This window comes from Rhinopithecus roxellana, chromosome 4 (genome assembly GCF_007565055.1).
Source record: "Rhinopithecus roxellana isolate Shanxi Qingling chromosome 4, ASM756505v1, whole genome shotgun sequence".
NCBI classification, from domain to species: domain Eukaryota; kingdom Metazoa; phylum Chordata; class Mammalia; order Primates; family Cercopithecidae; genus Rhinopithecus; species Rhinopithecus roxellana.
The window spans coordinates 178142890-178403386 of NC_044552.1; the positions used below are offsets into that span (position 1 = coordinate 178142890).

The 260497-nt window shown below is 44.2% G+C and overlaps 1 protein-coding gene and 1 non-coding gene across 2 annotated transcripts; both read right to left on the reverse strand.

The window, feature by feature from the left end:
• Positions 1-71932: 71932 nt before the first annotated feature.
• PPP1R14C (protein phosphatase 1 regulatory inhibitor subunit 14C) lies at positions 71933-179484 on the reverse strand. The gene is made up of 4 exons (XM_030929636.1): positions 178535-179484; positions 108794-108877; positions 106730-106762; positions 71933-73539 (listed from the first exon to the last, which is right to left on the reverse strand). Exons 1-4 carry the CDS (start codon positions 178838-178840, stop codon positions 73465-73467), a joined length of 498 nt encoding a protein of 165 aa, XP_030785496.1. The 5' UTR covers positions 178841-179484; the 3' UTR covers positions 71933-73464.
• On the reverse strand, positions 156798-156901 carry LOC115897195. The gene has a single exon (XR_004057124.1). It is a non-coding gene; the product is annotated as a small nucleolar RNA U13 (small nucleolar RNA).
• Positions 179485-260497: the final 81013 nt, after the last annotated feature.

Below are 260497 nucleotides of genomic sequence, written 5' to 3' on the forward strand. Positions count from 1 at the left end.
AGATAAACATACACTCCAGCCCTGAGCAGCCCCTGGGGTCTATCTGCAATGCACAATGACCTGAAATGGAGAAAACAAGGCAGTTCCAGCCCCAGAGCACATCTGCTTCCAGTAACGAGATTTTTATCTTCAGTAGAATCACCGGGTGAGGCGAGAGCAATAGAAATGTCTGGAAGGAATGTAAGCTCTTTATCAATAGTTTTCTTTCAGAATAAAGGGAGAACAAATAGATTCTATTTCTTGAATTATAAATTCCAATTAAGAATTTTTTTTTTTTTTTTTTTTTTTGAGACAGAGTCTCGCTCTGTCTCCCAGGCTGGAGTGCAGTGGCGCCATCTCGGCTCACTGCAAGCTCCGCCTCCTGGGTTCATGCAATTCTCCCACTTCAGCCTCCCGAGTAGCTGGGACTACAGGTGCCCGCCACCACGCCCAGCTAATTTTTTGTATTTTTAGTAGAGACGGGGTTTCACTGTGTTAGCCAGGATGGCCTCTATCTCCTAACATCATGATCTGCCTGCCTCGGCCTCCCAAAGTGCTGGGATTATAGACGTGAGCCACCACACCTGGCTGAAAACATTTTTAAGTAGAGAGAAAAATCAGCAAAGTATGAAGTATATTTTAATAAACCTAAGGATAACCCTGGCACTGGAAAGATACCTTCCCTCATCAGGTGGCACTCAGTCACCGGGAGAGGATGGTGAACATAGAGACCACAAGTGGGGGTCTCTGCCAGGGTCTCCTCTGACTGCAGTTGGCTGTGCCCGGGCCATGCCAAGGGCCTGCCCGAATTTCCTGTCCTTGTGACTACATCTGGATTTTAGACAAGGAGACAGCAGGTGCAAAAGAAAAACACAACACAGGGTGACTAAGGAGATTTGGGAGAGGAATCACTCATTGCCCCTTGTTGACAACCTGCTGCTGGTGTTTGCAGGGTGAGGAAAGGGGAAAGTCAGGCCTCCTGGGGCAATTTGTTCCACAGATTGGTAGCAAAAGAGTCTTAATTGACAGCTTTGAGTTTAGCTCAAAGAACAATTCAAGGAAGCTGACTCTCAGAGCTCAGAACTGTCCCTTTTCCTTTCCCAGCTGGCTTTGCTGGGACCAAAATCTATGAGCCTTGGTTGCGTAACACACATAACTGACAGCAGCACAGCTGCCTTCACGGGTTCCTGAGCTTGTCTGTCCAATTCTCTGCCATCCCTGTGGGGCCTGGAAGTTCCAAAATGGCCTGAATCTCCATGCCCTTCATCTTCTTATCTTCAGGATTTGAAGATAAGAAGCCTAGCCCAGAGATGTCCCAATGAGTGGGTGTTTAATGAAGTAATGGATTAACACTGAAGTCCAGATTGCCCGAGGAAACGTGGAACAGATGAACAAAGGCTGTCCCTGCCTGCCAGCTTCAGAGAGATGGTGCTGCAGAAAGAGCTGTGGATGGCCCTGAATGGAGGGAATCTTGGGGGAGAAATGGAAAGGCAAGTGTCTTCTACCTCTCAGTCTTGTCCAGGGCAGGTCCTACAAAGGAGGGTGTCCACCCACAGGGCATGATGTGACCAAGGACCCTTCACAGAATAGCCTGTGTTTCCAATGGTCTGTGTCACCTCAGCAGACTCCCTCGGTTCAAAGTATAAAAAGAAAGCTCCTCTGTTCTGACGAGGAAGGCCCCATTGCCATGGGGGGTCCAGAGCTAGCTTCGGGAGCTTATTTGGGCTTCACAGGAAAATGAGAGTTTCTGGGAGCAGCTACATTTAAAGAAAAATTAACCTTCATACTTAACAATGATAGGAATGCATCCTAAGGGCTTGTGATGGAGAGAGAAAGTTTTGAAAGGACCTAATAAATACAGGATATCTCATGTTGATGGCCAGGCGGCATGAAATCTTAACCGACGGGCACTCTGTAGCCATGCATTCAGGACAAAACTTAAACACTGTCATCAGCATGAAGTCCCCTGCATGGGAGGGGCTGAGAAAGCTGAGGCAAATCCAGGCAGCACAAGCTATTGGGTAAGCATACACTTTTCTCATCAGGGCGACATCGCATTATTTGGGACATGTAGTATACACATAGAGATGGGTTTGAATCCTTCTTAAGTATACAAAACAGGACACAGAAAAAGAAAGAGAACTATCTTAATATTTACCCAAAACGTGATTTTTCTTTTGACAACTCCCTGTGAGCCATAATTATTTCAAGATAAAAAGTTTTAAAAAAATTCTTAGTATGGAGAATCGATGGGAGGCTTTTGCAACAGTCAAGGCAAGAAATGGCTTGTAACAGAAGTTTTACAGAGGGAGATGGATTTGAAATGCATTTCAAAAATAGAACAGGACCTCCTGACAGATTAGATGTTGATGGGGAGGGGAGGAGGAGGAATCACAGCTAACTCAGATGGTGATAGCTTATCAATGGTGGTGATATATATTTTTTTCCCTAAAAAAAAAAAAAATCCTTGGGAAAAAAGGTTCCAATTGGCTGTCACTTCAAAATAACAAACCTGAATAAATACCTTGGAAACAATGTATCATTAGCAACATTTGAAACCAAAAGAAAAAGAAAAGAAAAGAAAAGAAAAGAAAAAGAGTAGTTTTAGTCCAGGAATTGAACTGAAGTTAGAAAATCTGCGTTCTTTTTATTTTTTAGCATCAAAATGTGAGACGAGGAAATCTGGGTTCTAATCAAGGTTTTGCTACAAATTGTGGAACCCTGTTAGACTCACTCAATTCCCGCAGAGCCTCAGTTTTCTCATCTGCAAAAAATGAACTAAATTGAAGAGCTCTGAAATTTTGTGAAACATGTGCTGTTAATCCTGAAGTTGGTTGACTCCTTTTTACATCCTTACTGACTTTAGTCATGGTAAGAAGCACTAATTCTCAGAACATAAGTTGGTTTTAATTTTGTATCTATGTCATCTTTGTACTCCAGGAAGAGCCCCCATGTGGCTCCCAGTCATAGAAAATCAGCACCTTTGCAAGGTATCCCAACCAGTGTACAGGCAGTGATAAAATACACCACGGCTCCAGAGCGCATTTTATCTTGCGTAAGCCTTCTGAGCTCCACATGCTCTGTGCCAGGATTAGCTGAGAGGACACGAGGAAGCCACTGCTGACCAGGCTGAAACCATATCTGGGCTTGGGCTCAGCTGATGGATGTAGTGAGTTCCTTTTAGTGTGTGGCCTGGCCCACTGCCTGGACACACAGCTACATTCAGCCTCCTCTGCTGCTGTAACTAAACCATGTACCTCACCTCCTGTCCTCAACTATAGGCAGGATCATTTATATTGAAGGCTGTATTTTGAGTCTGATTTGATTGACACACTAAATTCATTAAACAGTAGATTTTGTCTATCCATGTCACTATCTCTTACGAAGTGCAAGGAAGGCTCTGTTTTGAGAAGGCATGGCCTCCGGAAAGACACTAGCAAGAACCTCACATGCATGGAAAGGTCTTGAAGAAATCAAAACTCCATCCAAGTTCACAATAGGCCCACTGCTTCTCCCCCTTTACTCAACAGACATTTGGTGATGTCCTCACTGGATCTACTGTGTGACAAGCACGTGCCAGGTGGACAGAGAGCAGTGGCCACTTGCAGCTTTGCAAGCGGTGGTTTCTGGATGGCAGTAACAGTCAAAGCACAACCAATCTGTGGAAGAGATGTTGCTCTTGCTTCTAGTGAGCAGTGTGAAAGGAAAATAAATCTCAGGACCCCAAAATCACTAAGCCAAAGGGAAGCGTCAAGCTGGAAACTGCATCAGGCAAACCTCCCTCCCATTTTATTCCTGATGGCTACAAAGATTTTTTTTAAAAGCTACCTACATCCCTCACCACTTGCCCACCAGGAAATTCCTTATGGGCCCCAAGATCTTTATCCTAATACAATTCTGTTGAATTTCACCCTAACGACGTAAATTGATAGCTTATCTTCGCAGGTGCAGAACAAAGGAGAGAACTCAAAGCCATCCTTCTGCTCACCTGAGACAAATGCATGTCTGATTGCTTTCTCTGATGCAAAGATGCAGATTCACGGAACTAGATGAAGGCATAAGTGACTCTTCCTCTAACCCCCTCTCACCTGTAAATTGTGTATTTGGTGAAAAGATGATCAAGGACTCAAAAGAATGCAATCGTTTGTCTCTTATCTACCCAAACCTTTAAAAAATGCCTTCCTCTTTCCCCAGTGTCCACCCTTTCCCCTTTAAATATTGAAGCCTTCAGAATCATCTTTGAAGAAGGCACAGACCTGCCTCCCAGACACGTGTTTTTAACCTTGGCAAGGTAAACTTTCTAAATTGTTTGAGACCTGTCTCAGATACCTTTTGGTTCATAGTAGAAAATCAGAATATTTGAAAAGAACTAGACCTGAATTTTTATAGTCCAAACAGTCCTACAGAAAAGTTCCTACTCATTTGCCTCCAGTGTTTTGTTTGTTTGTTTGAGATGGAGTCTCACTCTGTCGCCCAGTCTGTAGTGCAGTGGCATGATTTTGGCTCACTGCAACCTCTGCCTCCTGGGTTCAAGCGATTCTCATGCCTCAGCCTCTGGAGTAGCTGGGACTACAGGCATGCACCACCACGCCAAGCTAATTTTTGTATTTTTAGTAGAGATGGGGTTTCACCGTGTTGGCCAGGCTGGTCTCGAACTCCTGACCTCAAGTGCCTCCAGTGTTTTTAAGCTATTTTCCATATTAAATGCTTGCTTCGTGTCACGCACTGTCTGAAAATCCATATGTTTGAGAAATTCAGTCTGCATGACAACCCTATGAAATAGGCAATATTATTGTCCCCAGGAGAAAACCGAGGCACAGAGAATTGAAGTAACTTACCCACAGCTAGGAGGTAATCGAATGGGCACCTCCTGCAGTGTCTATATGTGTAACCATTAGAATGTCCTGCTACTAGGCCACAGAGCCCTGTGAGCTATGGAGGTGAGCCCAACAATTGACCCCCCAACCTCTGACTCTAGCTCGTGTGGTTTCTTAAGCCTGGAGGTAGATGGAAAGAAAAGCAGAGGGCCAGCTCAGTAGCGCTCTGGAGCTGAGATGCAGAAATAATATTCCACTGGGGAGGCCACCAGGTGTGTCACATCCTTCGCTACATGCTCAGCGTTGTCCGGGATCTGTAGTTAGCAAATAACCAAGAGCACCAACCACGCTTGCCTCCAGGCCCTCATGTCTAGCCCCAAGACAGAGTCCAGACTGCCACACCGAGGGGCTGGCTGACTCCAGAGCGGCTCCCACCCTGAGAGCTCAGAAGTATCAACACACGGCTGGGCGCGGTGGCTCACACCTGTAATCCCAGCACTTTGGGAGGCCGAGGCGGGTGGATCACGAGGTGAAGAGATCGAGATCATCCTGGCCAACATGGTGAAACCCCATCTCTACTGAAAATACAAACATTAGCTGGGCATGGTGGCATGTGCCTGTAGTCCCAGCTACTCCGGAGGCTGAGGTAGGAGAATTGCTTGAACCCAGGAGGCAGAAGTTGCAGTGAGCCGAGATTGTGCCACCACAGCCCAGCCTGGCAACAGAGTGAGACACCATCTCAAAAAAAAAAAAGGAAAGTATCAACATTCAGATGGTCACTGCCAGACCCTGCTGTTTTCTGCTTATTGCATCATCTCCCACCAGAGATGACAGGGAAGATGTTTGTGTGGGAAGATTTGTAAACTCCTGCATTCTGCAGCAAGAAGATTTGAATCCAGTAGCCAGGGACTTCAGGAGGGTCCCCAAAAGGGAGACACCCATCGAGCAACAGGTGGTAGTACTGCTCACATGGAAGCAGGGGCAGCTGACACACAGGCCACTTTTTTCAAGCCCAAAAAAGTGAAGTTTCTAGGGATCGAGTTTCTTGACTGCAGCAACATGAGGTCACTGAGGGGGGGCCTGTCATGGTGAAGACCCCCCCACCCCCTGGGGCAACTGTTCTATCCTCCCTCTGCCAGGCAGTGATGGACCATTCAACAATGAATAATGCCTGAATATCCCCTGACATAAGCCAACTCTGCTCCACACCCCTATCAACAGAGGTAGCCCACATCAGGAAATACAAAAGTAATCATGAGTCAAGTTAGAAGAGTTTTTAAAAATCAAACATCTGTGACATTCAAATCTTTAATTGACCTAAGCTATGGGGTCATTCCTTTCTTAGTGGTTTTATTCCAAAAGCTACTACTTGAATAGCCAGTGGTTTGGTTTCCCAGAAGTAGTGTGGGCAGCCTGAGTCCATTTCACTGGTGTTCATGAGCCTGAACCCAGGGGCTCTGAAGGGCCCCGAGTGCCCGCTCAGCGGGAGCCCCCACCAGCTGCCTCATGCCTGCCACATGTCCGGGATAAATCCCAGGACACCTTGGGGGGAAAATGGCCAACAGTAGGCCTCAGCAACATGTCACAAATTTGTCCAGATCACCTGTGAGGGTGGAGAGGGCAGGTCCCAATGGAGTCACAGAGATCTGGGATCTGCTTCTGAATCCAGACCTGAAAGGCAGGCGTGATCCGTCTGAATTGCCGAAGCGCTGAGACACTGGGCATGGATGGGTGGTTACTTCAAAATGGTGAGAGCTCTCTGGGCACCCCCTTTCTTCTGCATTTTGTTTCCTGATTGGATACTCTAAAGGCTAACACTCCCCCAGTCAGTGCCCTGATTTTTAAAGCAAAAAAGGAGAAAAAGAGGCAAGTCTCAGGAGCAACTTCCTGCAATTCTCTTATGAAATCATCTGAGTTTCTATTTATAACCAGACCATTGCTCAAATGCGAGCTACCTAAAATTGCAAACATAGACACATATTCTCCTTCGCCGTCATCAACATTTGACTCTTCTTCTGGGCAAGAGCATCACCTGATATACCTTATTATTTATGCAATAAACAATAAGAATTAGAAATGTTGCCGGCACATCACAGGTGCTCAGTAATCCCTGTTGAATAATGAATAAATGAATTAATAGATCAACAAAGATCAGCTCACCTGCAAATCCATTCAGGACCCACTTTGGGCTGGGCATTGAGGAGTCCCTTTTCTCCTTGGCTCCATCCTCATTTTTCTCCTCCAGGGCCCATCAGCCTTGCTGGTTTTAGCCTTTGGCCCCCCTGGGGTTCCTGCACAGCTCTTAGTTACTTTTTTTTTTTTTTTTTTTTTTTTTTTTTTTTTTTTTTTTGAGACGGAGTCTCGCTCTGTCGCCCGGGCTGGAGTGCAGTGGCCGGATCTCAGCTCACTGCAAGCTCCGCCTCCCGGGTTTACGCCATTCTCCTGCCTCAGCCTCCCGAGTAGCTGGGACTACAGGCGCCCACCACCTCACCCGGCTAGTTTTTTGTATTTTTTAGTAGAGACGGGGTTTCACCATGTTAGCCAGGATGGTCTCGATCGTCTGACCTCGTGATCCGCCCGTCTCGGCCTCCCAAAGCGCTGGGATTACAGGCTTGAGCCACCGTGCCCGGCCAGCTCTTAGTTACTTGGTTTCAACCTGAGAAGCTAAGGCAGCTGTCTGGCCTGAGCTCTGCAGGTGGAAGCCTGAGCTTTTTAGAGTGAAATATCCATCAAGTCTCAGTGTAACTTAAATGCATTATTCATCCCACAGAGTCTTTTTTTTTTTTTTTCTTTTAGACAGAGTCTCGCTCTGTCACCCGGGCTTGGAGTGCAGTGGTGCAATCTTGGCTCACTGCAACCTCCACCTCCCAGATTCAAGTGATTCTCCCACCTCAGCCTTCCGAGTAGCTGGGATTACAGGTGTGCACCACCATGCCCAGCTAATTTTGGTATTTTTAGTGGACATAGGGTTTCACCATGTTTGCCAGGCTGGTCTTGAACTCCTGTCCTCGAGTGATCTGCCCACCTCAGCCTCCCAAAGTGCTAGAATTACAGGTGTGAGCCACCATGCTCAGCCCTGTCCCACAGAGTCTTGATATCTTCTCCTAAAGCAAACAAAAAAATCATAGTAAATGAGGATATTTTGGTGTAGAGGTGAGAAGATGACAGACTGCCCCAGCAGGAGTCAGGATTCAGACTCAGTCTACATTCAAGGAATAAGGACTTCATTTCTTTTTTTTTTTTTTCAGTGGTGTGATCACAGCACACTACAGCCTCCATCTCCCAGGCTCAAACAATCCTCCTACCTCAGTCTCCCAAGTAACTGGGACCTACAGGCGCATATCACCATGCCCAGATTGTTTGTTTGTTTGTGTTTCAGTAGAGATGGGGTCTTGCTATGTTGCCCAGGCTGGTCTCAAACTCCTGAGCTCAAGTGATCCTCCCACCTTGGCCTTCTAAAGTGCAAGGATTACAGGCATAAGCCACTGCACCCGGCCTTAGGACTTTACCTTAAGGTTATATGTGGGAGTGAGGAAAACGGGACCCTTGTTTGGACCTCATGGAAATCGGGAAAAGCTGGACCATCAGGGGCCTGGGCCCAGGGATGAGCAGTAGCCACTGGGCGTTGGCCTCACATAGTACAGAACCCACAGGGTGCAGGAGGTGGCAAGAGTTTCTGATTCGAGGCCACGCTAGTGACCAGGTGGCCGGAGCGTAGTAATCCCTCTTATGGAGCCAGCCCTTCACTTCCTCCTCTTCTGCCCCTGGCACCAGCAAAGAGTCCCTCCCTTGCCCACCTAGTGTGCGTCTCTCAGCCTCACTGCTTGCTTCAGCTCCCTCCTGGACCTCCTGTGCAATCTGCAGGTCTTTTCAGGCAATCCAGCATTAGCGATGACCCCATTTCTCCAATGCAGATTCCAGAGGGAGAGGTTCTGGTTTTAATCACTTTGCCCCACTTGGGTGAGGCTTCAATTTCCAGTCACATCTCAAGTCGGCAGCACAGACTGGATGCCCCAGAGGCAGGCATCCTCCCCACGTCATCATCTAGGGGATGAGGGGGAATTGAGGGTGCAGCGGGGTTTCTTGGGGGGCTCTGCAGCTGTTTCCTTGGAAGGAAACTAAAGGTGACTGCATGATGAGGCCAGGCCTGTCTAGTGCAGAGGAAGTGTCCAGGTGGTCACCTGGAAAGGTCGTGCTGACCAGAGGGACCAGCAGCATGTCCTAAGACAGGCCACCTATCTGAGTTCCTTTTGGGCTCGATCTCCACGACATGGAAATGCACCCAAGCTTCTTGGAGGAGGCAGACAAGAAACTAGGAAGCATGTCTTCCCTTTACCACTCTTTAGACATTCACTACAGGAATGTGAAATGTGAAATACTCATAAGTATCAATAAGCAGGCTTTTTGTTCTCATTCTGGAGATACCAACTTAAAAAAATAGCAAAAGTCTGAAGGTCAGTGTGCAAAAGAGATGTGGCACAGGAATTCCAATAGCTGCATCTGCATCCCTCTCCCAGCAAATGCTGCAGCAGACCAGACCATAACTGCTGCAGCTAAGAGGAAACCTGAACCCTCTCCGGGGACATGAACACTTCCACCTCCTCTTCCTGCCAGCATCAGAGACAACGGGGCTGATCTGATTGAAGCCACTCCAAACTCTAAAAATGGCTGTTTCAAAAAATAATATCATGGAAATCATCCAGGCTGGGCTTCATACCTGCCACTTGCAAGAAGAAAACCAGGTCATTCTCCTTTCCTCCTCCTTCCCTCTTCCTCCTCCCTTTCTTCTCCTCCTCCCTCTCCTCCTCCCTTTCTCCTCCTCCTCCCTCTCCTCCTCCCTTTCTCCTCCTCCTTCCTCTCCTCCTCCCTTTCTCCTCCTCCTCCCTCTTCTCCTCCCTTTCTCCTCCTCCTCCCTCTCCTCCTCCCTTTCTCCTCCTCCTCCCTCTCCTCCTCCCTTTCTCCTCCTCCTTCCTCTCCTCCTCCCTTTCTCCTCCTCCTCCCTCTTCTCCTCCCTTTCTCCTCCTCCTCCCTCTCCTCCTCCCTTTCTCCTCCTACCTCTCCTCCTCCCTTTATCCTCCTCCTCCTTCCCTCTTCCTCCTCCCTGTCTCCTCCTCCTTCTCCCTTTCTCCTCCTCCTCCTTCCCTCTTCCTCCTCCCTTTCTCCTCCTCCTCCTTCCTTCTTCCTCCTCCCTGTCTCCTAATCCTCCTCCCTCTCCTCCTCCCTTTCTCCTCCTCCTCCCTCTCCTCCTCCTGTTGTCCCTCCTTTTCCCAGTTCCTCCTTCTCCTCTTCCTCCTCCTCCTCCTTCTCATCTTCCTCCTCCTCCTCCCCCTCCCCTCTCTCCTTCTGCAGGTGCTCTAAAATATGAGGCAAAATCCCCAACTAGCACAGGGCAAGAAGGGCATTACTCACTCCATTAATGGATCAAGCACCCAGGGACAGCCAGGGATTTAAAACTCTTTGTGTGTGTTCTCTTCCTGAGCCAATAAGTCCCCATTTGTCAGCAGTTTGCTGAGGGTGAGTCTTGTCATTAGCATTCATATTCATTTGAAACATTTTTAAGATGTTATATTTAACAAAAGCAACTTGTCCTTCATCACGAAAGAAGAAGGGAGCTGGCTTTTCTCCAGCCATTTCTTAAAAAAATAAATGGGTAAATATCTTCTCAAGACTTACCAGAAATGAGCTCTTAAAGTCCCTGCTGTTAAACAAAATTGCTATCCCTGGCAGAGAGAGATGCAGAAGCAGCCAGTTGACTGGGGGGAGATTCTCCTGCCATTCACTGGCACTCACCATGTGCCTGCCACTAGCTAGGGGTGCAGAGGGCATCACACATGGCTGCTGGTCTCAAGGGGCATCACAATACCATGGATAACAGCCAGCTCTTACCAAGTGTTTACCTGTGCTGGTGCCTTATAGACATTGCCCCTGAGCCTGAGAACAATCTTTGAAGGCAGATGATACACAATTTAATTGAGGAACAGGAATATAAAGAATTGTATCTAACGTTCCAAACACATGGCAAAGAAAATAATGTTACTAGAGTTGCACAGACGGAGAGGTCAACTAGGGAGGCCCTGCGAGGTTTCCAGAAAGTATCACTGAGGGAGAGGAAGGGAAAGGCCATCCAGGCAGGGAGGGGTGGCCCAGGCCAGGATTCAGAGGCAAGACTTGTGCACAGGACCTGGAGGAAGAATTTAGGGGAGTGGAGGAGGGAGGCAGTGTCGGGGAGATGTCTCTGGTGTCTGGGGGCAGGGAGGGAGCCCTTTCACTGGGTGGATGAGGCCCCCCACATTTCTACCCCCTTGCCTCTGTGCTAAAGGGCTCCCCAAATACACTGAAGTCAGCTCAGAACCCCCAGGCCACCTTTCCCAGGCTGAGCTTCTCCCTCTTCCCGGGAAGCCTCCTGCAGCTGCTTTAACTCAGGGCGTCTCTCCTTCTGACTGCCTATAGCATTTACAGCGTGGGGAGCCCAAATGACCGTGTGTCCTTTTTATAACCATGCGTCACTCCGTCATCTTTCATGATGTGCGTGTTCAGTGTCTCCAATAAGATGGCTTCTCCTAGGGGTTGGGAGCGGTGCTTCACGCTTTCCACCCTCTGCTCCCACCTCTGGCTTTGCGCGGGGCTCAACCCTTGGTCCTCTGACCCTCTCCACATAGAGTAGTCCAGTTACTGGTTGAAGGTGTCCAGGTTCTTGGTGTTTTGAGCAAAGAATTAGACAAAACACACAAATAAAGCGAGGAAAGAATGAAGCAACAAAAGCAAAGATGTACTGAAACCGAAAGCACACTCCACAGGGTGGGAGTGGGCCCGAGCAAGGGGCTCAAGGGCCCTGCTTACAGAATTTTCTGGGTTCTCAATACCCTCTAGAGGTTGCCCATTGGTTCCTTGGTGTATGCCATATGTAAATAAAGAGGATGAAGTCAAGTTACAAAGTCATTTACTTGGCATGCATCTTGTGGAAACAGAGAGGATATTACTGCCTGTGTAAATGGGCAGGATAAAGTGACGTTACAAAGCCAGTCACACTCCTGTCATTGCTGAAGTGTTTCCATTTGATTTCATTCCAGGAAGTCCTCAGGTTCCCCGCCTCCAGGCCCTATTCTCCTGCCTCAGCCCCTTCGTGTACTTTTTTTTTTTTTTTTTAAATAAATCCACCACTGATTTGCAGATAACTCGTATGCCTTCTCTCTGATCTCAGTCCTTCTCTGTCACCCAGGTTCTACTCCTGAATCTCCCATTTGCCATGAGACAATTCCCTGGCCATGTCTTGTCATCACCTCAAATGTAATATGTATGAAATAGAATAATCTATATTCACTGCAAACCAGCTCCTATAATTAACGTCCTCGTCTTTGGCAAATATTTCACGATTCATTTCCATTATATACTCCTTTGACAGAAATACAAATTATAAATGAAATGTTTATTTAATTGAATTCCTGTATACTGCATCTGACTCCCCGTGGTCAACCTCCACCAAGTGCAGTAAGAGTTCCAATGGCGTCACTGTGCGACATCTCTCCTGCTCAGCCATCACTCACCCGACAGTCTCTGTGGCCTGGAATGCACTGAGAGTCCAGAAATCAGGGCCAAGCATTCAGGACATCTTTACTCTTATTAAGTAAAATGAGTAGCCAAAGTGATGCCAAAAAATTAACACCCAACGTTTATAACTTTGCTGCAGGAGAGCCTTTTTAAGGTCTCACTCAGCACCTATTTATTCTTATTTTACATTCAGTCCTAATGAAACTGGCTATTTGGCTTACAACTCTATGGTAGAAGCACAAAAGTATAAGAGACACAGGAACCACAAAGGTTAGCAGCAGAAGCAAGACCACACTCTGGGAGGGAGATGATTTGAAAGCTGTGAGAGAGGCTGAAAAGAATGGTGTCCTGAGACCATCTCTGATGAAGGCAGAAAGTCATAGCTCATCTGATGGCAGCCTGATCTTAGATTACAGAATGGGAATTATATAGAAAAACAGCAAGTATTTGCCTAATACTTTACATTTTGCAAAATGTTTAAAAAATTATTTTGTCTGCTTCCCTCAGGCATCTTTTGAAAGAAATAAAGCAAGTATTATTCTGATTCTTCACAAAAGGAGACAGAGACAGAGATGGAGTGACTTACCCAAGGCCAAGGAAGAAGTTAGCAGAGCTGCTGGGAGCTCAAGCCCTCTGTCTTACAACCTACACATTGGGGTCAGACACGGGGAAAGGAGGTTGGTTGAATTTTCTTTATGGTTCTCCTCTCTGTCCTCTCCTCTCCACTCACAACAGCTCTGGAGGTCCCACCCTCTTCCGCGGCCCATCCCCGCCTCACCTGGAGTTTTGTGAATTTCCCCCAGGGACTGCTTCTCTTGACCCCAGTGGGCACCCCATCCCCCAAACCCACGCTGCCAAATCAATGTTCCCCAAATGCCATCTTTTCTCAAAAACCTACGGTGGCCTCCTTTCTCCTGAAGCTGAGTTCCGTAGCATCTGGCTGCTGAGACTCTCCAGGATCTACCCCCACCAACCCCCACACTCCCACTCACAGCCCCCACCAGTTTTGTGTCCCTCTGCTCTACCCACCCCGCCCCAGGTGGGTGGGACTCATTGCCTCTGGTTCCCCTTGCTCATGGTCTCTGGGCCTTTCTGTAAATGCAATCATCTACATCAGCACGCCCCATCCTTTTCGGCACCTGGGACGGGTTTCATGGAAGACAATTTTTCCACGGACTGGGAGTGGGGGGCGGTGGGGGACGGTGGAGGTGGGATGGGGAGGTGATGGGTGGGGGAGGGTGGAGGTGGGATTGGGGGATGAAACTGATTAGATTCTCACAAGGAGCTCAGAACCTAGACCCTCGCACTCGCAGTTCACGATACGGTTCGTGCGCCGATGAGAATCTACTGCCACTGCCACGGCTGATCTGACAGAAGGCGGAGCTCAGGCGATCCTGCTCGCTGGCCCCCACCTCCTACTGTGTGGTACAGTTCCTAACAGGCCAGGGACTGGTAGTGGTACTGGTACTGGTCTGTCGCCTGGGGGTTGGGACCCTGATCTAAACCACAGCCATGCTCTCAGACCCAATCAAATTGCCACCTTTCCCCAGGAACTTTCCTTGATTACCCCCAAAGTCATTAATTTATCTTTTCAATTATAGAACACTTTTTCTTTTCTCGGTACTTTTCAATCTTGCATTTCAGTATATGTGGTTTTGTTTTCAAGCTGCCTAATATATGCTTTTGTTGTCTGTTTTATGAGATGGAAGGTGTGTTAATGACAGACCACGCTCCTCCTCTCGTGGCCCCTCCACAGCTCCTAGCACAGGCCTGGACACTGTATTAACCGAAGGATTCGCATCAGGTTCCCAAGGAACTCACAGTTATTGTTTGAGACCAGGGCTTCAGTGACTGGAGATATAAATCTGTCTTAAGTCATTCTGAGTTGCTTCACAAGTTTAGAAAGTTTCCAGTTTTGCACAACTGCAGGATGATCACTATGGGCTTTGACATGCTTAGGTGGGAAACTCCCGGACTGTCCCAATCCTGCCTGCCTGCCTCGCCTCCTTCCTTCTGTCTTCCCTTCATTCTTTTCCCTCGAAAAGACGGAGGAATGGGGGCGGAAGGGGGAAGGATCAGAGATTTCCGTCCTTCCTTCCCTTTTGCGTTCCTTCCCTCCTTCGTCTTTCTGAGGCACGACCCTCTTTCCTCCTTCGACGTTCCATGTCCCTACTACCTCCTTTCTTTCCTCCTTCCTTATCTTTCCTCCTCCTTTTTCTCCCCTCCCTCCTATCTTTCTGCTTTCTGTCCCTTTTTTCTTTTTCTTTCTTTCCTCCCTTCTTTTTTCTCCCTCCCTCTCACTTCCTCCCTTCCCTCCTTCCTTCCCTTCCTCCCTCCCTCTTTCCTTCCTTCCTTCCTTCCTTCCTTCCTTCTTTCCTTTCTCTCCTATGTTCTACACCGTTGTTTTTAGGCTGAGACCACTACCCATACCCAGCTGGCCTGGAATGAGCAGAATTCAGTTCCTGAAAATGCACAACTCATTCTCCCAGTGAAGGCCTTTCTGCAAAAGTCCTCTAAAATTTATGAGCTAAGGCACTTTACAGAAGAATCCAACCTAATAAACTATTTACTTTACTGCAAACACTCTTTCAATATTTAAAAGTGAACACATGTTTTGTGGAGCTATAATCAGGGTGTTTATGCTATTTTTAAATTCTGGGTTTGTTTTTTAACTTAGATTATTTCAAATAGAGCATCCATATTAATCAACATTTTCACATAGCATCTCATTAGCTATCTCATATTCCATTATGTTTGGTGACCATAGGTTGCTAAGTCAAGGAAATATCCTTTAAATTATATTTTCAGCCTCCTGAATGAAGGGGGATGGGAGATGCCATCTGCCCTGACCCAACACAGCCCCATCAGGCAGAAGACCCTGACATTTCATTTCTCTTTCACAGTCACTGCCACAAATCTTTTTACAGTAGCTGCCTCCAGCTAAATACCAGATTGCTTTTGGAGAATGAGGGCAAAAGCTCATTTCCACTACTGCCTTTCACCTCTCTCTTTCTGATAGAGGCTCAACCCAGGTAATTTTATCACTGAGCAAAAGAAGTTAAGCTGTTTATTTTTGTTGTTTTTTTTTTATTTTTATACCCACCTGTGTCCCTTTGTCATAAATGTCATATCCAAAGCCTGACTGATGGATTCTTTTCTTCATCAGCTCCTCTGATGCTGGAACACACTAATATTGCTGTGGAGTAAAAAGATGGGGTCCGCAGGCTCTCAGCATGGCCAGGGGAGTGACAGCTCCAAAGACCTCCCCACCATTTGCCTTGTCCCACTTCTGATGCCCTAACATCTAGCTAGGGATTCACTCCTCCCCCTCCATCCCCCACCCCATTCTCAGCCATGCAGGTGGGTAGGGCTGACTCTACCCCTAGCTGCCAGGAGGCAGGGCAGCCTGAGTAGCTCATACTAATTAGCATATCTCATCTTCTTGGCCTCAGCCATTGGTTCAGGGATAGACATGTGACCCGACCCCAACAGTCACTACCTCTGGAGGAAATTTGCAGAAGCTTCTGGGAAGGAAAAACGTCTTCCTTCTATTAGAACCACCGGAAAAAGCTCTCTCACTCCCTTTGGATGTGACTGAGAATGGATGTAATTGCAGGAGCTTATGGCTGCCATCTCATGTCCACCTGGGAATGGACCTGCAAACAGGGAAGCAGAGGCACAGCAAGGAGAGAAATTGAAGCCTGTTACATTACATGAGCTTAGATCCAGTCAGACCTGAGGCCAGGACATGGCTGGACCCTTCAGTTGCATGAACTAAAAAATTACCTTTATTTTTTCAGCCTGCTTGATTTGTATTTTCTCTTACTTATGACATAATAATAGAATCTGATTGTTGTTTGGTTGGGAAAACTGGCAGGCAAGTATCTCACTCTAATATGATGTGATAGGTGCCATGATCCACAGAGGTAGAAACCAAGAGGAGGAAAAAGATTCACTCTGGCTCAGAGGTGAGGGGTTATTCTATGCTGGAGGACAGAATGAGGAGTTACCAAGGCAAAATATCCCATCTCAGATGCATTCATAGGCTTCTTAGAGCCCCTAGAGCTGCAATTTTGCAGATGAGGCAGCCTGGGGCTGCAGAGGGGTGACTTGGCCAAAGTCACAGTTATATGGTAAGATTGGAGCTGGAAGGGAGATCTCAATTTTTAAATGATTTTCGTAATTTTAATCCAACAAGGCTTTTAACATTTTTATTTGTAAATCCCCAAAGAATAATTCATTATTTAAAAATTATTATTACCCCCTTCTTTGATGAGTCGTAAATCAAGCTTTCTCTTTACTTGGACGGATCTTTCTTGGGAATTCACAGATGAGGGAACCTACAGGCATTTTGTATAATGTAAAAACACTGTCATGAGAGCAGAGCTCCAAATTGCACTGAATCCAATCTTATACAAAATGATGCTGCTTTTAGGTGCTTCCTTATATGTGAAAAAGCAAGGGAGAAAGTCAGGTGATTTCAAGTCTCCATATCCCAGGGTAGTAAGAATGGAGAGTCTTGCAGAGTTATGAGGCTATAAACAGAAATTGGTTCCAGTCTTGTAATTCAACTTGGAAAAGGCAGCACATATTAGAAGGAAAAGGGTGGGAACTCTTATAAAGGAGTGAATCTGAGGCAGTGGAAAATTCTGTATTCCTGGATAAGGTGGGTGGAGGAGGAGTCATGGGGAAGGAAAGCATAGAGTGGGAGAGGATTACCAGAGGAATGGATCAATCACCAGTGCCCAGTAAATGTTAATTATGTTCCCAGAGAGTATAACTTTGCATAAAGGAAAGTGAGGAAGAAGAAGAGGAGGAGGAGGAGGAGGAGAAAAACCCTGGAAATAGTATTTTGTACATCACAGAAGACAGGAAGAAAATGAAAAAGAAAAGAAATTGAGCAAAGTAGTTTTTTAAAGAGGGGGGAAAAGTCCAAGTTAGGATTAAAGAAAATAAGAATGTGATGTATGGATATGCACATTGAGGAAGTGGATTAGGCTGGGGAAACACACACATACCTCTTCTCCCAATAAAAAAATGTTCACACCTCTTGGCTTTAATCTTTTCTTTAAGAAAATGCTTTAATTTAATAAGTGAAAAGTCAAGAGTGTTTAGGAGAAAATTCATGGTCTATAGGACACACGTGAGTAGGAGAATTATTGCCCAGCAAGGCCCAGTGGCCCAGCCCTGCCAGTAACTCCTCTGAAAACATCCGAAAGTGGGGGTAGAGGGTCCTCAAAACCTCCTCGGGCTCTATGATCTCAGAATTGAATGTATAAGGCACAAAACATCTGAGATCTCTTCAGAGGCTACAATCTGAGCTGGTGGTAGATTCTGAACTGGATATCTTGAATGATATCTGCAGGATGAGTCCCCAGTGATCTATAGAGTTGCCTAAAAATAAAATAAAATTGTAACTTTAGTCATGCATTCCACGCAGAAATAGCCAAGCCTTTGGGAGAAGAGTTATATTTTCTAATGTTCTATGTCACTTTGCATTTAAAGAAGATGCTAACGGTGTTGCATATATGCAAATAATGAAGGCTGCATGATGCCTCAGGTTCCCCCTCCTCTAGCTTTATTGGGCCAATACTACTGCTTCAAGAGCCTTTATTTCTGGTTCCATTTTCTCAGGCATTGGCTTCTGTGATGAAGAAAATTAAAGCTGTCCAAGTGTCTTTTGATGGCAGCTGGCTACAGAACTTTAAACATTATTTCCGTTAGGCACAGAATTTGGGAGTTTTATAACTCAAACTTCCAGCAGGTTCTAAATAAGGAGTTAAACCCCTTCTGTGCTAAACTGTGTAAACAAGCAGATGGGAGGGAGATGCAATTATTATCATTAAAACCATTTTAAAAATCAACATTCTTTTCTTCCCCCCAAATACAGAGCAAGTAAATCCCTGTGATAGCAGGTAAAGGCTCAAATTTTCTAAAAAAAGGTTAACTGCACCTTCCTCCTTGGAGACTAGAAGGCAAATAAAACTGTCAAAAATTGTAGCATAGGCTGGGCGCGGTAGCTCATGCCTGTAATCCCAGCACTTTGGGAGGCCGAGGCAGGTGGATCACGAGGTCAGGAGATCAAGACCATCCTGGCTGACATGGTGAAACACAGTCTCTACTAAAAATATAAAAAATTAGCTGGGCGAGGTGGCGGGTGCCTGTAGTCCCAGCTACTCAGGAGGCTGAGGCAAGAGAACGGTGTGAACCTGGGAGGCGGAGCTTACAGTGAGCCGAGATCATGCCACTGCACTCCAGCCTGGATGACAGTGAGACTCCTCAAAAAAAAAAAAAAAAAAAAAAAAAAATTGTAGCATAGATGACTTCTAAGGCATTCCAGGGCATTCCATAACTCTCTCTATGGCTTCCCTGGTAATCGAGGAGCGTCTACTGGTGGGCTTTCTCCAAAGGTGAAAGGACTCCAAAGGTCCCTCCCTGTAGTGGCATCACCACTGCCCTTTGGCATGTTTCATATTTGTTTGGTGCTTATTCTCTAAAATATTGTTTTGCCATTCTCCTGAGCACACTCAGTCGCCACATTAGCATATCAGAGTCATCTTGAGAGTCTAGAATTGAAGGTTCACATGGTTTACCCAGCAGAATTGCTAGCAACTGACCATTGCTCAATGCCGTTGGCTTTTGCTCGTCAAAAGTTGTTTGTTTAAAAAAATTGATGATGGCGATTCCGAGATCCCAACAAACAGATTCTGTTTTTGTTGGCCTAGGGTGGATCCAGGAAACTGCATCTTTAACAAGCACTCCAGGTAGTTGTACACAGGTAGCTCAGGGACCACACTTGGGGGAACATTCATTCACAGCAAAAAGCCCTGGGAGAAAATGTTAGCAAGTCATATGGGACTGCCTGGCTGCGGAGAAAACAGCAGGAGTGGCTGGACCCCTTGTCATCCTGGAGTTGACAGTCTACTAGTTACTAATGATTGGTAAAGAAAGATCACTCTGACTACCTAAGACAATATATTTTGTTTTCTTCACTGTTTCAGAGTAATGGTTTCCCCATCTTTTCATTATGAAATATCACTTTTATTATTTTCTTCCAGACAATGTATTAATGTGACTAATAGTCAACAGAATAATTGAATGTCAGTAGTAACAGTGCTTCTCATCGGCAGGACACAACCTGTGCTTGAGAGTGACCTGAGAGAATTCAAGCCTTAAGCAAAGAATCTTAACGTCAGTGCTGGGTTGCAAACTCATATGCCAACTGGCAGGTAATATATAACAAAGCCCCCACAGGTGTGGACTCAGTGGGGCAAGAATCATGACCAATGGTGTCTGACACTGTCTTAGTGATGGGGAAACAGTAAGATGTGGTGGGGATTGCAGTAAAGTGAGACAGGAGATGTCCTCTCTAAAGAAAGCTGCTATTGCTGGGCTCTGGCCATGGTTGCATGCAGGGATGTGGGCCACGAGTAGCCCAAAATCAGACATTTTATGTGAAAATTCCTTATTTTAAAATATTGCTAAATTTTATAAAACACAACAGTGCTGCCCAAAGAATATATGTGTATAGCCTGGATTTCACTGGACCACCAGTTTGATATCCCTTGCTGTAGTCATTCTCTGTGGCCATTTCACATACAAATCCAGTTAGATTTTGGAATTACTGAAAAGATCTGACCCAGGAACCATTGCTCTAGAGCAGAGGTCAGAAAAGTTTCTTCAAGGGCCATAAAGGAAATGTTTTAGGCTCTTGGAGACCATTTGGTCTATGTCACAACTACTCAATCCTTCTGTTGTATCCTGAAAGCAGCCATATATGATTGACAAAATAATGAGTGTGTTTCAATAAAACTTTATTTGTAAAAACAAGCTGCCAACCTGGGACCACTGTTTGCCAACCCCTTCTCTAGCATGTCTTATTCTGGAAATCTTTGACATTTATCTAATCAGTCTGCTTTATCTAATTTTAGAAAGAGAAATAGAGAAATCTGTTTTTAATTGTTTAAGCTGAAATTCATTGTAATATGAATCTTTCAGAAATAGCCTGGCTCCCTATGTGCCATATTGTTCAAATAATTCACACAGCTGGTGCCGTGAAAGGGAGAGTTGGCTCCCACAGGGCTCCAGCTGATCTGCCACTGTCAGTCCCAGCACTGACAGCTCGGAGACTTACTTATGAACAGCCCGCAGCTCTTCTTGTTCCCTGAGCCAAATAAGTTTCACAACTCCTGTTTTCCAACCTCCACACAAAGGCCATGTTGCTGGGGACTGTTCTTAGCATCCTGCATCCGTGGGATACTACTGGTCAACACCAATAAAGCCACATGCTAAATTTAGCACATCCCTGCCTGTGGGATCACACAGAATTGACATCCAGTAATTGCAGTCTGCAACACTTCCTAACTGCTTGATTCCTGCTGATTTTTCCTGTGTCAGGGTGAAACTCAAACTCTCACTTGCAATAAACCTATGTGGCTGGCTTTTGATCTTTGTCACCAGAGCTGTTGAAGTCACTGGTTTATGCCAGCCAATCCCCCATTGCCTAGGAGCACAACCCAGTATTTCAACTGCCACAGCTGTAGACAGGAAGAGCAACTTGAATTGCTCTGCCAAAGGGGCAATCAATACTCATAGCTATCTATGTAGAGAGCTGGGTAGAAGACTAAGTCAGGGCCACACATTTAAAGGGAATCTCAGTTATCTTGTAAGGGATATCAACTTGAAGCTGAGAAATAATTTGTGGCCAGGATTTAGGGGCAAACACCAACATTTAAGCCATCATCAAACACCCTGTACCTACACCCAAAGGGCCCATCAGCCTGGAGTAGCAGCATGTGCTGACTTTGAGGGCCCTGATGCATGAGCAGAGCAAGTACTGTTTGTGAATGACTCATATTTAAAGTGTAAATGACTCATAAAGCAAGGTTCCCTGTAGCCACTGTTTTCCCAGCTCAGCCTTCACAAAGCAAGTCACTAATTCATATTATTCACTGTCAAGACTGATTTGACATGAACACATCTTAATGTGATTCTGAAAAGCTGACACTAATATGTTCATGATGTCTGTCAACTCGCCCTCATCCAGGGATATCCTGAGGTCCCTGTTTCAGCCCATGTCAAGGCTTCAAAGACATGGAAAAGTAAAACTATGCATTATCTAGGCAGCAACAGGGTCAGCCTGGGTGGTCCGAGGTTGTCCACAGGCACCCTGTGTCTGCAAGGATGGAAGAATGGACATGGGCTCTCACGTCCTGGAGTCACAGCAAGTCGAGCTTCCAGAAATCCAGGACAGCTGCACAAAGCCACCCGATGCCCTGAGCCAAAGACTTTTTGCACAGATCTATTATTCCTTCAGAAGGGGTTGTCACTATTAGCAGGCTTCTACTGTGTCCTATGTCACAATGCAAAGAAGGGCTTGGGGTGTCTCAAGGCATACATTCGGAGAATCCATTAGTGGCCTAAGCAATTCTCCACCTCCTGGCCCTCAGGTCTGCTAATGAAAGGATGCTCCGACTTGTGTTGCAGGTTTAAGTGGGGACGTCCAACACTTTTGCTGGGTATATTTTGATGAGACAGCTTATAAAGGACATAGAAAACCTTGCCTGAAGATTATAATGGAAAGAGCTCTGGCCTAAGGGTCAGAAGACAGCCATTCCAGTAGCTGATCTGTTCACTCATAACTCAGTGACTTTGGGGACACCAGTTAACTTGCTAGAACCCTGGTTTCTTACTTATAAGATGGTGTTGTTAAATGAGAATGAGCCCTAAATTCCTTACTAGCAAAAGCTCTGCTTATATCTTATATCTGGTGCATGTTAATGTCACTGCAGAACACACATGGGTGCGTCTGGTATGTAAAATCTAGAATACACTGGGATTCATAGGAAATGAAAAGGAATCCTTTAACACAGCTCCTCTGCTCATGACGAGTTTTAACTGAATGGTGTTTCTGACAGTGCCTTACATGTGTTCCAGCCAGCACAGTCCCATAATTAGCTGTAAGTGGAAGAAGTAGGTCATTCTCAAGTTCTGATTGCTGGTGCTGAAGGCCTTTCATCGCACTCCACATCCTCTCCATCAAATTGCAAAACATCCCATCCGGGTGTGAGCTCGTTCTTTTACATGAGACCTTTTTGTCCCCAGAAAGACAGCGGCTCAGTAACCTGATGCTCTTTGGTATTGTCTAACCTAAATTTGTCTCCTCTTCCCTCTCAGGGGCTGCCTAGATTTCCCCTACTCACTCTGCAGGCCAGCTTCCCAGCCTACTTTCCTCTTTGCTAAGCCCAGCATGCTGAGACCTACTCTGGCCCTTGACAAGAACTAATGTTTCTGCTTAGAAGGCTTTCTTTCAATATCAAACCCTATTGCTGCCGCTGGTCCCCTGATTTCAGAAACATTGCCAGAAGCTCCTCTGGAGAATTGTCTAGGTTATTTACTCCTTGTCCTATTATCTGATTTGAAATATCATCTGGGCCAGGCACAGTGGCTCACGCCTATAATCCCAACACTTTGGGAGGCCGAGGCAGCTGGATCATTTGAGGTCAGGAGTTTGAGACCAGCCTGGCCAACATGGTGAAAACCTGCCTCTACTAAGAAAAATAAATAAATAAATAAAATTAGCCGGGCATGGTGGCAGGTGCCCGTAATCTCAGTTACTCAGGAGGCTGAAACAGAAGAATGCCTTGAACCTAGGAGGCAGAGGTTGCAGTAAGCCGAGATCACACCTCTGCATTCCAGCTTGGGTGACAGAGCGAGACTCCTTCTAAAAATAATAATGATAATAAATGAAATATTGTCTGACATCCTTCCTTCTCCTCTGCCCCAATATTGCCTCTTAATTTCAGGAAAGAGCAGATAATTCAAATCCAAATCCTAAGGGTCTGGTGTCCAATGTGGGCCAGTGGTCCAGGGGTGCACACTAAGTGGGTGATGAGAGGGAGCAGCCCCTGTAGCTTCTCAGTAGCAGTGGTCTTTATCAGGCCATGGGGGCAGAGTTGCAGTTCAGGGAGCTCCATAGAGTTCGATGCAGGGCCCAGCCAAAGGCAGGCTCTGCTCACAAAAAGAAGAGCTTCCTAGGAACTGGGCAAAGTGGTCAGGATGCATGAGGCGCAGCTGTCCCAGGGTCCCATGGGAGGAGGTGAGAATACTGGGGGCCAGGGCAGCATGCGGGTTAGTTGGAGAGACACTGGGGTTAGGTTCTAGTACAGGCCTTGCTTCAGTGTCAGGGAGCTACAACCAGCCCAGGCCCTTGAGACCTGGATGACAGAAAACAGCTGCTCCTCCCCCTGCTGCTGAATGCCGTTTCCCAGGCTCAGTGAACGGGTGGGGCTCGGCCCATGGGTAGGTCACCTTTGACGCCAACTTTTTACTAAGCCTTTTATTATTTCTTATTCCCGTGCTTTTTAAGCTCTTAGTTTATCTCTATCTTCTCTTTTAAAAAATATTGTCACTCTCGATTTATGTTTTACTCTTTTGTTTCTTGTTTTATTCTTTTTTTAAAAAAATTCTAAATCTCTTTATTTTTTATTTTTTAAGACACAAAGTCAAAGGGAAAATGGAAATTTCTAAACTCATTTTCTGTCTTCCTTTTTACTTTCCTGGTTCTTTGCTTTTTATCTTTGTATTTACCTTCTACTTTTTTTTTGTTGTTGTTGTTGTTGAGACAGTCTTGCTCTGTTGCCCAGGTTGGAGTACCGTGATGTGATCTCAGTTTACTGTAACCTCTGCCTCCCAGGTTCAAGCAAACCTCCCACCTCAGCCTCCCAAGTAGTTGGGACCATAGGTGTAAGCCACCACACCTAGCTAATTTTTTTTTTTTTTTTAAGACGGAGTCTCGCTCTGTCACCCAGGCTGGAGCGCACTGGCATGATCTCGGCTCACTGCAAGCTCTGCCTCCTGGGTTCACGCCATTCTCCTGCCTCAGCCTCCCAAATAGCTGGGACTACAGGCGCCCGCCACCACGTCTGGCTAATTTTTTTGTATTTTTAGTAGAGACGGGGTTTCACCGTGTTAGTCAGGATGGTCTCAATCTCCTGAACTTTCGGCCTCCCAAAGTGCTGGGATTACAGATGTGAGCCACAGCGTCTGGCCCTAATTTTTGTAGTTTTTGTAGAGACAGGGTTTCACCATGTTGCCCAGGCTGGTCTCAAACTCCTGGGCTCAAATGATCTGTCTACCTCAACCTCCCAATGTGCTGGGAAGATAGGTGTGGGCCACCATTCCTGGACTTAGCTTTAAGTTTTAATTTTATCTTTTACATTTCTTGATGTTATTCTTTTTTTTTTTTTTTTTTTTCTTAGCTTCATCTTTTTTCACACCTGGCATTTACAGCCATGTAGCTTCTTTGTATAATCTTGAATGAATTGCTTGCCTTCTCTGAGTCTTGGGTTTCTGATGCTAACGAGGGGCTGTGTCTTATGGCCGACTAATCGTGCTGCTCAAACAGTCGAATGAGGGCTTAACACAGTTTCTGCTATGCAGAATGTGCTCAGTAAATGCTTCAAGGCTTTTTGTTTTCTTTGGTTTTGCTTTGCCATATTGAATAAAGCTTAGCAAATATCCTCATACACGTATCCTGGAATGTTAAGTCATAGGGTATAATCTTTTTAAAAATATTTACTAGGTTGCTAATAAGTTCACAAATGCTGTAATTATTCATACTTTTCTCCTTGTTGATTTATAAAAACTCTTGGTGTAAATGTAATATCTTTGTCCTCTGCGTTATCACTTCCCCCCAAATGTCCTGCTTGATGACTTTATGTTGCATTTTGCCATAAAAAGTTTGTATTTATTTTAAATGTTAGAAATGTCTACTTTTTTCCGTTTTAACTTCTGAATTTCCAGGCTTGTTTGGGAAGATGTCTTTATCCCCCAGACTGTTCACATGTCATGTGAGTTTTGTTGCATAATTTGGTTGATGTTTCACGTGGCAAATTCTTGCTGCTGAGGTGCTGGATCTCTGCCATCACCTATAGAAAACTTCTGACCCAGGCATTGCAATTGACAAGAAAACTTGGTCTAAGGCAGCAGGTCCCAGCCCTCCACAGTCCCTCTGAGGATCACAGGGATCTCTGCCCCACCTCCCTGTCTGCTGCCCCACTAAGCAAATCAAAAGAAAAAGGAAAAAAAGCACAGTCATATCAACATATCAACACATGCCTTTTTGCAACAGGTCAGGTGGATCAAGCAGAAATAGCTCTCTTCAAGATCTTCATGAGGAAAAAATTTTTTTTTCTTTCACACAATAACAAAGTGTGAATTGTGTTGAACTGTCATAGAAGGAATCAAGAGAGATGACAGTACCAGCAAGAATAAGCATGAGTGAGGACTTTTTTCCAGGCATGGTGTGTGGCATCCTGGATACGATGGCTGAAGAGTACAGTTTAGTTGTCCCTGTTAACCACTAGACCCTGGGCTCTGCTCCAAGAAGCACAGAGCATGTCATGTGGCCTCTTTGTTGCTACTGGCATCAAAAGAGCTGGAGAGAAAGATGTTTCCCTACAAACTGCATTTTCCAGTGTTCCCTGGGAACTGCAAAAATAAAGAGAGAAAGAGAGAGAGAGACATAGAGAGAGAATGTAAAGAGAGAAAGAGAATATAGTTACCCATGGATCCTTTTTGCGAGACAGCAGTATTGCAGTAGAGAGTTAAATTATCTCAAGACTAGTCAAGCAGTATGTGAGAGTTTATTATTCAAATCAGTCTCCCCAGGAACTCAGAGGCTAGGTTTTTATGGACAATCTCATGGGCAGGGAATGGGTGCTGCTGATTGGCTGGAGACGAAATCATAAGGGTGTGGAAAAGGGTCCTTGTGCAATGAGTCCACCTCTGGGTGGGGCTGCAGAACTAACTGAGTCATGAGTCATGGGTCTAGGTGGAGTCTGTTGGTCACCAGAATGCAAAAGTCTGAAAAACATTTCAAAAGACCAATCTTAGTGATATTACTAGGGAGCTACTGGGGGAAGTCACAAGTCTTGTGATCTCTGGCCACATGACTCTTGAGCAGTTAGGAATTATAGCTAACATTTTAGCAGAATTCAGCCTCTCCCATAATCCTAATTTCATGGCCTTTCATTAGTTTTACAAAGGCAGTGTCAGTCTCTGAGCCAGGAGGGAATCAGTTTTAGGAAGGAACTATTATCATTCTTGCTTCAAAGCTAAATTATAAACTAAATTCATCCTGTGGTTAGCTTGGCCTATGCCCAGAAACGTGCAAGGACAGCTAGCCTGTGAGGCTAGAAGCAAGATGGAGTCAGCCACCTAGACTTTTCTTACTGTCATAATCTTTGCAAACGTGGTTTTAAGACCAGCTGAATAACTAACAACCTTAAGTTTCATCTCAAATCACTTTAAATTGCCCAGCAGGATGGAAGGATGAAAGTACAAATTACTTGGGGGTCTGATGGGTGCCTGGGTGGTCTATATCATACACATATGCCCTTGTTGGCTCCCAAATAATTTTTTCACAGAGTCCCAGACTTGCTCATAAAGGCCCTGCCGATGGTGTCCATAAACAGATTTGCCCTCACACCAAATGTGAGTAATAAAAAGTAATAAAAACCTGGAAAGTCAAACCAAATATTTAAGAGAACAATCAGTTAGCCAATCTTTCCCTTGAGTTTCCATGCCAGGCTGCAGGAAGCATCTCTGTTTCAGGGTGAGCCCATCTCATAGGTTCCCCTTAGCAGCACGAGATTCTTGCAGGGCTCTCAGACGCGGTGGTCTGCCTCATGTCTACCTGCATCTGGGGTCCTTCACCATCAGGAGCATCCTCCTGCTGCTGGTACACTTGCCAGTGTCTGCTCTTTCTGCAGGTCTCAGCTCCTATGTGGTGGCCTCTGTCAGTCCTTCCTTTCCTCGCAAGCCTCCTCCACGCCCCCTGCTCTGCACACTTGCCCCAGACAAGCCTCTGACAGAGTAACTGCTGTGCTCTCTGTCGCTGTTGGCTCACACATCTGTCTCCTGCAGGGTAAGGACTGTTCTTTAAGTTCCTTGAGGGAGGTTTTTCTGGTCTGGGCCAGCTGTATAGTGCTGGATGGTCTCTGTGGCCTCTGTTGGGCTTCTGAGGCCTCAGCAGGCATGGTGTGGGTGGCTGGGATAATTGGGACCTCTCATCCTTCATGGGATCAACCCAGCCTTGTTCACGTGGCAGCAGCAGTTTTCAGCAGCAAGACAGGGCAGGATTCAATGTGCACGCACTTTTCAACCCTCTACTTGTGTTACATTTGCTATTGTCCCATTGGCCAAACAAGTCATGTGGCTACGGTTGGAATCATTTAGAAGGGGACCAGCCAAGACTGTGAACCAACTGTGGGCAGCTGTTGACCCCCACAGGGACTGTGCCTCTCATTTCCATATCTCAGATGGTCCTCAAGTATCTCCTTTAAATTTTTAAAATTATTTATGCATTTTTAAATGCATAAAGATTTGGAGTCAGATCAGATATGCTATACAAGCTGCTCAGAGGAGGTGAACAAGCTGGTTTGGCAGAGAAGATGTTGGGATGGTCTTGGAGGATGGTGTGGTTTCTAGAGGCTGAGCAGGAAGGTGCCATACCGGTAGGAGCCTGCAGGCTGCCGAAGGGCAGATCCTTTGATTCTTTGCATATAATGTGTGCCATTAGTCTCCCTTCCCCCTCCAGGTCTTCTACCTTCAGTTCACATCCTTGTTCTGTGCCTGGGGAATTTATAGACTCTGGTGCGTTTCAGCCCCCAGTGGGAGGTGCTGGCAGGATTCATGAGGGTGGAGGAGAAAGAGCCAGGGTATTTATATCCTCTTCCTCCATAGGAAGCCTCAGTTATGATGGTAGCTGCTGTACTGGCCCACAGACCCTGTTTGTTGTTTTTTTTTTTTTTTTTTTCCTGAGACAGAGTCTCACTCTGTCGCCCAGATTGGAGTGCAGCGGTGCAATCTCAGCTCACTGCAATCTCTATCTCCCAGGTTCGAATGATTTTTCTGCCCCAGTCTCCCAAATAGCTGAGATTACAGGCATGCACCGCAATACCTGGCTAATTTTTGTATTTTCAGTAGAGCTGGGATTTCACCACGTTGGCCAGGCTGGTCTCGAACCCCTGACCTCAGTGATCCACCTGCTTCAGCCTCCCAAAGTGCTGGGATTACAGGCATGAGCCACTACGCCTGGCCTCAGACAACAGACCCTATTGAACAGACCTTCCCATAGCTGGGCTCTCACCAATGTCATTCCTTCCTCCCTTTGTCCCTTCAGACTTGGAGGAGGTCAAAGCAGATGGGCTACATTATTTGCAGGGCCCAGGGCCAAAATGAAATGCAAAGACCCTTGTTCAAAAAATGTTCAGGATTTCAAGACTGTGATAGCAGAGTGTTAAAACAAGCATGGGGACTCTCTGAGCACTGGCGAGTGACCGCACAGGCTGCACTCTCAGGCTTAGTGCTGGTGCTACTCCCCTCCCTGGGGCATCTCCACCCCTGGGGACCCCCATAGCCCAGACCTGTGTAGATCATCTCATCTTTAAACTTGGCCCAGTTATCTGGTGGAAGGTGCCATCTTCCTGCTGGGACTCTGGCTGATATAAATACCTGTGAGTAAGAAGAAAAATTCGTCGAAATAAAACAGTCACAGCATAAAGAAAAGCAAGTGGAAACACTGAGTCCCTTTGAAGCTACTATTATTAGTCATAATAATAACATCATCAGTAGAGTGATCTACCATCTACAATGTACTTTTATGCATGTTTGATCTTCACGGAAAATCTTGTGGAGTAGGCAGGATATTATGGGAAAAATAAGAAAACACTAAAGTCTCCTTACGGGGTAGATAACAGGGGAAAAGGCAGAAGAACCTGTGCAAGTCACACTCAGGCTGAGCTATGACCCTGTCTTGGATGGAGCATGTCCTCCATTCTGCATCTCTCTGGGCAGCCCTTTGGAAAGAAGAACTGGGTAGAGCAAATGCATCCCCAAGGGTCCAGGCACAGGGCCTCTGTCCCACTCATGAGGGAAATAGACAGTGGTATGGACAGGGCAGGGCCCACTCCATGGGCTGCCAGAGAGCTAAGGCCCCTTAGCATGGGGCCTGTGGCCAAAGCAAGGCCTTCCCTGTTCCTGACACTCTGCCTCCTAAGTAATGGAGGTGAGGCTTTCTCACACCTCTGATGACACCACACTCTCCTTAACCAAATAGAGGACTCCAAAGCCTTTTGCAATAATTAAGGGAGATGAGTGCAAGAGGCACAGGGTAGCCTGGTACCTGTATAAGCAATTATTTCCTGCCTGAGTGAGCATTGGTGAGTAATGAGACTGGAAAATCTATTTCCAGTATTGGAGGATAACTTCCACTGTGTGGGTTGGCCAGGTCCCTTCTTCCCACGATGCTAAGTATCCAGGGAGATGCTTATACAGGATAAGGAGAAACAGAAGTGGCTACTTGGGGTTTCAGTAGCTCTTGTCTCTCCTTGTTTTACATGAGCTTCCTTTTGCTCTGTTAAAAATTAGATTTTTTTCTGTAGAACTAGGGTGTGAGGGTTGGGATTCAGGGCTTTCTGTGATTTTTCAGAATCCTGTAACCAGTATTATCACTTGTCATCATGAGGACAGCCCCCAGTCATTCATGAGGGATCTGCCCCCATGACCCAAACATCTCCCACTAGGCCCCAACTTGAACTCTGAGGATCAAATTTCAACATGAGATTTAGAGGGGACCAACACCCAAATTATAATTCCCATGTTTCCTGATCCTGGGGACACACTGTAGATTGCACACAAACCATAAGATCCAGCATTTCTCAAGGGCCCACTGTGTGTGAAATCCTATTAGTTGCTTTATGGATGTTATTCTGTCTTCACACAAGAAGCTGAGTCATGCACTTGTAGTCCCAGTTACTCAGGAGTTGAGGCAGGAGGATCACTTGAGCCCAGGAGTCTGAGGCTACAGTGAGCTGTGATGATGCTGCTGCACTCTTGCCTGGGCAACAGAGCAATGTCTCATCTCTAAAAAATAAAAATAAAAAAATAGAAGAACCTATGAATTGAGGGTAGTATTTGATATGGTTTGGCTGTGTCTCCACCTAAATCTCACTTTGAATTGTAATAATCCCTATATGTCAAGGGCTGGACCAGGTGGAGATAATTGAATTATGGGTGTGGTTTCCCCCATACTGTTCTTATGTTAGTGAAAAAGTCTCACGAGAACTGATGGTTTTATAAATGGGAGTTCCCCTGCACAAGCTCTCTTGCCTGCTGCCATGTAAGACATGACTTTGCTCCTCCTTTGCCTTCCACCATGATTGTGAGGCCTCCCTAGTCATGTGGAACTGTGAGTTCATTAAACCTTTCCTTTATAAATTACCCAGTCTTGAGTATGTCTTTATTAGCAGCATGAGAGCAAACTAACACAGTATGCCTATCTTGTGGATTAAGAAACTGAGGCTTGGCCGGGCGTGGTGGCTCAAGCCTGTAATCCCAGCACTTTGGGAGGCCGAGACGGGCAGATCACGAGGTCAGGAGATCGAGACCATCCTGGCTAACACTGTGAAACCCCGTCTCTACTAAAAAATACAAAAAACTAGCTGGGCGAGGTGGCGGGTGCCTGTAGTCCCAGCTACTCGGGAGGCTGAGGCAGGAGAATGGCATGAACCCGGGAGGCGGAGCTTGCAGTGAGCTGAGATCCAGCCACTGCACTCCAGCCCGGGTGACAGAGTGAGACTCCATCTCAAAAAAAAAAAAAAAGAAAAGAAAAGAAACTGAGGCTCAACAAAGTACAAGGTTGCAAACTTAAATGCCAGCAGAGACCGCATCACGATTAAACTAAAGGGTACTGCCCCATATAAAGAATGATCGAGGCAATTGTTGCTAGGTGGGAATTCAGGCCCAGTATTGCCAGATCTTTCCATTTTTCTAAAGAAGCTGGAAATCTGGACTCATGCTGAAAACTCTGATATATAGATGTTAGTTACTGATTAAATTTTTATAAACCCTGTGTTGCCCAAGTCAAAATACATTATGCAAAGCAAATTCAGCATCAGGCCTCTAGTTTGCAGACTATGAATTGAAGTACATTGCTAATGGGCTCACAGGTAGGAAACAGTAAGACGGTAAGACAGTAAGCAGAGGTCCATCGACCTCAGCTGTGTCTTTTCTCGCAGGCCACTACAGAAGCAGCTGCATTGAATTAAATGAAAATTTGTTTAAATAATTCAACTTCTTTTTTTTTTTTTTTAATTTGAGACAAAGTCTCGCTCTGTCACCCAGGCTGCAGTGCAGTGGCATGATCTTGGCTCATTGCAACCTCCACCTCCTGGGTTCAAGCAATTCTCTTGACTCAGCCCTGCAAGTAGCTGGAACTACAGGTGTGTGCCACCATGCCCGGATAATTTTTATACTTTTAATAGAGACGGTGTTTCACCATTTTGGCCAGGCTGGTCTTGAATTCCAGACCTCAGGTGTTCCACCTGCCTCAGCCTCCTAAAGTGCTGGGATTACATGCCTGAGCCACTGCACGCGGCCTAAACAATTCAACTTCTAAAGTCCTTGGTCTAAGCAGCGTGGATTCTTGCTGGGGGCTGTGGCTGGGATCTTGGCTCTATGTTGCAAATGCTATCTCTGTCCACCTCTGGGTTAAAAAGAAACAGAAAGAAAATCAAGAAGCTCCTTACCCCACCCGAAGTGAATCTTACTTGAAGTCATATCTAAAACTATCAAATGCCTGAGACCTCCCACAAGTCTCTTTTTTAGAGTATCCTTAACACACACTCCTCAAGCAGTGTGTTTCAGGCAATACTTACAGAGGCTGAGGTTTTTGTTCAACCTGGCACCAGGATTACAGAGCCCCCACAAACACAAAAACACTTGCAATCACAATACCACTAGTTTCAATAGACTGGAGTATTTAAAACAGGATGAATGTTTTATTTGATTTTCCACCCCGTGTACTGTGTAAAAGGGTCTCCAGAGCCAGCTGAGTGGACCATCTTACCTTATGGAGAATTCAGGGACAGCAGCACGCGTGCCTGCACACATAAACAGCCATTTCTGCAAATGCCTGAGACAATCACTCAGTTGAATGACCCAGAACGCTGGAAATCCTGCTCATGAGTCAGACAGATCGGGGGAGCTCACAGAGACACCTCCCCAGCTGCACGACTGGATGGCTCCCTGAAAGAGAACATGCATTTGCCAGAGGAGCAGTGGGTGTAGACATGAACAACTAAGCTCTGGGAACGGGAATGTGGTGGACACAGCCAACAGTGGTTGCTGAGTAAACCTGGGTGTGTGTACCCCAACTTCACCCCGAGAGCCACAGCAAAGGTCACATCCCCCAGTGCAGGCACAGGGCTCTCAGTAATCTTACATACAGAAACTTTAAAATGTGCTGTTTTGTGACAACCTAGATGATGACCCCAAACAGAACCTGATTTTGCATCACCTGTGGAGGAAATTTAGTTTCGTTCTGGTGCCAGGAGCCACCTCCACAAGAACCAGTTTCCAAAGGAAATAAAATAGGGGAGGCAGTTACCTGGCCTTTCTTTATAAAAGCAAAACAAAACAAAACAAAATTCCAACCAAGTATCCTTTTAAAATCACAGGTCCAGGGCCTCATCTAATTATCAAACGATTACCCAAAAACTACAATACTCTTCCAAATAACTCCAACACCACCCTCTTAAGCACGGTGTCACAGGACAGAGGCAAAAGGCACCATCGTGACGGAGCCAGCCCAGGGCTCCCTTATCAGATTGATGGTTGCAAAGAAACCTTTCTAAAGATGAGTATGGCAGCGTGTCCAAATGAGGGTACTTTCCACCTTTTCCTGTGCTTGTTAAACAGAACCAACAAAACCGGCTGATCATTGTCTCTGGATGTCTCTGAAGTCTCCATTTAATATGATGGATGTCTTTCTAGCCACATTCCTTTGGTCCGCCCTGTCTCTTGCCCTCCCTGGGAGCAATTCTTCCTCATGGCCTCAGGAACCACCCAACATTCACTCCCAGCCTTGACCTTCCTGAAGAACCACAGCGCTGTGCTAGCTGCTCTACCCAGGGGTGGAGGCACCACCTTCAGTGACACAGGGAAAGAAATCGGCTCTGCAATCTTGCTCATTAACAAGTCTAAGTAGTCATGTAGTCACGAAGTTAACCTGGCAATCACTACTTGATAATTTTTGAGGGAACTTTGATCAACGTCCTGATCACAACCCAGTGAACCCCACTGTACCACACCATGGAGAACACTTCTCCAGGTCCTAGAATCTCTGCACCCCCCACACTCTTCCCTCACTCTCAGCTCTCCAGCTCTGCTTCTCAGTGGTTTCTGCTGATACACAGAGGTGTCTGCCTTGATCTTTCCAGTTCCAAAACTTTGACTCTCACTGTCTGTATTTTGAGGTGCCTCTTCTTGATGTGACAGAGACGGAAATTCTAGCTTCATCACAAAGCTATATCCAAGTTAGAATTGAGGACGATGATTGGACTCACCAATCATTTGTGGATTAATAGATCTGTTCTGGCTGGGTGTGGTGGCTCGTGCCTGTAATCCCAGCATTTTGGGAGGCCAAGGTGGAACGATCCCTTGAGCTCAGGAGTTTGAGACTGGCCTGGGCTACATAGTGATACCTTAGGATCCATTGGTATACACAGCTGCACGTATGCTATGATCTCAATACTTCCATTTCATAGAAAACCTTTTATAATCTAATCCAGGTTTTGCTATAAAGATGTCACTTTTCATGCCTTTCTTTTGGGGTCACCCTTTCCCTTAATAACCAAACAAAATGGTGCAATGGGATGGAAAGGCCAGGTACCATGCAGCCAGCAGAAATACAAGTGCTTCTTATTTGTCAACAAAATGAACAATATATGTACCTTATAGGCAAAAATAATGAATACCTAATATATTTTTTAGAACTCATTGCTAGATGCCTGTAAGGCACATAGGAATGAAAAAGTAATGATCCCATCCTCAAGAGCCTTTATAATCTAGTAGTTTTCTTTCACCTTCTCACCAAATCTCCTAAGAGCACCACACTGGGGGCAGGCAGAAGTTGATTTCTTGTAGAGGTTGGGAGTATAAGGCCTCAAGAGACAAATGACTACAGATAGTCAGGGATGAATGTCGGACTGCAAGCCAAAGCTTGCATCTCCAAAACATCAGGATGGCCTACAGTAGGAATAACCATACAAATTCGTAAATCAGTTATCTGCCATTTCTTCAGGCACTCAGGACCATGTAAACTCCCTCCCACTAGCTGTGAGCCTTCAACACATTTTGCCCACAGTAGGAGTTGGCAAAACTGTAGGTGCAACTGGACGCTTCAGAGACATGGTATTTATCTCTGCAGGGCTCAGGTTGCCTGTGAGGAATGATATGTCTCCAACCAGCATCCCTATGAGAACTCAAGCATATCTCACTGAGTTCCTAACAAATTCCAGGTGAAATTAGGTGAAAACTGAAGGTCTAGAAGAAAAAAGAAAGAGACATCTTATGCTCTTGACAGGGGTGAATGAAAAGACAGGAAGACTCTGCTGTTGCTAGGCAACCCTTGACTCTCTGAGCTTCCAGTAGGGGCCCTGACTATGGGAATGACTTTCTTTCTTTGTGCTTCCCTAGCTGCCAAGTGTCCTCTGGCAGCTGAGATCATCCCATGTATGAGACTAGAATCTGTATCCTGATTTGTGTTACCTTAGAAATAGTCTATTTCTGAGCTTCTTCCTTTCTCAGGAACCCATAGCCTTTCTCTGTACATCATGGATGTTATATAATCTATATGCAGGCAGTCTATATGAACACATCATACATGCAGATTGAACCAGTTCCTCAGAAGTTCTCTGTTTCTCCCCTGCCAGCTGCCAATTTTAGCAGGCCAGCTGACACCCAGCCAGGCCATTTTATTCATCACTGTACAAAGCCAGGGTTTGACCCCTCTCTTCCTAAGAATCACAGAATACAAAAGCTGGGGAGAGCTGGGGGATCCCTAGCTTCTGTCTTGACAACGCTCACTCTTTCCTGGGGTTTAAATTAGGCATTTGACCTTAGCTATTGTAAAGCTGTCTTCCTTTTGATGGAGTACTTGTGGTTTTATTCTTTGGGGAGCACTGCAACAGTGTCCAAAGACCAGTTGGATGTGCATGAGGGAAGGCTGTCTCAGCCTCTTGGGGGGAATGTCCATCAGGACCCGGGGTTTTCATGTGGCAGAAGGGTATGTGGTATGACATGAATGCTTTCATTCATTTTGCGGAAAACTTATGATGTAATCCAACAGTCTGCTGTCAGGATATCAATTCCCAAGTCTTTCTTCTGGGGATTACCCTTCCCTTGGATGTTATTTGAGAAAAATAGGTTGAGCTCATTCCACATTCTTTATAAAGCCCATTGTCCCATTTCTCCTGGGAGTTTCCAAGGGATTAGGTTCCTCTTGGTGCATGCTCTCTCTCCGCTCTCTCGTCTCTCTCTCTCTCTCATCTTCCTTTTCCACTGAACTCTACATCCTCATGCCTTATCACTTCACCCTATGCTATCCCTCTTCTTTCTCTCCCAAAGCAGCACCAACACAAGATTAGTGTATCTGAAAGGCATTTTAGTAAAACTTGGGAGAATGGTGGGAGAATTATAGCACAATTCAGGCATCAAAGAGAGCATGTGTATGATAAGAAAAACTAAACTGTCTGTTTTCTCCTACTACGTTCTCAACACTCAACACGGATGTGTGTGTTTTTCCCCACACTGAACAATTCTTCAACAGCAACTGGGTGTCCTATAATTCAATTCGGTTCTGACACTGTTGACCTGGAGTCAGAGTGAGATCCCACAGGTTAAGGACTCAGTTCCACAAGACCACCCCCACTCCACTTTGGATGCCAAATAAAAATCCAGGCCACCAGTACTTCTAACCAACTGGCTATAAATTATGGGTTCTCATGAGCCCTGCCTTGGGTTTGATTATTTGCTAGAGCAGCTCACAGAAATCAGGAAAGTGCTTTACTCACTACTACTTATTTATTATAAAAGGATGTCATTCAAGAACAGTCGTATGGAAGAAATGCACAGGACAAGGTATGGGGAAAGGGGTATGGAGCTTCCATGCCCTCTCAGGGCATGCCACCCTCCATGTGTTCAGCAGCCTGAAGTTCTCTGAGCCCTGTCCTGTGAGTTTTTCTGAGGTTTCATTATACAGTCTTGATTGATTGAATCATTGGCTTTTGGTGATCAACTCAACCTTCAGCCCCTCTCCCTTATGCAGAGGTAGGGTGGGGGGTAAATGGGAAAGTCCCAACCCTCTAATTAAAAGGTTGGCTCCTCCAGCAACCAGCCCCATCCTGAGGCTATCCAGGAGCCCTCACCCCACCAATTATGTCATCATTATACAAAAAAACACCACTTTGGAGATTCCAAGGGTTTTAGGAGCCTTATGCCAGGAAACGGGGACCAAATAATATATTTCTTATTATGAATCACAATGTCACAGCATGAGATACCACAGTCCTGGATTTCCCCAGCCACCACCACCCCTGCCCTGCCCGGAGAGATTTTTCTTATGGGCATTCCGTCTTTTCAAATCTCCTGCCCACTGATATTCATAGGGATCCCGTGACCCTCCACTGGCCTGCAAGCTCCTACCAATTACCTCCTCTCTCAGGCTATGATGAGCCCCTAACCCAGAAATTCTGCTTGTACTGCAGAGTTAGTTCTTTTTCTAAGCCTCTTGCACCCAGGCAAGTGAAATATTTCCTTTTGAATTAAAAATAATCTAACCAATTATTTACCCAATCTAAAAATGAGATGCATTCTCATTCCTACTTATTATATTCATTACTTAGAAAAGCCTCAAGAAAACTACTGTACAATCACTTACAAAGTGAGGAGGCCTCCCTTTTCTCAACTGTGGCAACCGTTGTTTTTGTATTTGTTTTTGCTGACTTGTAACTTTCAACTACATTGTCTTAACACTAATGGAATAAAAAACCCCCTCAAGAAAGTAAGTCACTTCACTTTGCTCACGAAGTAGGGGTCCCCTCGTCTGATGAATGAAGGCACGTGGACCAAATCATCTCTAACTATCTTCTAGCAGATCCTCCATGGTTCTTTAAATGCATCTGCATCTTCCCTTGCTGCACACTTGGAGGCTGGAAAGAAAGGTTGTGGTGGATGGCAGGGAGTGAATCCAGTGTCTTCTGATGTCCCTGTTAGTGGCAATGTACTGGAATGACTCAAAGAATCAACTGGAGAGTTTGTTAATTTTTAAAATACAAGTTCCCAAGTCCCACCCCTGAAGATGCTAATTTAGGAGATCAGGCAAAAGTCCATTACCTATATTTTAAAAAAGTTAAATAAACACCTCCACAGGAGATTTCGATGAGCAATGAAGGTTAGAAACCACTGAATTTTTATGACAATCAACAATAATAATCAAAATGCAGGTTAAAACAATCCATTTGAATACCAAAAAGGAAAACATTACATTAATCTTCATTAATCAATTTTAATAGATTTAGCTGATGTCTTGGGCACAGGACAGCACAAGATGGTTTTTTCCAAAGATGACATAAAAAACCAATAAGCTTTCAAAAGGGTGTGTTCATTAAACCTTTATTAAAATGTAATTGTGTCAGCACAAAAAAGGAAAGACCTGCAGCACCTCCAAATACATAGCTTAGAATAGCAACCAGGGGTTAGCATGGTCTCTTCAATATTGATGAGTACCCTAACATAGCTCTTTAGCTGGTACTCCCAAACTAAGGCACTTTGGGGTAATTAAGGACATCTTTGCAAGTATTCTTTCTGGATTTAAACTAACCCAAATAGCATTTCCTATTCTTTAAAAAATAGTGATATATAAACTTATTCCTACTTATATCACCTACTTATATCATTATCAGAAAAATCTCTTCAATGAAACTATAAAATTTGAAGCATGTACAAAGCATGGCATACACAGCACAAAGTCACTTGCAAGTCTTTATGTTAGACTGAGCAAATATTCATAGTTGCTTTAGATCTCAGTTGTCCTGAAAACAACAGAAATTCCCCTCATTAATGTGGAAGAGATCATTTGAAAACAAGGAGATAAAAACTGATTTTGAAAAGACAAGTAAAACTTTTTGTTTCAAAAAGTATTTTTCTAGCTTTTGTATTAGTTGTCATTGCTATATAATAAATTATGCCAAAAATTGGTGACTTAAAATAATAAACATTTGTAATCTCACAGTTTCTGTGATTCACAAATCTGGGAGCAGCTTAGCTGGGTGGTTTGACTCAAGGTCTCTCATGAGGATAAGGGCTGCAGTCATCTGAAGGCTTGACTGGGGCTGAAGGATCTGCTTTCAGGTTGATTCACTCACATGCCTGGCTAGTCAGTGCTGGCTGTTGGCAGAAGGTCATCACCCTGGCTACATGGACCTCTCCATGGGACTGCTTGAGTGTCCTCACAACACGGCAGCTGGCTTCTTCCAAAGTGAGTGATCCAAAAGAGAACAAGACAGAAGCAGCAAGGTCTTTTATGATCCAGCATTGGAAGTCACCTGGTTGTTTCTACAATATCCTATTCATTGCACTTCATTGCACAGGTCAGCATTATTCAGTGTGTGAGGAAACACACAAGGATGTGAATATCAGGAGGCAGAAATCACTGCTGGCCACCTTGGAGACTGGCTGCCACACTGCTTGAAACTAACATCCCACCAATAAATATCATATTTTATTATAGGACATAAAATACCATGAGCTGTAAGATAACTTTCTTTCTTTCTTTCTTTCTCTCTCTCTCTGTCTCTGTCTCTCTCTGTCTCTGTCTCTTAGACTCTCTCTGTCTCTGTCACCCAGGTTGGAGGGCAGTGGTGCAATCATAGTTCACTGTACCTTGAACTCCTGGGCTCCAGCAATCCTCCTGCCTCAGCCTCCTGAGTAGCTGGAATTATACGCATGAACCACCATATAAGAAAGAAAAAATGGCCAATATTGAAAGACTCTACAAATAAGTTGGGCTAACAAAGGCTATACCTTCATTGTAGGAATTAATGAGAAATAAATCCACTCCACAAAAAAAAAAAAAAAACAGCAGAGGATTTCCAAGTCTCACTGGCACTGGGTGAAGATGGGAAAAATATATTCCCTGCATAGTTTGAACTCAAGTAGGTAAGACCACCAACTTGAGACAACTTTAAATAGAATTATCTGCAAATCCCTTCTAGAGAAACTTGATTTCCATCCATGTTGAATAAAATTGTAAGACACATTCCAATTTTAGAGGATGCTAAAATTTGGGAAAATGTTCATCTTAAAATCAAGAAAGTAGTCAGTCATATCAGTGAAGACAGAAAAAATGTACAGAAATAGTTTAGAGTCAGCATTCCTTAGGGCAAGATTATAAAAATGGAGTCTTATTTATGAAAAAAGAACAGAACCTCAGTCCATCTGTTGTGTTCTCTTGGCCAATACTGTGTCCTTTCTCACATTGGTTCTTTAGACTCCGCTAATTGCAGAAGCAGAAAATGAGAAAAAGCAGAAAGTTATGAAGGGAATCAGTGTAGAATCAGTAGAGATAGAATAATATATTTTTTTTTAGACAGATTCTTGCTCTGTCAACTGGGGTTGAGTGCAGTGGCACAACCACTGCTCACTGCAGCCTCAATCTCCCAGTCCAACTGCCTCAGCCTCTAGGGTTATTTTTATTTTTGTAGAGACAGGGTCTTGTCATGTCACCCAAGCTGGTCTTGAGCTCTTGGGCTCAAGCAATCCTCCTTCCTCAGCCTCCCAAAGTGCTGGGATTACAGGTGTGAGCACCACAGCTGACCTAGAAAGAATTTAGAATTAGACCCACTTAGGTCCAGATCTTTAATAACTGTGTTATCTTGGGCAAATTGCTTTACCTCTCTGGGCCTCTTCATATGAAGTCATATGACCTTCAGATAGGGTTAAGGCAACAATCTACCTTGCAGAATTGTAAGAATTAAATATCACATATATGAAACACCTAACACAGAGCTTATCCCATTTGCTTGTCTTAGTTCATTTAGTGTTGCTATAAAGGTATAATAAGCAGGGTAATTTATACATTAAAATGGTTTATTTGGCTCTCGATTCTAATGGCTGGAAAGTTCAAAATTGGGCATCTGGTGAGGGCCGCAAGCTGCTTCCACTCACTGGTAGGTGAAGGGGAGCTGGCTGTGCAGAGATCACATGGCAGGAAAGGAAGCAAGAGAAGCAGCAGGGAGGTGCCAGGCTCTTTTTTTGAATTTGATATTATTGTATGTTCCAGGCTCTTTTTAACAACCAACTCTTTTGGGAACTCACTTACCCCTAAGGGAGGGAATTAATCTCTTCATGAAGGATCCACCCCTTGACCTAAACACCTCCCATTGGGCCCCACCTCCAACACTAGGGATCAAATTTCAACATGAGGTTTGGAGGGGACAAATATCCAAACCATGGCACTGCTCTACAATGATACTCAACAATGATAGCTATTTTTATGATTACTATCTGTTTCTAAGACTGCACTTCTTTTTAGAGATTTTTTTTAATGACTTAATAGGAAACACAGTACCCAGGAGAGACTACCTTCCTCCTGCTGTTCATTTAATAACAGCTGTAAATATTGATGGGGTCATAGGTCTTCACTGAACGTGGGTCCTGGACTCAAGTGTTATTCCAACTGCACCAGCTAAGCAGCCCTGCCTCCTTCTTAATGAGCTGAAAAGAGAATAGAATGGTCCTTAGATGGGACTGCCTTCCTCAAACCATCACCGAGAGGAGTCGCAGCAAGTCTCCATTCTGGAGGAGTCCTCACTGATGGGAAATTTGGAAAGACTGGTTCTTCATTCTGCAAACATTTGCTGAGAATCTCCTAAATTCCAGATTCTGGACTAGGTTTCAGGGACACAGAGATTACTAGAACATGGCTAGTGTCCCTGAGGAGCTGACCGTCCAGTGGAGGAAAGAGCAGGAAGAAGGAATCATGGCAGCCAAGAGAAAAGTCCCACAAGAGAGGCAGGTGGGGGTTGTGGGAGCATCTGGGAGGACACAGTGACTGCCTGGGGAGATCAGGGAGAGCTTCAAAGAGGAAGTGTTATGGGTGAACCATAAAGATGTGAAGTATTTTGCTAAGGGGATAATACTGAGGTCTTAGGGCTTCAATACATAACATCCATTTATTTCTTCCCTTCCCAAATATGGACTCAATTGAGAAATAAGACACAAAGAACAAATGGAGGTCAAAATGTCAGCTTTATTGCTGAGAAAGACCATTGGAGAACACGACTTTTGATTTTTGGTCAAAAGTGCATGCCAAAAAAGGAGGAAATTTACAGTGGAGGACCCTGACAAACACCACCTCAGCCAGGTCATCAAGCTCAGTATCAACACCAATAAGTCACGTTGACAGAAAGTACCCTTGATATGATATGATATGATATGATATGATATGATATGATATGATGAGAATGGCACTTAACCTCCAGGGTCTTCCTCCCCCAAACCCATAACCCCAGTCTCATCATGAGAAAAACATCAGATTAATCCAACAGAGAGACTTTCTACGAAACCCCTGGGTCATCAAACACAAGGAAAGCCTGAGAAACCACCACAGCCAAGACAAGGCTAAGGAGACATGATAATGAGGATGGGATCCTGAAACAGAAAGAAGGGCTTAGGTAAAATCTAAGGAGATCTAAATAAACTATGGACTTCAGTTAATAAGAATGTGTTTATATTGGTTCATTAACTTTAAATAAAGGTATCATACTAACGTGAGATGTTAATGACAGGAAAAACTAGGTATGGGGTAATGGGCCCTCCCTGTACTAGCCTCTCAGTTTTTTTTATAAATTTAAAACTTTTCTTAAAGAAGTAAAATCTGTTAAAAAGAAACACATGGAGGGGGCATGCCAACGCACCCCAGCCCCACCCAAGTAGAGTGTGGTACAGCTGTGTGGGGACTGCAGGGAAGACTTCCCAATCCAGGGTTGCTGCGCAGGACAGTCAGGAGAGGGAAGCAGAAGAAACCAAACCCCAGGACTCAAAGGCATGTAATTGGCCCCATCCAACTATGAGCCCCAGGCTTTGCACCCCCACTCCCTATTGGGTCACCAAGGCGGCCTCCACAGAGGGTCAGAGGAAGGTTGCAAGAGGACAGGTGCTTTTCCAGAGCAGCCCTGTGGCAAAGCAGTCAGTGCCTGGGTGCTGGAGCTCATCTCTCTGAACCCCAAGCCTGGGTTTGCCACTGTCTACTTATAGGACCTTGGCAGGTTGCTTAACCTCTCTGAGTTTCAGTTTTGTGAACTGTAAGATGGAGATTGTCATAAAACCTACTTCCATGGGCTGGGAGAAGGTAAAATGAGATGCTGTGTGTAAAGTGGCTGTGGGGTACAGTAGGGATGTGGATGCCTGCTGTTATTATTACTCTTGTAGAAACATAAAGCCAGGGGAAAGGGTGCCCCTGCCCCCGAGGGCAGTCAGTATGGGAGAGGACACTGGGGATCTGGAAGCAGCTCCTAGGAGGGTAAGGAGATGAGAGGAGCAGCTGTCTGGAACTTGTGGTCATGGCTGTGGCTGCTGCACAGGGCACGTGTGAGGAAATTGTGTGGAATCAGACTGCAGCAGAAGAGATGGGCTCAGGCGTGAAAGTGAATGAATGCCAGGGTTCTGGACTTTTCTATAGTGAGATGGGAATTTTCAAAGCCGTGATAGGCAGACTTTTCCTGGAAAGGGCCAGATAGTAAACAGTTTAGGCTTTCTGGGTCAAGAGGCAAAAGGCTATTCTGTAGGTACTTTCACTACAAGAGGAAATTTTCCATTAACAAAAAGTGGATTTCGTGAAAAACAGCTGGGCAGGCATTCTTGGGCATCAGAGAGATATTTGAAAACAACTACTAAGTAAGCCTAATGCAATTGTGTAGCTTAAGCTTAATTCCATCCCATCTCAATTGTTTCCCCCTATACACCTCAGTGTAAGAAAGGGTTAAAAAATTAAAGCAAAGAACCAAGGTAAAGTGAGGAATTCTCATGGTGAAACCTCATCTCTACTAAAAATACAAAAGAATTATCTGGCATGGTGGCACGTGCCTGTAGTGCCAGCTACTCCGGAGGTTGAGGCAAGAGAATTGCTTGAACCTGGGAGGCAGAGGTTGCAGTGAACCGAGATAGCGCAACTGTACTCCAGCCTGGGTGACAGAGCGAGACTCTGTCTCAAAAAAAAAAGAAAAGGAAAGGAAAGAAAAAGGAAAAAAATGAGGAATTCTGAGAGCTACAGTCTTTAGCAAAATCTTCTCAAGAGTTGGAAGTGAATGCCTCAGGCTCACTCACCACCTCTTCTTTTGTTCTCTATAGTTTAAAGTCTTTGGAAAAGCTGGTAATACAAAATAAAATGAAATGTTCTAAGACAGCATGGGCGGTAGCACTCCAGAGCCTGTCGATTTACAGCAGCATCGCTGCGATTTGTCATGTGCAGAGAACAGCGCTGAGGGTGTCATATGGGCTCTTTCCCAACTACTCTGCAGTTACCGTGGAAAGCAGCTGTGAACAATACGTAAACAAATGGGTGTGATCTGTATTCCACTAAGTATTTATGGACATTGAAATTTGAATTTCATATCATTTTTACATGTCACAAAATATCATCCTTCTTTTGCTCTCCCTCCATAATCATTTAAAAAAGGAAACATGATTTTTAGCTTCAGGGCCCTACACAAACAGACAGTGGACTCTATTAAAGGAGGAATTTTTTTTTTTTTTTTTTGAGATGGAGTCTTGCTTTGTTGCCCTGGCTGGAGTACAGTGGCATGATCTCAGCTCACTGCAGCCTCTGCCTCCCAGGTTCAAGCAATTCTCCTGCTTCAGCCTCCCAAATAACTGGGATTACAGGCGTGCACCACCACACCCAGCTATTTGTTTGTTTGTTTGTTTGTATTTTTAGTAGAGACAGGGTTTCACCATGTTGGCCAGGCTGGTCTTGAAGTCCTGACCTCAGGTGATCCACACGCTTCAGCCTACCAAAGTGCTGGGATTATAGGTGTGAGCCACCATGCCCGGCCCTAAGGATGATTTTAAATAAGCAGCTGTATCAAGACATTAGCAAATGGCATACCTAAAGCATCTCTTTGTCTTGTAGAGCTCCTGGTGACATCATCTCTGCACAGAGCAGCAAGGGTTTAGGAAAGCCGTTCAGTCTCCTCTAATCCTCCCCTTTCCTGGCGCAGTTTGCAGCATTTCACCCCTGCCCTTCATTCTTGGCTGCTGTTTCAGACAGCAGTAGGGTGAAATTCAGAAATACTCTTAATCACTCTAAACTGAGGTAGTTCTGGGCTCCTGCCACCATTAAGAGAAAGCTTCTTTTTAGCTTCCTGGCTGTTGCCAGAACTTGAAGAGCTCAATTCAGTTGCTATAATTCACTTTTCTGGCACCTTCCAACTATGCAGGTCTTTGCAGTAAAGGAATCTGTAAGCTCCCAGCCTCGTGGAAAGGGACTTATTATACACTGTGCTTGAGGAAAGCGGCATGTAAACAGCTGAGAATAGAATACCATATAGTAATGGCATGCCCACAATTAAAATCAGTTTTGATTTTGTAACTGGGTCACTTTGCATGTTAAAACAGGAGTTTTGAAATTAATAATAATAACCACAGTGCTGCGTTCACAAGCTGATGTGAAAATGAGGCCTAGGTGCTGGAGGAAAAGAGGGAGAAAAAGGAGAAAGGAAACAGGAACACACAACTCCTTCATTAGTACAGAGCCCCAGAAATGATCTGAAAGGTCAGTCCATTTTACAGAGCAGGAGACGAGACCAGGCAGGCCAGCGGTTGCCCAAAGTTCGGTAGAGCAAAGGCTGGTCCCTCAGCCTCCCTTGGACTGAGAATTACATGGCAGAAATATACATCTCTCCTCACTCCTCTTATCAAACTGGCCAGAGCCACAGGGTTTATCTTCATTTACACCAACAATCTCATGTTTCTTCTCTTAAGAAAGTGGGCATTAGATTGAGTGTCCAGGACAGTCCGGTATACATTTTTGTTCAATTCAACTGCATCCTTTTCACTCTCAGCATTATGTGGTTTGAATAATTATATGGTCATCCTAGGGTTTAGCCTGTCAAACAGGGTGAAGGAGTGAAAGTGTGGGGCAGGACTGCTAGCATCTGCCGGGCCTCAGGGACAAATACAAGCTAAGGTGTTCTGGAATCTGCTTTGAGACTGCAGGTCTGCATTCAATGGCTTGAAACATGTGTTAATAATGCACTGGTTTGGCGGGGTGCAGTGGCTCATGCCTGTGATCCCAGCACTTTGGGAGGCCAAGGTCAGTGGATCATAAGGTCAGGAGATCAAGCCCATCCTGGATAACAGGGTGAAACCCTGTCTCTACTAAAAGTACAAAAAATTAGCCAGACGTGGTGGCAGGGGCCTGTAGTCCCAGTTACTCGGGAGGCTGAGGCAGGAGAATGGCGTGAACCCAGGGAGCGGAGCTTGCAGTGAGCTGAGATCACGCCACTGCACTCCAGACTGGGCAACAGTGCAAGACTCCATCTTGAAAAATAAAAATAAATAAAAAATAAAAATGCACTGGTTTTATTCTCCAAGCGATTGCCATGGGTATCAATGAAGTTCAAAGGGTCTTTTGTCCTTTGAACTCTGCAGTGGTTTTCTCTGTGCACACGAGGCTCAGTGCTGATTTCCAGTCAGAGCAGCTCAGCAGCAGCCTCAGGGCATGAGCTGGCACCTTCGGCACATCTGTACCCACTGTTCCAACAGCCTCAGGGCCCAGAGACAGTGATGCTGCGCGGTCTAGAGAAAACCCTTGCCTCCTCGGAGATACGGCTTTGAAATGGATTGTTCTGTGAGAAACAGAAAGGCTAGAAATGTTTACTTGGTGCTGAAAAACAAGGGCCTAAGTCTCACGAGAAGACTTACTCCACACACTCTTGAGTGTGACTCCAAGCATCTTAACATCTAGTTAATAAAAGGAGGAAAGAGGGGGAGGGACACGTTGTGAACAGATTTCCAAAAGCGTGACCTGGGGATGGGGTGGGGACAGGGGCTGGTGAAATGCAGATTCCTGATCACCACCTGAGATCCTGTGGTCTTCGAGGCAGCATTAGTACAGATAACCCCGGGTGATTCCAGCATACACCACACATTTGGGAGACTGACTGAGGAAGGTTTTTCAATATACTCTGACCATTCCTATCTCTTCCTGCCTTCTTTACTGCCTCATGGTTGCTTAATGGGCTTTCTTCCCAGAGCTGAAGGTGAGATCCTTGAGGACAGATTTTGATTAATGAAAGAAAGAAAGAATCAGTCAATGAAAGAAGGGCAAAAAGGAAAAAGGAAGGAAGGAATCAATCACATGAACATGAATCCCAAGAAGAATTTCAAGCTGCTCTCGCTCAACAGCTTCCCCCCTCTCCTCTTAAGTGATGCAGGAAATTCACATGTATCCTGGGTTCACATGATCTGGAATCACATGTCTCCACTCTACATCCTCCCAATAGGTTCCAAGTCGAATCTCTCCGTGGCCTCACCGTCTGCCTGCAGCCTTGTCCATATATTTCCACAGCACCTTCAGATGTCTTTTTCCACTTGTGCCAGGAAGTGGAAACTAGGAAACACCAAGATTATTCTGCCACAGACATATTTACTAGCCTTCTCTTTAACTGCTTGACATGGGGGAGAGTGCTTTCAGTTAGCTTGCTATTGAGTGGGACAAGAAAGCCATGTAGTCATAAACACGTGCCTTTTACAAATCAAATCCTACAGTCAGTAACAGCCTAATGGATGCAAGGTCAGCGCCTGCTCTGTGGCTTCTCTCCAGAAGGTGCTTTGTGTCCCCAGGCGTCTAAACGTCATAGCATTAATCGGTTCTCCAAACTCTCAATCTTAGGCCCCTCTCCTCTCTTCCAGTTTCTTTCTTTCCTGGCTCTGTTTCCTGGATGTCAGCAATAACAAGGACAAGGGTCGGGCAGGGGACCCAATGGGAGAAAGGAGTGTGGAGGAGGAGGAGAAGCGCTGGGGTGGCTATTTCACCTTCAGCACTCGCTCCAGGCTGCTCTGATGGAAAGACCCAGGAAGGCCATTCACTGCGGACTTTTCTCACCCTGGCAAGCTGGACAGCTCGAGAGCAGAAAAAGGAAGTGATTTCTCCCCTGAGACCATCATTTCAAGACCTATTTGCCGTTTGAAGCTACCCACGTTTGACCCTGGAAGATGTGTGTGGCTATATTTCACCTCAAACCCTAACCTCAGCAGCTGTGCTGTGTGGTTACTCAGCCGAGGAGCAGCGGGCGGCCTTCTGCTGTTACCCACGAAGGGGTCAAGCTAGGCTGGGCCTGCTGGGAGCCCAGTGAAGATTTACTTGCAGTGATGCCTCCAACACTTCTTTTTCCAGAGTGAGAGCAACAGCAGGTGAGGCAGCCATGCCCTGCCTGTCACTTTCCTCAGGGAAAGAGAAAGGAAGCCATATGTTGACCTTTTGTGTACAGAAGTAGCACAGTCAGAACATATGTCCAGGAGCTGCAGAGACGCCGTACGCATAGCATAGCCTTTGTCCAAACACTTTTTCAAGAACAAAAAAGACTTCATTAATGCAATACACTCCCTCATGTCCCCCAGATGCCAGCCAGCCTCTTGATGATTTCACCAGCCAGTCTCTTTGTTGTCTGGAGAAGGTTGTGGGCCCTTCTGTCTGTCTTCCAGATAGTGGAGGCCAGATGGGCAATAGACTAAGAATAGGGGCTAGCACTGCAGTGGTTTTGTTAAGTTAGCTATACAAAATTGAATTTTCTGGCTGGACACAGTGGCTCACGCCTGTAATCCCAACACTTTGGGAGGCCAAGGCGGAAGAATTGCTTGAGCTCAGGAGTTTGAGACCAGCCTGAGTGACAAAGCGAGGCCTCTATCTTTACAAAAAAAGAAAAAGAAAAAAAAATTAGCCAGGCATGGTGGTGCATACTTGTGATCCCAGCTACTAAGGAGGCTGAGGTAGGAGGATCATTTGAGCGCAGGAATCAGGGTTGTAGTGAGCCATGATTGCACCACCGCACTCCAGCCTGTGAAACAGGGTGAGACCCTGTCTCAAAAGAATAAAAGATAAAAATTTGCTGACGGAGTGATGAATATTGCAGTAGAAAGCAATGATGTTATCCAAGGTTGAGTCTCTGCAAGAGAATAGATCTGTATCTGCAAGATGAGGGCCTCATTCACATGTATGTAAATGTGGACAGACAGGCTGACTCATTCTCAAATTGTTTTTAAAAGCCTGTGGCTTTAGCAGGGAAAAGACAAAAAGAAGGAAAAGTGCCCAGATTTGACAGTGTGGGGTACAAGTTTAGGTGAGTTTTGTCTTTCTTCCTACAGGATAGATTTTCCAATATTCCTATAGGATAGATTTTTCTAGTCTCCCATGGCAAGCATTTGTTACCATTATAACCAGAAAGAAGATGACACAGTGTCCCAACACTGGATATACTATAGTCTACACCATGCAAATGAATTAACTCAGTGTCAGATGCCTCATCAAAGGTCGGGGAGAACAGGCATGTTGGAGTCATTCCCACAAATCAAGCAGTTGGAATCCATGAAGAAACTATCTTCCGCAGCATCAGAGCACCTTCTACCAGGAACATGCCTGAACTCGCCTGGCCCTGGAGGTAAAGTTTAGAAGCAGAGACTGGTTAGGAACCAACCAGCCACACTGAGACACTAGCTAAAGCCAGGTTTCCAGAAACCTCTTTAGGAGCTTAGGAACCTCAATTTTATTGACCATCAACCATCCAGTCTTAGATAAAGGGTCAGGGAGCAACATTTGAAGAGGAAGAAAGGGAGATGAATGGGCTCCCTCTGGCCCATCTGATTCTGTGCCTCTGACCCAGAAAACTGGTCATTGCCAGCTCTTCTCTTGGGGCTTGCCCCAGCCTAGATTAGCAAGTCATTTCTGCAAATTGTGAATGCCTTGAGTACAGATTTGCTGGGATGTGGGGTTTGGGGAGGAAGGTAAGGTAGAGGATGTGTGTTCAGACCTTTCTAGGTAAATATATTAAATCATGTCTGCTTAAAATAGAAAGCTAATGAGAATATTCCCTCTTGCCAGCTTCCAGCATTGATCTTTAAGGGCATACACTAAACAAGGTCTTCTTCAGGGCAGCCAGTATTGTTACCAGGGCAGCCCTAATGAAGTCACTGGGAAAGTTCCTTTTTCTGTTTTCTTTTAGTCCCTTTATCTACAGGCACAGCTGTTTAATGAAACCAGAAGGCCTGGGATGGCACTGGAGCTTACTGACCCCTGACCAAAGAGGAGAGGAAGATAAGACCACACAAAACCAGCACAAACCCAAATAGATGACCCCTAGTTGCCTTCAGATCATTAACATATCATTATAAAGCTAAAATTTTCTCCCCCAAAAGAAAATCTCCACCATTTTGTGTGCAGGTGATATATGAAGATATATATTTATGAATTAGGCATATCTGGAGTCCTGCCCTGCACATGCAAACACGCTTCTCCTGCCATTCACCTGGTCCTTAAAACCCCACACCTTCTACTGTTTGGGAAGAAGCTACCTTTCAAGTGAGAGCTGCCTTCTCCATTCCTTGGCTACTGAATAAAGCCTGATTGCTTTTTCCAGCTGGATGTTCTTTTTTTGTGACTGACACAAAGTAGTAAAAGAACTCAGTTTATCAGTGACAATATGGTGGCTCTTTATCTATCCCAACCTTCTGCTAAGGGCTTTCTTATATTGCAAACTGGATTTCCCAGACTCTCTTGCAGCTGAGGTTTCCTTTGTGACTGTGAATGGCCACCCAAAGGCACTCATGCAGCCTTGAATTAGGAACTCAGTTAAGTGGAAAGGAAGGCAGGGCTCACAAGAGGCTTTGTAGCCAACAGGTTTGGTGTTAGCTTTTAATTCCTGGATCACAGCTGGGTCAGCGTGTTCCTGGAACCAGCCATTGCAATGGCTTCTTCCTGGTCCTTGGAGTGTGGCTAAGGAGTAGGACCCTGGAGCCCTGCAATGGTGCAGTGGCTTGCTGATCCCCAGATTTCTGGAGCCCCTGGTCACTGCACCACTGGGAAAACTAATCTGCCTCTTGCCAGCTTCCAGCATTGATTAACTCTAGAGAGTTAATCTAGAGATTTCTCTAGAGAGCTCAGAAAAATAAAATAGTTCTCTGGGGAGCAAAGTGGGGTTCAGAAGGCTTTGAGATATATATTTAATCCACTCAATCTCTATGTTTCCTCATATAGAGTAGTGCATTTGACCAATGAAAAGGCCTTGTCAGCAGCTGATCTGAATATACTATGAACATGGATTAATATTAATATCAAATTACTGCAGGGAGACACATGGTTCTTAAATGAATGGAGACTTTTCTAGTTGGAATTCAATGGGCCTTGCTTTCAAAACAGACTCCTCTCTCATGCACCTGTGAGTCTCTCCCAGGGACTCTTCCTATATGTCATTTATTCATCTGGATGCTCCCAAGACAGAAATGCCAGGCACATGGGGAAAGCATTGTTAGATCAAGTTTAGCCTAAAGCTGCCTCCTTACATTTTTAAGTTTAGCCAGGTTTCTCTGTACATGGTGAACTGTAATCTAGCTGGATGTACACAACTATAACCTTTGTGCCAAGTACTGAGTTTCAGCCAATCACAGGTGGCCAAGTGTTTGAACCATGTTCAAATACGGCAAATGCAGACCTGTAACCCATCCTGCTGTTTCTGTACCTCACTTCTGTTTTCTGTTTGTCACTTTTCTTTCTCTGTTCATAAATCTTCTTTGACCATGTGGCTGAGCCAGAGCCTCTCTGAACCTATTCTCGTTCAGGGGCTGCCCGATTAGCGGTTTGTTCTTTGCTCGATGAAACTCTGTTAAACTTAATCTGTCTAAGGTTTTTCTTTTAACAGCATTGCAACTCTCTGATGCCATCAGACAGTCATTCATCGCATTCTGCCAATTGTCAGCCTTCAGAGCAGAAGGATGTCGTGGACTTGCTCATGTGTCAAGGCTGAGGTGGGCCTCATGCCCACTGCCCCTTTAGATGTCCAGCATGCCTCCCCTTACACAGCACTCAGCACACCCATAGGAGTCTCACAACCATCCCAGTCACATTACTTCCCTCATTTTTCTAATGGAAAAAAGAAATGAACTAATCAAACAACAGCAAAACCCAAGTCCAGAGTTAAATACCTTGGCCAAGGTCACACTGCAAGGTAGATTCAGAATCTGTCAGCTCTTTAGCGGCCCCCACATCCTGCAGAATAAAGTCGAACTGCTTAACTTGTGTGCAAAGTCCTTCATGATCCAACCATCCAGGTTCCCCTCCCACCTAACCGGCACCCGCCCCGCTGCAGGCTCCAGCCCTGCTGGAGTCACTGATGTCTGAGACTCACTGTGCCCATTCTCAGCCAGACGCTTGACTCATGCCATTACCTTTGCTACATCATCCTCCTCCCACCTCCGACTCCACCACCTCCTATGCCTCCTCATGACTCATGTCACTCAGCCTTCGGGTCCCAGCACCTCATTGTTTTCATTGGTCAGTCCATCCACAGGCATTCTGCTAGGCTTATTCTGTGTGCACGGTTACCGAGTGCGGGGGAAGGCAGCAGTGAATGAGCAGACCTGTCCCTAACCACCAGAGCTTCCAGCTCAGTAGGAGATGCAGTTAAATGGACAGCACTGAGATGCTGTAACAGGCAATGTGATAGAATAAGAACAGGGTGTGTGCAAGTCATGGCTCTCCAGGGAAACAACCAATAGGATGCGTGTGTGTGCATATAAAGCGATTCATTATAAGGAATTGGTTCACATAATTATAAAGGCGGGCAGGTCCCAAGATCTGCAGAGGGAGTCTGCAAGCTGGAGACCCAGGAAGTGCAGAGCAGATGCTTCAGTTCGAGTCTGAAGGCAGGAAAAAAAGCTGATGTCCCAGTTTGAAAGCAATCAGGCAGGAGGACTTTTACTCACAGGGGATTCAGCCTTCTGTTCTCTTCAGGCCTTCAGCTGATTGGACGAGGCCCACCTGCATTGGGGAGGGCAATCAGCTGTCCTCAGTCTCTTAATTTGGATGTTAAACTTGTCTAAAATCATCCTCACAGAAATACCCAGAATAAGATTGACTAAATATCTGGGCATCCCATGGCCCAGTCAAGCTAACATAACATTAACCATCATAGGGTGCTGGGGGGACACACAGCTAGAACTCCAACTTTGGAAATGCTTTCATGATCTCCCTGCCCCCACAAGACTCCATCCAGTGTCTTTTCCCTGTTTCCATAGCCTCATCACAGGCCATATAATATCATTTCATCGTATCATATCACATCATCATACCATATCATATATCATTTCATTATACCATACCACATCATCACATATCACCATGCCATATTATATCATATATCACACCAAATCATATCATACATCATATCATCATATATCATATGTCATCATATATCACATATCATATATCATACCATACCACATCATCATATATCATCATATACCATAGTATATCATATATCATAATACTATACCATCATATATCATCATATCATATCACATATCATATATCATCATACCATATCATATACATCATATCATCATATATCATATGTCATATATCATCATACCATATCATAGCATATACCATACCATACCACATCATCATATATCATACCATAGCATACCATATATCATAATACCATACCATCAAATATCATCATACCATATCATATCATACATCATATAATCATATATGTCATCATATATCATACCATAGTATCATAGCATACCATTTTATCATATATGATACTATATCCTATCATACCACATCATATCATCATGTATCATCATACCATGTCATATCATGTATCATATCATATCATCATATATCATCATACCATACCATCATATCATATCATATATCATCATTCCATATAATTTCATGTCATACTATATCATGCCACATCATATCATCATATATCATCATACCATATTATATCATATTCCATATCATATCATCATATATCATCATATGTCATTATACCATATCATATTGTCATATCAGATATCATTCCATACCATTTCATCATATATCATACTGTATCATACCATATCTTCTACCATATCATCATATATCTTACCATATCATATTATCATATCATCATACCATATCATATTATCATACATCATTATACCAGATCATATCATATATCATATCACACTATAATATCATACCATCATGTCATGTCATATAATCCCAGCTGGCTTGTCTCTCTCTCCCACTGCACTGTGAACTCCTTGATGTCTTTGCAGACAGACCGACCTTGGAATCAGACCAACTCTGATTCCAAGACCTGAAGACCTTACTCTGGAATCAGACCAAGTAGCTAACATCCTGGCTCTCCTGATCTTAGTTGTATACGTAAGCAACTTCTTTATGACCTGGAGCCTCAGTTTCCTTCTCTGTGAAAAGGGACAGCAGCAGTACTGGTACCCACCAGCCTCACTGGAATGTTGTGGGAATTAAATGAAGTAATGTATATGAAGCACTTACTGCTGGACCAGCACATTGTAGGTCCTCAGGAAATAGAAGGAATTGCTCTCACTCCCTGCTGAACTCCAGCCTCAGCACACCTCCCCGCCTAACAGAATCTTGATTAAACGCCCACAGCACTACTCTGTCCTGCCAGTAACTGGATGTGTCTGTACCCAACAGAGACTCAACACTTCATCCTTCCAGAACTCTGCTGGCACTGCACAGTTCCCTACAGACAGGCTCAGGGGAAGGGAATGTGTCTGATCATGTCTGCAGGAAGAGGGTGACAAGATGGTCAGACATTTGTGGAAAGCTGGCGGGGGACTTAGAGCAGCTGGCCCAAGAACTGTTCCCAGCAGGGGCAGAACCAGTCATCTTTAGTGACCTGTGCCATCTGGCTTGATCTTTAGTTAACGGCAAGGCTGACTTCAATCAGGCAATTGATTTCTGGCCAATCTCTTACAAAAGGAGGAGACCTCAGGACAACTCATGGTCAGGCATTTGATCTCACTTCAAGGAGAAACATTGCAGAATGGATCCACAGTGAGTAACTCCATCTTTTCCCATCATTAAGGATTTTGCTATCTTTCTGAGAAACTTTGGGACCAGCTCCCTGAACACTCTGAACTCAGTGTTGTACACATGGAAGGGTTCTATTGTTCTCCCACGCTCTTCCACTGGAGGCCACAGCACAAACAGGCCCTGCCTCTCACTAGCCTCTAGCCTCTGTGTATCTCAGTAACTGCATCTACTTGATATAGTGACAGTTGCTTCCCTATACATTTCAGGGTGATATCTCGTGAAATGATGTTTCATCCAACGGAGCCACGTGTGAAGATGTGTGGGCGGGCATGCAGCATTCCATAAGTGCTGAGCTGGAACATTGCACCGAGGGACTCAGCCCGAAGTCCTTGCATAATCCAAAGTCAGTTTTACATGGAAATAAATGTAAAGAAGGGAAATAACTTCTCAGAGCATGTAAATCAACAACCATGTAATAATGCTTTGTAAAAATTGTTTTGGCACTATCTCTGATATTTCACTGAGCCTCCTCTCCTCTGAAGGTAATAGTATAGTGTGTGTCATGGTGTTGGCCTTCATCATAGTTTTTTATTTCTAGTTTTCTTTCCAACCCATATTTTCCCACTAGCCTCACCAACTAAATGAGGACTTATTGTAAGATATGAAAAAGATGTTGAAATATAACAACAGCAAATGTTAAAATAACAGCACATGGCCCTCAACATCAGTCGGCTAGAGTTCCTCTGCACATAAATACCTTGAAACCAGGAATGTATTCATCAGTTAAAGGGCATTACTTTGGGGCCAAGATATAAGCACAGTTTACAGTTCACTGGGACCAGTATGAAAGCAGGGTGTTATAGGTTGAACTGGGTACACCCAAAAGATGTTGAAGTTCTAACCCCCAGCACCTGTGAATAGGACCTTATTTGGACTTAGTGTCTTTACAGATGATCAAGTTAAGATGAAGTCATCAGGAAGACTCTAATCCAATATGACTGGCATCCTTATAAGAAGGGGAAATGTGGACACAGATAGACACTCATGGAGGGAAGATGATGTGAAGACACAGGGAGAAGACACCTCTCTACAAGCCAAGGAACGCCTGAGGCTAGAAGCTCAGGGAGAGACATGGAACAGATTTTCCCTCAGAGTGCCCTGGAGGAAGCAACCCTGTCAACACCTTAATTTTGGGCTCTGGCCTCCTGGACTATGAGACAATAAATTTCTGTTGTTTAACCACCCAGTTTTTGGTACTTCGTTTATGGCAGCCTGTAAACTAATACACTAGGCTACTCATGATTGTTTTAATTTGGAGGGATTCTTTTCCAGAAGACAGAATCTTATTAATTATTTATCAATCTACTTCCAATGTGTACAATTATTCCTGGTAACCCAGGAATCTGGAAAATATCTAAGGAAGAACAATCTGTGAAGTCTAGATTTCCTACAAGTGAAGAATGTGGGGCTCAACACAAAATAATTTAGGGCATATGTGTACATAATAATAGGACTAATAGCTTACAGTTATTGGGTATTTCTATGTGCCAGGCATTGTGTGAGTTAAGTACCTCATATGAATCAACTCATTCAATTTGCACAACCACCCTATGTAGATACAATGATCACCTCCATTTTTCAAATGAAGGAAATGGAGCACAGAGAGGGCTAGGTACTCGCCCAAGGTGGCACAGCTGGAAAATGGGGAGGCAACACTTGGAACCAGACAGTCAGCCCCAGAGCACATCTCCTACGGCTGGAAAGGCCTGGAAGCCACTGGTTTTACAAGTTATGGTTAATTCTATGATGAGCATCTGTGAGATAATAAGGTGGGCTAAAACATATTCCTTGGACACATGGTTACTGATGATCTACCATAGCCAGGCACTGTGCTGGGTGCTGGGATCCAAGGCTGAATGTGATGCAGACCCACCTTCAAGGGACACATTGTCAATGGAATACAGACCATTGCAGAAATCTTCAGTTTCACTCTTATCCCTCTATGTGTTCATTCTTAGTTCTGCCAGCCATAAAATTAGATTTTTTTTTTTTTTTTGAGTCTCACTCAGTCACCCAGGCTAGAGTGCAATGGCGTGCTCTCAGCTCACTGAAATCTCCACCTCCCGGGTTCAAGCGATTCTCCAGTCTCAGCCTCCCGTATAGCTGGGATTACAGGCACTCGCCATCATGCCCAGCTAATTTTTGTATTTTTGTAGAGATGGGGTTTCACCATGTTGGCCAGGCTGGTCTTGAACTCTTGACCTCAGATGATTTGCCTGCCTCAGCCTCTCAAAGTGCTGGGATTACAGGTGTGAGCCACCATGCCCGGCAAAAATTTAGACTTTTACTAGGAGAATTTCCATGGTATAGTTGTGGTGGTTAGCTTTATGTATCAACTTGGCTAGGCTATAGTACCCATTTAATCAAACACTAATCTAGGTATTGCTGAGAAAGTACTTTGTAGATATAGTTAACATCTATAATCAGTCAACTTTAAGTAAAGGAGATTAACTTCAGTAACGTTGGTGGGTAGGCCTTATCCAAACAGTTGAAGGTCTTAAAAGCAAAAACTAAAGTTTCCCACAAAAGAGAAATTCTGCATCAAAACAGCATCATTAGCTCTTACCTGAGTTTCCAGCCTCCCAGCCTGCACTACAGAGTTTGGACTTCCCAGCCCCCACACTCACATGAGCCAATTCCTTAAAATAATATATTTTTATAAATACACACACTTGTGCCTATACAAATATAGTGTGTGTGTGTGTGTGTGTGTTGTGTCCTATTGGTTCTGTTTCTCTGGAGAACCCTGACCAATACAACCAATAGTCTAGTTAAAAAAAATCACACGATTAAGTAATTTTTAAGATTTGGGCCTAAGTCTCAGATTCATCACATACCACCTCTGGGCTCTTCAGAAATTTCAGGAAGGCCTAAAATTGTCTTCAAGCTTTAAATTCTTCATCTATAAGGGGACAATAATTTTTTTTTAAAAAACAATATTTGCTTCACCTGCTTCACTGAGTTGATGAGAATATCAAATGACTTTTAAAAAATTAAAACGATGAAATGTCACACTAATGTCAGTTATTAAATGCCAAGGGTATGTTTTTCACAGATGATAGCCAAGGATTTCTTTTTCTTTCAGAGTTTGCAAAATTGGCCTCTAAGTGGAACAATAAAATGAGGTTCTCATCTTCAGGTGGATTGAATGCAGACCACGCCCAGCTTGCAGACACCGTGGGCCAGCTCAGGAGGTAGTCACTGTACTGCCACTGCCTGGGCTGTCCTTGCCCCTGGCACGCGGAGGACTAAGGAAGACAGATACAGGGACCCGTTCCTGTTAGCTCATGGCTGGTATGGAGACAGAAGGAAAGGAAGTATTTTCCATTTGTCCTGAATGTCTTTAGGAGGTGAGTGACCCGAGTCAGCATGGCTACTCCTCAGTCCTTTGGTGGAACTGTGTCCAGGACTGTGGCTGCACAGAGTGTGTGTCTGAGGCTGTTCCTTCCCAGCAGCTGAGCAGGCCACTGAGTGATTTGAGAGGCAAGGAAGGAACCACCTGGACCTACCACATAGCCTGAAACAGGCCTTCAGAGATGTGCATGCTATTTGCTGAGGTAGGCACAGTGTCATCTGGGAGAAGTGGTACCCAACTGGTGCCTCCTTGTAGAGGAGGAGACGTGGGGAAAGTCAGAGACAGATCCAGAGCACAGAACGCCAGTGGAGCCAGCAGAGTGTGTGCCTGTGAGTGTGGCATCCCATGAATGCGGCATCCTGTTAACACAGAATCCTGTGCACAAAGCATCCTGCGCATGCCCCATCCTGTGCATGCACCATTCTGTACATGCGGCATCCTGTGTATGTGGCATCCTGTGCACATGGCATCCTGTGCCTGCTCCATCTTGTGCATGCATGCAGGGGTGCAGGATGGAAGGGGTGGGTGTAGGCCAGTTGTGCAAAGCTGTCAAGCAGCAAGCAGCCCTCCTTGCTGTGTCTGGGACTTGCTCTAATTATCCCCTTGTCTACATGACCCAGAGGCCAACACTGCCGATTTTGCCAAGTTCCTCTGGCTGCCTGGTGGTGACTTTCCTGTTTGCTCCCACCTCATGCAGTACAGGGAGCTCAGCGGCCATTGTTTGTCAGAAGCCTTTGTGGTAGCAGCCTCCAGTCTACCCCTCCGCCTTAATGAAACCATGACACCACACCTGTAGGGCCATAGGGCCATGTCACATTTCCCTGGACTTCCAGGATTCCAGGCTTTATTCAAACCAACAACTTGATTCTGAGAACAAGGTGCTTTCTTCTCTAATCCAAACAGAGTCAACCGATTCCCCTCCTGTTATTCTAATTTAAACATTGTCCATTGTGACCAGCATGAGCTTGTTGGAGGCCCCACTGCCAATGACCTGGATTATTTCATTTTTGAAAGTTCCTGACTATGTATTTTTCCTTACAAATATTGATGCTTTATTCATGGCTTTGTCAACATTTTCTTTGTTTTGGAGGATTGCCTCCATTGCCCATACATTTTCTACTCTAGATAATCATAAAAACCAGAAGCCTTAATTAGCATCTGCCAAAAGTATACCAAAGAATTCCAGCATGCCGTGACTATGTGTTCAGTGAGAGCTGCCTGTCACGTCTGTCCTGAAAACAGCATCTGTTCTGGAGCTGAAACTCCTGGAGGCTCCTAATTACGCAGGATCTTCCTAATTACCTCCCTTGCAATGCCCCTAACCCCCTTTCAATGTGTTCTGGGCAAGACCCTTCCCTGCAATATTTGCATGGCTTAATTAATGTGTTCTGTGGAGGAAATATTCAGATCAGTGTACCAGAACCACAGCATTTGCTGTGGAGTTTCCCAAACTTGCAAGACCGTCTTAAGACTCACCTGTGGGCATTGAATGGCTCGTGGGTGGTAGATGCATCATGGAGTAGGCTCAGGGATCTGCGTTTTTAACAATGCCCCTCCCCACCCCCACCGCAGGGGTCCTAGGATCAGGTGACTTTGGGAAGCACTGCCAGAAGGCAAATTCTCACTGCTGTGGACGCCAGGCATCCCAAGGCCCATCCTAGCACTGTGTCAGGAGAGGCCAACACATCCATCTGGGACGGATTAGGCCTCCCCCTAAGAACAGAGAAGGTGGTCACAATGCTCAACACAGAAGACTCACATGTAAAAAGCAAGGTGCTCAGGCACATAAAGTATGATACTATTTTAGGAAGTTTCAAATGCATAGGTACAGACCCCTTCAGAAGGAGTAAAAAGAAAAAAGATGTAAGGTAAGGATTCACACCAACTTCGGGTTAATAGTTACCTCTATGGAGAGAGAGGAAAGGGTCAGGGACAGGTACCAAGAGGGTTTCTGTCTCACCTATAATGTTTCATTTCTTAAGTGAAATGTCAAGTAGAGAGACAGAAAAAGAGACATCTTTCAATATTATTCCCTAGATTTTTCTGTACACGAAAAGTATTTTGTTATAATAATTTTTTAAAAATTACTGCTTGCCTGGCACAGTGGCTGTAGTCCCAGCACTTTGAGAAGCTGAGGCAGGAGGACTGCTGGAGTCTAGGAGTTCGAGACCAGCCTGGACAAAATAGACCCAATCTCTACAAAAACATTTTTAAAATTAGTCGGGTGTGGTAACATGCGCCTGTAGTCCCAGCTACTCAGGAGGCTGTGGTGGAGGACTGCTTGAGCTCAGGAGTTTGAGATTACAGCGAGCCATGGTCACACCGCTGTACTCTGGGCAAAAGACCCAGACCCTATCTCTAAAAAAAAAAAAAAAAAAAAAAAAAAAAAGTACTGAGTAATTTATAGCTCTTAATTGCAGGAAGCTGGAGTCTTTTAGGGGTAATATGTGGAGTGCTGGAAAGAAGCTCCATGTTTTCTGGTGTCTTTTTAAATGATTGTGTATAAAGTGATGAAGATTTTGTTTAAATCAACTGACTTTTGCTAATTGATTTGGAGGAAGGGTCAGCAGGGGGGAAGCATCCTCTATCTTTTCTGCAAGACCTCCTCTTATATTATAGGAGGGAACATCACTTCCATAAGGTTCTGGAGGACCAGGAAATGCCAGTCAGCATCTTTATTAAATACCATGGACAGGTGGAGGCAGATTTGGGGGAAAGGTAAATATCCAGGGCTGGTGAGAAGCAGGCAGTGGTGCTTTAAGAGAGAGAACAGGCTCTGCTCCTAGCAGCAATCTCAACAACAAAGATACATCAAGAAAGGAAAAAAATATGCACGCTGAGACACCAGAGGAGGAAACGGTAAAGCGGGTGCTTCCAGACAAAATCAAAGAGATTACAGCTACCAAAGAATGGTGAGACCTGCAAATAAAGCCTTGGAGCCAGGAACAAGGATTCTGCTAATTGGAATACAGAATTTAAGAGGTGAACACAGCACACAGCCCCAAAGGGACTGACTGCAGGTTTAATTAAAGATGATCTTTCCTAACTTTGTCCTTGATTTAAAAAGCAGTGTCCCTGAGAAATGCTTGAAAAAAACACATGTGCCTCTGTAGGTGGGTTTCTTGTCCTCTGAATCTTAGATATGGTGGGCCATTTTCCCACCTATAATTTGGCCCTCTGGGATGGTTATTGGATTTTGGATTCTTGCTCAACTGCCACTCCCGCTCCCTGGCCAAATATGACCCCAAGAGGGAGAAACAATGAAAACACATTTCAATATCAAAAAGTGGAAAATGTAACACACAGACAACAAAGATATTAAAAAAAATTTTTTCCAGACCCTTCAAACTCTTGACTGTGGAATTTGAGAGCTTGAGAATTCTGGGGTGTGAACACTTGTCCTAGGGGACAGATGTTCTAGTCCTGCTTCTAGAGACATCTAATCATGGTGTCACAGACTTAAGGTGTGCCGTCAGCTTCACTGAACTTCCGCTGGTTTCACACTCATGGTTTATCAGATCAGATGAATGATAGAAACAGCCCCAGAAGGACAAAAAGGAGAAAAAGGAAGAAGGTCCTTAGTGGTCATTACTTTTCTTTTCTTTTTTTTTTTTTTCAGAAGTTTCTTTTTTTTTTTTTTTTTATTATACTTTAAGTTCTAGGGTACATGTGCATAACGTGCAGGTTTGTTACATATGTATACTTATGCCATGTTGGTGTGCTGCACCCATCAACTCGTCAGCACCCATCAATTCATCATTTATATCATGTATAACTCCCCAATGCAATCCCTCCCTCCTCCCCCCTCCCCCCTCCCCATGATAGACCCCAGTGTGTGATGTTCCCCTTCCCGAGTCCAAGTGATCTCATTGTTCAGTTCCCACCTATGAGTGAGAACATGCGGTGTTTGGTTTTCTCTTCTTGTGATAGTTTGCTAAGAATGATGGTTTCCAGCTGCATCCATGTCCCTACAAAGGACGCGGTCATTACTTTTCAAACTGAATATGAGCAAGAAAAGTATTCTAAGTAACTGCAACGCAGGATCTTCCTAATTACCTCCCTTGCAATGCCCCTAACCCCCTTTCAATGTGTTCTGGGCAAGACCCTTTCCTGCAATATTTGCATGGCGTAATTAATGTGTTCTGTGGAGGAAATATTCAGATCAGTGTACCAGAACCACAGACTGCTTAATCTAGCACCTAATTTAGGGCTTGCCTTAATACATATATTATATATGGTTTGGCTGTGTCCCCACCTAAATCTCATCTTGAATTTCCATGTGTTGTGGGAGGGACCTGGTGGGAGGTAATTGAATAGGGAGGTGATAGTAGTAAGGTGCTTTATGTATCTATGCCCTTACCCACACATGAACTAACTCTAATCTTGCTGTTGTTTACATTTTACAGATGAAGAAAACAAGGGGCAGATACCTAAGTCAACAATGGGAATCACATAGAAAGTAAAAGCAGAGCTGGAGCGAGATTCAGATTTTTTTTTTTTTAAGATAGGGTCTCACTATGTTGCCCAGGCTGGAGGGCAATGGCATGATCTCAGCTCACTGCAACTTCCACTTTCTGAGCTCAAGGGATTCTCCTGACTTAGTCTCCCCAGTAGCTAAAAGTGCAACTGTGTGCCATGGTACCTGGCTAATTTTTGTATTTTTGGTGGAGATGGGGTTTCACCATGTTGCCCAGGCTAGTCTCAAACTCCTGACCTCAGGTGATTCCCCTAACTCGGCCTCCCAAAGTGCTGGGATTACAGGTGTGAGCTACCACATCCAGCCCTGGATTCAGATTTCAAGATCACTGCTCTTGATTGACTGATCGACTGATTCATTGATCGGCACCACATCTTTGTAGTTACTCAAGCTTCCAAACTAATGAACATGACCTTTCCCCTGTATGTGTTTACACTGTGCCAAACCTTTTCACATTAATTGCTCATTTGAGCCTTTCTACCCTGTGGAATTGTCAGGGTAAGTGTTCTTAAGTTTATAGATAAAGAGAATCCCAAGAAGGTCAGACAGATTAAATCAGTTGCTCAGACACCAGGCTGGGCTATAATAGGCCCAAGTATTCTTTTCACTCTGTCAGTCTCCTGTAGTCCACTAGAGGCCCACAGAAAATCACAATGAAGATGATACCCTACTCCCCTGCCCCTAACCCCCTTTCAATGTGTTCTGGGCAAGACCCTTCCCTGCAATATTTGCATGGCTTGATTAATGGGTTCTGTGGAGGAAATATTCAGATCAGCGTACCAGAACCACAGACTGCTTAATCTAGCACCTAATTTAGGGCTTGCCTTAATACATATATTATATATGGTTTGGCTGTGTCCCCACCTAAATCTCATCTTGAATTCCCACGTGTTGTGGGAGGGACCTGGTGGGAGGTAATTGAATCATGGGAGCAGGTCTTTACTGTTCTGTTCTTGTGATAGTGAATAAGTCCCATGAACTCTGATGGTTCTATAAGGGGGAGTTTCCCTGCACAAGCTCTCTCTTTGCCTGCTGCCATCCACGTAAGATGTGACTTGCTCCTCCTTCCCTTCTACCATGATCGTGAGGCTTCTCCAGCCACGTGGAACTGTAAGTCCATTAAACCTTTTTTTCTGTATAAATTACCTGGTCTCAGGTATGTCTTTATCAGCAGCATGAAAATGGACTAATACAACATACATATCACAAGATAGGAGGTAAAAGACATGATCACCCATGCCTCCCTATCCCAGGTAACAGTTTAACTTGGAGTGTAAGTTCCATGTATAAGCACGAGCTTTAGCAGAATTTTCCAGTTCAGCAGAATTGGCTTTGTAATCAGATTGCTGGCCTTGCAATAGAGGCTCTATCATCTACTGAATGTATGACCTTATAGTACTTAATCTCTCCAAGCCTCAGTTTCCTTATCTTTATAATGGGAATGACAGTCCCCTCCTGAGGCAAGGGTGACTATGAAGATTCTGTGGACAATAAACTCAAGTGCACACAGTACCTGGCATGGTAAGCACTCAATAAAAGGTAGCTGATGGCCCCATTACTTGCAGCTTGAGCTTGTAGATTCTTTTCTTTTCTCTTTTCTTTCTTTCTTTCTTTTCTTTTTTTTTTTTTTTTTTTTTTTTTTTTTTTTTTTTTTTTTTTTGACAGGTTCTCACTCTCTCACCCAGGCTGCAGTGCACTGGATCAATCACAGCTCACTGCAGCCTCAACCACTAGGCTGAGGTGATCCTCCTAGCACGGCCTCCCAGGTAGCTGGGATTATAGACATACACCACCATGCCGGTTAATATTTCATATTTTTTGTAGAGAAGGGGTCTTGCCGTGTTGTCCAGGCTGGTCTCAAACTCCTGAGCTCAAGCAGTCTGGCCACCTCGGCCTCCCAAAGTGCTGGGACTATAGGCGTAAGCCACCGCGCCCGGCTGGGAAGAGATTCTTGATAAAACCTGTGTGTGGTCATGTGAGCTGGACAGGCCAAATGGGCGCTGCATGGGGTCATCCAAAATTAATAGTAAGAGGGAGACCCTGGCTCTTCCTGGGCCTGTTCTTGCCACAACTGCTTTGGACTATTCGGCAGAGAAAAACTAAACCCGGCCCTTTTGTCAATATATTACAGAGGGAAGACAATTCCACCCCAGCCCTTCATTCTTCAACACATCCTTATGGGTGTATTTACCACTCCACACTGTCAAGGGCCATCCTAATCTTTCCTGCTGGGGCTGGATAGTATTTTTGTCCTATTTTTTCACATTCCCCATAGCGACCCTTGTAGATCAAGAGATTGGGTTCCCAGAGGCTGCACCTCAAGCGTTGTGGCTACTGAAACCTCAGGGGGCCTGCTGACTTCTTCACTTCTAATAATCTAAGCTCATTTCCTCAATGAGGAAAATCAGTGGCACTACAGCTTGGCCTTGGGACCACAATTTAAAAAGAGTCCAGGCCTACACTTTGGGAGGCCAAGGCAGGCAGGATTGCCTGAGCCCAAGAATGAGACAAGTCTGCGCAACATGGTGAAACCCTGTCTCTACAAAAAATACAAAAATTAGCCAGCATAGTGGTGCACACCTGTAGTCCCAGCTACTCAGGAGGCTGAGGTGGGAGGATCACCTGAACCTGGGAGGTAGAGGTTGCAGTGAGCCATGATTGCACATTTGCACTCCAGCCTGGGTGACAGAATGAGACTCCATCTCAAGAAAATAAAATTAAATAAATAAAAAGGGTCAGGGGAGAGGTGGGGCTGCCACCGCATTATTACAAAAACCTGGAATGCAGCATTGTGGGCAGGCTTCATCCATCTCCTTGAGGAGACTCCTCTCTGACAGCTACAGGTAATTTGAAAGCTTTTATGAAGCCTTGGGTGGAAAACCAATGAAACTTCCAAACTCAGGCAATTCAATAGAAGCGTCTGAACAGTTAGTCACAAAACATTCTTTCCTAATCCACAGAAGACATTAACATTTATTTTTCCAATTACCAATGAATAACCCTCAAGGGCTTTTCCCTAAAACTGACAACACAAAAATAATTACTCTCTTAGTAATGAAGTGAGTATCCGAGGGAGATGGTTGGGTTGATGAATTATGATCATTTTAAAGCTCCTTCATTTCTGCATGGTTTTCACCGGATTAATCATCATTGAGCGCAACACTGAGTTTATTTGTTGTTGGCAACAAAATGGGAAATTCAGCTCTTGAAGGGTTTCTGCCTTCAGGCTCTGGCCTCATTAGAAACATGGCTTTGTCTGTTTCATCATATGGTTGAGTCATTCTTCATCTCAGGTGGTGAGAGGGTGAGCGGTACTTAAGCAACAGTAGTTTCCATTCCTAAGAAAGTGCAACCTACTTTCTCTGTACAATAGCCCTAAGAAGTATCTTTAGTGTTTCTTCCAAATAAAAAGTGTAAGTTAAGGAGCAGTACCTTGGATCAAATGACTGTCATGATAAGACACGAGGAAAAAGAGGAAAAAGAGCAATTGCCTTCCTTCTAAAAGTTATATTTTATGGATTTTACATTTCCAGCCCAAATAAAATGCAACAGCTTTGTTTCCTTGCACAGCTATGACACAATAAAGGAATGCACGAAGTGTTTTGTCAAGGAACAGGGCATCATTCTTACTCTTCCCGCCTTCATTTTTTCCTGGGGATAAGATGACAGAGTATGGACTTTCCTCCCATCCATTGCTCTGTATTGCACAGCAGTATTCACATGTCTGTCTTAATTTGTTTGTCTGACAGCTTAAACAAGATGATGGAGGCACAAAGGAGTGGGTTAGGGCGTTGGCAACTGAAATTGACATGATGCTCAACGGGTTGGAGGCAAAGCTACACCAAGGGCTTGTAAGTATGGGAACCCACAGGCAGAGCAACCCAACTCGGAGTGCATGGAGGATGGAGGGAGCTGGAACCCCCTCTCCTGAACAAGCCAGTGTGTGCCTATGAGTGAGCGGGAATGGGTCCATGCAAGGCTCCCTGCCAAGCAGGCTGTTACGTGCTGCTGGGGCGGTGTCCTGGGGAGAAGTGATCATCTATGGAAGGAATTCAGCAGAGTGGTTGATGTGGGAAGGAAGGAGACCAGGAAATCCAACCAAGGTGAGGGCTGAGGCTGAAGATGGGAGGCAGAACTTGACCCTGGCTGTTCTTGGGACACCCGAGCCCTGGCTCCCTGGGTGGCTGTAGTCTCCTGTGGGCCTGGGCTCCAAGGTTCTGGGTCCTGGCTCTTCACCTGTTCTAGGTATGGATACTTTGAGACCCCAATGTGACATGGACCCTCCCGCACATGTTCACGCCTGTCTGCTGCTCTCTGGCTCTCTTCCTTTCAGCATCCTGTCTTGGGATCACCATCTCTCTCCGTTGTTCTGTGTGGCTCACCTCAATCTGTCTCTCCTTTCTCTCTCTGTAAGTTCCATCTCTCACACAGTTTCAGAGATTATGAGGACCTCACTAAGTCCACATGAACTATAATTTTAAGACCTCCTAGATTAAAGATTTAAGTAGGGAGTTTCCAGCTCTCAAAGGAGAACAAATGTTTGAGATAGAAAATAAGATTAGGAAAAAAAAAAAAAAAAAAAAAAAAAAAAAAAAAAAACCTCTGCTTTTCTTTTTAAATCAGTTTGAGAGGTTTTGGTTAATTCTCTCATCACCAATTACAGAAAGAGGTGATTCTCTATGGCTCTGGGGTATTCTGTGAGGATGAAACACTATAGATTGCACATATTGATTCCTCATGTTGAGATTACAGCCAAAAAGAGCAAGGTGCTATCCTAAGTGCTGTAGAAAGATATTTAAGAAAAGACAACTTATTTGTCCCTTATCCATGAGCTTTCGGAAAGGAGGTCTGAGTCAGGAATGTTCCCTTTTAAAAATCCTATCAGCACCAAAGGAGTAATTTTGTGCTACTAACAACAGAAAACCAAATAGTAAATCACTCACCCTCAAGCATCTTGTGACCTGGAGGATGTGTTGGATTACACTTTATGTAAATCATTTAGTGACCTGACGAGAATCAATCTGGTAGCCTCAAATATTCCCTGACTTCAATTTCTATTTTTGGTAACCACTGGGTGGGCCGTGATACTGCAAATAAGTTCACAAAACTGCTTCTAGAGATTAACTGGGGAATTTCAAAATAGCAAGTGACAATGCACTATTTATTATTATGTAGACACATATTTTAAACAGTAAGATTCGAGGCAAGAGTCTTTGCTTGTCTTCTCTGACTCACTCTATGGGGTAATTTTACTATAAACTCCTGGGACAGTCCATCTCTCCATCTCTCTTTTATGAGCCTTTTCACCCCAGGCAACATTCGCTTCATGTTGCTAACAAGGAGGACAAGAAAAGGTGACTTTTGTGAAAGTAAATTCCTTCCACAGAACGACCACTTCCAGGCATGAAATCTCTTTAAAGGAAACTTCTGACCCTATGCATTTGAAAATGATTAATCAAGTCAGAGTCTAAATATAAGAAAATGTCTATTAATGACAAAAATGATTCAAGTCCTATTGAAAGAGACCAAGACAACTGACCATTGTCAAGACTTGTGTAGGGTCTAAGGTTTTACACTACTGTAAGCTAACAAATTAGCCTGTCAGTTTCATAGATGCTGGTAGAAGACGCTACACTCCTGAGTCAGAGAGGAAGGACAGTTACAGCAACAGCAGCGGCTAGATTATTGGCATTTCTTGAGTCCCAGTTCTCCTGGGGTGTTGCAAAGGACAGATGACACCTGTGCATGCAGTGGGTTGCATCCCAGGAGAGGGGCTCAACACTTAGGGAACCCAGATATTTTGTAATAGACAACTCTTCTCTGCAAGGAGACACTATCTCTAACTTCCAAGGCTATTTGCTATACATATAAACATTCTTGGAAAGAGGGTCTGGAACAAAGGCAGTCTCTGCTCACAAGACATGCAGAAACATGAGACCCATGTAGAAATGTCTCCTAACAACTTGAACACTGAATTACGATGAAGTCGATACAGCGCCTATGTTTAGAATGCACTCTTCTTTACTCCCTGTGCTTGCTGGAACTAATTACCTCCTAGAATCCACTAGAACAAGGTGAGCTCAAAGAAGGCCACCCTGCTAGTTTCATTTACACCCCACTGAGGAGACTGAGTGTGAAGGAAACACACACCAGACACTAATCTGCCCTTATTTATCCAATTGACTCAATAAAACAACAGAAAAGCAGGTTTCTTAAGGACTTTGTTTGTAGCTGTTCTAGTATCAGTACCTTATTGAAATGTCTGCTAATGTGTTGTGATGGGAACACCCACAGAGCCACAAGAGGTAGAGAACAATCCAGTCTTAAAAGAACAATCCATCCCCAGGGAAGATGTGCCAGTCAACAAGAGAGAACTGGTTGGCCTTCATGGCCGCACCAGAAGGCTATTAGTGAAGCATTTCCAGCATTTGTTCCTGAGTGGGGGTGGAAGGGAACTCCAAGAAGTCTGCACTGTTCTTTCTCACTCACGGAAGACTGAGAAGCCACTCCATTTGTCACAGGCAAATTACAAACACACAGTGGGTTGTACCCCAAGCCCACAAGGAAATGAGACTAGTTTCTGAGGAATAATTCTCCAGGACTATTTGGGTTAAAATTAATTCAAGCAAAGAGAAACCAGTAGGGGAAAATAGTGGTATGCTTGTGTCCAATTTGAAAACGGCTTTCAGAAAGTTCCAACTACCCGATAGGAGTTGTTTTCATAGACAACAGACAAGGGTCCCCGCCATCCACAGCATTTCTCTCTTAGGCTATGCAGCAGAATTGAAGGGTGCTGAGTCCTTGACCCTGAGCACCCAAAGACAAGAGTCAAAGGAAGAAGTATAGGGGCCATAGTGGGACAGATATGACTCATGGCTACACAGGCTCACTCTCAAAGTGGCTAGATTCCAGGGAAGGTTCCCAAGAAGCAGAGGGAAGCCCCAGAACCTTTCATTCAGAGGCAAAACTGGGGTGGGAGAGTAGGGATGGGGATGTGTCCAGCAGCTGTGGGCCTGCCACTCTCTTGCTAAACAGCAGTCATGTCAAAAACAGCTTATGTTTCCAAAAGCTGATTCTGCACAGCACACTATCTTTTATGGAGACTTTAGGTGATTGTCGTAGGCTGTTTGTGTTACTATAAAGAAGTACCTGAGGCCAGGTCATTTATACAGAAAAGAGGTTTATTTGGCTTGTGGTTCTGCAGACTGTATAGGAAGCATGGCACCAGCATCTGCCTTTGGTGGGGACCTCAGAAGTTTCCAATCATGGGAGAAGAGCTGGCTTGTTACATGGCAAGAGAGGAAGTAAGACAGAGAGGGGAGGAGGTGCCCAGTTCTTTTTAACAACCAGATCTAGAGGGACCTAACAGTAAGTACTTGCTCAGTTGCAGGAGAATGGCACCAAGCGTTCATGAGGGATCTGCCCCCATGACCCAAACACTTCTCACCTCCGACACTGGAGATCAAATTTCAAAATGGGATTTGGAGGGGACAAATATCTAAACTATGGCAGTGATAAATAAGTGAAAATCTGTTTAATTCCTGTGTTTCAGGAACTGAAAATCACCTTGTCCTGAGCTGCTCTTTCTCAGGAAACTGATGACTAGGATACTCCTTGCTCAGCTGCTAAGCCCAAGTCCAGGAGCTTTACATTATGGGAAAAGGCAAGAGGATGCTGGAAAGGGAGGGCCAGCATCACAGGGCCTGGCTGCACTGCAGGTGGGGAGCAGGGAGCCCCTCAGTTCCCAGGAGTGAAGAAGAGCCCCACAGGTGGCTGGGACCTCCTCCATCCGCAAAGCCTCCACCCCTACCCTGCCAGCTCAGGGACCTGGCTCATTTTAAATGTGGTTCCCAGGGTTCACTCTTGTGAATGGGACTAAGAGTAATCCCCTAAGAGTGGCAAGAGAGCCTAATGGTTATGGGACTTTGGAGCCAAATAGGTTTGGGTTTGACTCTCAGTGTTGTAGCTGTGTGGACTCAGGTAAGCTGCTAAGCCTGAGTTAATTTTCTTATCTGTAAAATAAGAATAATGGCACCTGCCTCATAAGGTTAACGTCAGGATTAAATGAGGTGAAGCATGCACTTAGCACAGTGCTAACTTTTATTATGATAGTTACAAATGGAAGCCACTCCATGAAGTTTACATTGAGATTTCCCAATGTTCAAGTGAGCACAAAGTTGGCACTAGAAGTTGGATAATTTGGAGCCATCACCCTAGTGAGGAGACTCTGTAAGAGAAATAGCCAATATGCTAACATCACAGCTGCCACCTGCTGTAATAGCATAAACATGGAGAGCTGAGGTCAAGCTAATGCATCTGGCCATCCAATGGCACAAGAGTGACCCAAAGGCCCAGTGATGCACAAGCTGGAGAGTTTGAAAACAAACACCCCAGCTCTTGTCCTAGAGATGCTGATTTCACTGGTCAGAATTGACTGAGGCCCAGGCTTCCAATGTTTTTAAAGCTTCCCAGGTGACTCAAATGTACACTCAGATCTAAGAACCAAAACTCTAGCTGGGAAGAAAACAGTGGAGTTCTTGAATCTTTTGTCATATTCATTCAATTGGCAAACACACATCAATCTCTTTGATGGGCCAAGCCTAGGACCAGATGCTTAGAGAAGTCCAGATCCCCAGCCTCAAAGATCCTAGATTCTAACAGAAGACACCAACAAATGGAGAGACAATAATGATACTGTGGATGCGTCTACGATGGGGTATAGGCTGGAGCTGAGGGGGAACACACCTAGGAGGGGATCTAACCCAGCTCTCTGGACAGAGCCTGTTGGCAAAGAGGGTGTTCCGGGCCAAGGCAACAGATTTTACAAAGCATCAGAGAAGAAAATACATAGAACATGCCAGAAACTCCAAGGAATTTGGCAGAACTGGGCATGAGTACAAGGCCAAAAGATGAGGTGGGAGAGGCAGAGACAATATTTCTCATAAGGCATGCAGAGGGGTTTGGTTTCAAGCAGAGGGTGGAGTCATCAGACTATTCTGGCAACTGGGTGGAGGATGGATCAGAGGGAGACAAGCCTGGACATGGAGAATCCAATCCCAAGGTGGTGGCAGCAATCCAGGAAAGTTGGACACAGGATAGATTTGAGACATATTCACAGAGGACAAGCTGGGTGACTGGGAGCATACTGGGGAGTCAAGGAAGAGGCCCAAACTTCGGGCTGGAGCACTCACAGGGATCAGGGGATGCCAGGCCCTGACAATGGCAGGAGGGAAGGTGGGGAGGGGGTGTGTGGTGGGAGCAGAGGCCTTTGGAGGAAAAGTCTATTCTTACTTCATCTGAGACTATCACATGGGCTGGTCAATTAAGCCTAACAGAAATCCTGCCCATTCTGTATTTTTCTGACTTCCATGGTGCAAGGCATTCTAACAATAAGTGAAATAGTTTACTAATTTGAAATGTTTTTGAGGGTTCTTGTCAAACAGGAAAGGGGAGTTTTAATTAAACGAAAGGAGGTTGGCCTAGGAGAGTGCCAGGCTGAGCACACAGAGCTCATCTTCTTTCTCAGCCCAAGAATGTGGCCCAGCTCCTTTGGTTTCACCACCTGATCTGAAGATGCCTGAGTAGAGGGCCAGGATTACATGCCTAGAAATACTTTGAAAATGAAAAGCTAGATAGACACAGGTGCTTGGTCTTCACCTCTGCAGAGAAACTGACAAAGCAAAACTATCATGTTAATGTGTTGTGCAAGCCACACATGTCAACAGGCTTGTAAGCAGCTCCATTTATTTGAGTAAATATCTTGTAAATAAATCATTGGTAAACAATACAAAATTAAACACATTTTCAAAAGCTTGCCAGTATACGCAAAATTCACAAACATGGTTTTTTTAAAAAATTAAATATGTTCAGAGCACCCTTGATATAAAATGCCTGACCCCCATCCTTGGACAAGGCCATCTGGAGACATCTTACGGTAGGTGGGTTTCTGTGGGAGGCAGCAGGGAATTCCTGGAGGAAAGGAAGAGTTTCTACTCTCACCTATTACCCATCCCACATCCCATCTGAATTTTGATCCTTCTCCAAGGAGCTGATAACTGAGAGGGCGAGAACATACCACCAGGCCTAGCTCCAAGCACGGGGATCAGGGTGCACAATTAGGGCCAGGAGCACCCAGAGTCCTCAACACAAGCCATTGAGAGAAGCCAGAAATGCAATCTCCACACTTCCGAATCAGCAGTGACTGTCTTGAGAGAATGTGAGGCTTTCTCACCTTGACACTTAACACTCGGTTTACACCCACTGGTCTGATGCTACCCAGGCACAGAAGCTACCAGAATGTATTTCTAAGGAAGAAGACACTCGATCTGCTAACTTTCTTTTGATCTGCTTTCCTAGAGACAGAATAATACACAGTACCAGGTGGAAAGCAGATGATTCATTTCTACACAATGCTTCCTTTTTCCAATGCAAAATATCACTTAGCTAGAGTGGGCATTTCTCTAGAAATCAAGTTAGTTCTTCAAATTAAGGGTTCATACAACTTTAAAAGACCACAAATGAGACAATAAGCACATGACCTGGCAAAGCATCCCAACCAATGAAATAACAGAAATTCCATAAATTAAGCCCTTGACCAACTTAACATTTCTGTAGTGTAGCACATTAAAATAACGGATACACTGAATTCTTTCACTTTGGTGCATAAAGTGAATGTTGAAGTCAGCAGCACTCAATGAAGAATGCCTAGTGGCCTCTTGAAAACACATGTGCTGGGACATCCAGTTAAAGGACGACCACAGGTTTATTCCATCCATGTGAAATAAAACTCACATCAACATTTTAACTTAGTTGTGTGTAGATATATACAAGTATGAGAAATTTGACAGCTGAGTCAAATGTACAACTTAAGAAAAAAATATTACCAAACTACTTGTAAGAAAACTATCTTCCCTGTATCATAAGGTACTAAACATCTGAGTCCTTGCAGAAAACGCAGCCTGGCGTGGCCCTTCAAGTGTCCACCTGCTTTGATAATCCTTGGTTGGGCTGTGGCTAGAGTCATGATATCTTTGCTATTAAAATATTACATTAACAAAAACCTTTAAAACCAAAAATGGAACGCTCTTGAATAAATGTCTAATAGAACCCCCCACCTTCACACCAAAAAAAGAAAAAAAAACAAAAACAAAAAACGTTGTTCATAAGGACACCTATTCTTTCACAAAAGTCTTCATGAAGTACAAATCCCAGGACCCTTTCTTCGTTTCCAGGAGAGTTCCACCCTGTTCCAGAATCATACAGTCTTCTTCTGCGGAGGGCTCAGTTTCCTCATGCCTCTTATCCGAGAAAGCAGTTCTTTGATAAATTCCTAAAAGAGATCAGAAGAAGTTAATATGAGGGTCACTATTAAAATTCTGTGTTTAAAAATCTGCTTAAAGTAATTGATGTCAACCACAGTTAACCTTAGTTGATGAGTTTGGTTGAATGTGTTAACCCCCATTGGTATAATACAGGATTTTTAAAAACAAGAGTACTAAAACTTCACACCACAATGCCTTCTTATTGTTCTACTTTCTTTAGGGTGGAAACCAGGCTACTTTCACTACTGACATGACCTACTTGGCCCCTGAGGCATGTGTGTTGAGATCAGAGCTATTTAACATTACCACGAAAATAAATTACCTGGTGATCTCACAGATTCTGAGTGAGCCTGTCCAGGTTGGGGTCTGAGATTCTGCATTTCCAACTAGCTCACAGGTGATGCCAGTGTTAGTCCTTGAACCTCACCAAGAATAGCAAGGCTGGACTAGTGGCTCTCAAATTTGAGTGTGCATCAGAATCACCAGGGGGACTGCTATGGTTTGAATGCATCCTCCAAATTTCATGTATCGGAAACTTAATCCTTGAATTAATATGTTGATGGCATTTGGAGGTAGGGCCTTTGGGAGGTAGTTTGGATTAGATAAGGTTGTCAGGGTAGGGCCCCCAAGATGGGACTGATGACTTTATAAGAAGAAGAAAGTCCTGAGCTGGCACACACTTGTCCTCTCACCATGTGATAATCTCCACCATGACATGATGCAGCAAAAAGGCCCTCTCCAGATGCCAGTGCCATGCTCTTGGACTTCCCAGCCTCCAGAACTATGAGCTAAATAAACCTCTATTATAATAAAATACCCAGCCTGTGATATTCTCTTACAGCAACAGAAAATGGACTAAGACAGGGACTCATTAAAACACACAGTGCTGGGATCCACCACCAGTGTTTGTGATTAAGTAGATCTGGGCAGGGCCTAATAAGGCACATTTCTGACAAGCTCCCAAGTGACACTGATGCTATAATCACTGGAGAATACTGCACATCACTGGTGTGGATCGCACTAAGAGTCTTTGGACTTTTTTGACAGCAAACTATAGATAAAAAATCAAACCAAAATAAAAACACACTTTATGTCACAATCCAGTACCTACAAACACATATCTGAAATTAAAACTTACAGGATACTTACTGCATGCCACGCACTCTGGCATTTCTATTCTACTCTAATTTCATTTACAAAGTAATGCTAGGGAAGACTCACTAAAAGGATTTCATGACCTCTAAATTGATCAGAACCTAAAGATTGAAAAATGATCCAGAATCGTTCCCACTTTACACAATCAGGAATCTATCATTTTTGCCCCCTGTTTTAAAATGTTTGGCCAGCAAATAAGTCATATTTATTAGGTAACAACTACCTGGTCTTCCTGTTTTATATCTGTCAAATACAAAGCTAACAGCCAGTCAGACTTTCTGATCAGCAGTGACAGTCAGTAAGTGACAGAACTGAGCACATCAGGGACTATCTGAGAGCAAAAACACCAAGAAACCTTGCTGTCCATGGAGCCATCTGAAAAAACAGTTCTCAATCTCCCTTACCAATTATAACCCTCACTCATGAGCTCCCAGACTAAATGAGCCATGCACTACTCTCTGGCTCTAAAGCACAGTAACCTTAAATATTTAATATTTTATTAGCATCAAAATTTCTTTTATGAATAATCTTTTCCCTATTATAAAAGTAATATGTGTTTTTTCTAGAAACCTGGAAAATACAACCAGCAACAATGCAGTACTCAGAATTAACTACTATCAATATATTTTCTTCTATGGATATTATTTTCACCTAATTAAGATTATACCATATAAATATATCCTTTTTCTTCACTTAGCATTATGTCAGAAGCATTTTCCCACATTAAACAATCTTCCTAAAAATTAATGTTAGTGGTTATATAATCTTTTTGTAAGGATGTTATACAATCTACTTAATTCCCCCCACCACTGGATATTTGGATGGCTCCTGACTTTTCAAAATTATAAACCATGCCATAACTAACGTCTTTGTGCGTAAATCTTTGTCTGTGGCTTGGATTATTCCCTTTGGAGAGCTATCCCAGAAGAATGTAAAGTGACTTAAATATTTTAATCACCACCATTTCTGAACTTGTACAGAATGGAATACAAGTAAAGTAAAATGGAGGCCTTATTTTAACTTTCTGAACACTATCTATTCTGATTTAAATAATTTTCTAGGATAAAATCATGCCACATTTTCCTATTTATATTCAATTTTCATTTTGCAAATGTAAATGCATTTCCTACTGCCTCCTGTGTTATGTAGTTTAACCAATACATAGTATTCTGCACATACAGTTTCAGTTTTGTTGTTTTCGGAATCTGTTATGCAAGTGACTACTACAAAAAGCTTCAGTATTTGAATGTACGCTTGTTTTTTTTTGTTTGTTTGTTTTTGGGGTTTTTTTTTTGTTTTTTTTTGTTTTTTGAGATGGAGTCTTGCTCTGTCACCCAGGCTGGGGTGCAGTGGCACGATCTTGGCTCACTGCAAGCTCCGCCTCCCAGGTTTACGCCATTCTCCTGCCTCAACCTCCCGAGTAGCTGGGACTACAGGCACCCGCCACCACGTCCGGCTAATTTTTTTGTAGTTTTAGAGGAGACAGGGTTTCACTGTGTTTGCCAGGATGTTTTTTTTTTTTTTTTTCTTTTTTTTTTTTAAAGCAAAGGTAAAAAATCACAAATCCTATAATTTATTTTGTTAATAACTTGTAATTTTTCTGCACTATTTTGATAACACATTTTCACAAAGTAAAGACTAAAATTACACAAGGAATAATCGACCCTACAGATCTTTCTCTTCACGACAATCAAATTTAAATTTGGATAATTAAAATCAAATTTGGTAACCTAAATCAAATCAAATTCAAACTTTCTCACAAAGCTAACCATGATGTACATAAATCTCAGAGATTAAAAAGTTTAAATAAATGCTATTTGCCTTGTGCATATGACATATTCACATTAATGAAATACTCATTTAAAATTTTATATTAACATAATTTATACATCTATATCTTAATACACAATATTGTACATAATATGCATATTTTAAACTGTTCATTAAATTTGCATAATGGGGTGTTCAGTCGAGTAAGTTAAAAAATAGCAAGACCAATATTTATTCTTCATACAGAAACTTGGCAGTATTACTTGCACAGAAGGATTTTGTTGATTACAGATGATTTGTAAAGAAAATTCAAGGATCTCTAGTTAAGAATACTTTGATGGCTCTTGGCTCCTATTACTCAAAAGCACTCTATTTCAGTAACAATGTATCTCATTTGCTCCTAAAATACTATCACTCTGACTTGGGTTACACTTACTGATTTAGTCAGAGAATGGCTGCTCCTTTGAGGAAGTCACCTCTGAGTTAAGACCTGAATTAACAGAGAGGGGCCATCTTGGGAAGATCTGGGGGGCCTAGGTCACAGCACATGTGCAGAGTCCTGCAGATAAATAAGCAAGGAAGTGGAAGTCCCTGGCACAGAATGACCAGGGTGACTGTGGTGGACCAATACCAGAGGGCTGGGCCCAGTCACCAGGGCCTCATAGGCACAGTAAGGTGACAATAGAGCATGGCAGTGGAAAGCTCTTGGAGGCTCTGGAGTAGGGCAGCAGCAGCATCTGATTTATGGCTCTGGAAGATTCCTTTGGCCACTGTGGGTCTTATGAAGATAACAGTGAATCACAGACCAGTTTAAAGCTACGGCAGTACTCCAGGCAAGAGAGGACAGGGGCTTAGAGTATGTTGATAGAAACCCAAATGAAAACAAGTGGGTAGACCTGGGACCCATTTAGGAAGCAGAGCCAACAGACCTTGCTGCTGGACTGAGTGTGGGAGTAGGGTGTGGCGGGGAGCGGGGACAGGAAAGCAGAAAATTCAGGTCACTGTTCCACATCAATTGGAGGAAAAGATAGTGCCATTTGCTGAGACGTGGGATAACTGGAGGGAAAAACAGCACACTTACAGATTTGTGATGAGATGTCAGGATGACAAATATGACTCTGGACCTCAGCTCATGGTTGAAAACATTAACATGGACATCATCGGCATCTAGATCAGTGCCTTTCAACTTACATACAAAACCAAACCAAAAATAATAACACAAATCTATGTGTGAATGTGTGAGCCCTAGAGATACCAGCCTGAAACAAATATTTTGTGAAAAATAGAACTTATTTTATTCTGAAAAAATAAAAGTCAAGACCAGCAAATGTGTTCCTACCCACAGCTTGTAAACACACAGTGATCTAGACCTGGACTATTCAATACGGTAGCCACTAACCATATGTGGCTATTTCAGTTGAAATTAATTTAAATAAATAAAATTTGAAATTCATATGTTAGTCACGCTAGCCACATTTCAAGTCATAGCCACAGATGGCTAGTGGCCACCATGTGGACAATGCCAATAGAGACTCTTTCTATTATCCCAGAAAATTCTGTTGGGATGTACAGATGCTGCTGCTTTGAATTGTAGGACTAGGTGGGATAACCTTGGAGTTGAGTAGAGTATAAATAGAGAGGAAGATAGGGTCAAAGGCCCTTTAACAAGTGACGTTTGCTAGAGGAGTTGCAGCCACAAGAGCTAGGGGAAAAAACCCAAGAGAATGTGCTGTTCAGAAGCCAAGAGAGAAAAGTGTTTCTAGCAGAAAGAAGTGCTCGCCTAAGTCAAGTGCAATGAGAAGTTAAGTAAATCAAGGACAGAGACAAATATATTGGATTGGGCAAGAAAGGGTCAGTGTGTCTTAGATGAGACAAATTTGAGTAGAATGGTTGGGGAAGAGGCTACAATATTCCCAGTGACTTTTTTTTTTTTTTTTTGTGAACAGCTTTATTAAGGTATAATTGAAATGCCATAAGCTGAACATATTTGAGGCAGACAACCACTGCAAGCACACAATCTGCATGATCAACATCATGGACACATCCAACACCTCCAGAAGTTCCTTCTTCATGCTTATGTGCAATCCCCCTCACTTCCCATTCCCAGGAAAAGCTGACCTGCTTTCTGTCACTCCAGATTAGTTTTCCTTCTCCAGAGTTTTACATAAATAGAATCATAACACTGTACTTTTTAGTGTGGCTTCTTTCACTCTGCACTATTATTTGGAGATTCAGCTACACTGCTGCATGTGTTAATAGTTCATTTCTTTTTTGTTGCTGAGTAGCATCCATCATAAAGATGTACCACAATGTATCTATCCACCTGTTGGTAGAAATGCGGGCTGTTTCCAGTTTGGGGCTATTATAAATAAAGTTATTTAAAATATTCATGTACAAATCTTTGTATGGAATATGCTTCCATTTCTTTTGTGTAAATATCTCTGAATGGAATGGCTGAATCGCTGATCTATTTATTTGTCTATGTTTATACCCACACCACATTGTTTTGAAAAGTATGGATTTATTTATAGCAAATCCTGAAATCAGGTAATGTCAGTCTGCCAACTTTGCTGATCTTTCTCAAAATTGGTTTGGCTATTCTAGGTCCTTTAAATTTCCTTAAGAACTTTAGAGCTGGGCGCGGTGGCTCATGCTTGTAATCCCAATACTTTGGGAGACCGAGGTGGGTCAATCGCCTAAGGTCAGGAGTTCAAGACCACCTGGACAACATGGTGAAACCCTGGTCTCTACTAAAAAAAATACAAAAATTAGCCAGGCATGGTGGCAGGTGCCTGTAATCCCAGCTTCTCAGGAGGCTAAGGCAGGAGAATTGCTTGAACCTGGGAGGCGGAGGTTGCAGTGAGCCATGATTGTGCCATTGCACTCCAGCCTGGGTGACAGAGTGAGACTCCATCTCAAAAAAAAAAAAAAAAAAAAAATAGGAATTATAGAATCAGCTTGTAAATTTCCCTGTTTGGGTTTTGATTGAGATTGCCTTAAATCTGTAGATCAATTTGGAGATAACTGACATCTCAACAATAATGAATCCTCTCACCCATGAACATGATTTATCTCTACTCTCAGTTAAGAACTAACTTATCTCAGCAATGTTTTATAATTTTCAGTGTACAAATATTGTTCATCTTTTGTCAGACATACTCCTATCTAATATTGTTGATGTTATTGTAAATAGCATATTTTTATTTCCAATTGTTGCTGGTATAGGGAAATACAATAGATTTTCATATATTTATCTTGTATCCTGCAAGCTTGCTGAATTCCTATTAGTTCTACGAGATTTTCTGTAGATTCTATTGAATTTTCTACACAGTCGTGTTGTCTATGAATGAAAACAATTTTACTTCTTCTTATTTAGAAGCCCTGTATTTCTTTTTGGCCTAACTGTATTGGCTAAAAGCTGCAATACTGTGTGGAATAAAAGTGGTGAGAGTGAATACCCTGACCATGTTACCAAACTTAGGGGGCAGCACTCAGTCTTTCACCAGTAAGTGTGTTACCAGTAGGTTTGTTGCAGATATTCTTTACCAAGTTAAGGAGGTTCCCTTCTATTTCTAGTGTGGTGAGAGTTTGTATCAGGAATACAGGCTGGGTTTTCTCTAATGCTTTGCATCTACTGACATGATTAAAGGGGTTTCTCCCCCTCCTAGTTTTTTTTTTTTTTTTTTGAGACGGAGTCTTGCTGTGTTGCCCAGGCTGGAGTGCAGTGGCCGGATCTCAGCTCACTGCAAGCTCTGCCTCCTGGGTTTAGGCCATTCTCCTGCCTCAGCCTCCGGAGTAGCTGGGACTATAGGCGCCTGCCACCACGCCCCCACTCCTAGTTTTTTAATGTGGTGAATTACATTGACTTTCTAATGTTAAACTAATCTTGCATTCCTGGGATAAACCCCACTTGATCATGATGGCTTTTTTACATATTGTTGAATTCAATTTGACAGAATTTTCACATCCATGTTCATGTAAAATACTTGTCTGTACATTTCTTTTCTTGTAATATCTTTATCTTTAGTATCAGCGTATTGCCAGCTTCATAGCATGAGTTGGGAAGTATTCCTTCCTCTTCAAGTTTCTAGAAGAGTTTATGTAGAGTTGGTAGGATTTCTTTCTTAGATGTCTGGTAAAATTCCCCCACTGAAGCCATCTGGGCCTATAAGGCTTTTTGTTATTGTTGTTGTTGTTGTTTTGTTTTGTGTTTGAGGGGAAGTTTTGTATCAAGTAATTCTCCAGAAGACATCAACAGAGTGTCCTACGATCCTACGATTCAATTAAATTCTGACCCCTTTTTTTTTTTTGAGACAGAGTCTCGCTCTGTCATCCAGGCTGGAGTGTAATAGCATGATCCCGGCTCATTGAAACCTCCGCCTCCCAGGTTCAAGTGATTCTTGTGCCTCAGCTTCCTAAGTAGCTAGGATTACAAGCACATGCCACCATGCCCAGCTAATTTTTGTATTTTTAGTAGAGACAGGGTTTCGCCATGTTGGCTAGGCTGGTCTCAAACTCCTGGCCTCAAGTGATCTGCCTGCCTCAGCCTCCCAAAGTGCTGGGATTACAGGCATGAGCCACTGTGCCTGGCTGATTCTGACACTGTTTACCTGGAGTTGGAGTTATAGTTAGATGCCACGGGTTAAAGCATCAGGCCCACAAGCCTGACTCCAGCTTCAGATGCCAATTCTAGGTCCCAGGTTGTCACCTATACTTCTGGCTGAACAGCTATAAATTGAGGTTCTCATGACCCTCTCTGTGGGTACAATAATTTGCTAGAGCAACTTTCAGAACCCAGGGAAACACTTATATTTACTTATTATATTAATAAAGGATGTGATAAAGGATGCAGATGAATAGCAGATGAAGAGACACACAGGTCAGTGCTTGAGGGAAGGAGCATGGAGCTCTCATGCCCTCTCTGGGCTCCTCTCCTAGCACATACACATGTTCAGCAACCCAGTTTTCTGAACCCCATAGTTCTTCAGGGATTTTTATGTGGGCTTTATCATATAGGCATGATCAATTATTAACTCTATCTTTAGCCCCCTTCCTCTTTTTGGAGGATTGGGGTAGGGCTGAAAGTTCAAAGTTTCTAATTGTGGCTTGGTCTTTCCAGTGACCAGCATCCACTTAGGCGCCCACCAAGAGGTTCCTCGTTAGAACAAAAGAGACTCCTATCACCCAGCAAATTCCAACAGATTAGGAGATCTGGGTCAAGAACTGAGGTCAAAGATGAAATATTAGAACAAAAGATGTACACAGCACCTGATTGCTCAGGAAATTATAAGAGTTTCAGGAGTTTTGTGCCAAGGACCTGGAGCAGAGAGCGAATATGTATTTCTTATTATATTACAATGTTGAGGCAGGAGAATAGGGTCTGGAGGCAGGGAACCTAAGGCTGATTTGCGCAGACTGACTAGAAGTGAATCAAAAGGAAAACCTTAACTTTCCACACTCAGGTAAAAAAAGGATCAGAGGCTATACTCTTTGCAACCCTCCCCACTTTCTGCATTGTAGATGAAAAACGGAAGGTACCTCTGAAAGGTCTCCTCCTGCAACCAATCAGACTGGTCACAGGCCTAGTCTTCATCTGCACAGGGATGTAACTGAAAATTCACTTCAGGCTCTGATTGGCTGCCTTCTGCAACCAATCAGACTGGTCTCAGGCCACTACTTTATTTACATAGGGTGTAGCCAAGTAACCAATGGGAAACCTCTAGAGGTTTCTGTAACCAGCACTCCTGAGCCACTTGCTCAAGCCCACTCCCACTCTGTGGGGTGTACCTTCATTTCAACAAATCTGTGCTTTCATTGCTTCATTCTTTCACTTCTTTGTGTGTTTTGTCCAATTCTTTGTTCAAAACGCCAAGAACCTGGACACTCTCCACTGGTAACAATATCATGCCTATTTCAACTAAGTTGTCAGATTTACTGGCACAAGCTTGTTCATAATATCTATAGAATCTGTAGTGATGTTACCGCTCTCATTCCTAATATTAGTAATATGTCTTCTCTCCTTATTTCCATTTATCATTATGGCTACAAGTTTATCAATTGTATTGACCTTTTCAAAGAATCGGCTTTTGTTTCACTGATTTTCTTTATTGGTTTTCTTTTTTTTTTCTTCTTCTTTTTTTTGAGATAGAGTCTTGCTCTGTCACCCAGGCTGGAGTGCAGTGGCACGATCTCGGCTCACTGCAACCTTCACCTCCCAGGTTCAAGTGATTCTCCTGCCTCAGCCTCATGGGTAGCTGGGATTACAGGCATGCACCATTACGCCCAGCTAATTTTTTATATTTTTGGTAGAGATGGGGTTTCACCATATTGGCCAGGCTGGTCTCAAACTCCTGACCCCAAGTGATCCATCCACCTCAGCCTTCCAAAGTGCTGGGATTACAGGCGTGTAATTACACTGCGCCTGGCCTGTTTTTCTGTTTTCTATTTCACTGATTTCTGTTTTTTTCTTTATTATTTCTTTTCTCCACCTTGCTTTGGGTTTAATTTGCTCTTCTTTTCCTGGTTTCTAAGGTGGAAGTTCAGGCCATTGCTTTGAGACCTTTCCTGATGCAGACATTTACTTCTGTATATTCCCACCCACCCCCTCAACCCCACCAGGAGCACTAAGCATTGTTTTAGTGGCATCTCACAATTTTTGATATGATGGGGTTTTATTTTCATTCAGTTTAAAACAGCTTCTAATTTCCCTTTTAATTTCTTCTTTGGAGTGGGTTATTTAGAAATGTGTCATTTAGTTTCTAAGTATTTGGAGATTTTCCAGATAGTCTTTCTATTACTTATTTCTAATGTAATTCCACTGTAATCAAAGAACACACTTTGTATGGCTTGAATCTTTTTAAATTTGAAAATTGCTTTCTGTCCCAGAATATGCCTGTCTTCGTAAAATTCTGTGTGCATTTTATTAAAAACCAGTCTGTCTCCAAGCCAATGTTTCACCACTACCTTTGTACAGCCTCCTCCTGTGTAACTTGTACATGCATTGAACATGCTGAAAGGATGAACACGAGTGTTCCCCTGTTGCAGGATATTCAAGTGAAAATGATCAGTTATTTAAGGCAATTTTCTAACCACAAAGGACATGATCTTTTGCAATATTCTAAAAAGGGAATCCGTTCTTTTTTGAAGTTTCAGTCCCTGGCTAGAAGGATGGGTGAGGACCGACGAGGAACTCCCTGGTGGATGTGGTTTCTGTGTGGGGATCTGACATTGCTTATGCTCGACTGCCAAAAAAAAGAAGGAAATCCTGATTGAAGGCCTCCTCTTTGTGGCCTCTTTACATGTTCCCATATTTAATTCAATGTAGTAGAGGTTTTACAGGTCAAAAATACTGATATTCTAGTTCATTACAAGTCATTGCCTAAGATCACAAAGCAAATATTTGAATCCAGGCTTCTTGATGCCAACTGACTTTGATAAATATGTACTGAGCCCATGCTTTAATCTAAGTAGAGTCTATGCCAGACTCTACTCAAGTGCTGAGATGCAGAGCAGAAGGTGGCACAGGCCCTGCCTTCCAGGAGCTCCCAGGCCAGCTGGAAAAGAAGACACAGAACACAGGCCCTGCTACCATATGGCATGAGGTGCAGCTGGGGGTGCACTGGTGCCCTGAGGGCAAAGGACAGCCCCTGTCAGGCCAATTCAGGCTCCTCCTACACTGCCTCTCACAGTCAAAGACTGCAGAAGGCAGCCAGTGCTTTGAGAGGCCTCGAAAGACCTCTGTGTTCATTTAAAGGCTACAGAATCCAGAAATGACCGCTCTGGAAGGTCCAGCTCCCTTGCCTTCCTTCCTCCCTCCCTCCCTCTCTTCTCCCTCCCCCATCACTCCTTCCAAGGAAATTTTTATTAACTGACTGCCTCTCCACCAGTTTCTAAGATCTGGCCATTCTAGCTTCCTAGCAGTTGAAATACAATTTCAGCTAACTGCCATAATTTTTAAAAGACAAACAAACATTTGCCTTGACCTAGCTTTCAAGACAAGAAGTATCTATTTTCCACACTGCCTCAGTAGCTTTTGTCCAAATATGTCTCAGAATACTACCCAAGAGGTCCTGGGTCCACACCTTAGAATCTACCTCTCAGCAGAAGCATTCTGTGGGCTGCTGTGCCCAGCCCTGGGCAGGGACAGAACTGCAGGTGGACACATTGTCACATGTACTGCTTGTGATGAGGCTGGGGCCATGTCCTGAGGACTATGGATCGTATAATGGTGCAAGAAGGAGAGAAACAGAAGAAAAAGGTTTGCCTTACAAATATAGGAGGACCCTTTGAAACAGATGCCTAAAAAAACCTAATGGGTTTGTTCCTATCAGGAAGGACTCATCCAATCCACACATACATGGTAAGAAGCAGTGTAGCCACATGCCCACGAGAGGGACTCTGGAGTCAGATGACCTGGGTTCAAATCCTTCTGCACCACTTAGAGATGAGTCATTTTCTCCATGCCTCAGTTTTCCTCAACTATAAATAGGAGCAATGACAATAAGACCTCACCTCAAGGATGCTGTAAGGATTAAATGATGAGATGAATTTTTGTATGCTACATGTTTAGAAAAGTGCTTAGATAGTAGTAAGTGCTGTACAAGTGCTTGATACTGTCATCATCATTATCATCATCATCATCATCAGACTACACTGACCTTTCCAGTCTACACATTCAAATCAAGAATATGCTACTCTGGGCCAGGCATGGTGGCTCATGCCTGTAATCCCAGCACTTTGGGAGGCCAAGGCGGGCAGATCACCTGAGGTTGGGAGTTCGAGACCAGCCTAACTAACATGGTGAAACCCTGTCTCTACTAAAAATACAAAATTAGCAGGGCATGGTGGCACATGCCTATAATCCCATTTACTCGGGAGGCTGAGGCAGGACAATCACTTGAACCCAGGAGGTGGAGGTTGCAGTGAGCTGAGATCACACCATTGCACTCTAGCCTGGGCAACAAAGCGAGACTCCGTTTCAAACAAAACAAAACAAAACAAAAAAGAATGTGCTACTCTGACCGCAGTAAGAAAAATGTAGCTTATTTGCCCCCTGGCCCAGCCCTGCCCATTTTCACCATGGGGAAGGTTTGACATTGAAGACAGAGGAGAAGTATGTTGTGTGACACCAAGTGAGACCATGGGTGCTCAGGCTGGGGCACGGACATCAGGCTGGGCGCAGCACACATGTGTTTCTTCTGAGGAAGCTGTCAGTGTCCTGCCAGTGTTTCTCCCTCAGTGACTGTCAGTTTTCCCAGCTTAGACAACAGAGGCTCTAACCGCTGAGAAAATCCATAGCAGGCTCTCCATCCCGCCTGGCCAAGGGCCACAGTCCCTGTAGCTCCTTCCTCAGATTCCTGCCTGGGACCGCTCCTCCCCACAGCCTGAGCAACAGCCCAGGACCAAAATCAGCCACTCCAGAGCCACCCAGAATGTGCTACTTCCCCTCTCAAGGGACTACAAAGGAAAGCATATTTATTCTTCACATCATAAAGTGCTCGAATTGCACTTGAAAACATTCCTTAGGTGGCATTTCCCAACAGCTCCCTCCTGGCTAAACACACACACACACACACACAGTGGCACCAACCACCTCCCTCCGCTTTCAGCTCCTCCTCCTCATGCGGGCTCCTCTGAGTCTTTGGATGTAGCCGCTGTCACACTGCAGGTGAAGTTTTACCCTCCCACTGAAAACAATGAAAAAGTCCTCTCTTCAGTAAACTCCTGGGCCCCTATCTCTCACCTCAGTCCTGAGCACTATTTTGGCATCTGAGAATGCACCACATGTACCTTTTTAATGCGTTCACTCACCTGAGACTTTTCTTTTCCATGTGTGTGCATTTCTAGTTTGTTTGGCACGGTACCGTGCTCTCACGGGTACTGAATATATCTGTCAGGGATTCAGATACAGCACATACTTACTAGGCACCTTTCAGGTGACAGCCACTCTCTTTATTTTCACATACTGTCTCATTTGATCATTACAAGTATTATAAACCAGGCTCAGAAGGGTTTAGAGGTTTGTCTGAGGTCACACAGCAGCTTAATGCAGCAGACCAAGATTCAAACCGTAGGTTAATATAAAGGCCAAAGGGACCTGGGATCACCGCCCTGGGGTGGAGGGCACAATTCCCTTTGCACCATGCTGCCTGGGGTGAATAGTCTTTATTATTAAGCAACTGGGTTAGGTAATTGTAGTCTAATTACAAACTAAACTAAAATGACCGAAAATGTGTTATGATAAACACAGCAATCCTTCATTTTCCAGCATTGGAGGAGGGACGAAAGACGTGCAAAGGTCAGTGTCCACAGCTAGACTGGAAATTCTCCCCTGAGTAAGATGAACCTCTTCCTCCAGTTCTGCCCACAGCTTCCTCCCAAGGAGACAATAAAAATCTCCAGATCTCTCAGTAATTGCCTTCTATTCTAGCTGTCTTATAAATTAGAAAAGAAGAAGAAAAAAATGAGGCAAAGCAGGGAAAAAAAGAAGAAAGAAGGAGGGGAAGGAGGAAAGGGAGAAGAGAGGGAGTGGAATGCTGACTTTTCTGCCCATTGAAAGTCTACCCAGACAGCCCCCAGAATCATCAAGGCTCTCCTCATTGGTACGTCTGGTGTGCCCAGCCAGGTCCCTTGACACTGCTAAGGACCCTTTCCTTTCCTTTTCTCTTTAAGTTATCAACTTCATTCAGGAGTAAGTTAAGAACAGTAAACTCCATCTATTTAAAGTGTATCACTGAGGAGTGGTGATGATTGGTTATACCCAGGAAATCACCATCACTATCAAGATGCAGCACATTCCCTCCCTCCAGCTGGGTGCAGTGCCTCACACCTGCAATCCCAGAATTTTGGGAGGCTAAGGCAGAAGGATCACTTGAGGCCAGGAATTTGAGACCAGCCTAGGTAATAAAGCGAGATCCCATCTCTACAAAAAATTTAAAACATTGGCCGGGTGTGGTACTGCGCACCTATAGTCCTAGCTACTCAGGAGACTGAGGCAGGAGGATCATTTGAGCCCCAAAATTTCGAGGCTGCAGTGAGCTACTATTGTGCCCCTGCACTCCAGCATGGACAACAAAATGAGATCCTGCCTATTAAAACACAACAAAGAAAAAACATTTCCATCACCACCGAAGATGTCTTATTCCCCTTTAGAGCTCATCTGGTCCCAAACTCAGTTATCTGTCACTATTAGTGCAAAATTAGTTTGTATTTTACATAAATGAAATTGCTCCTCTTATGTATTCTTTTTACTTTCACTCTATGTCTTTCACTCTATTTCTGAGATTCACCAATACTAGATACTATTGTGTGCATCCACAGTTGGATTCCTTTTTTTTTTTTGGAGACAGAGTCTCACTCTGTCGCCCAGGTTGAAGTGCAGTGGCACAATTTCAGCTCACTGCAAACTCTGCCTTCCAGGTTCAAGCGATTCTCTTGCCTCAGCCTCCTGAGTAGCTGGAACTACAGGTGTGAGCCACCACGCCTGGCTAATTTTTGTATTTTTAGTAGAGACAGGGTTTCACCATGTGGGCCAGGTTGGTCTCAAACTCCTAACCTCAAGTGATCTGCCTGCCTTGGCCTCCCAAAGTGATGGGATTTCAGTGTGAGCCACCACACCCAGCTGTCTTGATCGTTTATATTGCTGAGTAGTACTCTATTGTATAGCTAGACCACTATTCATTTATCTATTCATCTGCTAATAAATGTTTGGGGTTCTGGTCATTGCAAATACAGTTGTTATGAATATGTTTGTACAAGTATTTTTATGGTCTTTTGTTTTGTTTTGTTTCTTTTGAGCCCATATTCAGTAGTGCAATGACTGAGTTGTGGAATGTGTATGCTTACCTTTTTCTGAAATCCCCACACAGTTTTCTAAAGTGATTGTGCCATTTTACACTCCCACCAGCAAGGAACGAGAATTTCAGTTCTTCCACATCTTTCCCAACACTTGGTGTTGTCAGTATTTTTCATATTAGTCATTCTAGTAGGTGTATAGCAGTAAAATTTTGGGGAGAGTTTTTCAAGGAGCTTGCCTACTTCCCTCTGCCGCAGGGTCTCCAAGAACATTGGTTTGTTCCACATTGTTTTGTTATAAGGTTGGGGAAAAAATAGATTCCCCCCAGAACCACTGTCTGTGTAGGAGTTCGCACACTCTCACCATGTCCGCCTGAGTTTTTTCCTGGTACTCTGGTTTCCTCCCACATTCCACAACTGTGTGTGTTACATGAATTGCCATGTCTACAACGTTCCAGTGTGAGTGAATGTGGGTGCAGGTGTGAGCATGCCCTGCAATGGGGTGGCTTCCTGTGCAGGGCTGGTTCCTGCCTGGTGTGTGCTCTTAGCTGCCAGGATGAGCTCCAGCCACTAGCAACACTGAACTGGAAAAAGGGGGTGGAAAACATATGAATACAAATAATTATAAAATAAAAATCATAAAGAATATGATGACCACTCAAAGTCATGACAATAAATAATGCAGTCCAAAAGTGCCTGGCCAGCCTCCCATACTGGTTACTGATTATTTTGGAACCACGGGATGGGAGGGGGGCACGTCTTACAATTTTCACTTTGCACACATTTGTTCCTGGATTTAACCCACTACCGCTATGATCACTATCACTCACAGATTCACCACAAATGGGGTGACTAATTATCCAACTTGATTTTATTAGTCTTTCTTAAATGTCTATATAGCTCACATTTATTTCAAGGTTTAATGTTAGAAGTGTTTGGGGGTCTTTATTTAGAAGTTTGGAAATGTTTTTGAGACCAGAAATACATTGTAGGAACTTAACTTTTGTGTATATCAATTAGCCTATGGGTCAAATTGGTTTTGTTTATATGTAGTTTCACTTAAAATCTCAGTTTCCAGGAACCTACTGATGATGTTAAGTGAAGACTTGCTGTACATTCTCTACCTGGGTCTCTAACTGCCCCTCCTCACTCCCCTTTTTGCACTCCCACCACCCACCAGCTGATTAAATGCTGGCCTCCAAAGCTCTGTTCCCAGGCCCCTTGGGGCACTCTCTTTTACCAGCCACACTAGTGACTCAGATCTCATCTTTAGCTCTGGTTTCACCCTGAGATCCAGACCCACATTTTCTGGGGCTACCAAAGATCTCCACGAGATGTCCCATGGGAACATTGGTCTCAAATGACCAAAAGTGAACTAACTCACTGTTACCCATCCCTTCCTCCAACCTGTCCCTGCCCTTCAGGAAGTTATAGTGTCCATTTTTGTGTGTCCTGAACAAATCATCATCAAGATCTCTTCTCTCACCAAATTAACTTATACATTTAATGCAATTCTGGTCAAATACAAATATTCAAGAATAGTTAAGACACTTTGAATAAGGAAATTGTAGGCTTACTGGACCCTTATTAAGAACTTATTATAAAGCCCTAGTAATTGAGACAAAATGCAGGGGTAGACAAATAGCCAGAAGTAGTACCTACTTATAAGGAAACTTGACATACAACAGAAGTGGATTACAGAGCAGTGAGAGTACACTGAACTGACTGCTCAATAAATGGGACTGGGACAATAGGACAAAACATAATTAGATCCCTACCTCACACCATACACAAAACAAATTCAAGAGGGTTTGAATACCTAGGTGTAAAAAAGTGAAAGTGAAAGCTTTCAAAACAAAATATAAGGAAGACTATATTTAAGACCTTAGAGTCATGAAAGATTTCTTTCTTTCTTTCTTTCTTTTTTTTTTTTTTTTGAGACAGAGTCTCACTCTTTCGCCCAGCCTGGAATGCACTGGCACAATCTCAGCTCATTGCAAGCTCTGCCTCCTGGGTTCATGCAATTCTCCTGCCTCAGCCTCCCAAGTAGCTGAGACTTGGGACTATGTCTGGGACTATGGGCGCCCACCACCATGCCTGGCTAAATTTTTTTTATTTTTATTTTTAGTAGAGACAGGGTTTCACCGTGTTAGCTAGGATGGTCTCGATCTCCTGACCTCATGATCCACCCGCTTTGGCCTCCCAAAGTGCTGAGATTACAGGGATGAGCCACCGTGCCCATGCAAGATTTCTTAAACAAACCTTTCTTTAAAAAGCACAAGCCAAAGATGTCGTTAATAAATTTGGCTTCAATTAAAATTTAAAACTTCTGTACACAACAGATAACACAAGTGCAAATAAGCTCCACAGTTTGGGAAAATAACTTTGCAACCTATATCAAGGTCAAAGGACTGTCATCTAGAATATATAATTAACTCTTAAAAATAAACAAGAAAAGCACCAACAACTCAAAAGAAAAGTGAGCAAAGATTTCAAAATGGGAATTTCCAGAGAAGGAAACATGAACACCCAATAAGCAAGTAGGAAAACAAAATGTCTCAACCTTACTAGCAGTCAGGAAAAATTTTGTTGAAACAATGAAATAGCATCAGATTGGCAAAATTTTTAACACTTAGCAATACCAGGTGTAGAAATCATGAATTTAACAGGGAATTCTTATATCCTGTTGGTGGGTATGCATGCTGGTGCCAACATTTAAGAGCAACTCCATTTCTTATATATTCCTGGAGAAAGTCTTGTACCCAAGGAAGGCAACAGGTCAATAATAGTTACTTTATTGCACCGCTGTTCATAATAACGAAAAACTGAATACAGCCTGAGTATCAACAGAAGAATGGATAAATACATTACAGTATACGAATAGAAAGAAATACTGTACAGTAATAAAAATGAATGAACGACAGCTTTCTGTATTAACATGGATAAATGTCAGACACCTAATGTTGGGCAAAATACACAAGCTGAAAAAGAAAATTTGCAAAATTGGCCGGGCGCAGTGGCTCAAGCCTGTAATCCCCGCACTTTGGGAGGCCGAGGCGGGCAGATCACGAGGTCAGGAGATCAAGACCATCTTGGCTAACATGGTGAAACCCCATCTCTACTAAAAATACAAAAAATTAGCCGGGCGTGGTGGCAGGCGCCTGTAGTCCCAGCTACTCGGAGGCTGAGGGGGGAGAATGGCATGAACCCGGGAGGCGGAGCTTGCAGTGAGCCAAGATTGCGCCACTGCACTCCAGCCTGGGCGACACAGCCAGACTCTGTCTCAAAAAAAAAAAAAGAAAATTTGCAAAATATTCTTCACACAGTTACAGTGCATACAAAATAATCCATGTGCATACTTGTCACCCCCACAATTCCAAAAGTCTTACTCATCTTTGTCTTCCTAGCATAGTGAGTGCTTAAGAAATAAGAGGAGCTGCTCAAAGTTTTGCAGAGTAAAGGATTGTATGAATGAACCGAATAATTCCTGTAACTCTGGCATAAAAGTGAAGAAAATGAGAGAGGAGACACTGAAATTTTTAAATGTCAATCAAGGAGAAAAACTAGACAAAGTGTCAACTGGCCCAGCAACTATGAAGGCTCCAGACATGCCCCTTCGAGCACTGGAAGCTAGCCAGACTTGGGGAGTGAGGGAAGACACAGAGCATTAGGGGAGGGGTGAGCCTAGGATGTTCCTTTACACTCACACACACTAATACAGGGGAGACATCGAAGAAGCAATAGAAAGACAGGCAACATTTCCAGGGAGCTTGGAAAACTGACTTTATACAACATGCTGCTGAGAGATTTCTAAGAAAGAAAGAAGTCCAAACATGTTTCTGAGGGGATCCGGCAATGGCCATGAAAACACAAGGTCCTTTCTCCCCCTGGAGTTTCTACCACATGGCCCTGTCACAGGGGCGTGGTATCACAGTGGCCACGCTCTACTCTGAGCTCTGCCTCCTGCACTAGTCCATCTTGGGGCCCATGACTTTAATATTCCACCCCCAGCACCCCACCTGCTCTAGCCAGTACCAGCAGTGGCAGATGGACACACATTTTGTAATTATCACCACAGCCAGCTATCTGGTAGCCTTCGTTAGTCATTCAAAGTAATTCATCTGTTCCTCTCATTGATGATAATGTGCTGCTTAAAAAAGATGGGCCCATTGGAAAGTAGGAAAAGGGGAAATCACAGTATCAGTGCAAATCCCTATTCTGTGCATTACTTGTACTTTTGTCCTTCTTTTAAGAATTTTGAGTCATTTAAAAAGCTAAACGAGATAAATGGATATTATGCAGTAGCCCTTGGATTGGAAGTATTTCCTGACAAAAGAAGAAATGCTTAAAATCCCTGCTCAGGAAACAGTCTCACCAATGGCAGTGATTGTGTACATTACGCAAGCTCTAATAAAGGGTGCGCAGAAGAAATCCAGATGCTGACCCAGTTTTTCCAAAAACAAACAAACAAACAACAACAACAACAACAAAAACTCATCCACTACCTATGCAGAGGGTCAGGGGACAGGGGAGAGAAACAGCAGATGAGGATTCCAAAGGCTGGGATCCACATGGGTCATGCAACTTCCCATGTTTTGCCTCTTCTTTGTGCCCCTGACCAGTTACTTCCTTCAAGGTGCACATTCACAGGGTCCCCGGGCTTGGGGACTGGCTGCCAACTTACAGCAAATGAGTCAACTCCATGGTGAGTTTCCTGTGAAGCAGCTACCAGACACTTCTTCCAGAAAGCCTGACATTAGCAGACGGGTGGGAATCAGGCAAAGTGTGAAGAGGGTGGTGGGAAGGGAAGACTTTCCAGATCCCCAAAGTTTAGATGAGTGAGGAAAATGAGCAGGTGGTGTGTGCCTCTTGGAAAAGGTGAGAATAATACCTGCAAACTGTTCCAAATGGCAAAATGTCCTCAACCAAAGAACCAGCTAAGCATTTAAAAATCACACTGAAAACTCCTGGATGAGGCCAAACAGGCAGGCAGTTGACTCAGTATTGAAGAGCTCAGCTTTGGGGTGTTCCCCAGCTCAGAGTGACACGGGGATTTGCTCCCAGAAGTCACAGGCACAAATCAGCTCCACAGCAAGCCCTATCGCCCACCATCACTCACCAATGACACATTTAATTTCCCCCTTCTTCTTGGGGGGCAGGGGGTGTTTTTTCTTTCGAGAGGTTCATTTGCTGGCAGGGCACACCAGAACTGATCCTATTTTTCATTATCTGAAAAGAGGTTTATGGATCTGTTATGGGTAAGGGTTTGTGGCTGCTGTTGTTAAAATGACTTCTGCCAACATAAATTCCTGAAGGTCTTAACTACATCCTGGTTTTTCCCCTCTTCCTTTAACTTAAAACCACTGACACAATGTTGTCCATTTATTTTCTTGACTATCTGCCTTTAAATAGTAATTTGTTCCACTGTGAGAAAAGTCCCATTAATCTATTTTATAGATTCAGTCCATTGTTCTTGGGCTAATTTATTTTTTTACCCAAATTCCAACCTCTATTTGTATGCAGCAGAACAGTTCATTAACCCTCCCCTAGATTCAATCCTACAGCATTTAATTATCCCCTCACTTACTAACCAGTGTCTCATAATCTTTACATTTTCAATTTGGGCAATGTAAAATAAAATTCACATATATCATCCAGCCACAGTAAATAATCAATAGAGTAAATTTGGCAAAATTATATCTCCCACTTTAAATCACTGAGGATCTAAAGTATAAATAACTTCACCAAGATTCTCATTCATTGTCAATGAGGGAGCATATTATTTGCTACAAACATCTGAATTTTGCCTAAATAAAAGAAACCCATTTCCTGACTTTTGGGGACTTGTTTTTGATTATAACTCTGTTATAGACATAGAAATTAAAGTCATGTGTCACATTGTCTATATTTTATATTCTTTCTTTTGTCTAGATAAGTCTAAGTATAGGAAGAGAATGTAGAGCTGTTTTTAATACAGGGTTGGCCACTCTGAGTTTAATGAATAAGAAAAGGCCATAAAATCACAATCAATCATTTGAAAATGGTAACTGGGTCCACTGCCCTTTAAAGCTTGTGCCTTCTCTATTGTGTCTCTTATAAAAATAACAATTATTAATTATCAAGAGAAAGAAGGCATCCAAAAGCAAGGCCCACATGGGTTTTACTATACTACCATCTAGTTTCTTCTGATCACCATTGTTATTAGTGTTATTATCACCATCTCATGGTCATCCTGCTTCTAAGAGTGTATAGTGAAAAATTTAATTTGTCTTCACCTCCTGAGAGGCGAGTTCTAAGCCCTTAGAATATCTGCCCGAAAAAAAAAAAAATGCATCTTCGTTTACTTGGGATATGGTGCCAAGTTAGATAGTCTAACAATGTGATTTAGAGTAGACACTTTGGGTCATTTAGTACTAGCTAGAGACAAGGTCAGCCACATGGGTAGTCAACTATGTCTACGTGATCAAGCCCCAGTAAAAACTCTGGACACCCAGGCTCAGGTTAGCTTCTCAGATTGCTAATACTTTCTGCATATTGTCACGCATCACTGCTAAGAGAATGCTGTCCATTCCACAGGGAGGAGATAACGTGGAAGCTTCACATTTGCACTTTCCTGGACTCTGTCCCATCTGTCTCTTCCCTTGACTATAGCCTTTCCCTGTAGTGAATCAGAATCATGAGTATAAAAATTTGAATTCTTCTTGAAAATGATCGAAGCTGAAGTTGGTTTTGAGGACGTGTGAACTAGTAATTGGTGCCAGAAGTGACAGCAGTCTTTTGGACAGTTCCCTAACTTTACAAAGAGTGCTGAACGAAGGCCAGGAAATAAATGCAAAGTTTTGCTTCATGACTGCACGTCTTCAGCAAGCTTACCTAACATTTCTGGGTTGATTTTCCTCAATGAAGATAATCTTAATCAGCTTTATAAATATTCTAAAGTAGAGCTTGTGCTCAATTAGTAAAAATTCAGAAAAAGGCAGTGAGGAGTTGACAGAGCATAGGATTTGGACTCAAACGTGGGTCCTATTCCAGCTCCAGCATCTACGGCTCTTTTACCTTGAGCAGATGAAGTCCGGTGCATAGAGTCCTAATGAAAGTATGTGAGCAACTGTAATAATGGGACCAAAATCCTTTGGGCTATTAAGTAAAGCTACACATGTTTCTGGCTAATAAACTTCAATCCTTTAATACTTGCCTGCCCAATGACACGAAAACATCATAAGGCTTTTGTAGCCAGTGGCTACAACCACTAAAATGTAGTTTTCATCTGATTCTGGTCTGTCTTTCTGAATTCCTTCTCTATTCAGAAACATTGTTCTAAATGTGACAACTTCTTTTTTTTTTTTTTTTTGAGACAGAGTCTCACTCTGTCACCCAGGCTGGAGTGCAGTGGCGCGATCTCGGCTCACTGCAAGCTCCGCCTCCTGGGTTCACGCCATTCTCCTGCCTCAGCCTCCTGAGTAGCTGTGACTACAGGCGCCCGCTACCACGCCCAGCTAATTTTTTTTGTATTTTTAGTAGAGACGGGGTTTCACCATGCTAGCCAGGATGGTCTCGATCTCCTGACCTTGTGATCCGCCCATCTCAGCCTCCCAAAGTGCTGGGATTACAGGCGTCAGCCACCATGCCCGGCCGACAACTTCTTAAAGGTGTCTTTTCAACTCAGGAATCTAGCATTCAAGCTGTGTTCCTCATTCCAGCCCAAGATTGCAGACTTTTTCCAGGAAACCCCATGAGAGGCCAGATGAAATGGGTCTGACATAAGAAAAGAGTTCCCCTGCCTATGGACACACACTCAGATCCACTGAAATGAATAATATGACTGTTTCCTCTAGCAAGTGCAGATGCCCTAAAAAGCACATTCTGTCAAGCAATTTGGTTCCTAACTTAGAGAACCATCGAATAAGCTGACAGCCTGACATTTTTGTCCTTTAATTCCTAAATATTCTTTGAGCATTTAAATTCCCACCACAGTTTACTGTGGCCTTCCAAGAGGTTGCTTTAAAAATGGATGTAGAAGTTCCCTGCCAGGTCTCAGTTCCTAGATTAGTTACAGGCACACAGATATTCAATACACATTTGTTGAGCAAATGAATAAAGAAAAGATTGTAAAACACCAAGCTGTGTCTCTTTCAGTCACCACATGGTTTTTCTGTGTTGTAAACATCATTTATATTCTCTCTGCACTGTAAACAGCTCAATGCAGAAGGAATGTACCTCCTTGCATCCATAAACTGAACAATGATTTTAAAAGATCAGTTTGAATGCTAAATAAATGGTTGACAATGGCCATCACCAAAGCTAGTCAGAAAGTCACAGTTGCCATGAAATCATGGCAGAAGGAAACTCTGCCTTCTTACTGCCAATATGAGAAGAACAGCAGAGCAGGCCTGCCTTTTAGAAAACACTGCTCAATTTCTACTTACAAACCAGATCACACATGGCTTTCTGGCACCAGTGCGTGACCATGACATTTCCATTACCTGGTAGATTACTGGAACCCAGAAATGCCTCTTGCCACCTACTCTCAGACTTAGTCATTCTAGATGAATGGATGCCTGTCAATGTATAGGCTTTGATGTCATTGTATAATTTGATACAATGACAGGTTCTATCAAAACCTCTAGTTCAAAAAATAAAATAAACGCATGGAAAGAAAACTGAATGTTTATCAGAGTAATGGCATAGGTATCTTCAACTACCAAAAGAGATTTTTTATAAAGCTCATTGACTAGACAACTCCCCTAACAGACGGTAAGGCAGATGCCCTCAAGCCCACATTAAATCCATTTTCTGTTCATCCTCCCAGTACAATGGAGGTTCTATTTTGTAATCCCAAAATTGGAAACTGCAAAGAAAGTGAGAAAAAGGAAAAGAAGCTCCTCCCAAGTCTGCTTAGCAGGCTTCCAGACCCCTACCTCTGATTTTTACCATGCCCACTAGGCTAACACTACTGATCATGCAAATACAAGTAATATCCAAAATAAAATTACTCTTTTGCCTCTTGCATTATATGGAAACATCCTTTTGCTACCCTTAAGTCAGATCTATTTTAATATTCACTACATTAGAAATGGCATTTACTTAAGGAAAAAAAATGAAATCACCATTCTTACTAATCAATCACTTATACATTAGTGAGGTGCCCACAATTATACTGCTGTGTTTCCCAGCAATCAGGAAGATTTACGTGACAATAGTTCACAGATTGACTATGAATCAGTCAGGTCAGCTATGGATTTGGGGGGGAAAATGAATATGAATCAAAATGGGGGCACACAAGTCCCTTCCCTATTGATCAGTGGCCCATATAGGATGAAGCCATAGACTTCATGAAGTATATGACAGAAGGTGACACACCAAAAACAATATCACTTCTGGGAAGTTAGCAGATTCTTTAAAGTCAACTCTTTAAATTTAATAATCCAAGAATATCATTATTGGTAAACTTGGACATTTTGCAAATTTACATGTGACAGGGAAGCATTACTTTATACAGAATCAGATTCAACTAGCATACTAAGGGCCTACTGTGTGTGAAGCTTTATGTCATATGCTTTAATACATACCCTGATGTCTCCACTCATTAACTGTGGGAATTTAGGCAAATTACAGAACACTTCTATGCCTCAAATTCCTTAATGGACAATAATGGTGTCAATCTATTAGCTTTGTTGTGAAGATTAAATGAGACTTCCTGTTTCCAGTCAGGTACCTAAGAAATTTGGAAATCGCCACTGCATCCTAACAAAAGTAAAAAGCTGAACAAGGCCGGGCGCGGTGGCTCAAGCCTGTAATCCCAGCACTTTGGGAGGCCGAGACAGGCGGATCACGAGGTCAGGAGATCGAGATCATCCTGGCGAACACGGTGAAACCCTGTCTCTACTAAAAAATACAAAAAACTAGCCGGGTGAGGTGGCGGGCGCCTGTAGTCCCAGCCACTCGGGAGGCTGAGGCAGGAGAATGGCTTGAACCTGGGAGGCGGAGCTTGCAGTGAGCTGAGATCCGGCCACTGCACTCCAGCCTGGGCGACAGAGCGAGACTCCGTCTCAAAAAAAAAAAAAAAAAAAAAAAAGCTGAACAAACTCAAAAATCCTTAACTCTTCCTAGATCCACAAGGGAAGTGAGGTCACTGAGCAAACAAATGCCCCAGAAGTAGAGGGACTGACAGGTGAATACAGAGTTTCCTGGAAGAGAAACTCACAAGTAACAACCTTTGCGGGAACCAAAAGATGAGTAGAAAAACTTGAACTGGAATCGACAAATTGCTAGTCTCAGAGTGGACAAGTTTTAGAGATTAAAATTCCATAGGGATCCAGTCACGGGCAGAGGTAGGAGCATATCTTTGTAGGACCTTTGTATGAGCTTCACCTCTAAGAATTCTACCAGGTCCTTACAGTGAACACTGGAGAAGAATTCCCTTGAACTTCCAGCAGGATGAGATAAAAAGGAACCATTTTGAGGCTGGGTGCGGTGGCTCAAGCCTGTAATCCCAGCACTTTGGGAGGCTGAGACGGGCGGATCACGAGGTCAGGAGATCGAGACCATCCTGGCTAACACGGTGAAACCCCGTCTCTACTAAAAATACAAAAAACTAGCCGGGCGAGGTGGCTGGCGCCTGTAGTCCCAGCTACTCCGGAGGCTGAGGCAGGAGAATGGCGTAAACCCGGGAGGCGGAGCTTGTAGTGAGCTGAGATCTGGCCACTGCACTCCAGCCTGGGTGACAGAGCGAGACTCCATCTCAAAAAAAAAAAAAGGAACCATTTTGAAATATACCAGAGCATTCTCGTCTTCTTTCTTCCTTCTTCTCCTTCTTTTTCATCTTTTTTTTTTTTTCAAAGTCTAAAAGTTTATTCAACAAGATCTGTCCTGAGGAGAAACTATTTAACCAGAGTCTAACCTGACATGGTTTTACTAGAACCTAAGTGACCTGGGGGAAGGGAAATACCAAACTCCAGCTGGCTCTGGCTATCTATTCTACCTAAAGGGGAATGGGGGTGAACTGAGAAGCACTTGTGAAGTTCACAGTTCAAGGACACAGGCTCCCTACAAGACTGAGAACTAATCACAGGACTGTGGATGCTTCCCCTCTCCTCACACCTTACTACCACACTACTTAAGGCCCATTTACAGCAGTTCCTTTTACCTAGTTCATCATGTTCAGTCGGCAAAAAAATTATAACACAAGTAAAAGGCAAAAAAACACAGTTTGAAGAGACAGAGCAAGCATTAGAACTACTCAGATACAGCAGGAATGTTGGAATTATCCATCCAGGCATTTAAAACAACTCTGTTTAATATGCTAAGGGCTCTGATGGATAAAGTAGACAGCAAGCAAGAACAGATGGGGAATGTAAGTAGAGAGATCAAAATTCTAAGAAAGAACCAGAAAGAAATGCTAGTGATGAAAAATACTATAACAGAAATAATGCCTTTGATGGGTTCATTAGTAAACTGCACACAGCTGAGGAAAGAATCTTTAAGCTTGAGGATATCGCGACAGAAATAAATGGAGAGGTATTCTACATTCATAGATAAGAAGATGCAATATGGTCAGTATGTCAGTTCTTCCCAACTTGATCTACAGATGCAATGAAATCCCAATAAAAATCCCAGGAAGCTATTTTGTGGATATCAACAAACTGATTCTAAGGTTTACATACAAAGACAAAAAACCCAGAACAGCTAACACAATGTCGAAGGACAAAAAACAAAGATGGAGGACTCACACTACCCAACCTCAAAGCATACTTGAAGCCACAATAATCAAGACAGTGTGGTATTGGTGAAAGAATGGACACATAGATAACTGGAATAGAATAGAGACCCAGAAACAGATCGACATAAATATCAACTGATCTTTGATAAAAAAGCAAAGGGATTTGAAGGAGCAAAGGTAGGCTTTTCAACAAATGATTCTGGGACAACTGGAAATCCACGTGCAAAGAAATGAACCTGGACCCAGACCTTACACTCTTCACAAAAATTAACTCAAATGGACCTAATGTAAATTGCAAAACTATAAATCTCCCAAAAGGTAATGTAGGAGAAAAATCTAAATGATCTTGTGTTTTACAATGATTTGTAGATACAACACAAAAGGCATGATCCATGAAATAAAACATTGATAAGGTGGATTTCATTAAAACAAAAATTCCTGCTTTGTGAAACACCCTGTCAAGAGAATAAAAAGAGAAGCACAGACTGGGAGAAAATATTGCAAAAAACATGTCTGATAAAGGCCTATTATCCAAAATATTCAAAGAACCCTTAAAATTCAACAAAAAGAAAACAAACCAATTAAAAGATGGACCAGAAACCTTAACAGACCCCTCACTAAAGAAGATATAGATGACAAATAAACATATGAAAAGTTGCTCCAAATCATATGTCACCAGAGAAATGCAAATTAAAACAATAATGAGATACCACTACACACCAATTAGAGTCGCTCAAATCCAGAACAATGACAACACTAAATGCTGGGGAGGATGTGGAGCAACAGGAACTGTCTGCTGGTGAGAATGCAAAATGGTACAGCTGATTTGGAAGACAGTTAAGCAGATTCTTACAAAACCTAAACACACTCTTCTTACAATACAGTCATCCTACTTCTTGGTATTTACCCAAAAGACTTGAGAAGTTATGTCCACACAAAAACCTGCTCAGGAATGTTTATAGCAGCTTTATTCATTAATTGCCAAAACTTGGAAGCAACCAAGAGTATTTCAGTAGGTGAATGAATGGATAAACTCTAGTACATCCAGACAATAGAATATTATTCACTGAGAAGAAATGAGCTATCAAGCAATGAAAAGACCTAGAGCAAACTTAAATGCGTATTACTAAGGAAAAGAAGCCAGTCTGTAGCTGCGAAATGTTGACATCAAATTTTTTAAAAGCCATTTTGGGCTGGGCACGATGGCTCATGCCTGTAATCCCAGCAATTTGGGAGTCTGAGGTGGGCACATCACCTGAGGTCAGGAGCTCAAGACCAGCCTTGCAAACATGGCGAAACCCAGTCTCCAGTAAAAATACAAAAATTAGCTGGGTGTGGTGACACACATCTGTAATCCCAGCTACTCGAGAGACTGAGGTAGGAGAATCACTTGAACCCGGAAGGCAGAGGTTGCAGTGAGCAGAGATCATGCCACTACACTCCAGCCTGGGAGACAAAGCAAGATCCCACCTCAAAAAAAAAAAAAGCCAGTTTGAAAAGGCTACAAATTTTCATGCTATGGCTATTCTGAAAATAAAAGGGCTAAATACTGTATAATTCCAACTATATGACATTCTGAAAAAGGTAAAACTATGGAGACAATAAAGAGATCAGTGGTTGCCAGGGGTTGGGGGGAAGGAGAGATGACTAGGCGGAGCACAGATTATTAGGGCACTGACACTACTCTGTATGATGCTGTAGTGGTGGATACATGTCATTATGAATTCAGTTAAATCCATAATGTACAGTACCAAGAGTAAATCCTAATGTTAACTGTGGACTTTGGGCGATAGTGATGTGTTAATGTAGGTTCACCAGTTCTAACAAATGTACCTCTCTGTGGGGAGATGGTGACAACTGGGGAGGCTGTGTACATGTGTGAGGTGGACGGGAGTGAGCATATTGGAAATTGGTACCTTCTAGTCAATTTCACTGTGAACCTAAAACTGCTCTAAATAATAAAGTCTACTTAAAATTTTCTTTTAAAAATTATGAAGAATTTAACAAATGTTAACATTTTTCTGGAAAAAAAGATTAAATCTGTTAATACATGAGATATGATTAGATCACTGCCTGGCATCTATTAAGTGCCTAGTGATTTTTTAGCGGTTATCATTGCTGTTGTTACCATCACTAAAATTAACACTGTGGGCCAGGCTTGGTGGCTCATACCTGTAATCCCAGCACTTTGTGAGGCCCAGGAGGGTGGATTGCTTGAGCTCAGGAATTCGAGACTAGCCTGGGCAACATGGAGAAACTTTGTCTCTATAAAAATAACAAAAATTAGCCGAGTGTTGTAGTGTGCACCTGTTGTCTCAGCTACCTGGGGGGATGAGGCAGGAGGATCGCTTGAGCCCAGGAGACTGAGGCTGCAGTGAGCTGTGATTGTGCCACCACACTCCAGCCTGGGCAACACAGTGAGACTCTTTCTCAAAAAATAAAATAATTTTAAAAAGTTATCATAGCAAATAATCCTTACAAATATGAGCAGAGATGGTTAGTATTACCCCCATTTTATAGAGGAGGAAAGGGAGACTCAGAGAGGTTGAGAACATTGCTTAAAGTCATAGAGTTGGTGCTAGCATTGGCATAAGACTTTGACTCAAATTCCAGTATTCTTTCCACCACTCACCCTACCTCTGCAATGAGGGGTTATAAAATAAAAGTACCTAAATCAGCAAAGACATCTTCCTTACATTTCTAACTTCCAAGTGGCATAACAGTTGTTAGTAAAATAATTTTGATCAAAAACAGCACCTTTAGAGATCCCTACTTAGAAAAGAACACCTTAATTGATAGGCATTTAGTTCAGATAAGGCAAAGTCCTATAAAGTTCTAAGCCTCTTGCTGAATCAAGTAGCTTAGGAAAACTAGCAGATTGGAAAGAAAGAGTACAAGATTAGGCGTCAGAAACTTGGGTTGAGTCCTGACTCTCTTGCTCACGACTCTGACATTACGGGCAAGCTACCCAAACCCTCTCTACTTGAAACGACGATTGTGAGGATTAAATAAAGCAATGTATGTTAGTACAAATGTGAACTACAGAGCTCTGGAAAAAATAAGGTATTGATTGTCATTATCACAATCCAGGTGCCAGTAAAATCTGTTTCCTAGGAACATACGCTCAAAGGCAAAAGTGTCCAGCCTTTTTGAAACGATCCATTAACAGATAAGGGAACTTGAATGAAATTCCTCAGCATTTTACATCATTTCCATTCCTAGAAACATGAACTAAAAAAAGAATACAGAGATGTTCACTTAGAGACTCCAGCTCCTTTTTCTGCTTTCAGAACTCTGAAGAGTGTTCAAATATTATATTCTTTCATCTCCTGACCCTCTGTATAGAAACCAGATGAGAAATATTTTTGCTCCGGGGACAAGACCCACCATTTTCATTGAATGGCATGGCTCTCAACTAATGTAAATATTGGTTCCCCAAACATTACAAAAACTAGGGAGAGAACGGGCTCATTTCCATGAGAAAATGCAGTGCCTTTCACTGTTGGCTGTGAAGCTGGGCAAAAGAGAAATCTGCAAGTCCAAACTTTCTCACTCGAATAACCAAAGCATGAATTTCTTCACTTAGGTGGAGAACTGAAGAAAAAGGGCCTGATGAAATGAGTGAATGCATGTCTGCAGTGGCCAATGGGGCTTCCTCTCTGCAGCAACCCCTTCCACCCCCATATTACATGTTCATTCATCTGCATCATTCATCATTTTTCTTGACTACAATTCTATTATTCTTGTCTAACCCATCACACAACTTAAAATCACTTTCCTATATTAATTCCCCAGCTACCTATAAATAAAGAAGGTTTAGTCCCCAGAGAGCTAAATGGTAAAGTCTCCTGCCTTCTCCTCTCTGGGAGGAAATTTGAGGGTCAAACTCTAAAAATCCTGACTCTCTCCAGAGAAAAAGAACCAAACATCGACATTTTTGAGGAGCCATCCTCTTCCACACATAACAGATTAAGAAAATAAATCTGGCTTGCAATGTGGTCACTCCATAGTGAGATTCAGCAATAACCAAGCAGCCCTGGCCGGGTGCGGTGCCTCTTTCTTGTAATCCCAGCACTTTGTAAGGCTGAGGCAAGTGGATCATTTGAGACCAGAAGTTCCAGACCAGCCTGGCCAACGTGGCAAAACTCCGCCCCTACTAAAAATACAAAAATTAGCCAGGCATGGTGGCCCACACCTATAATCCCAACTACTCAGGAGGCTGAGGCATGAGAATCGCTTGAACCCGGAAGGCAGGGTTTGCAGTGAGCCTACATGGCTCCACTGCATCCCAGCCTGGAGTGACAGAGCAAGACTCTGTTCAAAAACAACAACAAAAAAACAAGCTGTTCTTATACACACAAATGCAAATCAGCTTACTGTCTCCCCGTATTCAAATGTGACTATGCTACCAAAAATCAGCAAAGACATGAAAATAGGCAGAAAAAGGTAAGATTCAAAGAAAACAGAGACGATGCAGAGAGCAGAATAATTTTAAACATAAACACAAAGAAAAATTTCTCCAGATTGTTGTATAGGGGCTCCAGGAGAAAAGTCTGGGGCTAGGGGGATGGTAGTGATGTGTCTGAGCAGTCAGGAAATATATTGCATGTTTGACAAACACACTAGAGAGTTCAACAAAAAATACCAATTGGTATTAGACAAAACTAAAGACAAGGGTTATGGCCAGGCACGGGGACTCATGCCTGTAATCCCAGCACTTTGGGAGGCCGAGGTGGGTGGATCACTTGAGGCCAGGAGTCTGAGACCAGCCTGGCCAACATGGCAAAACCCTGTCTCTACTGAAAATACAAAAATTAGCCAGGCTTAGTAATCCCAGCTACTCAGGAGGCTGAGGCACAAGAATCACTTGAACCTGGGAAGCAGAGGTTGCGGTGAGCCAAGATTGTACCACTGCACTCCAGCCTGGGTGATAGAGCGAGACCATGTCTCAAAATACTACTACTACTACTAATAATAATAATAATAATGACAAGGATTGTCAACTCCAAGAGAAACAAAAGGCTATACAAAAAGGAACCATGATCATATTTTACTGTTGGCTTAACAGTGAAAAACATCTGTTTAAATCATAGTATTATAAACCTCGACTACTAATTTAACAAAATACTGTTAAATAACTTTGATGAGGGTATAGATGAAAAGGAATTGTGTGGAGAGTGAGAGAGTGATCATCTTTCTCCTAAAGTCAATAAATGAAAAAAAAATAGTAAATGCATATTTAAGAACAAAAGAATAAGTAGGCCAGGCACAGTGTGGCTCATGCCTGTAATTCTAGCACTTTGAGAGGCTGAAGCAGGAGGATAGCTTGAGGCCAGGAGTTCAAGATGAGTGTGTGCAACATAGTGAGATACAGTCTCTATAAAATAAAAATAAAAATAATTTAGCTGGGTGTGGTAATGCATGGCTGCAGTCCTAGCTACTCAGGAGGCTGAGGAGGGAGAGTTGCTTGAACACAGGAGTTCAAGGTTGCAGGGAATTCTGACTGCACCACTGCACTCCAGCCTGGGTGACAGAATGAGCCCCTGCCTCTAAAAGAAAAAAAAGAAAGAAAAGAGCAAGTAGCAGGGAAGAGAAGCAGCCAAAAAGTACAAAAATGTTGCTTATTAAAATATAGAAATATAATACATAAATATAATATAAAATAGGGAAGGGGCCTGAAAGGTGGAGAAAGTCACTGTTACCTTTTTAAAATAAGCCTCAGAATTTTTTTAGGGGGGAGGGTTCAGATGTATTAGTATGTATTTGTATTACATTAACTTAAATATATATATATGTATAATTTTTTTTTCTTAAGAGATGAGATCTTGCTTTGTTGACCAAGCTGGTCTTGAACTGCTGGGCTCAAGTGATCCTCCCACTTTGGCCTGGGATTACAGGTGTGGGCCACCAAGCCTGGTCTAAAAGCATATATTTTGATGGCTAAAATTAAAATTAAAAATCTCTATGACTGCAAGATGTAATCAAAGCTGGAGGTTGGAAGAATAAAGCTCAAATAGGTAACTAGTCCCAAACCAAGTCACTGAAATCAGATACTTGTCAAAGCATGCTTTCCTCCCCTCTTTTAATTAGATCTCTTCAAAAATCAGAAGTCTTACCACTATGGCTTTGATGTTACAAATAGACTTCAAAACATCTGACGGATCTTATAATTTCTCCAGTTTATCACAGGAACAAAGTACTTCTCTTGCTACTATTTTCATAACTGATTAAACCTTAATTTCTACTCTGTGCTATCAGTCATGAGAGTCTACATTAAATGCTTTAGTCTAATCACATTAATACCCATTTTTATGCTAATGTTTATACATTATACTTCATAAATATCTAAACAAAGCATAGCATTTTTTCCCAATAAAGGTAACTCTTTGGAAAGACAGAGCTGACTTTAAGCTTTTAAAAAATACATACCAATAAACTAATAGGATGTATAAACCAGTTATAAACCTAAAACTTTTACTAAAATGATTTCAAATCCTTTTACAATTTCCTTTGAAGTTTGGCTTTTATCTAACACAAGCAACACACTCTGCTCCATTAATTTTAAGTATCTCTGAACTAGACACATTTAGGCTTAGAAATAATGAAGTTAGAGCTATTCAAACATATGCACTCATGGATAATAATTGCTAATTGGTATACACACACTCAAATCCACTTATTGTGGTTTGCTTTAAAAATAGACAAATTGATGTAATAAAAACCAGTTCAAACATGGCATTTAGGAAAAGTGATTTGTTTACCTCTGTTGGTTTGTAGCAGTCTACAAGAGCTTCCTAGAATTAAACACACAGAAGATCAGTTTTATTATCTTAAAATTCAGTATTATTTTTAAGACAAAATTAAACATCATTTTACATTCATAGTATTATTTTATAATGGTAAAGCAAGATTTCATGCTATCTAGAAATACACTTCATTTCAGCACCAGTTGGTTGTCTGAAGATATAAAACGTTTAACCTTCATAAATTCTTCAGCCTGCACACATACGTGCTACATGAAAAAATATTTTGAACAGGAAAAGATTTATTTATTTATTTATTTATTTATTTATTGCTACCATAGCATTGAAAACAAAACATAACCCTTGACCAGTTTTTTTGTTCTTTTTTTTTGGTTTTTTTGTTTGTCTGTCTGTTTTGAGACATAGTCTCGCTCTGTCTCCCAGACTAGAGTGCAGTGGTGCGATCTCAGCTCATTGCAACCTCCGCCTCCTGATTCAAGCAATTCTCCTGCCTCAGCCTTCCGAATAGCTGGGACTACAGGTGCACACCACCACGCCCAGCTAATTTTTGTATTTTTAGTAGAGACGGGTTTTCGCCATGTTAGCCAGGCTGGTCTTGAACTCCTGACCTCAGGTGATCCACTCGCCTTGGCCTCCCAAAGCACTGGGATTACAGGCATGAGATACCATGCCGGGCCCCTTGACCAGGTTTTGAATGCCTTGCTGAGGAACAGTTTCTTTTAAAGAAGGACAGGGATGCTCAAGCATCCATTGGGTTGTAGACTTCAGAGAGATCTGGACTAACTCAGTAGCTCAAATCCAGGATGGCCTTCCACAGGAACCAAATCCCCCTCTCCAGTTTTCCTTTAATTAACTGGATATAACCCGGCAAGATTCAAATGGTTTCAAACCCACTCCTCTGGTCAATGACTTTTTGCCTTCTCTGTGTGCACACGCGCATGCACACACCATTTCTTTGGCTGCCAACTTGGTGGATATTCAAGTTGAGCCAGCCTGTGCAAGACGGTGGCACCCACACTGCACTCAGAAAGCAAAGGGTTTAAGTGCAATGTAGCCATAAACCAGCTTGGGTCCTCACCTGGGAACTGGGGGTTGAGGGGTGATGATAGCTTAAAAACTCCTTTCAAGTTCTTAATGTTAAGAAAACTTTGTTATGTCACTACATTTTCTATAGAACTGATACCTGCATTATCTTTTTAAAATTTTATAACTAGGATGTAATTGTCTCCCAGCTAAATCTACCAAGAAGAACTAATTTTCATAACTGAGACTGTTCACCACTCAAGGGACACTAGTAATGACTAATGCATTAAACACATTAATACATTAAAATGTGCCCTTTGATTGCCGTAGTGGCCATTTGCCATTTGTGGTCACCAACAGCCATTAACAGTAATTATCAGCGGACATTAAGAACAATGGCAAGTCAAAAGTCAACTGGTTTTAGAAACTCCCAAATGTAGATTTAAAAATGATAGATTTGACCTACTGTGGGAAGGGAAATAAGTACTGTACTTTATTGCTGTCCACTAAAGAAATACTAGACATCTCAATATCCATCGTTGTACTGGAATGCTATGAGGTGAACACTGTCTATGAAGAGATCGTCTACTAAATAGAATTATGTCATAAGCAATCATATTTAAAAATTAATTTCATGAATGATACAGTCCACAACTGTGATACTGGAGCCCTGGGCTTGGATATTCCAGTGCTAGCTCAGTCCTTCTCTTTCTCATACAACTGTGGGGTATCAATTCCCTTCCCTGGCAAGTGGATCTTTGGAAGCAGAACCAGCTGTTTCTCCCAAGAAAATGGGGCTGGAGAAAGTTATACACATAAGGTACTTTGAGAATGGACTATAGTCAAGAGCTGCTTCATCCTCAGAGAGGCAGTTTAAGAGGGCGAACACTTAGCAGCCCATTGCTTTCCTCTCTGCAAACAGCCATGGCCCAGGTCCTGGTGCCAACTCTACCACAGGGCGGAATCAGTTCATGCCAAGCTCTGGAGACCCAAGTAGACTCCCGAGTATCCATGATTAGAATTTTGAAAACTGCTTACCTGTAATTTTGAAGCTCTCTCTTCATCACTGTCTGCATCAAGAAGATCATCAATGTCAATTTCTACCTCTGGCATTTCTTCTTCCTGGGGGACAGTGGGAGGATATGAAGGCATTTAATTTAGTAAGAAACCTAACTGTACCCCACCAGTTAGATTAAGTTGAACGAACAACTAGATCATCAATGGAGAAGGGCTGACGGATAAGAGGGGGAAGGAGAGGCTAGGAGGAGAGGAGGGAAGGAAAGAGAAGAAAGGGGAAACAGGATGAAGGGGTATAGAGGAGAAGAGGGGAGAAGAGAGGAAAAGGGAAGGAGGGATGGGGACAGAGGAAGAAGGGAAATGAAGGAAGGAAGGAAAAGAAGAGTGGGGGAAAAGAAGTGGGGGGAGCAATGGAGAATTAATAGTCACAAAGCCATAAAAGTAATCTTTCAAAAAAATGAGAATTTTCTACTTTCTAGCAGAAAGCTGCATCTGTAAGTATATAAGGGGAGATTGGCAGATGATAGAGCTGGGAGATGGTAGTTCCCTATCTAAGAGCTACTCTTTGCTGGGTGATTACCCCAATCTTTATTTGGGGGTCCACATCTTCCTTCACAGCTCTAGGTCTATGGAAAACCTGATTCCACCATGGGATTTAGGGCATCAGCATTGCTTTAGCCCCAGTTACTGACGTAAGAGAAGACACGTGGTCCAACTAAGAACTAAGGGGGCTCTGGGAAAAGGTGCTCTTTTAACAAGAACGTCCCCTTCACTCCCTCTGAACCGAGGAAGTGTGGCACCGGAAATTACCGGTGGCCACCATACAACCCTGAAGAGAGGCTGAGTTTAGGACGCGGCGCTGACTCCATGGTGGGCAGAGCTGAAGAGAATAAGAAAACAGGGTTCTAGGTAAAATCACCACATCCCTGCATCAAACCACCTCTGAGGCCTGCCTATCGGTGAGTGAGTCAACCCCTTTCATGGTTGCAGTCAGCGTGGGTCTAGTTTAATATTCCTGCCAACAAAGACATCTAGTCCTGAAAAGAGGGAATAAGGGCCAGCTGGATTTGGTGTAAGACCTCACTAACTTGGAATCTGAACTTCAAAGGAGATCTTGGCTATTTCTCATCTCTTCTGTTACCTAAGTCTTCTCTGTACCTCTCAGAATAGCATTTTAAAATGTCAAAATAAAAGAGCATTTAAGAGAGTCCTGCAATTTTGCACTTCATCAGGAGTCACTGCAACCCAACTCCTTCGAGCCACAGGGATGGCTAAGAAGCATCTGCAGGAGCTAGAGAGAAAGGTGTGCATGGAGACACTGGGGACACCTGGGCATTCCCTGGGTGTGGCCTCTCTGTGTCTTGGCTCCAAGAGCTGTTTGTCTTGGCTTCCCAGGAGAGGCTGACTTTCTGAATGTTTCCTTCCTACTAAAGTGCATTTATTCAGTAATAGTACTCAACCTCTTGTGTGTGTGTTACAACACAAAAGTGAGGACCCTAGTATACTGAGGAAGTCAAGGAATATGATATACTATCCTTGCTGACATTAGCTCCATGGGTAGGCACTCAATGGGCAGGAAAATTCCAGAAACAACCTCTCTAGTGATTTATTCCTGTTTCTGTGGAGAATTTCTGTTTTGATCCTTTGCTTGGCTCTTAAGGGGAAAAATCCACTTCAAAAGCAGTATTTATCAATGTGAATGTTTTAGATCTCATCTGTGCGGTTCTGCCTAACGGAAGAAAGATCTTGTACTTCTCAACATAATTTTCATATTTGTACTTAACAATCATGTAGCTATTAATAGAAGCTGATGATGTAGAAACAGCAAGTTGAAATGCTTTGATGATAATAAAGCTGAAGAATGACCTTTCGATGGCTAGGAGCATCATTGTGCAAGCATCACAGAGTGAATTTACACAAATCTAGATGACCTAGCTTACCATACACCCAGGCTGTATGGCACAGCCTACTGCTCCTAGGTTATAAACCTGGACAGTATATTACCATACAGAATAATGTAGGCAACAGTAACACAGTGGGAAGTATTTGTGCATCTAAACATAGAAACGGTACAGTAAAAATAGGGTCTTATAATCTTATGGGACCACTGTCATATATGCAGTCCACTGTTGACTGAAATGCTGTTATGCGGTAGGTGACTGCACTCACAAGCTATACCACTGTGGGTCCTTAAATCACAACTAAGAGAGCTTGGTGTCTGCTATTTTTAAAGGAAATGAAAGAACGATTAGTAACTAATGCCCTCCTCAGAACAGCACAGCAATGGGTTTTTCTGCAAATATTCAAAACGTTTTGATGCCAGCCAAGTTTGGCCAAACAGGCTTTGACTTGCATAGCAGTGTAGAGCCTTGCCCTACACAGTAGGCATCTTCAATTAGGCATCTTCCCATTAGGACTGTGCACGGCTCTCTATTAGGTATTGCACTTACCCATTTTCCCCAGCCCCTGAGATCTGGGCTGTCCCATATGGTAAGCACATGTGGTAAGCACATTTGAATACAGTAAAATGAAATACAATTCAGTTCCTCAGTCACAATGGCCACATCTCAAGTGCTCAATAGCTACACGAGGCCAGTGGCTACTGCACTGGAGAGCACAGGTGGAGAGCGCTTGCACTGTGGCAGAAAGCGCTATTGGACAGTGCTGCCCTGGAGTACACTCGCCCTCTGTCCCAGAAGTTGGGAAGCAAAGCTCCTTTCCCTCTCAAAGGGGCTTGACAGGAGTAAAGAAAAAAAATGCCAGGCATCTCAAGGTCACTCTCACTACCCAAGGGCACGTGATAAGAAACCCTGAGCTTGGTTTTGCAAGCCAGAAAGCTGATGCAAACAAAGCCCAGATCTCAAGGGTTGGGGAAAACCTCAAGTGATTGAGTCATCACAACAGTCATTAAGCATCTGCGCTTTTTACCAACCTATGCTGCTTCTCAGAAATCCCACCCTGATTTATCAGAGGCATAGGAGAGGAGAGGCATCCTGCTCCCAGCTCAGCATGCGCCCCAGGTGTTCTGAATGCCAGTGAGGCTGAAACAAAACCCAGGTGAGAAGAACACAGAGACCCAGAGGCTCTTGGGAGGGAGAGTCCTGGGAAGCAAAGACAGCACCTGGTACCAAGTAGAGAATCCTGTAGCTTGGTACTTAACATTCTGAATGAGAAGTATGGAAATACTCTAAATTTCACTGAAGTCCTATTTCACTTTCTCTTCTGTATCTGATCTTAAAGCAGTATCACTGAATGACCTTAGTGACAGATCAAATCACTTACAGCGGAGGGAACACACCCACGGCCCACCATGATGTCCCAGAGCTTAGTTGTGTTTCGGCATTTTCCCACATTAAAGATGGGTCCCCTAAACAGTGGCTCTGGTGACAAAAAGGGAAACAACTGTCTTCAGAGCTGCTGGGGAAAGTTATCAGCTACACCCTGCCCCACATTAGGGAGAGGCCCTCCTATTGGTACCTATAGCATGAGGCCCTGGGTCACCTCTACACACCTTTCTTGTCGTAGATTTGTTGAGAACCCACAGTCCATAGTGAGCAAGGCGCTGTGTGTCAGCCACAGTGAGGCCCTGGCCCTGGGGGATGGGCCGTCTAAACACAGCTCTGACAAACACAATGACATGCAATGGCCCCAAAGCCACAGACAAACCTGGAGTGCTTTAGTAATTCAGGGAGGGAGAAAACTCCGCCAGCGGCAGGCAGGGAGGTTTCCCATAGGAGGGAGGAGGTGAGCTGGCCTTGTGGAATGACAGGATTTGAACAGGTTTAGAGAGAAGGGGGAGAACTCCCGAGAGGCAAAATGGTAGCAGGAGGCAAAAAGACAAGATGAGTTCTAACTGTGGGTGTAGAAAGGTCCCTGACCTGGAAGCCAGTCAACTCTGGGCTGCAAACATGCATGTTGATGGGGGCCAGACAGGTGACAGAAATGGGGCAGGCTGAGGGGCTATACCATAGAGTGAGGAGTGCAGCAAACTGCAGAAAACACGGCCCGAGGGGAAGGAGCAGGGAACACACCATTCCCACCTCCTGTCACCTTCTAAGAATATGTGCTCAGTGCTGCTGGATTTTCTATGTTTTAGGAATAACTGAAAATAGAGTTTTTTAATGTAGAAAAATCCAGTTTTTAAAGCTGTCTAGCAACTTCTTAAAATATTGCGTAGGATAAACAAAACTCATTGGCCCATAGGCTGCCGGCTCCCCTTGTTCTGCAGAGACTATCACCACCGAAGGTTTCATGGCTCCAGAACAAGAGAGGGGAATGACAGAAAGAAGAGCTGGCCCCACTGCGGAGCCCGGGGTAACAGGGAGGAGGCAGGAGGCAGTGCGAAGCCCACGCATCACGTGCGAAACAACAGGGCTTGAAGATGATCCCGGCAAGAATAAGATTTTAAAACAGTGATAATAGGGAGAAATAAACAGATGGAGTTTGGAGATGAACTGGATGGGGGATGAGGGGGAAAGAAAAGGTAAAGATAAGATCCAGGTTCTGAGCCTGAGAGGTTTTGGAGAAGGACAGTAATGACAGGAGCACACTGGAGCCCTGAAGACACCTCACAAACCAACACGCAGTGCAGGCGTGGTCATCACCAGCCCCCCGCCCCAACTTGCAAGCAGCAGCGGTACCCCACACTGCCACCACACTGGGAAGCGCTGCAGAGCCTGGTGCTGGGCATGCCACAGATGGAAGGAAGCTCAGAACAGGCTCAGGTACCAGGATGCAGGAATGCAAGCAAAGCAGAGTCCTGAAACACAGCTGACCTGCAGTGACAACACACATACACACACAAATATATACACAAACATACACACACATGAATACACACAATCCACACCACTCATACACTCACATGCACACACACACACAAATATATACACATATGAATTAATACACACGCTCCATACCATTCATACACTCACATCCACACACACACAAATATATACACAAACACACACATGAATATATACACTCCACACCACTCACATGTACACACACACAAATATATACACAAACATACACATACATGAATACACACACTCCACACCAAACACTCACATGCACACACACACAAATATATACACATATACACACGAATACACACACTCCACACTACTCATACACTCACATGCACACACACACACAAATATATACACAGATACACAGATGAATACACACACTCATACACTCACATGCACACACACACATACAAATATATACACAAGCATACACACAAAGGAATGCACACACTCCACACCACTCCACATGCACACACACACACACACAAATAAACAGATATACACACACACTTCTAACTAGCCAGAAAGTTTACACTGTGAGCCCTCTCCGATGTCATGTTAGCTTCCAAAAAATACAAATGTTCACCCCTGCCCACAGCAGTGAAGGTGGCGGGCAGGAATGTTTAAGCTAAAACTTCACCTGAAAAATGGATCATGGTCTCCAAGCTCTAGGAGACACAGCTTAGCAACTCCTTGAAAATGACCGTGGCTAACAGCTCTCATCTGTCTCCATCTCAAAATAGGGATGGCGACGTAACATGGGATTAAACTGCTGTGCAAATTGCGGCAGCTGATGGAGAAACGTGGGGTGGCAGGGGTGGGGAGTGGCAAATGCCAGTTTATTATGACCTGTTCAACCACTTATCTGAACAATAGCCACGATTTCTTATAGCTCACCTTTCTATAGGCCTATGGGAGAAAACTGGCATAGGAAACATATAAAAAGAACCAAATTCCTCGGGATTATGTGAGCTCTCTATGAAAACATTTACATTTCATGTTTTCGTTGTAATGACAATCCAAAATAATTCCTGTAAGCAAGCACAGTCTAAGAATAGTCTGGACAGCCGTGCTATAACCACGCTGTGCCGGGCTGCTCTGTGTTTACACATTGGCATCAAGCAGAATTATGTTAATTATTGTGGCTAATGAGAAAAAAGCCACAGGGTAGATTTAATATATACATGATTCATTCACGCCAAGTGAAGCCAAATGTTATCACTCAAAGGACACTGAGCGACAGCAATCTGTACCTAATTCCTGTGACAAAAGGAGTGAAGCCAGCCATCACAGCAAAGTGATGTTGTGCATTTGAGTTTCATTAGCTGAGTACTTCATGTTTAATTTGCGATTTGGATGTGATTTTTATAACCATAGCATAAGGAATTTATACCCAGTTTTAAGTGGTATGTATTTAAGTAATATAACGTTAAATATTTAAATCAGCCCTGGAATCTGCAAAAAAAGATGTTCCCACTTAACAAGGGGCCGAACGTACCCCATGACACATCACTACACAATGTCAGAACACTGGGGATAAAGGGAGGATCCTGGAGGCTTTCAGAAGAAAACCAGACCACACATGGAAGATAGAGAATTAATGTCAGTGGGTTTCCCTAAAGCAACAGAGCGTGGAAGCCGACAGCAAGGATTCCAGAAACCCGAGAGGAAACCATTTCCAATCTCAAGGCCTACATCCTCCCTGCTATGGTTTGGATGTGGTTTGACCCCTCCAAACCTCAGGGTGAAATTTGGTCCCCAGTGCAACAGTACTGGGTGAGAGGCAGTGGGAACTTTCAGAGGTGATCAGGCCACGGGGGCACGCCTCATGTGTGCATTAACACCGTTCTCTAGAGACTGGGTTGGTTCCCATGAGGCTGGTTGTTATAAAGTGGGTTGGCCCCCTTTGCCCCATCTCTTTTTTCAAGCACTCGCCTGCCCTTCCAGTTTTCTGCCATGCTATGACACAGGATGAAGGCTCTCACCAGAAGCCAACCAGATATGACCCCTCAACCTTGAACTTCCCAGGCCTTGAGGTTGGAAATTGTTTCCTCTTGAGATTCTGGAATCCTTGCTCTTGGCTTCCATTGGGAAGCCTGCTGACATTGATGATCTTCCTCCAGAACTAAAAGAAATAAGTTTATTTTCTTTATACATTACCCAGTCTGTAGTCTTCTGTCACAGTGACAGAAAATGAGCTAAGACATTCCCAAACTATCTAGAAAGAATAGAGAAAATACGACAGATATTTTAAGACACATTGGGTCTTAGATCTTCATATATTTACCTCCTATTTTGGGAAGGAGTGCTCCAGCAAAATAGAGAAACAAACTTTGATTTTCTTATATCCTCTACAGTTGTGGCTCATGAAGGCCAGAGGGCATGTTACCAAATCCAGATTGAGGAAGGTACATGGGATGCCAGAGTGAAGAACAAAGCAGATGGAGGCTTGACAAGCTGGGGAGCACGCAAGGCATGCAGATGAACCTGCCTGATGCCAACCGAGGGCCCAGCCCCACTGGGTACCCATCTGCACAGGTGGTTGGGCCATTTAGAGTGGCTGGGGTAGGATGGCCTCACCTTGCACCTTAGACAGAAGTAGCATGGGTAAACAAGCATATGCCTTTCCAGTGGCATCCCATATTACCAGTATTTCCCTAATACACATTTGTTTTAAAAGTTAAACAAATGGCTAAAGCTTACTTAGAGCCAGAGAGCAAAGTCCTCCCAAAGCCCTTTTTAAAAACATCAAAATAGGCCAGGGGCAGTGGCTCACACCTGTAATCCCAGCGCTTTGGGAGATTGAGGCAGGCAGATCACGAGGTCTGGAGTTCAAGAACAGCCTGACCAACATGTTGAAACCCCGTTTCTACTAAAAATACAAAAATTAGCCGAGCATAGTGGTATGTACTTGTAATCCAAGCTACTCAGGAGGCTGAGGCAGGAGAATTGCTAGAACCCAGGAGGCAGAGGTTTCAGTGAGCCAAGATCATGCCACTGCACTCTAGCCTGGGCAACAGAGCGAGACTCTGTCTCAAAAAAAAAAAAAAAATCAAAATAGCCTGACTGAACCTGACGCCATGGTGAAGTGAAGGAATGTTTTACATAATATTTACAGGAATCGCTGTTCTTGTCACCCAGGAGAGCAGGTCCTGACCTACCTATATCCTATGAAAGTTCACTTCTGGGGCACTGACACAGATGCGAACGACAGCTGTGGCAGAGAGGAGAGCTCCTGGCAGGGGCCATCCCCACGCCCCATATAGAACGCCTCCCTTTCCTCCTGCTCATGAAGACACATTCCAACACAAGTGAGCGGGAGTGGCATTATCTCACAAATCAACACTGTAAAACAAATACCAGTGCTCACACATGAAGATTCACATCACGGGTTATGTCAGATTATTCTAGAACTAGGCACATCTACATCAGGATCTCAGAACACCAGGCAAACTCCTGCAGCACCAATTTACTGAGCACCTACTACCTGCCAGGTGCTGTCCTAGATGCCAGGGATAAAGAATAAAGAATTGACAAAAATATTTGCTCTCATGGGGATTAAACTCTAATAGGGGAAGACAGACAATAATCAAATAAGTACAATAGGTAGCACGGCAAAGGGTGATAAATACTTTGCAGAAAAATTAGGCAGGAGAGAGAGATAGAGAGTAGGGGGACTGGAAATTTAAATTGGGCAGTGACAGGGTAAGGCTCAGTGAGAAAGGCGTCTGATTAAAGATACTCCATCAAGGGAAAACACATAATGCCAGGCTGTGTCTGAAAAGCTGCCAGGAGCCCCGGGGTCACTGTAGCAGAGGTGGGGCCATGGCGGGGGAAGGGACAGAGCATGTGGAGACTCAGAGGCCCATGTAAAGTCTCTAACTTGACCATGAGCAAGAGAAAAGCCATTGGTGGGTTAGGACAGAGGCACGATGGATTATGGTTTACCTGTAAGAAAGGAAGGTATACACGAAAAGAGCACTTAAGAAGCCACAGAAATAAGCTAGGAAGAGATGACACTGGCTTCAACTAAGAGGTAGCATGATATATATTTCTTTTTCTTTCTTCTTTTCTTTTTTTTTGTTTGTTTGTTTGTGAGATGGAGGCTTGTTCTGTCACCCAGGCTGGAGTGTAGTGGCTCTATCTCGGCTCACTGCAATCTCCGCCTCCCAAGTTCAAGGGATTCTCCTGCCTCAGCCTCCCGAGTAGCTGAGATTACAGGCACCTGCCACCACATCCAGCTAATTTTTGTATTTTTAGCAGAGACGGGGTATCACCATGTTGGCCAGACTTGTCTCAAACTCCTGACATCAAGTGATCTGCCTACCTCAGCCTCCCAAGCATGATATATATTTTGTTCTTACAAATGAACTCTTATCTGGGTCTCCGCTGATCCAAACCTCAGAGAGCAAATGGGTATCTCAAGAGCTCCACCAGGTACTGTAGTTGGGTGAGCCATTGAGCACATTGCGAGATGACAAGTACCAAACTCACGCCTATGCAACAGCAGCAGCAGGCCAATGTGATGGCTCTTGGTCCTAGAAGTTCAGTGAGGCTGGTAGACGCTGACTAAGCCCAGGCTGAACTGCCTGAGGGCGGCAGCAAAGCAACAAGGAACTAGGCTGAGGAGGTCTTTTCCGGGTCCTGAACCCACCCACCAGGCAGGTTTCTCTTTCCCACCCACCAGGGAAGCTGCCAGTATCACTGGCACCCAGCGCAGGCTTCAGTCATGCCCCCAAAACTCTCCCCTACATTTAGCAATTCATTTTAGCAAATGAATATCTCTGGAGAGATTATCAAAGTGCTCCAGACACAGTTTAAAAAACAAAGACTCTAAGTTGGAGCCACGGTGGTGTTCTATGCCCAGCCTTGATCTCAAAGGGCTCAAGAGGCCACTTCCTCCTGTGATGGAAGGACCCTAGGGAGTCTGGTGAACAGAGCACAGCATGGGAATAAAGTGACTGAAGCCTCCGACTTCCCATGTATGTCCCAGGCTGTCCTGCTTCTCAGCACAGAGGAGGTCCCTTAGGTAGGGGCCAAGTGGTGTTGCACCCAGAGCATGGAGTTTGGAGAGAGGCAGGCCCAGGTTTCAATCTCATCTCTGCCTCTGACAACCCATGAGAGTTGGGCAGCGTAACGCATCCCCTAACCCTTAGTTCCCACACCTGTAAAATGCAGACTGATTGCTAATTCTCAGGGCTAGATAGAAATCTGGCACAATCATGCCCAGGCATGTTGTGCAAACTCAACAAATGGCGACAAGACCTCAGCGGGTGCTAAGTTGACTGGGCACATCTGATTCCTCTTCATATAAGTAAATATTCCATGCAAATGTCTCTTCCAGGGAATCTTGTACTCCTGATGCCTGAAAATCGTAAGTGAAAACTGATCACATTACCAACTTGTTCAAAACCACAGCATTCAAAGAGAAAAAAGGAAAAGTAAATGCCAGCAAAAAAACCCAGCTGCAGAGCATCCCAGAGACGATCATACTTTGCTCTGCATATGAACACTAAATACGCACAGCTGGTCGTTAACAATGCCCCAGTGACGAGACAGTCGGCAGGTTGGTCCCCATGAGGAAAGTGAAAATAAGTGATGGCTGAGACAGTTCACAAAGATGGCAAGGACAATCTTCTAAGCCATGGCATAAATGAGGACACCGAGGACACCTTGAAAGCACTGGACATAGTGGCCAAATGGCCACCACCCTCATGGCTCCTGTGCTGACAGCAGCCTCTCCTCTCAGCACCCTTCTTTCCCCGTGCAGCACCTACATGAAGATCCCCGGGCGGGAGAGGAACGCCACGCAGAACCTACAGCCTTGGTGCTGGTCCTGGGCTACAGGCAATGGATAAGGACACTGGGAAAGAATAAAGGAAGGGCTGGCACAACCCAAGGACAGAGCAGCAACAGTCCAGCCTGTCTCTAAGAAGTCACACTTGTCTATGTCTTGCTTCCCGTTAATTTAGGGATTGAGCCTGAGCTGTCTCTGATAGAAGATGATCCACATCCAGATTTGCAGTGGAATACTTAGACTGGAAACACTCAAATTACCTGATGATGGGATAAAAGCAGTGGGCAGAAGCCTGTTCTAGCCAGTTCTTGGAGAGAAGACAGTTCCCTTGCACTATCAACTGCCCATGAACGAGGCATTCGGGGTTGCTGCAGTGTTAGGTTTCCTAATACAGAACATGAAATCCAGACCGTTTCACCACCTGCCTTGGGAAGGCTTCTAGATCAGCAATGGCCAAATATGTCCAGCACTGGCAGGTGCACAGAAGCCTGAGAAGATGATATAGAAAAGCTGCTTGGAAGACACTGAGAGGAAATTGTGAATCCCATGGCAAGGCCTCCAGCTGGTGAGCAGACACATTGCACTTGGAGTATAAAAGACCATTGTTGATATGGGCCATCAAGCATGAAAAGACACGATGGACCCTTAAATGCAGATCCCTAAGTGAACGAAGCCAAACTGGAAAGGTACCCCATACTGCATGATTCCAACTACAGGACGTTCTGGAACAGACTAAAATATGGAGACAGTAAAACCATCAGAGATTGCCAGGGGCCAACAGGGAGAGAGAGATGACTAAGGCAGAGCACAGGGCAATGTTCAGGCCAGAAAATTTGTATGATCTTGTAAGGGTGCGTCTATGTCATCATACATTTGTCAAAACCCAATTAGAGAAAAAGGACACACAACCCCAGAACTCACAGGATGTACAACACAAAGAGTGAGCCTGAATGGAAATGAGGAGCTTTGGTTAATAATAACATAGCAAGATTGTCTCAGCAATTGTAACCAAGATACCACACTAATGCAAGATGTTAAGAAAAAGGGCAACTGGAATGGAGGGAGGAGAAAGAAAGGGGTAGATGAGAATTCTCTGTGCTTTCGGCTCAATTTTTCTGTAAATCTAAAAGGCTTTAAAAAAATTAAGTTATCAAATTAAAACAAAACAAAAGTCCAAGACTAATATGTTGGTGGTGACTGAACCTGGGAAGGTAAGGGCCAGGACTTCCTGTGACTGGCTCTGCTGGTTCTTCTTACAGCCGAGGGCTGCGCAAAAGGTCCAGGCGTGAGTTGCACAATGACGTTCGGCCAACTGAGGCACACCCAGGTCCTCAGCTTCAGCCCTGAGACCAAGCCAGGCTGTGTGGGAAGGCACCATGGGGAGCCTCCCAGAGAAGAGCCTGCAGGGCTGTCCCAGCGGCAAAGGAACAGCAAAGTCAGCCAAAGCCTCTTCTGCCCAGTGGGGACTCCAGTTCCTGGTTGAGAGGAGCCACGGTTGCCGCTGACAAGACACGGGCCTGCCCCAAACCTAAGAACAGCAAGGGTGCCAATGAGAAAGGGAAAAGCAAAGCCAGGCGCCAGTACAGCCTGAGGCAAGAAGGCATGGGCTTGATTTGGGAAAAGCCAGCCGGAGCCAGGCAGTACCTCTTCCATGGGGCCCAGCCTGTGTGTCAGAGTGGGGATACAGAGGGAGGACACAGAGACTAACAGAGACTCAAGGTTGGCAAGCCTTGTGGGGGGGGGCGGGGCACCCAGCAGGGATGTTCCGCAGGAGGATGAGAAACTTGCTAGAACATTCCTTGCACTACCTCCCTCACACCACGCAGGAGAGGGGAGAGAGGAGCTCACGCTTGATGCAAGGCTACACCAGGGTCAGAGGGCAGGCCCCCTGGGCACACGGCCCCAGCTGCCTTTGGTCTTAGGGAATGCGGCCAGTCCAAAATAAAAAGTCATTTAACCAGAGCTGCCTTGTGAAATGAGCAGACCAAAGGGCATGCTTCTTTGTAAATTATTACCATAATCGTTTACGTGTAATGCATGTTTATGCAGGCAATGTGACGGTTCATGGAATACTCCACTCCTGACCCCTCCTCTCCCTGTTCCCACCATCCAATCCATCACCATAACTGTCAATTCTATGGCTTAATATCTCCTAAACCTGCACTTTGTACCACCTCCACTGCCCCCCTAGTGAAAGCTAAGTCATCTTTTGCATAAGCTATAGCAGGACCTCTTAACTGGCTTCCATAAACCCACCCTCATTATTCCTCCATACCAGTTTCCACTCTGTAGCCAGAGTAGCAACTTTAAGAACACAGATCTGTCATTCACCAGCTTAGAACCCACGGGTGGCTTCCTACTTGTCTTAGGACCAACATTCTTACCTCCGCCTGGAAGGCTTCCCCTTCTGGGCTCCCAGCCTCCTCTCTGTTCAATGCCTCACCTCGATTCCCTGAGCTCTAGATCTGCTGGTCTCCTCCGATCCCTCAGGATACTCCCCAGCCAGGCCTCCACGGGGCCTTTGCACATGCTGGGTGCATGTATAGGACACTCTTTTCATTATCTCACATCAGCCATCACTTCCTAAAGCAAAATGTCTTCGCCAGACTTGTGATGAGGTCAACCCCCCAGCCCTGGAAACTCAGAATGCCCTGCACCTCTCTTTAACTGTACTTTCCACACACTTCCAATTTACATTTCTCAGTCTCCCTCCCTATACTGGAGGACCAAGAGCAGTGCCTGGGACACTGCCTGACACACAGCCCTGATAATCATTTTGTAAATAAAATAACAAACAATTCCCTGAGGTGGGTATTATCATCATCTCTATTTACAGATGAAATGTCTGAATATCCTGCCCAGTGGGGCTGATCGCTTCCTTAGTTCCAAACCTGGACAATCTGATCTCAAAATGTATGGCCCCTACAACTTGTGCTGTGTGCCTTTTAGGATGCAGCATGACTGGGAAAATCATTTCTCCCTTTTGACTTCCGTGACTTTTGGAGCAGCAAGGGAGGAGAGCAGAGCCCTTTCATACATGCGGCTCCAGGCACCCAGCACTTTAAAGAAGCCCTGGTATCTATAGCCAGCTGGAGCCCAGGAAACTCCATGGACACTTAGAGGATGACAACAGCTTTCACACACTCAGGGGACCACACTCCTTGTGAGGCAGCTATGAATGCATTCAGGCTGTCAGTGAAGACTTGGAGGAAAGAAGCAAGTTTGGTAATAACTAGCCATTTCTGAAGAACGTGTTAATCCCCCAGCTGGAGGTCTGGGCCTCTCCTGTTACAAATGTAGGGGATATGGCTGCTTCTTATCTTGCTCTTCTGCAGACCTGTTACAGAGGAGGCCACAGCTGCACCTCGGGGTGTGTCCAAAGAGAAGGGAGCCAGGGGCAGGGCCATGAGATGCATCACTGTGTCTCCTGCTCTGGTCTCTGCTCAGCAGTGGAAAAGGAGCACTCCCCAGACTGAGAACGGGAGCTGGCCGGTTCACCTTAGGGTGAGAAGGACGAACCTAAGTCTGCAGACTTGGTTAAGGAAAGGTTTGATGCAAGATCACAAGGGAGGGAGAAAAGGCAGCTTCCCAGAGAGGCAAGTAATTCAGACCCCGGCACCACGAGGGGTAGCCGAGACTACTGCCAATCTCCAGGGCTCAAATAGAGTCTACTTAAGATCCTGTACTTCGGAAAGTTAACTGGTTTTTCATTGTACGTCCTACAGGTGTGTGTGTGTCTGTGTGTGTGTGTGTGTCCTATAAAAGCCCTCAAATATTAATATATCAACTGGTTTCAATAATGCTACCAAAAACGTAAGGTGTACCACAAGGTTAATGTTCAAGTGTACCTAGGGGATTACACCAGGTGTGACAAAAATTAAAGTGTGAAGCACCCCAGGTGTAAGAAAGTGGAAATGAGACAGAGTTACCTTCCTCATTGTTTATTCCTCACTTGGAAAATCCTTCCAGAGCATGTCTGACTTAGTCCATCTGTGCTGCTCTAACAAAATACCAAAGGCTGGGTAATATATAAAGAACAGATTTTTTTTTTCTTCTTTAGAGACAGGTTCTCGCTCTGTCACCCAAGCTGTGATATAGTGGCATAATCATAGCTCACTGTAACCTTGAAATCCTGGGCTCCAGTGACCCTCCTGCCTCAACCTACTAAGGAACTAGAACTGCAAATGCGTGCCACTAAGCCTGGTTCATGTTATAAAATTTTGTAGAGACAGCATCTCACTATATTGCCTAGGTTGGTGTTGAACTCCTGGGCTCAAGCAATTCTCCCATCTTAGCCTCCAAAGAGCTGGGATTACAGGTGTGAGACACCATGCCTGACCATGAACAGAAACTTTTTTCTCAGTTCTGGAGTCCAAGATCAAGAGGCTGGTGGGTTCATTGTGTGATGAGGGCCAGCTGTCTGCTTCCAAGATGATGCCTTCCTGCTGCACCCTCCAGAACACTGTGTCCTCACACAGATCAGAGGAGAGTGAAATCGAAAGCTGCATGAAGCCTCTTTTACAGGGGCCTTGATCTCATTCATGAGGGAGGAGCTCTCAGAGCCTAATCACCTCTTAAATGCAGATCCCTAAAGGGCCACCTCTTAATACTATCACATTAGCCATTAAATTTCAACACCTGAATTTTGGACGGGACACATTCAAATGATAGCCGTGCCTCAGCTGAAAGCCTGAAGTGTTCTTTTTCAAGTTATGATTCACATTCACGAAATACCTGCCCCAGAATCACCCCCATGAACTTGTAAAAATGCAGATTCCTGAGAACCCCTTCCAAGCCACTGACCCATCACATCGTCATATCGGAGTGAGGTGTCACAAGTCGCCATAGCTGGGAGCCACAGGCATTAACCTCTGAGAGCCACTGCTTCCAAAGGTGTTCAGTTTAAGTAAAGGATGCCATTCCATTACAGATGGTGACAATAAAAAAAAACAAGGAAGGCCACCACTTCTGTCTGATCACTGATTTCTGTGCATCTTTTGGGGAAACAATCGTGCGTGCTATGTTTCCTGCTATGTTACCCCTACTGCAGGCAGGGCACTGTGCAAGGTGCTGAGGATTCAAAGATCTGCAAGGCATAAGAACGACCACTTGGTAGGTAAGACAAAACCATCACAAGTGATGATGAGCAAGGCAGATGGCTGCTACAGAAAGACACCCTGCTCCCTGGCTGTGGAAGCCAAGCTCAGCAGCATAAGTGCTGGTGGGGCTGCCCGGACTATGTCAGGGGCACCATTCCTCGGCCACCGCTCATCTTTGCTTCTCCTGAGCCCCTCTGAGAACAGATGGCATTGCTGAGGTCCCTCCATGTTTCTCAGTCCCTGTTGGCACCTCCATTGCAAACAAGAGTCGAGAAAACTATCTTCCACAACTTTTGTAATCATCCAGGTCTTAACCCATAGGACGTGGCAAGACTGGTCAAAATGTCAAGGAATGCGACATTCTGGCAGGGGAACGAGTCACGCACTCCCTCCGTCAGCGAGGGGCAGCTCTCCCCTCCCTGGAGAGGATGGTCACCTGATAACCATGCAGCCAGAGCAGGGGCACACAAAGCCGGGCATCCAGGCCCTCCTCCACTGTGGCGGCCAGGGGCACACAATACCAGGCATCCAGGCCCTTCTCCACCATGGTGGGCAGGGACACAGATGTCATGGCCAGATTGCCTCCACATTGGAAAACAGGAGGCGCTTTCCCTCCACCCTGCTACAGCAACCTGTATACCCACCGCCAGCCTTCCCACGGCAGCCTGGAAATCAGCAACGTGCCAACCATAAAGCATCCCATTAGCTTTTACGCCACCTGTTCCCTTCTCACTAATCTCACTGACCCCAGGCCAGCAGCGAATATTCAGTTCAACTCAAACATTTCTTACCTCTCCATGCAAGACAGGTGCCCTCTGGAGCCAGAGCTCTGAGGCCGCCTCCAGGCAGTGACTGCAGTGGGTAAGAGGCCCACAGCTTAACTTTCTAGACCAACAACAGTGGCTGGAAAGTCCAGCTGTTCCCATGAATTGGACCTGCGGCAGGTACAGGGAAGTGCTGCAGGCGGGAGCTGAGCCTCTCACACTGGGCTCCTCCCTTAGTTCTTTCCTCTTCCACAAAGACTCCCTCATCCCCCACCTCTGGGAGGCCTGAGGAAGGCAGGGGCAGAGACAATCCTTGTAACCTTCTCCAGTCCTTCAACAGAGACTTCAGCCATCTCCCAAACTCGGGGATCTAAAGGGGTGAAGCAAGCAGCAGCTGGAGCCTGAGGGGAGGGTGGAAGGTCGTGTTTACTGGAGGGAGGGAGAAGGGAGGAAAAGCACATTCCAGCCTTCCTGAGACCCAGGAAGTTCTTGGCATCTTCTGCAAATGCCATTGGCACTGATTAGGCTAGATTTCCACCTTTACAACAACAGCTTTGTAGCTTAAGACTCCAGACAAGTAGTGTAGAATAAAATTCCAATTAATTTTGAAAACCCCAATTTTGTTATTCTGACTCAGCCATAAAGTAGGTTTGCATTGAGGCAGTAAATTGTTGTCTCATCTACCTCTGTTGCTTCTGCTACTAGAACAGACACTCAAATCAGATCACAAGTCACGGCAGATGGACAGGGAGAAGGAGAGGCCGTGCTTTAATTTTAACAAATGAAGTGATTGAACCACATCTTTATTTTTCAAAGGAAAAACAGTGGCAAATACTAATGGGACAAATTCTTTATGCTATCTATGTTTCCATTCCCAGAAAGAGATGTTAAATGGTACATGGTTAAATGGTTAAGCCTCTCCCCAGAGCTTTATTTTCTCCTGAGCAGGGAACAATTTGGATTGAGGAGGACACACTCAAAACAACCTTAGAGATTCAAAAAAAAAAAAGTCCTTGGAAGAGAAACTAGATTCAAGAATTGGATGCCTTGCTACTACTACTTCTGCTAAATATTGACATAAAAGAAAGGAGAAACAGAATGTCTCACACCTAGTGGGCGGTCCATAATTATCTGCTAAGTGACTGACTGAATGATTTACTTTGAGTCCCAGTGGCTCTGAACCAGCAAGCTTACATAGACGCTATAAAGGCAAGCAGGTTTGAAGATTTATGATTGCCCAGTTGCCCCCAGTGACCATAAATCTTTGCCAGCTTCTAGGCTGTTCTAGGCAGTCCAGTTAGAAGCTGAGAAGGCTTAACAACAGTGTATTGCAGTGACTTCCTTTGGAAGGCCCTGTTGATGCTCCTATTTATAGAAAGGAGTGAGAGGTCAAGTAGGACTACAGTTTTAGTCTCTCTGACACAAGAGAGGAGAATCCCAGTTCCCCACTCACTGAGACAGGTTCTTCAGCCCAGACAGCGACCAGGCTACAGAGTGGCAGGTCTTCAATCCTTGGACACAGCAGAAGATGGGCAAGGGGCATTCAGGCCGATCCCTGCCCGTGACCTGACACTGCCTTAGCACTGGGAGTTTCCTGTCCTCTGGCCTCCCATAGTTCTGTGGTCCTAGGCATATTAAAATCCATCAAGAATGGGCACAGTGTCCATTCCTCTCCTGAACTTTCTCCTGAGAAAGTTCAGGAGAGGAATGGTGGGGATGGTTGCAGAAAAAAATAATAAATGTACTTAATATAACTGACCTGTACACTTAAAAATGGATAAAATGTTAAATTTTATATTATGTGTATTTTACAACAATAAAAAAACAAAACAAGGGGCTGGGCATGGTGGCTCATGCCTGTAATCCCAGCATTTGGGGAGGCCAAGGTGGGCGGATCACTTTCAGCTCAGCAGACCAACCTGGGCAACATGGCAAAATCCCATCTGTACAAACACACAAAAATTAGCCAGGCATGGTGGCAGGTGCTTGTAGTTCCAGTTACTCGGGAAGCTGAGGTGCGAGAATAGCTTGAACCCAGGAGGCAGAGGTTGCAGTGAGCCGAGATCGCACCACTGCCTTCTAGCCTGGGCAACAGCGACACTCTATGTCAAAAGCAAAAAACATCAATCAAGATGTGTATCAGTTGTCTCCACTAGCAAACTGAGAGCTCATTGAGGGCAGGAACTGCATTTCAATTTTTTTTTAGCCCCCATGTATAACATGGTATCCACACATACACATACTGCAATTTGTTATTGAGTGAATAAACTGGAGCTCTCTGCCATGTAAAATGCTTAGGCTGAAAACTACCATAAAATGCATTTTCTGAAATGTTCATGTTAAGAATAAGAGTAACCCATATAATTGCATGAGTATTTAACTTCCTCTTGAAATTGACACAGATTTGAAGATGGTCATACAGGTTATATTAAAAAGGCTGTAACTAGTAACTGCTCTAGCTATGTAAGTAAAGTACAAAGCAAAAGTAGACACATATTCTTTTTATAACTTTTGCCTTTATTTATCAATTTATTCCAGACAGAATGCCTCCTAGATCAACTGTCATATTTATTAACTGAGTCAATCTCACCTTTAAATCAGTGTCAATAACTGTATTCAACATGTGTAAGTACTCAAACAAGTAGACTTCCCCTGTACTCACTGAGATGCTAAGGAATAACAAACATCAACCCCCAAACGGTGGTCAAACAAACAAAACAGGGTCTTAAACTGTGCGACAAATTATAAGAGCCTCTTTTACGTTTTATAGCAGAACAAGAAAATCATTTTATCGGGTTCACCAAGGACAGAACTGTTTGTGCTAACTGTTTGTGAGTCAAGAGTAGTCAGAAGCCAAGGTGGTTTAATAAAATGTAAAATATTTTAAATAAAACACTAATCATTTTTGCATCCTACTGGTAAGCAATCAAAGAGCTACTCCTTTAATTAATGGAAAAGAATGATTTATAATTGGCATACAAATTGTGGTAGAACATTATTTGGTTCTCTTCACTAAATTACACACGCCACTTAAAATCCTGTTTACAGTATCATTTTGTACATACTCTCAAGAGACAAAACAAACAGGGGTTGCCAAACAAAGATAAATCTTGGCTCAAGCTGTGTCCAAATCCTTACAAGGGTTTTGAATTTGTTGAGTAACCATTTCTTGGGATAAGTGGAAGGTAACAGAAATGGAAGAGGGATTTAGAGAAAAAAGGAAATAAGAAAACCATGACCACTGTATTAGGCTGTTCTCACGCTGCTGATAAAGACATACTCGAGACTGGGTAATCTATAAAGAAAAAGAGGTTTAATGAACCCACAGTTCCACATGGCTGGGGAGGCCTCACAATCATGGCAGAAGGCGAAAGGCACTTCTTTCATGGCAGCAGCAAAACAGAAATGAGAACTAGACAAAAGGGGTTTCCCTTTACAAAACCAGCAGATCTTGTGAGACATTCACTACCACAAGAACGGTATCAGGGAAACCGCCCCCCAAGATTCAATGATCTCCCACAGGGTCCCTCCCACAACATGTAGGAATTATGGGAACTACAATTCAAGATGAGATTTGGGTGGGGACACAGCCAAACCGTGTCATCCACATTAAGCATTAAATAAATGCCTACTGAAGAAATGGATGAAAGCTGGGATAAGGAGGCTTAGGACAGGGGGCTCCAGAGCCACATCCTATGAATGGCAGAAGGAAATAGGGAATGAGCTTTTATCAAGAGCAGCTGTTCAAAATCAGAATGGGCTTCCTTGCAAGGACATTCCAAATCTGAGTGACCCAGCAGCAGCAGATGTCATCCCCTCTCTCCTCCAGATGTATACAGCTACCTCCCACCCCTCACTCCTCCCCTTCTCCCTGGGCCTCCATCAAGCACCTTAGCATTTACTCATTATGTACAGGATGTAAGCCAAGTTCACCTTCTCATTTCCTATCTCTTTCCCATCGTAACTCTCTTCTTCATCTTCCTATCTCTTACTCACTCCTGGAAATTATTTTGAAAATGCAGACTCTGATACAGACATCCACACACTCTAATTCTAATACAGAAAATGTATTTTTTTCTTGTTTTCCTGTTTTTCTGAGTAGTGTGGCATGTGGGGACCACTGACATAGCCAACTTTCCATCTAGTGTAGCAGTCTCTGAGATTTTCCCACATATGAGACATTCTTGTCTCCTCCTCTTCTTTTTCCTCCTCTTTTTCTGCTTCCTGTGTCCTGGAGATGCTGATTAAACAAGCCTTGTGTGACTTTTTAAAGCTTCCTTGGTGATTTGGATAATAAGGAGATTTGGGAAGCACTGGTCTTGGTAACCTCTAAGCTTCCTTCTCTCAATGAATCAAAGCTTGGCCCATATCTGCCAGGAACAGCCTATACAAAAAATGATTTATACTCTGTATTTAAACAACAGAGTAAGAAAAAGATAACTGGGAAAAGAGAACTGATCAGAATATTCCAGGGTCTATCTCCCTCCCACTAAAAGGCCAGCCAAATGTGTGACTGCCATGTCATCCTCTAGCGCAGGGGTCCCAACCCCCAGGCCATGGACTAGTACTAGTCCTGAAAGATGAGAGGCCCTGAAAGATGAGACACTGTGTGGAAACAGAGAGGGCAAGAAAACAGGCCTGCAGGTGAAGGAACCATTGCGGAAAACCAGCCGAGTCCGGTCTTCAGATGATTCCAGAGCCAGTCACCATCTGACTCCAACTGTGTAAGAGAGCCCAAGAGGGAACCACCCAGCTGAGCCCAGTCAACCCCCAGAACCATGAAATATAATAATACATATTGTGTTAAGCTACTGAGATTTGGGGGTGTTTTGCGGCATTCAACAACAGACACCTGGAGCAGATAGGTAATTTGCCAATCCAAATCTCCTTTAAAGCATAGTGGTACTGGTCCATGGCCTGTTTGGGACCAGGCCACACAGTAGGAGTGAGCATGGACAAGAAAGCATTACCACCTGAGCCCCGCCTCCTGTCAGATCAGTGGCAGCATTAGATTCTCATAGGAGTGCAAACCCTATTGTGAACCACGCACGAAAGGGATCTGGGTTGTGTGCTCCTTATGAAAATCCAATGCCTGATAATCGGACATGGAACGGTTTCATCCCAAAAGCATCTGCTCCCAACCCCCTGGTCTGTGAAAAAAAATTGTCTCCCATGAAACCGGTCCCTGGTGCCAAAAAGGTTGGGGACCACTGCTCTAGCAGACTTGAGTACAACACAAATAATCAGGGTCAGGATTTGGAGACAACAAAATAACCAGGCAGCCCAGCCTGCATCCAAATCAAGTCCACAGAATGAATTGGAAAAGTCAAAATGGTCCAGCCTAAACCTGCAACCAATCAAATCTCATGCATGGAATTTCATGCTCTGTGAGGACCCTGAGAAGAGGATTCAGTAGTACCCTTTAGGGAGACATTGAGAAACAAACAGAATCTGGAATGGTGCTCACTCCCAGACACTGAGTCAGCAAGCTCCAGCCTCTGCACACAGTAATCTGCACCTGGAACCCTCTTCTTTCCCTATCTACACCTCAAATCCCAGTTCAAAGACCACTCCGGTGCCTGAAACCATTTCCCTCATGAATAGTCAGCAGGGTAAGGTCTCCCTCCCATAAAGTCTCACCTTTGAATTTCATGTCAATAACCACATTCAATGTGCATAAGTACTCAAACACACAGATTTCCCCTATACTCTCTGAGATGCTAAAGAATAGCAAACACCCACCACCAAGCAGTTACATATACAGGTACTATATTGCCTCCAACATAAAAGATGACTTGATACTATATTGCAGATGAGACTAGAACATTTCCCCAATCTTCCACAAGGAGAGCAGAATGTTTTCCAAATTCAATCAAGGATCCATGACGCTTAAATGAAGATTCTAAGAGCAGGTGTTATGGTCTTTGCCCCGTCACACTGTTGCAGACGCTCTGAGAGACATACCGACATCTGATGTACTTGTGTCTCTCCCAGGTTCGAGAACTGTTCTTTGCACACAGTCAATAAATAAACATCTGGTGGATAAATTCACTCCACAGATACTTATTGAATGCCTGCTATATGCCAGGCATTGTTCCAGATGCTGGGAATAGAGCAGGAAACAAAATTGACAGAATCTTTGCACTCCTGGCTTTTAGATGTGCAAAATAATGTTAGTAGGAGATAAGTACTAATGGGAAAAGCAAAGTAGGAAAAGGAGCCAGGAAGTGTGGAGGCTGCTGCCAGTTCAACAACAGTTCATCCTGGAAGGTTCACTGGGAGTCTGATGTACCATAAAGTCCTGAAAGAGGTGAGGGAGGGAACCATGTAGAACATTCCAGACAGAGGGAACAGTAAGCTGCAGAGCCCAGAGGAGAAAACATGTGAGGACCAAGGAGGCCAATTGAGGAGCAGAGAGAGTGAAGGGCAAAAAAGTGGGGGATCAGAGAGGCAACCGTATGGGTAGGGTGGGGGAATCAGATCACACAGGTGGTATAGACCAATGTAAAGACATAACTACTGTACAGCATTTGACTTACATTAACAGGATCACTCTGGCATCTGGGTTGAGGATAGGGCGCAAGAGAAGAAGAAGGGAGGGCAGGTAACGGCTGCAAAAGTAATGCCAGCAAGAGAACTTGGTGGTATGGACCAAAGTAGAGGAGGCCAGACTCTGGGTCTATTTTGAAGGTAGAGCCAATGGGATTTGCTGACAAATTGACTATAGAATGAAAAATATGGTGGGTGTGGTGGCTCACGGCTATAATCCCAGCACTTTGGGAGGCCGAGGAGGGTGGATCATGAGCTCAAGAGATCAAGACCATCGTGGCCAACATTGTGAAATCCCATCTCTACTAAAAATACAAAAATTAGCTGGGCGTGCTGGCGCACATCTGTAGTCCCAGCTACTCGGGAGGCTGAGGCAGGAGAATCGCTTGAACCTGGGAGGCGGAGGTTACAGTGAACCGAGATCATGCAACTAAACTCCAGCCTGGCGACAGAGAGAGACTCCATCCCAAAAAAAAAAAAAAAAAAAAAAGAAGGCAAAATAAAGAGATCTAGGATGACTTTGAGCAACTGTTAGGATGAAGTCGCCATTCTTGACATGCATAAAGTGGGGAGGAAGAGCCGTGGAGAAAAAGAGGGTTGAAGATCAGGAGCTGGGTTTTGGGCAAACTAAGGCTGAGCTTCCTACTAAGCATCCAGGTGGAGACACTGAAGAGGCAGTTGGAGATATAAGAATGAAGCTTCATAAACGGGTCCAGGCTAGAGATATGCATTTGTGATTCACCAGTATATAGACAGCATTTTAAGCCATGAGACTAAGAACCTCAAAAGATAGCACGTAGAAGGATAAGAAAGGTGACATAGTTTGCCCTGGGTCAGGCATCAAGGGAGAATTTGACCAAAACCATCCTTTTCCTGCCTTTAACCTACAAGTTGGAATCAAGGACAGGCTACACACCTAAGAAAGCCTTGCTGAAGGGTGACCATTGGCTTTCACCTTCCTGTAGATGCCTGGAGGGGTTCTGTGTTGGGGGGTTGAGGGACAGATTTATGTGACTCATTTAAAAGAACAGAAAGGTAGTAGAAGCTGCTGGACTCAGTTAGAACTACTCAGGGTCAAGATTCCAAACTGTGGCTGTTGATGCCAAGGAAAGCACAGTTTTATCCAGAGATGTGCTTGATAAGAAAGCATTCTATATCAGTCTGAAGAAAGGTTTCAAAGGTTTCAAATGGGAGCAATCCTAGAATGTAAAGTCAGAAATGTTCCCTACTGAAAGAAAAGCAAAAGCAACAGAAAGCCTCCAACATAAAAGATGACTTAATACTATATTGAAGACGAGACTAGAATACGTCTCAGTCTTCCTCAAAAAAAGCAGAATGTTTTCCAAATGCAATCAAAGACAGCCAGGTGTCTTCCTTATCCAATCAAGAGGCTAGAGTCTCACTCAAATCCAGTAACAGTGGCCCTGAGAAATGGGACTAGAATGTACAGCAAGTCATGCAGGAACACTAACATCTGCTCTATTGCATTATGATCCCTGTCTGGGGTGGCGCTGTGTCAACAGAAATAGACTAAGAAATGCGGTGTGAGGGGTGGAGAGTGCTATCAAATAGTTTAAATGCATCACTGTTCACCTGGTGCTTTTGGGGAGAAGGGAGTACACAGACACTCAAGGATTGATCTCAGTGCTGTCCAGAAAAAAGAACTTACAAGAAGGAGGAATTTAGTGAGTGAACAAAGGTTAATTAAAACATCCTATAAGGGCCAGGCACGGTGGCTCACGCTTGTAATCCCAGCACTTTGGGATGCCGAGGCAGGCGGATCACCTGAGGTCGGGAGTTTGAGACCAGCCTGACCAACATGACAAAACCGGTTGCTACTAAAAATACAAAAGTTAGCCAGGCATGGTGGTGTGTGCCTGTGATCCCAGCTACTCAGGAGGCTAAGGCAGGAGAATCGCTTGAACTCGGGAGGCAGAGGTTGCAGTGAGCCAAGATTGCGCCATTGCACTCCAGCCTGGGCAACAGAGCGAGACTCTGTCTAAAATAAATAAATAAATAAATAATTTAAAAAATTAAAAATCCTGTAAGAAAAAACATCCCATAAGAAGGCAATTCCTGGCCGGGTGCAGTGGCTCACGCCTGTAATCCCAGCACTTTGCGGGGCTGAGCAGGGCGGATCATGAGGTCAGGAGATCGAGACCATCCTGGCTAACACGGTGAAACCCCGTCTCTACTAAAAACACAAAAAATTAGCCGGGGAGGTGGTGGGCGCCTATAGTCCCAGCTACTCAGGAGGCTGAGGCAGGAGAATGGCGTGAATCCAGGAGGCGGAGCTTGCAGTGAGCCGAGATCGCTCCACTGCACTCCAGCCTGGGCGACAGAGTGAGACTCTGTCTCAAAAAAAAACAACAACAACAAAAAAGAAGATAATTCTTGTTCTTCCGTTCCCACACCAATCAATCTTCCGCAGGACCCGCCCATCAGGAAGGCATGCCCTGAGCACAGAGGTCTTTTTAAAATTCCAATTCACCTCCGACCTCTTCTGAACAAAATGTATGATTTTAGAATGTGTTGTACAAACATTTGTCTGATCATTTAATTAAGCTATTACCAAAAGAAGATTCATGAAAATACATTATTTCACCATCAAACCAGCAAACCAGTTAAAAGCATGCAAACACACACACACACACACACACACACACACACACACACACACACATACAAAAGCCAAGGTGGGCGGATCACCTGAGGTCAGGAGTTTGAGACCAGCCTGGCCAACATGGTGAAACCTTGTCTCTACTAAAAATACAAAAATTTGCTGGACATGGTGACAGGTGCCTGTAACCCCAGCTACCCAGGAGGCTGAGGCAGGAGAATCGCTTGAACCCAGGAAGCGGAGGTTGCAGTGAACTAAGATTGCACCATTGCACTCCAGCCTGGGCAACAAGAGTGAATCTCCGTCTCAAAAAAAAAAAAAAAAAAAAAAAAAGACTAAGCCAGGCATAATTTAAAAGAAAAGTCAAACCTGACCACCCCACACACCGCTGCTTCCATGCCTCCTCACTGAGCTGAAAATTCTGACTCCTTGGCTTGGCCCACAAGGTCCTCCTGGTTGGACCACAGAAACTTCTCCAGCTTTGCCTCATGCTTAGCAGCCACCCCGGCCTGGTATCCATTTCCTGAACATTCTCCCCCTTTCCTCTCCAGGCTCTCAGTGCTCGGTCTTTGAGTCGGCCACCTACTGGCCCAGGCCGTCCCCAGCTTCAGGTCATCCCCCACCTCAGGCCCTGACCCCATCTTGGCCTCTAGCAAACATTGTCAGTTGGCTTCTCCCTCTCTGAGCCATCATGATGTTTATCAACCACCCTGGACCCCCGGAAGCTCAGGTCCTGACACAGTGCACAGAGGCGCTGCTCCCCAAAGCTTTTCATGCTTCCAGCTTCAAATTGTCAAAATCAAGTAGACAGGATGTGGAGCTCAGCTATACAATGACAAGCCTATGGATCAGTCAGTATTGAAGGTCACATAAAGTCCAAACACACAGCGGGGCTCAGCAAAAGACCAGTGGAATCACTGAGTTCGCTGAGGGGACTGTCTGGTAACACACTCGCCTCTGAGGCCCAGCTCTAAATTACGCGGGGCATTTGCTCTTCAGACCAACAGTGGAATTATATCCCTTCAAAATGGATGGGAAAATTGCTCCTGAGGGTTTTTGAAGACCATACCAAGAGGAAAAGCCTGTCTGCTAAGCTTCCTGGAATTAATGTCTTTTCTCCCTGATTAAATAAAACAATTAATTATCTGAACTGAGGGTGGAGATATGGCAAGGGGCATTTCTTTTCAGAAGACCCGAGAACAGTGGGGCCCCACTCCATTTATTGCAAATCCATCCTTGGTCACGGGAGACACCGAAGACCAGGCACGAATATTCCGGTGGCCTCCTTCCAGAGAGAGGGTAGGGCTGGGTTTTGCTGCCCCTCTGAAGTTGGGTGTGACTAAGGGACTTGCTTTGGCCAAGGAACTCTGACATGAAATGATGTGTGCACTTCCTGGTAGAAGCTTTAGGAGCCGACAGGTGCCATGCCTGACCCTTGCCTGCCTTGCTAGTCATGGTCACACATGTCCACACAGAGCCTCAGCAGCCTAGGTCCCTGAGTTATGGTGAGAATAGAACCCCACATCAGCCAATATAAGCTACACAGCAAGAGTAAGAATATGACTTGCTTAGTTTAAGCCACTGAAATTTTGGGTCACTCCTGAGTGTAACATAGCCTCGCCTATCCTCACCAATACACAGAGCTGATTTGTCACTGCTTGCTGGAATGATAAATGATCATCAGCTTCCTAATACAGACAGGGAGGCCACAGAGCTATTATGCAGAGGTAGCCTTCACTCTGTGGAGCCCTGAGCCCTGCACCCAGCAGCAAGGGTAGGCAGAAACACAGCATCTTCCAATCAAACACATTATCTGTCAGAATCTATGCTAAGTGCTAGGAATATGGTAGTGGACTGTTGCTGGAAACTCCTGTGGTTAATGTGAGGGTGGTCCCCGTGGCAAGATGAGCAGTCAGGAAACTGGTGAGGTAGTTGGCAAGGGCAAAGAACAAAGGGCAGATGACAGGGGCCTTGCAGGTCTGTGTGACTTTCATGAGACACAGTCGGTGTCAGGCTGACCACTGCTACACACTTTTCTAAGTGTTTCACCTGCACTTAACCCCTTCATCCTCACAACTACTCTGTAAGAGAGGCAATACCATTGTTGACATATTATAGATGAGGAAATTGATACAGAAAGGAGTTGAGTGAATAATGGACCCATGCAACCCAGCCAAACTGAAAAGCAGGAAGTGAGAATGCTACTACATCAGAAATAGAGTACAGTTAATAATGGCCAGGAATTAAAAGGGGGAAAGACCTGTAACTAAATGTGATAGCCAGGAGGCAACAGATGGTATGTTTAGGTGAGAAGGTCCTGGTTGCCCAACCATGGACATGAGGGTATGAAGGGAGAATTAGTCAATCCCACTGCCAATGGATGAATAAAGCCATAACCTCATGATCAAGCATATCTCAGTCAGGCTATGCAGCTACCCAAGTGTGCCCAGCTTTGGTTTGTTCAAATAGATAATTTCATTCATTCACCAACTAATTCACAAATCGTTTTGGGCACCAGCCCTGTGCAAGGCGCTGTCTTACACTCCGGGACACAAGAGTAAACAAAATCGTGTGGTGGCTGCTCTCAAGAAGCCTTTCAATCAAGGGGAAAAACTAGACAGACTGGGAGTAAGGAGCCACTGAGGGCAAAACAGAGGCTACTTGTCCACATTTTTGGAAGAGAGAAGTCCAAAATATGCTTTAAAACTGCTGTCTCCAAGATATAGGTACAGTAATGACAAAACACACCATATGGCCATGAAGAGGATGGGATGAGGGAAGGGACAAAAGGGATATGTTCTGAGAAATGCATCCATAGGTGATTCTGTCATTGTGCAAACATCATAGAGTGAACTTACACAATCTAGACGGTACAGCCTACTCCATGCCTAGGCTGTAGGGTATGGCCTATTGCTCCTTGGCCACACACCAGTGCAGCATGTGACTGTCCTGTCAGATACTATCTACCAGGAGGTGGCTGGATACCCTCTTCCAAGGGAAGTGAGGCTTGCCTAGGAGCAAGAAGAGGTGGCAATGATGGAGACGGCCCCTCCATACTCCATTTGTGCCTTGGCACAAAGACATGATTGGTCACAGACTGAGTCCGTCCTGTGTTCACATCACATCCTACCTGGGATACTTGTTCTCCATGCGCACTTGGATGTGTGACTACACCTGCAAATTAGTTGCTAAAGAACCCATATATTAACTTCTGAATCTATGACAGAGAATAAAATAACATTCAACTTGCCCGATTAGCTCACAGGGTTGTCACAACTAATCCTTCTTCAAAAACCAAAAGAATCACTGACCTGTCATCAACAGGAACTCCTTAAAACTTGGGAAAAATGTGAACAGTCGGAAAGTAAGCGTTACACGATAGCAAGTCTCTGCTGTTTCTCTCAGATGTTTAAAAAAACATGCATATAAATATACATCAACACGAGATTCTACATAAACCACTGAAACTTTTGTTTCACTTGCTCATCTTAAGAAATGTCCCAGTTTGGGCCGGGCACGGTGGCTCACGCCTATAATCCCAACACTTTAGGAGGCTGAGGTGCATGGATCACAAGGTCAGGAGTTCAAGACCAGCCTGGCCAAGATGGTGAAACCCTGTCTCTACTAAAAGTACAAAAAATTAGCCAGGTGCAGTGGCAGTCGCCTATAATCCCAGCTACTTGGGAGGCTGAGACAGGAGAACCACTTAAACTCGGAGGGCGGAGGTTGCGGTGAGCCGAGATCGTGCCATTGCGCTCCAGCCTGGGTGACAGAGTGAGACTGTCTCAAAAAAAAAAAAAAAAGAAAAAGAAATGTCCCAGTTTGGTGACTTGGTAGAACCCGCAGTCAGATGTTAACCAGGTTCATAATAACTCTCTCTGTACTATGACATTTGGAAGCATTTTTCTGAACGCTGAATTTCCCTGAAGTCCTAACACAAAATATGTTTATTTTTTATTCTATTTCCTTTTTGTACAGGTGGAACAATAAAGTTGAATTTACACACCCATTTTCACCAACTCATTTCCTCTTTATAATTTCAGGGCTGACTGTACTAAAGAAAATTCAAGTAAAGTTTATGACTAACATCAGCCAGAATTGCTTGCTAATAGTCCAAGATAACTCACACACACACACACACACACACACAAATCCTCTTCAAATATGAAAAGTCTAATTTGCTATAGTAATCATGAAAGATAGAATTAAAAAACAACAGAATCTTTGCACTATTTGTATCAAGTGGATATTTATGGATTTCCAGCATAATAATGCTTCCACTAACAGTGGACCACATATACAACAGTGGTCCCATAAGATTATAATACCATATTTTTCCTGCACCTTTTCTGTGTGTAGACGTGTTTAGATATACAAATGCTTCCATTGTGTTACAACTGCCTACAGTATTCAGGATGGTCACATGCTGCACAGGTTTGTAGCCTAGGAGTCATAGGCTGTACCACAGAACCTAGGTGTGCAGTAGGCTGTACCATCTAGGTGTGTGTAGTTCACTCTATGATGTTCACAAATCAACAAAGTCACCGAAGGTTGTATTTCTCAGAACATATCCCCATCACTAAGCAAAGCATGGCTGGCTAGTGTACTTACTTGGTGACAGTAAGTAGTACTGTGCATCTCACATGTATTATCTCATTTAATCTTCACAACAACCTTATAAGGTAGGTCCACATCTTTATTATCCCCATTTTACAGTCAAGTAAATAGAGAGTGCTACCATGGACTGACTGACTGTGTTCCCCAAAATTCACATGGTGAAGCCCTAACCCCCACAGTGATGATATTAGGACGTGAGACCTTTGGGAGGTTGTTAGGCCATGAGAGTGGAAGCCTCATGAATGGATGATCTCTATCTCTCCATGTGAGGATACAGCAGGATGACCGCCATTTGCAAACCAGGAAGTAGGTCCTCACCAAACACCCAATCTACTGGTCCTGACCTCGGAATTCCCAGCCTCCAGAACTGAGAAACGCATCTATATTGTTCAAGCTACACAGGCTATGGTATTTCGTTATAGCAGCCTGAGGCAGTTAAAACAGAGAGGCTGAATAATTTCCCTCAAGGTACATAGCTTGGAAATAGGGAGGTCAAATTCAAACCTGGCAAGTCTGGATACAGAGTACATGCCCTTGACCACTACACAGTCTAAAGCTGTTCTGCTGCTGACCAAAACCTGAAAATCTATAAATGCATACCAATTTCATGAAAATGGCTGAATTTAGTCAAACAATAAGATTAAGTTTTATGGTTTTTAAACATCCTTTACACACAAGTTAGTTAGCTATATAGTCTATTAGAAATTTGGCATATCCAAAAAAACTAATTCTTATTCCACCACTTAATCCTATTTCCCACTTCAAGTAGCAGCTGCTACGGACGAAGAGGAAGGGGATAAACATACTGCAAATCATTTACTGCAGTAAGTAATTCTATTTCAAGGCAAATTTGAGAAGCAATGAAAAAGAAAACCTGTCCTAGCTCAAAATCATAAATAAATCAAGTCACATTTAATGAAAGATCTTAACACATATACACAAAAAGTATGCGTGTTTGTCAAAAAGATGACTCACACACACTCAAAGCAAACCTAACAGCTTAGCTCTGCTGCAAGGTACAACTAAGGCGAAGGACAAAGGCATCTTACTATGTTTAGAAACAAGAAGACTAGGCGCAGAGCTGACATTTTTCCTAATTAAGGTATCAGCAAAAAAAAAATTTTTTTTAAAACATTACGTGCAAGCAGCCAATTTGAGAAGTGGATTGCTTGGGGAACAAGAAATAAAGTAAGCAAAGAGACAGGGCAGCAGAAAAGAACATTGATAGCCAACAGTTAAATATTCAAGAACTTTTTTTAATGTTCTACCAGATTATTAGAATTTCTCCTCTAAGGACAACCTGAATCCCAGAGCAGAAATGCCCACCACTGTCCACCAACTTCCTGAAAAACACCCTTGAATAATAATAACCTCTAGAGAAAGATTAGTTGGGCATGGTGGTGTGTGCCTGTAATCCCAGCTACTCGGAAGGCTGAGGCAAGAGAATCTTGAACCCAAGAGGCAGAGGTTGCAGTGAGATGAGAGCTCACCACTGCACTCCAGCCTGGCGACATAGTGAGACTCCATGCCAGGAAATCCTTACCAAGAACACCTCGTAGAATGCCAGCCTAACCTGAAGCCCCCAGCCACTATGGATAGACAGACTAAAGGGGGCATAAATACCACACTTTGAAAGGTAGCGCCACTAAATTTCACATTTAAAAAAAGACATCAGTAACTACTCAATTTAAATCTGATCTAAGGGAAGAGCTGTAGTTTCTCTACCTTTCTCTCACCCAAATAAGCCTACACTTTGACATTCTGTCCTTATTTTGGATGCACTATAAGAAGAATGTGGACACTAATTTTTCCAGTAACTACGCAGATTTGCACCAAATCGTCTCTTATTTTGCCCCTCTTAGACCTGCTGATGTAGTCCAGGCTCATCAGTCAGCAATAAAAAATCATCTCTACAAATGACTCAGCACCAGGCTCCCTTCAAAGTCACACAATCTGAGGCTTTCACACTTCACTCGCCCCCACCCCAGCCATGCTCTTAGAGAGCTTCACAGACTGCCTCTCCTGTGTCGCCCACTATGGTGATCACAGGAAGGACCTCAAGACACACGCCTAAAACAACTCTTCCAAGAACAGCTGTGACAACATGGACATCAGAGAAAACAACAGGAGGCAAACTGAGGAGCTCATGAGATGTACCCACGTGTGCAGAGTTCCTTATACAATGCTGGATGAAACACAGAAGTATTAAATCTTATAGTGCTTATATTTCATTAAGCTACTTTCCCCAAGCCCTGCCATGTATGGCTCTCATAGCCACTCTTTCATGCAGATGCAACTAATATCCCCATCTTACAGATGAAGTAGCTGAGACTCAGGGGGTTATTTGCCCACAGTCACACAGCTAAAGCTGAAGTCAACTCTTGTACCAATCCATACTATTCTGTCTCAAATACAATAATAGCAAACATCCACTGAGTGCACCCTATCTACCAGACACTATGCTAAATGCTTTATCGCATGGATCATCTCAGTTAATTCTTTTTTGGTTGTTTGTTTGTTTTTTGAAATGGAGTCTCACTCTGTCACCCAGGCTGAAGTGCAGTGGCACAATCTTGGCCCACTGCAACCTCCACATCCCAGCTTTGAGTGATTCTCATGCCTCAGCTTCCTGAGTAGCTGGGATTACAGGCACATGCCACCACTCCCAGCTAATTTTTGTGGTTTTAGTAGAGACAGGGTCTCATCATGTTGGCCAGGCTGGTCGCAAACTCCTGACCTCAGGTGATCTATCCCCCTTGGCCTCTCAAAGTGCTGGAATTACGGGCCGGAGCCACCATGCCCGGCCCATCTCAGTTAATTCTTTTTTTTTTTTTTTTTTTTTTTTTTTTTTTTTTTTTTTTTGAGACGGAGTCTCGCTCTGTCGCCCGGGCTGGAGTGCAGTGGCCGGATCTCAGCTCACTGCAAGCTCCGCCTCCCGGGGTTACCGCCATTCTCCTGCCTCAGCCTCCCAGTAGCTGGGACTACAGGCACCCGCCACCTCGCCCGGCTAGTTTTTTGTATTTTTTAGTAGAGACGGGGTTTCACCGTGTTAGCCAGGATGGTCTCGATCTCCTGACCTCGTGATCCGCCCGCCTCGGCCTCCCAAAGTGCTGGGATTACAGGCTTGAGCCACCGCGCCCGGCCTCAGTTAATTCTTACAACATCCCTTCTGTTACCTGTTCCCCCAACATACACCTTACAAATGAGGAAACCAAAAAACAGAGAGTCTAAGTAACTTCCCTAAGATCACACAGTCAGTAACGTGGCAGAGTTGGGACTCAAACCCCTATCTTTCTCACTAATTCTATGCATGGATATTATTGTTCAGTTTTGTCACAGCTGTATTTGGAAATAATGTTATTTATGTCACCCGTGTAAGACAGCCATCACGAATATTATCCAATTTTTTTTAACAGCCCATAAACCAATGGCAGAGATTTAATGAGAGACAGGTGTTTGGGGATTCAGATTCTGATGAAGGGCAAGTCTGCAGAGTTCATTTCCATTTAAAAACATAGGCCAACATGGAAAAATCTAGACACTTATCTGGACTCTCTACACCCGGGCTGTCTGTTATAGATAAAGGCTTCATGGATGACCCTCCCTCCCTCCGTCCTTTCTTTCTCTCGTTCTCTCTCTCTCTTTCTCTCTTTTCCTTTCTTTCTGTTAGTGTCTCACTCTGTTGCCCAGGCTGGAGTGCAGTGGTGCAATTATAGCTCATTGCAGCCTTGAACCCCTGAGCTCAAGCAATCCTCCTGCCTCAGCCTCCTGAGTAGCTAGCACCACCACACCTGGCAAATTTTTATTTTGTGTAGAGACAGGGTCTTGCTATGTTGTCCCAGCTGGTATTGAACTCCTGGGCTCAAGCAGCACCCCCATCTTGGCCTCCCAAAGTGCCGGAACTACAGGTATGAGCCACTATCCTTGGCGACCACAGTCTCCTTCCTCCCTGGGTCTCCCCAGTGCCTTCCCAGGTTGGTTCTAATCTCAGGACAGGCAGACACCACAGGCCTCCCTTCCTCCCAAAAGGAAATGCATTATAAGGTATTTTAGGAAGTAGAACAGAGCTTCTAAAAACACTTCCCTTATTCATAGTGACAGGGAGAGTATAGAAAACAAATAAGTGCAGCCGCCGAACTTTCCCTAGAGAGCTCCCTTCACCTCCAGCATCTGTGTATTGAGCCAGTCACCCAAGAGCTACACAGATCCTATTTCCTCCTCTGCAGATGAAAAAATTAGTCCCCTGTGAGATCTGAAAATCTATACCTAGATGTTTCCCTATTTGAGACAAACTAAGTCCATCTCTTCATCTTAGATTGTCATTTTCATTCCGAGTAATGAAATAAACAATAGTATAAAGACCCTCGTTACTATTTCTGATGCAGTATTTTCTGTCATCGTGACAATTGTGATGACTGGGAGTAATTTTATCTTTAATGATTCCAAAAAACAAAGGGAGAAATAAAATAGTTGGAGCTATGCTTAGGTTAGAGATAAACATCTCTTTGGTTGAGATACTTCGTGTAGGTCTACAGGTCTAGAAATCAATTGTATTGACTTTACCTGAACTGAAGAAATGAAATTCAAAGGCTGCCCTGCATATTAGGAGAGGAACACAATCTCACCTGCTGTGACCGCCCTCCTCTCCAATCACACCCACCATCCCCTGACATGCTCTAGCTGGTCTTGCTCCTTAGTCGGCCCACAGAGCCAGCGTCCACTGTCCCCAGGGGCCTCTGTGACAGGCTCCTCTGCCTGCACTCAGGGTTTCCTCCAGCCTCTGACACAGGCTAGGTTGTGGGAAAGACCCGTGGGACCCCTAGATCCAGACCTACTACCACTGCTCCCAGATGGGCCCAAGAAAGGTCACAGTAAACCCTACTGAGGTGGCACCAGCAACTGACGACAAGATGCAGATGGAGTAGGAGGGCACACACAAGGGCAAGGCTCTGCACAAAAGGCCTCATGGAGGCTGCATGGGGGGGTGAGGGCCAGCCACGGCTCCAGGAGACACACGCACAAGCCCTCTAGGAGACTGTAACTATGACACACAGCTGCCTGGAAACAGCACATTCTCATGCAAGGTAAAACATTAACCAGTGAACAGCTGGACAATATTTATATCCCCACCGGGGCTAACCACACAGTGATGAGGGGAAATACACATGCCACAGGGAAGCCTATCTTCCTCATCTAAAGACAGGGCCTCAGAAGATGAGTCTGCCCTGGCCTCTTGTTGGGAGGGTTGCTGGGGCTCTGCTGCAGTCCGGACTGGCCCAGAGAAAGCGGCCCATGCCCCACTCCCCACTGCCTACCTCCCTGACAGTTGTCAGGAGTTGAACCCCAGGCCTCACAGGATGCTGAATCAAACAGGTCTCCAAGAAGGACACAAGATTGTGGGACTTTGGGAACAACAATGAGGGAAAGACCACTGACTCCGAGCTGCTCATGTATTTGCACCCACAGATATGTGTATGTTGGACCCTACCAGGGAGAGACAGACAGAGAGGGACTGAGAGAGCAAAAGGAATAGTGAAGCTATCTGTGACCACCGGATCTGCATGGAAGCTCCACAGGCCCCAAAGCCAGGCCTGAGGACGTGCTACACATGACCCTTCGCTTGCCTTCTCTGCTGTCAACAGACAGGTTCCAGCCTTTTGGTCACACCAGCAAGAATTTTCCCTTTTTATCTACCAAGATAGTTCCCTTCCCAATATAAACCTGGCCCTAACACTCACTCCACTAAATAAGGTCCATATATGGCTCTGAAACTATCACTTCATTTTTTCCCTCTTCTCCCCAGGTCCTTTCACAGAAACAACAGGTAAAGACACGGTCTATCTTAGCTTTTTCAGAATTGTCAAGTGCACCCCTGTTTTCAAATGGTCACGTGGTGCAGAGAAGCTCTGTGCTGCTTCCACTGAGAACAGACTGGCTGAATTGTGCCCAGAGAGCCATCCAGTATCCACAACATCTGCCACAGAGCTACATAGCAGGACATCTGTCAGGAACTAGGGCCAGGCTGAGCCATGGATATCAGGATTTCTGGTATGGAAAAGGCAGCAAACAGGACGTGGAGTTAGGACACAGGCATGCTAGAAGGTAGAGAGAGACACACAGTGGGAGGCCAGATCACTGGCGGGTGGGACCAGCCCTAAATAACTGGTCCTTCCTCGTGATCTCTCCTCCCTCTTCCTTGAGTGTCCTCCCCCATATAAAACCCATCTCCTTGCCCACAGGGTCTCCCACATGATGAACAGGACTGTCCTGTTTGAAGCCACTCCTTCAGGCCCTCTGCAAAACCCAGACACCTGCAGCAACGGCAAGATACGGCCCTTACCTGGGCCTCACTCATTATAACAGCTTAAAGGAAAAAATCTCACTTCTGTGATCCAAAAGGGATTTGTTTGAATGTGGACTACTTGAGGATGATAACAAAATTCTTCTGGCCCAGGGACACCAATCCACAAATCCACCAAAATAGCAGTAGAAAGATGCAGATCATGAATTAGACGAACAGCAATTCCTTCAAATAAGCTAAGGACAGTCTCACCTTTATTGAACCCTAAACTAATCTGGTATTTCAAATTAGATAGCAACAAGATGTTCCTTCTTTGCCCTCTCTTTGACGCTGAAACATACAATGAAGGGAAAAGTTCAGCCTAATCCTAAAGGCATTGACTGGAAGCAGGAAACGAGACAAGAGGTAGTTGCCAAGGAAGCCAGACACAGATTGTACCACGGGCACCCTGCCTCCAACTCGATTGTTAGAAGCAATTTCCAGTTTGGTAACTCATAGAAGCCATGGGCACTCCCGTTGAGAAGACAGGAATCCCTCCAGGGCTGGCCTGCCCAGATAGCCAGTAGGGCTGGCTCCAAGTGCTGCCTGAGTTCTACTGCAATGCCCCACACTCCCTCACCCCGTGGTGCCCACTAGGGCCCTCCTGTTCACCCCAATTATAAGAACACTCTCTCTCCAAAAGACAGGTAATTAATCAAGGGATAACCCCCAAGAAAGGGAAAATAACACAAGACCACATCAGCTCACTATTCTAAGTATCCCCAGTGGAGTTCTGAATTCTCCTTTAGTGGAGTCATTATGACAGGTGTGGCCGGTTTAGAGATCCTATTACCAGAGAGAGAAGTGTAAGATATTCAGGGCCCGCTGAAGAAGACTGGCCAACCAAACAGTGTTATAAAACACCACAGGTAGATTGTGCTTATGGTTCAAGCTGCATTTTCCAAAACAGGCCAGACTGGGGTATGACATCTAGGTTTTATTTTAACTGGTTCTGCTGAGAAAACACCAGCCTCATACCTAGCACAGTCAAGAGCCATGGGTTATGTTACCTGGTAACACTTGGTTAGATGCTGTCAAATGATTAAGCCTTTGACCAGGGAAATCACACAAAGCAACAGTTCTGGTAATTACCCACGTCTGTACCTGGGCTGACCAAGGCACCACCAGGGAGATGTCAAAGTAACTTCCTTGCATTTGGAAATGTCCTCACCAGCCCCATGCTCAAGAGTTCAACTTTATTTGTGCTTTTCATTGTTGAAGTAATATTTTACAAAGGAGATTACTAACTAGTCATAAAGAGCAGGGAGTTAAATATTTATAAGGACTCACAATATTAACAGACTCACTTTCCCCAAAATATATTCAACATATCAAAGCTCTGCATCCTTAGTAAATGACCACTGTAATTTCACACACAAAAAGAGGCAAGTGCTGGGTCCATGTGTGACCTCTGCTGAGAGATCCCACCGAAGCAGATCCAAGAAACCCAGCTCAGAGGGGGTCCCTTCCAACTTCACCACCTTCTCCACAGCTCTCAGCAAGTTACTGGACTTCTTCCTGCCTGCTTCCATCTCTACAATGGGACCAGAAGTAGCATCCACCTCACAAGTTTATTAAGAGGATGGAAGGAGTTAACATGGGCAAGCCATAGAATAGAGCGCAGCACATAATAAGCACTATGTGAGCTATTACTGTCATTGCTGTTTCTGGTTTTATCATTTGGTCAACACGGATGAAATGTCATAGTGGTATCATAAACAGCGTTCAAGCCAAATGAGCATACGTTTCAAATACGAGAGCAAAAATGGAGCATCCTCTTCACTATTTTTTTTTTTTTTTTTTTTTTTTTTTTTTTGAGACAGAGTCTCCCTCTTTGCCCAGGCTGGAGTGCAGTGGCGCAATCTCAGCTCACCACAACCTCTGCCTCCCAGGTTTAAGCAATTCTCCTGCCTCAGCCTCCTGAGTAGCTGGGATTACAGGCGTGCACCACCATGCCAGGCTTTTTTCGTATTTTTAGTAGAGATGGGATTTTACCATATTGGCCAGGCTGATCTCGAATTCTTGACCTTGTGATCCGCCCACCTCGGCCTCCCAAAATGCTGGGATTACAGGCGTGAGCCACCGCGCCCGGGCTTCACTACTTATTATTAAATTATCTTCCAGGAAATTATACTTATTTAAAACACACTGTTGAACACTGAATATCTGCCAGGCTTTCCAGAGGACACAAATATTATAAGCCAATGTTCCCACCCTCTAGGAGCTTACAGTCGAATTGAGAAGATAAAAATGCACACACATGAGAAACCATACCACAGGCAACTATGGCAAGTACCCACCAAGATGCCATAGCATTTTTTGTAATTGATTTATAAATACCAAGAAGTATGTAAGTTAGTAAGTGTTCTCACAATTTAGAAAATGGTACGTATGTGAGGTGATGGATATGTTAATTAGCTTGATTTAATCGTTTCACAACGTATGCACCTATGAAAGCATCATGTCTGTACACTGCAAGTATATATAATTATTACTTTTCAATAATACCTTAATAAATCTGGGGGGGGTGGGGGTGGAGATGTACTGAGTAAGTAAATTGATTTCAGCCTAAAACAAAAGACCTCATGGAGATGGGGTTCAAGTTGGGCTTTGAAAGACGGACCGGACTGAGAGAGAGGAAGTTTTGAGGGTGGGGGATCCTGGGAATGGCGTGAGCAGAACTCACAAGGCTATCCTGAAGTTGAGATGAGAGAGTGGGATGCCTAAGAGCCTCAGGTCTGCAGTTTTGGGCTCCCATGTCCTGGCTGAGTGACCACGGGCCAGTTCCATAAGCCTCTGCGGGCCTCAATTCCTAGTACTGGCTGGCATCGACATTATTCTGAAGACTGAACAAGATAAATAAAGCATGTAAGGAACACACAGGGAGAACCAGGCATCGTCAGGTATTAAGCAGAGTTAAAGAGACTCATCTGCCTGCCAAGAGACCCATCTGTCTGAAGAAGAAGGCTGAAATTGGAAAGTAGTGCAAGACCAAGTTGGAAAGTTACAAAGAAGGGCTGTAGGGAGCTCAGATTTCATTCAGGGAGAGATCTGAGCCCCCTGAGAAGAGTCATTTTTATGGTGGCCTCTCTGAGCAGCACATATACAGCAAGATGGGAGAATCTGGGGAAAGGGAGCCCAGGAGAGGGTGCCAAAGGCTCCACATGAGTGGGAAAGGCTGGGCCTGGGCACTCACCACAGGGATGGGAAAGAAAAAGGGTGGTGCCAAGTGTGGGAGAAAATGAGAGGAGCTGAAAACGAACTCCACTCATGCAATGTGGTTTCCTGGAAGACATGCTAGAAGAGATATGGCATTTGTGGAAAAAATGGGGAGATCTCAATAAAGATTGTCATTAGCTACCTTGTACCACTGCTGATTTCTTAGTATCGAGTAATACACAAGAAAATGTCAACATTGGAGGAAGCTGGGCGAAGGGGACATGGGGAAAACTCTGTGCTTTGCAAATCTGTAAATTAAAATTACTTCAAAACACAAAAAAACTCCATGTCTATTTGGGTGGCTCATCACATCATCAATGAAGAGGGAGACCAGGCAAGCAGCAGTTTGGAGGTGGATGGGGAGTTGACTGAGCGGCTTAGAAGACAGCATGGCTGATAGGAAGACCAAGGCCTTGCTCACACCTTGACTGTGAGAGCGATCTTGTAACCCACATCCAGCCACGCGAGGCCTCTAGATGCATCCAGCCTCCTGGGGAGGAGGTGTCATCTCCTGTTACTATCCTCATTCTTTGTCTCCAGTCAGTCTCCCCACGTCAGTTACAGCACCCCTCAAACCCCCTGCTTCTGGTTTCAGCAACTCTGCCCATCAGGAGAAGTGTCAGATGGCACTTCCAAAGAACTTCATTTTCAGGCTAAGAAGCTTCTGTTCTGAGGCCCACAATAAACCAAGGCTTCATAAGGAAAGAAAGAATATGCCTAACATCAGCTCTCAATATCTAAATGATGAATTGAATAAGTCACACACCTAGTGATGCTCAGAGCTGGGAGTCTGCACTCAGCTGTACCTCGCTCTCTATTTCTACCCGCCTCCCTCCCTTCACCACAGGGCCTCGCACAGTAGGCCAGGAATGGTCTGGTGCATTAACACACACACACAAAACCACAGCTTTACAAAAGAGCTTCACTTTGTCATAAAAGCACCAATGCTGGGGGTTACAGAGATCTTCTAGAAAGCTGTCTAGTCTCCCTGGTCTAGGGAAGGAATCTAATGTTTCCCATCTAGAGTGACTTTAACCATTAGTTGTAAATGTCAATGCCATATAATGAATAGAGAGAGAGATTATCTATAACCTATCTAATGATGAATTACCCATCTGCAAAGGGTTCCCATCTATAATTCTTTATAGACAGGTGATGAATACATAGCATAAATTCTTTAGCAAAGAAAGGGAGAGATTCTGAACACTGATAAACATTTGTTGATTTTACTTAATGACATGGTTCTGTGATCTTTAAATTCATCCCTACTTAAACAAAATATGTCTTGTGCTAAATTATGAAATCAGAAATCAGGCTGTTTGCATGAGAATAAAATTAGAGAGGAACGAGAGAAAGCGATGAAATTCCAGTCCCAGTTTGCAGCCTGAAGAAAATCCCTTAACTTTCAAATGTGTGCGTCAATCACGGATACTGTGTGGAGATGTGAGAAATCTGAGCAGCAGTGTCCCTGAAATATCCTTTTACCATGCTATAGATGGAGTCAGTGTGTCAGGCAGAGAGGTCAGGACAGAAGATCTCTCGGGTCTCTTTTAAATGTGAGCTTCTGGGATTCTCCTTATAATAGAGTTTAGATTGTTGTTATGCTCATACAAAACTACAGAGAATCCTGCAACTATAAGACATTAGGTATGTGCAATGGTGTGCTAGATGGAGCTGCCTTGTACCAGCTCACTAGAGACCACTGTTAAATTTTCAGGAATTTTATAAGCCAGCTGTCAAACACAATAATGAGAGAATGTTCAGGTCAGCGGAACTCCTCTGTAACATACCATGGTGGATAAACGTCATTACACATTTGTCCAAACCCATGGAATGTACAACACCTTGAGTGGACCCTCACGTAAACTACGCACTTTGGGTGATAATGGTGTGTCAACGTAGGTTCATCGATTGTGACAAATGTACCACTCCTATGGAGTGTCACGCTGGGGGAGCTGGTCGGGAGGCTGTGTTGGGGGACTGGGCAGAGAGTACATAGGAAAGGTATCTTCCTCTCGATTTTACTGTGAATCTAGAACTGCTCTAAAAAACAGATTTAAATTTTTTTAAATATATTTTGAAAAAAATGTTAACTAAAAGTTAACTTTTATAGTCATAAAAAATAATAAGACCATATCACTTCCCTGCATAAAAGCTATCATACTTGGAAACAAAATTCAAATTCCTTACCGTTAAAAAAAAAAAAAAGAGTCATACTGTAACCTCCAAGGCTCTGTTTCTTCTAACCTCATTGCCTATCACTCTTCTCTCTCATTTCCCTAGAATGTAAAACCCACAAGGAAGGGAAGCGACTTTTGTCTCTTTGGTCTACTTCTACATCATGGGTGCTTAAAAGGTAACTAGCAGCTGGGCGCAGTGGTTCACGTCTGTAATCGCAGCACTTTGGGGGGCCGAGGCCGGTGAATCACGAGGTCAGGAAATCGAGACCATCCTGGCTAACATGGTGAAACCCCGTCTCTACTAAAAATACAAAAAAAGAAAAAAATTAGCCAGGCCTGGTGGTGGTCACCTATAGTCCCAGCTACTTGGGAGGCTGAGGCAGGAGAATAGTGTGAACCTGGGAGGCAGAGCTTGCAGTGAGGCGAGATCGCGCCACTGCACTCCAGCCTGGGCGTCAGAGCGAGACTCCATCTCAAAAAAAAAAAAAAAGTAACTAGGACATGACAAAAGTGTAATGAATATGTGTTGAATTCAGTTCTCATCACCCATATTTTCTTATTCTTTCTTGTGTGGCAGATTGTATTTTCCAAAACTGGCTTCAACAATATTTCTCATTCCACTTCCCTTCCTCACAAGGTGATCTCACTTGACTTTCCTCCCATCAGAATGTAAAATCTATGTTCCTTTTCCTTGAAACCTTGTTAGAACCATGACTAGAAAAGAAGCGATATTATATGACCTCCAAGAAAAAGTCATTAAAAGCAATACAACTTCTTCCTGATTGTATCGAGATGTTTACTCCAGAGCCCAGTCCCCATACAGCAAGGAAACCGAAACAGCACATGGAAAAGCCTGCATGCTGAAGAGCTGACACAATGGCCCACGGCCCTAACAGTTTCCTGCATGCAGGAGTGACTCATGTTAAAAATACATACTCAGGTCCTAAGTTTGCCACATCAATTAATTCCCCATGAGACAGAGATGAGTCACCCCCAACAAATGATGCACAAATCGGATTTGTAAGCAAAATAAATGATAGTCATTTCTTAAGCCACTAAGATGTGGGGCAGTTTGTTACATGATATTGGTAATTAGTAAATCTTGGTTCATTCTACTTTCATCTCCTTCCCGCTTGGGCCTTTTCATATTCGATTTCATCAGCCTAGAATTTTCTTCATTCACAATTCACTTGTCCTGTGCCTCTACCTTATACAGGTCTCTGCTTATGACACCTTCTCTTTTATTCAACCATTGGGTTTAGCTGCATGTAACAACAACAACAACCTTTTAACAGCAGTCTGGAGACGAAATATGATTTTTTTCTGCTATATACAGAGAAGTCCAACACAGTTGGATATTGGCATTTGTTCAACAGTTCAAAGACGTCATACGTAAGTTCTTATTTTATTGTTTCTATTTTTAATTTTTTTTTTCTCTTCTACTTACATTTCAAGAAGTAAGGAAAAGGACAAGTTTCCCATGACAACTGAATCAATTACCATTAAATTATTATTCAGACACTCCATGCAGTGAATTCATTTCCCTGGTCAAAATTTGTCATAGAATCACCTCTAACTATAATGGAAGGTTATATATTTTTAAGGAGTGTAAAATATCTTATTGATAATTTTACATTGAGGCTGGGCACAGTGGCTCACACCTGTAATCCCAGCACTTTGGGAGGCCATGACGGGTGGATCGCCTGACCTCAGGAGTTCAAGACCACCCTGGGCAACATGGTGAAACCCCATTTCTACTAAAATACAAAAAATTAGCTGGGCATGGTGGCATGCACCGATAGTCCCAGCTACTTGGGAGGCTGAAGCAGGAGAATCACTTGAGCCCGGGAGGCAGATGTTGCAGTGAGCCAAGATTGCACCACTGTACTCCAGCTTGGGCTACAGAGTGAGACTCTGTCTCAAATAATAATAATTTTATATCGATCATATGTTAAAATGATAATATTTTTGATATATTGAGTTAAATATGTTACTAACATTTTTAATTAAATTATATAATTGTGTAAGAAGAGTAATTATATAATAAAGTTGTAAATACTCAAAACATGACTTTCTAATTATTTGATGACATTTTCCTATTCTTATGCTCTTAAGGTTACTTCCATCTCCTGCATCTGTATGGAGGAAGTACTTGTCCCTGCTCCTCCCCAGGGACCTCACAAAGGTCACCTGAAATCAACCATGGCGAGACTTACACCAAGGAACCTGGGCTGCTGTGAATCAAGGGATTTTTTTCTCTCATAAGAGCCAGTTGTTAAACTTTCACCAGCAACTCACTGCATATATGTGAACCTCAAAGACGAAAAAAGAAAGAAAAAAAAATGGGATGCTGTATTGTGTTAGGGAGAAGGAGTAGGGGAGAGGAAAGTAAAAGGGGAAGTTAAAACCAAAAGAGAGAAAGCAAGGTGGGGGAGGAGTGGGGAAGAAGAGAGTCAGGAGGGGAGGGACTGCAGAAAGGGTGGGAGGAAAGCAAGGGGGAGAGGAAGCAGGAAGGAGAGAAGGAGAGAAAGAGGGGAGGAGAGAAGGGGAGAAAGAGGGAAGGAGAGAAGGAGAGAAAGAGGGGAGGAGAGAAGGGGAGAAAGAGGGAAGGAGAGAAGGAGAGAAAGAGGGGAGGAGAGAAGGGGAGAAAGAGGGAAGGAGAGAAGGAGAGAAAGAGGGGAGGAGAGAAGGGGAGAAAGAGGGAAGGAGAGAAGGAGAAAAAGAGGGGAGGAGAGAAGGGGAGAAAGAGAAAGGGGAGAAGGGAGACATGGAGAGAAAGGGGGAGTTATTTTATGTGTTTAGTATCCCAAGGAAAACAAGGGTTCTATATAGGTAAATTATTTCAACTCTTTTTCTTCAAATCTCTCTAAAGGGATTCCTCGTGTGCCTGCCTTTGGGGTCTGAATGGCTCAGGTCACTCCTATGGCCAGGCGTCCTGCCACACTGCCTCTCGGGACACGCTCCAGGCTGCAACAGGCTCAGAGCTCTCTTTGCCTTATACAGAGTATAAGATGGCTATGGTCTTCCAAGCTTTTTATAGATGCTCTGTCCCCTCCCTTACTGTCAGGCTGTCAGCTGTCACTTCTAGATGTTCTCCCAGGATGTATACCTAGCAGCCTAGTTTGCTGCTTCTAAATCTAGTGAACTAAAAAAGCAGAAAACCAAACTTGTTAGAAATGTGACTAAAGTAAGAGCACCGAAGCTCTACGTGGAAGCCCAAGGACCTCTGTGATAAATCAAGAACATACCCCAGCACACCCGAGAATATCATATCTCTTTAGAGTCTCAAAGCTACGCTTTCTGCTTTCTTTTTTCCTTTTTTTTTTTTTTTTTTTTTGAGACAGAGTCTTGCTCTGTCACCCAGGCTGGAGCGCAGTGGTGCGATCTCAGCTCACTGCAACCTCTGTCTCCCAGGTTCAAGCAATTCTCCTGCCTCAGCCTCCTGAGTAGCTGGGATGACAGGTGCCCGCCATCATGCCCAGCTAATTTTTTTGTATTTTTAGTAGAGACGGGGTTTGCCATGTTGGCCAGGCTGGTCTCAAACTCCAGACCTCAAGTGATTCGCCCACCTCAGCCTCCCAAAGCGCTGGGATTACAGGCGTGAGCCACTGTGCCCGGCCTAATGTTTGTATTTTTAGTAGAGATGAGGTTTCACCACGTTGGCCAGGCTGTTTTTGAACTTCTGACCTCAAGTGATTCGCCTGCCTCCGCCTCCCAAAGTGCAAGGATTACAGACGTGAGCCACTGCGCCTGACCTCTTTCTGCTTTCCTTTAGGTTCCTTCACTCAGTTCCAAATGACTGGAGTTACAAAATTCATGACTTCAAGGTTGGTGAGGTTTCACTAAATATATAAAATATTCACCTGTGACAAGCTGAAAAGGAAAATGGACATGACATTAACTAAATAGGAAAGAGAATCACAGTCCCATCATAGAAGTAACATTAAGCACCAGCCGCCCTGTTCCCTTAGCAATCTGCTTCCTCCTCCTAAGGAGGGGAAGCTACGAGGCTGCCTCTCCCAGTGGCCTCAAAAGGCTTCAGAGCAGCTCAAACTGCAGCCACCGGGCATGGGCAGTGGTGGACAATAAGTGCTGGTGGAGGCAGCCCCATTTTCCAACAGCTACCTCCTGGAGCTGGCCCCAGTTTGGGGATCTGCTTGTCCCTTGCCCTTCTTTGTTCACATCCATCCCCAGAGGAAAGGAGGAACAAAGAGACCCTGGGACATAACCCCAGGCCCTGGTGTCAACAAGCAAGATGGCACCATGGGAGAAGCCTCTAGGGCTCTTCTGTTCCCCAGGGGGCAGTTACCAAGAAGAGCAGCACTTGGCCAGGCACGGTGGCTCACACCTGTAATTCCAGCACTTTAGGAGGCCGAGGTGGGCAGATCACGAGGTCAGGAGATCGAGACCATCCTGGCTAACACAGTGAAACCTTGTCTCTACTAAAAATACAAAACCTTAGCCGGTCGTGGTGGTAGGCGCCTGTAGTCCCAGCTACTCAGGAGACTGAGGCAGGAGAATGGCATGAACTCAGCAGGCAGAGCTTGCAGTGAGCCAAGATCACGCCACTGCACTCCAGCCTGGGTGACAAAGCGAGACTCCATTTCAAAAAAAAAAAGAAGAGCAGTATGAGGCATGTGACACATGGTATGTGGCACGTGGCCCACTCACAATGCGATCTGGTGTACTGGCACTGACTGGCACATCCAGAGTCCACACCAACCTCCTGAAAATGCATTCCTCTACTTTTCTAAACTTGGTCTTTGGTCTGGCACTAAATTTTGAAAATGAGAAAAGTACTTAACTTCTTGCTGAATTCACTGTGTGAAATACTGCACTTCACATTTATTTTCATCTCTTTTACTTTGTAGGGTTTTGTTTTAAAATAGTCTGATAGCAACATAAAAGTTCTAATTCTTAGGCCTGTTGCCTATTTATCCAGGCTGTCACACACAAAAATTTTAAATAACTATAATAGAACAATAAAGCTACCTCCGATATGGAGGAATATTCTCAAAATTACCCTCCTTGCACTGAGTGTTTAACTTGTAAAGAAAGAAACAACAAATGTTATAAAATTAAAAATAGAAACTCCAGAAATAATCCTATTATTTTGGTTCTACTTTATGCCTGCCACCTAGTAGGCCCATAAAAGATATTTATTGTATGACTGGCTGGATGGTTAAATAGATACAGTACCGCCAACTGGACAGTCTGAGGTCAACCAACCTTCCCCAAGGACCTTAGCCAAAAGAACAGGTCCAGAAACATATTTGGGCCTAGAGAAGAAATGTAATTAACTAGGCAAGTCGAGTCTTCTCTAACACAAAATCTGAGTATCTTTTCTTGGAGTGGGAGCCCAGATATTTTAAAACTCTTGCCTAAAGGCAAGTTCAGACCTGTCCACCAACCAACTGATATTTATTGAATATTTACAGCACAGGGGCCACTGCCAGGAAATGCAGATGGAGTATAGTGAGTAAGACAGAAAGGTTCCACCTAATATTCGAAAATACTCACTAGAATCTATATAGAGCCACACATATAAGGTCTCCTGTCTTAGTCAGTTTGGGCTGCTTTAACAGACTACCACAGACTGGTAGTTTAAAAAACAGAAATATATTTCTCACCATTCTGGAAGTTGGGAAGTTCAAGATCAAGGTGCCACAGATCCCTTGTCTGGTGAGAGCCAATTTCCTGGTTTGCAGATGGCTAACTTCTCAATGTGTTCTCCCATGATGCAGAGCAGAGAAAGAGAGCTCTCTTGTGTCTTTTATAAGGGCACTAATCCCATTCATGAGTGCTCCACCCTCAGGACATAATCACCTCTGAAAGACCCCTCTCCCAATACTATAATATTAAGGCTTAGGATTCCAACATATAAATTTTAGGGGGATATAAACATTCAATCTACAGTATCCCCTGATTTGTAACTACAGTGCAATGAGAGAAGATGATCTTTAAATGAATGGTACTGGGTCAACTGGATGTCCAAGTGGAAAAAAAAGAATTTTTTTTTTCCAAATTCAGGGCAGATGGGTAATGTGCCAATGTCGTAACAAGGTTCAAGGCTGGTACATCTCACACATGCGTGTGAACACCCAGTCATCATGCTTATGTACTACAAAAGGATCATGAATCTTAATCTCTACATTATACCACACATAAAAATGAATTTCAGATGGATTACAGATCTATATATAAAAGGTAAAATAATGAGGCATCAAAAAGGGAACATAGAAAAACATTTTCATGACCTTGTAGCAGACAAGGGCTTCTTAAATAGGTTGAAAATATACCAAATATAAAGGAAAAAGCTGACAAATTGGGAAATATTAGATTAAGAACCTCTGTGCCTCAAAAGTCACCATTCAGAGAGTGAAAAAGGCAATTCACAAAGTGGAACACGTATTTCCAACAAAGGGCTCATATCTCGACTGTAAGAGATCAATGTCCAGGATATATAAAAGACAACCGAAACCCAAAGTTGTTGTTTTTTCTCTTTGAAATGGGCAAAAGAATCGAACAAGCACTTCACAAAGAGGATATCCAAAGGCCAGTAAACATATGAAAAGGGGCTGGACTTGACTAGTCATCAGGTAAATGTAAATTTGAACCATAATGCAACACCACTATATACATAATGGACGGCTCAATGAAAAAGTCAGAAGATAGCAAGTGTAGGTGAGGATGGGAAACAATCAGAACTTTCACATGTACATCGGTGTAGTTACTTAAGAAATCATCTGAGAGTACCTAGCAATGCTGAATATATACATACTCTATAAACCAGCAATTTTGCAACTCTGTATATAAGCCAACAGAAATGCAGACATAGGTTCACCAAAAGACACATGCAATAATATTCAAGAAGCTCAATTCAGAATAGCTCAAAACTGAAAGCCTTCCAAATGTCCATCAAAAGTAGAATCAATAAAAAAACAACTGTGGCGTATTCACACATGGAGTACTATGTGGCAACTGAAATGATCAAACCTCAAATGACATGCAACAATGTGGGTATCTCACACATCTAATGTTGAACGACAACAACAAAAACAGACATAAAAGCTTTTAAGAAGGCAAAATTAATCAGATGACCTTGGAGGGAGGGCAGGGAGCTAATAATGGGATGAGCACACACGAGGGACCCCTGCAGTGCTGGCACTATTCCATTTCCTGATCTGGAAGGTGGGTGGCTTCAATTTGATAAAATTCATCAACTGTGCACTTGCACTTGGGTTTTGTGTATTTTGCATGTTATACAACAATAAAAAGGGTTTGTTTGTTTGTTTGTTTGTTTGTTTGTTTTGAGACAGAGTCTCACTCTGTGGCCCAGGCTGGAGTGCAGTGGCACGATCTCTGCTCACCACAAGCTCCGCCTCCCAGGTTCATGCCATTCTCCTGTCTCAGCCTCCCAAGTAGCTGGGACTACAGGCTCCAGCCACGAGGCCTGGCTAGTTTTTTGTACTTTTAGTAGAGACAGGGTTTCACCATGTTAGCCAGGATGATCTCGATCTCCTGACCTCGTGATTCGCCTGCCTCGGCCTCCCAAAGTGCTGGGATTACAGGCATGAGCCATAGCACCCGGCCTACAATAAAAAGTTTTTAAGAAAATACTCTCATTCACATCTTCACCTCACAGTTCTTTCTGTTCCTAGTCCCTTGGTCATGCCAAGATTCATCCTGCCAGACAGTGTTTGCATTAACTGAGTCCAGTATGTCCCCCTAGGGCTTTACACACCGCTGGTGCCATCCCTCATCATGTAGACCCAGATACAAATGCAATGAACTTCCTCAAAGAAGCCCTTCCTGGCCCCACTAACCTGCCCACAGTCTCTCACTCATTATCCTATTAGCTATTTTTTTCCTAGCACTACTCATGAGCTGAAGCCATTCTGATTTACTCATTTGCGTTTGTTTGTAAGAGCACAGGGACTCTTTCGCTGTTGTATCTAAGCACCTGTGTCCCTAGCACCTAAAAGTGCATGTGGCATTTTGACCTCACTAATTTCTAACATATATTCAAACAAAAGTCCACCCACAAATGTTTATACCAGGCTTACTCGTCATCATCAAAAACTGAAGCAACCAAGATGTCCTTCAAGAGCCAAGTGGATAAACTGTGGTACATTTATACAATGGCATCTTATTCAGCCATAAAAAGAATTGAGCTATCAAGCCACAAAAAAAAAAAAAAAAAAAAAAAAAAACACAGATGAATCTTAAATGTATACTGTGTAGTGAAAGAAGTTAGTCTGAAAATGCTGTATACTGTATGATTTCAATTATATGACATACTGGAAAAGGCAAAACGATAGCAATAGGAAAGGGATCAGTGGTTCAGGAAGAAATGGCAGAGGTTGGCCTGGCACTGTGGCTCTTGCCTGTAATCCCAGCACTTTGGGAGGCCCAGGTGGGCAGATCACCTGAGGTCAGGAGTTGGAGACCAGCCTGGCCAACCTGGCGAAATCCCGTCTCTACTAAAAATACAAAAATTAGCTGGATATTGTGGCGCATGCCTTTAGTCCCAGCTACTGGGGAGGCTGAGGCAGGAGAATCGCTTGAACCTGGGAGGCAGAGGTTGCAGTGAGCTGAGATCACACCACTGCACTCCAGCCTGGGCGACAAAGCAAGACTCCATCTCAAAAAAAAAAAAAAGAAAACAAAAGAAAAGAAAAGGAGGGGGGTAAATGGGTGAAGCACAGGAGATATTTTAGGAGGTGCAACTATTCTGTATGATACTGTAAGGGTGGATACATGACACTATGCATTTGTTAAAATCCACAGGACTGATTCCACAAAGAATGAATCTTAATGTACAATGTACACAAATTTAAAAAATCATTTAGGAGATTGGGGGAATCCCAGGATGGCATGCAGAATGTGACAAAACAATCTATCTATATTACAAATGTATGCAACAACCTCACTGAAGGGGATAGGAGAAAAGGGTGCTAACTGAAGTAACTAGAAATAAGTAGAGTCTGTTAAAATCAAATGCAAAAGGAGTGCACATAAGCACCATCTCCTAGTTGATAAAGTTGTTTCCCATAGGGATTGAGTTAACAATTCTGATATTGCTGTACATGTACACTACAACTGAACAATTAAGGGGATGGTTACGGGTGGTGGGAACCACATGTTTGTCTCTGTTGCAGTAGGAGTTTAAAGACAGGGAAAGAAAGGGGACTAGCACGACCCATGTGGTAATGGATTAGAATCGAAGACATCAAATGAGCTGATGTTTAGCTTGATATAGATGCTGATGGTTACATATGGAAATATTTATAGATATATATACACAAATTAGAATACACACATTATCTTTTCTTGCTGTCACGTGAGAGATCTTAGAAACAATGACATTTCAGTAGCAACAAGTACACCTGGCATCCCTTATGTTGGTTTTCTTGGTTACTTTTCTTCTTTTTTGAGACGGAGTCTCACCCTGTCACCCAGGCTGGAGTGCAGTGGCGCCATCTCTGCTCACTGTAAGCTCCGCCTCCCGGGTTCACAGCATTCACCTGCCTCAGCCTCCTGAGTAGCTGGGACTACAGGCACCCACCACCACGCCCGACTTATTTTTTGTATTTTTAGTAGAGACAGGGTTTCACCACATTAGCCAGGATGGTCTTGACCTCCTGACCTCGTTATCTGTCTGCCTCAGCCTCCCAAAGTGTTGGGATCACAGGCTTGAGCCACCGTGCCCAGCCCTTTTTTTTTTTTTTTTTTTTTTGAGACACAGTCTTGCTCTGTCACCCAGGCTGGAGGTGCAATGGCATGATCTCAGCTCACTGCAACCTCTGCCTCCTGGGTTCAAGCGATTCTCCTCTCTCAGCCTCCCGAGTAGCTGGGATTACAGGAGCATGCCACCACACCTGGCTAATTTTTGTATTTTTAGTAGAGATGGGGTTTCGCTGTGTTGGCCAGGCTGATCTCAAACTCCTGACCTCAGATCATCTGCCCCCTTTGGCCTCCCAAAGTGCTGGGATTACAGGCATGAGCCACCGCACCTGGCCATATCTTGGTTTCTAATAACAATCTCTAATAAAAGGAACCAGGGCTCCTTGGAGAAATGACTGACTCTGAATCTAGGGCAGAAGATACACAAGATGAGCCTAGAGTATTTTATAGTGCTAGAAAGTAAAGAAGTATTCAAGTATTGTAGTGCTAGAAAGTAAAGAAGTATTAAATACACACACACACACGATCATGGGGGTATGTCAAAGGAACACAAGAACCAATAGAAACAGCTCCCAATAGCCAAAACTGGAATAATATGGGCCACGAAATAAAGTAATATTGAATTATAATCCAAGGCAAACAAGAAATATCCATGATCCATAGTGACATAAATAAAGCAGACTAAGTAAACAAATGAGAAGAAGAGACAAATCTCCCATGCAAAAGAATTCCATATAAATCACGTAGCTACACAATGAGGCGGAACGTAACTTCCCATTACTTAAGAATGAGCTACACATAGTGATTTTCTTCCAAAGAATACAATGTGGAAATAGAGGGAGTAACTGTACAGTGAAGAAGCCTGACAGACACTATCTCAGCCAGGTGCTCAAGGTGAATATCAACAGGTGAAAAAAAAAAAAAAAATATATATATATATATATAAAATATGTACCTAGAAAAGAGATTCGAATGATACATGATAACTATTAGTAGTGTTTTTTAGTATCATTATGTGTAATTTATTTTGCTTATCTGTTTTGTGCAATGCACATATTGACAGGATGTACCTTGACAGAATGTGATAAAATGTTTCTTTACCTTTGGGTCTTCCTCCCTCAAACCCATAAATACAGTCTAATCATGAGAAAAACATCAGACAAATGCCATTTGAGGGACATTCTACACAATACCTAGCAAGTACTCCACAATACTGTCAAGGTCATCCAAAACAAAAGAAGGCTGAGAAACTGGCATAGCCAAGGGAGTCTAAGGAGACATGCCAGGTAAACGCAATGTGGTGTCCCGGATGGGATCCTGGAACAGTAAAAGGACTCTAGGCAAAAACTAAAGAATCTGAATAAAGTATGGACTTCAGAGAATAATAATGTATCAATATTGGTTCATTGATTGTGACAAATGTATAATTCTAACATATGGTGCTAACAGGTAAAACCTGTTGCAGAATATATGGGAACTGTGTTCTGTCTTCGCAATTTTTCTGTAAATCTAAAACCATCTAAAACATAAAGTTTATTTGTTGAAAAAAAAAAAAAAGAATGCCTGGCAGAGACAGACGAAGGGACTAGTGGGTGGATATTGGAAGGAGGGACAGAAGGACAGTGCATTGTATGATGGAAGGATGGATGGATGCTGGGATGGCTGATGGACGGATAATTGGCAGAGTGGCTTAGAAAGCCGAGAGCACACAGGCTGGGCGCGGTGGCTCACACCTGTAATCCCAACACTTTGGGAGGCCGAGGTGGGCGGATCACGAGGTCAGGAGATTCAGACCATCCTGGCTAACACGGTGAAAACCCGTCTCTACTAAAAATACAAAAAATTAGCCGGGCATGGTAGCAGGCACCTGTAGTCCCAGCTACTCGGGAGGCTGAGGCAGGAGAATGGCATGAACCCAGGAGGCGGAGCTTGCAGTGAGCCGAGATCGCGGCACTGCACTCCAGCCTGGGCGACGGAGCGAGACTCTGTCAAAAAAGGGGGGGGGGGGGGGGGGGGGGGGGGGGGGGGGGGGGGGGGAGGGGAGGGGGCTGAGAGCACACAAGACAAAAACTGGAATGCGCACTTGGAATTTAGCAACATGGAGGTCATGAACCTTCTGGGTGGAAAAGAAGGACAAGCCACACAGCAGTGGCTAAGAAGGGCACAGAAGTTGATAAAATGCGATCAAAGAATATAGACAATCTCTGTCAAATGTAGCTGAAGATAGGAAGAGAGAGAAAGGCTTTTGTGTGTATTTGTGTTCTAATAGTTTACTGAGGTATAATTTACATATCATAAACTGCACAGATCTTCAATATACAGTCTATAAATACTCTTGAATACTCTTGAAACAAAGGAACAGCTGATGATACAGAAGTCAGCCCCTGAGCAGTTAGAAGGGGCTGGGCTCCAGAAGGAAGTCGAAGAGTGATCCAACCTTCCTTTTAACTTTCCTTCCGTCCTGTGGGTGGTGGTACCATCCTCATCCTCAGAGACTGTCTTTCCTGCCCCTGAAAAATGAAGACACCAAAAGAGTCTTCCAAAGTGTTATGTGTTCTATCCAAAGTGTGAAGGCTGCTTCCTCTGAAAATATAAAGAATCTAATATAAACAAATTTACTGGCTTTTTCTTCCTTATTTATAATTTTTTAAAAATTTAAAACCCATCTTCCTCAAAAAGAAAAGATGGAAAAAACACCAATCAAGCTATTCCAAACATTGTAAAGCCCTGTGGCAGGAGAGGGTTTGTGCCCCTTTCTCACCCATGACAATAAAACAGTGGGATACTCATGCCTGCCCCTTCTTAAAAACAGCTTTGAAGTTATTATCTTATAGGACAAATACATGTACATTGCACAAAACAGATAAAATAAATTACCCACAATTATACTAAAAAGCACTACTAATAGTTACCATGTATCATCCGAATCTCTTTTTTAGATACATATAAAAGATATCCTATGAAAAAAGAGTTTTACCTAGAATACATGTTATCTATTATTACTTAATTCAAATGTGATAGAGCTCCTACTGCAGAATGGTAATTCTCTTGAAGCAATCCAACAAGAGTTTTCATTCTGGAGTGTTGATTAGATTATTTTACATTCATAAAACCTGGTGTGTGACCAAATTTGCAATCAAGGTAGAAACTCCACCAATATTCCATAATAAAAAAAATCTCATAAGCCTCTGCCCCCCATTGGGTCAAAAAACAACCTTTAATTTGAATACATAGATTAACAAGGCAGAATCAGTTATAGCAAAAGCCTAGTAGATGTTGCTAATAATACCTTCATAAATATTCTGAGCTTTGGGGGGATGGTTTTTCATATTATTAATCCTCAAAATTTCTCTGAAAGGATTAGATCATTTAAAAGTGGTAAATTAAAGTTAGCCAAGGATGATGACTGACAATCACTCTTAATAAAGGTAGGTAGTGGGCAGCCTGCTCATCCTTCTAGACAGACCAAGCCAGCTCCCCTACCCCAGGAAGATGGGAGGGTCTATCTTAGAAGGCAATGTCTCTGCTATGGTTTGAATGTCCCCATCAAAAGGCACATTGGAACCTTAATTCCCAGTGCAGCAATGTTGGCAGGTGGAAACTTTAAGAGGTGGAACTTAATGGGAAGAGCTTGGGTCACAGAGACTCCACCTTCTGGGCCTAGGTGTCTTGGTACAGTTCTCACTACAGTGAGTGAGTTCTTGCTCTTGTGAGACTGGATTCATTCTGGAGGTGACAGATTAGTTCCCACCAGGCCAGGGTCTGTTTTGACCCTTCACCTGTATCCACTTCCCCTTTGACCTTCCATCATGTTATGACATGGCATGATACTCTCCCTAGAAGCCCAGAAGCCAAACACATGCAGTGCCATGCTTCTGGGACTCCACAGCCTCCAGAATCATGAACCAAACAAGCCTCTTTCTTGATAAATCACCCAGTCTCAGGTATTCTGTGACAGCAACACAAAATGGACTAAGACATCCTCTCAATCAGGGCATGAAGGATGTGAAAAGAACCTGTGTGTGTAACCAGTAGGTATCTCCGAAATGAAACAATGAGACAAACTGTTTCCCATCACTAGTAAGAAGCCATACTTATGAGCTTTTCTGTTTCTTTTGATTTTGTAAAGTGGCGCTAGAGGTAGGAAGACATTCACAAACATGGACTCCTGGAGCAGAAGGCTGAGGTCCACACCCACTCCACCCCTCCTGTGTAGACCACACTCTCTCACATCCTTGGAGTTGTGGTTGTAACAGCTGACATGAGAATTTCATTTTACTAAATATTTTATACATTATCTGTATCTCATTCTTTGCCCTCCTTCAGAGTTTCTAGTAAGGTGTCAGTAATTAACTAAGTAAACTAATTCCTCATTTTGTTCTTCAGAGTGATGAGTTAACTCAACCTTGGGATCATTCACCATTGAATACAGCCCATCACCTCTTTGAACCCCCAAAAGGGTTCTTAATCTAAGTCTAACATGGGATGTTCCCAAGGTTTAAGGCATGACTGGCAGCTAAATGCTTTGGAGTCTCTGGCTAATTTAGGTGGCAACCTTTCCATAATACAGACAAGTTTTCATTATCTAAACATCTCTCCATGTAAACTGCTTCTGGTGTAAGATTAGTAAATGCTGAACCATAGGATATAAAAGATATCCTATGAAAAATGTTTTTCCTTTTTGATGAAGAAATGGAAATCGTAACATAACAAAAGGCACTTGTCTAACAGAGAGAGTACGTGCTGTTTTCTTAGTTTTAATATTTCTAGGGTGATTTCATTATAGCAAGCATAATCATGTTTTGGCACCAAATCAATGACTCATTTTCTTTTGACATGTCAGAGAGCGGCCACAATCCAACACAAACATGAGAAAAACCAGTTGACTAATTTGAATTGTTATGTAGAGTATTAGCTCATAAGAACCAAACAGAAAAGCCACCTCTGTCAATCTGAAAACTCAACACCTCACCTACCTGGCTTGAAACAGATTTAATTCCATTAATATTAGCAGAAATGAATGAAATGGCTTTGCCAATTGCACTGTTGACATATAAATATAAGAGAAAAATACTAACAGATGATTGGCGGCAGCAGCTAAGGACTTCAGCAAAAACATCATTTAGCATAAGCAAACCAAGTTATTAATAGTTTTTTACATTGTACTTAGAAAAAGCATTACTTTACTTCTACCATGTCAGTGATAATATCTGCTGCCTTCAAATATGTAAGATAAAATATATACTCGTATCCCTTGGCTTATTTAAAGAGAGTTTCTAACTTTTAACCTCAAAAGGGATTAAGCATGGAGCCAATAGATAGCCCAAGAGCTCAAGGATTCCATGACCAACTGCCCATGCAAACCTGGCAAAGAAAGAAAGAAGTAGCTCACTCACTGGGGTGTCTACTTCAGAGATAATGGATTTGAATTTTTCTTTTTCTTTTTTTTTTTTTTTTTTTTTTGAGACACAGTCTCACTCTGTCGCCTAGGCTGGAGTGAAATGGTGCAATCTCAGCTCACTACACCCTCTGCCTCCCAGGTTCAAGCGATTCTCTTGCCTCAGCCTCCCGAGTAGCTGGGATTACAGGCGCCTACCATCACACCTAGCGAATTTTTGTATTTTCATTAGAGACAGGGTTTTATCATGTTGGTCAGGCTGATCTCAAACTCCTGACCTCAAGTGATCCACCCGCCTCAGCCTCCCTGTAATGTGCTGGAATTACAGGCGTGAGCTACCGCGCCCAGCCAGGATTTGCATTTTTCTTAAGAAATGGCTGACTCCTGTAAATGGTTCACTTAGGAAATAACAGAATCCTGTAAATTGTTCAACTAAGATGAAGCATATTTGAAAATGTACCAAGTAAATCAAACAAAAAAGATTTGCTCAATCTATTGGCCAAACATGCTAGAATACATGGAAGGTATCTGGGGGAAATGGTGCAACTGATGTTCACAGTTTCCAGGAAGCAAGCCTTTTAAACAGCAAGGCAGTTTAAACTTGGGCATGTTACAAAGACTCTTGGAGCCTCCCCATTTTCTCATTTTAAAATGGAGTAACTACTTATATCACAGAGTATTTATGTGGCTCAAATGGGATTATCCAATGGTGCTTTATGATTCTATCATTATACCAAATAAATATTACAAAGAATAAGTTTTGCTTTTCACTTCCTGCTAGAACTGTCCATAAAAAATCTTAAGTTTTTCTTGTTATCCCCTCTTATTAGTCCTAAAACTAACTATAAAGTGACACCCCAGGAATAAACTCCCCAGTAGAAAGTAATTTGCTCAGTATGGATTTAGTCATGCTCTTATTCAGGCTAATTTGTACATTTCACCTCATTCAATTTTACTCCTGAAAGCTGCTGTGATTTTCCCTCTCGGATGCTCATTTCATATCTCAAAATGAACCTCCCTCAAGTTAAAATAAATACCACCACTAGTTAATTAGGAGGTGCCAAGATAAAAGACAAATAATAAGAACAGAAAAGCACCCCCCAAAGTCAATATTATAGGTTATATGCCTAAAATCTTAAGTCAAACATGCCAGTTCTTAAAGGTTAACCCAATTAAATGCAAAAAAAAAGCAGCTATGGTGGCTGTAAGTGTCTGTGCTGTCAGATTCCAAACTTAACTTGAAAGCCAGTAGTTAAGGAGAGGTTTCAGAAGAGGAAAAGATGATTTTTTTAAAAAGTTCTTAAACTAATCCTTACATTCTAGTCCCTATCCAAGCCACTCACACAAGACATCATGCCAGTGCAGGATGGATATGCTCCCACTTCAGCTACAGGAAATTAGCTCTGCAAATTTGATGGCCCTTTGGTGAACTAGTCTAATCCTTGTCTCAGGTTTGCCTTGAAGGGGAAGACACTTCTATTTCTCCTGCTTTTAATATCACTCTTTCTTTGATACATCTCACTTTTGCCAGTGCAGCCCTGGCTTTAGCATAGAACATCTAAAGGTTGGAGCTGGAAAGCCCAGACCTCCCTCATTTTTTTCAGATGAAGAAAGAAAACCTGAAAACAAACTCTGTGACTTGCCAAGCTCATCTAGCTGGTCAGCAGTGGCCCGACTAAGATGGAACTCACAGGCAAGGGCCATTCCCACTACCTCACACTGGGAACGGCTGACCGGAATTAATCTCATAGTTGCCAGCAAGGTTCTCACAGCCACAAAGCATACATCCTGCCCTGGCTTATTCATTCCTGAAGCCCAGCTCTTAAGAGATTACTTTCTCTTACTTAAGATCTGACTTCCTATTAAAATGAAAGATAACTAAATTGTTTTTAGTCATTTGCATTATAATGTCAGTGAATTTATCATATCCTTTCCTAAACACAGACTTTGAGTAAAGACATGTGCAGTCACTATGTACTAAATAACTGTATTGAATACATTAACACAGCTGTGAACAGGACAGAGTCCTTGCCCCAGAGAGCTTTCAATCCTATAGTCTCCTCCATTCTTCTGCCATAATGGGAAGGATTCTTTGACTTTTTCTACCTTTTCCCTTACACAGTTTAAAAGGGGTGAAGCTTCTTATAACCCCTTTCCTTCTCCATGTTATCTGTTGAACAAGTGAATGAATGAGTGAGTGAATGAATAGTCCAGCCCTCCACAGCTCCTTCCACAGTTTTCCCCATGGATTCTTTCAAAATGAAGAAGCTGTTTCTTAATCACTTTATTCCTCAACCATAAAGTGATTATTTAGAGACCCACCTACACTCTGGTCTTCTCTTTTTTCTAAGCTTTTACTCAGTGGAACAGATTTCCAAAATGCCAGTGCTGACTAAGAAAAACCTGGTGAGAATGTATTGGCCCTAACTTTTAAGCAGAGGCAGGAATCCAGGCTTTCATTCTTGTTCTATGAAGACTTGTATGAGCCTGTTGCTCCGAGTATTATCCACAGATGGAAAAGCACTTGCTACTTCCTTGCACAAGCATTTCTACTCGCATAGAAATAAGCAATTCCTGTGCAAACAAAATTCTTGGACATGCTGAAGACTTAAAATTACAGAGAATGGCAGTAACTCGTGATCCCTTTCTTTGAAGACTTTCATTACCCCACACATCTGTGCCTTATGCCACAACTTCCTTTTAGTTCAGATGTTCAAAAGACTCCGTAGTTATAATTTATAACCAGGAAAAAGAACCATAACTTCAAGTTGACAGTGAAAGAGCAGGTTTTCAATACAGGCAGAGCCAAATTATATTCATGTGTTTAATTTTGGGAACACATTTCTGAAATGCACATCACGAAACCAGAAGATGCAGCCACTGTCACTCACTGATAGTCAAATAAATAGCACAGACTGAGTGGCTCAAACAACAAGCATTTCTGTCTCACAGTTCTAGAGGCTGGAGGTCTGAGATCAGGGTGCCAGCATCCTCCTCCTGGTCTACAGGTGGCCGTCTTCCATCTTCTTGCTGTGCTTTCATGCTGTGCCCTTGCATGGCAGTGAAAGCGAACTCTGGTCCCTTCCTCCCCTTTCAAGGGCATTAATCACGTTACAGGACCTCCACCCTCATGACCTCACCTAACACCAATGACCTCCCCAAAGTCCTCCCTCCAAATACCATCACTCTGGGGACTAGGGTTTCAACCTATGAATCTGGGGGACACAAACATTCAGTCCATAGCAGGGACACCCAAGTGCAGCCAGGTGTATGAGAATCACCAGGGCTGCAAAGGTACAAGATTCTGCCTGCAGGAGGCTGCAGTGAGGGTAGGAGACAGGATTACAGAAAGAGGGGCCCTGGAAAGGCCCCAGAGCCAGCCTGACAGCAGGAGATGGATCAGAGAAGCTCCTGGGAAGGTACTGCCAAGTGCCAGGCTGAAGAACAGGTGCAAGCTAGACAGCTAGGGATTGGGGGCAGGGGAGTGAGTGGAGGTGATTCTGGCAGAGGGGTTCCTGCTGAGTTGCCTTAGGGACTCAGCTGATAGCTGAAGCAGCAGGGCCAGGGGTGGCCAGAGACAAATCCAGAGACTGGGGCAGGGAAACCCCTTAGCCCTGGTCACGTGCTAAAGGGCTCCTGCTTTATCCTGAAGGCTGTGGGGAATAAGATCCCACCTGGATTTTAGAAAACACACCAGCTACAGCACATGGAGGTGGCTCTGAAGGACCATGGGGAGCTGGAGCAGGGACAGAGTGGGAGCCCCAACCCAGGAACCAGAGACCCTGCCACCTGCCAGCCATGTGGCCTCTGACGGGGAGCTGCAGCTCAAGCTCTCTGTACTTCAGTTTCTTCACCTACCTTGCAGAGTTACAGCGAGGATTAAATTAGCACCCATGAAGGACGAGGTTTGCAATCAGCACTTCTTCAATGCAGCTATCAGGAGCAATGGGAACATCATAGCTAAGTGACTTTGGAATCAGTGTGACCTTGGACAAGGACAAGCGACAACTCGGATCTCAGCTGCTTCCTCCAAAAAATGAAGAAATGAAGATAATACCATCTCCTTCATAAAGTTGTTAGGAGGATTGATGGTATGAGGTAGGATGAAACAATAGCAGCAGTGGTGGAGGGTGCGGTAGCAGGAGTAGTTGCCGTAATTTGAAAGAAACTGGGCTACAGTGACCATTGCTATTACACAGGTGAGAAGTTACAAGGAGCTGGATTAAGGCAGCAGCAGGGACCAGTGGAGACTCAGATTTCAGAGCTGTGGGAACATCAACAAGACTTTGTGACTCCTGGGTGTGACAGCAAGGAGGAGGCAAGAGATAAGCATGCCACGTAATCTTGGGCTGGAACAATTGTGGACAGCAGCACTTGCTGCCCACTGACGGAAGTGAGGAAGAGAGTAGGTTTGCTAAGGAAGATGAGAAACTCATTTTCAGACCAGTTGAATATGAGGTTTTTCTGGAGTACTATGTGGCATTGTCCATTTCAAAGTTGTCTGAATACATCTGGCACACAGAAAACAGATCAGGGCTAAAAATACAGAGTTACACGTTGTCTGCATATGGACAACAACTAAAACCACAGGAAGGGTCCTGTCATCCAGAAAGAGCACGCAGGAGTGAAGGAAAAAAAAAAAAAAAAAAAAAAAAAAAAAAACAGAAAAGAGAGCCAGGGCCCAAAGACAGAGAAATGTCATCATTGAAGAGCAGGCAAGAGAGGAAAAACCCAGAAAGGAGGACAGGAAGGGCAGAGAGAACACAAGGAGTAGACCAGGAGACCGGATGGCCCACAGGGCCAGGGGACAGGGTTACAAAAGGAGAGGGTGAGGAGTGCCTAAGGCTGCTGAGGTCGAGTCAAAGAAAGGTGCAAACATGGCCATGGGATTGAGAAACAAGAAGGTCCTCAGGGAAGCCAGTTGGAGCTGACATCAGTTTGTGGTGGATAAAGGAGGAGTGTGTCCTAGGGGGAGAAGATCTTCCAGGAAAATAGTAAGGGAAGGAGAAAGACAGGGTGGCACGTGCGGTGGGGGAATACAGGGCGGAGGAGGGGAAGCTATTTGTGTGGTAGTGGGGGATGGTGGTGGTTTAAACAGAAGAGAAAGACTTCAACTTGTGTATATGCTGAAATGAATGGGCCAGAGAGGTTGAAAACTCAGCCAAAAAAGGAGTGTCATGAATGAAGTGCCTGGAGGGTGGCTGGTCTAGCTTGCACAGGAGGAGACTGGGAGGTGCCTTGGAAAGGCAGGTGAAGTCTTGAACTAGCCCAGTGCAGGAAACAAGAGCAAGAGCGTGCACTACAAACTAAACCATGTGGCCAAAGCACATGCCACATGGAAAACAAAATTCAGATTTGATTCTTCCCTCCATCTAGAAAGAGACTTCTTGGCAGAGAGCTGTGGGCTAGGTGAGGGAGGCCAGGAGCTGCCAGGTTGTTTTAGGCTGGGAGGAAAAGGACAAACAGAAGACAGCAAAAGCACACATGTACCCACAGAGATGAGAACAACAGGCAGAACTAGTGTGGCAGGGGCACGTTAGGAGCAAAGGAAAAGACAGTGGACAGGACTCAGGGAAGACCACATTTGCAAAAGAATTTTCTCAACCTAAACTTCAAAGTCAATTGGCTACCACTACCACCTTCCAGTTCCGTTTGGAGCAAGTAAGTCAATGAAGAAAGGTGTATTTTCCAACACACTGACATAAAGCTGTAAGGATGCAAGAATGTGATATGACTATAGTAACAAAAACACAGATTGACTTTTTCCCTAGCCATGTCTATGATAAAGGAATACCACCAACTAATTCAGATACAAAAACATCAGTGACTTTTAAACATTTGCTGAGCATTTATCCTTTTACATTCATTCAAGCAAATGCTTAAGGGTTGAAGAACTGTGTCCTGCTATGAACTTTTAAATGATGAAAATTGAGACAGTTCCTTGCCTTCAGGTTGTTACAGTCTAACTTCCCCACACATAGGTAAAAATCCACTGAAACACAGAGAATGAGGAACGCTCTAGAAACAGGAGGAATAGTTTAGAGAATATTTGCCCATGTTCAAGTTCAAACACACACCAACACCCCTGACCCTAAAGTAGCCATATACTCTTCTCCAAATTATTGCACTAAATAGATGTGAATACCTTGTTTTCCTTCCCCCCTTTCCTTTCTCTCCACGTCACAGAGAATAACCAACAGTTAGTGGCAGCTTGTGGCTCCAATAACACTGATGTGCTATGTCCTAAGTACTATGCTTGGTGTCTCACCAGTCAGTCCTCCTGACAGCCCTGCAAAGGCACCAGGATGATTTCCTTCAACATACAGAGAAAGTGGCCGGGCGCGGTGGCTCACACCTCTAATCCCAACACTTTAGAAGGCTGAGGCTGATGGATCACTTAAGCCCAGGAGTTCGAGACCAGCCTAGGCAACATAGTGAGACCTTGTCTCTACAAAAAATAAAAAAAAAAAAGAGGTGGGAGGATCACTTGAGCCTGGGAGGTCGAGGATGCAATGAGCCATGATAGCCCCACTGCACTCTAGCCTGGGCTCGCGCTCTCTCTCTCTCTCTCTCTCTCTCTCTTTCTATATATATATATATATATATATATATATATACACACACACACACACACACACACACACACAAACATATATATATATGGAGACAGTGAGGCTCAGGGGGGTGAAGGAAAGTGCCTAATCACATACACCCACTGAATGACAGGGTCACGTGTGAATTTAGGTTCATCTCACTTCAAAGCACACATTGTAACCACTGCTTCCACCCCACATTTCCCTAACCACTGTTCCAAAAGGAATGTGTTAAGCAGTTTTCTTTTCTTCCTTTGGCAATTTAGAATTCTTGTATCTACTGACTTTTTTTTTCTTTTTTTTTGAGGCAGGCTGTTTCCCAGGCTGGAGTACAGTGGTGTGATCTTGGCACACTGCAGCCTCGACCTCCCCAGGCTCAGGCGCATGCCACCATCTTTGGCTAATTTTTGTATTTTTTGTAGAGATGGATCTTCATCATGTTCCTCAGGCTGGTCTCCAACTCCCGGCCTCAAGCAATCCATCAGTGCTGAGATTACAGGCGTGAGCCACCATGCCTGGCTTTATCTACTGACTTTTTGCATGTGTAATTTACTCCTTAGTAGTTTACAGGTTGAGTTTATGGAGTTTTTTGGGTTTTGTTGTTGTTTAAAAGTCTGTCCTCAAATACCTGAACAAATGGGGATTTACCAAACAATCCACAAGACGAGTTCTAAGCAGCAGCTTCTACCTTCCAGCTTGGGCACTAAGAAAGTAGCAAAGCCGGCTAATGCGATACCGTACCTAGAAAGTCTATGGAAATCCAGGACCTGCACGTAAAAGGAGAGAACTCATCCAGGTACAAGAACTAACCTGCTGACAGTGTGTCCCCCACATGCACACACATTTACAAGGTACGACAACAGCATCTGGAACAGGCAAACCATGGGGTTCACATAGGTGCCAGGCTCTGTCCTGTTTCAGGAGGCAGGACAGGGCATTCGTTAAGGTGCTCCTGACTCCCTGGCCATAGCCTTGCTCTGTCACATCCCAGCTGAGAGTCCTGGGGCAACTTCTTAACTTCTCTATGTCTCAGATTCCACCTCCACAAAATGGGGGTCTCAGAGGTTGTTGCCAGGATTACACGACCCTTGCCTAGTACATGCTAAGTACTCAGCCAGTGCCTGCTAACTCTATTACACACATTTAGGCTTATCCCTTTCAGAAGCAGTATTTTTAAAACTGCAGGTCACAACCCATAAATGCATTATGAAATAAATTTAGAAAAATAAAATCATCGTCAGGCGCGGTTTCTCACGCCTGTAATTCCAGCACTTTGGGAGGCCGAGACGGGCAGATCATGAGGTCAGGAGATCGAGACCATCCTGGCTAACACGGTGAAACCCCGCCTCTACTAAAAATACAAAAAATTAGCCAGACATGGTGGTGGGCGCCTGTAGTCCCAGCTACTCAGGAGGCTGAGGCAGGAGAATGGCGTGAACCCGGGAGGCGGAGCTTGCAGTGAGCCGAGATCGCGCCACTGCACTCCAGCCTGGGCGACAGAGCAAGACTCTGTCTCAAAACAAAGAAAAACAAAATCATCATTTTTCAGAAAGTGAGGAATAAAACACTGTATTTAAACATTAATGACATTGTATTTCAGATTACTTTTATAATATTTTTCCTTAGCATACATAGTAAGATTAAGTGGTGCCCTATGACTCTCTGTTTCTATGTATCCATGTGTCAGGCAGCAATCTATATATCCAGATGTATCAGGCAGCAATCAACAGGATATTTCTTTCTGTGTCACCACCAACATCTCTCAGAAGACAGTTTTTATAAAATGGGGGTAACGGGGAGTTAGGGAAGACTGAAAGGTGTAGTAAGTCAGGAACCATTTTATAAAAAGCAGACACTGGAAGCAAAGGGAAAGACCTACTAAGTTGACAGAACAACACAGCAAGTACCCGAGGCACACAAGCTTGTTTATGGCTAGGATGCTACGGGCATTGCAATCATCAGAGCTCAGGAACATGTTTTTATTTCCAAAGCAAATTGAATTGCAAAACTGGAAGTACAGATGTTATCTTGATGCTGGGCAAACTTGGAAATATTCATGACTTATCCAGTAAGTCATCTTGCAGTACTTGTTAAAGTAGATATTATGCCAGATTTCAAATGCTCTTAAAAACCACCAGGGTTGGCCAGGCGCAGTGGCTCATGCCTGTAATCCCAGCACTTTGGGAGGCCGAGGCATTCAGATCATGAGATCAGGAGTTCGAGATCAGCCTGGCCAACACAGTGAAACCCTGTCTCTACCAAAAATACAAAAATTAGCCAGGCATAGTGGCACGTGCCTGTAGTCCCAGCTACTTGGGAGGCAGAGGCAGGAGAATTGCTTGAACCCGGGAGGTGGAGGTTGCAGTGAGCTGAGATCGGCCACTGCACTCCAGCCTGGGTGACGGAGAGAGACTTCACCTCAAAAAAACAAAAACAAACAAACAAAAAAAACCACCAGGGTTTGGAAGACATAAAAAAAGTCTTTAAACAGAAATCCTTAAATGTGGATACAGATGTAGATTTAGTCTAACAGTTACGTTATAATCAAATTCCTAGCTGAAAATTTACCTGTATAAGCCTTCCCATGAGAAGATGAGATGGAAAAGAACTGTAAGCACATAACAAATCATTTTGGAATCCAATAAAAGCACTTATCTATGTATTTAAAAGGCTGTTTGGCACGATATTTTATAATGTTGCCCTTAGGCTAGGTAAGAGGGGGCACGCTCCTGCCATAACCTGTCTTCCTGAAGACTTCCTATGACAAAGTGGAGCCATCTATCCAGAACCAGTGTCCTTCCACCTGGTTTTAGTCTGTGATCCAGGTCCCCAGAATTCCCTTCTCAAATCCCAAGTAGCTTCTGGGGCATGAACAAGCTCCTCCCATATCTGTCCTGCCCAAGGGGGACATCACCACTGGTGTGTGCAGAGGCATCATGGTCAAGGAGTGGCAGGTGCATACCAAGACTGGGCGTGCAGGTGGACACAGTGTCCTTCACCAGGTGGGACTGTACCAAGGATGGGAAGCAAAAGGAAAGAAACCTGGGCCAGGGCAGAGTCTCCCAACTGCATTTCAGCTCATGACTCTGGGAAGTTACATTTTGAATTCAAAATGCAAACTTAGCCTTCCAGGTCATTATGAAGATGTAGCTGTCAAGATCAGTGGATAGAAGAAATTTTATACAAATGTTGTTAGTTTGACTCATAAGTTGTAAGCATTTAGACAGATGCCCTGTAGATCTTCATTTGTTCTCTTGCACGGTACAGACAGGCCTGGTTATACGGTTATATGGTGGACTCAGATTCCAGACTGGGTTCATCCCCAACCCAAACCCACCCACCAGCTACATGAGCTTGAAGAAGCCTTTTAATCCTCCCTGAGTCTTCATTTCTTTATTTACATTTAAACAAGCGTAAAAAGAACATCTTCTTTATAGTGTTGTTGTGAAGACTAAATGAATTAGCCCAAAGTACCCAGAAGAGCACCTAGTCACCTAGTAGGCAGGTAATAAATTCCCCTATGACATTATTCTCATACAAAACTGATTAGTCACTGCATACTTCCAGAAAAAAAACCACAGACAGAAAGTGGTTCTGTGTATTTCTTCTTTCCTCTTCCTCTTTCCTTTTAAATACATTGCTTTATGCTTCTCCAAAAGATTATTTTCTATTCTGAAAAGGTCAGGTCATCTGACTGCTGACCTGCCTGGATCAAGTTCTTCTGAAATTAAAGATGTGTTCATATTCTACCCCAACTCAGCAGGTAACTCAAGCCTTTGGCAGGTTTGAAGTTTGAAGCCTGGGAAATTGGCTGTGTCACTTTCATGGGCTGAACATTTGAAAGAATTACCACTTTTAAGTGTAAAAAGGACATTTCCTAATCTTCATATGCATGAGGTTCGGAGCTACAAGCCAGGGTATGTCCTTCTTGATTCACAAACCAGAGGCTGAAATACTTGAAGCTATCAACAAAGAAAGGATACTCAACAAGAGAACCCAATGCTAAAAATAGAGCCCTATCAGCAGAGAAATAGATGCAAAGACACAAGCCTTTATTTGGCTACCTATTTGCCCATGTTTCTTTATTATTAAATGAAGGTGCACCACCAGCACAGTGATTACAAATTGCCAACAACCTCCTAATGATTTATACTCCTTCAGCCAACAATGACTGAACAAACAACTTGAAGAGAAATACTTGCCACATATTAATGACATGCAGGCAGCAGATAGCATCTTGTATTATTTCACCACAAAAATCTCCCTTTCAAATGTCTAGCTGTTTGCTACGGATTGAAGATTTAAAACCCAAGAAGAAAAGTACAATACAAGGAAAAGATTCAAGCTCATGTTTACCCTTTAAAATATATACCTAACCTACATGTTCCACACAGCAAACAATCAAACCTCCATTTTTTCTAATTACTCTGAAGAATTTTTAAAAATATATTGTTTATCAGTCTACTCAGGGGGAAGAGCTCTTTCTAGTTTCCCAATCTACGTCTAATTAGTCTCCCACGAAAAGAGCCATGCTGGAACATTGTTAATTTCAACAATACTTTTTCTATTAACTCAAATCTTCTCCAAATGGAGAAAAAAAAAGTATGAAATAAATGAAAATTAACTGGATTCTACAGAGGCAGGACTGAGCACATCCATTCATCCAACAATAATCCCATCTACATCAAATAATGTTGTTTCTTTACCGAGTTTTGCCAACTTCCTATAAAAATCTCATGAGCACTTCTTATGTTTACCAGTTTTTATTTATGCAATTAAATTGGCTTTTTGTAAGAGCTGGGCTGGAGAAACAACACATTTTTACAACCCCATTAGTCATACAGTCGAGCTTCATTATATTATAATCATTCATTGGTAGTAATGAGTATGCTGTTTCCTTGTGCAATGAGGGTGTTCAAGAACATGTGTCTTCACAACAGGCCATGAAATGTGTCAAATACAGAATACCCAACATTAGTGGTAAAGCCTATGAGTTCATCTGGTTGTCATCTTTGCTGAAGAGCACAACAGTTGAATGAACACAAACCTAGCTTTAGATTAGAAGCCACAGCCTTAATTATTAACCCCTTCATGCTTCCACCCTTTCCAAACTCCACTCCCTTAAGAGGAGGACACTTCATTTAGAATTAATTACTGTTATTCAAGATGCTCGTGCGAGATCATTTTGGCTTCAGTCGTTTTACTTCAGTTTATTCTACATATTTATCCCTACATCAAACATATACACGTCCCTGAGACTTGTGTATGACCTTAGTCCCTGGACTGTGGGAAGTCACGATGTCGTGCAGGAGAGGGGAGCTGGGAGCCTGAAGCTGGCAGATCCCGGGATCCCGCAGGCCCCCCGCAGGGCTCCCGCCCTTCCACCGAGGCACCCGTCGAGGTTGCCCCAGATGCTCGTTCTGCGCCCATCAGTTGGAGTAACTGAGCTTAGAGAGGAAAAACTACGGCTTCAATAAAGCACAACGAGTGCAGCTCTGATAACGCAGGAACGAATTATGGAGACACCGTCGGGGCTGGCTAGAAAGGGGAAAGCGTTCCATCTCAGGATTTTCACAGGGAATTTCGGGAACCAAGGGGGCCTCTGAGATCCCCCAGAACCTCTCCTTTCCACGAGACAGCTTCCTTCCTTCCCTGCTCGTTCTCCACAAAAATCAGGGCTGCCCGGATCCCAGCAGTGAGCGCTGCTCTCTTTGGCTGCTGTTTTCCCAACGGCTGCTAAGGCGCAGCTGGAGTGAGCCCTTCCGAGCCCCGCTTTGCGCAGCTGCAGCTGGAGCCCAGAGGCACCCGGAGCTGGGAGAAAAGCACTGTGCTCCACAGGACCCAGCCCTCCCCACGGCCACCAAGGGGGCCCAGGCACCGGCAACCGAACCCAGACAGGGGCGTCCCAACCGCTGAGCCCGACGCCAGAGGGCACCGCGGGGGAGAGAAGGCGCCGCGCCTCGCTCCTGGCACTTGGTCCCGGGAGTCAGGGACGTGCGCGCCCCAGAGCTGGAGCCCTGGAGAATTCCTGCGCGGGCACAGAGGAGCTAGAGAGGTCCCCGACCCTCCCAGCCCCGCGCCCAGGTACCTCGCAGCCGTAGAGCTGACCCAGCTGCTCCACGATCCACTCCTCCAGCACCAGCCGCTTCCGAAGCTCCTTACGATCGTATTTCACTGTCACTTTTCCCTGCTGGTGTCGCCGCGGCTGTTGCTGCTGAACCTGCCCTGCGGCGGCCGCCGTGGCCACGGGCGCCGAGTCCTCCCGGGAGGAGCCCGAGCCGCTGCTGGAGCTGGGGCTGCCACCCGCGCCACCCCGGGGGCTTTGGAAGAAAACTCGCGCGCCGCCGCCGCCGGTCCCTCCGGCCGCCTCGCTGCTGCCCGTAGCCACCGACATGTCTCCGCACGCCCAAGCCCGAGTGCGGCCCGGAGGAGGGGCGGGCGGAGCGCGCCCGGCGCCGCTACCACCTCCGGCCCGGCAACCGCATGCGAAGGGCTCCCCGGCACCTGCTCCGCGCAGCGCGCGCCCAGCCGCCCGGCTGCTCTGGGAAGGCGGGAGGAGCCGCGGCGGGAGGAAGGAGGGCGGGGAGGACGGCGGGGCGGGGACCGCAGCCTTAAAGACGCCGCCGAGGACCCTCTCAGTCCAGCTACCGGAGGCGGGATCTGGTGCCTGCGGCAGAGAGGGCCCGGGACGTGGGAGTCCCCGCAGGGCGGAAAATGTGTGCGCCTAGACACTGGCGGTCGCCGGTGTGTAGACTCTGGAGGGACGGGCGTGGGGCGGGGTGCCAGGAGGTGCTCCTGCGCGGGTGTCCGTGGCCTCTAGTCTCAGAGACAGGAACTCGCGCTTCTCCCGCAGTCCCGGAGCGTAGGAAACGCGCCGCCTCTCGGGACCTCCACCTGGCGCAGCCCTGGGCAGGACCCGCAGCGAAGGGGACACAGGAAAGGACCGCGCCGCAGGCTCCCCTTGGAGGTTTTCCTAGCCCCACCGTCTCCTCGTTTGGCTGGGTAGTGTCCCCTCCCCTCCCAGCCCCGCCCCGCGGCTCCAAACACACATTCCTATTCATGCCACGATGGATGCCACTTCCTCTCTGGCTTGTGAGAAACATCGAAGAGGCGATGTTTGTGCAATAAGGCAGTCACGGCGCTTGAGAAATTATTTCCAGACCAGTGTTTTCTTTCCTTACTAAGCATCTGCTTAATCATAGGCAGAGCATTAGGATATCTTCATATCAAAGGCCAGGAAGCGTGACGGTGCTCAGGCAAGGCGGCTGGGGGCATCCAGACAGTAAACATTTCTCTAAAAGGGTCGGCGACAGGGCCCTGGTTTCACATTTCTAGCGTTGCGTCCCCTGCACTGCCAGCTTTCTCTCAATCCCATTCCAAACAGCCCCTTCCACCCAGGAGAGCAACAGCACTGCCTGACTCTACTGTAAAACATCACAGCCTAGTAGTTACACATGAAGGAGCTTATCAGAAGGGTTAGGACAATAAGGTGGGGAGGGAAGTTGTAAACAGAAAACTGCAAGTGAAAAATTAGGGAGACACTAACATATTCTTCTTGTACATAACAATACATTCCTGTACAGGAACTGATAGAAACCACAGAGACGTCCGAACGAATACAAGTAAGTGACTTTTATGAACGTTTTGTTTTGTTTTTTGAGACAGAGTCTCTCTGTCGCCCAGGCTAGGGTGCAGTGGTGAGATCTCAGCTCACTGCAACCTCTGCCTTCAGGATTCAAACGATTCTCCTGCCTCACCCTCCTGAATAGCTGGGATTACAGGCATTCGCCACCACGCCCAGCTAATTTTTGTATTTTTAGTAGAGACAGGGTTTCACCATGTTGGTCACGCTGGTCTCGAACCCCTGACCTCGTGATCCACCCGCCTGTGCCTCCCAAAGTGCTGGGATCACAGGTGTGAGCCACCGTGCCTGGCCCTGAATGGTTTTTTTGTTTTGTTTTGTTTGTTTGTTTGTTTTTAACAAAAGAGCCCTAAATGTTACTGGCAGCTACTCAAAGAAGTTTCTCAGAGATAAAATAGATAGCAAGTCAGTTTCCTCAGAGCACTTTCCTATGATGGAGAAGATCCTGTGTGGGGTTCTAGACTGACACTTACAAAGACAGAAAATAAAAGGAAGTAACCAGCAGGTTTCTCCTGGCGCTTCAGGCTCTGCGATCCACCAGTGTCCAGCTCTGCTCTACCCAGGCTTAGGATGGATCGCCTTTGTTCCCTCAGTCTGGGGTTTTCCAGTGAAAGCCTGAATAGAGATTTTTCCCAAAGTGTTCCACGCCTGCGACTCTTCACAGGGACATGTCAAGCCTCACAATGTGAAGGGGAAGGGTCTGTAGGGGTTGAAATAGGGTGGCTGGTGTGGACCCTGGACTCCTGCCATGATTACAAAGGGGTCAAAGCTGAACGATCTCTGGCCTAGAAGAGGCCAGCTGTCCTTTAGAAGATGGGTTTTGCACCGAGCCTATCAGGGACAAGGGAGACGAATTACCTTGATTGCCCCTAGAGATCGATGACCAGTCTCTGCACCACCTCTGCCCCTCTGCCCCTCTGCCCTCTGCCCCTCTGCCTTTAGGGTGGGTCATTGTAAACCCCGAACACACAGCCAAGAGGGTGAGGGTGACCGCCTCAATAAAATGGAACTCTGTCTGCAAGGAGGAAGGGAAGGGAGGGCAGGAACCAGCCCCAGCGTTTCCCACACAGAATCAGCTTGTGTGGCTCCAGACATCTGGCTAAGTCGGCTAGCACCAGCTTTGACCAACTGCACTAATCAGGAGAATGCAAATCAAAACGAAAACAGCTTAAATGTTATTAACAAAGGAGAAACTACATAAAATCTCTACCTCATTCTGGCCCTGGGACCTGACAATACCTATTGTTTTAAAAATTGTGCCTGCCATCCTGCAGTTTAGCGAAGTCTGGGGAACTCCAACTCCTTCCTTTAAGTCTTTGGACAATGAAATCAGTCACTCAAGGACAACATCAAATAATTTATAAAAATTCACTAAGTTCTTTCTGAGAAATTCTGACATCAATTTTTTTCTCACTGCATAAGATGCTTTTTCCTTTATGCTTAAAACTCAGTTTTTCCTTACAACTCCAGAAATGACAGATACTAAAAGACATGGGTCTTAGGCATCTTCACTTACAGAAGAATATCCAGGAGATAGTCTCTTTCCACAGGTACGCTGGCCTTCAGATGTTCAAGTGAGTCACCCTTACTGGCAAATAGAGTTGAACCAGGGTCCCTCTTTAAATCCGTTTGCTCCACCCAGTACATAATTTATATTTAAAGTGAACTCCATATCATCTTCTCTACCCCCAGACACACACACTTCGTTCTAGGTTTGAATAATTAAAACATAATGGCCTCATTTTGACAAATAGAAATACTGCTTTTGCAGATTTCAAATATTGAAGCCAAAATATTTAGGAATAAAGGAATTTTTCCTAGTCCAGAGACCCCTTACATAGCTATTTAAATTCAGCAAAACCAGTGATATTTCTCATCTACAAGAACAATATATGCATTTGTTCAAGGAAACCTTTTTTTTTTTTTTTTTTTTTTTGAGACGGAGTCTTGCTCTGTTGCCCAGGCTGGAGTGCAGTGGCACGATCTCGGCTCACTGCAAGCTCCGCCTCCCGGGTTCACGCCATTCTCCTGCCTCAGCCTCCCGAGTAGCTGGGACTACAGGCACCCGCTGCCACGCCCCGCTAATTTTTTTGTATTTTTTAAGTAGAGACAGGGTTTCACCATGGATGGTCTCAATCTCCTGACCTCATGATCCGCCTGTCTCTGCCTCCATCCCAAAGTGCTGGGATTACAGGCGTGAGCCACAGCACCCAGCCGGAAAACACTTTTGTTTCTAGCCTATTTAGTCAAGTGTTTTTAGGTGCTGACTAATCTAAGACAATGAATAGTTTTCAGTGAATTGAATGGTCTGGAATGAACTTTTACCTGAAGGCAATGACTCCCCGCTATGAGAAGGCAACCTAAGGATGTTTCATTTGCCAGTATCTTTTTCTTCTTAGTTTTATGTTTTCTTAACTTGGGTATGTTTTACTTGCTTCCTGAATTGGACGAAGTTGTTTGTTTGTTTGTTTAGGAATTACATAGCTCCTTTATCTCTGAATTATGGTCTTTATGCCCAAAGGTTGTTAGACAAGATGGATGACTTAATCAGGAGTCCTAAACTTTTGTCACCCCCCAGGAAAATAATTAAATACACATGTTTATACTCAGATGCAAATTTCCTTAAATGTCACAATAATTATGCAACACCTGGTAATCCACTTCGACAATGTTATAATTATATCCTGGAGGCCCACAAACCTGAACATAATCTTCTTATCTTGAGTAATAAATGTCAAATGATAAGGTGCCTATATCCAAATTCTCTCCAAGATTTGATAAAACAAAGACAAATCAAAAATAATCTTCAGTCTGGTTTTCATTATAAATGTTGAAGAAACTTATTCTGTCCTTTGGGATTCCATTGGTTACCCACAGCATTTTCCATTTTCATTCCAGTATTTCATTGTTCTTTACAGTGATAACAGCACAGCTGTTGACAGTATATCAGTGAAGTTTTTCTTTTGGCTACTGTTTCACCCTCTATTTTTTCTCCTTCTAGTTCTAGACCTTTGATTGTATCAGGCTGGGATCAATTTAGGATCGTAATTCCAAAATAATTTTGCCATTGCTTGCATTAAAAAAAAAAAAAAAAAAGCACAACAGCCGTCATTGTTGCAAGTCTCAAATTTTGTCTCAGAAACTAACAGAAGGTCTCACCTCACTGTTCAGACATGATGAAAAATGGGTGGAAAAAAAAAATCCATGGCTTTATCTATCCCTTTTAACAAAGATTACATATCTCTGCCCATTTCAATAAGCCTAACACGTGGGGTATATTGTTTTCTTCTGAAAAACTAGGTTCAAATTTGTTTCTAGAGGAGCAAATTATCCTCCCTTCTAGCCAATGGCCTCTTGTGCTCCTCGCTTTACCACCAAACGTTCTGGAGGAAGTGTCCCTTCCCCCACGTCTCTAGGTCTTCCCATCTCATCGTGGAGCCCTGCGCCCTCGCTGAGGTCACCAGCCAGCTCTGTGTTGCTCAAGCGCAGGTGCAATTTCAGCACTTATAAAACTTGACCTCTTGCCACATTTAACAATGTTGAACCTTTCCTCACTATTTAAACTCTCTCCTGTCTTGGCTCCGGGTACCAACACCCTCCTGGTTTTCCTCTTACCTCTTTATCTATTGCATCACAATGAGTGTTTTTTGTGAGCTCTTTTTCCTACACCCCTGCCCTCAAGGTAGGTGTTCCCAAGTTCTGCCCTGGGCTCTTTCCTTGCTCATTCACAGCGTCCCCAGGTGCTTTTGCTAGAGCTCCAACTTCCTGCAGCTTTGACTCCCACCTACCTGCCACAGACTCCTCAAATCATTACCTCAAGCAGATCTAAAGCCAGAGCTTCAAATCTGTGGCATACCACATACAGTGCCAATGCACTCCACAAATGTCTTTATATTTAAAGTATATCAGTACATAGCTATAGCAATTCATGAGAAAACAAAACATTACAGTCTATATATATATATATATATATATATATATTGGTCATGGGTGGCCAGCACAGTAAATAGTACTCAAGCCCAATGTTTTTCAAACATTTTTTAAAACTACAAACCACAATAAATACATTTTATGCAATGACCCAAATATATATCCACACACATATACTTACCCATTGTATTAGTCTGTTCTCACAGTGCTGTAAAAATACTACCTGAGACCGGGTAGTTTTTGTAAGGGAAATGGATTTAACTGACTCACAATTTTGCATAACTGGGGAGGCCTCAGGAAACTTACAATCATGGCAGAAGGGGAAGCAGGCACCTTCTTGACAAGGCAGCAGGAGAGAGAATGGGAGAAGGAGGAACTTGCCAAACACTTATAAAACCATCAGATCTTGTGAGAACTCAATCACTGTCACAAGAACAGCATGAGGTAAACCACTCCCACGAACAAATCACCTCCCACCGTTCCTCCCTCAACACCCGAGGATTACAATCCAAGATGATATTTGGGTGGGGACACAAAGCCAAACCATATCACCCATGTTTCATGTGATATACTCTGACACTTCTTCCTCCCTCAACACCCGAGGATTACAATCCAAGATGATATTTGGGTGGGGACACAAAGCCAAACCATATCACCCATGTTTCATGTGATATACTCTGACACTTCCCACTCAATCTACTCTGTGTCTTTATGTTTAAAGAATGCTGGTCCCAGCATACTAAAGTGAGTCCTAACCCACTAAAGGATTGCGACTCACTCTTGCAAAAAGCCTACTGTTCAAACCACTGCTGGCAGCCTTCAGTGCACTTATGAACATGAATCCCGGTTCTCCTTCATCTTAATAGCACACTCCAGGGTGGTTATTGATACCCTTGATATTCTGGGGTTTTTTTCTTTTTAAAAAAAATTTTTTTTTTTTTTTGAGACAGGGTCTTGCTTTGTCACCTAATCCGGAGTACAGTGGCTTGATCATAGCCCACTGCAGCCTCTAACTTCCAGGCTAAAGCAATCCTCCACCTCCCAGCCTCCCAAAGTGCTGGAAGTTGCATACCACAATGCCTGGCTAAATTTTTTGTTTTGTAGTTTTTGCTTTTTGTTTTTAGTAGAGATAGGGTCTCCCTATATTGCAAAGGCTGGTCTGGAACTCCTGGACTCAAGCAATTCTCCTACCTCGGCCTCCCAAGTGCTGGGATTACAGGTGTGAGCCACCATGCCCAGCACCCTAGGCATTCTCATTCTACCATCATTAAGTTATTCAGGGTTCTGGTGAAGAACTTTGATCCCAAATGGCTGACCAAGGGCATGCATGTGACCTCCTGGAAGTGCCACAGAAGAACCAAAGAGAAAGCATATTCTTGACATTAAGAGGCACCTTGGCCGGGCCTCCAGCCTCCCTCAGGAAATGCCCTCTAGAGTGCCCAGAGGGTGAAGATGAGAAGACAGCAACTGGGAGAGCCTCCAGCTTGAGAACAAGTGTATTGTGGTCACCAGCACAAACCCATATCTCAGCTGCCTAGATCAAATCTACCCTCTGCCACTGAAGTATGGGGTGACCTTGGAAAGTTACTGAATATCTCTGTACCTCCACTTCTCCATCTGCAGCAAGATCAGTGGTGCTTGTGTGTGAGTGTGTTTTGGAGGGCTGAGTGAGTTACTGGGAATAAAGCACCTAGGACAATGCCTTCTGTTGTCTGCTGAGGAACCACAAACACAAAAGGGAGGACTGGCTCACTATGGTTCCAGCAATTTCCCAAAGGAATTATGGCCAAGGGCACACCCTGACTTCAGGGATGGGAAGAGAACAGTGGAAACCATCTCCATGGGGGTCCTGCTCCAACTCTCTATGCAGCAAATTCAATTACTGCTCCCATTAACAAGCCCCAATAAATGAGAGGTAAACACGTATGTCCAACTGCCTACTCGGGGGCACTAACACCTGGATGACTGCAATCACCTCAAATTTAAAGCAACCCAAATGGAAATTACCATTGCTATGATCTGAATGTTTCTCCCAAAATTCATCTGTAGAAACCTAATTGCCAATGTGATTGTATTAAGAGAGAGGCCTTTAGGAGGTGACTAAGCCACGAGGACAGAGTCCTCATAAGTGGATTGGTGGCCTTATGAAAGAGGTACAAGGGAGCTGCCTCTCCCCTTTTGCCCTTTCATCCTTTCCACCTCATGAGGACACAGCAAGAAGGCCCTCACAAGACACAAAATGCCGGAACCTTGACCTTGTACTTCCCAGTCTCCAGAACCGTGAGGAAATAAATGTCTGTTCTTTATAAATCACCCAGGCTGTGGTATTTTCTTATAGCAGCACAAATGGACTAAGACACCCATCTGCCCAGGCTGAATGTGCTCCTCACCTCCCTGACAAAGCTCTCCCTGATGTCCCTAGTTTTAGGGAGGTGTCCCCCTCATGCTTCTTATTGGCCACCACCCCTGGCTCTATCATATCACCCACCAAACCTGTGCGTGATCCGGTCTCTGCTCAAATGTCCCCTCCACAGACCTTCTCTCTGCACTCTCTATGTTCCTGCCCTGTTTATTTCTCTTTCTCACTCTTATGACAGCTTGAAAACTATATATGCATTTGTTCATTGTCTTACTCTCCCCACAGAAGGCAAATTTCATGAGGACAGGATGCCAGTGTTCACCTCAGTATCTCCACTTCCTAAAACGGTGTGAGACAAATAGTAGTACCTAGTGTCTCACCGTGGACAGAAGGAGGCTATCATCTGTCCCTCCCATTAGATTGCAAACTCCTGAAGACCAGAATGCAGCTAATTGGGTTATATTTTTAGGAAGAAGAATGATGTTTAGCACATAGCAGGTGCCCCCAGATTAGTGAATGAGTGAGACCATCTTCACTTCTAGCTGCACACATTTCTTCTCTTGAGTCTGCAATACAAATATACAAAAATATAGGTCTCTTTCTTCTCTCCCCAATATAGTTCCAATCTGGGGGTGGTGGTGATTTTAAATCATAGGAAGTCACACTTTTGCTCTCTACCAAGACGCTCCTGTGGGTTTTACTATGTTTCCATAGTCAAAAAAAGGACGATAGTCACCAACTCCTCTAGGGCCCTACACATGAGCAGAATCTCAGCCAGATGCAGTAGCTCACACCTGTAATCCTAGCACTTTGGGAGGTCAATGTGGAAGGATCATTTGAGTTCAGCAGTTCAAGTACAGCCTGGGCAACATAGCAAGACCTCATTTCTACTAAAAAAAAAAAAAAAAAAAAAAATTATTATCTGGGTAGGGCGGTACCTGGGAAAATGAGGCTTCAGTGAGCTGTGATTGTGCCACTGCACTGAACTGCAGCCTGGGTGACAGTGAGACTCTATCTCAAGCAAAAAAAAAAAAAAAAGAAGAAGAAGAAGTAAAAGAATCTCTAATTGCCTTTTCCTCCAGTATTTGGTTTCAGCTTTCAATACCTTGTGAGTTGGAGCCACTCATGAAATAGCGGCTGAGGTATCAGGTGTAAAAGGAAATTGTAATTCCAGCTCTACTCTCACCTGGCTGTGAGTAGTCATTCTCAGATTTGCAAAAGTAGGGATGGTTCTGAAGGCTCCCGCCTAAGGCCATCTGTAGTGAAGGACCAATTTTGTTGGTTTTGCAGTTCATTGTGAAGCAGGGCGCAGTCCTAGAGCACAACATTATTGTATGGCCTGTGCCTCCTGCAACTTACCACCAGGCTGGTCTGAGTCCTGTTCTGTGAGACTAGTTTAACCATTGGTCTCATGACAATGTCACATTTCTCTAAAACTTTCTGAACACCTACTCTCCATTTATGAGCTTACCTCACCATGGACTAATTATAAACCATTCACCAACTGGCAGCGATTCAGGATGAACTCTCTGGAAAGCACTGTGCTGAAAGCACTGTGCTAAAAGTCTGTGTAAATTTACAACTAGCAATAACTATAATAATAGCAATAATAATTGGGCATTGCCCTCCAGCTTGAGAAAATGACACACTGGTTTTAATTTCCTCCTCCAGAAATCTTTTATAAAAATAATGCTGATCCCAGTGACCCAGGAAGATGTGAACCTTCTGACTGAGGCTGTGTGGTTTTCCCACTGTTTGCCAGCCATGTGGTCTGGAGGATTTCTCAAGAATCCTTTGAAATCAACATCCTTGTTCTACTGGGTCTCTTAGGACTGTTGGGGTGGTCCACTGTATTAAGGTGCTACAACGGCCTCTGTGCCAGGGAACAGGGGGCTGGGTATCCATGAAGGGCCTGATATTGCCAGTATCATTTATCTGGAGATCTAAGAGGCCCTCTGGAAGCTGGAGCTCCTTAGGCACCAACAAGGGGAGGCGGGAGAAGTGACTTTACTGCGCGGCCTCATGATTAGACTCACAGGAGATGTCTAGACCCAACTATGCTTGTGTGTGATCTCCACGAGGAAGTCGGCCCACAGCCAGGGTGAGAAGGTCCTGAGCTGGGCTCATCTGTAAGCAGCTGACCCAGACTGGTAATAGTTAGGGTCTAGTAATACCAAAAGCTGCCCATCACTGACACCTCTTATGTGTCAGGCACTTTACTATAAATGCTAGCTCATTAAATTCTCCCACAACCCTGTAAGGTAATCCACCTGTAGGCTGGTTTTTATATTAACTTGCAAGATAAGGAAACTAAGCTACTAGAAGCTATGTGGCACCCTAACATCACCCTGAAGTTTTATGAGTAGCGGAGATGGGACCTTATTTTTAATCTACTGGCCTCGTTGTTTATAAAATCTTACTTACATGTTTCAGCCCCCTCTCAGTTCTGAGGCAGGGTCTTTAAGGCAGGGCTGTGTGTTTATGGCAAGGGTATATGGGCAGGTAGCAACCCCCACCCCTCACCTTCCATTCTAGCTTGGCTTGGTGGAGTCTGGGAACATCGTAGGACAGCATCAGGGGACAGACAGCTTCAAAACGAACATGCGCCCTCCCCTCGCAAAGACTACTATTTCAGTCCCAACTCTGGACTTGCCAAATATTGTTCTAACTAATGAAGGCAGTTTTTCCTTTCCCTTTCTCTGCTTTAAGAACTAAAACCTGGGCCAGGCGCGGTGGCTCACGCCTGTAATCTCAGCACTTTGGGAGGCCGAGGTGGGCGGATCACAAGGTCAGGAGATGGAGACCATCCTGGCTGACATGGTGAAACCCCGTCTCTACTAAAAATACAAAAAAATTAGCCAGGCGTGGTGGCAGGCACCTGTAGTCCCAGCAACTCAGGAGGCTGAGGCAGGAGAATGGCGTGAACCCGGGAGGCAGAGCTTGCAGTGAGGCAAGATTGTGCCACTGCACTCCAGCCTGGGCGACAGAGCAAGACTCCATCTAAAAAAAAAAAGAAAGAAAGAAAGAAAAAAAAAGAACTAAAACCCTCTACAATTAATTGGTAATACTAGATGGCATCTGGCAGATGTTCAGTACCATGTCCCTTGTCACATGGGCCCACCCAGACCTATTAAGTCAAAGTCTCTGGGGGTCTGGCCTGGGCACTGGTGTTATTTAAAAGTTCCTAGAAGGCCAGGCAGGGTGGCTCAAGGCTGTAATCCCAGCACTTCGGGAGGCCAAGGCAGGCAGATCACAAGGTCAGGACTTCAAGACCAGCCTGGTCAACGTGGTGAAACCTGTCTCTATTAAAGATACAAAGAAGAAAGAAAGAAAGAAAGAAAGAAAGAAAGAAAGAAAGAAAGAAAGAAAGAAAGAAAGAAAGAAAGAAAGAAAGGAAGAAAGGAAGGAAGGAAGGAAGGAAGGAAGGAAGGAAGGAAGGAAGGAAGGAAGGAAGGAAGGAAGGAAGGAAGGAAGGAAGGAGAAAAATTACCCGGGTGTGGTGGCATGTGCCTGTAATCCCAGCTACTCGGAAGCCTGAGGCAGGAGAATCGCTTCAAACCGGAAGGCGGAGGTTGCCGTCAGCTGAGATTGCGCCATTGAACTCCAGCCTGGGTGACAGGGCGAGACTCCGTCTCAAAAAAATAAATAAATAAACAAATAAATAAAAGTTCCTAGAGTCTGGGCATGGTGGCTCACGCCTGTAATCCCAGTACTTTGAGAGGTCGAAGCAGGGGGATCACCTGAGGTCAGGAGTTCGAGAACAGCCTGGCCAACATGGTGAAACCCCTGTCTCTACTGAAAATACAAAAATTAGCCGGAAGTGGTGGTAGACACCTGTAATCCCAGCTACTTGGGAGCCTGAGGCAGGAGAATCACTTGAACTCAAGAGGCAGAGCTTGCAGTGACCTGAGATTGTGCCACTGCACTCCAGCCTGAGCAACAGAGCAAGATTCCATCTCAAAAATAAATAATGTTCCTGGGTGTTCGCACTGTGCAGATAGAGTGGAGGACAACTGTCCCAGGCCATTTGAGGACAGTCTTAAGGGAGACAAGCGTACTCCACAAGCTCTGCCCTCTTTTCCCAGACCTCTCTCACTTGCTCCCACGCGCAGCTGCTCTCCTCTGGGCTCTGTCCCACAGAGGCCTCAGGCCCAGCAGCAGCCGCTCCCCTGCCAGTGCTTTCTCAGTCCCACAGAAAGCCCTCTTCCATCACTGCACAGATTTCACTCACCATTTGAGACGGGTAAAGCAATTTTGCCAACTGTTTTAAAATATTAAGAGTGTCATGCCTGTAATCCCAGCACTTTGGGAGGCTGAGGCAGGTGGATCACAAGGTCAGGAGATCGAGACCATCCTGGCTAACATGGTGAAACCCCGTCTCTACTAAAAAAAAAAAACAAAACATTAGCTGGGCGCGGTGGTGGGCACCTGCAGTCCCAGCTACTCAGGAGGCTGAGGCAGGAGAATGGTGTGAACCTGGGAGGTGGAGCTTGCAGTGAGCCGAGATCACGCCACTGCACTCCAGCCTCGGAGACAGAGCAAGACTTTGTCTCAAAAAAAAAAAATTAAGAGTGGACATTGACCGACAGGTGAAAAAATATATATATATATCTTCATTATAGAATAATAAAGGAATCGGAAATTGTTATATAATTGTGTAAATAAGTGAATATCTCATGCCACCAAGAAAGTCTGTTAATTAAAAATAAAAAAAAAAAAACCTTAAGAGTACTGTATTAGGCTGTTCTGCATTGCTATAAAGATATACCTGAGGTTGAGTAATTTATACAGAAAAGAGTGTGATTGGCTCACGATTCTGCAGACAGTACAAGAAGCATGGTGCTGGCATCTGCTTCTGGTGAGGGTCTCAGGAAGCTTCTACTCATGGCAGAAGGTGAAGGAGAAGCAGGCATCTCATATGGCAAAAGCCAGAGGGAGAGAGACAAAGGAGGTGCCACACGCTTTTAAAAACCAGGTCTTCAATATCCCTGATGAACATCGATGCAAAAATCCTCAATAAAATACTGGCAAACCAGATCCAGCAGCACATCAAAAAGCTTATCCACCATGATCAAGTGGGCTTTATCCCTGGGATGCAAGGCTGGTTCAACATTCGCAAATCAATAAACGTAATCCAGCATATAAACAGAACCAAAGACAAAAACCACATGATTATCTCAATAGATGCAGAAAAGGCCTTTGACAAAATTCAACAGCCCTTTATGCTAAAAACGCTCAATAAATTCGGTATTGATGGAATGTATCTCAAAATAATAAGAGCTATTTATGACAAACCAACAGCCAATATCATACTGAATGGGCAAAAACTGGAAAAATTCCCTTTGAAAACTGGCACAAGACAGGGATGCCCTCTCTCACCACTCCTATTCAACATAGTGTTGGAAGTTCTGGCTAGGGCAATCAGGCAAGAGAAAGAAATCAAGGGTATTCAGTTAGGAAAAGAAGAAGTCAAATTGTCCCTGTTTGCAGATGACATGACTGTATATTTAAAAAACCCCATCGTCTCAGCCCAAAATCTCCTTAAGCTGATAAGAAACGTCAGCAAAGTCCCGGGATACAAAATTAATGTGCAAAAATCACAAGCATTCTTATACACCAGTAACAGACAAACAGAGAGCCAAATCATGAATGAACTTCCATTCACAATTGCTTCCAAGAGAATAAAATACCTAGGAATCCAACTTACAAGGGATGTAAAGGACCTCTTCAAGGAGAACTACAAACCACTGCTCAGTGAAATCAAAGAGGACACAAACAAATGGAAGAGCATACCATGCTCATGGATAGGAAGAATCAATATTCGTGAAAATGGCCATACTGCCCAAGGTAATTTATAGATTCAATGCCATCCCCATCAAGCTACCAATGACTTTCTTCACAGAATTGGAAAAAACTGCTTTAAAGTTCATATGGAACCAAAAAAGAGCCCGCATTGCCAAGACAATCCTAAGTCAAAAGAACAAAGCTGGAGGCATCACGCTACCTGACTTCAAACTATACTACAAGGCTACAGTAACCAAAACAGCATGGTACTGGTACCAAAACAGAGATCTAGACCAATGCAATAGAACAGAGTCCTCAGAAATAATACCACACATCTACAGCCATCTGATCTTTGACAAACCTGACAAAAACAAGAAATGGGGAAAGGATTCCCTATTTAATAAATGGTGCTGGGAAAATTGGCTAGCCATAAGTAGAAAGCTGAAACTGGATTCTTTCCTTACTCCTTATATGAAAATTAATTCAAGATGGATTAGAGACTTAAATGTTAGACCTAATACCATAAAAACCCTAGAAGAAAACCTAGGTAATACCATTCAGGACATAGGCATGGGCAAGGATTTCATGTCTAAAACACCAAAAGCAACGGCAACAAAAGCCAAAATTGACAAAAGGGATCTAATTAAACTAAAGAGCTTCTGCACAGCAAAAGAAACTACCATCAGAGTGAACAGGCAACCTACAGAATGGGAGAAAAATTTTGCAATCTACTCATCTGACAAAGGGCTAATATCCAGAACCTACAAATAACTCAAATTTACAAGAAAAAAAAAAACAGCCCCATCAAAAAGTGGGCAAAGGATATGAACAGACATTTCTCAAAAGAAGACATTCATACAGCCAACAGACACATGAAAAAATGCTCATCATCACTGGCCATCAGAGAGATGCAAATCAAAACCACAATGAGATGCCATCTCACACCAGTTAGAATGGCAATCATTAAAAAGTCAGGAAACAACAGGTGCTGGAGAGGATGTGGAGAAATAGGGACACTTTTACACTGTTGGTGGGATTGTAAACTAGTTCAACCATTATGGAAAGCAGTATGGCGATTCCTCAAGGATCTAGAACTAGAAGTACCATATGACCCAGCCATCCCATTACTGGGTATATACCCAAAGGATTATAAATCATGCTGCTATAAAGACACATGCACACGTATGTTTATTGCGGCACTATTCACAATAGCAAAGACTTGGAATCAACCCAAATGTCCATCTGTGACAGACTGGATTAAGAAATGTGGCACATATACACCATGGAATATTATGCAGCCATAAAAAAGGATGAGTTTGCGTCCTTTGTAGGGACATGGATGCAGCTGGAAACCATCATTCTCAGCAAACTATCGCAAGAACAGAAAACCAAACATTGCATGTTCTCACTCATAGGTGGGAACTGAACAATGAGATCACTTGGACTCAGGAAGGGGAACATCACACACCGGGGCCTATCATGGGGAGGGGGAAGGGGGGAGGGATGGCACTGGGAGTTATACCTGATGTAAATGATGAATTGATGGGTGCTGACGAGTTGATGGGTGCTGACGAGTTGATGGGTGCAGCACACCAACATGGCACAAGTATAATATGTAACAAACCTGCACGTTATGCACATGTACCCTAGAACTTAAAGTATAATAATAATAAATAAAAATAAAAATAAAACATTAAATAAATAAATAAACAAATCAAAACCAGGTCTAGCTGTAACTCACTCACTATCGCTAGGACAGCACCAAGCCGTCATGACCCAAACACCTCCCACCAGGCCCCACCTCCCACGTTGGAGATTGTATTTCAACATGAGATTTGAAGGGGACAGATATCCAAATAGCAGATGTGCCAAAAACTTGTGTAGAGAATTATGTCGATCCTATAAATTATAGTATGTTGAAAATGTAGAGAATGGAGGTGAGGTGCAGTGGCTCATGCCTGTAATCCCAACACTTTAGGAGGCCGAGGTAGGTGGATTGCTTGAGCCCAGGAGTTCAAGAGTAGCCTGAGCAACATAGTAAAACCCATCTCTACAAAAAATACAAAACTTAGCCAGGCATGATGGCACACGCCTGTAGTCTCATCTACTCTGGAGGCTGAGGTGGCATGATCACTTGAGCCTGGGGAAGTAGAGGTTGCAGTGAGCCAGGATTGCACCACTGCACTCCAGCCTGGGTGATAGAGTGAGACCCTGCCTCAAAAAAAAAAAAAAAAAAGTAAAAAAGTAAAGAAGGCATTTCTTTCTAGCTGTCATAATTAAGATAAATGAAAAATCTATTGACATGTGTTGCATACAGACTGTTTGAAAAACCAACCACATTACAGCATTGTACGTCATGGCACAGCAATAATGTTATAGCCTAGAAAACAAACCAAACACTAAGTGTACCTGGTGTATTTCATGTAGACAACAAAGCACTATGCTGTTGATTCAAATCCTAAGTGCCATTAACCTCCTCTGCCCCAACGGCCCAACCCACAGAAAAAGAATATTATAAAATATTCCACAGATGCCCTTTGGCTACCTGAGCCCTGAAGAAGTTAGAAAGAGAATTTATAGTTGAAAGCCCAGAAATGTGACAGCCTGTAATGAATGAGGATAAGCCTCAAGGTGCCTCCCAAGCTGTCACTGCAGTGACAGTAGAAACGCAATTGTCACCACAGACATCCCTTCAGAAAGTAAAAAGTCTAGTAAGTTTCTGAATCTATTAAGCCAAGGAATATGGAGTCTTTCTGAAAAACAGGGTAAGAGTTTAATTTACCTATTATGCTTCTTCTTCTATTTTGTACTTTAAAATCAGACAGGTAGTTCAAGGAACAAGCCAGACCCCACACCTGGGGAGGATCAGCTGGGCCGTCTGCAGCTGCCAATCCTGGAATGCAGTTGAGGGTTGGTTCCTGGCCTGAGATAAGCTGCGAAGGGGTGAACTGTGTCCCTCTTCCTAATTTCCAGGTCACCCACCTCCCCAGGTGCCTACTCCAGGTGCCTTGTCTTTCCACCACTGCCATTCGCCGGCAGAGTTTCCTGCGAGGCCCCAATGCCACATTTCCTCCCCTGCCCTCTCCTCCCTTTGCCAGTCCTCTTCCTGCTCCTCTGGGACCAAGGCAGCAGCTAGTGATGGACTAACCCAGTGGTGTGATGATGACAAAAGGCAAAGGCCTGAGCTGGGTTGGACAGTCCCCTGGCCCCCAATCTATGACTTCCTGGAACCTCAGAATGTGGCTTCATGTGGAAAGAGGATCATTGCAGATGTCATCAGTTAGGCTGGGGTCCCGTGGAGTAGGGGGGACCCTCAGCCCAAGTGACTGGTGTCTGCATCAGAACAGAAGGGACACAAGCACAGACACACATGGAGGAAGACTATATGACGAGGCATGGAGAGTGTCATGGGATGACAGGGGTGAGATGGGGGTGACGCATCGACAAGCCAGTGAACGTCAAGGCTGCTGGGAAGCAGCGGAAACTGGAGAGAAAGGAAGGACTCACCCAAGGTCCTCAGAGGCAGCGCAGCCCTGCAGACACCTTGATTTTGGGCTTCTGACCTCCCGAACCATGAAAGGATAAATCTCTGTTGTTTGAAGCCACACAGTTTGTGGTGCTTTATTAGTCCAGCCTTATTATTGTGTGCCTCAGGAGCTAACACAGAGCCTTTACAGGGCCATGTGTACCTGGCTGCTAATTGTGGCCACCTACAGATTGGTGCGGAAAATAAGTTTCATTCCAAGTGATAACTCACATGGCTTTGCAGGGGCCACTTAGCTCTCTGTGTGGAGAGGGGCTCCAGGGCACTGTCCAGCGTCAGGAAAGAAGTGTGCTGCAGGCAGCATTAGTGCTGTCTGCCATGAGCGCAGAACAGAGAGCCACAGTCTCATGGCCTGAATGCCAGCCCCACTGGGGGCACTGCCCAGAGCCCACAGCCTCACACCAACAATCACTCGCTCTCCTACCATGTTGAAATGTTTTCCGTTTTTCATGTTATAGGAGAAAGAGAAAATGAATACAAAATAGCACACTTAAAATTAGGAGTAATCTTTTTCAAATGTCAGTAATCTAGAAGTCTAATTTTTTATTCAATGTTTTTTGTAGAGATGGTGGTTCACCATGTTGCCTAGGCTGGTCTCAAACTCCTGGGCTCAAGTGATCCACCTGCCTCAGCCCTCCAAAGTGGCTGTGATTAGAGTTGTGAGCCACTGCACCCAGTCTTTTTTCTTTTGAGTGAAATTATTAATCTTTCTACAAATATACTGAAGGTCAGCTTGTTTCTTGTTAACAGATCCTAGGCCCAGTATGGAGGTATATGTAAAAGAATGTTAGAGAAGGGTCCTGAAGAAAAAGACTGACTTATAACAGTTCAAAGACTTAAAATATAAAGTCAAAGTGGTTTCAGAAAATGTGTGGCCTGAAAAGGCGCTTTGTTTGTTTGTTTTTTTGAGACAGAGTCTTGCTGTGTTTCCCAGACTGGAGTGCAGTGGCAGGATCTCAGCTCACTACAACCTCCGCCTCCCGGGTTCAAGCGATTCTCCTGCCTCAGCTTCTCAAGTAGCTGGAATTACAGGCATGTGCCACCACACCTAGCTAATTTTTGCATTTTTAGTGGAGAAGGGATTTCGCCACGTTGACCTGGCTGGTCTTGAACTCCTGACCTCAGATGATCCACCTGCCTCAGCCTCCCAAAGTGCTGGGATTACAGGTGTGAGCCACAGCACCCTGCCTTGAAAAGATGGTTTTTATTTTATTTTTTATTTTATTTATTTATTTATTTATTTTTAGACGGAGTCTCGCTCTGTCGCCCAAGCTAGAGTGCATTGGCGTGATCTCGGCTCACTGCAAGCTCTGCCTCCCGGGTTCATGCTATTCTCCTGCCTCAGCCTCCCCAGTAGCTGGGACTATGGGCGCCCGCCACCATGCCTGGCTAATTTTTTGTGTTTTTAGTAGAGATAGGTTTTCACTGTGTTAGCCAGGATGGTCTTGATCTCCTGACCTCGTGAGCCACCTGCCTCAGACTCCCAAAGTGCTGGGATTACAGGCGTGAGTTACCGCGCCTGGCCTTGAAAAGATGGTTTTTAAACAACAGAGTTTAGATGATGAAATCTCTGAAGAAAACAGAGAATGGGTTTGGCTTATGACATTAGCTCAGTGACCCCCGTGCCTGGCATGGTATATGGAAAGCAGAAGGTTTAGCAAATAAATACCTGACTCCACATGCTAATTTGTTTAAAAAGTTTACAGATAATTGGACACCAAATGCTATTTGGGCATTAAAATATCATCTTGATAACCTGGAACTGCTCTATACTGTTTTTCCACTCAGTTTATTAAAAGGAAGACATTGAGAATCTCTTCAGCATTCTGAAAGTTGCTATTCAAGGAAGACATGAATATTGCTGCATGGGACAATGGCAATGCTTAAACAGCCCTTCTCTAATGCCAGCCCCCGTCATACCTGCTCTACATCTACTACTGTTCAGTCCTCAGGACAGCTCATCACCTTGCAATCGAGGCCATAAAGGCAATGAGAAGTCAGGTAACTCTCCCAGACCACACAGCTGGTGAGGGCAGAGCCATCCAGGGCAGCCCCTGTGCCATGCAGCCTCTCCTCAGAAGCCGTTCCTCCAGTCAGCATCTACAAATGGTCCACTGTGTGCAAGTCCCCCATCTGTCATCACACAGAGACAAAGAAGCACCAAGGAGGCTCCCCAGAGAAGGCTCTTCCCAGTCACGGCCCCTCACATTCCTCCAAACCTGAATTCTGGCCCTCCACAGCCTCCTCCCTCAATCCGATCTTCACACTCAGCAGGCTCTCACTCATCCAGTCTCTCTCTCTCCCTGTGTCAGGCAGGTACAGGGCATCATCAAACTCACACAATGGGGGCAGGCATGGTGGCTCACACCTGTCATCCCAAGTACTTGGGAGACTGAGGTGGAGGATTGGTTGAGCACAAGAGTTCAAGGCGGCACTGAGTTATAACTGCCACTGCACTCCAGCCTGGGTGACAGAGTAAGACTGTCTCAAAAAAAAAAAAAAAAAAAAAAAAAAAAAAGCACCCCGAACAAGATGTGAACCGTGGTGTAGTTGGGAACAACCTGGAGTTTTGGCTGCTCTTAGGAGGAAAGTGAGTGTTTGCAAACAAATTAATTTAGCTTGTTTTAAAAGCTGAACTGCTTGTTTACTTAGAGAGCTGTCTTGTCAGATGTCAAAATTCCCCTGGACATGGCTAGCATGGCTGGGATTGAAAGGAAATGTTAACCACACAAGCAAGAAGATGGCAGTGATGGCTCTGTTTGCAGGACCAAGACTGATGACTTCCTGATACGGTTTGGCCGTATCCCAACCCAAATCTCATCTTGAATTGTAATCCCCATGATCCACACATGTTGAGGGAGGAACCCAGTGGGAGGTGATTGGATCACGGGGGTGGTTTCCCCATGCAGTTCTCGTGACAGTGAGTTCTCAGGAGAGCTGATGTTTTACAAGGCAGTTTTCCCTGTTCTTGCATGCTCTCTCTCACCTGCCACCATGTAAGACGGGCCTGCTTCCCCTTCCACCATAATTGTAAGATTCCTGAGGCTCTCCAGTCATGCAGAACTGTGAGTCCATTAAACCTCTTTTCTTTATAAATTTCCCCATCTCAGGTATTCCCGTTTTTTTTTTTTTTTTGGTTTTGTTTTGTTTTTTATGAGATGGAGTTTCACTCTGCCACCTAGGCTGGAGTGCAGTGGGCTCACTGCTGCAGCCTCCACCTCCTGGGTTCAAGTGATTCTCCTGCCTCAGCTTCCCAAGTAGCTGGGACTACAGGTGCCTGCCACCACACCTGGCTAATTTTTTGTGTTTATAATAGAGATGAGGTTTCACCATGTTGACCAGGCTGGTCTTGAATTCCTCACCTCAGGTGGTCTGCCCACCTTGGCCTCCCAAAGTGCTGGAATTACAGGCATGAACCACCACGCACAGCCAAGGGTATTTCTTTATAGCAGTGTGAAAATGGCCTAATACACTTCCTTTAGCCAAAACTCCTGGAGGTTACAGTACATTTTCTGTGTGTACATGAGAAATTAGAATGGGATTTAGGGAATTTGCTAATGGGACTATTTACCAGATGTGGTCAAGATAATATGTGGATCACATTTTTCATGGACTCTTGAAACTGCCCCCAGGACACCTCCCAGGCTGTAGCTAGGTAGCTGACCCTTTACTTGCATTCAGTAATATCTGAAAGCTATCGAGAAAAACCTGAATCAGCATTTACTTCTGAATAAGCATTTGAAAACCATTAATTTTTCTGGGAAATCAGTAGCGGCATCAGCAGATCATGCCCGAGTTTTGTGAGGCACTTCCCTCCATCTGGCCTGGAAGCCACATGTTCTGCTTATACACCTGCTTGTGTGTCAGCTACACAGTGTGCATTCGTTAGAAAAAGCTAACTGCCATGGCAGAGACCCAAAATCTATAATGGCTCCACCACCATAGAAGTTTATTTGGTGCTCACATATTAGTTCTAAATAGATGCACAGCCATCCTCCATGTAGTCACTTATGAAGAGGCCCAGGCTCAGGAAAGCTCTGCTATCTTCACCTTTTCAAGTGGAAAATGTTCTTGTAACTCTTCAAGTTGAAAGTCAAGTGGCTCTCAAGGTAGCCCTGGGTGTTGAAATCAAGTCTTCAGCAAAGGGAAAGCCCGGGAGACAGCATGGGTGGGGTTTCTCAGGCCAGGTCAGGAAATGGTATCTACCCCTTTGGCATGCATTTTATTGGGTAGGAAGGACTCAGAGCCACGGGCCACTCCTATATGGCAAGGGGACCTGAGAAACAGCTCAGCCATGGAGAAACATGGATTTTGATGATCCCTTAGCAGTCTCTGCTCCATAACGAGATATGAGATGATGGATAAACCCTGAACCTTATTCCCCACTTTCAATTAAAAAATACTATTCTGGACAATATAGGTTGTAGGAAGCCTTATAGTTAATATTTTTAAATTTCATTTTCAGGGATTTCCTAAACAAATAAAAAAGCTCACAGACAAAAATTGTGTATATTGCAGTAATCTGTATAAGGCCCTGGAGTCAGATAGCCTGGATTTGAATCTGGACTCTGTCACCTTTGTAGCTGGTTGATCTGGGCAAGATATTAATTTCTCTTGGCTTCAGTCTCTTTATATGTAAATGGATACAAGAACAGTACCTGTCTCACAGAGATGGTGTGAGGGTTAAGTGAGAAGATGCGCATGGACTGTATATTACAGTGATGAGCATGGGACCTGGCACAGAGTAAGCCCTGGGAACAGGAATCAAATCACATTTCACTGAGATTCCAAATGACAATAGATACCACCTTCCAAAGTAAAGCATGAGACCACCATGCAGGACTTGCAAAAAGAAAGGTGGAGGGGAGGAATCAGGCAACTCTCAAACCCTCTTTCCCATTAAGGGAATGGGAAGGAGTTGGGTGGAGCTGGGGGAAGACGGTTGCTGCTGGGTGTCCCACTCTCCCATCCCCAAGAGAGGTGGGTTGGAGGTGCCTGATTTTAAGGCGGTGAGGGGATGAGGGGTGGGCTGCAACAGTAGCACTTGGGGACACAGGGAGCTTGTGTCTAACCCAAGCCTGAAAAACTTGACAAACCTGGCAGGCTGGCAGCTGTGCCAACAGAGGCAGAAGAGGCACTGCATGGGGACAGCCACCTCCCATTGTTTCCCAGGAACCAAGCGTGGAGCCCCAGTGAGAACCAGATGTGGCCGGGAGAGGGCAAAGCGAAAGAATGTCATGGATCCCAGGCGAAGGGGCCTCAGGGAGGGTTCAGGCAAAGCAGCTAAAGAAGGCCTTCCTGGTAACAGAGGTTATGGAGCTGATGGCAATCAAATATGAACGAGATGCTTCACCCATGTTGGAGAGCTACAACGGAGATCCCAGTGACAGGAACTTGGCACTGGGCTGGGCAAGGGGACTTCCACCAACTCACAAAAAGGCACAGGAGAACAAATTCATCTGTCCAACCTGTCACGCGCAGAAAGGTGCTGCTGATCTTTCTGTTTAATTCAGAGTCTTCCAACAACCGTTCACTGAGCACCTCCTACTACCAGGCCTCCTCTAGGGGCCTGGGACACATCAGTGAACAAACCGGAGGCCCCGCCCCGGCAGAGCTTTTGTATCAGTGGGAGAAGACAGTAAACAATGAGCATGGCAAATGAGCAAGCTGTAAGGCATGTTAGAAAGTGATGTTCTAACGAGAAAAGGCAGCTGTTAACATGAGCAGCTGGGGCTGCCATTTTAATCATGGAAAATCAACTTTCTGGTTTCTCTTCCTTGCTCTTCCTGCCCTGGACTCCAAACACCAGAGGTAGCTGACTGGGGAGGAGCCCTAGAACCAAGCATAGAGATAGAGGGTGAAGCCCACCCCACACCCCTGCCATTCCCACCATCATCACAGCTGGCAGCTCCTAGCCTGAGGCAGTCAGAGCTGCAGGAAGGGAGGAAGTGTAAGGAGGAGTCAAGCTTTGATGTTACATTGACCTGAGCATATTAAGTATCGCATAGAACCTGATCAATGAAAAGTAACCAGAAAAGCTCTGAAAATGACCAGGAAAGGTTCTAGTGCTTTCTCCTTGAGCAGGGGACAGAGGTAAGGCCACAGAGGAATTTGAGGGACATAAGAGACAAAAATGCCGCTGCTGTTTATATACCAGGCCAGGATTGCCAAATGTTGAAATAGCCACACACTCATTAATGACAGCTGATTTTTAATGGAATGATCATAGAACACTATGGAATCACTTCTTAGTACTGTATACCACAGTGTGTGTTAAAAATACTGAAGTTTCCCTGTGAGGCAAAAACTTCAGGAGCTTAAAATGAGGTCCAGATATCTAAAAATATGGAGCGCCTTGTTTTTAAAAATTGAAATGTTGACCTTCAGAAAGAATTATATTTACTCAAGACGGAAAAATGAGAAATACCTGCATATTAATTTCCTAGGACTCTATAGCAAAGCACCACTAACTGGGTGGCTTGTACAACAGCAGTTTATTCTTGCTCAGTTCCGAAAGTCAGAAGTCCAAAATCAAGATGCCCACAGAGCCACACTCCCTCTGACACCCACAGGGCAGAATCCCTGCCTGTGCCTGGCATCTGGTGGTGCGCCTCCATCCTGGACATTCCTTGACTTGTGGCTGCAGCACTTCCATCTCGGCCTGTGTTTCCCATGGCTGTCTCCCCACATGTGCCTGTGTGTCCTCTTCTCTTCCTATGAGGACACCTGTCACATTGGATGAAGACCCACCTAAGTCTAGTGCGACCTCATTTTCAATCATTACATCTGCAATGATGCTGTCTTAATAAGGCCTCATTCTGAGGTACTGGGGACTAGGACTTCAACATATTTTTTGGTGGGATTTAATTCAACCCATAAAAACCTACTAAGTCACTTTTTAAAGAAAATATACTTCTTTTTAGGACACCGTAAGAAAAGAGAATTCTAGGCCCATGCCACTGATGAACATAGATCCTTAAGTTCTCAAACAAACAAACAAAAACCATGAAAGTGTGGCGGGTTGTTCCTGCATTGCTGTAAAGAAATACCTGAGACTGGGGAATACAGTGAAAAGAGGTTTAATTGACTTACAGTCCTGCAGGCTGTATATGCATGGCATGTCTGCTTGGTTCTGGGAAGCCTCAGGGGGCTTTTACTCTAGGCAGAAGGAGAAGCAAGAGCCGGCACATCACATGGCAGGAACAGGAGCAAGAGAGAAATGGGCCCAGGTGCAGTGACTCGCGCCTGTAATCACAGCACTTGGGAGGCCAGGCTGGCAGATCACCTGAAGTCTGGAGTTCAAGACCAGCCTGGCCAACATGGTGAAACCTCGTCTGTACTAAAAATATAAAAATTAGGCTGGTATAAAAATTAGGCCGGGCACGGTGGCTCACACCTGCAATCCCAGCACTTTGGGAGGCCGAGGCGGGTGGATCACGAGGTCAGGAGATCGAGACCATCCTGGCTAACACGGCGAAACCCCATCTCTACTAAAAACGAAACACAAAAAAATTAGCTGGACATGGTGGTGGGCACCTGTAGTCCCAGCTACTTGAGAGGCTGAGGCAGGAGAATGGAGTGAACCCGGGAGGCAGAGCTTGCAGTGAGCTGAGATTGCACCACTGCACTCCAGCCTAGGTGACAGAGCGAGACTCTGTTTCAAAAAAAAAAAAAAAATATTAGCTGGGCATGGTGGTGGTGTGCACCTATAATCCCAGCTACTCGGGAGGCTGAGGCAGGAGAATCACTTGAACCCAGGAGGCGGAAGTTGCAGTGAACTGAGATTGTGCCATTGCACTCCAGCCTGGGGACAAGAGAGAAACTTCATCTCAAAAAAAAAAAAAAAAAAAAAAAAGAGGAGAGAAATGGGTAGCAGAGGAAGGTGTCACACACTTTTAACCAATCAGATCTCATGAGAACTCACTCACTGTCATGAGGACAGCACCAAGAGGATGGTGCTAAACTATTCGTGAGAAATCCACCCCCATGATCCAATCACCTCCAGGTCCCTCCAACATCGTGGATTACATTTCAACTGAGATTTGGGAGGGACATGTATCCAAACCAGTATCACAGACCAAATTCAACAGCATATGAAACAGCACGATCAGGTGGGATTTATCCCAGGCATGCAAGGATGTTTCAACAAATGCATATCTATTAATGTGATCACCACATTAACAGAATGAAGGACAAAATCTATAGGATCATCTTAATAGATGTAGAAAACGCATTTGACAAAATTCAACATCCTTTCCTGATAAAAACTCCCCACAAATTAGGTATAGAAGGAATGTGCCTCAACACAATAAAGTCCATATATGAGAAGCCCACAACTAGCTGTGAAAAGTTGAAAGCTTTTCTTCTACAACCAGGAACAAGACAAGAATGGTGATAAGGTTTGGCTCTATGTCCCCACCCAAATCTCACTTCGAATTGCAATCCCCATAGACAGAGGAGGAAACTGGTAGGAGGTGATTAGATCATGGGGGCAGATTTTCCCCTTGCTGTTCTCAATGTAGTGAGTGGGTTCTCACGAGATCTGATGGTTTAAGATGCGGCACTTCCCCCTTCTCTCTCTCTTTCTCCTGCTGCCATGCAAGGCGCGCCTTGCTTCGCCTTTGCCTTCCAGCATGATTGTAAGTTTCCAGAAGCCTCTCCAGTCATGTGGAACTGTGAGTCAATTAAACCTCTTTTCTTTATAAATTACCCAGCCTCAGGTAGTTCTTTATAGCAGTGTGAAAACAGACTGATACAGATGCCCACTCTCGCCACTTCTAATCAACACGGTGCTGGAAGTCTGAGCCAGAGTGGTTAGGCAAGAGAAAGTAACAAAAGGCATTAAAATTGGAAAGGGAGAAGTTAAATTGTCTCTGTCTATAGATGACATAATAATATATATAGAAAACTCTAAAGGCTCCATCAAAAAACTGTTAGAAATAATAAACAAGGCCAGAAGCAGTGGCCCATGCCTGTAATCCCATCACTTTGGGAGGTGAAGGTGGGCAGGCCACTTGAGGTCAGGAGTTTGAGACCAGCCTGGGCAACATGGAGAAACCCCATCTCTACCAAAAATTCAAAAAGTTAGCTGGGCGTGGTGGTGTGCACCTGTGGTGCCAGCTACTCAGGAAGCTGAGGTGGGAGGATCACTTGAGCCTGGGAGGAAGAGGTTGCAGTGAGTCGAGTTCATGCCACTATACTTCAGCCTGAGTGACAGAGTGAGACCCCCATCTCAAAAAAAAGAGAAAGAAAGAAAGGAAGAAAGAAAGAGAGGAAGGAAGGAAGGAAGGGAGGGAGGGAGGGAGGGAGGGAGGAAGGAAGGAAGGAAGGAAGGAAGGAAGGAAGGAAGGAAGGAAGGAAGGAAGGAAGGAAGGAAGGAAGGAAGGGAAATAATAAGTCAGTGAAGTTGCGGAAATCAACACATGATGCAGAATCAACATATGAAAATCAGTGACATTTCTATACACTATGAACTATTCCAAAAAGAAATCGAGAGAACAATTCCATTTACAATAGCATCAGACATTATTTAGAAATTGGGGTAGGCGCGGTGGCTCACTCCTGTCATCCCAGCACTTTGGGAGGCTGAGGCAGGCGGATCATGAGGTCAGGAGATCGAGACCAACCTGGCTAACACAGTGAAACCCCATCTTTACTAAAAAAATACAAAAAAATTAGCCTGGCGTGGTGGCAGGCGCCTGTAGTCCCAGCTATTCGGGATGCTGAGGCAGGAGAATGGCATGAACCCGAGAGGTGGAGCTTGCAGTGAGCTGAGATTGCGCCACTGCACTCCAGCCTGGGTGACAGAGCAAGACTCTGCCTCAAAAAAAAAAAAAAAAAAAAAAAAAATTATTTAGAAATAAATTTACCCAAGGAGATGAAAGATCTGTTCACTAAATACTATAAAATATTGATGAAAGAAATTGAAGACCAGCCATGGTGGCTCGTGTCTGTAATTCCAGCACTTTGGGAGGACAAGGCAGCAGCATTGCTTCAGCCTAGGAGTTCAAGACCAGCCCAAGGAACATAGTGAAATCCTGTCTTTACAAAAAAAGAAATAAAGATAACAAATTAGCCATGTGTGGTGGTGTGCACCTGAGGTTTAAGCTACTCAGAAGGCTGAGGCAGGAGGATTGCTTGAGCCCAGGAGTTCAGAGTTACAGTGAGCTATGATCATGTCACTGCACTCCAGCCTAGGCAGCATAGTGAGACCTTATCTCAAAAGGAATTAAGGAGAGAAGGAAGGAAGGAGGGAGGGAAGGAAGGAAAAGGAAAATTGAAGAAGACACAAATAAATGGGAAGATATTCTGTGTTAATGGATTAGAAGAATTTATATTGTTAAAATGCCCATACCACACAAAGCAATCCACAGAAGTAGTGCAATCCCCGTGAAAATTCCAATGACATCTTTCACAGAAATAGAAAAAAAATCCTAAAATTTATATGGAATCACAAAAGACCCTGAAAAACCAGAAATATCTTTATTAGAAAGAACCATGCTGAAGGCATCACATTACCTGATCTCAAAATCTACTACACAGCTATAGTAATCAAAATAGCACGGTAGTGGCATGAAAAAGATACATAGACCAATGGAAGAGGAAGCTCAGAAATAAATCCATGTGTTTATGCTCAGCTGATCTTCAACAAGGGTCCCAAGAATACACAATAGTGAAAGGACAGTTTCTTCAATAAATGGTGTTGGGAAAACTAGATGTCCACATGCAGAAGAATGTAATTAAACCCTTATTCACACCATATACAAAAACCAAATCCAAATGAATTAAAGACTTAAATATAAGACCTGAAATTCTAAAACTACTAGAAGAAAACATAGGGGGAAAGCTCCATGACATTGGTTTGGGTAACAATATTTTGTCTGTGACCCCAAAAGCACAGGCAACAAAAGCAACAATAGACAAATGGGACTGCATCAAACTGAAAAGCTTCTGCACAGCAAAGGAAACAACCAACAGAGTGAAAAGAAAATCTACAGGAAGGGAGAAAATATTTGCAAGTCATACATTTAATATCCAAAATATATAAGGGACTCAAACAACTCAATAGCAAGAAGACAACCTGATTTTTAAAATGAGCAAAAGTGATTCCCAAAGGCTGGGAAGTGTAGTGAGGGTGATGGAGGTGGGAGCACTCGGAGGTAGTTACTGGGTACAAACACTATAGTTAGGTAGAATGAATAAGGTCTAGTATTTGAGAGCACAATAGGGTGACCACAGTCAACAATAATTTACTGTACATTTAAAAATAACAGAAAGTGGCCCGGCACGGTGGCTCACACCTATAACCCCAGCACTTTGGGAGGCCGAAGTGGTTGGATCATGAGGTCAGGAAATCGAGACCATCCTGGCTAACATGGTGAAACTCCGTCTCTACTGAAAATACAAAAATTAGCCCAGCATAGTGGCAGGCACTTGTAGTCTCAGCTACTCAGGAGGCTGAGGCAGGAGAATGGTGTGAACCCAGGAGGTGGAGCTTGCAGTAAGCCTACCACTGCACTCCAGCCTGGGCGACAGAGTGAGACTCCCTCTCAAACAAAATAATAAAAATCAAAGTAACAGGAAGAAGGCCAGGCACAGTGGCTCATGCCCATAATCTCAGCACTTTGGGAGGCCAAGACGGGAGTGGATCACCTGAGGTCAGGAGTTCAAGACCACCCAGGCCAACATGGTGAAACCCTGTCTCTACTAAAAATACAAAAATTAGCCAGGTGCAGTGGCATGGGCCTCTAATCCCAACTACTCAGGAGGCTGAGGCAGCAGGAGAATCACTTGAAACCATGCATTTGACAACATTCAATGGGCGAGGTTGTGATGAGCCGAGATCGCACCACTACACTCCAGGTTGGGTGACGGAGCGAGACTCCATCTCGAAAAATAAATAAATAAAACAGAGTATAATCGGAAGGTTTATAACATGAAGAAATGATCAATGCTTGAGGGGATAGATAGCCCATTTTTGCTAATGTCATTATTATGCATTGTACACCCGTACTAAAGTATCTCATGTACCCCATAAATATACCTACTGTGTACCCATAAAAATAAACAGTTAAAATTTTAAAAATTAGCAAAGGACTTAGACTTTTCTCAAAAGAAGACACACGAAGAACCAACAGATATATGAAAAGATGTTCAACATCACTACTCATCAGGGCAATGCAAATCAAAACCACATGAGATGACACCCCACACCTGCTAGCATGGCTATCACTAAAAATACAAAATGTAACAAGAGTTGGCAAGGGATGTGGAAGAAAAGAAATGTTAATTAGTACAGCCATGATGGAAGGCAGTATGGAGGTTCTTCAAAAAACTATAAACAGAACTACCATATGATCCTCTTCAGGTATACATCCAAGGAAATGAAATCAGTATATTGAAGAAATATCTACGCTCCCACACCTAACTGTACATCAAAGATGAATGGATAAAGAAATGTGACTTATACACAATGGAACACTATTCAGCCTTAGAAAGGAAGCAAATCCTGTCATTTGTGTTAACATGGATGAACCTGGAGGACATTATGCTAAGTAGAATAAGCCAGGCACAGAAAGAAAATTAGTTCATGATCTCATTTATACGTGGAATCTAAAAAAGTCGAACTCAGGCCAGGCACAGTGGCTCATACCTCTAATCCCAGCATCTTGGGAGGCCGAGGCAGGCAGATCACTTGTAACCAGGAGTCTGAGACTAGCCTGGCCAACATGGCAAAACCCTGTCTCTGTTAAAAATACAAAAAGTTAGCTGGGCATGGTGGCGGACACCTGTAGCCCCAGCTACTCAGGAGGCTGAGGCAGGAGAATCGCTTGACCCCCAGAGGTGGAGGTTGCAGTGAGCTGAGATCATCCAGCCTGTGTGACAGAGCAAGACTCTGTCTCAAAAACAAACAAACAAACAAAAAAAAAAAACCGTTGAACTCAGAAATGGAGAATAGAAGAATAGAATGGTGGTTTCCAGGGTTGCACAGGGGGAAGGTCTGGGGAGATGTTAGTCAAAGGATACAAAATCTCAATTAGACAGGAAGAGTCAGTTCAAGAGACCTATTACATAATCACCATGACTATAGTTAGTAACAGTAATGATGTAATGTATTCTTGAAAATCTCTGAGAGTGTCTAAACCACCAAAAAGAAAAAAAAAAGTATATGAGGTAATGGATATGTTAATTAGCTTGATGTAGCCCTTCACAATGTGTACAAATTTCAAAACATCATGTTGTAGACCATAAATGCTTGCAATTTTTATCAATTAAAAATTATCTTAATTTTATAAAGACCACACATTTAGCCAAAGACTCCAATAGAACATACTTGCAGAAATATTACACTTTTGTGACTCAGTTCTCAAAGCATGTAGTTGAGTTGCTGCTGCTGCCGTAGCCAGATATTTACACTGTATTCATTTAGAAGAAAAGTAGCAACAGGGAGTAGACTTCTCCCCAGAGGTTTCCAAAGCATTAACTGAAATCTGAGGGCCTCCCAGTGCTCACACCAGCACTCTTCCACCTGTGGTCCCAGCTGGCTCTGGCCCGCCCATCCAACAGTTTGCAAAAAATCCTTAAATCACAGAAGAGATTCACTTCACTCCCTGTGAGAACAGTAACATTCTGATCACTTAACAACGGATGTGTCCAGTTGTTCCCACTTTCTCCTAGGAGCTCTCTCATCCACTGAATGGTTCCCTAACTTCACTGACAGTATTACATGAAATCACTCTGCTCAGAACCCCAGAGCCTCCACCAACAATTTAAGTCTCTTTAAAGTATCCAAACTCAACAGTGTCTCCTTGGTGACACAGGAGATTCTGCTTTGGTGAAGCTCTGCCAGGACTGGCTACATAATTTGGGGAGGGTACACAGTGCAAAATGACCCTCGCTGGGAAAGTATCAGTGAGTTCAAGACAGCATCAGCAGACCATTCCACACAGGCCCGAGAGCTGGCCCTGAGCTCTACCCTCCCTCTCCCTGCACTGACTGTCCCTTGCTCCTGAAGAGCTTCCTGAGTGATATAGCCTCTTGGTAAAAGTGTTAGCATGTGCTTCATTGTGAAACTATATTTACTCACGTGCGGTTTGTCACTTTCTTTTGATTCCAGGCACATAGGTTCTGAGCAGAGAATCTAGACTCTGGCCTCCTCTAAACTTGCACCAGGCACCAGTTGCGTGGCAGCCCCTTGTCTATGCCAGCACTGCCTTCCCCAGGCTGGGCCACAAGGCCCCCAGGCAGGGAATGAAGCAGACGCATGCGCCTGTTAAACACAGGCACATTCTGCACTTCCACCAAGAACTATTCAGATCCCACGCTGCCAGCTTTCCAGGTTTCAAGTAAGAATTCAGATTTTTATGTGAAAAAATTTTAAAATGTTGACAACTAAATATAATTTTTAAAAGAGACTGTGCAAGCAAAACAATGGATGGGTGTGAGTTCTATATAGTCGTGAGCTGCAGTTTACCCTCCACAGCACCTATGCTGTCTCCAGGTGTCATTCCCCGCAGCCTGCCCACGAGGACATCCACGTGTAGGGGAGGGAAATGTCCCTTTACCCTCTCAGGGCTTCCAGCTGGGACTGACGTAAGACAGATTAGCTGGAGGAAAGCACACAAATTTGATTTGTATGCACGTGGGAGCCCTCACAAGAAAGATGAAGACCCAAAGAAGCAACTAGGCCTACGTGCTTATATATTACATTGGACAAAGAACAGCAATTGCAGAAAAGTAACTGAAATGTATGGGAGACTAAAGGACAGTAAGGGTTATTTTAACAAGGTCTGTTTGTACTGATTTCTCTCAGCCTCAACTTCCGTTCTCTGATGACAAGAATGTTTCTCTTTGCTGGTACAAGATGGTCCCTTTTTTTTTTTTTTTTTTTGAGATGGAGTTTCACTCTTGTCACCCAGCCTGGAGTGCAGTGGTGCGATCTCAGCTCACTGCAACTTCTGCCTCCCAGATTCAAGCAATTCTCCTGCCTCAGCCTCCAGAGTTGCTGGGATTACAGGCACCCACCACCACGCCCAGCTAACTTTTTGTATTTTTAGTAGAGATGGGGTTTCACCATGTTGGCCAGGCTGGGCTTGAACTCCTGATCTCAGGTGATCCACCTGCCTTGGCCTCCCAAAGTGCTGGGATTACAGGTGTGAGCCACCATACCCGGCCAATGGTCACATTTTATATGGGTATTTTATCTCCTGCTTCTGAAAACAAACAAACAAACAAAAAAAAAGATCAGTGTGCTCTTCCCACACATGCTTTTTTTTTTTTATTTTTTGAGACGGAGTCTTACTCTGTCACTCAGGCTGAAGTGCAGTGGTGCGATCTCAGCTGACTGCAAGCTCTGCCTCCAGGGTTCACGCCATTCTCCTGCCTCAGTCTCCTGAGGACTACAGGCACCCGCCACCACGCCCAGCTAATTTTTTTGTATTTTTAGTAGAGAAGGGGTTTCACCATGTTAGCCAGGATGGTCTTGACCTCTTGACCTCATGATCTGCCCACCTCGGCCTCCCAAAGTGCTGGGATTACAGGCGTGAGCCACCATGCCCAGCCCCGCACCTGCTTTTTTCCAGTGTTTTTAGCGTAAAATAATTAATTGTGAGTGAATAGCAACATATTTTGGGGTGGCGCATCCTGAACTCCTACCCCTGCCACAAGGCTGAGCTTCCTCCCCTGTAGGCCCTACTGGGTTTCATGGGTGCATGGAGCCACTGTTAGGATGTGTGACCCTCAAGAGTGGCAGAGGTCTTGGGGGTGTGGCGGTCCCTCTGATTGCCACGTAGGTAGGGAGGGTCTCAGCAGATGACACCTGGAGGAGGTGAGAAGGCGGAGCGTGGAGGGTCTTGACGGGGTGGAGGGAAGCTGGCCCCTGATGCAGCCAGGTGTCCTGGGTAGTTGGGGGCCAGTGGTGAGAAGGGGGTGGTTGGTGGAACAAGGGTGGTGAGAACAGTAGACCAGAGACCGTAGAAAGGATGTGCTGGGAGAGAGGCCTCAATGAAAAGAGACCAGTAAAGACAAGGCCACCCACTCGCAGTTCCACCCAAGACTTCCCCTTGACATCCAGGTCTCAGTGGAGAACTCGTCACGTTATGGCCTTTGGGGCCCCTGGAGAACAACAGCACTCCCCCCAGATGCTCCCAGTGGCTCCTGGTTGTGACTCAGAGCCGCCTTGGGGGGCAGCCCCCAGTATCCTCAAGGGAAGAAGCACAAAGCGGTTTCCTGCCCTGGCAGCCCCATGGGGTTCGCCTCCCAAAGGAGTTTGTGGGATTGGCCTCCTGGGAGCCTGAGAGGAGCAAACACTTGTAGAATTTGTTCATTCCTCTCATTGTAAGTTTCTGTTTGATGAATTCCATGTTCCCAGGAAATGCCTTCAGCACTTTCAATAACATAATAGTTCTTGTTGAGGTAGGGGGTGGGGGTGAGGGACAACTTTGTAAAGCCCCTGATTGACACCATGAATGGGGAAGGCAGTTGGCACCATTCCTTCCCAGAACTGTGCTGTTACCCAGGGTCAGTCTGAGCGGGCCAGCCCTGGGGGCTCAGGGAAGCAAGGCAGGAGCTGGGGGAACACACAGCTGACCCTGCCCGGGCCCAGGGGCTGAACTCTAGCCTGATTTTGTGGATAGGACGTTAGGCCAGAGAAGTCCAGGCCCAGGCAGGCCTGGTGTTGACTGTGACCCTCAGAGAGGACCTGAGCTTCCAAGGAGGCTCAAAGGACTGGCATCTTCTTGTGTCCCTTAGCCCCTAGGATTCAGAGAAGTGACCAGGATTTCTTCAGACCACCTGAGGCCAATGGCAATGGACACCTAGCCACATTTAACCTGTTCACACAAAGTGAGCATCAGTAGAGTAACCCTAGGAGACTTCAGGTGGACAGTGACAAGTGTTGGACATGTCCTTATAACTGGAATTATTGACAATATCTTTTGAAAACTCTATCTGTGCAACAAGGAGCCAGGTGAAAATCTGGCAGCTGCAGTACCTTGCAGATTCAATCAAAGTAGATGAAGTATATCTTCTTGCCTAAATAACCCAGTGTGGTTTTGAACGCCGCATCCATTAACCATGTAGATTTTTCACTTTCATCCTCTCTAAATTGTATATCTTCATAGCAAATGATTTCCATTTGAGATGATTTGTGTTCTTCACCTTTACAGGAAAGATGTGCAGTAGTTCCCCTGTTTCAAAGTTTCACTTTCCATGCTTTTAGTTACCCACTGTCAGCTACAATCCAAAAACATGACCTATGATAGACGGCTTTGAGAGAAAGAAAGAGGCCACATTCACATAACTTTTTTTTTCTCCAGGCTGGAGTGCAGTGGCGCAATCTCGTCTCACTGCAAGGTCTGCCTCCCAGTTTCACCCCGTTCTCCAACCTCAGCTTCCCGAGTAGGTGGGACTACAGGCGCCCGCCACCACGCCCGGCTAATTTTGTTTTTGTATTTTTAGTAGAGGAGGGGTTTCACCGTGTTAGCCAGGATGGTCTCAGTCTCCTGACCTCATGATCCACCCACCTCGGCCTCCCAAAGTGCTGGGATTACAGGCATGAGCCACCGCACCCGGCCCACATAACTTTTATTACAGCATATTATCGTTGTTCTATTTTATTATTAGTTGTGGTTGTGAATCCCATACTGTGCATAGCTGTATGTGTACAGTTTAGGGAAAAACACAGTATATATAGGGCCCAGTATTATCTGCAGTCTCAGGCATCCACTGAGGGTCTTGGAGGGTATCCCCCACAGATTAGGGGGACTACTGTATACACTTCATATATTTGTTTTGATTTTTAGAAACATCTTCTAGAGTCAATGAATGAATCCTTACAGCCTTTTACATGGTGTGTTTCATCCTCCTTGCCAGCAAAGCAACGCAGAATTTCTGCTAATTAACTAAGGTAGCTCTGAATACACTGTTTAGAACTGTAAAGATTAATTGTACTAATTATGCTTAATTGTGCCAGTGGGTAAAGGTGTAGAGGGGAGGAGGGGTGGGAGGGGAGGGGAAAAGTCAGTGTCTCAGCCCTCAGCCAGGGGAGGCGGACTTTCCCAGTTGGCAGACGCACCTTCTGAAACAGACAGATGTGGGCAAGGCTCCCTTTTCCAAGGCAGAGGGAAGCAGCCAGTGACTTTGCTCTAGCCAGGCCTGTCTCCACTGCACTTGTCAGAAACACTCTGCTACGTCAGCCTCTGTGGCTCTGTCTCAGGCAAGTTAGCTTTGGTGGTTTCACCAGCACATTCAGACATTGCGCATCAAGGAGAGGTCCCTAATGTGGGGCCGTCTGTTTCCGGAGCTAGTTGTGCGATTACAGGAATGACTGACTCCCATTCTCACCCCTCCCCCAATGCAATGGAGACTTCACGGCTTCAGCCTTTTAGTGTCAAGTTTCTGGTATCTTGAGGCTCTGGTTTTGCACCAGTTTCGGTGATTTTGCACCCATTTCTCAGCACGTTGTTTCTACTTCTAGTACTGATGAAGCAAATATTTCACAAGGCACTTCAAAGTCTCAGCCTCCCCACTGAGGGAGGTGGTGGCTGTAAAAGACATGGAGGTTCGTGCTGACCTGGAGATGGGTGGGTGCCTCTGAGTCTTCATGGTAGATGGAGTGCATCTATGCGACGGGTGCTCTGTCCTGGAGAGTTGCCGAAAGGGGGAAGAAAGGAGGCTGGGGGTGGAGTAGGAAAGGGAAGCGGGTCTCAGGGCAGTTCCAAGGGTCCAAGTGCACCTGAAGCAGGAAACCAAGGCAGCTCTCTGCTGAGCGTCTGATCAAACCATGGTGATCTCACTTTAAACCAACGATTGTTATTTCTACCATACACAGTCACACTCTATAACTGCCAAAAATGTAGAACTGAAACCACGAAACAATGGATTTGCAAAGAACCAATAAAATCAAACTTTTTGTGCCATGTATATTAGTTACTTATTGCTACACAGCAAATTACCCCAAAACATAGTGGCTTAAAATAGATATAAACATTTGTTATCTCGTATAGATTCTATAGATCAGGAATTTGGGAGCAGCTTGACTGGGCTGATCCAGCTTTGGGTCTTTCGTGAATTACCATCAAAATGTCAGCTACAGGCCAAGTCTGGCGGCTCACGCTTGCAGTCACAGCACTTTAGGGGGCCAAGGTGGGAGGATGGCTTGAGGCCAGGAGTTCAAGACCAGTCTGACCTAACACAGTGAGAACTCGTCTCTTTAAAAAAAAAAAAAAAATCTGTAATGGCTTCAATATCTGAAGGCTTGACTGGTGCTTGAGAGCTGGCTTCAGGAGACTTCACTGGCATGGCGGGCAAGCAGATGCTGGCTGTGGGCATCAATCCCCTGCCACACGGACCTTGCCATAGGGTTGCTTCAGAGCCTCACAACCTGGAGGCTGCCTTCTCCCAGAGCAAATGATAAGTAGAGCAAGCAGAAGCCACAAGGCCTTTTCTAATCCAGCCATAGACTGAGAAGAAGCTGAGAGGGTACACTGGAATTAGAACATGAGGGTTTGTTAAAGTACGAATTTATTCTAAAACAAGTGAAAACCACATTGCCAGAGTTCACATTCCAGCTCTGCACACTTAGCAGTTGTGTGAACTTGAGCAACTCGGTCACTTCTGTTGTTGACACAGGACTAGTTTCCCTATCTATCGTGGGAGGGGATGACACAAAGGCACAAGATTAGGAGGTGAGGATTGCTGGAGGCCATCCTGGAGGAGGGTTGCCAATCCAGGGAAAATGAATGCTACCTAAGATCACAATTAACACATACGTGTTCTTGGGGAAAATGATCAACTGATATTTTCAGAACATCCAATTTTGTTAAAGTTTCAAATCCTTCTTCCTGCATTTGAACCATATGCACTTTAGCAGAAGAGACTGAACACCACTTTTCTTTCTGTTTTCTGCCCATTTCTGCAACCAAAGCTCCATGGAATGCTCGAAGGTGAGATTTGCAGGAATAAAAGGAGGGAGGAACTCCATCCTTTTCTTTCGACTCACTGGAACATACATTACCACATGTTTGAAAACACCACCAGGATAAAAAGACTGCTCTTAATTAATAGATCAAGACTAAGAAATAATTGAAATTCAGTGAAACTGAGTTATAATATAAAGACTAAAGGAGCAATTTGCTAACATGACAGATAAAGAGTGGTAGCATCAAACTCAGAGAAGTGAGAGCAGATACAGGGACAAGTTAAAAAAAGTTCTGATATTAACAAAGTCGCTTTCATTTAGTGTAACTGGGGCCCATGTAAGAGGAGATAACATTATCTTCCCTCAAGTAGCAAGGCATTCAAGGAAACTTTCAATTAAATGCAGATAGTATTTGTAGCACAATGATTATGTGCAATGCACTGTGCTGGTTATACTTGCAGAGGAAATCTACACACAAAGAAGCATGGTCCCAGTGCTCAGGGTGCTTAGCCCTCGGGGCAAGAGCTAGACAGATGCACAAATAAAAGGAGTCTGAGTGCCCACAGGGAAGCACAGGCAAGGGATTATGGGAGAGCTGAATGAAGATGACCCCAAGGAGGGCTTCCCAGAAGAGTTGGCAACTGAGTGAGGCATTGAAGGATGCACAGAACGTGGATGGATAGGGCTAAGGAAGGAAGACGGGATGGGAAGCAGAGCAATTCTAATGGAAGATCTTAGCAATGAGACAGAGGTAGGCAAATGTTGGCTTCATTTGAAGACACAATCCAGGCTCTAACTAGAGTGAAGGGCTAGAAGTGGACAGAGGTAGAGGGTTGTTCTTGATGGGAGAAGAGGCTGAGAGGGTACACTGGAATTAGTACTTGAGGGTTTGTTAAAGTATGAATTTATTCTAAAACAATGAAAACCACATTGCCAGAGTTCACATTCCAGCTCTGCACACTTAGCAGTTGTGTGAACTTGAGTAAGTTACTTAAACTCCCATGCCCCAATGTCTTCATTTGAAAAAGGGAATGATAATAGTACCTACTTCATAAGATTATGAGATTAAATGACTTAATCATAGAAAGCACTAGAACAGTGCCCGGGACACTATTCCATCCTTGTCATCATCATCGTTGTCATCATTTGTTTAGGGAGATAACCATGACAGTTCTGTGAATGGAAAGTAGGGATGGGTCTGTGGAATGTTGCAAAAATAGAATGGCAAGGACTAATTATTAAAATCAGTGCATGGCCCCATCTAACCAGCAGGAAGGCAGGGCTTTCAGAGGGAATCACGTGGGTATTCAGTGAGCAGTAAGTGCCTCTGCCACAGAATGAATGTGTTGGGCAGGAAATGACATTTGGTTCTAGATGTATTAGTCAACTAGGGCTGCCATAGCAAAATACTACCAACTGGGTGGCTTAAACAGCAGCAGTTAATTATTTTTATTTTTATTTTACTTATTTATTTATTTATTTATTTATTTATTTATTTATTTATTTATTTATTTTGAGACAGTCTCGCTGTGTCTCCAGACTGGAGTGCAGTGGTGCGATCTTGGCTCACTGCAACCTCTGCCTCCCGGATTCAAGTGATTCTCCTGCCTCAGCCTCCTGAATAGCTGGGACTACAGGCACATGCCACCACACCCAGCTAATTTTTGTATTTTTAGTAGAGATGGGGTTTCACCATGTTGGCCAGGATGGTCTCGATCTCTTGACCTTGTGATCCACCTGCCTCAGCCTCCCAAAGTACTAGGAAAACAGGTGTGAGCCATCACACTAGGCCAGCAATTAATTTTCTGACAGTTCTGGAGACTGGAAGTTCAGGAGCCACATATGGGCAGGTTTGATTTCTTCTGAGGCCTCTCCTTGCTTTGCAGATGGCCACCTTCTCACTGTGTCCTCACATGGTCTTCCCTCTTCACAAGGGCACATCCCTGGCATCTCTGTGTGTCCAAGTTTCCTGTTCTTAAAAGACGCCAGTCAGACTGGGTCAGGCCCCACTCCAATGGCCTCATTTTAATATAACCATCTCTTTAAAGATCCTTTCTCCAATACAGTCACATTCTAAGGTATTAAAGGTTAGGGCTCCAACATACACATTTGGGGAGTGGGGGAAGGGACACAATTCAGCCCCTAAAGGGTGTGTTGAGTTTGACCTAACCGAAGAAATCATCTAACACTTGCCTTAAGAATAAATCCAGCCAGGTGCAGTGGCTCATGCCTGAAATTCCAGAAATTTGGGAGACTGAGACAGGAGGATTGCTTCAGCCCAGGAGTTCAAGACCAGCCTAGGCAACATAAGGAGACCCTGCCACTATTAAAAATAGTGGTAATAAATAAATATAAAGAAAAGAATACATTCTATTTGTTAGATATTGCAAAGTTTTACCCTAAGTAAAATGAGTCCACCCAAACTAAGGAGCAATGATTGTAAGTGTGATTTCTGTTTAGTTTTTGACAGAACCAACAAATTAAATTTCCTAAACATGAAATAAAAGGAAAATTTTCTTTGTAGACAGAAAGAAAAGTCTGACATCTAAAATATGCAAATGTGTTAACAAAGAATGAAACTCACTCACAGCCATGAAATAAGTAATGGATTTAACCTGGCATTTGTTAAGGAAATTGAGGCTACCAGGTTGATCCTATTAAAATAAAATTAATCTCAGTGTCATACAGTAAACGCTGACAACAGGCAGCATGTCCATGATTTTGTTTACAGGATTCACTAATTAGAATTCTATGTTTTGCCATGGCTCAATCTGCATATGCTGCCAAAAATTGGAAGAACAATTTAAAATTCAATCATACAAAGTAAGCAAAAAGCAAGCAGATATGTTTGAGTTTTCCTCTCTTCATTCAACATGTTTTAGCATCCACACACACACACAAAATAGCCAGTAAGTAGAATTATAAGAAAATGTACCTAAAGAACTTTCAGTGAAGCTTCAATCTGGTACAATATTTTCTCACCATAGTACTGTTTGAAAAGCAGACAATAGGACACACTGTGAGCTGCAGTTCCAAAACAGAATATGAACCTGGCTTCCCCTTAGATGGTTTTCCACAAGGGGCTCTCAAGGATGCTATAGGAGCTTCTTCCTTTTTTATTTTTTTTCGAGACAGGGTCTCATTCTGTCACCCAGACTTCCAAATAGCTGGGACCACAGGTGTATGCTACCACGCCAGGCTAATTTTTATTTTTTGGGGAGATGGGGTCTTGCCATGTTGCCTCAGCTGGTCTCAAACTCCTGGGCACAAGCAGTCTGCCTGCCTCGGCCTCCTAAAGTGCTGGGATTACAGGCATGAGCCACTGCACCTGGCCGGCAAAATCTTCTCTAGCCACCTATGTATCTGCACTATACAATTAAGCAATTGGTTATTTAACCTTGTATTCGTGATTCATATATATCCCCACCTCCTCACTTTAAGGGGAATCTACCTTACACATTTTACATCTTCCACAGTGCTTCTCAGGAGGCGGGACATGGCTGCCCCATGGGAAATCCTTATTACTACATTAGGGAATAATTTACATGTTATAAAATACAAGGCTAGTCTAGGTCAGTAGCTTTCAAGCCTTCACACACTACTTTCCACCCATCACTCAATTAAATTTTCCTTCCCCTCCTCAGGGAGTGTGATCAAAATCATCTCCCCCCACCTCCACCTGCTCCTTAAACAGCAAGGGAGACAGGAAATCAAGGCCAGGCTAAGGTCCAGGGAGGCCCTGCTGAATGAACCTGTCTTCTTGGCGTGCACCTTCCTATAGTATTTGTGGAAGTGTCCTGTGTTGTAGATCCAATGTCAACCCCAGCCACCAGCAAATACATACATAATCGACTTTTGAAAAACATGGGATTGAACCGCACTGGTCCACTTATACACAGCCTTTTCTCTCCTCTGCCACCCCTGAGTCAACGAGACCAATCCTTTCTCTTCCTCCTTCTCAGCATACTTAACATGAAGACAATGAAGAAGACCTTTATGATGATCCAATTCCACTTAATGAAGAGTAAATACATTTTCTCCTCCTTATGATTTTTAATAACATTTTTTCTCTAGCTTACTTTATTGTAAAACTACAGAATATAACACATATACAAAATATGTGTTAATCCACTTTATCTTATCATCAAGGCTTCTGGTCAATAGACTAATATTAGTTAAGTTTTTGAGGAGTCAACAGTTACATGCACATTATCAACTATGCAGTGGGTTGGCACCCCTAGTCAAGGGTCAACTCTATACAGTAACAACTGCAGCATGTCATAAACGCTTGTTTACGGGGGATCAAGAACAGCACTGAATGTCCAAGAACCCACCTACTAGAGGGATGTAGGTGGATAAACCATGTACAGGAAGGAGGAACAGAAATCACATCACATTCACTGATGAACTTGGAGAACAAACAAAAGCCAATTCTGGTAACTGTTATAAAAAACTTTACATCCACCTAAATGACATCGTTATGTTGTTGGTTGAGAATCACTAGATCATGTGACTCCTCACATCATCCCTTGTCACTGGGCAGTCAGGGAAGTCTTCCCAGGGATTGGTGGAGGACAGGACTGGAGGCAGGGAGACCAGTTGAAAGGCCATTTGTGGCTCAATCCAGGCAAGAGGAGACAAGGGCCTAGAACTAAACACCACAGGGACCAGAACATAGTAACAGACAAAGATAGCAAGGAGGTAGAATTGATGGGATTCCACAGCTAGCTGGATGTGGGGAGGGGCATGAAGGAGAGAAGAGAGGAGGCAGGAATGACTCCCTCCTAGTGTTCTGACCCTGTGGGTTCCATTCATAATACTGAGAAGTCAAGAGGGAAAGACTGTTGATTTCTGCCTTGGACAGGTTCTATTGGAAATTCCTCTTAGAAGATTCTTAAAGATAAAGTAAGTGGAGTGAGGCTGAGTGGAAATTTAGAGCTGGGAATCCTACGGATAGTGTTTAAAGCCAGGCATGGATTGGTTCTCTTGGGCTGGGTGGGGGACATTTGTGCCTTGCAATAACCCATTCTTGGCATTCAAAAGTGAGCCCTGTTGGGAACTCTTCACATGACTGAAAACTTGCATTCTTTTTTTCCAGTTCAAGCAAATATATTAAGACATCTCGGCCAGGCATGGTGGCTCACACCTGTAATCCCAGCACTTTGGGAGGCCAGGGTGGACGGATCACGAGGTCAGGAGATGGAGACCACCCTGGCTAACATGGTGAAACCCCATCTCTACTAAAAATACAAAAAAATTAGCTGGGCGTGGTGGCAGGCGCCTGTAGTCCCAGCTACTCGGGAGGCTGAGGCAGGAGAATGGCATGAACCTGGGAGGCAGAGCTTGCAGTGAGTTGAGATTGTGCCACTACACTCCAGCCTGGGCATCAGAGCGAAACTCCATCTCAAAAAAAAAAAAAAAAAAAAAAAAAAAACAAGCAGACATCTTACACTATCACTCTATTACACCATCACACTATCACTTAAACTATCACTACTAAGAAAAACAAAAACCAAGACTGAAGCAGATGTCTAAAATTTCTCATTCTCACTCTTGCTGGCCAAAATATTGTCCCAAGGAATAACTGTGTCACCATCTGGATTGGACATCTCTTTTTTTTTTTTTTTTTTAACATGGAGTCTCGCTCTGTTGCCCAGACTGGAGTGCAGTGGCGCAATCTCCACTCACTGCAAGCTCTGCCTCCCAGCTTCACGCCATTCTCCTGCCTCAGCCTCCCGAGTAGCTTAGACTACAGGCGCCCACCACCACGCCCGGCTAATTTTTAGTATTTTTAGTAAAGACGGGGTTTCACCATGTTAGCCAGGATGGTCTCGACCTCCTAACCTCATGATCCGCCCGCCTCGGCCTCCCAAAGTGCTGGGATTACAGGCGTGAGTCACCATGCCCAGCTTGGATTGGACATCTCTTATCTGCCACTTTGGGTTTTTTGTTTGTTTGTTTTTGTCCATTTTTTGAGACAGAGTCTCATTCTGTCGCCCAAGTTGGAGTGCAGTGGCATGAACTTGGCTCACTGCAAACCTCTGCTTCCCAGGTTCAGGCAAGTCTCAGCCTCCTGAGTAGCTGGGATAACAGGCATGCACCATCACACCTGGCTAATTTTTGTATTTTTAGTAAAGACAGAGTTCTGCCATGTTGGCCAGGCTAATCTCGAATTCCTGGCCTCAGGTGATTTGCCCTTCTTGGCCTCCCAAAGGGCTGGGATTACAGGCGTGAGCCACAGCGCCCGGCCTTGTTCACGACTTTGGATCCTCTCAGCTTCCTCTATCTGTTATTTCAGCCTCCATGGGGAGGCTACAAAGGAAAAGTCTCTAGTAGGCCAATTCAAAGATTTGCCTGTATTGGGGACGTTTTATAGAAAAAGAAGACATCTATTGTTAGACTACTAAAAAAATAAATAGATGTTTGGTTAAACAAAGGTCACTAAATTTCTTCACTGATACTCAACTGAGTCAGCTAGTTGCAGAGACAATAAGCGGTTTTTTTGAGTAAGTCTTAATCCCATTAAAGTGTATCAGAAAACTGCTTAAGTGTTTTCTCAGGAATGATCATTTCTTTCCAGAAAGTGATTATACATTTACATCACACTACAGATTTGGGGCAATCTTCCCTTTTTGGTTGCAACTGAAAAACATATGCTTGCATCAGTGAAACAGAAGTCATAAGAAATAATACCCACCTTGGCGGGGCGCGGTGGCTCAAGCCTGTAATCCCAGCATTTTGGGAGGCCGAGGCGGGCAGATGATGAGGTCAGGAGGTCGAGACCATTCCGGTTAACACGGTGAAACCCTGTCTCTACTAAAAAAATACAATAGAAAAATTAGCCAGGTGTGGTAGTGGGCGCCTGGGCGCCTGTAGTCCCAGCTACTTGGGAAGCTGAGGCAGGAGAATGGCGTGAACCCAGGAGGCGGAGCTTGCGGTGAGCCGAGATCGCGCCACTGCACTCCAGCCTGGGTGACAGAGCGAGACTCTGTCTCAAAATAAAATAAAATAAAATAAAATAAATAATGTCTACCTTTACTAAGTCCAAGGAGTTTGAATTTTTCTCTTATTTTCTATTTCCTAATTATTATTATTTTACTTAGAATACACTAATGATCCCCAAACTGCAGTATGAAAAAAACATCCTGCTGTGGACTATTGTGTTTGTGTCCCATAGGTAAAAATAATGCCTGAGACTGCACTTTATAATATCATTTACTTTTAAGAATAATGTCATTTGAAATTAACATTATCCCTTAAGTTTGGAGGCTTTAATGTAAATGTTTGATGTTTCTTTTATGTGTCAAAGTCATGTTTTCTACGAAACACATCTGAAGTTTTATAAAGATAAATGTTTAAAGAAAGGAAAGTTCATAGCCACTTTATTTTTAGCAGCTGAAAAACAGAAATAGCCCAAATGTCCATCTACAGTGGAATGGCTAGGACAGGTAGTAGAACCGCGATATAGTCACACAAAGGAATACCCCTTGCCATTTTACAAAAGAACAAACCACTGATACACACAACCAGATGACTCTCATGGTTATTATGAGAACAAAAGAAGCTGGACACGAATGAGAACACCCTGCATGATGCTATTTTTATGGAGTTAAAGAACAGGGAGGCCAGGCACAGTGGCTCCCGCCTGTAATCCCAGTACTTTGGGAGACCGAAGCGGGCAGATCATCTGAGGTCGGGAGTTCAAGACCAGCCTGACTGACATGGAGAAACACCGTCTCTACTAAAAATAAAAAATTAGCCAGGCATGGTGGCACATGCCTGTAATTCCAGCTACTCAGGAGGCTAAGGCAGGAGAATCCCTTGAACCCGGGAGGCAGAGGTTGTAGTAAGCTGAGATTACACCATTGCATTCCAGCCTGGGCAACGAGGGCGAAACTCCACCTCAAAAAACAAAACAAAAACAAAAAGAACAGGCAAAAACAAATCAACAGTGGGAGAAGGCAGAGTAGTGGTTACCTCTGAAGGGGAAGGCTATTAGCTATGATGGGTCAGGAAGGAGCCTTTTGGGTGCTGGAAACATTGATTTTTATTTTTTCAGCTTTATGAAGGTTTACTGAACAAATAAAAATTATATATATTCTGGTGAACAACATGATGCTTTGCAACATGTATATGCAATAAAGTAATTAAATTGAGCTGATTGACATAACCATAACCTCACTGACATCTTTTTTTTAAGAAGAGAACATTTAACATCTACTTTTAGCAATTTTCTGGAATATAATACACTATTTTTAACTACAGTCACCATGCTATACAGTAGATCTCCAGAAGTTATTCCTCCTGTCTGACTGAAACTTTGACCAATATCTCCCCATATCCTCTTTCTACAGACCCTGATAACCTACATTCTCCTCTCTGTTTTCATGAGTTCAACTATTTTAGATTCTACATATAAGTGAGATTATGCAGTATTTGTCCTTCAGTGCCAGGCTTATTTCACTTAGCATAATGTTCTCCTGGCTCATGCATGTCACCGCAAATGACAGGATTACTTTCTTTTTTTAAGGGTGAATAATATTCATTAGATATATGCAACTATATATATGTATGACATTTTCTTTACCCGTTTGTCTGCTGATTGCATACATGGGCTATTGCAAATAATGCTGCAATGAACATGAGAGAACAAATATCTCTTCCACGTACTGATTTCATTTCCTTTGTATCTATATGTAGAGGAGAAATTACTGGATCATATACCTGTTCTATTTTTAATTTTTTGAGGAACCTCCATACTGTTTTCCATAATGACTGCACTAATTTACCAACAGTGTACAAGTGTTTTCTGTTCTCCACATCTTTGCTGACACTTGTTATTAAAAGAGTCTTTTTGATTATAGCCATTCTGGGAAGTGTAAAGCGATATCTCACTATGGTTTTGATTTGCATTTCCCTGGTAACTAGTGATGCTGAACATTTTTCCTTAAAATTATTGCCTCTGGCCGGGCGCGGTGGCTCACACCTGTATTCCCAGCACTTTGGGAGGCCGAGGCAGGTGGATCACGAGGTCAGGAGATCGAGACCATCCTGGCTAACACGGTGAAACCCCGTCTCCACTAAAAATACAAAAAATTAGCTGGGCGTAGTGGTGGCTACCTGTAGTTCCAGCTACTTGGGAGGCTGAGGCAGGAGAATGGCGTGAACCTGGGAGGCAGAGTTTGCAGTGAGCCAAGATCATACCCCTGTGCTCCAGCCTGGGCGACACAGCGAGACTCCATCTCAAAACAAAACAAAACAAAACAAAACAAAAAACAACTATTGCCTCTATATGTTTTCTTTGGAGAAATGTCTATTCGGGTCCTTTGCCCATTTTTAAATTGAGTTGTTTTCTTACTATTGAGTTGTTTGAGTTTCTCATATATTTTCTATATTAACTCTTTATCAAATGTATGGTTTGCAGGTTCCACAGGTTGTCTTTTCACTGTATGAAATTGTTTCTTTTGTTGTGCAGAAGCTTTCTAGTTTCATACAATCCCATTTTTTGCTTTTATTGTCTGTGCTTTTGATTCATAATGCAAAAATTCTTTGCAAAGACCAATGTTGGGAAGACTTCCCCCTATGTTTTCTTCTAGTAGTTTTACAGTTTCAGATCTTTTGTGGTTCCATGTGAGTTTTAGAATCATTTTTTCTATTTCTGTGAAAAAAATGTCATTGGAATTTGGATAGGAATTGCATTGACTCTGTAGATGATTTTGGGTAGTATGAGCATTTCAACAGTATTGATTTTTCCAGTTCATGAACACAGCATAGCTTTTCATTTATTTCCATCTTCTTCAATTTATTTTATCAATGTAAAACATGATATAGTTTTCAATGAACAGATTTTTTCTCTTTGGTTAAATTGATTTCTAAGTATTTTTATGCCATTGTAAATGAGATTGTTTCCTAATTTCTTTTCCAGATAGCTTGTTGTTAACATATAGAAACGCTACTGATTTTCACAGATTGATTTTGTATTCTGCAACTTTTAGAAATTTATCATTTCTAACAGTTTTTTTTTTTTTTTTTTTTGCTGAAATCATTAGGGTTTTCTATGTATAAAATCATGTCATCTGCAAAGACAATTTAATGTCTTCCATGGAAATATTTACTGTAAATCTTGGTGACAGTTACATGTAGATAAAAAGGTGTAAAAATGTGTACTTTCGTATGTCATATTGCCCAAAAAAAGGAAACAAAAAGAATGTTCTGTATAGATACCCATTTTAAAGGCCACTTTTGAGGAGTGAATTTATGATAAACTCAAGTTTCTTTGATAGCATCTTACATTTTCTAATGCTGTGTACCTTTGCAACATGGCTTTGCACATGGTACAGCCGTAAAACCTTGATCATTGTTGCTTGCTCTCATTTCAGTGTCATGATAACTCTGGTGGTGCAAAGGGGCTGCCATCATTATTTTCATTTTAGAAATAAGCAAATTGCAGCTCAAAAAGATGAAGGGACTTATTCAAAGTTATACAGCTGATTCATTACCAAGTCAGAGCTATAACTCAGATTTCCTGAATCCAGTGAAATAATCATTTCATAACAATCAGCACCACCCCTTTACCTAAGAATGACTCCCAGGAAGAAGCTCATTGTGATCTCCCTTTGATTGCTCCTGGACTTTAGGTGATGGCTGATGATTACCCGGTAACAATCAATAAGTATGCCACATATCATGCACATACGACATGCAGTGCTTCCCATTGTCACAGTGGGTTTATTTCTCTCAACAAAATACAAAATTATGAATAGAAATGTCTATCCCCATCTTATATTTGTAACAGCTAAGACTTAGAGTGATTGGATAACTTGCCCAAGGTCACACAACAAGGAAATGGGAGGCCTGGGATGATTCAAACCCAGATTGGCCTGACTTCAAAGTCTGTGTGTTTAAACAGTAATGGTCTCGCTTCTCTAGCAAGTTTTAACAGAAAGCAATTTTCCTTAAGTACATGCAACTATGTCCCTTCTCCAACATGTTTGTGGAGCCCAGTCCTTCAGCCTGAGGACTTGCTGCAACATAGTAGCATCTGCGATATTTAGATCCCAGAAGAGAAAATTCCTCACTTGCACCACAAAGATGTTAACGGGGTTGGGAGGAACACAGAACTTGAGGTGAGACTCTTGTCAACATTTAAGTAACCTTAAACCTGTTTATTTATGCAAAATTAGAGAAAACTTATGCTGCTGTATTAGTAGTACCAGTTAGAGTGTTAAATCTAAATGTTACCTCCATAAAAAAAATGTTATGTGTTAGAAACCAAATCTACACCTTAGGACCAAGGTTTTCAAAACTGGTCTCTTAACTTTTCGATTCATATATCATCTCCCTGCCTTCTATGGTACACCAGGCTGAGGTCTCCCTACAGCTCTCTGTGATATGTTGTTGAGACGGAGAAAAGCTCTTGGCAGCAGGAGCTGGCCTGGCACTCACAGCTAAGCCCTGATGTTCTGTGGGACATAATCTCACACAACATCAACACCAGACAACAAGCACCAACCCCACTCAGGATGGAGGAAGACGAAGACAAGACCACCCATAATCACTGCAAGGCTCTTGTATCGGTTCGAACCCCAAGAGCGCTCCAATAAACACCACAAGGCGGTGTGGAGCAACACGCTGTTTTAATGAGCGCCTGGGTGCAGATGGGCTGAGGCCTAAAATGGCATCAGCACCAAATGAGGACAGGGCAGGGGCTTTATAGTCTCCTGTAAACAGGACGTGTCTCAGTCTGATGTAACTAATACAAGGTACCCAGATGGCCTCTCTCTTGGTCTTCAGGGTGTACGTGTCTTCCGGCCAGCTCTCTTCCTGCTTCTGCTATCTTGCTGACACACGCTGCTGGCGCAAGTGGTCTTGCACCTTGGGACTGGCCCTGAGAATGGAGGAGTTATTCACCCACAACCCCCAGCTTTCAGGCCTCGGGGAAAGTCTTTCATTCATGTCTGAACATGGCCAAAAATAAGAGCATTCCTGAAATCAAAATGACCAGCGTCTCTCTGTCCTGGCCAATATGAGTGGCTGCTGCTTCTTTATCCAGCAGGGCTCTAACCGCTTCCCTTTTTGTTTTTTTCTTTCTGGATAAGAATGACCAAGATACTCAATCACAGAATTCACCACTTCCTGACAGCATCCAAGGCAGAGCAAAGCTAGCCTTCCTCAAGTCCTCCCTAAAACACAAGTGCAAATTCTCTAAGTTCTTTCCTACCCTCTTACTGAGACTCTCCAAGTTTCCCCATAGTTTGTGTCCTCCAGCACTGCACTGTGTGGTAAACCCAATATGTTCAGCTCCAGTGTGATCCTGCGGGTCTTTGGCTAAAGAGTGATGTCCTCAGCTACTTGCCTTCCAGTTCCTGTGTCACTGAGAAGTACATTACATTTAGAAAACAAGATGAAACATGCTTCAGTATAAATCAGTTAATCCTCCTTTAAAGACTGAGAATTCTTTGTAACTATAACACAAACCAGTGTCAGTGGTGGTTGGTGAAAAGGCAAGTGCTTCTGCCTAGAAATACAAATTTTAATGAGTGCCTGTTAAAACAGGCCCTCCTTCTAACTTCTGCCTTACGTAATACTTAATGTAAGAGGAAGGCCAAGGGGGCTGATGAAGAGTGTTCATGTCTGCAAGGTCAGACCCCAAGGAGGAACATGCAGAGAGCCTGACCCACAAATGGAAGGAAGGAAAAGGCAGGCTCCCCACTGTTCCAGGCAAGAACATAGCCATGAACCAGGCAGACAGGGTCCCTGCTCACTGGAGGCAAGTGTTCTCATGAGAGGAGACAGCAAACAGTGAACAGGATAATTGCAGAATGTGGGGTGGGGGGGCGGGGGGGTGATATTAGAGGATAAAGAGGGGTGGACTCATAAAAGATCAGTTCTAAATATTGCCGAAGCATTAGCAGAAGAAGATGAGCTATATCTTTTTTTCTACAATGCATATATGCTGTCCAGATGCCATCAGACTTCTGGGAATTTCTATGATGAATTCTAGATAACGTAACAATACTTTGTAAAGCAGTAACTTATACATGGCTGCCGACTAGGAGCTCAGCTGGTGCCATTGACCAGGAACCCAGGCTGTGCCATATTTGGACCAAGGTTGTAAATGCAGGTGCTGCTTACCCCTCCTCAAAATGAGTATAGGATGAGGACACGCTGAACTGGCACTAAGGTATACAAATATTCAATTTCTAGGTAATTTTTTTTTTTTTTTTTTTTGAGACAGAGGCTCACTCTGTCACCCAGGCTGGAGTGCAGTGGTGCCATCTCAGCTCACTGTAACCTCCACTTCTGGGGTTCAAGCAATTCTCCTGCTTCAGCCTCCCCAGTAGCTGGGATTACAGGTGTGTACCACAATTCCCAGCTTTTTTTTTTTTTTTGTATTTTTAGTGGAGACGGGGTTTCACCATGTTGACCAGGCTGGTCTCAAACTCTTGACCTCAAGTGATCTACCCGCCTCAGCCTCCCAAAGTGCTGGAATTACAGGCATAAGCCACCACGCCTGGCCAATTTCTAGGTAATTCCTTATTGTAGCTATGGAATCGTTCATCTTGGAAAAACAATACTCAGGAACACAGATAATTGGGTAATGATGATCTGGGATTGTATTTTTCTATGTTTGCTCAAAATCGCTTCACTGAGCCTCCAGAATCCCCAGTGTGGAAGGCCAACGTGGTGGAGAGGCAAAGCTGCCATTCAGAGCAGTCACTGTCTGTGCAGGTTGGAAGTTTGCCTGCGGCCAGGCAGTTCCCTCGAGCTTATGGGTGAGTGCGCCATCAAAGAGGGCTGTTCCACTTCCAGAGAGTAAAGGAGCAAAGCATGAGCTGGGGCCAGCAGCTTCAGAGCAAGTCCCCACCATGAGGCTGCCCACAGGGTCAGAAGGAGCCATCGTTCATCCTTCTGCAGAGCCACCCAGCAAAGCCCTTGTCTTGCATAAAGTCCCTCTCACCCATAGCCTTCTCACCAGCAGCTGCCACTGCAGTCTGCAACAGGCTAATGGTACCTGGGCTCACCAATAATTACACAGGTGACAGTTCCTTATTTTTAATAAGCATCAGGAGAAGGGCTTTTGCTATCACCCTCACCCCAAAACGTCACTTGCAGCCACACAGCACTCCCCGCACCCCTGCCCCAGCCATCTGCCCACAAGCCAAAGGCTTCCAATGACTTCCCAGAGACCTAAAAATGAAGGAAGTCAAGAAACTCTGCGCCTGGGCTCTGAACTGTGTTCCAACACAATTTTCTCCCATTCCATATCAGGCTTCCTTTGGTGCAAACTTTCTCCCTTCATTGAGTCTGCACTTTCTCATTCTATGTCTCTGCCCTCAATATCCTTCCCATCCAGGATACCCTCCCCTGGGTAGGCAGGACCAAATTCCACCTGCTGTTCTTCAGGTCCTGGTTCTCAGGCTTCCTCCTCTCCAACACTTGCTTGCACCATCCCAGCGGAGAGGAATCTTGCCTCCTCTGAGCCCCTTGGGACCAGTTCTGGGCTTCCAACTTTCATGTCTCACCATCCACCTGCAATACACAGTCCAGCTCCCTGAGAGACCCTGAGGCCTCCAAGTCTCACTCACACATGCTTCATCCATAGCACAGCACAGTCCCTTGGCATGATAGGGTCTTCATAAATGGCTGTGGAATGAGTGGAAGGGTGTGATGATACTGTCTATAAGACACATGAGCTTGGAATAATAATTCTGTGTTCTCCCTTTAACACTTCTTCCTTTCTTCATTTGTTTTACTTATGTATTTTTTGTCACCTGCCATTTGAATTGATCCTGCCTGTTCCCAAATTTCCACCTCTAAAGTCCTCTGACCATTCCAAGAAATGTTTTCTGTTTTTCCTCCCTTTTATGTCTTTCCATAAAAAATAAAAGTTTTTCACTAGAACAGACAAAAATACAACAAAGAATGAAAAAACCAGAACCCAGGAGGAGATGTGATTTTACCAGGGTTATGTCAAGACCCTGTGAACTTGCATAGTTCACAAGCATATGGAAGCCCGAGGTAGGACACACAGTAGTGTGCTAGGGCCTCTCTAACATCCAACACACATAGGAGTGTGCAAGGCCTCTCTAACATCTAACACACATAGGAGTATTGCTGGGGCCTCTCTAACATCTAGCACACATAGGAGTGTGCTAGGCCCTCTCTAACATCTAGCACACATAGGAGCATGCTAGGCCCTCTCTAACATCTAGCACACATAGGAGCGTGCTAGGCCCTCTCTAACACCTAGCACACAGGAGTATGCAAGGCCTCTCTAACATCTAACACACATAGGAGTGTGCTAGGGCCTCTCTAACATCTAACACACATAGGAGTGTGCTAGGGCCTTTCTCCTGCTCAGTGTCAGGGTCCTTTCGGAGACTCCTTATGAGTCTCCAGGCTTTTATCTCTTTCCCTGTTCTGGCCACCAAAAATCAGCCTTCATCTTCTCCTAACAAAGCAGCCCCTCAGTGTCCCCTAGGGCCATTCTCTCCCCATCTCCCTAGAGCCAGTTCACCCACCACCCTACTTTCTCCTCTTTCTCTCTTTTGCTGCCCAGGAAGCAAGTGTGTGGAACCTTTTCTTTGTGTGTTTTTGACAGGAGGCAGGCACTAGTCAGCAAGCACCCATTGGCAGAAGTTCCGGAAGTTCTTATGCTCATGGTTCCTGAAGGACCCAGTAGACTTGGCCCTCCACTTACATCAAGCTAGAGGTTGGGACTCACTTCTCCCCTCACCCTCTACCCTTCCCTGAAGGCCGGGAGTCCTTTCCTTCACCATAGTCCTTCTTCCAAGACAATCCGGCAGGACAAATGTGGTCCCCTGTATCAAGCGGGGGACTCTTTGTCCATTTCTACCTAAGGAGCAAATAGTAAGAAGTAATGTCAAGACTGTCAGGTGCAGTACTTGGATTAGCTATTAAAAATAATTTCCCCATGGTTACACACTGCTTTCAGGAAACAGAGGGATCACTGTCTTTAGGAAACTTTTAAAATCTGTAGAACCTCATCTATCTGGAATAATTCAATATCTGCCCAAAGCTAGGGAAATAAATGGACCCGCTGCTCAGAGTCCTCTGGTCTGTGGCAACCACCATTTATGTTGACAGTGTTCCTTAATTTCTTTGAATAGTCACACCTTCTAGCCCAAGACAGTGTCTTCTTCATCACTAATTTGTCATAACATGTGTCTAAGCAGTTGAGAACATCCCAACAGAAACAACTTTAAGAATCCAAGACTCTCAAAGCAATGGATTTGCTGGCAGAGGGGCTGGCATGTGGGCTGTGCATTGCTGAGGAAACTGCTTTCTCCTGGAAGGCATCCTGAGAATGGGAGAAGCTCCCTCACCACTGAAATGTGGATTAAAGCCTAAACTTCCTGCCAGGCCAAAAGAAGAGAGGAGCCCTGTACTGAGAAAGTCAGTCTTCTCCCTTGTGAAGAAACATTTGGATGTTACTTAAAAAAAACATTTGTTGCTACTATGAATGAACAGTAAGTTGTAAAAGGAGAGAGAGCTTCTATAGCCCAGGAGTTAACAGCAAATGGTCTTTGGGCTCAGGTGGCCATGGCTTGAATTCTGGCTGTGGCACTAACTACTTTGTCCCAGTTATTTACCCTTTGTAAGTTTAACGATCCCCAATATAAATGAGAATAAACCTACAGCCATGTCACAGCACAGCTACAGGGCTCCCATGAGAGGGGTCCATGTGACATGCTTAGCACAGTTGCCTGCACACTGTTGGGGTGGACTGAGGCTGGCTCGTGCTGCTGTTAGGATGGTTATGATGATTATTGTTTATGCATGTGATGCTCCCAGGAAGTTCCAGGTTTTTTGTTTTGTTTTGGTTCTTTATTTTTGAGACAGAGTCTCGCTCTGTCACCCAGGCTGGAGTGCAGTGGCACGATCTCGGTTCACTGCAAACTCCACCTCCCAGATTCACACCATTCTCCTGCCTCAGCCTCCCGAGTAGCTGGGACTACAGGTGCGCGCCACCGCACCCCGCTAATTTTTTGTATTTTTAGTAGAGATGTGGTTTCACTGTGTTGGCCAGGATGGTCTCGATCTCCTGACCTCGTGATTCGTCCGCTTCGGCCTCCCAAAGTGCTAGGATTACAGGCATGAGCCACCGCGCTCAGCTGGAAGTTCCAGTTTTTGAGGGGAGGAGAGGAAAGGAGGATTTATCCCTGGACTAAATTGGAAAGCAGCAGTGAACTCAGAGACACAGAAAGGGTTGTGCTTCTCAGATGTAGGTCCCTCTGGTGTCTTAGTCCCAAGAAGTTCACAGCTGAACTCCTTGGGACTAACTATACTGCCTGGTGGTGAAGGGAAGGATGTGGACAGTAGCCCCAGACCTGGAAGGGTTCTCTAAGCCTTTCCTCTCAAGGCTCATTCTGGAGTTTTTCGGAGTCTCTCTCTGTTGCCCAGGCTGGAGTGTAGTGGTGCTATCTCGGCTCACTGCAACCTCCGCCTCCCAGGTTCAAGCGATTCTTCTGCCTCATCCTCCTGAATAGCTGGGATTGCAGGTGTGCACCACCACATCCAGCTAATTTTTATGTTTTTAGTAGAGACAGGGTTTCACCATGTTGGTCAGGCTGGTCTCAAACTCCTGACCTCATGATCTGCCTGCCTCGGCCTCCCACAGTGCTGGGATTACAGGCATGAGCCACCATGCCCGGCCCATTCTGGAGTTTTAAAAGAGTAGCACCTTTCTAATCAAGTACCACATGTAAAAACCTGCATTTAGCCAGACTTCACGGTCTCAATAAATAACTCCACTAAATGCTTATCCCCCTGAGATGTTGTCAAGGGTCAGATAAAGTAGCTGTCTCTTTTGCCAGGTTAAAAACTAAACTCTGCTTTGTCTTATTTAACAACAACAACAAAAACCAAAGCAGGCTGGGTGCAGCAGCTCACCCCTGTAATCCCAGAGCTTTGGGAGGCTGAGGCAGAATATCACAAGGCCAGGAGTTCAAGACCAGCCAGGGCAACATAGGGAGACCACATTTCTAGAAACAAAAATTAAAAATTAGCCAGGTGGCCAGGCTAATTATGAAGTGTATACAGTAGTCCCCCTTATCTGTGGGGGATATCCTCCAAGACCCCCAGTGGATGCCTGAGACTGCAGATAATACTGAGTCCTACATATACTGTGTTTTTTCCTAAACTGTACACATACACCTATGCACAGTATGAGATTCACAACCACAACTAATAATAAAATAGAACAATGATAACAATATGCTGTAATAAAAGTTATATGGGCCGGGCGCAGTGACTCATGCTTGTAATCCTAGCACTTTGGGCGGCCAAGGTGGGCGGATCACGAGGTCAGGAGATTGAGACCATCCTGGCTAACACTGTGAAACCCCATCTCTACTAAAAATACAAAAACAAAATTAGCCAGGTGTGGTGGTGGGCGCCTGTAGTCCCAGCTACTCGGGAGGCTGAGGCAGGAGAATGGCGTGAATCTGGGAGGTGGAGCTTGCAGTGAGCTGAGATCCGGCCACTGCACTCCAGCCTGGGCGACAGAGCGAGACTCCGTCTCAAAAAAAAAAAAAAAAAATAGCCAAGTATGGTGTTACATGCCTGTAGTCTCAGTTCTCAGGAGGCTGAGGCAGGAGGATCGCTTGAGCCCAGGCCTTGCAGGTTGCAGTGATCTAAGATTGCACCACACCACTGCACCCCAGCCTGGGCATTAGAGCAAGACTCTATCTCTAACATATATTAAAAACTGTAGAAATTAAAACAACAGCAAGGATACTCTCCATGGGGCAGACATTGACTCCAGAGCTTCTCCTCCATTTCCCAGACTGAAGAGAGTCAAGGAGTTGTGGACTCCTGCGGTGCCTCTCTGTGGGGCCTGGTGAGATATGTTTCCAGTTCCACATCATTTTGAATAGTGTCACTATGAAGCGCATGGGCAGATTGAAATGAAGCCAAAAACTGGTCAGCTTCCAAAGAAAATTACCATAAATGGGAAACCTGAATATAGCTATTCATCCTCTGGCTTCAGGCTATGAATGCTTCATTAATTAGGGCCAGAAAAAAGTGGTGCTGTCTCAGACAGGATGGCAAAAAGGAAATGCTTCTTAACCAGGGGCCACAGCCAAGACTGGGGTCCCTGGTGCCCAGCCCAGCTGTAGGCACATGGTAGGTGGTCCACACATGGGGAATGAAGAAATCAATACAAGGTTGACGTCAAAATGTTGGGGTTTAAGCCCCTGCTTCACCATTTCCAGACACCACACACCTGCAAAAATCCTTTCCAAATTCCAGATTTCCATCTCTGTAAAGCAGACAAAAAACAACACACATCTCAAGATCATTGTGAGAATTATACAGGCTAATTCCAAAGAAAAGTTTTTTTGTTTGTTTTTTTTGAGACGGAGTCTCACTCTGTCACCCAGCCTGGAGTGCAGTGCAGCGATCTCCGCTCACTGCAAGCTCCACCTCCCGGGTTCACACCATTCTCCTGCCTCAGCCTCCCGAGTAGCTGGGACTACAGGCGCCCACCATCATGCCCGGCTAATTTTTTGTATTTTTAGTAGAGACGGGGTTTCACCGTGTTAGCCAGGATGGTCTCGATCTCCTGACCTTGTGATCCGCCTGCCTTGGACTCCCAAAGTGCTGGGATTACAGGCGTAAGACACCACGCCCAGCCCAAAGAAAAGTTTTTAAGAGATACAGATTTTATGTAAGAAAGAGAGAAAGGAAATGAAGATTCCCTTAAAACCTGTATTTCACTAAGCAAACTGAGAAAGACCTTTCATATCCACTACCCCATGTAATAGAATATAATGTGGTTTATTATCAAGTATTCATTAATGAAGTGTTGATTGACTTACTTTATAGTGGAGGATTCGGCTGCTTCTTCTAAAGCCATCCCTGCTCATTGGAGTGGTGGGCTACTCCTGGACCAGTGCTGCTCACAGCCTGCCTTCCTTCCACTACCCGGGAAGAGCCGCATACCTGGGTGGGGAGCTCAGCGTGGATGCTTGGAGCTGTAAGCCTTGCTTGGGTGGATTGTGCACCTGGACATCAGGGCCTGGGGCCATGTGACTGGCCCAACTCAGAGGAATTGTGCCACCATTTATGATAAATGCTAAGTGTGTTTAATTTATAATAGGCTTTTTAATCTAGATTTTCTTGGGTACTCTGGCAGGCAAAATAAACAGGTCCAATTAACTGTTGACTAACAGATCAATAATGGACCCGAAAACAGACAACCCAGGTGGCATTTTAGGGTCAAATAAAACTTCCTCAACATCTGCTTGGCTTCCTCCTCATCTCACTGCTCCCTCTCCCTGATCTCATTCCCCTTTTAGAGGGTGATGAGAGTATGCTGACAAGGAAGACTCCTAAACTTATGTAACAAGGGACAGCCAGTCAAGAAAGGACCCACCTATTAGCATTGCTTGAGAGCTGAATTCAGCCATGTGCTAAAATAAAAGAAATAATTTCCATTTACTGAGCATCCACCATGTGCTAGGCACTTTGCATGTGCTATGCAGGATCCCTGTGAAATATAAATTATTATCTCTATTCTACAGATGAGGCTCAAACAAGATAAATAATGTGTCCAAGCCCACAGAAGTACATTAAATGATAGAATTGAAATCAAATCTGTCTGGCTCCTAATCTATGTTTTAACCAAAACATCCCTTCCATAGCCTACCTGCTATGGTCTGAATGTCCCCCAAAATTCATGCATTGAAACTGAACCCCCATTGTGTCGGTGTTAAGAGGTGTGACCTTTTGGGGAGTGATTAAGTCATGAGGGCTCCACCCTCCTGAGTGGATTAGTGCCTTGCAAAAGGGCTGAAGGGAACTAGCTCAGGCCCTTCTTTGCCCTTCCGCTTTCCACCCCGTGGGGGCACAGCATTCTCCCCTTCTGCCACATAAATACTCTCACCAGATACTGAATGCCACAGCCTTGAACCTGGACTTCCCAGGCACCAGAACTGTTAGAAATAAATGTCTATTGATTATAAATCACTGTCTGTGGTATTTTGTTATAGCAGCACAAACAACAAAGACGCCACAAATTGCCTCTCACATTTACAACCTAGTATGTGTGACTTCTGCTCTCCTCTCCTGGAAATGCCAGTAACATAGAGATTAGCCAATTTCATTCATGACAACTTGCTCAGCAATCAGTTTAAACATCTCTACATATTTAATCACAGATCTGCTTGTAAATCGATTTCCCATGAAAACTTAAACTGGACAGGATTTGACAGTCACTCAGACTCTGGTCACTGCTGGGGGGGCAGAAGAGCAAACAACAGGCTTATAGCACAGGAGAGGCCCCGTTTAAATCCTGATTCTGCCTCTTTCTGGCTACATCAGTTGGGTTTTCAGTTGCAAACCGTAGAACACATCTGTAGCCGAAAACCAGCCTATTGAAAGGGAGCTTATTAGGATGACAGGAGGGCTGGAGATCCTGGCTGGCCAACAGCAGAAGCCCAGTGAGGCTGGGCCCAGCCAGGGTGATCACAGGAACATCCTAAAGGATGCCACCCTTGCCCCACTGAGCAGTCGCCTCCTTGCTGAGCAGCATCCCAGACTCTCCCTGCCTCTCCTTTCCAAATCGGCATAGCAGGAGCAGCATCCAGTGGTCATGCTCAGGCCATCATCTGCTGCCTCCCTGTTGGAGGTTGAGAGAGAACATCTGCCCTGCAGGCTCCACCCTCCCACTATGGAGCTTAAGGGAGTGCTGTGCTTCACATCATGCAGGTGTCCCGTGAGTGGTAATCCCCTCCCCCTCCCTCTTCCCCTCCCTCTACCACTGATGGCTATAGCTCCTCCAGTCTACCAGACCCTTGCAAACAGTCCAGCTCCTGCCCAGCCTCTGAGAAGCAGGAACTGGTTCAGTCATCCCATCCTGACACTTCCCCCTCTTTGCTGCTGTGGCCACTTGCTGTCCCCTGGCCAAAAGATGTGAGCTTCTCATAGAGTCCCTGAATGGTTCTATATTGCTGGTCACAAAAGATCTTTGTTTGTTTGGTTGGGTTTTTTGAGGTTTTGTTTGTTTGTTTGTTTGTTTGTTTGTTTCTGAGATGGAGTCTCGCTCTGTCACTCAGGCTTGAGAGCAAGTGGTACTATCTCTGCTCACTGCAACCTCTGCCTCCCAGGTTCAAGTGATTCTCCTGCCTCAGCCTCCCGAGTAGTTGGGATTGATTACAGGCACATGCCACCACATCCAGCTAATTTTATTATTATTATTATTTACTTTTTTTTTTTATTTTTAGAGATGGAGTCTCGCTCTATCTCCCAGGCTGGAGGGCAGCGGCACGATCTCAGCTCACTGCAAGCTCCGCCTCCCAGGTCCATGCCATTCTCCTGCCTCAGCCTTCCAAGTAGCTGGGACTACAGGCGTCTGCCACCACGCCCGGCTAATTTTTGTATTTTTAGTAGAGACAGTGTTTCACTGTGTTAGCCAGGATGGTTTTGAACTCCTGACCTCGTGATCTGCCCACCTCGGCCTCCCAAAGTGCTGGGATTACAGGCGTGAGCCACCGCACTTGGTCATTTTTTTTTTTGAGACAGAGTCTCGCTCTGTCGCCCAGGCTGGAGTGCAGTGGCATGATCTCGGCTCACTGCAAGCTCCACCTCCCGGGTTCACACCATTCTCCTGCCTCAGCCTCCCAAGTAGCTGGGACTACAGGTGTCTGGCACCACGCCTGGCTAATTTTTGTATTTTTTAAGTAGAGAAGTGTTTTCACTATGTTAGCAAAGATGGTTTCAATATCCTGACCTCATGATCTGCCTGCCTTGGCCTCCCAAAGTGCTGGGATTACAGGCGTGAGCCACTGTGCCTGGCCTCAATGTTTTTATTTTTAATAGAGATGGGGTTTTGCCATGTTGGCCAGGCTGGTCTCGAACTCCTGATCTCAAGTGATCTGCCTGCCTCGGCCTCCCAAAGTGCTGGGACTACAAGTGTGAGCCACCATACCCGGCCTGGTTATAAAATATCTTATTAACACTGGGCTACAAATGAAATAATGGAAAGACAGCAAATCAGTTGCAGGAAATATTCTGAGAATGTCTTTTAGAAGTCATTGGGACCCAAGAGAGAGCATTTCATTTGATGACAAGTGACCTGGTTCAAAAGCAACCTCTGTTACTAACTAGTGTGACCCTGGGCCTGTGCATTCACCTTCCAGTGTCTCTTTCCTCACCTAAGAAAGGTAGTAAATAATATTTCCTGAGCAACCTGCAACATGAGAGTCAACAAGTGCCTCCCATAGAAAGAGCTGCACAAACAAAGGTTGTCTTTGAGAGGGTAGAGGGAGAGCTGTGCAAGGAAGGACAGGGTTGTGGAGGGCGTCTGACCTTCCATATGGCCCCTGCTCTGCTCAGCTCAGCCCAAAGGCAGAGCCGATACAGATTCCCTGGCCATGGGCACCAGCACACCTACTTGTAGGGGCCTGTCCTTCCTACAACAGCAGTGGGTGCCCAGAATCCTGCCTCCCTAAAACTATATTCACTCTGTCTACATAGCTTTCAAAGTACATATTCTGATGCAGTAAGTTTAAAACTCAGCCTTTTAGTATGTCTTTTCCCTTTGCTGTGGCTCTATCATGCAGGGCCTCATTGGGAACTGGCTAATACAGTTCACACTCTGTGAAGGACTTGCAGCTCATCCCAGATGACCACTTACACGTTCTTACCAACCACGTAAGAACAGAGGAGCATCTTGTAAAAAGACTGAACCCATGCCCTCCTCTCTTCCCCAGCTTGGAATGAAGCAACCACATTTACAGAGGAAAAAGACATAAAAATCAGCTTTTTCAACACTCTCAGCACTGTGAGTGGTTTCTTTCTAAAGCCAGAAAATTTGGTAAAAATGAAGGGCAGGTCAAATTTGACACGCTGCAGCCAAGGTAAAGACAAACATAGTTATCCGAAGCAGTACTGCAGCAAAGTAAAGTACTATTGCTTCCCTTCTTTGAAGATATCTCCAGCCACCATTTTTCTCAGAAGTCCTAACTTTTGAATTAAAATAATATGTGTGGGTATGAATTTATATACCCACAAATATTTATAATTCCAAGATGCAACACTCATGCTTGCATTTTCTAAAGTCAAAGGCATGGAAATGTCTGTGACGCTGTGTTGGAAATCAGGTAACTTGTCAGCTGCGTATTACAAAGGAAATACAAACAAAACAAAGGATCTACAATTGTTAACTTAATGTCCCCTTATCACTCAAGGGACTTTTGAGAAACACAATTTATAACTGTATTAATCTTTTCCAAACACAGACTTTAAAAATAAGCAATAACCTACTTTGATAATAACTATATAGCTATGAAAAAAAAATCACTCATTGAATCATAATTTGATTAGTCCTCTTCCAGGAGGCTCTATGATAAAACTTTGCTTTATATATAGGATCACAGATTTTTGGAGACTGATGAAGGCTTGTTCCATTCCCTAATTTCATATTCAGATGAGCAAAGTTGACCTGGAATGGTCAACTGGCTCGTCCAGGGTCACCCAGCAATAGTAGGCGTGGGAGAGCAGAACCCGCCCACTACTCTGACACTGGTGTCCCTCCATTGCCCCACCTGTATACAGCAAGAATTAATTTATTATCACCCCATTTGCTCCATGGAAGATGAAATACACAAAAGGCACCATACCAGGACCAGCAAAGCCTACCTAATGAAAAGAGACAGGTCACGAAGCATTTGGTAGGAACGGAGTCATTTCAGGTGGTGACAGGTTTTAGTCTAATTTATTTCTGAATGAGGAAGATGCATTGATTCATTTTTCTCCCAACCTAGTCAGACCACTAGCTTTTCATCATCATACATATCCATTTGTTACATGTTCTTACCAATGCAAGTTCCTGTTCACAAGTATTTCAAACATCAAGATTTTAAAATGTGTCTTGAATGTAAAACTATTTTTATCATCACAACCTCAACTTATAAACAGGTTGTGTTCAGAAGTCCATTTGTAACTCATTTTTGTTTTATTTGTTTATTTATTTTTAACTTTTTTTTTCTTTTTTGAGACAGAGTCTCGCTCTGTTGGCCGGGCTGGAGTGCAATGGCGCAATCTCAGCTCACTTCAAGCTCTGCCTCCCAGGTTCACGCCATTCTTCTGCCTCAGCCTCCCCAGTAGCTGGGACTACAGGCACCCACCACCACACCCAGCTAATTTTGTTTTTGTATTTTTAGTAGAGATGGGGTTTCACCGTGTTAGCCAGGGTGGTCTCAATCTCCTGACCTCGTGATCTGCCCGCCTCAACCTCTCAAAGTGCTGGGATTACAGGTGTGAGCACCACGCCTGGCCTATTTTTAACTTTTTGAGACTGAGTCTCACTCTGTTGCCCAGGCAGGAGTTCAGTTGCACGATATTGGCTCACTGCAACATCCGCCTCCCAGGCTCAAGCGATCCTCCCACCTCAGCCTCCCAAGTAGGTGGACCACAGATGCACACCACCATGCCTGGCTAATTTTTTGTAGTTTTGGTAGAGATGGGGTCTCACCCTGTTGCCCAGGCTGGTCTCAAACTCCCGAGCTCAAGCAGTCCGCCCACCTCTGCCTCCTAAAATGCTGGGATTAAAGGCAAAAGCCACCACACCTGGCCTTGTACTTCATGTTTAGAACCTGGAACTTACTTTCTACCAGAAAGGATTCTAAAAATAGAAATTAGGTACCCAGCCAAGTCTTCCCAGGAGTCTAACCCACAAAGCCCACAGAGGCACTCTAGCAGCCCCCCGAGCTCTCAGGACCCTGGAATCTGAGCCCTTCCTCTTTCCTGCTTCTCATTCATTCCGTTGACAAGAGTAGTAGGAATCCAGCCCGTTTCCTCTCCCAAAGTCCACTAAAAGAAAACCCAGAGAGCGTGCCGGAAATGGAACCTCTCCCATGTGACTGAGAGCCAGTTTGCCCACAGTGTGGCCAAGGATTTCATTTGGATTCCTCCTGCTGCTGGGGAGCAAAAGGCTCCCCCAGAGTCTCCTTCCTCAGACCAATTGGCTGTGGGTCTTTTGCACTGGAAATTCAGGAAACTCTTGTATTACAAATCCAGCTGACAATGAAGGTTCCTGAAAATTCTACCACTCTCTTCCTAATTCTAAGAAGATAAACAGTTTATACTCACCTCAGTGAGATAAATACGGGCTTTGGAGCCAGAGGAAACATGAATCTAAATCCCTGCCTTCCACTTTCTAGTGGAAGTGTCTAGTGTCTGTGAGAGAGCACACATATGGGCGCCTTTAGCCCTGGTGTCCAGTGCTCCCCACACTGTGGTGCCAATCTCCCTCAGGAGTCTCTCTCCTCCCAGCAGCATTTCTGGTCACCAGATGCAATGATAAAGGAAAGAAAGGTAAAGTGAGAAACACTAAACAAAGGAATGGTGATATGGCACAGGTTTCTCTTAGGGCTTAACTCTTCCCAGTGTCATGGGGTGAAGAAGGGGAGCTCTCTTTCCCAGGAGGATGGAGGAAGAAAGGAAGGCAGGTTCTGCGATCCCTGCAAGACCTGGGACTCCCTGCTCACCAAGCCCCATTCTTTGTTGGCTTTTCCAGGTGTGCTGAAAGGAAGGATCACAAATACTCGAGAAGGTGAAAGAATAAAACACACTCCACAAGCCTGAGCTCCATCCTGCCTTTAGAACTACTGATAAACATCAGGGATTTTTCTGTGCTAGCAAGGAAGGACATGAGTCTAATCATGCACATCTGTTTTACAAAGTTATCCATCCCCTTCTCCCAGCAAATTCCTCTGATTTGAGGTCTACTGCAAATGCCAACCACCTCTGCGGGATTTCCCAAGATGCCTCATTCATTCAGCAGATGCACATTAATCACCTATGATGTGTTCATCACTGTGCCCAGTGCTGGAGTCACCAACCGTAGGCCATGCAGATAAGGCAGAGGGCAAGTGTGCTAGCTTGAGATTGGACTTACTCCTGGGCAGCCCACTTCGGTTCCTTACCAAAGTGTCTTCAATCGCTGGACTCTAGGCTTCAGGCTCCACCTCTTCATACAGCTCTTCACACTCCACTTTCACATCTCTCTGTCACTAAGGGACTGGGACATGCAGTCCCTTGCTTGAGTCACATGGTTGGTTAGTGGCACAACAGGAACGAGAATCATGGACCCTCCTAGGTTCCTCCCTGGACCACTAGACCAGGCTTCCTCTGAATTGTCTGCTTGGTCAAGGCTGGGGTTGAAAGTAGGAAGACATAGCCAAGGTTTAATGGAGGAAGGAAGGTGTATGAAGCCCAAATCTCATCCACATATCAGGAGTTTTCTCCTTGTGCTTTAGTTTCCTTGGATGCGAAATGAAATTGGTAAATGAGAATTGGGTCTCCGGATGATTCTCCTGAACTGCCCCTCCTGGCAGAAGAGCAGGAGTGAGTATTTGTTTTGCTCCTAAGGACCAAAACCCAGCCCACAGCAGCCCTCTACAAAACAGTAATTTTATGATCCTTGTTTTCACTGAAAAGGAAAATCATGTCCAGTTCTGCATTTTACTCCATAGTACAGCTAGATTTGTTTTAATATAAACAAATATTGATATGCTTATCTTGTACAAATTTTTGACCAAAATGAGTCTCCAGGGCAATGCACCAGCTGACCCTGTGGTTTTTTGCACTTTTGTCACCCATCTGAGTACTAACGGGCACATGGCTCAGTGCGAGATGTGGAGACTTACACATCTCCTAAATCTCACCCGCACATCCTGCAGGCCTACCCTTGAGCTTCAAGTAAACAGCTAGGGAGTCACACTTAGGTTTGATAATGAGTACCAAGAAGAGATCAATTCAATAATGATTTTTGCATTCATGTGTGCTCCATATAAATGACCTCCCCCTTGCACACACACCAGTCTGGCCCAGGACCCAAGTGACCCCTGGAAGAGGATCAGCCAGGTGCCAGGCAGAGCTGTGGGCTGGAAAGAAACACTTGCTCCCGCTGAACAAACTAGCATATGGTGGATCTTCACAATAATGTGGAACAATGAGGGATTGCTTTTAAATGTTTAAAATCACTCCATCATTTACTAATCATTAAAAAGTTTATTGTCAACTTCTTGTGAAAAGCAACCACACTTCTTCTGATAGCTCTTAGTAACGAAAACTTTTTTTTTTTTTTTTCTTTTTGAGACGGAGTCTCTCCATCGCCCAGGCTGGAGTGCTGTGGCGCGACTCCGGCTCACTGCAAGCTCCGCCTCCCGGGTTCACGCTATTCTCCTGCCTCAGCCTCCCGAGTAGCTGGGACTACAGGTGCCCACCACCACGCCCGGCTAATTTTTTGTATTTTTTTTTTTTTTAGTAGAGATGGGATTTCACCGTGTTAGCCAGGATGGTCTCAATCTCCTGACTTCGTGATCCACCTGCCTTGGCCTCCCAAAGTGCTGGGATTACAGGCATGAGCCACGGCGCCCGGCCAGTAACCAAAACATTTTTACAATCGTATTTAAGCACTTCCTTTTGTAGGGTAGCTAATGAACTGTGCAGGTGTCTGTTCAGATTTTGGAATTTTCGTGGATCCCTCATCCATCCACTGAGTTAGAACTGGTAAGAGTTTCCAGCCTTCCGATTTTCTGAACACGCAGTGCTGAGGTTAAGATGGAAGGCAGGAGTTAGTGGGAACCCTTTGTTATCTATGAGGCTTCATTTGCCTACACTTTCATCATTTCTGAGCCGCCATAGGGCAGTTTATTGTATTATGAAAGTTTATTTGCATAAAAATCTTCATTTGTTTTCTTGAAATTATGTTAACTGAGAAAAAAAAGCACATGACAGTATAAACACCTTTCACACAAACAGCTATCAAGAGATAATTTAAATGTTTTCTAGGGAGGCCGAGATGAACAAATCGCTTGAGGCCAGAAGTTCAAGACCAGCCTGGCCAACATGGTGAAATGCTATCTCTACTAAAAGTACAAAAATTAGGGAGGTGTGGTGGTACACGCCTGTAATTTCAGCTACCGCGGCAAGGGGGTGGGGGTTGGGGGGGTGAGGCTGGGGCAAGAGGATCGCTTGAGCCCAGGAGGCAGAGCTTGCAGTGAGCTGAGATTGCCTGGGTGACATAGACAGACCCTGTCTAAAAAAAAAAAAAAAAAAATTATTTAAATTTAACATTTATGAGGGCCTTTTTTCTATGAAGTTGTTGAGGTTGCCTGTATTTCCATTTTTTTCTTTTCTTCCTTCCTTCCTTCCTTCCTTCCTTCCTTCCTTCCTTCCTTCCTTCCTTCCTTCCTTCCTTCCTTCCTCTCTCTCTCTCTCTCTCTCTTTCTTTCTTTCTTTTTTTTTTTTGAGATGGAGTCTTGCTCTCTCGCCCAGGCTGGAGTGCAGTGGCGCGATCTCGGCTCACCGCAAGCTCCGCCTCCCGGGTTCACGCCATTCTCCTGCCTCAGCCTCCGGAGCAGCTGGGACTACAGGCGCCTGCCACCACGCCCGGCTAATTTTTTGTATTTTTAGTAGAGACGGCGTTTCACCATATTAACCGGGATGGTTTCGATCTCCTGACCTGGTGATTCGCCCACCTCGGCCTTCCAAAGTGTTGGGATTACAGGCGCGAGCCACTGCTCCCGGCCTCCATTTTTTTCAAAAAGTATATCTCTATTGGAGTTAAAAATGGTTTGATGGAATAATATAATTTCAACTAATTGAAATTATATTTTAATTATTATCCATCTCCAATATTTATTATAGTCCTAGTGTACAGTTTGTTGAGCCCATATTTTCCTTGAGGACTGAAGTCACTGTGAGTAAACTGCCACAAGGTTATTTTATTTCTGGAGGTTGTCTCCCCTAAGTACTGTGAAAACCTGTCATCTTGACGGGCTGCCAACATGGACATTTTCTCATTTACTAAGTAGGAGAATTCTGCAAGCACTTTCCATTATTTTAGAATTCATGGCTGGGCTCAGTGGCTCGTGCCTGTAATCCCAGCACTTTGGGAGGCCGAGGCGGGCGGATCACCAGGTCGGGAGATTAAGACCATCCCGGCTAACATGGTGAAACTCCGCCTCTACTAAAAATGCAAAAAAGTTTGCCGGTGCGGTGGCGGGTGCCTGTCGTCCCGGCTACTCGGGAGGCTGAGGCAGGAGAATGGCGTGAACCCGGGAAGCGGAGCTTGCAGTGAGCTGAGATCGCGCCACTGCACTCCAGCCTGGGCGACAGAGCGAGACTCCGTCTCCGAAAAAAAAAAAAAAAGAAAAAGAATTCACAGCAAAAGATAAAAGCTTTTATTTTTGTTATTTATTTCTGTTTTATGAATGTGGCCCTTTCAGCTTTATAACAACAATCCAAATCAGTGTGCGAAAACAACACACAACCACTCTCCCAAGGAACACATACAGGTAACTGAAGCCTGAATGAAACAGTATTTTTTCACTTGGTTTTCGTGGAATTCCACTTCAGGTAGTCCTACTGCCTCCCCAAGGCCTGTGCTCATAGCTTTTTCTAGCCCCTAGGAGACTGGACCCTGGTGGCAGCCCGCTCACCTCTGTCTCGCTCTTTAAATGCAGCGCCCTCTGGTGTACGTTTTGATTTTAGCAGCCGAAGTCACTGGCCCTGTGTCATGTTGCTGGTGGATCCTGGTGGTAGTTTTAGCTCCTGTTTCTCTCAGGTAGTATCTAGAGATAAGTTAGAATGACAAGATTTTGTAAGAAAATAATAACAGTAAAAATTCTGAAAGCCAGACTCTCCAATGCTCACCATAAAATGCTAAGGAAATAACCTCATTCTCCCCTAAGGACCTGGAGACATTAGCTTAGCAACTCACCTCATAGATCATTTAGGGCAACTCCCTCATCTGAAAGACAAGAAATCAAGGCCTGGAGGAGTTAAGTGACTTGTCAGACTGATACAGTGAGTTGGGTTGACCACCTAGGCCTTCTGCTACCTATGATGGAAAGAGCTACAGTTCTCTGAGTATTACCACAAGCCAAGCAAGCACTATGCTAAGTCTATTACAGGCATTGGCTTATTTGAGGCCCACAGCAATATTTTGAGGTAGGTACTATCATGATGCCTATTTTACACACAGGGAAGCATAAGCTTAGCAAGCGAGACTGAGGAAACGTGCATGCCCCGTGTCACACAAACACAGGTTTTCTGACTGCAGAGCCGGTGCGTCGGTGCTTGAAACCACGACTGATCTCACTGCCTTTGTGGCAATTGTATACTTATATATGGACATGCACATATGTAGATACATGGATACTGGTGTATGGATGTACATGAATTTACACGTATATGATATATCAGTAAGAAAGATATAGTATCATTTTGCATATTTTGAAACTTAAACCAAATGGTATTATAATTGTATGTACCTGGCGGGCAGATGGGGGAAGGATAAGTCCATTCCATCTGCTTTCTGCTGTGCCTTCCTATACTACAGAAACAGGAAAGCTAAAAACTACATTTCCCAGACTCCTTTACAACCAGAGTCAGGATGTGGTGCAGATTCAGTCACTCAAATGTGGGGGAATTGCAGCAGGGGCCAGGCATCTGCTGCTCCTGCTGCCAAGCCCAGCGGGGGAGATATTCAGTTTTCTGGGCAGCATTATCTGAGGTCCTGGGCTCTGGTCGCTGGCTCTGAGGTGCTGAGAGCAGGGCACGTGGCGTCCATTTGAAGCTGAAAATCCTTGCAGGCACAGTGGGGTCTGCAGCGGGCAACAGTGGCTGTGGTTTCTGAGGGTGGTAGGTTTCTGATTATGGATGGATTCCTTCCTTGTCTTGGTGGCTTCCTAACTGTGGCAGTAGTGATGTGGTGAAGAGTCGGTGGCCCTTTGATCCTAGTGGCTCACGTGGGCTTTGGATGGCTTCATGGGGCTATGCAAACAGATATTGGAGTCCAGAGCCTGCCAAGAGTTGGACTGGACCCTCAGGGTAAAGGTGGACTGATGGTCAACCAGTCTTCAAACAGAAGGCAGTCCAGGTTCAAGGCTTCTGAATGTCCCAAAATATCTCAATTCCTGCAGCAAAATTCAAGCAATTTTATAGCTATCAAGTGCCTGATATAAGCAAATGAAATTCATTTCTGGAGGAAGGAAATATCATGCTACTTTTTTTTTTTTTTTTTTTTTTTTTTGAGATGGGGTCTCATTCTCTCACCCAGGCTAGAGTTCAGTGGCGCAATCACAGCATACAACAGCCTCCACCTCCCAGGCCCAGGTGATCCTCCCACCTCAGTCTCCTGAGTAGCTGAAACTACAGGTGCATGACCCCACACTCAGCCAATTTTTGTATTTTTACTAGAGACGGGGTTTTACCATGTTGCCCAGACTGGTCTCAAACATCTGGCCTCAAGCCATCTGCCCCACCTCAGCCTCACAAAGTGCTGGGATTATAGGGGTGCGTCACTATGGCCAACCCATCCTACACTTTATATTCTGTCAACAGTAATTTTTAAAATATCGTATCCAGAACGTAGACAAAGATAACCAACCACATGGGAAGATAAGATAGCAGAAATGAGAACCAGCTGAAACATACAACAGAGACAGAAGATACATGGAACCTCTAGATTAGTACTCTGATAGAAATATAATGGAAGCCACAAGTGTGAGCCACACAGGGAATTTTAAATATTCTAGTGAACACATTGAAAAAATAAAAAGAAACAGGTGAAATACATTTTTACAATATTTTTAACTCAATATGTTTTAACTCAATTTTTTAAACCAAAACTATTATTTCAACATGTCATCAATAGACAAATGAATAATGAGATATTTGACTTTTTTTTTTTTTGGAGACAGAGTGTCACTGTGTCGCCCAGGCTGGAGTGTACAGTGGTGCGATCTTGGCTTACTACGAGCTCTGCCTCCCAGGTTCATGCCATTCTCCTGCCTCAGCCTCCCGAGTAGCTGGGACTACAGGCACCAGCCACCACGCCTGGCTAATTTTTTGTAGTTTTAGTAGAGATGGGGTTTTACCATGTTAGCCAGGATGGTCTCGATCTCCTGACCTCGTGATCTGCCTGTCTTGGCCTCCCAAAGTGCTGGGATTATAGGCGTGAGCCACCACACCCAGCTGACATTTGACATTTTTATACTAAACCTTTGAAATTTGGTGTGCACCGTATACTACAGTACATCTCAATTCAAACTAATAATATTTCAACTTCTCAATAGCCTCGTGTAGCTAGTAACTGCTGGGTTAGACCTTGCAACTTCAAATTTTAGAATTATCTGGTCAGGTGTAGTGGCTCACACCTATAATCCTAGCACTTTGGGAGACCAAGGCGGGAGAATCATCTGAGGCCAGGAGTTCAAGACAGTCAGGCCACATGGTGAAACCCTGTCTCTACTAAAAATACAAAAATTAGCCAGGTGTGGTTGTGTAGCAGGATGAGCCGCAGACAAAACTCCTCAGACACCGGATTAAAGAAGGAAGAGGTTTTTTATTTGGCTAGGAGCATCGGCAGACTTGTCATCTTAAGAACCAAGCTCTCCGAAAAAAAAAATTCTTGGCCTTTTTAAAGGCTTACAACTTTAAGGGGTCCACGTGAAAGGGTCGTGATAAATCGAGCAAGTGTGGGAAACGTGACTGGGGGCTACATGCCTCAGCTAACAGAACAAAAAGTTTTACAATGCTTTTTTCATACAGTATCTGGAATTTACAGATAACACAAGTAGTTTAGGTCAGGGGTTGATGTTATTATTATTTTTTTTTAACTCCTAGGGCAGGGTGGTGGTGCCAAGGTTGTCTGACTATTTATCTTACTTTGGTTTCTTTCTAACTTTTTGCTTTCTCTCTCCTCCTGTCTTGTGAACTAGGCAAGGTGTAGGAAGTAGTAGTGGTCTCCTTCCTTATCCCCCTCTTTGAGAATTTTCACTAATTCGTAGGAGTTTTAGTTTTACTTTTTGAGTCTTTTTGTGAGACACAGTGATAGTGTTTTATGTAACACACTTGTGTTGAAGTTTTCTGATGAACCATGGCAGCTACAAAACCTTTTATCATTTGAAGGAGTAAATGTAATATACAGGGGAGCAGCAAGCGAGTTTCTATTACTAGTAATACACTTACAATGAGGGTTTTAAATTTTCTTATAGCTGTAAACTATTTTCTAAATGAAGACCAAGGATCAAACCTGTGTTAAACCTGCACAGGCACATGTACCAACTTTGTCATATCTTAAGCAGGTTAGTTTTTTTACTGGGTCTTAAAAGCTTTTTCTTAGCGAGTAACACAGTATTTTTTAATAACAGAAGTTTTTAAGAGCCAGACGCTTGAACTTGGGGCGTCTGTTTGGGGAAAGTGTTAAAGTAAAGTTATCTGGAGGCATTAACTCTTTTGCTTCTCAAGGCCATTGGTGTCTTATGTTAGCCTTTTTATAAACATAACATGAAGAAACATACAGGCTGCTAGCAAAGTTTTCAGCCAACTGAGCATATAGGTTTTTTTCTTTTTTTGCTAAAGGAGGAGGTTCTGGTAACTTCTGGTTTATATGTTTCAAGAATGACTGAAAGACTTGGAATTGTTGCTGGGCTGGATGGGTCTGGGTTTCCTAAGTAGTATGTGTACAGCGGGGACACCTTATATAGGTGTTTCTTCTAGCATGGTCAGGGAGGTTAACAACAACAAAACAATGTATAGCATATTCATATCCAACAAGGACAAAAGAAGTCCTGACTTGGGAAAAAGGTTGAATACCGCGACAGAACAATAGGAAAACAGTATTACAGGAAAACTATTAGACTTAAGATTTTTAACTACATTTACTTGCTTGATGAGTCCTCAAGCTTTGGCCATGCGTAGACTAGTCAGCTGCCGGTGTGTGACTAGAGCAGGGCTTGTTGTCTCCTCAAGCTTCAGCCGCGGGTAGACTGGTCAATATCCGGAGTGACCAGAGCAGGGCTGTCATCCTCAGCAGCAGCTTGGTGTCGTCTCAGGATCAGCCGGGTTGGATGATCTGTGTCCTGCTGGCTGCTCCACTTGTCCTCCGCTGCCGGTGTTAGCTGACTGAGGGGCTCCAAGACGCAACACCTGCAACTTTAACAGCAGCGGGACTGGACAAGGTTACAGCACAGAGCCCATCCTATATGGTCCTAGAACAATTAGATTTTACTTTAAACAGAGTCACTAGATTTAAAGGGATATCAGACTTACAGGCCTTTCCATTTATTTAATCATGAACACTTTGTGTGGCTATTTTTAAAGCCTGCATTTGCTTTTTTAAGGTTAATTCCTTTAGTTTCTGGAGGTCCCCTTTCATTTGACTTATGATTTGGGGGTGGCTGACCAAACAAAATCTTATAGGGCAAATACCTAGTTTGTTTGGTGGGGGTGCACCTGACTCAGAGGAGGACCGTAGGCAAAAACCTGATTTTATCTTAAATTAATTTTCTGGCAATATTATTTTTTAGTAGCTGCTCGAGCGTCCAGGTCATGCATTTTACCTTTTCTTGAACTTTGTGGCCGATAAGTTGTGTGTAACTTTTATTTTATTTTTAACAGTCTTGTTAAATCTTGCACTGTTTCAGCTACAAATGCTGGCCTATTGTCTGACTTTAAAGTTAGAGGTAGTCTAAACCTGGGGATAATGTCTTTTAACAGTACTTTAGTCACTTCTTGTACTTTTTCTGTCCTGGTGGGGAAAACTTTAACTTACCTTGAAAAGGTGCAAATAAGCACTAGCGTGTATCGATAGCCTCCAGCATGGGACAGTTCTATAAAATCTGTAAGCAAGTTTTCACAAGGTATGGCTCTTTTTCCTATTTAAGTTTCTTAGAGGAGGGGTTCTTCTCCCCCCGCCACCCCTCTTCGTAACTCTATTTAGTGACTTAGCCTTCAGTGAGAAATTGGAATCCAGATACAGCAGCATCTTGCTGCTTTTAACTTCTCATGTGACCGTGGGCTCCTGGGAGCCTAGTCTGCCCTAGTCTTTCCATTCTTCAGCTCCTGTCAGCCTGATCAGATGAGTATTTGGTTCCTCCAAGGTGCAGCAGCCCTTGGCCGATGGCCTCTTTGTCTTGTGGCCTTGGCCATTTCCTTTATTGCCTTTTGAACATTGACCCTTCTAGTGTCCTTTCTTTTTGCATCTCGCACATTAATCTCTCTCTAGCCTTGTCTGGCTCTTGAATCTTTGCCCAACTTGACTTTTTTCACTTTTATATGCACGACCACCTCTTCTCACATTGCATTTTTTTTTTTTTATAAGAGCTGTTGCTAATAGATTGGCTTTTTTTCTTAAATCTTTAATTTACTTTTTTTTTTTCCTGCGTTTTCCTGCTCTTAGGCCAGCTGGTGGGGCCGGGCAACGGCACGGGCCCTGCCCCCGTGCACTGCTGTCTGTCTCTCCTGTTTTCTTCTGATTCTTTTTTACATTTACTCTTAGTCTTTTTTTTCTTTTCCTCTTTTCCAGTTTTGTCCCTTGGTCACAGTTAACATACACCTTGGTGGCCACTTTTATAGACTAGGTGGTATTCGTGCCCGCAGCTTCTGCTTGATGTTACCCTGGGCTTGCTTTACAAATGAAGTATTCACTATATACTGATTTTCAGCAGCCTCAGGGTTAAATGGGGTGTAAAGCCAGAATGCTTTATAGCCTCTTATAAAACTGACTTAGGCTCTTGTCAGCTCCTTGAAGCATTCCTGAAATCTTTTTTATATTACTTGCTTTTTTCTACCAAGTTTTAGTCTCTGCAGAAGTGCTTCTCAGTACCTCTGCAAACGCTGAAGCTGAGTTGCATTCTCTGGGTCTTTTTTCCCCTTTTTCCTAGAGTTTAACAGGCTCTTTTCTTTATATAATTTTCCATGCACTTGGAGGGTTAAACAGGCATACCGAGAGTCAGGTAAATGTTTACAGTCTTACCTTCACTGTGTTCTAAGTCCCAAATTAAAGCAATGAGCTCAGCTTAACTACAGTGTCCAGGGTTATCACCACATATTCTGCACATCTGTCTCCTTGTGGGTTGATGAAGCTGTTCCCGTCCACGTATAGCTCCTAGTCTACTGATGCCCAAGGCTGGTCCTAGAGGTCAGGTCTGCTAGAGTAAACTTGAGTCCAACACCTCTACACAGTTATGCTTGACAGGGCTCTAGCTGCCCGGAGCAAGGTGGCGGGTTCAGGGTGTTTTCAGTTTAGTAGATCAACAGTTGAAAGGGCTGATAGATGAAAGTCTGTTGCCTCCCTCCCCTCGCCTCCCCGGATTTGGGCCTGGTCATTATAATAGACAGGTCCTCCGTCTCCCTGAGAAGCATTTACATAGCTCCAGCAAGACCAGATCTGAGACGGCCCACTTGACTATCTTGACTTCCTTCCTTGGCCTCTGGAGGCTCCAATCCTCCCCTTCAAGGTGAGACGTGGGGTGTGTTAGCTTCTGAATCTCGTTTCCGAGGGGCTGTTGGCCTTGGTAAAGCAGGGTAGTGGGCTGGGACATATGGAGAAAGAATTTCTATTATCTCTGGTGACTCCAGCAAACCTGGCTTCTCTTGCTGTTTCTGGGACTCCTTTTTTAACTCTGTGTCTGCTGGTGAAGCTGCTCTTTTACTTTTGACTGTTTTTGCAATAAGCTGTGGGCTAAATTTATGCTGGTTTTGTCTATATTTAACCATGAGTCAATATAAAGGAATTTGATCTGGGTACACTGGCTGTCCTCTGACCCGTCACCACCTTAAATACATGGTCAATTGTTCTTTGTCTATAGTTCCTTCCATGGGCCATGCAACACCAAACGAGGGCAGTTCTAATTCACACAGAGTTCTTAACCTCTAGGAGGTTAACTTAACTCTATAATCTCCTGCAAAACCTTTCTTAAGGTTCTGTAACATGCATTTTAATAGAGTAAGTTTTGATGATTTGATGACTTTCTTTCTTTTTGAATTTTTTTTTTAACACAGTTCCTAGCGGAGTGGGCTTACTTTGTGTCTGACCTATTTTTTTCTCGAGACAAAACAACATTCACACTGTAAGAAGGAAGGGGTAAAAGATCACTCACTCACCTAATTCACACTAAATCAAAATCAAAACTAAAACCAAAGTATCAAGCAAGTCAAGTCAAAAACAAAAACCAAAGTGCCGGTATAGGCACGCCGTGGGTGATTAGGCAACACTTCCACTCAAAGGGAGTGGATAAGTTCCAAAGACCAGTCTTAACAAGTTTCAGATGTCCAGACTTAAAGTGCCAGTTCCTTCCCCGTGTTCAGCCACTGCCTTGATCCTTCGTGGGGGCCTGCTGTGCACTGCTCTGACGAGGCGTTCCACCAGGGCAAATGCCTACCTGGGAACGCTCTCAGGATCTGCATCACTCAAGCTGGCCAGCGTCCCCCACAGGGATGCTCTACAGGGCAGGCATAAGCTGCCTAAGGGGCTGCTTCGACAGTTGGTTAATCACCTCGCTTCCCAGTCAGGGAACCAAGAAATGTAGCAGGACGAGCTGCAGACAAAACTCCTCAGACACCAGATTAAAGAAGGAAGAGGTTTTTTATTTGGCCGGGAGCGACGGCAGACTCGCGTCTTAAGAGCCCAGCTCCCCCAAAAAGAAGTTTTTCGCCTTTTTAAAGGCTTACAACTTTAAGGGGTCCACGTGAAAGGGTCGTGATAAATCGAGCAAGCATGGGAAACATGACTGGGGGCTACATGCATCAGCTAACAGAACAAAAAGCTTTACAGTGCTTTTTTCATACAGTGTCTGGAATTTACAGATAACACAAGTAGTTCAGGTCAGGGGTTGATGTTATTATTATTATTTTTTTAACTCCTAGGGCCGGGTGGTGGTGCCAAGGTTGTCTGGCTATTTATCTTACTTTGGTTTCTTTCTAACTTTTTGCTTTCTCTCTCCTCTTGTCTTGTGAACTAGGCAAGGTGTGGGTAGTAGTAGTGGTCTCCTTCCTTAGTTGGGCATGTCTATAGTCCCAGCTACTCAGGAGGCTAAAGCACGAGAATCAATTGAACCCAGGAAGTGGAGGTTGCAGTCAGCCGAGATGACACCACTGCACTTCAGCCCAGGCCACCCAGAAGACAGAGCGAGACTCTGTTTCAAAAAAAAAAAAAAAAATTAGAATTATTAGGCAGGGATTTAAAAATAACTATGCTTACTATGTTTTAATAACTTAAAAAAATGAAAAAACAACAGAAAAAAATTCATTACTTCAAATGTAAGATACATGGACTATGGAATAATCTCTAAGTATAAAACTAAATAACTGGAATGAAGAACACAACACATGGCTTTAATAGCAAATTAGAGCCGAAGAGAGAAGTATAAGCTGGAAGGCAGGTCAAGAAAGAGAGATCATTTGGAATGCAGTACAGGAAGACTGAAGGGTGGAAAAATTTAGAAGAGACAGTAAAATTCAGAAGCCACAGCTGCTGTGGCAGACACTGTGGAAAGGTTCACCCCACATTTAATTGGAGTCCTAAAAGGACAGGTAAAACAACACAGAAGGCATATTTTGAGAGACAATGGCTGCGAATTTTAAAAACTGGCTAGAAGGCTGCTGTCAAATTGATTGTCTTTCCTATTGATTATATTTTATCAATAATTGCTTTAAAATTTTTCCCTTTTAAGTTGTTCTCTTTAAACATACTCTTCTTGAAGACAACCTTTAAGATATTCTCCAATTTCATCACAATGCACCTAGGAGTTAATTTATTTTTATTTATTCTAACTGAGATTTGTTACGTTTCCTAAAATTGAGAATCTATGTCTTTCATAAAATCTGGAAAAGTTTTTAGCCATTAGCTCTTTGAAAATTTCCTCTCCCTCATTTTCTTCTCTGCTTTTGGAAGTCCAATTAGAGGCAGGTTGGCCCTTTTCCTTGTACATCCATATCTTTACACTTCTCTCTTGCAGTTTCAGCATGAAACTCTCTCTCTAACAAATTTTGAATGATGTCTTCAGATCCATCCAGTTCAGTGACTTCATCTTATATTTAATATGCTGCTTCTCAGTGTGTTGAGTTTCAAATTTTAATTGACATATTTTTCATTGCTGTAAGTGCTGCTTGGTTCTTTCTGTTTCAGATATAACTAGTCTTTTTGATAATGTCTCAATAGTTGCAGTGGGTTTTATTCTTTTATGTCTTTAATGATTTAAGGATACATATTTTACTATTTTCTTTTTAGTCCTAATATCTGTAGTTCTTCAGGGCTGAACCTACTCTGTGGGACTGGCTCACTCACTTACTGTGATTTGACTCTTGATATATTCTGTAGATTTCTGAGCTTTTTTGTGGCATGGCTTTTTTACTGCAGGAAACCTCTGCTGCCTACATGAGGTTGTGTTCTGCAGAGATATGTTGGATTCTGTTAAATGCCTGTGGATCGCCACAAGCCAGGGATCATTTTTGTTAATTTTTTGGCTCGCACATTCCTGGAGCAGTCAGGTAGAAAACATTCTAACTCTCAGGACAGCTGCAGTGACGAATCCTCAGGGCAGAGTGCTTTACTGGATTTTACACGTGCAGTGCTGCTCTCGCTGGGCATCATTGTTGCTGCTGTGGCTCTTTGTTAGTTTCTTAGGTAGAGGAGGCACCTTAGCAAAAAAGCTTTTAAAACAAGATTTGAAATAACTTTATTTTGGGCAAAAGATATTCCTGGTTTTCTTGCTCTGTTGTTGCTATGTCATGTGGTGCCTGCCAGTTAGAGCTAAACTGTCAGTTTTGCCGTTTCTAGGCAGAAAAATGCTCAAATCACAAGTAAATATCTAGGCGTCCCAGGAGGTGACTCTGGTAATGTGTATTTTCATTGCTCATTTCCACTCTTAAAGGTACAATTCTCCTGATGTTTTAACATTTTCTAGGGTGCCATCCTGTATGTTAAATCCAAAATTGATGATTTATTCTCAAAGGCAGTGTTACCATAATTGATTCAGCTTAGATATATTTTAAAAAAGTATTGAAATCTATTCAACATTGTTCATTAAGCTTCTGTTAGGGTCATAAAATATCTTGTCCTGTCTGATTAATTCAAGTAACTTCAGTTTTTAAACAACACTGCTGTTCTACAATGTGCTATTTATTGTTAAAGCCTAGAATTTATAAGTGTTTCCAATAACTGAAAGAGACTGGGTGTTTTACTAAGATATCTATTACAATTATCATAAATTAAGACTGTGGGCCGATTTTATGAAATCTATAAAATATAGAAATGACAGGAAGTAAAAATGAATTTAATGTAGTTCTAGCCTTCATTTTGTCTAAAAGTCAATGTTCAGTGAAAATATTGTTGTTTTTCTCTTCTGCAAACCTGAAGTAAGCACTGCTAGAAACGTGATTTTCTACAGAATTGACAGGTTGGTAAGATGATTCATGACTGAAGTAACATCATTCATCTGTTTAATGTTTATAACTGGGGAACATGCCTTATAATATGAGCAAACGCCTACGTGTTTCAATATACTCCTAAAGATAAGAGACTTTAAGCTCCTCTGTTCACAAAGGAGTATTGTCTGTAAATTACATCTCAATAAGTTTAATATTTATAAAATAGGAGGAGAGAAGACTAGCACTAGTTGAACAAGAGAAAAACAATAAGCTTGTACAATCTACAAATGCATCTGTGAAAAGGTAGGTTAAAGTAGAAACCATTCTCCACCTCCTTGAGACTGTGAACAGTACAAATCCACTGGATGAAGACAGGAAAGAAGCTCAGGCTTCTGGCTCCCTCCCTCATATTACCCCAGAGAAACAATGGAAGGAAGAAGGAAACACTTGGCCCTCAGGCTACACAACAACCACCCTGGTTGCAAGATAACAACGGAGTATTCTTTCTCAAATATGAAGGAAAAGAACTTGAGCCTAGAATTTTATATCCAGTCAAATTCTCATTTAAATAGGAAGGTATCTTTTCTGTTGCAGCCATAACAAATTGCCACATACTTACCTGCTTAAATCAGTACATCTTTATTATTTTACAGTCCTCTAGGTCACAAGCCTGAGATGGCTTGGTTTCTCTGCTCCCAGTCCTCAAGGTCAAGGTCAAGTTCAAGGTGTCCACCAGCTGGGCTCTGATTGCGAGGTTCTGGGAAGCATTTCCTTCCAAGTGCACTCAGGTTGCTGGCAGAATCCAGTCCTTGGACCTGTGGGACTGAGGTCCCAGCTTCCCTACTGGCTGTCAGCTGCAGCCCTTCCCTAACTCCTAGAGGCCCCTCTCCAGTCTTGCTCATGGTCCCCACATCTCAGAGCCAGCAACAGTGCATGGAATCCTTCTCATGCTTAGAATCTCTCTGACATCGGATGCATCTTTCTTGGCTCCAGCCTGAGAAAATTCTCTGCTTTTTAGAGCTCATGTAATGGCACTGGGCCCACTCAGAGAACCCAGGAAAATCTATTTTAAGGTCAACTGATTAGTAGCTTTAATTATGACTGTGCAGAGCCTAGACTAGCGGTGCCTAGACTCACAGTACCTAGACTAGCGGTGCCTAGACTAGGAGCAGCTGGTTTCTGTAGGTCCTCACCCCTTATTCTCTCCATCCCCTTCTTCCTGGCCCCCTTTCCTTTCCCATTTCCATTCCCACTTTCACACACATTCTTTCTTTCCTTAAAATACTGGATTTTCCTGCCCCTGGTGTGCTTCAGGCTCAATCAAACAGGCTAAGACAGCAGCTAGTTGTCCTATCATTAGTGTTTTCTAGAACATATCATTCTAGAAAAGGTACAGGAAACTTGAAGGGGCAGCTACCGAATCCTGCCCACCACAGTGTTTTAGAAATATTGGAAATGTAGAAAACCTGAAAGATATTTGCCTCCTAAAAACCAAGTTGGAAATAGTTTAGACGAAGGTACCTCAATAGCAAGAGAATCACAGGAGATGCGACAAGAGAACCGAGGAGGACGTGACCAAAGAATCTGTTCCAGATTACTGTTATCTCACAACAAGGGAAATGTGAAGTTAGGATCACAGAAACAAGGAAGTGTAGCTAAGAATAACCGGGAATTACAGCTAGGAAAGATTTCAGGAAAATGGGGCTGGAGGTGGCATGCAAAAGGAATAGGAAAACATGCTGATACTTCTAAAATTAGGAATAAAATGAAACCATTAATACCAATAAATGTGATACATATTGGTATGAGTCATAGGTTAAGGGCGGCCACCCTGAAAAGAAAACTAGAATGTATAACTTTCAAACCAACCAAAGAAAACCTCAGTATACTAAATGGAACACAGGTATGGAGGGGATCATGAGACCAGCCTGGCCAACATAGTGAAACCCCATCTCAAGTAAAAATACAAAAAAACTAGCCAGGTGTGGTGGGAGGTGCCTGTAATCCTAGCTACTCAGGAGGCTGAGGCAGGAGAATCGCTTGAACCCGGCAGGCGGAGGTTGCAGCAAGCCTAGATCACGCCACTGCACACCAGCTCGGGCAACAGTATGAGACAACGTCTCAAAAAAAAAAAAAAAAAAAAAAAAAAAGCAAGAAAAAAGACAAGATTTTCCTGGCCCTGGTGCACTCTAGGCTCAATCAAACCAGCTGAAGACAGCAGTTTGCTGTCCGTCATCACACTATGTTTTCTAGAAGATTCTATCCTGATGAAGCACTCCCAGACTGGTTGAAAACCAAAGTTACTCTTCCTTGGAAAATCTTTGTGGACACCAGGTGGAGATTGAAATTTCCAAGTTGGGGCCGGGCGCAGTGGCTCACGCCTGTAATCCCAACACTTTGGGAGGCCGAGGCAGGCAGATCACCTGAGGCCAGGAGTTCAACACCAGGATGGCCAACATGGTGAGACCCTGTCTCTACTAAAATTGCAAAAGTTAGCCGGGGGTGTTGGTAGGCGCCTCTAATTCCAGCTACTCGGGAGGCTGAGGGAGGAGAATCGCTTGAACCCGGATAGCGGAGATTGTAGTGAGCTGAGATCGTCCCATTGCACTCCAGTCTGGGCTACAGAGTGAGACTCTGTCTCACAAACAAACAAACAAACAAACAAGAAAACAACAAACAAAACCCAACAACTAAAAAAGGAAAAAAGGAAAAAAAAAAATTCCCAACCTCCATGCTGCCACCTTCAGGCCCCCGAGGGTTACAACCTCCGCTCCAGCTCCCCTCTGCACCTGTGCTTTTCCTCTGAGCCCCATTCACTCTCACAATTGCCTCATTCATTCACTGGTTCACTCAGCCTCCAACCACCCTTAAATCATGTCAGGCTCACCAGGTGATGGAGAGAAAAATCATCTTCTGTGGGTCTGAAAAACACGCCTGAGTCTTGATGGTGGGTCTTGCTTTCACTTCCACCCCCTCACAGCACCCCCAGGGCCATGAAGAGGCCACGGCCTGGGCTCAGAGCTCCAGCCCTCCTCAGGGTGGGCCTGGCATTTGCTGACTTCAGGGAGAGCGGGAGATCTCACAACTGAAATAGGAAACCTGCCCTAGGCCCATGGATTTGGGTGTAGTTGGCCACAGATGAGTGTGCAGCAAAGTGAGCCCCACGCATGCGTAGACCCCTCCCTCGGCTTCTGCTCTCCATGGAAACACAATTGATCACATGATGACTGATCACGGTAGGCCACTAGGACTTTCTTTTCTTTCCTTTTTTTCCAGAAGTCATAAAGGCATATAGAATATACTCAAAGACCTCCTCATGCTTTTAGTGGAGAGGCAAAGAAGGTCCACTCCCGACTGGGAAGCGGCTGCGTACTGGACAGAGAGCGGCGGGGACTCTGGGCGCAGGCTGAAGGAGGGCGGGTGTCGCTGACAGAGGCGGTGACGCGGCCGCCACTGAATATCCCTGTGCAAGTTTCTTCGCTTTCCTGTGCATCAGTGCTTACATTGGGGTAATAATAAATGCTGTGTTAAAAAATTAAATGAGGCGGTCAAGAAGGAACCGTGTCCTGGCCCCCGCGGAGCCCGGGGTGGAGGGTAAGGGTTGGCTACAGGGGGCCGCTGTCAGGCCACGAGCCAGGGCCGGGATGGGGCGGAGCATCCCCAAACAAGAGCAGGCAT

Coding starts and splice junctions, on each gene's coding strand:
- PPP1R14C (XM_030929636.1), bottom strand. CDS start 178,840: ATGTCGGTGGCTACGGGCAGCAGCGAGGCGGCCGGAGGGACCGGCGGC. Junction 106,763..108,793: donor AGAGAGCTTCAAAATTACAG/GTAAGCAGTTTT, acceptor GTTTAATTCTAG/GAAGCTCTTGTAGACTGCTA. Junction 73,540..106,729: donor ACTGCTACAAACCAACAGAG/GTAAACAAATCA, acceptor GATCTCTTTTAG/GAATTTATCAAAGAACTGCT.